The sequence below is a fragment of the Sander lucioperca genome, chromosome 3 (genome assembly GCF_008315115.2).
Source record: "Sander lucioperca isolate FBNREF2018 chromosome 3, SLUC_FBN_1.2, whole genome shotgun sequence".
Taxonomy (NCBI): domain Eukaryota; kingdom Metazoa; phylum Chordata; class Actinopteri; order Perciformes; family Percidae; genus Sander; species Sander lucioperca.
The window spans coordinates 9,742,313-10,030,670 of NC_050175.1; the positions used below are offsets into that span (position 1 = coordinate 9,742,313).

Consider the following 288,358-nt stretch of genomic DNA (forward strand, 5'->3'; position numbering starts at 1 on the left):
TTTTAAAGCTTTTACAACTTCATTCTAAGTAAAGCTAGCTGTCCCGCAATGTTTTCACCATAGTATCTTCATTTTGGTGGCATGATTCAGGGCGTGAAAGCTGTCTGGAACTAAGCAACTGTTGTTTGTACCGTCATCACTTTGCTTTGACCATCCCATTTAAAACACATTGGTTTCAATGCAGCTATGATTAGGGTTTAGTACAAAAACATGCCATGCATGATAACCAGTAAAAATACGGGCCCAGGCGCCGATGGCTGAAATCAATATTTAATGTTCATTTTCACTCTGTCTTCTCCTAAACTATAGCAAATTGGTAGCCAGGAGCCAGCAGAACCTGGCAGATACTGAAGTCAATTATATGACTGCCGGACAAGTGAAGTCACAACTCATCACTTTACACATCTCTGGAAGAGACAGGTCATCCTGTGGTCCTGACACAAACATGAATCCTCCGAACCCAAATAAAGCCATTCCAAAGCGCATCACGTCTAGTCTGCAGACAGGTGCTCTGAAACAGATACCAATGCTTAGAGCCACAGAGGCTGTTTATGTTCTTTCCTGACAAAAGAGGCCAAAGAAAAATATCTGAAGTTAAAGGGAAACGAGGCTGTGCAGCAACAAAAAAAGAAAAGATAAAACGGCATAAAAACACTTCACAGGCAACAACACAGTTACCCACAGCACAGTCGGTTGACTTTGCATGCATTTTTAAACATTACCCTGAGCTGTCTGTCTGAGTATTTACAGATAATTGGCATATAGAGAGTGAAATGTACAGCCTATGGTTTATCCCATCCTACACATCTTCACGCTTGGCATAATGCTTTTTGTCCACACCCTGATACTGGAGTACTGAGCCAGGGGATTGGCTGTCCACGTGGTGCCTTGCCTGTCAATTGATCAGGGCCTGACTCCAGCTTAGTACACCATCACTGGAAACCTCAAATGAGGCGCAGCACAAATGCATTCATCTTCATCAGAAAAGCACAGGAAAGAGTTTTTGTGCAGCAGAGATGGGTACAAGGAAAGTACTGAAACCAGATGATTGTTTGCCTCTATTTGTAGTACTTCAAGTGTGATCACTATCACACAATGTTTGTGCTGTGTCCATGATGAAACTATATTGCAGGCCATCTCACCCATATCTAATTACATGGTGCTTCTGTGCAGTGTTTGTTGTTCGCTTTTTTGTAGTGAGATGTGCCAACCATGTAGACTTCTGCACTGCTATAATTTGCATTTACTTTACTCATTTTTCATGTTGAATACATTGCAATTATGAAAGCCTGATGCCCTCAATTTCTTAGCAAGTCAAATCTTTCTTTTCTGCTGCATCTCTTTCATAAATCACCATGATACCGGAATTCTTACTGACCATGGTGAAAACACAGTGAACCTTTGAGGCGTTGACTTGTGTTAAAATTAGAGACATTTGTATGCTGTGTACCAGTCAATACCAAAGAATGAAACAGCCTGCAGATGCATAATCCTGGTTTTATTCTGGTCAGTGTAATATATTAAACAGTTGCTCATTTATCATTATCAATCAAAGGGCAGCTGGGCCATAAGAGCAATTTAGAGCGCTGCAGAGTTATGCCATTGCTGAGTCTGTAATAAATTTGAGGAATATTATATAAGTCAACATTGGACCTCGGGGTACAGTTTGTGTCAGAATATAATGAATCATTCATTACTTGAGATCCATAACTTACAAATTCGTCCACAGGTTAATGCAGAGAATTGACAGATAAAGATAAAAATGAATTTAGCGTGAACATACGAATAGATTTAAAGTAACAGCGATCAAGTAGGCCAGATGTTGAGAACATATGGAGGTTTATGGCTGATTTTTAAGCAAGGAAAACACAAATGCTGTTTTCAAAACACTGAACATTTCACTTGCACTATCTTGCGCGTCATTTTCTTTGCATAACACCCATGTACTGTATGGTGAAAAACATGAAACTTTCAGTTCAGCTAAGAAAAAAAACACGTTCCCATGACAGTAACAATATTCTGTGGGTGCTATATACAGTAATTGGTATCTGCTTGCTCTGGGCAGACTTTGGATCCCTACATTATTGATTATGAGTAACACCAGATGCCTGAGTTGGATGAGCGATGAGCAGTGAGAGGATGGAACTGATGAGTGTGCCATGAGGGGGTTGTTTGTCTTTTGGCCAGGGAATTGTGTCAAGACTCACAAACTCCAAAATCCATCAGTAACTAGGTGTCCAACAGACTACATGTTCATTAAAGTACATTGGACCTGTGAACACTGCTAAATGATCCTGTCGACTTTCAGACTTTGTTTCTTAAGCAAAGTCATCCAAACACAAAAATAGACTTTTCACTGATATTGCACACAAAATGATAATTCGTCATCACTTTTGAATAGCTCTGATGTTAACAGGGAAAGATGAGATGTTTTCATTTAATGAATAACACACAGACGAAACATCATATTTGAGAGTACAATAAAGCATTCTGAGTTAATCTGATTTTCAGCATATTTTCTTGTCAGGTCTGCTGATACCACAAGCAGTGAATGGCCCACAGTCCCAGTAGAGATGTGCTGCAGCTGCTGTGCTGGTGCCTCTTAGATCTTCAGGACTTGGGCGATGTTTTGTCCCACTTACATGCAGCAGCTTTGTGGATTAAAAAGGCTCCACAATAAACCCTGTTTGTGCTGCAGTGGATAGCAAAGCCTTCCTGTGGGTCTGAATTAGTGTTCTTGGACTTGTACCCAGAGTCCCTGCAGCCAAACAAAGCTGAGAGAAGGTTTTTTCTTTGCTGCCCAACACCAGCAGAGGGGGGTGTGCTCAAGTCAGGAGGAGCATCTGAGTGTATCAGCTGTGCCGAAGCCCTGGATGTTTCTCAGCAGCCACACCCTGAAATATGCCCAGCTACTGACAAAAACCCAAAGACATGCAATGACTTATAATACTGTATTCATTTCAACATAAACATTGTGTACATTCTGGTACATTTGCAACATATCTCTTACTTTTATACACAGTTACAGTTGAACATGAACACAAATATCTGTGATCTGTTTCTTTTTCCAAATAAAAAAAAAAATTACTTGTAAACAGCAGTTTAGAATAACGATAATTAAATATTACATCAGTTCTAACCAACTCTAATAGCTCATGCCAGATAATAGAGATCAGCATGCCCGGCAGTTTGAAATTTAAATTAGTCCTTGCCAAGATCTGCGATACACTTTCCCAAGGATTCTAGATTGAAGTTTTTACTTGTTCTAGCTGTCACTTAGGAAACAAAACTGAAAAGCATACTGCCTCAGTTGATCCAAGTGAACTGTCTGCCTCCTGCGCAGTGCAGAGGGCCAATATTTAGAGTTTTTCAAATGAAAAAACAGGTTAAAGAAAGCCCTTCTGCAGGGCTTTATGAAATAGTCTGAGATGAATTATGTACATCCACTGGCTTTTGATATCCATCCCAGAGGGCCTTTTCTCTTTTCATTAAGCTCTATTTTTACAAACTATGCATCCATTTGTTTCTTAGAGAAAATGACAAAATGAGCAAAATCCTTTAGTTCAAATCAACGCAAGAATTAACTGTGTATTGTGTGTGCTTTCTTTCTGAGGCTGATGGCTGTTCACTGGCTGGGGGCTGATATATTTTACACTAGCTTAGTTTGGTAAGGCCAATGTGTAGTGGCACTGGCACTTTGATATTATCACATTGAAACAGACAACAGACTGACAGGACCTCAAAATTACTATCACACTGAAATCAATAGTGCACTGCATACCAGCAGTTTTAGACTGCCTGAGACGGGGTGTCTGAGGCATAACACTTGTAGCAGGTGGACACACACACCTGTGCATGCTTTTTTGTCTCTGTCTCCTCTATAACAGCTGAACTATAATAGTCTGGCAAATGCAATCTGACTCAGAGGCTGAATACAGGTGGCTTGAAAAATATACTGTAAACATGTCCCCAAATATGCATGTTATACTTTGGAGACTCCATGACTCTAGTCCTACTACTACTTTCCTGACCCTAATGAAAGCAGAAATCATTTTACTTAAAAATGCTAAATGCAGCTCTAGTGGAAACAAATTGGAGACACCCATGCTGTCCTCAAATGAGATGTTGTGCACGTTCAATTGGTTAAAAGTCTGAAAGTCATTCTTAGACACAAACATTCATAAACACCCCCCACCCACACACACACACACACACACACACACACACACACACACACACACACACACACACACACACACACACACACACACACAGTGACAGTGTTTTCAAAATCATAATTAATACCTAATTCATAATTAATTACGTTAGACTTCATCGAGTGGCTATATCTCTATATGGCTATATGTCTCACAACGCTGATAAAAGCAGATGGGCATCTATACTGTATCTGAGTTGCATTCATTACAGCAGTGCATGAGTTAGTGTGCACTTGCAGTGCGCCCCGATCCGCCATTTGGCAAGAAAACACGGGTTAGTATAATAAGGATGAGACACGGAGCTCATCCATATTAGAAGAGTCTTTAATAAACTCAGACCGTAAAAGACACTCCTCCTGCTCCCGGCTCCCACTACTCCGCCGATTCCGTACTGAGTCGATGCGCGGGAGGAAATACATAGCCCCATCTTTATCAGCATCAGCATCGCCTTGACAAGACAAAGAGAGCCCTGAAAATGAAGATGTGCTCCAATAGCAGGAGAAGCCAGTCTTAAAGTCACTATTTCTGCAGCCGTGCCCGCCCGGAGGCAGACAGGCACCGGTCCTAGGAGACTCTTTGGGGATGCGCAAAGATGTGAGTAAAGAGTGAGAGGCATTGTGATTGGCCATACTCGTTCTAAAAGCATCAGCATCATGTTTGCTCCAGCCAAAGCATCAACGAGGTGCCATCAAACTTGAAGGAGACGTGTTCTCGGTCTGCGCAGTTGATGCGTTCACAGCGCCTTTAACTTGCATCATTCCACCCAAAAGAGGAGGACGCGCTGTCCGTAGTGCTGAAACAGAAAGACTTGGCGGATCAACTAGTGAAGAAGAGGGAGACGCTCTCACTTCGCTCACCTGCTTCTGAGCTTCAGTGGTATTTGGCAGCTTCAGTAAGGTAAGTCAAATGCGATGTGTTGTACGGTAAAACGCAGATAATCCGTTTTTTAAGTCATGTCTCTGAGATATTGTATTACAGCCTCTAAAGACACCAGCGTCCACTCAGCCTGTTCTGTGTCTTTGTGTGTTGTCCTACGTGTCTGCATGTGTTTTATGTTGAAGTTTGATATAGATTTTACCTACACAGTTACAGTATCAATCACTCTTGAGTTGGTTTAGCTTTGCATGCTAGAGTTAAAAAAGTATTGACAAAGTATGGACCCATAGATGTCACAGATCTTGCCTGTTGATTTCACGATGCTTGCCATTGTTAAGTATTTTACTTTACAAAAGTTCCCTTTGATGTCTATTTAGCTGTTGCCCCACCCCAAATTATTTTTCTTTCCTGCTGTGGCTTTCAAACCTTTTGGCACCAAAGTTTGAGAATGAACGCAGTGCTTGTCTTTTCCCTGTTCTCTTTATTTATGCTTTTAGGTTACAGTGCACAAGGCTATATAGTGTTTAGTTACTTTGAATTCAAACATAATTCATCATTGAGAAATGACCACGGGGTCATTGCAAAGAGACATAATTACCTGTTGTGCGCTGACCGTGAACGGCATTTCTCTTCTGTGGGGTTACATTGCTTCATATCATATAACAAGGAAGAATAGATTCATTGTTGGAGTGACCATGAAATATGCAGCTATACTGGTTTACGCTACCTAATATAATACATTACATGCTTTGTCTGGGCACTGTTTTTACCAGTGAAGACTCACTGTATTGGAGCAGTGACTGAGGGAGCCAGCGGTTTGGGTTGGTCTTTAAATTTGCTGCCTGCTGGTACCTGATAACTTTATGCAGCACACATCCGTATGGTAAAGCTCCGCTAGTGTTTCCCAGGCTTACAAAATCAATTCATGTTTATAGTCTTAAACAAAAAAACTTTGTAATTGATGATGAGGGTCAGTGATCCATTCTACAGTTTTAATGGCTTTTTATTTATTTTTTCTAGCCTGACAAACCTGTGGCTGGAGTGCAGTCAGAAAATAGAAAAGATCAGGACAGAGTTTGTGTGTGCTGTTGTTTGGGTGTCACATAGGATTGGTGTGTTCACTCGACTAAACAGCCACTGCACGCTAACTGGCCTCAGGCATATATTATGGGTTATGCCACTTTTGTAGCGAAAATGATTTTGCTCCAGCTTCCTGAACATAATCTAAAGCTTTGTAGTAACTTTAAAACTCGAGATGCTTCTAGAGTGCTGTCTCAAGAAATCAGAATAAAAGCAAACCATTGAAATGTAGTTAACTGATTATCCAATAAAAACGTTTGGAAGTATTACTATGTGCTACAAACACAACATCTCCTCTTTGTTTTCCTTCGGCTAGGCCTATGTATGTTGGTGATCAGTTAAAAAGATCCAGAAGATCTTAAAACAGTGTTGTAATTGCTAGTACCGTGACTTACTTGCTTTAATTAATTACCCTATCAAGCTGAGAGGGAGCATGGATGTCATCAAAGCCAAACAAGGCCCCTTTGAGGTGGAAAACTTGTGGCTGAATGACTTAAGTCAAGTTACGATTAATTTCACAAGGGCACGACTTAATTTAAAAGGCACGTTTTTCTCGTCCTCTGTATTGAAATATATTTGGTATTGTGTGTGTCAGTCAGTAAAGTCAGTTAGCTCCAAACTGTGTGTGCTTGTGGGAGACTGCAGAGCCTAAAGCTGCAATAGACAAGTTTGCACATCCTGTCTTTGACACCTTATATTAAAGGATTATATAACTATATATAACTATAGAATCAGAGGATCTAACATTATTGAATGCAGCTTTCTTAGGTTCCACTGCTATTTTGAAGATTGTATTTTGTTCAGACAAGAATTCCTGCTAGTGTCCATTTACATTAATTTGAGTCTTACACCTGTACCTTACGCCTGTACTAGAGGAAATGTGATTTTCTTCCTTAACCCAGCTATAATTTCTAATTTTTCGCAGAATGCAGGTGTATTTTTACCTGAAAGGCTTGTTGAGGTACTTAACCTTTGTGCCAGATTTTGATATTCACTTCTTACGCAAAGACAAACCCACCACTAGATCATAAACAGAGCTGTAATTGCGAGTAAGGTTGCTCAGTGGCTTTAATCAATTACTGTGCCATCCTCCATCTAGAGAGATGGTGAGCGCAGGTGTCCTCAAAGCACAATGAGGCCCCTTTGAGGTGGGAAATGCAAGACTCAATGACTTCACTCAGCTGGGTCACTGGACACACAGCAGAGCTTTGACGCGTACAAATTGTGCTTGAAGATGCTGTGTTCATCCTGGGAGGCTCAGAGGCTGGCAGGGGACCAGCAGAGCGGGGACATTGCACTCCAGATGGCCCAGAGAGGCCAGAGGAAGAGACCTGTCCAAGCCCAGCTGGGGGTAAGGGAAGCTGGACTAGTATATATGTGTGTGTGTGTGTGATTGTAGGAAGGAGACATGATGAGAGAAAGAACAAAAAGACAGAGAGAAAGAGGTAGGTATGTGTGTATGAGTGTTAAAGCAGTGATTGTGAGGGAGAGGGTGGTATGAGAGAGAGAGAGAGAGAAATTAGAGTGAATAAAACAGGCAACTGTGTGTGTGTGTGTGTGTGTGTGTGTGTGTTAATGCATGGAAGTAGTACAAGGAAAAGTGTGGGAGGGAGACTAAAGAAAAGAGAAGATGAAGGAGCTTGTACATCTGTGCGCTTGTGCTTGCATGTGTGCATAGGATCGTGTATTCCTCTGTGTGTGTGTGTGTGTGTGTGTGTGTGCATTGAAGGAGTGACAGAGAAGCAGAAAGGGTTGGAGATGCAGAAAATGAAAGAGAGAAAGAAACAGGCGCATGTGTGTGTCTGTGTGTGGGTGGGAGAGAAAATTAAACTGGAAGAAGCTGGCATGTGTGTGTGTGTGTGTGTGTGTGTGTGTGTGTGTGTGTGTGTGTGTGTGTGTGTGTGTGTGTGTGTGTGTGTGTGTGTGTGTGTGTGTGTGTGTGTGTGTAGAGCGGGGTGCACATGTGTGTGGTCTTAATACTGACAGTGGTGTTCACTGATAATATTAAGCAAAAATTCAAAGCTGCATGGAAAATTACACAAAGAAAACATGTAAAATGGAGTGTTACCTTAAACAGAATTAATGTTGAAGCTTTTTATTCAGCCAGTCAGCTCTGACCTCTGACTCTGTGATTTAATGTATTCACATGCTTGTGCAGGAGCCGTGTGTCAGGCAGTGGTCGTTGTGTATGTTCTTTATGGCACATGCTGCAGGTACATCGCCTCCTGCTGTGAGCTCAGAATCTGATATTCACAACCCGCTCTGATTGAGAAGACATGTTGCATGTGGGACACCTTTTTTTCCCTCGTCCTTTTATTGCATGTTACACCTCGGAGGCGTTGCTCTCCTTCTAAAGTGAAGCCATCTGAATACGAGAGCAGAGAAATATGACGACAAACACACAGTGGCTTCACAGAGATAACTTTGCCTCAGTGTTTCCATTTGGGAAGCCGCTAGAGAGCCGACAGAGAGAAAACGTGCTTTTTTCATTCCGCCACATCTGCTCTCTGATGGAATGAAGCATGATCTGCACTTTGATCACGATGAATTATTCCTATCCCTCGCTATAAATATGGTCTGTCTTCAGCAGCCGATCTCTCTCTCTCTTTACTTAAACCTGAAATCTGTGCTCGCCTTAGAGTAGCGCTCTCCTGAGTGTGTCACTGCAGGGCGGGTGTACTGCAGCTCTGGTTTTCTTCCTCACACTCTGAAGGAACCAGAAGCCCTACCTCAGTGATAACCTTTTCTAAAGAAGACTGTGATTTATAGACTCAATCCAACCCAGTAATAGCACAATTTTGTGCAAAACGTTGTATGTAAGAAACATCAAAAGAGCTTTGTGAGGACTAGGGTGGTGTTATTCTATATTTTTCAACAAAGCCCATGAAAAGACCAAAACCAACAATATGTTGGTCCGTCTCTCAATACTTTCTGACTTTCCCTCCCTGATGAGATGTCCGCCCACAATGTTCACTTACTGGCATCTTTATAGAAAATGTTCATAGTACGTCTGTTTCGAAACTTCGTCTTTTTCCCATTCCATTTTGTTATTGTTGCAGTCCAGCCCAAATTGTGACTGCTAATCATGAAAATGTTTACTGAAGTAATAAATCAAGTGAGAAGTAGCCAGGGTCATTTTCTCATAGACTTCTATGCAAACCAGCTTCTTTGTGCAACCAGTGGAGACGCCTCCTGCTGGAAATTAGATAAAATGCAGGTTTAAGGCACTTACGCGTTGGCTTTACTTTTCAGGCTCGGAAGCTCCGTCCATTATTTTTACAGTCTATGGCTGTAGCTGCTTTTTTTTTTTATAGATCTTCATGTTGCCTGCTTTGGTGATTTTATTCTGCTGTGGCAGGTTATTTACTTTATGTGGCATTAATAATGATTGCTGCATGGACTGTTTATTTATTGTCATCCATTTTTGTATTTGTCTGAGTTTAGTCCTTTTGTTTGGTTAATTCTAGTAAGGTTATAGAGGAAGGTGGTTGTATATTTATAATTGATAATCTGTTGTATGCACAGGCTGCAATGTGCCCTCCTTACCTGGTAAATATTCACTCTCTTCTAGCTCTGTTTTGGTCTCCACCAACTCCTGAGGAAAATAGTTGCTAAATGCTCCACCAGCTAGTATCCAGCTGTGTCTGTCTGCAGTTTGCTTAGCAGGTAGTGTATGGTGGGTTTTTTAGAGTTTTTTTCCGCTGAAAACAGCTGCCTGCTGCAGCTCAAAAGCATGCTATGAGAGCCATGAAAGTGAACCAAAACGTGATTACAACTGCCAATTTATTGTTGAAAATGTGTTGATAGATTATAAATGTTGTGCCTGAAAGGGGGGGAATCGATAAAGATGTCCGTACTTGATGTTCCCTCTATGGCATCTTCATAGAGAATGAAGCAACCGTGAGCCCCCTCTTTGGGCTGTCTGCAGATTTCTTGTCAATTTAACACCATAAAGGGTTACCAGTAAGGTCTATGCATTGTTGCCAGATTTATGTGTTTCTTGTAAAAAACGGGTTATTTTAATGAAGAATAAAAGAGTGAGAAGAACCAAAAGTGTAAGTGTGTAAGAAACAGCTTAGCTAACAATAATCATTTGCGTGTGAAGCAGAGCACACAGGTACAGTATCATCCTTGACATCGGTAACATGTGTAGCCTTGATCAGGCGAATAGTTATTGTGGGTAATTATGACATTTTGTATGCGAAATTAGCCACAGCATGACCACTTGATTTAGTTTGTTTTTAAATATCATGCATAATTTATTGGTATCAGCAAAATCCTGGTAGCAGCAGCTTAACCAGCACAGAGACACACAGGCAGATGGAGCTGCAGGCTCTCAGGTGAACTCAAAACTGCAGGTACAGGTTAAAACTGAGTAGCATAAAGTAGAGTGAAACTCTATATGTCTGTTTTAAATATTGATTTTAGTCACAGATTTACGTTAGCACATCAAAATGTGAAATACCACAAAAAATCCATATAAGCAAAAATATATTGCATAAAGAAACCCTTTTGCAGAATCAAGCTCTCTCTCTCTCACACACACACGCATGCACGCACGCACACACCACACACACGCACGCACGCACGCACGCACGCACGCACTCATATTGGTCGTTAGACGAAAAATGTAAAATTAAACCTTGCTATGGATTAATCCACATTTTGTGCGCTAGTATTTATGGCAGCAAGACAGTGTACAGTATGTGGGATTCAAGTTCATTGTAATGAAGGAAAATGTCATCTGGACCAATGGTGTGGCTAATTGATGTGGTTTTAATAGTTTTTGGACAGCAATGGAGCTCTATTGCACAGGAGGGAATAAGATATAACAGGCTTTGGATACACAGACTACGTGTTATAATGGTAAGACTCAACACATATGCAGTATACTGCCAATCAAAATTATAATGTATTATCATGGTTGTAATATTTTACATTTCAGACATTCTGTGTAGATTTGGTGCTGTTCAGGGTGCTGTGATTCATTACCTCATTGAAAAACAAAACAGGAAATAGACCATAACTCATTGGGATGCCATCACCTAGCCGGCTGAGCTGGGATTGACTTTGTGTTAATATATCATTTCTGATTCACAGAGCTGACTACAAGCTCTTAACTGGCATAATCAAAATGCCTGTGATGTGTCACATACAAACTACAGTACAATTCTTAAGAGAACATGGAAGTAGTGACAAAGAATGGCTCCAGGCTGTGCTTTAGGAACAATCAACAGAGGCCGCATCTACATCTTTGTATATCAATGCATCCCACTGGGACATGGTGTGTTTCTTTTCTTAGCATCACTGCTTGTGCCTGAGACTTTGGCTGATTTTAATAGAGAAAATTTCTCATTCTTCTGCACAGCACCTTCACATAGTTTCACAGCCTCACCCACAAAGTGTGGCGCTATCAACCATCACCTCTGATGGGAACAAAAGGTCAGTCCTTAATTATTCATCCGGGATGTCAAACAATGCTCATTGGCTGTTATTTAGGGTGGGGGAGACCCATTGAATAATTCAGGGACAGGATTCTCTTTCCTTCGAAAAGAGCGGCACGGTGGTTCAGATGTTTGTGAGAGTCTTATCTCAATGCAGGAGCCCTCTGCCATTCCTGAGCTGACCTTGGTTGTCACTGCAGCGGCATCATGGGTGGCACAGAAGGTGGCAGGGACTCGTGTTCTTCCCGTATCTGCAGGAATCCTCCACACAGCGAGAGTAGGTAGGAAGGACTGCAGGGAGCTGGCTGCTCCTTGTCTAAATTCTCCACCAGTGTCTGTTTACAGTACACCATGTGCCAGGCTGCGCCGGGCTGGTGCCAATGTATTTAATAAAAAGTAGATTACTTCTTTACAATGAGTTATTCTGTTTTTCACCCGTGGTATGTTTCTGTTTTGGTACAATCGCAATGTCATTTGCTCTTAAGCTGCTTTCTTAAGATGTAAGGGGTGTTTATTGCAGCTGAAGAGGCAAAAGCAGATATTAATGCTATTAAAGTGCCTTAAACTGAAGAATTCTGTAATGTGAGTCACTTCCCTGGAAGGATTAGAGGGAGTATTCTGAGTAAGGAGAGAAAGTGAAAATGTTCATCTTGTTATGTGAGCGGCTGGAGGGAAAAGAGAGGGACAGATTAGGCGGAGAGAGAGTGGGAAAAAGTGTGTGTGTGTGTGTGTGTGTGTGTGTATATGTGTGTGTGTGTGTGTGTGTGTGTGTGTGTGTGTGTGTGTGTGAGAGAGAGAGAGAGAGAGAGAGAGAGAGAGAGAGAGAAAAAGAGAGAAAAAAGAAAGAGACCACCCTTATGCCAACTCTACCATCTCTGAACAATAACAGAGGTACATACACAGATACAGTATGCTTTCTATCAAGCAACAGATGGCATGCAGCCCAGAGGAAATCAAATAAGAAGCATGTCTGTCATTGTAAATGCAATCAACAGAATGACCCTGATCTTATTTGGCCACTATCTTACTGCTGTCTGTACTGTACTGTAGCACTCGGTGAAGGCAGAGCAGACCATCTGGGCTGTGAATGCTCTGCACTTAAAGAGAAATTCAGTGATCAATAGTCAGTAGTTATGGATAAACGTATATAGGTCTAGTGCTGTATTAATGCATACTTCAGCTGAAATTGACACGGTTTTACACTGCATTATAATTGATTGAGTAAGTAAATTGTCAGTAGTGAACGAATGAGGAACAAATTAATATTAATATTACTAGTGCAGTGGCCGTTTAAATTGGCCTGTTTGGAACGGGCGATTACTTGGCCTGTGGTATTACTGCTTGTAGAATTCATCAAAACCAAATTGTACCCTAAAATGACTTACAGAAGGACCCCAAACCACTTAATATGCAACTCCACTGTATTCTACTACCGACTTACAGTGTAGGCTACTTCTACATCAGAGGAAGACATTGTACTACTGTATTTACCTGACAGTGAATGCTGCAGATTCATAATGTAATCACATGCGTTCATCAACCACCAGAACCGGACCGTGTGTGTGTGCGCGGAGAGAGAAAGCGAGAAAGAGAGAGAGAGAGAGAGAGAGAGAGACGGTGTTGTCTTGTGTCGGATCGTTAACGAATTTAACATTTCAGCAGAGATTTAGTGGCTTGACGGTTTATGGTGAAGTAGGGGATTTGATTTGCGGGGGTATTTTGGCGACTTAATTAACCCGACCCAGGGTGAGTCTGATGAAAACTGATGTATCTGCCTGGTTCAACTCTGAGATTTTCTCACATTGCACAGCGCTCTGAAGGAATAATCTCCGAGATTAGGCTACGTTATGTTCTGCCAGCTCACAGCAATTTAATACAATAGCAGGAAAAGAGTCCCCCCGCTGTTCTAAAGCGTTCTGCATGTGGCATCTGCTGATGTGCAGGTTACCTTCCCCCCAAACACGAACACACATATATACAGATACGTCTCGCTTTATAAGATAGATAGCCTGCCTATAAGTGGCATCACGCTCTGTCTGCACTTGTTGTCTGGTTGTGCTTCGCATGTGTGAATTCTGAAACGTCCTTAAATTCGGGAATTGTCGTTTGTTTATTCAAAGTCAAAGACAGTCCAAAGTAGTGCTACTTTGCACATTTTTGTGGGTCTGAGGTGTATGTCACATTTTAGTTGCCAAAGCTTCACTGCTCTCTGTCTCTGGTCCTCAGGGTGAGAGGGAGAGTGGCCAGCGGCTAGAGCGGCAAAAGCCAATGTGTGCTTCTTTTACCTATATATTTAACGATATCTTTTGCATTTCTAATCCAAACAACGTCAACCTTGGCACTGCACTTGCTCGTGCCCGTAGCTAGACACCTGTCAAGTTTGAAATCCATTGGACTAACGGTTCGAGAGATATGCACATAACACACACACACACACACACACACACACACACACACACACTGACAGACAGATGTTCCTGCAATTTATAGATAGATGAATATATCTCTGGCAGCCCACCGTTATCTACTATTTTAGTTATTCAGGAAGTACTTATTAAGGACTCATTAATGATCATGTTTTTCCTGATTTGTTCCTCACTTATTCCCTTAGTAATTACTCACTGTTTTCTGCACTGCATGAAAAGTGTTACCAAACCACAAGAGAGACAATAGATTCTCAGCCTCATGTCTGTCTTGATAATATAAGCAGGCATTGCTATCTCTACCCGTAAATCATAGTTTGGTTTAACCGTGCGCTCATGGACATTGGAAAAACGTTTTTCCGAGTGAAAACATCATCATTCACGTCCCTTCCTGTGGGAATCAGAGGTGGGAATCTTGGGCCAGATTTTGCTAACCGAGTTTACCAGTTGACCAGTTGGTGACGCGTTGTTGACAACTGACGTTTGATGGAGGCGACTTTGGTTCACTGAACATATTTCAATGACAATAAACTGTTTATTGTGGACAAACTCCTCTGCTGAGAAACATACACAGACATAGCATGTTTCAAATCATTCATAAATAGGCCTATGTATAAAAAAAAAAACAACACCTTATCCGTGTCCTTTCCCGTTCGTTGTCCTGCAGATAACACAAACACCTGATGATGTGCTGTTTGTATGCTCGCATAAGAAAACAGCAGCAAATTATTATGGCCTCCATGTTTTCACCAGGTTTTCACACACCTGATGCTCTAGGCTACAGCCAACAGTTGGTGGCAGTCATGCAACAAGTTGTTATGCCAAACGCCAATATAACAGAAGAAGAAGAACACGCATCCCGACCATCCTAACCATGTGAACGCTGGTAGTCGGAAAAACAACGTAATCACGGGGGCGGTCCCTGTCATTCCGAGGTGGCATGAACGCGCCATAATTGTGTATACTAGCAGTCTGTCTGTGTGCCTGACATATATATGTATAGTGGCTGCTGTAGTTGTTTTTGTATTTTGGTGAACTAAATCAAAAGCAAGTGTAGCCCACTAGAAAAATTATGGAAATAAATATGAACATATTATATTATTTTTATAATATAATAAAATAAAACTTAGTTAATCCATTATAAATGCATATAGTTATTATGAACCAATTAAAACATTGGTTCAAGAGTTGATCCCGCCTTGATTGATGGGTGACAGCGGAGGCTCCTCTGCTGCGCAGACAGCCAGTCTGTTGGTGGCCGTGTGGTCATTGTGCACCAATTAGAACATTGGTTCAAGAGTTGATCCCGCCTTGATTGATAGGTGACAGCGGATGCTTCTCTACTACACACGCAGCACACAGCCAGCCTGTTAGCGGCCGATACGAGGAGATAACAGGGACATTAACATCTAAATATAAATGCATATGTCATCTAAACACTTGGAAAAGTACGTTGGGAACTGTACCGCTGCCAGGGAGCCTTGAGGGATTTTCGTTGTGTGGGATTTTCGTTGTGTTTTATCCGACGTGAAACTTGGTGAGTTAGCCAAAGTGATTGAAGTATTGAGTGCTATGCTACAGTAAGCTAATGCAGATATTACGCAGCATATCATGTATTTCAGTTTATGTTACCATATTAATGCATATTAATATGTCAATTTTGGTTTTATATTAAAGATAGTCTATCTAAGTTCATTCACAATATACATTTGGGTTATTAAGAAGGTAATTTGCAGTATGTATGTAAACTATATTCCTGTATTTTGAGTGCATGTTTTCAACACGTGCATCTAGCTTCAGTTCTGGTTAACACTGTTGGTATGCATGGTGTAAAGAGATCAAGACATATGGCTAGAATGGGAAATGTATTTTATTGCAGAATTGTACAAGAAATGAGTACTGTAACATGTGTTTAATACACTGTACTTAACTCATGTATAATATGTTACCATATATTTCATTATGTTATTCTGACCTTGTTTACACAGGTCAGGTTTTTTGGGTTCCTTGGAAAGATTTGAAGTTTGATGGCGAGCCACCCAACTAGAGCTACAAAATCTTAAAGGACGGTATTTTATTTTATTTTATGCCATGGACTAAAGGCAAGGGTGAGACCCTTGTAAAGAAAGGCTTTTGAATATTGTATTTTATTTATTTTATTTTCATTGTATACACTATATGAACACCTTAGGCTACTTAGAGGGTGCACCCTAGGGTTTTATATTCATGCTGTATACTATTCATGCCCACAAATATATAAATATTTTCATTCTTTCTTTAATAATCGTGTCGTTACGGTTATTGTTTCACTCCACTACCTCCTACTTATCTAAATCTTCTGAAACCTAGTCTAGATAAATAACCTACATTGTAGATATTTAATAAATGCTACAAATTGACGAGCCAGCCAGGAGGTGGTGCTATTGAAATAATAACAGTACCTTGAAAATACGTACAAGTGTGATAACAGTATTTTATTGTTAATAACATGGAAATAATTGAAGAAAAGGGAATTAAAGTTCCAAACTCACTGATAATCAGTGGATTGACTAGAACCGAAATAGATGAACTATTTGATGTTTTGAAAAAACATGGCTCTACTGCCAGACTAGTTGATATTAGTGACCCCGGTTCTCCGTTTCATCAAAACGCAATACTTGAGTTTCAAAGTGGGTCAGCCCTAGAGTCGCTTGAGCCCAACTTGCCTTATCTTCATCAATTGTCAAGTAACCAGACCTTTGCAGCTAGTCTGCATGGACTTCCTTTCTATAGAACCTGATAAAAGCAACACCAAGGATATTTTAGTGATAACTGATCACTTTACTAAGTATGCTGTTGCTATTCCCACACCTAATCAGAAAGCCAGGACTGTTGCCAAGTGTTTGTGGGAGAATTTCTTTGTACATTATGGTATTCCTGAAAGGCTTCATAGTGACCAAGGTCCAGACTTTGAATCTCGCACAATTAAAGAACTCTGTGAAGTCTCAGGCATTCAGAAGATAAGGACTACCCCGTACCACCCCAGGGGAAACCCTGTGGAACGTTTCAACAGAACCTTGCTTAATATGCTTGGTACTTTGGAGGAACAAGACAAAACGCACTGGAAGGATTTTGTTAAGCCCCTTGTGCATGCTTACAACTGCACCAGGAATGACGCCACAGGATTCACCCCGTACGAGCTGATGTTTGGGCGTCAGCCCAGATTGCCCATCGACTTAGCTTTTGGCTTACCTGTAAAGGACAATCCATCCAAGTCCCATTCCCACTATGTTCATAACTTAAAATCTCACCTGCAAGAGAGCTACGAAATAGCTTCACGTAATGCACTCAAGATCGCAGAGAAGAACAAAACCAGATTCGACAAACACGTTACCAATTCCACACTAGACATTGGCGATCGTGTTTTGGTAAGAAATGTTCGCCTGCGTGGGAAGCATAAGTTAGCAGACAAGTGGGAGCCCATGACTTATGTAGTTGTGAAGCAAGCAGGTGATCTACCAGTTTTCACTGTTAGACCAGAAACAGAAGACGGTCCTCTGCGCACCTTGCACAGAGATCTCTTACTTCCCTGTGGATTCTTACCTGTCACAGAAGTCACTCAACCAGTCTTGTCGAAGACTCCCCCAAGACGAAGAACACGATACAGTCCACCTGATCCTGATGAAGATCCGGAAGATGATGTAGAATGTCCAGATATTGATACCCAAGATCATTGTCTTGAAGTTCTACCGGTCCGTGAAACTAGGTTTTCTACAGTTTATGAAACCTTTACTCCAAAAGAAATGGTGGATACAATACCTTTGGATGGGCCTGTTGCAGCTCCAGATGACGACTCACCTGTAGAAGTTCCAGATGACGAATCCTCTGTTGCAGTTCCAGATGACGACTCACCTGTCGCAGTTCCAGATGACGAATCCTCTGTTGAAGCTCCAGATGACGACTCACCTGTCGAAGCTCCAGACGATGAATCCTCTGTTGAAGCTCCAGAAGGCAACCTGCAGGTTAATGCTCTAGATAACTCACCTGTATCCATCCATCCGGAGGAAATTCAAGCGGAAACTGTGGAAGTTGATCCAGTAGAAGAACCCCAAGGAGTTGGGGTACCAATAAATGAGGACCACAATGATGACAATCCTGTCAGACGGTCGGCCCGGCAGAGAGATAAGCCTGATAGACTTACCTATTCCCAGTATGGAAACCCTCTGATTTCAATTGTCCAGTCTCTATTTCAAGGCATAAATACAGCTCTTATCAACACATTGACTGGAATGGAAATGGAAGACAGTTTACCCACTCTGTCGTATGGAGGACCGAAGGTTGTTACCTGTCAGCCATTGAAACACATGTAACGGGACGTACATGGATTCGAGGGGGGAGGGTGTAGCCCACTAGAAAAATTATGGAAATAAATATGAATATATTATATTATTTTTATAATATAATAAAATAAAACTTAGTTAATCCATTATAAATGCATATAGTTATTATGAACCAATTAAAACATTGGTTCAAGAGTTGATCCCGCCTTGATTGATGGGTGACAGCGGAGGCTCCTCTGCTGCGCAGACAGCCAGTCTGTTGGTGGCCGTGTGGTCATTGTGCACCAATTAGAACATTGGTTCAAGAGTTGATCCCGCCTTGATTGATAGGTGACAGCGGATGCTTCTCTACTACACACGCAGCACACAGCCAGCCTGTTAGCGGCCGATACGAGGAGATAACAGGGACATTAACATCTAAATATAAATGCATATGTCATCTAAACACTTGGAAAAGTACGTTGGGAACTGTACCGCTGCCAGGGAGCCTTGAGGGATTTTCGTTGTGTGGGATTTTCGTTGTGTTTTATCCGACGTGAAACTTGGTGAGTTAGCCAAAGTGATTGAAGTATTGAGTGCTATGCTACAGTAAGCTAATGCAGATATTACGCAGCATATCATGTATTTCAGTTTATGTTACCATATTAATGCATATTAATATGTCAATTTTGGTTTTATATTAAAGATAGTCTATCTAAGTTCATTCACAATATACATTTGGGTTATTAAGAAGGTAATTTGCAGTATGTATGTAAACTATATTCCTGTATTTTGAGTGCATGTTTTCAACACGTGCATCTAGCTTCAGTTCTGGTTAACACTGTTGGTATGCATGGTGTAAAGAGATCAAGACATATGGCTAGAATGGGAAATGTATTTTATTGCAGAATTGTACAAGAAATGAGTACTGTAACATGTGTTTAATACACTGTACTTAACTCATGTATAATATGTTACCATATATTTCATTATGTTATTCTGACCTTGTTTACACAGGTCAGGTTTTTTGGGTTCCTTGGAAAGATTTGAAGTTTGATGGCGAGCCACCCAACTAGAGCTACAAAATCTTAAAGGACGGTATTTTATTTTATTTTATGCCATGGACTAAAGGCAAGGGTGAGACCCTTGTAAAGAAAGGCTTTTGAATATTGTATTTTATTTATTTTATTTTCATTGTATACACTATATGAACACCTTAGGCTACTTAGAGGGTGCACCCTAGGGTTTTATATTCATGCTGTATACTATTCATGCCCACAAATATATAAATATTTTCATTCTTTCTTTAATAATCGTGTCGTTACGGTTATTGTTTCACTCCACTACCTCCTACTTATCTAAATCTTCTGAAACCTAGTCTAGATAAATAACCTACATTGTAGATATTTAATAAATGCTACACAAGTCAATGGAAATATGCCGCCGATGAGGTGGAGAGCGAGTAGACTTTACAGACCTACAAAGTGTATTTACCACCGATGATGATGATCCTGAGCATGGGCTATGTGTACTGCCTCCCCACCATAGATGCAGAGCCCATACACTTAATCTAATTGCTAACAATGAGGTTGATAAATGGCTAGCATCTAATCCAGAATCGAGGGCTGTGTATCATAGTGCCACAGCCAAATGTTCAGCGCTATGGACAAAGGCCAGGAAGAGGTCAGTGATAGAAAGTTGATTGTCCCCACAGTAACACGGTGGAATTCATTCTATGACGCCTATGCTCGGATTAAATGCCCCTATCTGACATCTATAAACTTTGCACAGAGCTTCAGATTAAATGTATGAATGACAGGGAATACCAGTTTCTCAAGAAATACTGTTCCATTATGAAGCCTTTCACAGTCGCACTGGACATCCTACAGGTTGAGGACACTTGTTTTTATGGAACGCTTCAACCAACGCTAGAAGTTCTAATGGCCAAAACCTTAGCAGTGAAAAATGGCTTAATGCAAATGACCAATGGGCTGCCTGAGGTTATTGTGGGAGCAATTAAAACTCGATTTGACGCAACAATTGACTCCAAGGATGCGCTACTGGCTGCCGTCTCACTGCCCAAGTTCAAGTTACGCTGGGTAAAAGAAGAAGCCAGAAGAGACCACATCAAGTTGCTCCTCACGACGGAGTGCTGCGACAGTAGTGAGTGGTATGAAAAGGCCGAAATTCCTCATAGAGAGGTTGGTTAGGGTGGTGGATGGCTCAAACAACACAGGACTTTCATCCAGAAGACCTGGGTTTGTGTCCTGCATGTCACTTTTCCTAAACCAAACTGTCCCTTTCTTCTTTTCTTAAACCCAACTGTCCCTTTCTTCTTTTCCTAAACCCGACTGCCCCGTTCTTGTCCCGTGTCTCTATTCCTAAACCCAACTGTCCCGTTCTTATCCCCCATGTCACAGAAACGTACCTTTTGAAAGCCCACCCACAATCTTTTCCTTAAACTGTGTCAAAAGTGACGCCAATAGTCCCGACCAAGCGCGTTTAGATAAAGCACGTTTAGATATGACGCTAAAGGAGACTTTTAGCGTCAATAACAACGCCAAAGGCACCTGACCAAGCATCCGTATTTTACGTGAATAGAGTGAGAATGTGTTACTTATGCACATGTGGGCAACAATAACCTCACAAGATCAAGGTGGCCACAGTTTTGAGAAGTAGGCGCCACAGTTGCTTTCCACCGACTGCAAGACCCAGGGCATGACCGGAAAAGCCTGGCTCTCAGCTAATCTAACAGCTGATTGGTTCAGAATCTACTCAACATGATTACATTTTATATAAACTTTTTATTGATTTTGAATTGGAGGGATATAAATTTGTCTGATTTAAAGGCTTATTCTGTACAGAACACATGTTGTGTGGCTGATATTGACATTTAAAAGTCAGAGAGACTAAATCCGTTCAGATTACGGATCATCTACAATCTGTTGTTTATTAACATCAGCAATAGATCGCACGTAGAGCATTTTGACAGTCATATTACTCTGTCATAATAAAACACCTGGAGACTGTGTACAAGCTGATATATGGGTCTGATACCATTTTAATTAATCAGAATCGGACCTAGTAGAGTGTTTCTGTGACTTCCTGTTCAGCCTGAAGGCTGCTGGAAATGGTGGTAAAAGCTGTAAGCCTGTAAACTGTTCGACTTGACTGTGGCTTTTTGTCTCCGCCCCCGGCTGCTGCCGCCTGCTCTCGTCTACTTTACAGGCGAGGCACAGTTCATCTTGAACAAGCCTAGGGTGTTGATCAATTACACCAGAGTGTAGCTGCATAAGTTAATTAAACTAATTTATTTGGCCAAAGTTAGTAAGACTTGGCAACACATTCTGGTCTTTCTGGATGCAGCGGCTAGGTCTTAATTTGTACTGTAGGCTGGTCCAAATGGATTGATCGTTCCCTCGCAGAGCAATCAGGCAAAACACCAATTAGAGAATTAATGACAGTTTACAGTACAATTAAAATAACACCTGTCAAAATTTTGAACTTAGAACTTTAAAAATAAATAAAAAATATTTTATTAATAAATTGGGTACTGATCCATAGAGTTCTACTCCTTGTTTTGTATATGTAAAAAATAATGATTAAAGCTTTAGTGAGTAACTTTTTCATTTTAATGAATGTCCGTTACATTCAACCCGTTGCCAAATGAGTTGCTACAAAGCTAGTTAAGACTATCAGCTCCACACAACTTTCTCTGTATTTCTCAGTATGGCTGCATTCAGAAGATTGTGGGGTCCGGTGACTTTCCCGCGCAGAAACTTGAGTGAAGATAATTACCTCTTCTGAAGAGTCCATCATGTTTTTTTAATCCTCCTTGTCTTCTTTGGTTACAAGCAACTATGTGGAGGAGGCGTGGGGGCGTTTTTTAGTCTAGTGGGAGGGTCGCCCAATTTTTCATGAAAGCTAAATTTCAAAGTGGCTTGTTTGGTGCATATTTTTCCATGTAGCTCTCAGTCTTGGCCCCTCATCGCACCATCCTCCACCCCCATGATGCACCACACCTAACCCTACCTGTGAATGCGCACAGATTCATAAAATAGATCACAACGAGCTGAGGACAAAAATACGGACCGCTAGCTGGAAGCACAAAAACCTAAGAGTTTCACTCTAGAAACATTAATGTATCATTTGTGCTGATCCTTCCAGCCTGACCCTTTTATGAAAAGATAAGGAGAACATATGAGTTTGTGACTGAAGGAGGCTCCGCTGTCTGCACGCTGATGCACGGCACAGGTGTGCACCCGCCAAGCAAAACACGTTTGTCTTTTTGAGACTCTGCAGTCCTCCTGAGTGAAGTGGCATGGAGAAATCTAAAAGACGCCCTGCTTGCTGATGAACCGTGTGAGCCGAGACCTCTCCCCTGGTCTAAGCAGCGACAGCCCAGCAGGCAGCCCGTTATCCTGCTGCCGTGCGGACACCCCGTCTCTGCGGACCGCATAACTTCAAGGAATAATCCACAAAGCGGGTGTGAAATGGCCACCATCTTGGTGGAGTGTGATGTGTAATATTAGAAAGCAGAGGTTAAGTCATGTATGTCATGACTGTAAAAAAACAGTGGCTATCTGTAGCTATCTGCCAAGCGCAAACCTGTACAGAAGGCATCAATAAATTGTTGGGGAGGGTCATGCCTCTTTTCCCAATCATTTTGGAGAGTCACAGAAAAATGTATTGCTGGCGAAGGGAGGGTCAAGTCTATTTTGACTAAAGATCCCAAAACTCCTCCGGTAGCCCCTTAAATAAAAAACGAACAGTCCCTAAGAAATATATTTGTGTCTCTTAAAACAGATTGGACTGTCAGAAAATGTTTGTACTTTGTACAGAAAAATGTATAATGCAACCTTTTGACAAATTCCTGAGTCAAACCAATGAGGCTTAGTTCAATCAGAAGACTGTGTTGAAATGTTAACTGCAACCTTTGAGGAATTAAGGTAACACTTATATCACTAGGTCAAAAGACAGGGATTTAAACAAAGACTAACTTACATGTAGGTTACACTGTAAATAACACATAATGCAAATCTGTTCACACATTGCCATGGTACTTAAAGGTACAATATGTAACATTTCTGCATTAAAATGTCTAAAAACGACCATACCTATGTTATATATATTTTTGAGTTGTGTTCTTACACTATCCCAAATGTTTCCACCAAATGGCAAACCCAGAAAAAGTTGTTTTTTTATTTTCAGACACGTCACGTTTCCTTTAGTCGCCCGTCAGTGGGCGTCATATAACCTTTCACCCTCTAGTTACTCTTAACTTCCCTCAAAACACGGCACCCAGATGATATGTTCAGGAGTAATTGTAAATCATACAATGTCACAGTAAAAAATACTTGTAACCGTAATACTGCTTTTACAGCCAAAAGGCATCATTTTGTGATTAATCACATGCCACTTTGCAAAACAGTAATACAACAGAAACCTTATTTATTGATACATATCAATATCGATCAAGCTTAACGTTACTACAATGTGTTGGTTGACAAGTAGCTAACGTTTATGCTAATGCTTGGTGGATAACATTATAGGGTTACAACATTGTTCAACATGCTCATAAAGTTATTTTTAGTATGATTGTTTTTACCACGGATAAAAGCAGCGCCGGGCTAACCCACAAACTCACTCACTCCCTCCCGGCGCAAAGACACTTCATTCGGGATGAGTGCTGACAACACCCCCGGGACATATATAGCTAGTTACCGTTAGCCCCTAGCCAGCCAACAGCCACCCAATATTACAGCAATCCTTATCTGGCCAGCACTTAACTTCAGTGCCAGATGCTAACGATGCTAACGGCAGTTTAATGAAGCGGGCCATTTCAGAGCCAGGCATCCAGTCACAACAGCAGCCATCCACAACGTTAGCTGCGTCTCCGTTAGCGCTACCGGTGTTCGTGCCAAAAATCTCCTCCCTGCCGAATTTCTTCCCCCTTCGCGTTTAGCTGTCTTTACAGTTAGATAAATTAACCCGACAAAAGGTGGGTTAAGCACCAAAACGAATAGTTAAGATTACAGAAACGTGAAGGGGGAGATCGTTCTGGGCAGCTTGGAGATGTTCTGCTGCTGCACTGCTGGCTAATGTTAGCTTGCTGGCTCACTAGCTAACTGGTCAGCTAGCTACCGATACAGATCAAATCAATAAAAATGTAATTATGTTGGGGACAATGCAGCTATTTTCTTAGAATGACATGAATAAATGTTACTAAACGTAACGTGAATAAACTTGAATTGAGGTCAATCATAAACAAGTTATAATTACTCATGTATGGATTTGATCACTTTAGGTATGATGCAATTTACCTTTAAGCTGTTAATCATTCAGTGCCTGATTTTCCCTATTTATTTGTGTCAATACAAACACATCCACCTTGATTGTTATTTAATGTTAATTGTTAGGTGATCAATTTATGTATCATCATAATTACATCCCCCCTTGTGAAAGCAAATTAATCCCATTTTTTTGTTATCTGCTTCTCCATATGATTAAACAAGAACCAGAGGCAGTGGGTCGCTTATTCAATTAGAGTTTCATTTACCACATTTAATTACCCACAATCTATGCCCTCTTTGACCCTGCAGGAAGCCTCGTATGACTAATGAGTGCACTCACCTGATTTCTTTGCCTAGGAGATCACATCAGTGTCTATTTCCCGTCATCTGTTCACAGGAAGGCAGTATATATGGTGATTGAAGATTAGAGGATTTTTTTGGCCTGGTGGGTATTTATGTATGTGTATGTATTTAACAGGAAAGAGGTTTCAAGCCTGTATTGAAGACCCCTGTGATTTTTCTAGCCGTTCACCTTACTCCGGCCACTCCAGACACTTTGATCTTCCAAAAGCCCATGTTGCCACAAATTGTCACAACTGTTACTGTTGAACATTAAGTGCACATTGGCACTGGCTGAAAAAGTGTTTTCAACTTGTTAGTTTTCATTTTGTACTGCACAGCACTGGATAGATTTTTAAATCAGGTCTGCAACTTTTTTAGTCAGCTCGCTTCATGTATATTAAGTGTAAACCAATGTAAATTTCATGTAAATTGGATGATATTTGTCACATAAGGCTAACTTTGTGTTGCAAGTAGGTGGCACTATGACTATGACTCAATATTGGCATTTAGATGTCCTCAGGCCTGGACTTATCAAACTTAGTAAGTTTTGTAAAGATTGGACAATGTGCATTCAAGTTACAACAACAACTTCATCTATCCTTCCTGTATCCTATCACTTTTGAGGTGGATCTGGTCAACCTAGGAAGAGGACATCAAAGTATACGGACTGTAACTTCTTGTTCCCAGTAGGTGGCGCTATGACTATAACTAATATCTTCAGGCCAGGACTCCTATCAAGCATGAGAAGTTTGGGACAGATTGGATAATGTGCAGTCTAGTTACAAAACACTTCCTCTTTTGCAGCGTAACAAAATTTGATGCCTTGCCACGCCCAAGCTGCACAACGAAAACTCAAAAGCTTTTGCAATTTAGCTTTGCCTACGTCATTAGATTGTACTGACTAATTTTTAAGTCAATCGGGTTAAATTTTTTAAGAAGAGTACGTTAAAGTACAGCCTCTGGAAATGGCTTTTTTGTAGCATGCACATACATATATACTCACATTCATCTACCCCATACTCATACACATTCTCACGTTTTGCATGGATGCAGGCGAATGAATAAATATGCATGAGAGTATGGTTGTTGGTTGGTTGATGATTATATTATGTTGGCTTTGTAAGGCTGATATGCACTCTTCCTACCCTGTGTAGGCTACTTAGATCCTGCTAGCAGTCATTTTTATTCTCTTTCTTCTTACACTGTATCAGCTGTGTTAAAGTGTCTATTGTTGTTCAGGCACACACCCCCCCCCCCCCCACCCCCTCTTCTCCCCGAACTTACACTGCAGTTCCATATTTGATGCCTGTCAGCTCCCTCTGTGCCTTAATGAAGAGCAGCAATACAGCAATATGTGTTTAAATGGTATTCTTCTTGGTATTCTTCTTTCAGGAATAGGTTTAAGGGAGGTCTTTAATTCAAAACTACTGCATGTTTTGCACACTCTTATAATTGACATGCTCATAATTACCACTAATTGGAGTCATGTAGAATAAACTGCAACACATTTAAAACGTAATGGTCTTGGCATTAAAATCTACAGAAATCCACCACACTTATACAACACTGCTAAAAATAAGTGAATCTGCCTACAGTTGTCTAATGACCTTTTCTCATTTGACAACTGTAGGCAGATTCGGTCAACTGTAGGCAAAATGTGTTGCAGTGTTTGTGCCCAAGTTCTTTTTTTCTTTCAATTTCCAACAAGAAGCATGCTCTTTGAAAGTGGATTGCTGCCAGGATGAAGAACTGTGGCTATCAGATTCGGAAAAACTGAATTAAAGTTTGATATGAGCCATTAGTTTTCTGCCATGTTGTTTCTTAGAGAAGTAGTGGAATGAATTTATTGCGTCTTGTTATGATATGCACCTGCTAAGCACATTAAGTGGTGGAATATTATTCTCTCATTATAAGTGCTTTGCTTTAAATTTTAATGAAGGGTGGCTATTAATATTTTACATTAAGGATTCCAGCATTAGTGTCCGGCTGTAAGCTCAGTGTTGATGTATTCAAAACTGTTGTCTGTGCTGCTTAGAACAAATAATGATCCATTTATGCAGCCATTAAAAATTCACAATAGCACCCAGTTACTGTTATTCAGCTCCTAATCAGATTTAAGTCAATTACAATTTGGCAATTTAAGCCTGGTATTAAAGCAGGTATTACAAAGGGTATAGCAGGGCCACATGGTGGGCCAAATTAACTTGATTATACTCAAATAACTCCACATTGCCATTTAACTTTTACCGTAAAATAGTTAACATCTTTATATTCCACCTTGTCCCCTAAATGTTCTCAGTAAGGAAATGCTACATTTATTAATTGATTGGACTTTGATACTGGAGACACAGAGTTTGCATCCCTAATCATTTTGCTGTGTTTGCAGTGTATTAAAATCAGTTGACACCTGTTTTCACCAAACAGTACCAACGCATCGTAGTTTCAGTTAAATGTTAATAAAGTACACGTTGTGTCTTGTGCTGCAAGTCACTAATGACTTTTTCAATATTCAACTAAGACCACAATCTTTCCCTAAGCTTAAGCCAAGTTTTGTGTGCGCTTAAACATAAAATGTCATGCTCTAGTTGAGTGGGTATGATAGGCAAACACATATACACTGTCAGGGAACAATTGAATATGATAGGCAGAAACATTATACACTGTCAGGGAACAATTTGCATGTTAAGGCGCTGACACACCAACTCGATTATCGGCCGTCGGACAGTCTGGCGAGGTCAGTGACTCGAGTCTGTGCCGTCATCAGTCGGAGGAGCCGTCGGCGTTCATTTGGGCCGATTTGACTTGTTGAATTGGCCAGTGGGCAGTCGGATTCAATGACCAATTTGATTGCTGGAGTGCTAACCTGGAAATGACGAGCGGGATGAACGTGACGAACGCCTCTCAAAATCTGACGAAAATCTTTTAAACTGACCTTTGTCAATCTGAAATGAAGACAGATTCAACAACTGCATGGCCTATTTCACATTTAAAATGTTTTCAGAAACACGTTTTGTGAACCATTTTCGTAAAATATGAGATTGTATTCCGAACGAGCCGCCATTAAGGTCGGTTTTGAAATTCGGGAGAAGCCTGACCCACGTGACGTGTTCGTCCAATCAGCTCAAGCAATTTTCATTTTTTGGGTGACAATACAGATTAGCGCCGTCTGTTGTTGTGGAGATGTATTACGTCTCGTGCACGCGCAGAACGTACGCTCAAGTTGGCGTCGCTTCGGTGTGTTCTGAGGCACTTTTTTGACCAACTCAGGGAGGCAGTCAGTCCGACTGCCTTTTCTGCTGACAGTCGGCCGTCAGGTTGGTATGTCAGAGCCTTTAAGTTCAACATTTAAAAACAATGTACATTCAATATCAGCATTTTGCGACTTCAACCATGACATGATTAGCGACGTAGCCATTTTAACCTAAACTAAGCCTAAACCTAAACTTATAAACAAACCTTAACCATAGCATTGTCAAATCATAAACCTGATTTACTTTTCGATTGTGATTTATAATGTTTTTTGAAGACAAACAACCTATTTTGAGGTTTAATTTGGAGGAGTTGTTGTGCAGGTGGCAATATGTTTTCTGCCAAATGTATTTGCTGTTGGAAATGTGTAGTATATAAACGTGTGTCCTATGCGACAGGGTTGTCATATACTGTAGAGAGTGAAGGCTTACTTTAAGCATAGCCTGCCTCATCATTCATTCAGGTATACTGTACAGAAGTTGTTCACACCTGGGAGATGACCAACCACTGTTGACTTGTGAACAGTTATTAAGGGTTCAGAGAGCATTACTCATTCCCTTTCCCTGGACCAAACTTTCCCAGCTGCTTCAGGAAATCAAACCAACACCTTCTTGATCACAAACCTGCTTTTGTTACCTGCCCGCTTATTTCATATGCTCTATGATCCTGCTCATGTTTGAACCTCTGACAGGCTGCAGGCCTAGTACCGATGCACTGGTGACACGTGTCCACTTAAAACATATCAGTAGTCAAGTCAAGTGGTTCCTTTTGTTTTGGAACAGCGAGCTTCATGGTTGGCTGTGCTTTGTAGCCAAGGCTTGTTTTTCCTTGTTGGGAGATGCATCATGTGTTCTATGAAAGCCTTTGTTTGTAACAAATGACACAACAGGGGCATCACACAGTGCCTTACAGTTTTGTAAGCCTTACTTTTTTGCTCAGGCATGTTCAGAGTGAGTGAATGAATGAATCATTTCTTAAATCTGAAGAGCAGATGAGACAGCGGGAATTCTTGGGATGTTAGGGTGAGGTTGCACTGTTGGTACCTCTGTTCAGCAAAATGATTTGAATCCAAAGTCAGTAAGTGTCGGTACAGTGAGGTAAGATCTGACGTCAGCAGGGTCTCAAGCTTGCTTCAAACAGACTTTCTGAATTAAAGAGAGCTAAATGAAATGGGTTGATGATGGCTTTCTCAGATCAGTTAAGTTGTTTTAGCCAGTGTTGTAGTCAAGACCACTTAAACCGAGACCAAGTCATCACCAAGACCAGAGTATATTGAGACAGAGACAAGATCAAGGCAGGGCGAGACCAAGTCAGGACCAAGACCAGTGCCAGACAGCCAGAACTTCTTCTCCTGTCTCCGAGATTCACTTTCTTGGGAGTGCGTGTTAAGGGGGCAGGGAGAGGGGGTTAACAGTAACAAATTTCAAATTAGAAATGAGTCAAGTTATTGGTTGCATTTGAAGCAGGACGTTTTAAATCTGATCACAGCAATGATGTTAACACATAAAATTAGACAATTGCACAGGCATGATCCACTGACTGTTCCTCTGGTACCACCATGAGGTGGACATTTTAGTGATATGTTGTGACTATACTTGACTATTGCATGGATTGCCATGAAATTCTGTGCAGATTTCCATGGTGACCAGAGGGTGAACCGTAACTCCTTTGGTAATCCAATTATTTTTTTCATTAGCACCTCCAGCAGGTGAAGTGGCACCTAGACTATGGAACGCTTTGTCTCATGATTTGAGAGCGGCGGCCTCTGTTATTTTTAAAAAGCAGTAAAGACGCATCTTTTTAGTCAGGTGTTCGATTAGCCATATTGTTGATTGTATTACTATATATTTTTATGTTCCTTTTCATTGTGATTTTTATTGGGTATCAATGGGTTTTAATGTATTCATTTATTTGACCTGTATAGCACTTTGTGACTCTGTCTATGATATATATAATAAACTTTACTTACTTACTTTACTAAAGGGTATCCTGTAAAATATCTCAACATCTACTAGATGAAATGGACCTTCGTGGTTCCCAGACAATAATGATTGTCGTATCGTAATTTTTGACTTGGAGATTCTCCAACTTTTCCTCCAGCATCAGCATAAGGTTGACATTTGTAACTTTCCATGTAGTGCCATTATCAGGTCAACTTTTTATTTGGCCAGTATTTTGTTGTCACTAAATACTTGTGAGGAGAAAAAATAAAGTGAAGAAAGAGAGAAAAAGTGATCATAAAAAACAAACAAACATGTTGGGCTATTGTAAAATATTTTTCACAGATTTTTTGAATGTTAGAGTTTCTGTAGGCTGGGAGGAAAATAATTCCATATCTTAGAACCTTAGAGAAAAATAAATTGCTAAAAATAGGAGGTAGTGTTTTGTTTAAAGACCCATAAACAAATTGGGAAACTTGAAGATCATTAATTTGATAAATGTTAAGAATGCCAAGTTTGCAAACAGAGGTAATGTATGACTCTTACTGTAGAACTTGCATGCAAAATAAAGAGGCAAGAATCTACTCGTGTGTTAAAGTCACATATGTGCAGAGTGCATACCATTGTGACTTGTGGAAGCTGAAATCGCTGTGTGTGTGTGTGTGTGTGTGTGTGTGTGTGTGTGTGTGTGTGTGTGACTGGCTGTAACCTTGCTGTTGACAAGCTTGTTCGTGATGAGTCCAACCTTGAACAGCGCTGAATTAAAGGCAACTGGGAGCAAAGGCCAAAGACAGTAGGGGTTATCACTGCTGTCCAGTGCCAGCCTTTTCTCTCGCTAATTTTAGCTATTACCAAATTTCTTGCTGTCTCTCGCATTGCCAGACCTATCCCCACAGCACTGCGGAGGAAGGTCTGGCAACAGGAGCATACAATTCAATTCAATTCAATTTTATTTATAGTATTAAATCATAAGAAGAGTTATCTCAAGACACTTTACAGAGTAGGTCTAGACCGCACTCTATAATTTACAAAGAACCAACAATTCCAGTAATTCCCCAAAGAGCAAGCATTTAGCGCGACAGTGGTGAAGAAAAACTTCCTTTTAAGGAGAAACCTCGGACAGACCCAGGCTTTTGGTAGGCGGTGTCTGACGGTGCCTGTTGGGGTTGTGATGAACAGCGGCAATAATAGTCACAATAAAGATAATGGAACTATGACTAGAAATAGTAGTTGTAGTAGTTCATGGCGTAGCCTCTCAAGCCTACTTAATCAGGCTGGTCAAGACAATACAATAATAGTAATAATTAGTTTGTTTTTCTTTAGTAGTCTGTCAGTCTGTCTGGGTTTCTTCGAGTGTGGCAGTACATCCAAAACACTGACCAGGTGCAAGATTTAAAAAAGGCAAAACGGTGAAATAGAACATTGATTGATTTTCCCTGAGTGGTTTATTCAGCAATCTTTTAACTCCCACTGGCAACAAGACATCAATAAAGAAACTGTTATATTGTGTATATTTGACATCTTATAGATTCCCCTCTCACATTCAATTGTAAATGTCATATGTATTTCCGCTCCCTTATTTGTTTTTGTTTTTAGTAATTTAGTCTTTAAATCACACCTGCACTCTCTACACATACAGCATGATGCTGCAAATCTTTCAACTTGATTTGAATTTATATTTTTTTTTCTATAACAAATTTTTATGTGTATGTATTTTTATTGTAGATGTTGAAGTCCGCAGAGCATAATGAATAACTTTAATCTTGTCAACTGTCTTGTCATCACCACGTCTGGGATGCAATTAAAAGGGTTTCAGACAGAGGATCCCAGAACGGATCCCCTCTGCTCAGAGGTTGCACACAGACCAATGTCTTATACCAAAATGCTGACGTGAAAACTAAACTACAGCAGACTTTACAGCAACTAACACACAGTGAGGAGCATGTTAGATTCCACCACCAGCTAATTTGCGTCCATCAATAGTCGTGTCCTGTCAAAAAGCCCTTTAACAAAATGCTGACTGCCTGCTCCCTACCTCTATTATGAGTGCTAGGTGAAATGTAAAAATCCCCTCTCATGAAAGCAAAAGTTTTGGCAGCAAAAATCCTGTACATTTTCATATTTTAGCATATAAGACATTAAAAGAGTTGACTGAGCAAACATGAGGGCCAAGTTGCTTTCTTGCAGTGCAAGCGATTGAGACTCTTAACATGTTATACTTTTTATATTTTGTAGTTTTACAGTATATACTCACTTTATTCATTGCTCTGTATGTGTATGTTTGTTTCACCAACTGCTAGTAGTAGAACTGGTTTTACTAATGTCATAGACGGGCTCTGCAGCCTTTCCGCATTCACCATTTCAATATTTTCAAAGACAATAAGATATTGTTCATCAGCCAGAAACCCATCTGACAAATTAATCAGAAAATACTTACTTACTATAATCGGCTATAATCTGCCGGAGAGGAGCAACTCAGAGTAATGCAAATGTGTTTTTCTGGCAATAAAATTGGCGACAGTCAATGCTGGGTTCCCTTTCCCTTAATCCCATGAACCTAGGGCTTTTCCTGTTCATCTGAATCAAATTTCATAGTCACTGGGAAAAATACATTATCAAATGTATTCATTTCGCATCAGATTACTTCCAGCTGACGGAAATTAGAATGAGCATATGCTACAAAATATTAGGATTGTTTCCCATTGTTTTTATTTTATGCTAATTGAAAAGGATAGAGGGAATTGTGTATTTATTCATTTAAGTAGTTACGGTTAGTGACAATGTATTTATGCATGCATATAATTAATATTTTCTGGCTCCTCTAGACTTCCGGAATTGCTCCAGAGCTGCTGGATATTCCGCCGCATCACGCTCTTTTGGCCCAGATGTCCGTTACCTTCTGCTTTCTTTATGTTGGAATTTTAAACTCCGTCGATTTATGAGGACTATGGTTAACTGCTCCTCAGATCAGAGGGTAAATCCAGACAGCTAGACTATCTGTCCAATCTGATTTTTCTGTTGCACGACTAAAATAACTTTTGAACGTACACGTTCCACCAAAACAAGTTCCTATTAAATTAATTAAAATAGCCCCACATCACATACCCTTCACCATATCTCACGATTGGCATGGGGTACTTTACATAAAATCATCTCTCGGTGCAAATCAAACCAGCTATTAGGCTAACAGAAATAAAACCATGCCAATCTCTAGGTATGGTGAAGGGTATGTGATGATGTGGGGCTATTTTAATTCCAAAGGCCAAGGAAACTATCAGGATGCATAGTATCCTGGATCCATGAAATAACTGGCCTTTAAAAATAAAAATCTGCCTGCCTCTATGGGAATTTAACATGGGGTGTGTATACTTATGCCCCCTGTATTTTAAGGAAGTACATTTATTTATTTACGATTTACGAAAAAAATACTATCAGTCCCTCCTGGTTGAATGTCAAAGCATTTATTTTATCTTTAAAGCTGAGAAAACCAAGACTCCTCAGTTGCAAATTGAAATAATCAATTTACTGTTAGATTACAGTCTTAACATTGTTATGGTACGGGGGTTAATGTCATGGCTACAGAGAATGAGTTGGACCCAAATGCAGAGACTGGCCGGTAGTGTAGGTTTGTCAGGAGATTTAATAATAAATCAAAGTTCATACCAAACAAGTGTCCTGATACAGCAGGCAGAATCCAAAACTGGAACAATCAAAATAACAGGAACACCGAGACCAAAAGGGGTAGAAGACAAAACAACTCCAACACGGAAAACCATACACAGGAAATACAATGACCTGACACAAGACAAGGGGAAACACAAAGACTAAATACAAGAGGTAATGAGGACTAACAAGGGACAGGTGATACAACAGGTGGAACAAATCAGGGTGGGGCAGAACAATCAAAAAAGGCAGGAAACAAAAAAAAAAAACGACCCAAAAAACAAACAAAAAAATCAACCCCAGAGGGGCGAGGTAAGGCACAAGAGTCAGTGGGGGCAAGGGAAATTGAGGACAGAGGGACCCAGGGAACTGGGGACAGAGGGCTCTGGGGCACCGGGAACAGAGAGCACTGTGGCACAGGGAACGGAGAGCACTGAGGCACTCAGGACAGGGAACAGAGAGTGACCACTTGGGACAGGGAACATGGATGCCTCGGTAACAGGGGACAGAGTGGCCTCGGCAACAAGGTGCTGCAGCCAGCAGCGAAGGCAGAACCCTTTGGGCGGCCAAACAGGCCATCGAGGACCTTCAGGAGGTCGAGCAGGACGGCGAAGATCCTCAGGCGGCCGAACAGGTTGACGAAGGTAAAGCCCCTCAGGCAGCCAAGCAGGATGTCGAGGACTCCGAGGTGGCTGGTAGCAAAGGCGAAGCCTCTTAGGCGGCCGAACAGGTTGGCGAAGGTAGAGCCCCTCAGGCGGCCAAGCAGGACGGCGAGGACTCCGAGGCGCCCGTCGGCGAAGGCGAAATCCCTCTGGAGGCCGTCTGTGAAGGCGAATCCCTTCTGAAGGCCGGCGGCGAAGGCGACTCCCTTCTGAAGGCCGGCGGCGAAGGCCAATCCCCTCAGGAGGCTGTCCGCGAAGGCGAAACCCATCTGGAGGCCGTCCGCGAAGGCGAATCCTTTCTGAAGGCCGACAGCGAAGGTGAATCCCTTCTGAAGGCCGACAGTGAAGGCGACTCCCCTCTGGTGGCCAGACAGGCTCAGCAGATGAAGGGACAGCTGGGCTGAAGACAGACGACGGGTCAGCTGGGCTGGAGACAGGCGACGAGTCAGCTGGGCTGGAGACAGGCGACGAGTCAGCTGGGCTGGAGACAGGCGACGAGTCAGCTGGGCTGGAGACAGGCGACGAGTCAGCTGGGCTGGAGACAGGCGACGAGTCAGCTGAGCCAGTGTCTGCCAACAAGGTAACAGGATCAGTAACAGGTAACAAGGCAACAGGGTCAGTAGTCGGCAAATCCGCCGACAGGGTAACTGGAGCAGGAATCGGCTGGACCGCCGACAAAACACAGGGGGCAGGAGTCAGCCGGACCGCCGACAAAACACGGGGAGCAGGAGTCGGCCGGACTGCCGACAAAACACAGGGAGCAGGAGTCGGCCGGACTGCTGACAAAACACGGGGGGCAGGAGTCGGTCGGATCGACAACAAAGGCAAAGTCTCTGGGATGCCGGAGCCGGTGAAGTCTCAGGGGTACCAGGGAAGGGCATAGTCTCTGGGGTGTCGGACAACAGCACAGTCTGAGGTGTCGGACAACGGCACAGTCTCTGAGGTCGCGGTCAACGAAGACACTGGGATACAGGTCAGCTGAGGCTCTAGAAGACTGGTCAGCGTAGACTCTAGGTGAACGGTCAGTACTGACTCTGGGAGAACGGTCATTGAAGACTCGGGAAGAGTGGTCATCGAAGGCGCTGAGAGAGCGGTCAGCGTAGACTCTGGGAGGTCAGTCGACGTAGACTCTGGACAACTGGAAGACTCTTGAAGAGCGGTCATCGAAGACTCTTGAAGAGCGGTCAGCGAAGACTCTTGAAGAGCGGTCAGCGAAGACTCTGGACGGCTGGACGTCAGCGCAGGTTCTGGAAGGCTGGACTTCAGCGCAGGTTCTGGAAGGCTGGACGTCAGCGCAGGGTCAGGAGAGCTGCACGTCAGCCCAGGGTCAGGAGAGCAGCACGCCAGCCCAGGGTCAGGAGAGCAGCACGCCAGCCCGGGAACAGAAGGGTTGCACGTCAGCTCGGGAACAGAAGGGTTGCACGTCAGCTCAGGCTCAGGAACACAGGTCAGCTCAGGCTCAGGAACACAGGTCAGCTCAGGCTCAGGAACACAGGTCAGCTCAGGCTCAGGAACACAGGTCAGCTCAGGCTCAGGAACACAGGTCAGCTCAGGCTCTGGCTCGCTGGACAGCACGGGCTCAAGGCCGCTGGACAGCGAGGACTCTGGGCTGAAGAGAGGGTGAAGCAGGGCATGGCGTCGGGAGCCATGTTGTCTTCTACCCCGTCTCCGGCCTCCACGGTTCCCAGGGAATATGGCTAGGCGAGTTCCCTCAAAGGATTGCTTGCAGTTGAGGGTGCCCGCAGAGTGGGTTGCCGTAGAGCCGATAGTAAAGCTTTCAGGGGAGCTGCTAGCAGGCGAACTGGACTGTTGTCTTCCAGCTTGAAGGTTGGCAGCTTTGGCCTCCTCAGTCTTTTTAACAGAGATGGCAAAATATTGAAGCAAAGTCATGAGTTTCTGGCTCTCCTCCAGGTAGAGAGACAGGACTGGGCGAAGCGGGCAAAGGAGCAAGCGGGGTCAAAAACAAAGACCCTGTAGCCAGGATTCTAGCAGGCCGAGAAGCAGGCAGGCTAGTCGGTGCTAGCTGGCTCGGAATCTGATGAGGCGCAGGTACTTGAGTGAGTGAAGCCTTTGTGGAGCTAACTGGCTTGGCTGAACACAATTTTTCAGTAAGCGGAGGAGCTGGAGCAAAAATGAAGCTGCTAATCCAGTTTGGAACAGAGTCCTTTAACCAAGGTTTTTCCAAAACTTTCACACGTGCTGCTGCCAAAATTGCCTCCTTTAAGCAATTACTGCTAGCTTCCTTCCACCTGGCTTTGAGCTCCACCAGGTCACACATAAGGTCACACAGCTCATCAGAAATCTCTGCTGGGTCCATTTTTAAGGTCAGGTCATTCTGTCATGGCTACAGAGAATAGGTTGGACCCAAATGCAGAGACTGGCCGGTAGTGTAGGTTTGTCAGGAGATTTAATAATAAATCAAAGTTCATACCAAACAAGTGTCCTGATACAGCAGGCAGAATCCAAAACTGGAACAATCAAAATAACAGGAACACCGAGACCAAAAGGGATAGAAGACAAACAACTCCAACACGGAAAACCATACACAGGAAATACAATGACCTGACACAAGACAAGGGGAAACACAAAGACTAAATACAAGAGGTAATGAGGACTAACAAGGGACAGGTGATACAACAGGTGGAACAAATCAGGGTGGGGCAGAACAATCAAAAAAGGCGGGAAACAAACAAAGACAGGAAGTAAGCTAGACAAGACAAGGGAGACAAGACAGACTACAAAATAAAACAGGAAACAGAACATAACAGAAAATCACAATAAGACAGAACAAAATACCAAAACCCTGACAGTTAAAGGACCCAAATGCAGAGAGTGGCAGGCAGGCAGGAGAAGGGTTGAAGTTGCGGGTTTATTGGATTAAACACAAAAAACAAACCAAGAGAGTCCTGAGGCTTCAGCAGGCAAAATTCCAGAAAGAAGAAGGTAATCCAAGAAAACAGAGAAATACAAAAAGCCAGGAACTACGGAACTGACACAGGGTAAGCACATGAACACACACAAATGGACACAAACTGACTGGAATGAACACAAAATGATCTGACAAGGGACAAAGGAAACACAGGGGTTAAATAAACTAGGTAACGAGCAAACACAGGACAGGTGACACCGGGGCTGGGGAAGAGGTGGAGCACGTTAGACAATCACACAGGCGGGAAAACACAGGAAGCAAAACTAGACATGACAAGACAGAAAACATATCAAAATAAAACAGGAAATGGGAAAAACCGACAGAAAACATGAAATCAACTAAACACAGAAACTTGACACAACACTAGACAACACAAGGGAGAACAGAGAACACAGGAACTAACAAAACATACACAACTCAGAATAAACAACAAAAAACAGGAAACAGCAACAGAAAAATACACAACCACAACAAACATCTTTCGGTGCAGTTCCTCCTTTGTCAGGAATGTGATTACAATACATAGATTTAGCACTAATTATTATTGATATTCATATTAGTTTTGAATCCTAAAATGGTTCTAAGCAAGACCTCTACCTTGCTTAGAACCATGTTAGGATTCAAAACTAATATGAATATCAATAATAATGCAACTGCATATGTTTCATGGCTTTCATATACAACCACTGTGCAGATCAATATTCATAGTTGGTGAAACTTGTTGCATTTTTTCCAATAAGCAACCTCTCTCTCCAGTGCTGTCGAGCCCTTAGAGACAGAAACTCACCATTTCCACTTCGCTAATGCATCTTTTATAACAAGGTTCAAGCACCATACAGGTGTTTTTGCATGCTTTATTCCATTTGGCTGAAAATATGTGCTGTGTGCTGTTCTATGATTTGTTGTGATGTGCTGAGTTTATGTGCTGTGGGAACCTATTTGTTCTTTCTTTTTCTCTTTTCTGTTCCTGCCTGTTTAACAGCTGTGTTGTGTAACTTATCTATGTTAATTAACCACCTCACATTTCTCACTCACATTATTCGGTTAGTTTAGTTTCACAACTGATACTATTTGCAAATATATATTTTGACCTTATAGGAACATCATAACATTGCTGTTTTTTTATGAAATCATGAGCAGAGAGAGAGAGGTTTTTGCTTCACAAGTACTTTTTTCATCAAGTACCCCTTTTCTCTTTCTAAATCTGTGTCAATTGAAACATTTTATTGAAGAACATTGTAGCTTGAGGATAACACATAACACACTGTGTTGCTTTAGTCTTGCAGAGGGCCCAGTAAGCCCTGGCTCCCTCGGGACTTGAGCATGCGTGATGTGGTGTGCACACTGAGTGATATTGACAGACATTGTCAACATACACCTTTCACATTGTGCAAAGGGCATTGAGCTTTTCTCAGCCTGTGGGTCAAAGTAGGAGTGGGTCATGTTCTGGTAGCTTGGGTCCATAAAACCTCCCACCTGATTTTGAATTTAGAAATTAGAGGGCAGTGTTTTCCACATTGCCTGTGAAGCTGGGTACAGAAATAATGAAACACACACAACATATCAGAAGCAATTTCTTTTATCGCGAGCCATTTAACCAGTTAATAATTAGATACTATAACGGCATTTCGTTGTGCAACCCTTTGTTGTACAATGACAATAAACGAACTTTGAGTGAGTTAATGTGACAGGTGTATTTTGAACTGAAAAACTATCTGAATGATATTGTCATGGAAAGGGTTTCTTTAAGGCAATCAGACAGTCTTATCTGAACTGAGCATGTTTTTGCACTTTTGCCAAGCGAGTTTCACAATTTTAGTCTATCGTTAATTTCATCTTTATGTTACTGAATTCTTCCTCGGATAATTTGAGCAGAAGAGCACTGTTAGTGGCTGTTGCACTAAAGGAACGTGGGCGTCTCCCCTCATTATTATGACCTCTTTGGTTGTACACACAGCATTGCATCAGTTAAGTACATGTGCAATAGCAACAGGTGCAGGGGCTGGTGCTTCAATTTGCAGTATGCTGCATGTGGTTGTCCAACCATCCATCTACTGTACCATATCTGACTTATAGCAGAACACCACATCAATGACTATAATATTTCAGTCACAAGGGGATAAGAGGTTGCACATTCACTGAAAATAATGTAAAATTAATAAAGAATGGCTGAAAGCTTTTGTTAAAATAACACAGTAATTTACATTATAGACAAGACATGCAAGGTGTGTAGTCACCAGCCTCATGTATTATTGGAGGGAGGAATTTTAAAACCACTCTTAATGAACCTTCACACCAGCCAACCCACAGGGGACCTTAAGGTTCCTGTTGGTCTCAGTAATAGTTACTGACTAGAGCTAAACCTTGCATGCCCTGCACAGGGCCCTTTGTAAGCTGTGTAGTGGATATTCCACAGTATTCAATTTGATTGTGATCTATTGGAGCTGTCAACTCTTGGGTGTTGTGTGATGGGTGTTCTTGCACATTACAGTGATTTCACAGCAGGAGGAGACGCAATATTCCCAACATTGTTCGTATCTGAGATCTATGGATTTATTTTATATTCTTATGCAAAACGTCTTTGATTTTTTTTCCTTTTTCGTTGAAGGTTTGCTTCACTGCACAAGTGAATCGCTTGTATGGCCTTAAAGCAACACTATTGGCACTTTTCCATTACATGGTACCTGCTCGACTCGCCTCAACTCTACTCGCCTTTTTTGGTTTTCCATTACGAAAAAAAAGTACCTGGTACCTGCTAACAGGTACTTTTTTTAGTACCACCTCAGTCGAGGTTCCAAGCGAGCTGAGTCGATACCAAAAAGTGACGTGAAAGCGTCAGACAGACGGGGGTGTCCTGAACAAACACGCCATTTTTAAATAGTTTAGCCAGCTGTGTTTTTTTTTGCTGCCTCCAGCTTCATTTGAAACAAAATGTGTCTTCTGGCTGTGGCAACAACAACACACCTTCGATGTTCTGTGTGTGTGTCGCGTAAGGTCACGGCAGTTTACTGCGGCGCCAATATATAAGACGACCAGCCACGCTGAGGCGGTACTAAAATCTGCAATGGAAAATGGACACACAGGGCGTCAAGTCAAGACGAGGCGAGTAGAGTCGAGGCGAGTCGAGCAGGTACCATGTAATGGAAAAACGCCATATGTAACTTTTCCCGCTTCGGTCCCCCTACAGGTTGGAATCGAAATTGTCCATTAAATTACATTGTGCAAGTTTGCCAGATCGGGTCGCCTCGGATCTGTAGTTCGAATGAACTGGACAATGTAATGTAATGGACAATTCCGCTTCCAACCTGTAGGGGTCCGAAGCGGGAAAAGTTACATAGTGTTGCTTTAATAAACGCCACCTGTTTCTCTTAAATTCTCTTAAATCAGTAGATGCCACTTTGGAACAAATATGTTCACATAAGTGGTTCTTTACACATCAAAGTCAACATAAATAAATGTGTATTAAAATGTGAAACTCTTGTCTCCCATTGTAGCCTGTATACAATTTCAAATATCTAAATATCAAAGCAAACTGTTAATGTACTGTATATGCCCAGCTTGAGGAACATTTTATGATATTAGCTTGTGACTTATTTTAAGCATTATGTTATGAGATCATCCGTCTTGTGTTCTACAGCCTGTGCTCCTCCTTTTTATTGCATGGGTGATTTTAAGATCTAATCATTTTAAAATTTTATTTTAATGTAACTAATAGAACTACAATTTAATTTTGGATCAATCATGGATGAACACAGGGACATGAAAACTTTAACATGTGCTGCTCTTAACACGTGGCACCAATTTGGGCTTTCTAGGGCAACAATCCAACGCCACAAAAGTGTCTTTTTTAGTTCATGGTAAAAGCAAACATTTTGTTTGGAATACATTAAAAAATGAATGAGCTCTGTGGAAAATTACAACCTATAGAACAGACCATAAACAACTACTAGAAGCTCAGAATTGTGTCTTATTATTATTATTATTATTATTATTATTATTATTATTATTATTATTGTTAGTAGTAGCACCAGTATTAACATTATTATATTTTATGGTTTTGTATTATTGAAAAATGTCTAATATGTTTTAGAGTTTTTATTGAATTTTCCTCAGCAACTCTTGCATGCTACTGACTTGTTGCCATTAATTATCCAAACTCTTTTGAAAGAAAAAGGGTTATTTTCAGTTGCTTCAATTATCTCAGTGTACTAATGTGTTGGAGGCGGCTGTCATTTTAGTGTCATTTTTTTAAGGAAAGCAGAACCAAAACAGGAATCTTGGATTTGATTGAATAATTCATCTTACACAACCACTAAACAGACTTAATTTTTTACAACATCAAACAAACAAAAAACGCATCTCAAAGGTCTGTGGTTTTGGCCTTGCTCGTTAATTACAGTAGATGTGGATTTTGCCCACTACATTTTCTAATGACACAAATTGCATACTATTTCATGTAATGTTACAACTTCCAAGGCCCTATTATACTCTGAAAAGGATTAGAGACTTCAAAATGGGAACTGCATTTGAGTTTTGCGATCTGTCACAGTGTCCCTCCATAGCATGATTTGTTCGCATTAATCACATGCTGTTTGAACACATCTGTGAGGGGAAAGGGGAAAACAGCTTTCAATTTAATTACATTATAATTAGCATTATGGTGTTCAGTGGTACATTCATTTTATTTAGAGCTGAGAGCATAATTCACTCAAGGACGGAACCAAAGAGGACCGCTTGGTAGATGACTCTGTGTTCAGATTATACATCAATGCTCAATATCAATGGTGGCCATTACGTTTTTGAATTGCTATTCTCACCGAACAGGATGTAGGCAATTTGTATGGGATTCTGTCGTTCCTGCTAGACATACTTGCATGTCATTAATGTAAGGGTGAATCTGGGAGGCTATTTTAAATTAGTTTTTGTTTTATTTCAAATAGATCACTGGCTATGCTTGCTCTTCAGTTGACAGGAATCACAAGGGAGCTAAGAAACCAATGATTTTACCATCCAGTTTGACTTTGTGCCGCAATTTAATCAAAGACTATGAAAATCATGTTAAAAAATACACCAGCAAGCTTTAACAGCATTAATAACACGCATCTAGTAGATCTGAAGGATTTGGTGTGACCTCTGGTATGTGTTCTTTGCTCGGGTTGATGAGAATAGGATTTAAAGAGAGTGTTAACATATTTTATGTCATGATTGGTATCACCTGTCATGAGGCCCAGTAGAGTTATGATGATAGGTCAAACCATTATTTAACATTAAAACATGGGCCTCCATAGGAATGCTCATCTTTTGACCCATTCACTGTATATTGATACCTGTACAATTTTGCTTTATCTCATTTTATTCCCCCATTTGAATTTCTTTCAACTTCAGTTGCAGAATGGGCTTATATTTACATTCCAGGCATTCAGCTAATGCAGCTAGTCCAATGAAATTCCTAGATAAATATGATTTGTGGTTGGACTTCTGAATCAAGGCAAACATATTGTGTAAGTGTGTTATCATTAATGCACCATTGTCTAGCACATTTATTGCATGTATTTATGGTGTGTGGTTCTCACTAAGACAAGTAAGATGTCTAGGAGATCCCTGTAATCAATTCAATACGTGCACAAAAACTGAATAGATAAATTATTAGTATAATTTAACCCCAAATGTTTACAGTTGAACTTATGTGTCTATATTACTGTTTGGTCTAACCTGTGTGGTGCTGATTTGCTTCTGTTTGACAACAGCTGCATATGAAATAGGTCCATATGCAGATGTTTGATTTAAAGACTAAAGTTCTCAAACAGATCAATGACTAGCTTCAAACTAAACCTTTTCTCAACCACTCTCCTTCCTCTGTAGTTCAAATGAGAAAATTAAACCATCTGTATCTTCCTGATGCAAATGACATGTGTTGACATGTGGAGAACACTGTGTTGTGTCATGTATGATCAGAAAAGAGCAAGGGTGTATAATGTTCATCACAAACCAAGACAGGAATCTTTTTTGTGGCCATACACGCGTCTGCTTTGGTTTCATTGAATTTTACACTCCAAACACTCAAACGCAAACGTTGCCCAAACATCTGATTCCTTTAAATCCTACCTTCCTCTTGATTACTTGCTCCCCCTTTGACAGGCCCAGAGGCAGACAATATTAGGAATAGCTCAATGCTGAGTTGCAGCAGCATTGCACCATCTGTCTCTCAGAATGTCTAATCGTAAAAGTTGCTCAGCCTGTCTCCTCCCTTCCATCTACTTCTTCCTTTCATGATTGAAGTGCATTTCATTATAGGTACAGTGCATACTGTATATTCTAGCTGGTGTCACCTGATTATTGTACTGCTAAGGAAGAGCAGGCCTCCTGCACATAGCTTTTAATATGGTGTGAGTTGTAGCTAGGTGGAAAGCTAACACTAGCCGGGCCACCTGTTCCATCAATCCTGCTTGCAAGTGTCTGCTCATTAGACAACAAACTGGACTACATCCAACTTCAACGAAACTCCCAAACTGAGTTCAGAGACTGCTGTGTTTTTGTTGTTGTGGAAACATGGCTGAACAACAGTGTACCGGACTATCCAGCTACCAGGCCTGCTGCTCTGTTGCCGGGTAAGACTAGTGGAGGTGGGCTGTGTTAATGCGGACTGGTGCAGAAATAGGGTGCTTGTATCCAACTACTGCTAACTGCTGGTGGAGTTTGTGATTGTTAAATGCCGACCATTCTACATTCCATGCAAATTTACGGCTGTGTTTATACTCTGTGTTTACAGCCCACCAAGTGCTAATGCTAGTATGCGTTAGCTGAACTTTACGGAGCCTAAGTGTGTGGACCAAATGTAGCCTATTTCGTATGTCGTTTTTATATAATGTCATTTTTATATATTTTAAATGTGTAACACCACTTGAGCCATGGTGGAACGTTGTTTCGTGTATATGGTTGAAATGACAATAAAACACTTGAGTTGAGTTGACTGTCTCACTGTCTGTAAACGGTAGGCGTGGGTTGGTAGTGGACTCTAAAGCAGCGAAGCAAGTGCATTCTGGGATTTGGTGTCTTTCATCCACAAAAGCCAAAAACACATTTTCTGGCTTTTCTCGGCCTATAGAAGCCACCAATTTCTAAAAAAAAAAAAAAAATCACATTTCTACTACATAAGTGACCCAATTTAAAGATATATTCATCTTTCCAACAGTGAACTATCCCTTTAAGGCCTTGTAAAAAAGATAACGGTTGGAAGTCCTTTCTGTTCTACCAAATTGGCTTGCAAGTTATTTATCTACTCTTGGTCATTGAGTGGCTGAGATGACCTAAATAGAAACTAATCCGTAACCTCATCTGAGAGGTGTGTATCGGAGAACAGCAGTGCCCTCTGGCAGGTATTGGGCTGACATGATATGGCGAGGATGTGTTGTATTTGAGCATGTCTGATTGTGTTGGAGCTGTCATCACCTGGGCTGGTAGCTATCCTGAGGCCACTGAGCCTGTCACCGTCACACCGCTTTCACATTTGTGAGGGAGTTGGGAGATGGTTTTGGCGTGGCACTACTTTGGTGGCCGTTACTGCACTGTAGGTAGTGAAAGTGGAAGTAACGGTTACATTGACTCTCGTTACCGTATGAATGTCGTTGTTTTGTGTACTTGTACTTTTTTTGAACTTTTTTTTTTAATTTTTTCATTCCTGATTGCAGATTTATTTTATGACTATTTATTCATTTGGCTTTATTCCAAATGGTAGGGTGCTGTTGGGAATGGATCCAAAGGAACAGCTATGGATCAGTAGTATAAATGTCAAAATTTCAAATAAAAGATGCAATCAAAGTATAACCACTGTCATCTCAGCATGTTAAGAACAAAATGTGTGCACAGTGCACAGCAGTTTGTTGTAATAATAATGCATTAGGAATTAAGGATTCTGACTCTATCATTTCAGCTTCATGGCACCATTGTATGTTATTGACACACATATACATAAAGTATGTAGTCAGGGTATTTTTTGCGTGGGCATTCCCTTCTTGTTGCTGAATAGGAGAAGAAATATCTCCAGACTTTTTCTATCAGTAAACGGTAGGGTAAGCTAGCAGCGTTTGATGGCTGATCTCCTACACTGATTGCTAAGTCTCATCACAGCAGTGTGAAGAATGCTTTAATTCATCCCGGAGATCACCGGCTGTCATCAATAAAGACAATTAGCAATGCTTTGAACCTGATCCTATATACCAGCTCCCATTCTCCCCTTGTCAGATTCCCTTGCACATTATCATTAATTCATGAAACAGGCCTGGCTTCCATTTCTTTTTGTTTACTAGCCAATCCTGTTCACTTTCACTGATACACTGGAGGGACTAGACATGAATGATATAAACAAAATTATTCCAGAATATTAGATATCAGACATCTGAAATGCCCTCAACCTTTGGGAGGAACCAGGTGATTGGATATGCAGTAAGATAATGAAAATGGATTTAGTTTGCTTTCTTTGTCAATGCATGTTAAGATGGATGTGTAGGAGAAAGGCCGTGGGAGTGAGAGGCATGGTAAAGAAGGTTCAAATATCAATAATCTTTCTTAAAAATCAGAAACTCCACCTTTAGGTGGATTTGAAAATAAGAGGAAAGAAGTCACACATTGTAACCATTATTGTAGGAGGTGCAGGTTATCCCCGTCGAGCTGTGCACTGACGTGCATATACAGGGCTATACCCTCTAACAAAAGGGGGGAAGTATCCGAAGAAAAAAAAAACAAGTATCAAGAAAAACCTGATACTTATAGCACTCTCCGCACACACACACACACAGACACACACACACACACACACACACACACACCTGTCAAGCACACCAACTGTGCACAAGAGAAAGAATAAACACATCTCATACAGCTAGCCCAGTAACCGATGGCAGCAGTAACGGGGTATGAAGAAGCAGAAAGGTTGCACAAGTCTCACTGTCTTAGTGCATGAATCCAGGTTTGCCCCATTTCTAAATGAAAAAGCCAGCTCGCTTCAACCTCTTCCCAGCTGAGGGGAGCAACAATTAGTTACCTAGGTCCACAGTGTCTGAGTTGAGGACAGACTCGGAGAGGATCCAGAAATGTTTCACACAATTGATACAATTTGTCCTGACTATCACCAGCGGGGAGTGGAAAAATCAAGCATCCAGCTGCTCTGTCCTACTCCCTAAAAAGCACTGATGTTCTTTGGTACTTAAAACTGGTTCAGTCAGTGCATGATGCTGCTGCAGAACACTTGATAAAGTAAAATTCCGTAAACAAAAGAGCACATTCACCGCTTTACCAAAGTTAGTGCGAGTGCCGTACACTCTAATAAATCTCTGTGTATGTCTGTATATTTTAATAGAAACTGTCCATATAGAATGTGAGTGACAGTTTTGTTTTTGTTTATTATATTTCAAATTGCATAATTTGTGCCCCGACAACTTTGGTCGGCCACAGAAGTTGATTTCCTCGTTGTCACTTTTTTTTTTTAAGTTTGTTGATTCTGGCGTTTTTTTTGACGTTTTTGTCTGTTTTTTCTACCTTTGTGACACTTTTTCCGATGTTTTTGTTGCTTTTTTTGACATTTTTGAAGTTTTTTTTCAAACATTCTGTTTTATAACTGCAGCTACACATCATTTCCGTTTTTTAATTATGTGGCAAAAGTCTGGGTAATGAACAGCCAGAATCTGTTATTTTACAGATTTATTTCTTAGAGTGTAGAGTGCTGTATACTCATAACTGTGTCTAATAATGTAAAGTAATAAGTGATCCATTCACTGTTTTTCCAAGACTTGAATCATATTGAGCATTGTTTAAAACATACTGTACTTTGGAAGATGTTTTATTTCGGGAAAAAAAACAAAAAACGGTACATCGGTTGGCATAATTTTCATTTGCTTGAAACTAAAAACACAATTCTTTGATGTGTATTATACATGAACATCAAATGCAGAATCATCTCCATTACCACTCTGACACAGAAAGGCTCTTTTTCTGCATAAAATAGGAGGTGTTATGTCATTTCCTGGCATATACATCTGTTTAGAAATAAAGAACAAAGGCAATGGCTTGAAAATGAAGTGTTGTTTGATCATGATGAGATGTTTGTGTCAAGTTGTGACAGTTGCAGTGATTTTGTTTTTATCTTTTCTTTTAGCACTTTAGATTCAGTTGACTGAAAATGCATGTTTCTTTTTGAGCTCTGCCCTACTTCATACTTAAATAATAGTAGTAGTTTGTTTATTGCTTCCATGGGGAAATTAGGTTGCAGCAGAAATCACATGGCATTTTGGCAACATAAGACAAAAAACAGAACAATATATATAGGACCAGGACCATCATTCATTAAGATATTTGATGGACTGTGGGACTTTTCTATATATTCTATTGTATTCCTGTCTATCTCATCTTAATTTCCACTTTTGTGTCATTTTGCTGTTTCCCATCTCAACCCATAATTCTTTATTTATTTATTTATTTATTTTTTTAAATATTATTTTTTGGGCTTCTCCGCCTTTAATTGATAGGACAGCTAGGTGAGAAAGGGGAGAGAGAAGTGGAAGACATGCAGGAAATCGTCACAGGTCGGATTCAAACCCTGGACCTCTGTGTCGAGGCATAAACCTCTCAGTATATGTGCGCCTCCTCAATCCACTGAACCAACCCGGCCACACCCCATAATTCTACTTGCCGCGCCTGCGCTGAGTTCCCGGACCCGTATGGAACCATGGCTATCGGGGGAGCTCACTTCTTGCAAGTGTCTCAAAGACAAGACTGGCTGTGACTATTGTTGCAAAGCAATAATCATAGCTGCAAGCATGTAGGCCTGCTTGCTTTATGTAAGCTAATTGGATGTATAATAATCAGTTAATGACCACATCAAACCTCCACACGGGGATCAAAACCAAACACCACTGTATAATAAACAGGTTTGAACCTCATTACTAACAATTCAATAAATATTTAGTGCAGTGGTCTTATTCACCTCTAACAGATCATGGGTGCATTAGCAAAATTCTCTCAGTTTTCATAAAAAATACATGGTTAAACTCTTTTTAATGTACATTGGAAAAACCTAGATATAAAATTGAGTTGGGTCGATTTTCGGTTTCACCGGTCCAGTCAGATCCGGTGCGGTGTACCAGGCTAAACTGGTTGTATGCAAACCAGTTGAATCTGCCTTTGTCACTATGACACCTTATGGCAAATTCAAAAAGTAGCCTACATTAGCAATCCGTGCTGGTGGCATCACGGCACTAGTCTATATTCACGACGTTGCTGCCGGAAATTCCGCCGGATGTCACTCTTTTTGCCGGATGTCCGTTAGGCTTTACCTTCCGCTTTCTTTGAGTTGGAATTTGAAACTCCGGTTTATTTCTGAGGACTATGGTTAACTGCTCCTCAGATCTCTGCAGGGTAAATCCAGACAGCTAGCTAGACTATCTGTCCAATCTGAGTTTTCTGTTGCACGACTAAAACAACTTTTGAATGTACACGTTCCACCAAAACAAGTTTCTTCCCGAGGCTATTTTGCAGCGGCACCGTGGCTCTGCCCGGCGCTTAGCACCGCCCATGACGATTGTGATTGGTTTAAAGAAATACCAATAAACCAGAGCATGTTTTTCTCCCATCCCGGAATGCTGCATGGACTAGCCAGACCTTCCTCCGCATCGCTGTGGAGAAAGGTCTGGCAATGCGAGACTATCACTGCACTAAATCCAACTTGTATTGCAAGCAATGTTGGGAAATAGCATCGCTGTAGGAATCGTCCAAACCAATATAGTATGATACTGTAGCAGTAGCACCAGAGATGTCGTAGTTTTCAGGGATTAACATGGTGATACAACAGGTATTGGCTGGTAGCCTACCAGCTCAATAACCATAAGTCCTCATAATACCAGGAAAGGACACCCCTCTGAATGTCTGCATGTGCAAGTGCATGTCTACTGATTAAAAAGTTGTCTTCAAAGTCTTGTAAACACATAGGGATAAACATGACTGACCAGCAAGAACAGCCTCCTTACCAACTGAGTTGGCATGACAACTGTGCCATGTGCACAGCCAGTCCAACAATATAATATTATTATCAAGGCGGGCCTCCCTACTACAGCACGTGATGACGGCGCAATGTCCACAAGTAGGCTACCATGAATAGGACAGGATAGGATCATAGAAACACAGCATATAAGAGATGAGATGACTGACAAAATCAGGAGTAGCCTACGCGCACCACAACAACAAAAAAACACTGGTGAATGCGCACCATAACACATGAAAAAACTAGGGCTGTCAAACGATTAATTTTTTCTTAATCGCGATTAATCGCTGAATTTCTATAGTTAATTGCGATTAATCGCATGTTTTATCACACGATTAAAATTCTATTATTTTGCATTTCAGTTTTTTTTAAGTACATATTAACAATGGAAAGCAATTCTTACCAGTGTATCTTGATTGGGAATCAAATGAATGCAATGAAAGTTGCTTTATGACCTTGATTTTAAGATTTGTATTTGTTTATTTATTTACTGTAAACAAAAGAAAAATGTGTGAATCTGTCATTATTGCACAATTCAGAACATGCCAACCGTAGTACATCTTTAAGACCCGAGACTTCTACGATGCTGACAGGTCTGCAGTTAGTTGCCACCCATTTTGCAAGAGCTGTAGTAATTTTTTTGGATTTGGTTTCATCCACAGTTCGACAAGTAGCACTCTCCAAAATAGTGCTTTGCCTGAGCCTGCTAGCATCAACCTGAGTCACGTTAACTGTACTACTATGCTTAGCTCATAGGTGGTGGCTCAAGCTTGACGTGCTTGCTTGTGAAACACACAAGGGCAGTCCCTCCAGGATTTCGCGGGCTTTTTTTGAGATTGTTGTGGTCCAAAATGCCTGATTTCGCGGGAGCTTTTGTAAAAAATTGCGATAAAAGTTGCGATGTCTTTTGTATGTTTGTTGCAATGAAGTTGTGGAAGACAGTGAAAGTTGCAAAAGAAGTTGCAATTTATTTTGTATAGTTCTTTAAAAATGAAAAGGAAACTTGTTTTGGGGAGAATAATAATTATTACTATTAATGAATTACTCTGGGCTGAGACTTCCTAGTAACCTTATCAAAAAGGCTCAGGATGCTGCAAATGTTGGTATAATATGAAAATGGCTGGTGTATTTAAGACAAAAAATAATAATTCATTGAATGAATCAAATATGAACATATCTGTCACTGTAAGTGGTTTGTTGATCTTTACATTGTTAGTTAATTTCCTATCCTGGGCTGGGACACACATTCATACGGTTTGATAAAGTACTTAATGGACTTTAACTTATCATTGCACTTACAATAGCGAGCATAGCTGTCCTCAATTTAGGTCTCAGCTGTGGTTTTTCCTGCATCCACCGTGTGTGACTGTGTGTGTGTGTGTGTGTGTGTGTGTGTGTGTGTGCGCGTCAGTCGCAGGGGGAACAGAGCAGCCCCGCCCGCTGCAGAGAGCCGACAGGATTGAAACAGCAGAAACTTTCAGCGACTTTGTAGTGAAAAATCGTTACAGCGTACATTTTAAAATGTATACAGGTTGGCAGGACGGTCTGAAATGTTTTGCACGGTCTTTCGCTGTACGTTTTGTTGGTAAATGTGAGATGTTCGAGTCACACACGTCTCGTCTTCATATCAGAAACAAGGAAATTAATTTGACTCGTTCTCACTCCCGCTTGGTCAGTGGCTGCACATGGGCCTGCTGGGATTGTCACGAGTAATGAAAATGCGAAAGGGGGCCCCGGCTGTCATTCAATATCTTCCAGTCACGTGGGCCCCTGATTGGTCCGGGCTGTAAGCAACCACGTACCCTGCTTACCGATAGTTACGTGTCTGCATTCTTCTTTCCTTCTCTTCTTTTGAGTTTCCCGCCATCAACTTTGTCCTCTCTGTTGCTCAGGATGTGAAGATCAGAGAAAGAGCAGAAAATGTGAAATAGCTCCTCAGCCGGTATAAAACTCAACACTTATTAACTCCACTGAGCACAAAGGGTGCCATATCCTCATTATGCAACCACATTCAACATAACTATGTTTACAGAGCTCCCTTCCACCATCACATGGAAAGGTTTTATGTGCAAAAGGTGTACACTATTTCTATTTTAACCTTTGTCAAGGCTACTTTCATTCTGTAGGGGTTGCAAAGACTGATGTACTGAACTGAAATGATAAACACACGTCCGATGGAATGCACTTGTGAGTACAGTCATCACAGTGTGAAGAGAGACAAATATAAAACTAATAAATGCATTTCCCCTCTCTCCACTATATCAAACACAGGGTTGCCTGTTCATAATAATCATGTTTGTGTGCTGCAAAATCATTTTCTTGCAAAATTATTACACCTTTTAAATGACACTTTCTGGGTATCTCTGCCTGCATAGTTTCGCTTCAGAATGATGTAAAGGGCATTCATATGGAAATGAAATGTTGTCAATACAAAGCTGTTTCAGGGTGGCCTAATGTTTTGACATTTCCATGACTAGTTTAATCCCCACAAAAGTGAGTGCTGTCATGTTGTTCACTTTGATATAGGTACTGCTATGTTAGCCTAATTAATGTATTTTAATGTCGAAGGGAAAAGTGTCATTTTAATGTTATCCTACAGTGGCAGCCATTGACGGCATGGAGCTAACTGGCATTTATACTGCAGCATAAATGTTGTAGAAGCTAATGACTTCAAATCTTATACCAGATTATGTTGCGTTTCTTTATATCCAAAGACAAAGAGAGACATAACCTCTATAGTTTCAGTCAGTTTTGCCGCATAACAGCTTGTCTCTCAAAGGTTGTCCCACCAGCCCTTGTTGATACGATTTGAATTAGCTAAAATTAGTTAAACTATTCCCACTCTGGGTGGATCAATGTGATAACTGTAATGCATCAGCAAACCCTGTTGAACTTCTGCTGTGGTTTCATCTGCACTGAGGCCAAAAGCAAAGTTTCATGTCAGTAAAATGCTTATCCACAATGACTAATTAGAAAAACTGTGGTGTACATTCTCCTCCATGTTGACCTTCTGATGTCTTTTAGAGTCATTGTTTGCTACTCTGATTATGTGGTGAGACATTGTTATAAGCCCCTTGGGATTTCTGTTGCACCTGTATTTTAGTACTTCATATTTCATCATCATGTTTTTGATCATCCGTATTTAAACAAGTTGACAGTAACACCTGACAGAAATCACTGAATTTTCAAGCATCAAGCATTGTTTATAACTTCTGTTTTTTTTAGGACAGGGTGCAATATAAAAGTAAAGTTATTGACAAAAGTTCTTGCCAATTTTATTTTTTGCAATGAGTAGTCACTGAAGCTCATTTGCATATTCATTTGCAGACAGATGCTACACGGTCTTTTTGCAGTATGAACAGAGCCCCGAGTTTGTCTGCACTCATGCCAGTCCAACTGGAATCGTGTTCACTTAACTGTATCCTTACAAAAACAACCGATTTCTTTATTTAGAGGAATTTGGTGTCAGGTCATCTTGTTTCCATGTTGAATTTCTAAACAGCTTTAAATAAGGCGTCACTGTACCGTCTACGGTACAGATTGTGGCAGTGGTGTCGCTGTAATCTCCATTTATAAACGTTTTTATAACTTTAAAGCATTAAATCTTCAAAATATACAGCCATGCGACACACCAATTTAAAGCTTAGACTCTCAGGATTCCATTAAGTCCACACACAAAGCATAAGATGATTTACAGCAGTTACACAACTGCTACAAAGTTATAATAAATAAAACAATACAGCGTAAACAGCGCAGCCCGTGTGTTTTGCATCCTTACCTGTTTCCTTGTCCCTTTGGCCACTGCGTGGATTTTTTGCCCAAAACTTTTTTTTCTTAAATCCCCAAGAGTCCAAGGAAATGGAATATCCAAGCCGTTATATCCAAAACGAGCTGTTTGCCTCACAATCTTGACGTTTCTGGCCGAATCACAACGGAAAATCGCTGAACTGTTTTTCATTTCCGCACTTCTAACGCTGCTCGCTTCTCTCCTGAGGCTCCTAGCAACTTGATGTGGGCGTCACTCTATTCCCTGAGTTCTAAGCTTTCCATCGATACCTGATATAAGCCAATCGGTGCAGGTTTGGCTGTGATACACCAATAATAAAGCTGAAGTCTCCTCTGACGCGTTTGGGACCACGCGGAAATGATCGACATTTGCTCGGACCAGTTAGATTTAAATGCCCTAAGACCCGGCTACATTTGTAGCCAATGAGCAGACAAGTCGATCGATACCAAATGTGCCGGTGAAATTTTAACCCTGTAATGGCTGGAGCTGTGTCAAAGCAAAAACAGGGCCTCCTATAAGCATTTCACACCCTGTGCAGTTCATAATGACTTATTTCTATATATTTATGTATATAGTTATTTCAAGTATGTGTATGATTGATGTGGATGTGTTTGTGTATTTGAGAAGTGTTTTATTTTGTACTTTATTGGCTTTTTTCTTTGCACTTTTCAAATATCAGAAAAACGCACAGACATATATGTAGAAAAAAATTCATATAAAATCAATTTTTGAGTCTTTTGGCTTCTGGATTTTTTCTGTAGTAAGCTGAGACATGTGGCTAATGTCCTGGATTGTCTGTCACCTAGATATAGAATAGAATAGAAACCCTCCATTCTAGCCTCTGTAACTCTGTGTCAGTAAGGCCTAGAATCACTCTGACACTTGGAACAAAAACTTGAGAGTGTTTTCTTTCCAGTGATACCAGGCACATCCCTGAGTGTCAAAGTATATGGGAGCTGTACCAATTTTAATTTGGGTATGACGTTTAGACCAAAAGCTTGAAAATGCAGGAGATTCTTAAGAGGTTAAGTTGTCAGACTTCATGGATTTTCCCCTCTAACTTAAATAGAGAGAGGTGTTGGATTTCAATTAGGGCTGTCAAACGATTAAATTTTCTTAATCGCGATTAATCGTTGAATTTCTATAGTTAATCGCGATTAATCGCATTTTTTATCACATTCAAATTCTATTATTTTGCATTTCAGAACTGTTTTTAAGTACATATTAACAATGGAAAGCAATTCTTACCAGTGTATCTTGATTGGGAATCAAATGAATGCAAAGAAAGTGACTTTATGAACTTTTTTTTTGATTTTAAGATTTGTATTTGTTTATTATATATTTAATCTAGTCACACATTTGAATCTAGAGTCAATATTAGGGTTGGGTATTGTTTGGTTTGGATACCGGTGCTAGAGCGGTACTTTTAAAACAGTACTGGTGCCTTAACAGTGCCTGAACCGATACTTTTTAAGAAAATTAAAAAAGAAGGGTACAAAACAGTTGGCAACATTAAAGAACGGCTTGTTTATTGCTAAGGCCATATCGTCAAAATTATTTATTTCACTAGTAAATAGCTGTTGAATGACAAAAACAACCACCAGATGGGAAAACGGCATTTAACAACAACTATGAATGCACCATGAGGCTGTAAATTACCAGTTTCATTGAACGCACCGTCTGTGTTTTTCCAACAACAGCAGCTGCAGACTGCTACATCCCGGTGTTGAATCCTCTACAGTGAAATACAGTCACACTTTACACCGTTTAGCGTTAGCTGTCAGCATTGTAACTGTGTTTAATCCAGCTACTAGCTAGCAGTAGGCTAACGTTAGCTGCTGTCGAGTATAGTGTTAACTAGTGTCACGTGCAGAAATGTTTCTGTTGCCTGTAACGTCTGTTTCAGAGCATCAGAGAGAAGTGCAGACATATCAGTGGCACCAGAATGAGGCACCGAAATCCGCGTCGCTATTCCTTCAGCAGCAGGATGTGTTACGAGGAAGTACAGCAAAATAGTAGCCTGTTAGGCACGACGCAAAGCCGAGTGAAGTGAAAATAAATTAATAAATGGCGGCACGCGATTAATACGATTAAAAAAAAATTAACGCATTATGCTCGGCCCTTAATCGCATCACGATTAACGCGTTAATGCTGACAGCCCTAATTTCAGTAGATAATATACTGTACACTACTTCCTTATTTTGTCCTTCTGTGTGTCTATAATTTAAATCGAATGCGCACATTGAAACCAGACTTAATGCTGATGTACAATATATATATATATATATATATACAGAAACTATAGCTTTAAACACATTGGAGAGATTGGTCAGAGTAGTGCCTGCAATTTTTCCGCACACACTTTTACAATCCCCTGAAGTTGTTTTTTGTCCTTTTGGTTCAATAAACCATACCATCTTACGAGTGCAAAAGTAAGGAGTGATTCAATGCTACAACAATAAAACATTCTCATCGGAGTCACATCAACGTTAAAATCTCGTAGCTTACGAAAGAAGTACAAGCGCTGGTTGACTTTCTGACACACCATGTCGATACAAGACCCACAGGTCCAAGACAGTCCCTAAATATGTATGCGACTGAACACACTCCACTACCTGATCACTGATTAAGACAGGAGAGCTGACAGTAGATTTTTTTTCTAAAATCTATTGCCATGTCTTTGGTTTTTGCCGCATTTATGGTTGAAAATCATCAATAACAGGACCATGATCAGGATCGTCATTGCAGAGCAAAGACACAATGACTGAGTCGTCGGCAAACTTAATGATGTGACCACCTACATGCTGGCTTTGGCACGAGTTTTTTTTGTATAATTATAAGAGTGGAGCCTGACTGAGTTAAGACAGCTCAGACTTAGACGATTGAGGGTTCGGGAGCACGCTCCCAACTCTAACGAGACTCTCATGATTTAATCTAATATTGGAAATTCATCTGCGACAGTGTAATCACACGAAAAGTCCCTTGGTGTAAGGTTGGCTTAAATGTCCTGTATTGAAAATTTCAACAGGTATGTCAATATTTTTGACAAAACGTATTTAACAGCGTGCTCCATTACACATGTAGGAAACATATAGTAAAACTAAATACGAGGAAAATAACTCCAAAATGTTTTTGGGCAGCACAGTCTCCCCTATTTATCTCAAAGCGAGTCAAATTAACTGCCCGTTTCTGGCAGCACAGCCTTCTTTTCTTCTCGCATCAGGAGCACGAGTCCATATGACTTATATACCGTAGGTATTTCAATTAACACCTAAGCTGCTTCAACCCCTACCATTACATTGAAGTTTTAAATAGTTACCTGAAAACAAGAAATTCCACCAACAATTCTGGATTCATCTACAAGCTCCATCACTAAATGGTCTTCATCTTCATGGTACCTGTAACAAATTCCTATGTAAATAACATTCCTTCAAAAAAGAAAACCCTCTACTTGGTTTGGCACGGGGATGTCAGCTATGACATCACCAATACCCTGTAAATAAGGAAATGCTAGGCTGGCCCCTCCCCAAAAAAATCCATGCTTCCAAACAGTAGTCCTGATCAAAGGACTGTTAGAGACAGGGGATAAACAAATACAGGTTAAAAGGGTTTTGTTTAATTATTTAAATTAAACGGGTTTAATTTCCAGAATATTATATTTATATATATATAATTTATTTATTTATTTTTTGGGGTTGATGGTTATTTAAAGTCATGCTATTACACACTCCGGTGCAGTAGGTGGCGGCATGCACCTTAACGTTGGTTTGTAGCCCGCCAATAAACTAAAAAAGAAGAAGAAGAAGAAGAAGAAGAAGAAGAAGAAGAAGAAGAAGAAGAAGAAGAAGAAGAAGATAGTCCTGTGTGATGGGTCTGAACAAAGCTGCAACTAGTGATTGGCGAATAAAGCCTGATGAAGCTTTGAGAAATTCTTTCTATTTTTGCCGAAAAAAATTTGAAGGTTTGGGGCTTCAAACCACAGCGAACATATAGCAGCCTTTCAGGACAGGCAGAAACACTACAACACCACTCTGATTTGAATAGTTTTAGTCTCATGTGCAATAAAAGATCAACAAGCCTGCATGCGAATCTGAAATACTTTTGATCAGAAGTGCTGCATTAAATGTAGATGGTATTTGGAAGCCCATTTCTGTCAATGTGATGAAAAAAAAAGATCCTGTAAGTCATTATAATGAGAAACTTTTCTCAAAATAATTCCTTAGTATCTCAAAATAATAATGAGACATTCAGTCACGTGGTAATCCTCATTTGTTACAAGCTCTGACACGTTAGTTATTGAAACAGTGTGCTTCACAGGAGTGAAACAAGTTGCGGAGCTTCTGTATCATTCCGCCCATCTCTACCTGCAACATATTAAAGATAATTGAAGCTACCTTGAATACGTTACATGTAAAACAAAAAATTATATTAAATGTTGATTAACTTTTATACTGAATATTTTTCTACATTTTCATTCTTTAAAATGGGTTGATTTCATCTGCAACATAACAGGAGGGTTAAGTACAGTACAGTCAATGGTGTGTGCAATGCTGAATGTATGTGTGATGTTGTGAAGCCCCAAAAAGAGTAGATGATGATAGTAGGAGAGACAAAGAGAGACAGAAGGAGTAAAAGCTATAGGCTCAGGTGCAGGACATCAAGTTCTCCAGGCAAGCATGCAAAGGAAAGACATACAAGACAGCAGAGGAGCACTGGCACGTTCAGAGGCCGTCACACAGTTTTGCTCACTACACTTTTATCTATGTCTCGTTTTCCCTCTTCCCATTTCCCCGCTTTCTTTGATTTTCTCCAGAACTGATCACATTGTCGTCTGACCGTGCCTCATCATGCTGTGGATGAAATTAAAGATGGTGGTGGACTCCCTGCGTGGACGGAGAAGGAGGCTGCCCTGTTACCTCTGGTTCCTCCTGCTGTTCGCTGCAGGAGGTCTGGTTCTCTTCATCCACCAGCGAGATCTGTCAGAAATGGTCCAGCAACAAGGCCCAGGTTAGTCTCTAGTTCCCCTAAAACAGCATAGATTTGTACACTGTAGAGAATATTTTTGAGGAAAACTAAAACAGAAAGGAGCAGATACCTGTCAATACTAAATGCAAAGCACTGCCATTGGTTTTCATGAGGATGTGCAACAGAGCATTATCCATGCCAAAATGCAAAAACTGTCCAGAGACCGATGAGAAATATAGAAGTATAGTGATTAATTATACCATTAATTGGTTTGCTTGAGCATGTTTATCATGGTCATCAATATTTCGACCTCTTTACTCTTTACTATAGGAATGGTCTCACAAGTAGGACATATTTTGGGTTTTTGATGTGATGACTTCTACCACGCCCCCAAAAGGTAATGGTAGGAATTATTTGTCTGAATTACTTTTGTATCACCTTGCAATAACTTTTGTGTTACTAAGCATTACACTTTGTCCCACACAATATTTTGCGTTTCCTCACAATCCATTTTGCATTACCTCTGATCAATAGAGGAAGACTGAGCTATATTGTTATATAGTGTTAATGCATTATGTGACAGACCTCTGGTGTGACAACAGCATGACTGGGCACACCCTCAGCTGTGGTCTGTAGATAACTAAGTTACTTAACCTAGTTCTCCCCACTGTGTTAAGACCGGCTGCTGACGTGGCTGATTGACACTGTTACTGTGACTATAGCCATGGGATGACATAGCTTTGGCGGTTGCTTCCATCCATGGCTGTGCTTTGGTTGGGATGATTATGGCTGTGGCACATTTGTTTATAATGGGTGTAACACTAACTATTACAAGGAGTTGCGTGTATGTGCGCGCAGTGAATTGACATGGTTGTACTGGTTGAGCTTTGCAGTGAAGCTATTCCTGACTTAGTCTGTCACATATCACTGTGGAGTAGTAAAGAGAAGTCACAGTACAGCTTCCATAACCCTATCCATCCCATAGATACAAACACACACATGCAGTCGTAGCCTGAGCAATATCCTCAGCCACAGCTTCAACCACCACAGCCTGGCGGTCAGAGTTTCCACCGAGATAGAGCAAGGCCGTACATTCAATTTCCAAATGAATCAAACCTTTGTCCTCGTGGAGGGACCCAATGTGCTTCTGCTTGGCACTCAGCATTAAGGAGATTGGGGTTTAAGCAGCCATGATAGAAGTGTTTCCTGAGCGTGTAAAACTAAGCTGCTTCATGTCTCAGAAACAAGAGATCAGCAGCTTGCCTATGTGCCTCTTTGGCTTGTACTACACTTTACACCTAAATGTGAGCAGGATTAGTTGCATGTTGCTGCTGTTGTTGGACTAGACTAGACTCTTATTTTTTATACACAGCAGGGACTCATTGGTGATAATTCACCTCATCTTTCAGAAACTACACATTTTGGGGTTATTCTTTGTTGTCCTTAAAAACCACAATAAGGTTAACATAAAGGGATACCCAATTTCTTTTTCCAGTTTTCACTTATGAAAAGTCAGCAAGCTGTAAATGATCAATGTCTTTGTGGTTCTCAAAGAACTGTAGACAGCTAGCTGTGGCTGTAGAAGCAGTTGGTGCAGGTGCTGCAGTATCAGATATTTACAATTACTGTTATTTTTGATAAAAGCAAAATGCACTTGCATGTGATATTTTATGTTGATTCAGGCACTCTGCTTTTTCCAAGAACGGTTCTATATTGATTTTGATTGGTTCTGATTGATTGATGAGGGAAGGAGTAAGTTATTGTTGTTAGTTTGTCATTGTCAAACCTTTGCAAATAGATCTTTATCTTTTTTAAACCGTCCACACTTTCCCACTCCCACTGGCTGTCTATAGTGTGTCTTATTGAGCAAAACTTTGGTGTCCAGTTCAGGGAATAATAGTCTATGTCCTTGACGTTCCACTTTCGGGATTGCTCCAGTGCCGCAGGAAATCGAGTAAGAAGTATTGTGGTTTATTAGACAACATACAGTTTAAAGCTTTTCACCAACTTTTTGGGCCCTTTTTCAAGTTAATCTCAAAGTAATGATTAGGAAAACTGTTATTTGTAGCACTATTCATTCTGTTATGATTACACAGTACAATTCATCACCAAAATAGATATTGTTGAACAGAAAACTAAATATGTCCGATTGTTTATTGTTAATATGTGAAAGCAGAGGTCTTAGTTAGTAAGTAAAATATACAGCATTAGTTTGTTATGTTACCAAAATTTAATTAATGATGAAAATGAAAGACAGCAGTGTTTCATTGATAGTTTCTCTCTTTTAGTTACCTAATAACCTTTGCAACATAATCACATTATTTTATGTATTTTATACATTTTTTTCTTGTCTGCTATACTGTATATAGCTACTTGAATATTGAAGTAAGAATTATATTTTACTAAATCATGCATGAGACTGTGCTGTATACAGCACACAGTTGTCCCAGCCCCCTCGCTAAAGCACAATGAGCAAGCAGTGTCTGTGCTTCACCCGAGCAGAAGCTCATATCTAATAGAGCTGAGCCATAATACATTTGGTGTCAGCTTTTATCTGCCTCCCTCTCCTTCTCCACCTCTTTATTTGGCTTGCAGTGCGTGTGAGAGCTTTGTATCCCATGGTTTAGATGGCCTGCACAATGGAAGCTGAGAAAACTGCAGTTTAACTGGCAACAGCCCCCCCCCCGATCTCTCCCAAGTAATTGTTTAAGGACAATTGGAGATACTGCAGCCGGCTGCAGGGAGAAGAAACATCTGAAGAGCTAGCAGTTCAGATAAATTGTCTGCAGAAATTTAAACCTCTAGGCATTTTTCAGAAAAGTGTAGTGGTGAGGACCAACTGCTCTGGTGAGTGAAAGGCCGCCCTGTGTGTCACCTCACACACTTTAATGCAGGGCAATCCATAAATGGAGGAGAAGAGGCAAAGTTGTTGCCACATTGCATGTGTGTCAGGTTAAATGTGTGTTTACTAGCAAGCAAGTGCATGAATGTCAGTGTAAGTGATAATAACATGCCATTTGTTAAGTGCCTTTAACAAGAGTAGCCTAAATTACCCTAAGTGCATACAGGTGGGAATGGGGCTCACACTACACACAAAACGTAGACTTTTTTTAAATGTAATTTTTTTTAGGTGACAGGTTCACCATATCTTTAAATCTCGTTCACAGGTTTTGATAAAGTCTCCACACGTTGACGTTTAGGGAGTAAAAAACAATCCATTGCTAACGTTACACTCACTTCGCTAATCCTAACGGCTAATAAATATAGCGCTATTCGTCTTCTGTGTAAATACGTTACTGCGGAAGTAAGGTTTAATGTGTGCTGCGCCCATTGGCCGAATGGGATCACCTATGTTGGCTTTATGTTTTTACTCTAAAAATAATCGGTTTGTTTTATTAATGTATTTATTCATTTTTCAAATATAAATTATAGTATTTACACATTAATGAAAATATTTTTTATAAACCACAGCAATTTCGTAGGAGTGCTGGGGGGGTGCTATGGGAATCCTAGGGTTAGCTCCAGCACCCCACAAGCCGCCTATGCTAAGCAGGTAGTCATACCAGTTTACAGCTTGTTTCTGCTGTCCACAAGTGGCCTGGTCTTTGGAGGTTTTTTGACTTCCTGTGTTTTCACTATTCAGTAGGCTACCTGGCTAGATGTAAAAAATCTAGCAGAGAATATGTCATCAATACAGTACCTATGATTTCATGTTTTGCCTAATGTGGGTGACATATGCAACTGTAGAGGGGGGTTGGCACAGTAAAAGTCCAAGATCTGAAAATGTTAGACTCCATTGACTGACTTTCCATAAATGAAGTATACAATGCTTCCCTTTGAATGCCATGTCACATTTAATCCCCATGATATAATCCAGTCAAGTCTACTACTACTACTACTACTACTACTACTACTACTACTACTACTACTACTACCAATGCTAGAAAAAAAGGATAAATAAAAGGTCCATTTTGAGTGATGCAACATTTAGGCAGCATGCCACACAGTAAGCTGGCAGCTGCAGAGTAAGCAAAGTGTTCAATAAATCACTGAAGAATAAATAGTATAAACTGTTGGCGATATGCAGACAAAACATTTCACATGCAGGAAAGGTTTGCAGTTGGGAGATACTGGGGAACAGAGCTATCGAGATAAACAATATCTTTAAATGCTTGTGTTTTTGGCTGGGATCATGCAGTTTATCCTGAAACACAATGCTTTTCATGCAGGCCATTTCAAATACAGTAAATATAAATTTTATAAAAAAAAATTAATCATCTGGCGGTCCACTGATGGCGGCATCCTCCAACTCCTCTTCCTTCTATCTCTTTCCACATGGAGCCTGCCAGGAATCAGGCATATTGTTTCATGCTTGAAGGTAAAATTTGATCTCTCCGTCAGAGGTCTAGTAATCCCTTAAGCCCTGTCTGTTTGCAAAGTCCAATTTAGCTGTCTCTTAATGTAATTAAATTGTGCTGGTGACCCTCAGAGCAGTGGTACCGTATTTGAATGTGAATCCTCCATTGGATGTTTGTGGAAAAAAATGGAAATGTTATTCTACCCTGTTTTTCCATACTTTCATCTGTGTGTGCAAAGCTCCTTTAACAAAGCCTGTTTCTGTTGTGCTGGCACTATCCCCACCATTCCTCCCAGAGCAGGAAGATCATTGGAAAACAATTCTTGGCAAAGCCAACTTCATCACAGTGATTTTTAACCAACTTTAAGTACAATTTGCTCCCTGAAAACAAGGGGTATCATATATTTTGAGCATAAGTACGACAACATACCTTGATTAAAATGTTAAAGCCGTGCAAGCCGAGCTTTGCCATCCTGCTCAGTGTTGTGATGACATGACATCTGGCATGGGGCACGGGTATCCCAGCAAGTATTATACTGTGGCAACCTCGGTTCCACATACCCCTGTTCATCTCAGGGAGCAGAGGAAACCTAACTGGGAGGCCTCTGGGATTCACTGAAAATAAAAAATAAAATAACCAAACAGACTATTCTCATGCATGGGTACCAGGTGCCTGCATCACTGTCTCTCCAGCCTTTTCCAGACTTGGGCCATTTCAATTGGATTTAAAATGGAGCTGCTCAGAGGCAACTGGAAGGTCATGTGGTTTTCCATTAACATTAATGCCTGGGGTTATGCCACAGGAGCCCTGCAACATAATCTGTTTTCCCTGCCATCTGATCCTGCTCGGCAATGGATTCTATATGCCAATCTATAGAAATAGATTTTTATTTTTCATATTCCTGGTCCAGCAGAGTTTAGTGTAAAAAATAAAAAGCACTTTTAGACACTTGGGGATAGCTTAAATAAATAAGTGTTGCTTGAAAAAGAAAAGTTTTTACATAAACTGTTAACAAATGAAGGTTGAAAAACCACACAAACAGTTTTTCAGTTTCTGTTTTGGGGTTGTCAGAGAAAGGCTACCCTCTGTGGCAGATGAGAATGGGTGTGTACAGCCACAAATCACATCACTGCAAAGCTCTCCACTGAACTATTCTTCACTCTCAAAAGTAAAAAAAGAAAAAAAAGAAAAAAAAAAAATCTTGTTCTATCCAGAAGACCATAAAATATGAAACCAGATCCAAAAGCAGCCATAAAGTATGCAAGGAAGGAAGAGAGGACGAGAGGGAGGACGTTGATTGAAACCAAACTAGAAAATAGAAACATGCTCTGGGGTCTCATTTATAAAAGTGTACGTAGGATCCTTACTAAAAGTGTACGTACGCCCAAAAGCCAAAAATGGCATAAGCCAAAAAAAAAAAAAAAAATCAGATTTATAAAACTGCGCGTATGCACACCTGTAAGCAATGTTCCCTTTATAAATCACAGATTACCCACAAGTGTGCGTACGTGAATCAGCCTCTTATCCCGCCCTGTACACGCCCATTTTTAACCATAAATAGCGGGGGAAAAGCAAAAAACTTCTCAGATGCTCGGGAATTGCTGCAAATTGAAGCTCAGGAATGCTGCAAATTTAATTATAATTTCGGCCTGTTCTCGCACAGTGTAGGGAAACCTGATCTATAGACTACCTATATAAATAATACTGTCCAAAATGGCAGGCATTTTGGCACTCGGGGAGCTGTCTGCCATTTCCCTCTGGAAACAGCCAGTGGCACCCAGAGTGGCGAGGACCTGTATTTTTTGCCCGGGATGGCATGGTTCCGTCTCGTTGCCCTCTCTACTGGACCCAATTCAGTACATAGATCCAAGAGTGCAGCTTTAGGGAATCTAAATCGGCATATTATTGTCATGGTCCCTGAAGTCTCTTACTCTCCCGATTCTTCCACTGGTAGTTAGTCCTCCTGCAGTGCCAGCAGTGCCATCATGCAGCATTATGCACGGGGGTCACCGCAGTATTTATATGTCTACAACAATTTGTGATTGTTTACACCTTGCCAAAATCACAACATCAACTAGTGGTATCCCCCACCCCGAGATACAATTTGAAGACTAAAGTGTTATAGGCAAACATTTTTCTTCATGCAGGTTTTGTCACAAACAGTATTAAAGTTTGGACTGATAACTTAAAGGAGAATTCCGGTCGATTTCAACACGTAGCTATGTTGTTTATTGTCACGTAGTGCTGTCAGTAGCGAGAAAAATGAAAATAATCGGTGTTGCCTACACCGAGTTATCCTCCTGCTAGATTTCTCACCTATGCAGCTGAAATGGAGCAGGTTTTAAACATGCTTTTAGCCTCTTAACATGATCGAGATGTCATTACAAGTGCCTTGCCATGTGAACTGATTCCTTCCGAGTGAACACAGTGAATATGGCTGCAGTAGATGTGAAAGAAATGCATAAAAGTTGTGCTAATTCATACCCGTTTAGTTCCAGTGTTCCGGTGGTGAGACGGCAAGACGAGTGCTTAGGGACCGTCTACAAACGGTGTTGTAGTTTGTAGACGGTGCCTAAGCACTTGTCTTGCTATCTCAACACCAGAACTAAACAGAGGTATGAATTAGCACAACTTTAGTAGCATGACTCGGTGTAGGCAGCACCGATTATTTTCGTTTTTCTCGCTACTGACAGCACTACGTGACAACAAACAACACAGCTACGTGTTGAAATTGTGTTGACCAGAATTCTCCTTTAAGTGTAGCGATTGCGCAAGAGCTTAACGGCTGTATTTCCAGACTTTGACATTTGATGATATACTGTATGCAGTTTTAAAGACAGATATTTAGTTATTTACACTGTGTTTTGCCATTATCTAATGCCAGGGTATTTAATGCTATACTGTATTTCATGCAGTCGGGCCATCTCCTCCTCCTGCGCTCCGTAGCGGACAATATGACAGTGAGACAGCGCCGATTAAATATTAAGAACAAATTCATATTAAAGATTTGAGTTGGATTTCACAAAGTGTTTATGGAACAATTCTAAATCATTACAAGCACAAATAACACTGCTGGATTTAATCTTCATGATAATGTGGATGATATGGAGTTAAAACATGCGCGTGAGGCATCACTACTTGAACATATTACGAGTAATCATTATTCCCACATTTACTTTCTGCAGTCTGACATCAGTTCACCACCTCACCATCTACGTCGCCAATTCCTTTTGTCTCCAAAATGTGAGTACGCATGGGTCAGAGATTGCGTGGAGGACCGCACATTCTACCATCAAGTTTGTTTTTTATAAATCACAATCTTTGCGTGGGAAGCGGCGTATGCACATTTTCAGCCCCTTTTTGTGCATACGCCACGTTTATAAATGAGACCCGTGGTCTTTCTTTCAACTTGGCTGACTTGAAGATGCATCTTTTGAGCCACTGACACGCAGACAGGGTTAGAAACCCTACCGAGCAGCAAAACATGGCTTGGCCGTCCTGCTGGTGGCAGGGGGGCTTTCAGGTTGCCCTTTTCCATAATTCCACGCTGGGTAACATTAAAAACTCCAAAGAAAATTAAACAGAACAAGGCTAGAGCACCAGGTGGATCCAACAGTGAGGCTGATTTTTGAAACTGTCTTTGAAGACTGTAATCACAGATGCTGCCTCTCGATGCTTTCAGTCTGTCACTGCAAAAACCACAGCTGAGGCTCAATACACTCTCTGTGGCTGTGTGAACACAAAAGGGGTTAATCTTTAGGAACACAGTTTCAGAAAAACATACAGTTGGAAAATCATACATATAACAAAGGCTGAGTTCACAGTAGCATTCGTGCTCCAAATTCCAATTTTCTGCCCATATCTGATTGTTTTGGATGACTGACCATATCTATTTAAGGATGGAGCCCATCTGCAATAGCAATGCAAACTAATAGTGATTTCAAAAATAAATCTGTTAAGATGTCACATCTGCTTCTATGCCTTTCCTGCCTCTCCCACTTAAATATAATACATATCAGTTACAGAGTGAGGCTTTGAGTTCTGACTTACCAGAAGCACTAAAACGCCAACTGAGACACAACCTGTACTTCATCTGTACTTGGCTTCTTGCTCACTATGACATTGTCTTGGATGTCAGTGTCTGGAGTAATTCTGCTATCAGTGTGGCACTGAATTTTAATAAAAACTGCTTAATAACAGCAACATGACTGACACATATGAAGCCAAAAACTGACATCTTTGTACAAACTGAGGGGAAAAAAACATTTTGTCCATTAATGTTTCTTTTCTTTGACATAGTAGCCCAACACTGGTGAGCTTCAATGAGAGGAACTGATTTTATGTAGTAGTAGTAGTAGTAGTAGTAGTAGCAGTAGCAGCAGTAGTAAATATGCCAATTAGTTTTCAGTTGGTAAGGTTTGAAACACACTGCCAGAATCAATGAATCAAACAATGCACTACAGAGCCTTGGTTATAGTGTGACTTGTTGGATAAAGTTGCATTTGTATATTTACTATTAAAAAAAAATAAATAAAAAAAATCGCATAGCTTAATCTTCACTTTCATATATGTATGCGTTAACTTTTGTCATCTGGTTAAGCATGATTCGACTGTTATATTGTAACGTCCATTGCAATTTGGACAAATATCTTGATAAACACCAATGTTTTGCAAATAATTGCAAATGTTTATCTGATCCAAAGTAATATAATAGCATTAAACATATTGTTTTCCTATTTAGTTGCTACTGAAACTTAGTAAAGTTAAATTTTTGTTCAGTTGCTAAACATCTTGTTAATTATTTTGCAACAGAAACAAATGTACCACAGGGAATAAATTGATGCTGGCTTCAAGGACTTCAGTACACTGTGATTGAAGTGGTTGTCCATGGTAAAACAGTTCCTGTCACTTCATTCAACAATACTAAAATGAGAAGTAAGAAGCTGCTGACCCAGGGAGGTTGTAGACAGTCATGTGTCTCCAATAGAGTTTCACCAGATTCTTTTCACTCAGTGAAATGTTTACTCAAGTCTTTGGAGTATTGAACCGAACCAATTGCCTCTACCAGCCTAAATGTTGGTAGTAATATTTCAGCCTTACTAAAATTGGTGGGGCTATTATCTACTCCTATGCCTGTCTGCAGTCTGTAGAATTAATTTCGTCAGACAGCTCTGATGTGTTGCATAAGCTGTATGATTTCTTTCGAGAATCACTGCCTTCGTACGAGTATGTTCATATCAAACATGTTGCTTTCAGAAAGCTTGTCTTCACCACTGCAAATACATCAGAAAAGCAAAAAGCCTTGTCTCAAGTATTCCCAACAAAAAAAAGCTTGCAAGTTTGTGCTTTGTTGTAGCTTTCTTCAGTAGGTTTGAGATTCTGCGTACATCATAGACAGGAAGAGACATACAAAGGGAGAGTGGGAGGAGAGAGGGAGGTTATATAACCAGAGTTCTTACCAAGTCGACATTTTGTGGCTTCAAAAGCCAAGCAGTGATAATAAATACCGAGCAGTGGTAATAAATACCAATGTTCAAGGTTGTCATCTGCTCAGGATGGGAAGATTATGCAAGATGGGTTATTGTTAGCACAACTGTATATTTTAGTATTCTGTTAAACAGGTCAATTAATATTTGTGAATATTTGTTGTAGGAATCCAGAGAATGTAGGACCCAAAATGCAGAGACAGCAGGCAACAGTAGTAAGCTTGAGAATTTAATATCAAACAAAAGATTCAGTATACAACCAAGGAGTCCACAAGACAGCAGGAAAGGAAATCCAAAAACGTAGTAGCAGTCAAAAACAGGACTCACAGGAAACAGGAACACTGAGACAAAACGGGTAGACTCACACACTGACGCTACAACACAATCCAAAACAGAAATAATGACCTGACTACAGACAAAGAAAACACAGAGACTAAATACAAGAAGTAACGAGGAAACAAGAGACAGGTGACATTAGCACTCAGTAACAGGTGAAACCAATCAGGGTGGGGTAGACAATCACAAAAGGTGGGAAAACACAAGTCAGGAAGTAAAACAAGACATGACAAGGGAGAAAAACAGACTACCAAAATAAAACAGGAAACAGAAACATACACAACCATAACAATATCTGTTATTATCTGTTAATAGACAAATGGCCTTCAGATCTCTGCCGCAAAATATTTGAGTCACCAAAATGAAGTCTATCTACTGTGCCATGAATAGACCGCTGTAGAAGAGCTTGGACAAAAGGCAGCTTTATGACCAGCTACCATATCAAGGTTGAAATGTAACGAAAGAAATGTTATGTTTTTTCTTTTGTGGAACCTTGGCACATGGGACCTGCCGTTCCTGATAGAACATCTAGTCTCTACACTCCTCCGTGTAGTTTGTTTCACAGTAGCATGATGTTTTTGCAGTAACTTCAGCTAAAGAAAAGCTTTCCTCTGAACACTATCGTTCTAAGCTACACTATTGTACAAGAACCATGCCATTCGCCGCCCCTATTATGGTCATAGATATTATTCTGAGAGGGATTCCACATGATTGTTCCCAAAGGACAAGCCTAGGAGCTGTGATCCATCCCTCCAGACTGAAGCCAGCATACCCATTATCAAATCAGACTTGAACCCATCCCCTGTCTGCCAGAGAGACATGTTGAATGGATATCATTGTGCACTGCTGAGGCTTCCATCACTGTAATCCCTCTACAAAGTGCAGGCACTCTTAGAGGAAAATGAAAAGAGCCAAGGAGAGAGTGGCCTTTTCGCCGTGTGTGTCACTGCAAAGGGCACAAGGAGGGAAGTCGGTGGAATCAGTGGCCTGAGCCGATGACTCCTCAGCCCTACCCCAACCAGAAAAGAACAAAAGATTAAGCCCTCCTGCTATCCAGAGTGATAACAAGCTGTCAACTTCTAAAATGTAATCTGCTGACTCCGGGAGGAAGTGGTGGTGTCAGTAGAGTGGGCCGCCAGTTGATGCTTATCTCCTGAATGGCGTGCCATTGATGGAGAGAGCCGTGGCCCTGCTGGCAGATACACATAAGCCACCTCTGTCTGCCACCAAACAAAGAGGTCTGCACAGGCAAAGGAATCCATACGGAGCCAATTTTCGACATATTTATATACATATATCCCCTCCAGACCTTGTCTCTCTCTCTGATGTGGGCCACAAAGAAAAGGTGATGGGAATGATAAATGACATGAATAGAAGCCAATAGACTAGGGATAATGAGGCATTGCCCCTGACAATGCTGACAAGTGATGGGAGGCTCCCCTCCGTCAACTTGTCTGCCGAGCCCTTCCACTCTGTCTTGGCACAGATTGTTAAATGTAAAAGCCATATTGCTGCCAACGCCAAGTCCTAATGCACACTTCAGTGGGCTGTGAGGCTGCAATATGGGAGCTGTCACCAAACTGCAGCCAGTAAATCAATCCAACCTGGGCATTACCCAGACTTTTAACAAGGGGATTGCCATACAGCTAATTGCCCACACCTACTGTGTCTCTCATCAACCTATTACCATCCCACCCTCACATTGTTTGTTTCTCCCAAACTCTAAAATTGCTTTCAACAGAGCCACCAGATAGCTATTAAAACATGCAGGGCCATCTTTGTTCATATTAGCTATTAATATTGACAAGCCAGTTTTTTGTTGCATTTGTGTGGGTGTTGTGTCTCTAATAGGGTAAAGAATCAGATTTCCTGGTCCATACAAAAGCCACTTACAATCTTAGTAGTAATGGTAGAGAAAGGGAATTAGTCACATAGGAGCTATTTCAGGCGGTTTACAATTTGATTTCAAACCAGAGCCAGAGGGTTTTTTCCTTGTGGACTTGAGGCTATTGATCCTGAAACACCAGTCATATGATATGAAATAGATACTCTTAGTTGTTTTCTGTACAGCCAAGTGAGAGAGAAATGACTTTGACCTGGTGCTATTTTGGAGTCACTCTGTGCAGGCAAGTTTGATGGTGTCTGGTGCTTAGTACTAATTGATAATGGTCAAATAACCCAGACAACAGAACAAAGTTGGGAACTTTTTTTTTCCAACAGCAAATGGCTGTGCAGAAAGTACAATAGGTAGTTTAATTGTATGCATAAAAAAATAAGCATTTTGTGCGTCTCAACAAAATACTTAAACAAACCTAAAAGTCTACAGCCATGTTAACAGCTAGAGACTGTATTTGAGCTAAATGCTATCATCACCATACTAACATGCTCACAATGACAATGCCAACATGCTGATGCTAAGCAGGTAGAATGTTTACCATTTGGATTTATTGTGTTAGCATGTAAACATTTGCTAATTGGCACAAAGAACAGCTGATGCTGATGGGAAAGTCCCAGGTTTTGCAGGTGTTTGGTCATTGTGGACAGATTGAAATTTGACCTGATAATGATGCTTGATTAATTGTCAGGGGGTCAACGTTATTACAAATGAATTCGCTGGAGTGCAGAGACCATGAATGTCTGTGTACTGTGAGGGTTCGATATGTGGTGGTTACCTGAACTAACCAATCAGACGCTAGCAGAATAGACTCAGGTAAATGTGAGGAAATCCACAGAGGTAGATTCTTAACAGCTGATGTAAATAATTAAACATGTAAATATGTACTGACTGTTTAAACAGAAATATGTAAATAGTTAATTGTATAAACATTGTAAATACATTTTTAGTAAATTAACTCAAATATATGAATTCACTTGTAAATCTTACATCTGTACCAAATTTAATCGCAATCCATCCAATAGCTGTTGAGATCTTTCGGTCTAAAACACAGTGGTAGACTTAGGCCCTGTTTACACGATGACGTTCGCGGGTGAAAACAAAAAAATATTTTATTGGATTTGCCTTTCGTTTATATGGTGACGGTGTTTTGGGGGCTTAAAAACGCAAAAAAGTGAAACCACCCTCCAGAGTGGAAATCTTAAAAACGCTCCACCGTCGCGTTACCGTCTAAAGAGTAAAAATGTAAAAGTCTGAAGACAGTGGTGTGGAGAGAGACAAGAAAAAGGCGTCCAGGTAGTCTGTTGTTACGGAGTAGGCTACAGAAATTATAGGCTCCTATTATCTAAAAGATTTTCAATGTATGGCTTATCACGGTCGACTGTGCTGGTCATCATCAGACAAACATGCAACTCCACTTCCTCGTCTTTCCAGACAAGCTTTTGTTGTTCGCTTTGACATGTTTTGGTTTTGCGCTACTAAGGAGAGAAGTAGAAGGAAGGTTCTACGTAGGCACGCGGCCTTGGTGGTGTTGTGTGGCAGTGCCACCTAGCCGCCTGGCAAGCATACTACATCAAAATTCACACACTTTTGCATCACCATATGCACGCAGATATCCCCCCCAAAACTCTCGTCTAAACGCTGAATAAAAAGTGAGAACGCAACGTCACTTTTGTGTTTTCTCTTCAGATCGTTTCCGTTTAAACATAGCCTTACTGACCAACATGTAGCCATAGCTAAAGCTATACAGGTACTGCTGATGTAGACCTTTTGCAGCATCCCAAAACAATTAACTAACTACTAATGTAGTTGTGGTCTAGTGTTAGTCCCTGTATTGAGGATATTTTATCAATTTTGAAAGTTTGTGATCAGTGTTGTGAACTATTCTGGAGGTCCTCCAGAATGCTCTCCTCCCTTTTGTATACATTTACTGCTTGAGTACTATTAAAGGTGCTGTAGGTAGGATTGCAAAGATCCAGGACTTGGCCAAAAGAATTGAACATCAACACCTTCTCAGTCCCTTCCCCCCTTTCTGCTAAAGCCCAAAACGGTCTCCTAAGCCCCTCCCCCCACAAGGGAGAATGAATGTGTGTGCATGAGCAGTGATTGACACACAGTTAGACACCCCGCACTACAGGCTGTAGGTGGTGCCAGAGGAGCCAGATTTTTTTTAAATTACCTGCTTCATGTAGTTCTACTGGAACATAGGGTCAGTTTCAGCAAATATGACAGAAAGTTAGTTTTATAAGTCTTACCTACTGCACATTTAACAACTCTTGTCTTTAGGTGTAATCCAGATCACTTTGGCTGATCAAACAGTAACAGTGGTTGGAAGACTATGAGCTTGGCCTTGGACAAAAAAAGTCTTGTGGCTGGGTTAGTGGTCTGGTAATGAATGTGTCTGTGAAAATGGCTGATGTAAGTGAAACCAGAGGGACAAAGAAAGGAAATGATGTAGACCGAAGATCCTGTTATTTGTTGTGTTCGATTTCTTTTTACATTCATGTATCATGGGGTAGATTGACAGTGCAAGGATGCTTTCATTTAGCACCATCCAGCTTCACTTTTAGACACACTGATGAGGGGAAGATTCTGTCAATTTTCCAGGTTGAAACTCTGAAGACATAGGGCCAAGTAGATAATACTAATATAAGCACTGCTGAATTGCCCTTATGTATAAGACTTAAATCCCAAGAACTCCAGCAGACTTTGTTTGTGCCGGACAGATCCCAGAGGGATTGTTTAGTTCTACTTAAAAAGAATCAGGGTATGTCTGATAAATAGCAACTTAAAAATAGTAGAAAGAAAAAAATAATAGAAACAAGCAAATTTCAGCAGGAGCCAGGGTATTGCTCTTCATTGTAATGTTAGAGACAGCCAAACGTAACAATGGAGAGCATACATTTGTATGTCTCATGCATGTCTAAACTGATATAGTGTAGAATTTAATCCACTGATGCAACACCAGATGGACGTATTGTACATTATTAGGATGTTGTGCATTTATGAAGTAAGTAATCACGTTTAGCTATATTATTTTTGCAATAGGGAGTGACGGGAAAGTTTGCACTGGAAATAGCTTTTCTTGGAAGATGACTCCTTGTCAAGCTACTGAAAAGGAGAGAATTAATTAGCCATCCAATAATCATATAGCCAAAGTAATCATCAGATCTAAACTCTCACATCACTTTTGATCAGTGTCAATTTTCTCTTCTCTGTCCCTGCAGATCATTGGTTTTTTCTTTCTGACAAGCATGCAGAAGACATTAGCAGGTGTCTCCTGAAAATTAATTCAGGTGCAATTTGACAATCAAGTAAAATACTGTATAATTTACCGGTCATTTATCTGTATAGGCAACATACTCAGTGGGGCACTTTACTTCAAATCCCAGCCATTACACAGCACATCTTCCCACCTCTACTCAGCTCCAAAGCTTTGTCCTTTTAGCTAATGGCTTTCAGCAACTCAATGAGAGGCCATTAATGTCAGTCTGAGGATGTAGCACAACAACCTTAACCTCTTTTCTGACTCAATTACTGCTGTCAGCTGATGACAACTTCTGGGACGAGGAGACTTTTATGAAATGAAAAATGAATGCTTATTTTTTCCTTTGACAGACTGCATTCTTGAAGTTCTGCACTGTTTTACACTTGACACAGAAATTAACCTCCATAGCACTGTCATTGCTTGAACTTATTTAGCATTTTTGAGGTAAAGCTAAAGTAGAGAAATGTACTTTTTTTGCCGTATATGCTAGTTTTTTATTTTTTATTTAAAAAAAAAATATCTATGTTAGTGTTTCAAGTTAGAGTTTGCGAACTTGTCTGTTAGTGACAGAGGAAAAACAATTACAGATTAAAATGGCTTGAAACAGGTTTAATATCCTGTTTTGCTGTCGCCGATGCTATGCACCTGTAACCCAGTCAAGGAACGGGTCAACAGAAACATAGTTTTGGCCAATCGGAGGTTGTTGTGCCAGACTCCCATCTTTGGCTGAGTCTCACTCACTCACTCTATCTAATGTCAGAGTGAGAGTAGGAGTGCGGTTGTGAAGTTTAACGTTGGTAGTCCCCAGAGAAGAAGTTGGTAATTTCATGGCGCAGATTAGAACCCAAATTGAAACATAAGCAACTAAAATTGCTGAATGTTAGAACATTGTGTCAAATTGGTTGTTATTACTGTGACTTATAAAGTGTCAGGTTTAGTTCCATCGTAGCGTTTATAGTGTCAAAAAAACGTTAGTTGACGTGTTTGATCAGTAGCTAGCTCATAGATTATCGGCTAATGAAATTAGTGATTTAGCAGTGTCACATTCTCATTAGGGCCTGAGCCCCCTAAAGGTCTGATCCTAGAATTGCCCCTGTTTAAAGCCACTAGCTGCTAGTGCCTTTTAACCCAGCTTTACAGAAAATTGAAAAGCTTTCAGGCAGCTGCCAAGCCGTTTGCAGCATTGTTTCCCTGAGTCAATAGCATTTTTGCTCATTGTGTTTTACTGCATTAGACTGAGCCCATAACAGGTACAGGCCATTAAGTTACATCAAGACAAATTGAGCTATTCACAACCAGTTTCCGATTTTCTCAGAGGTTGGCATAAAAGAGAATTAGGCATAGATCCCCTTTTTATTTATTTCTTGATATCTCGGTAAGTCTCTCAGGCATTTTGTCTTTCTCTACCATAAAACACAGCACTGACAGTATTTTATGAGACCTGGCTTCGGTGAGACAGTGGCAAAAGGACTTTACCTTCAGATATACAGTAGGACTGTCTTCCATGTAAGCTATGTAATGCTGTTGTATGAAGGACAGTGAGGGATTTTGTCCACCTTCACTGGAATTGATACACTCACCCCACTGTACTGTGTGTCTTATTGGCCTTTTGCCTCATCTGTACTTCAGACAGTTGAAGCACAGAAAATAGGACCCCACCTCTCACGCCTCCGTCTATTGATTATGAATCAGACTATATTTCATGACAGAACATTTCCTTTTTTTTGCGAAGTTTATTGTGGGTGTTTATGTGAAAAGAGGATTCCGGAGGATCCATACAAAATGGTAGGAGTGCTGTTAAGAAATAAGCCCACTTCAATAGAGGGATTTGCAGAGCCCACTCAGAGGTAGGAGGGAGCCTTTCAAAGCCGCCCTTTTTCTAAGGCTGTTTACTGCACTGTACTCCACACAGAGACTGGCAGCACTCAGCAGGTTTCCCTCATCCTACAGCCAGCAGAACCAACACCACATTCAAAAACTTAAGGCTCCACCAAAGACCTGTCAAACCCTGCTGTGTCTATTTATTGTTGGTAATTGCTAAAGAAGAAAAAAAAAGACAACAATATAAGCTAAAAGCTTCATGAAAACTCCTAACCAATATGAGTTTTTTTTTTAACAAAATGCAATACTGCTTCTGTCCACAGTGTGAAATGTTGCCTTCTATTCAGTTTGAGTATTATTTCTGACAATTGAAAAGATAACAAGTGCCTTTTCTTTACGTGAGACTGTGAAAATTAAAGATTCTGCTAACAGATCGATGTAGGCTTAAACCTGACAATTGCATGCACGGCACTGTCTGTCCCATCATGGTACGCCTGACCCTTAAATGGCAACTCTATCAATTCAGTGTCAATCCTGATCCCAGCAGAGGCACAGAGGGAAGTGAGGCAGCATTAATTATGAGCCTTCAAGCTCCAAGGGACAGTTAATCTTTGTCATTTTGCTACAGGAGACATTTGGATCTGCCACACAGATTGGAGCCAGGTCGCAGCTCTTGACCCTTAACTAAGAATAAGAATTCTGCTCACGCTTATGGAAGAAACCTATTCTGCTTGTTTTCCCACACATCCCCTCCAGGCTGTTTTAGTCTGTGCAGCAATGTCTTCTTTGACTGAAAAGTTTCCGTAATTTAGAGAAAAAAAGACATTTTATTGAAACAGTTTGAACTCTGAGAAACTGAACTGAGCTGAGTCACAATAAATCTGGAAAGTTGATATATGACTACATTTTAAACCCATGCATTCATAGCTTAATGTAGGTATTTTATTCATAAACCAAAGACAAAGTTGGACATTTGTATACATTTTCTGACATTTGAATATAAGCATATAGAGAACTTCTAATTTTTTCATCAGTATTAATTGTAATCTAGTTAATTATCAACTCTTACTGTATGTCATTGAATTTGTAAAGGCACAGCAACTAAATTGCCAATTGGTTGGAAAGAAATAATTCTCTCCTTCCTTTACCGATGCCACAGTAACACACAGAGGCTGGTGGGGGCCATCACAACCCAGGTGTGAAGAGCTGATCAATTCTTACAGGCGAGCCAGGCAACAAAGCACCACAGAAAAAAAAGCAGGGAGGATTCAGTGAGAGAACATTTTGACAGAATTGGGGCATCTCCTCTATCATACCTTCTCTGTGCCCTTTTGTGTGTGTTTAATATCTTCGGAACAAGACAGGTTTCACTGCAATAAAAATGATGACGATAATCAATACAAGCTTCTTTTTTTTCGTTTTTTTTTTTTTTTTTTTTTTACTGCGCATGTAAAGTCCACCCATTCACATGAGGCAGGCCCTCATGTGTGCATGCATACATTGTCTCCATGCTGACAGCAGGCTGAGGGCACAAACTCTCGTTAACAGCCAAAGCTGCACTGCAGTATGCAGAGTCACGGGCACAGGTGTAGGAAATATAAAAGAGGAGATTTCACATCTGCTTAAGCTGTTAATTCTCTAAATGCCTTCACGCAGGTTATATTCAAATGCATGCCCTGTTTGCCTTTCATCTGCTCCCCTCCACATGCTCAATCTTTTACTTTGACAACGTGCTGCACCTTCAAGATGTTGAATGGCACTCTCAAGAGAATATGCCACCATAGCAGACAGGCAGAGAGAATAGGGGAACTCTCAAGCTGCTATAAAGATTAATGGCGCTCCTGTTGTTGGTGTCAGTTTTAGGCCATCTCTGCATGGAGACGAGTGTGGTATGTTTGAGGAAAGAGACCTACCGTGCAGTGTCTCCTGGTGTGAGCTTGGTTCTTCTTATCTTGAAAACAGGGAGATGTGGTTGGGAGGAAGGCAGATCCTGATTTTCTGTGTGTGTGTGTGTGTGTGTGTGTGTAGCAGGTGGGGTTTTGATGGAGTGGCACTGTGCGGAGCTGGAACAAGGGGGATGTGTTGACTGTGTAAAGTTCAAAGGCATCATCAGCTCCATTTGTGGCATCAGAGCGACTCAGCTCAGGAAAACCCCAACAGCTGCTCCATCTGGACACCTAGCTTCTGCCACTATCGTTTCCATAGTAACGCCCTATGAAGAGCGTAAAATGAGCTCACTACTGTACCACACTGACAAATGTGGATGACACATGATGTGTCAGTAAAACTCTACAAATAGTTATACTCTAATTATATGCATTTGTGGTTATTTGGCATGTATTTGGCTACCTTCTGATTGGTACTGTACAGCAGGTCAACCTGTAACTGTTTCACAAAAACCTTTAAATTATTTTCAATATCTAGTACATGTAATGTACACATCTTTCCTTGGGAAAATACCTCACTGCACAGAAAATTGATTATATTCACAGATACAGTAACAGCTGCTTCATACAGGTAAGTAAAATAGATACAGGAATCATTCAGATGAGGGCAACAAATAAAACATCAATGTGTCCTTCCCAGGTTAAAAAAAACCCTGAAAGATGAGTGATGATAAAAATGTCCTGTTTTTATGCTAGTACATTTCAGCATTATTTATTATTTTAAGTGTTTCCACCATCATATTGAGCCAGTGCCCCATTGGCTCTACCATTTGCCAAAAGAAAACTTTCTGAGGCTCAAACATGAATGTGTGTTTCCAGGCTTGATCAAATAACAACAAATCTGTATGTGCAAAAAAAAAACAAAGGAAGGAAAAATTGTATTTGGAACAATTTTATTTCTGGCTTTCAGCTGCCAATGGTAATACATATACAGTAGTAACAAACCGTTATCAAATGGTTGTCTAAAATGTTTTTGAAATGTTTATATAGTGTGGATACTACAGCTAAACTTCTATTTGTAGTTACCTTAGTAATTACAGTAGACTAGACAAGTTTGTTTTGTTTGGTGGTTTGGGAACAGCTGTCAGTCCCAGACCATCCGAGTACGATTGCTGTAAAATTGGTGCAAGCAATGACCGCTCATCACCAAATTGAGGAACCTCTTATTGGATATGTGCCCATTGTGTGGATTATCCATCCCTAACATAAATAGTTTGAGCGTGGGTGAGGAAACTGCGCATTGATTAACTTGTGTTGTCAGCACAGAGGTGTTAATCCAGTTTTTCTGACTAACAATTGATGGAGCTATACATTTTGGAAGGGATGTGGGTATTCACACTTTGTTATTCATAGATTTGCTCTGTGTCCATGGTAATGTATTCTATTCTTGTTTTAGCAGAGGCTGAACATATTCTTCATTACTAAATGGGAGTAATATTTAAGCAAACACACACCTATACAAAAACACACATGTTATGGTTATCCAGCTCTCATAGCTCAGTGCATTCAAGAACTGCAGAAAAGTAGCTGCCAGATGCCACAACACATTTATATTCTCTAATATTGGAAGACGATCTGTCAATAAAGAGAGGAGCTTCTCCTGGACAGCAATAAATTAGCAAATGGGTTCAAAGAGAAGGTTTTATCTGGCTCCTTTTCAGTAAAGCTCCTGTCATGTTTGGAGTGACTCTGTGCCAATCACCACATCAGAGAGATGATTACCGTGTTCAAATTTGAACAGCTGAGTAGGTAGGCTTTCCTGTTTACACTCTCTTTAATTAGGAGGTCAGTGCCTTTCTGTAATACAGGTGATGGCCATGGGGATAAGATATGCAAAGAGGCCTCCATTCTGGCTTCTCACTTATCAAATTGAGGATGTAAAATGTCTGAAGTAATGCAGTTATTATTTTTAAGTTATTCTCCACTGACATTTTGCCAGTTTGCAGAATGAATGTTTTTTGAGAGATTTATTTTAGCTTGAAACTACATCATACATTGCATCAAAGTGAGACAAAAAGGTCATATTAATTAAAATAAAAACAAAAATACAAATTACAAACTCCTCGTGGTGCACTATAATTACAATGTTCCAAATGTCGCTTGATGAATGGGTTGCTAAGAATTAATCAAAGCAAAATGTATAAAATATATTTCATCACCTCACTCGGGTGCCACCTGAACAATACAGCACTTTATCTAATTGAGCCGTAGCTCATCCTATTTGTCACTGTCCACAGGGAGACAAAGTGATCTGCAACAGAGGATTCATCTCTTGGCTCTCTGGCTTCTCTGTTTCAGTGTGACACCAAAAACCAAAATACCTGGAGAACAATCTTTCATTTGCTCTTGTCTAAATTTTTGCCCAGAGATGATGTAGTTGATAAGTCACTGCCTGTGCCACACAGTTGCCTGATAACACATCACAGCAAAGCTGTTTTTGCCAGTGACAAGCTGTTTGGCAAATTACTGCCTAATTTCCAGTGATTATATTATAATTACAATGTAGCAACTCATGATGTGATTATGGTGCAAAATATTATACAAACTTCAATAAAAGCTCATAATGTAATAACCTGCCTATAGTTAAAATGGAACAGATGTTTCCCATTGATAATGTGCGGTATATTACATTATGATTTTAGCTAAAATTGTATTTATGAATGATGTAATAACTGTATTTAACATGTAAACAAAATTAAAAGTTCCAACGTTTTAAGGGAAGTGTCAATAACATATCACACAGGAAGCTGTCACATTGGTTTGTTATTCCAATATTTCATGTTTAATATTAACATTTATATATCGCCATATCATGATTCGTTGTCTTCACAGTTAGTCCTCATCCTTTACACTGACATGAACATGCATGCTAACCTAGTTTACATAAGTCTCATCTTGGATATAGTGTTTCTTCCTGGCAGTAGATGCAGATGCTTTCCTCGTTTTTTTATAGACATCTGCTCTGGCCAAAAGTCCCACATCTCCCCCGCATCATGTTCCTCCTTGTCTCATCTGTCCTCTTATCTCATGATACTGTTCTCTCTTGGCACCTAATGCACACTCGGCCATCCAAGTGACTGAAAGTGCAAGTCCTCCAGTTTCTGCCAGGATCAAATCTCACCAACATTTTCTCTGTTGTAGTTTTTTGGTTGGCGTCACTTGTCAAAAATGGAACACATGGTTTCCATGAAAAAAAACAACCATAATTGTTTCAATCGGGGCAGGTCAGCGTGAGATGTAGGGCAGAGGGAGCATGAAGAATGGGTGAGGCCTCCCCATGCAGCCAAGCTCATCTAATGAGTCGTCTTAGCGTAAATTGGCCTCATGGTCCATCTCTCGCCGGTCCCTCTGCTCAACAGGGCCAGAGGGGTCAGCAGGCTCAATATCCCCCCTCTTTAATTACTCACCTCATTAACACATGGCTCCTCTCACTCTATTGCAGCTCGATGGAGGCTCACCAGCGACCGTGGCGAGCCTCTCATAACACAGCCTGATCGATTGGGCTCGCTCTTTTTACAGCTGTTAACATTATTGGCACAATCCGAAAAGATGAGCAGGGTGAAAGCACAGGATATGTTAAGACAGGATTCATAGCAGTTGCTATGAATACAGTTGACCCATGATATCTGGTTCTGATTATCTTTCTTTTTAAGATCATTTTTTGGGGCATTTCCGCCTTTAATAGACAGGACAGCTAGGTGAGAAAGAGGCAAGACATGCAGGAAATCGTCACAGGTCGGACTTGAACCCTGGACCTCTGCATCGAGGCATAAACCTCTATGTATATGTGCGCCCGCTCTACCAACTGAGCCAACCCTGCCACCTGGTTCTGATTTTTGACGATTATAATATCTACACAATGCATTATGAGTCCAGAGCAATATACTAAAATCTGCTGTTGAAGATAATTCATGGTTTCACTGTCGTCTCCTCTTTGATTCATTCAAAATAAAACAGTCAAACTAAGTGGAAAGCAGAAAGCACATTTGTAGTAAGGCTTTGGAAAAAAGAGCTAAGCATTTCTCCCCCCTATCCTAAAGTGGCAGTTTAAAAAAAGTGTTGAATAATGCATAAACACAAACCTCTTTCAGTGATCAGTAGCCTCTCTGCTGACCAGTGATAAATCACGCCTGCATTATCAGTCCTGCTAAAGTTAAGAGGACGATAAGTAAGGTGCCACAGAGACAATGATAAAATACTCATCCTTTCCATGGGAGATGGAAGGGATTTTTGGAGCCGCTTTGGTCTATCTTGACATCTGTATTACTGATTATTTCTTTTGTGCCACTTTGGCTTTTAATTGGATTCATTCTCTGCCCAATTTGTACCTTACGTACGCATCTTTTTGACTCAAGTTTCTTTTCAAAACAGTATCTCAATATGATGTAGAGGCAAAGTTAACCCCAACGCTGTCTAAATGTGACCCAGAGGCTATAGTGGGTATAGTAGCATCTAATATTGGCACAGAGACATCTAATATAGTGACATATCACTTCCACCCAGTTTGTTCCATTTATTTGATTCCTCTTCCTAGAAAGAACCTATTGTGTTTGAGGCCTAGAGTTATTGCAGCCATTTGTTTGCTGGAGAGCAGCTTTTTTCAAAGAGCCGCTACAGCAGAATATGTTTTCTGAATATGACAGGCTGCTTCAGTCCTCTCCTCCACTCCATTGAAGGTTTGACGTAATTAATATTGTCATGGACAGTATTAACGAAAGTCTTTTTTAGAAGTCTATGTTTAAATCGCATACAAAAGCAGAGCTTTCACATGTGCAAAAATAAATTGAGAGCTTCAACTCTGTGGATCAAACAAGACAAGAAGAGTTTTTACATGGTTATTTCATGACTGTTGCACTGCACATGCTCTCTTTCTATAGTATATCCTAAATGCCACAGTCAGGAGATAGTGTGTTCTTCAGCTGTGTGTCACTGTTTTTTTTTGCTCTGATTTTCTGTTGTTTATGCTTTGCATATGGGCTGATACAGTACATCTGTCAGGATTAACTGCTAATGCCTATTGCTATATGCCTACTGTAACAACAGTCATTACAATTCCTGCACATTTATTCCTTGGCAAATAATTATGTTTTTTATTCATGCTGCCTGCTGCAACACTGTAGTGTCTTCGGAGGCTATATGAGACGGAAATACAGAGAAATGTATTAGCATCCGGCTGTCTGTCTGACCCAGCAGTTGTTCAAAAAGTAGTAATCATTAAATGTAATCCCTTAACAGTAAAATTGTGTGGGTGCTTGTTTGTGTGTGTGGTTGTATTAGCTATGATAAACATCTCAACGTTTATTTTTAAAATGTACAAAAGTAGCCTACATTTTATTTTACAACTGCAGCTTCATGATTAAGAGTCAGGAAACAACAGACATCTTCAGTTGAAATCTGTTGTTCGGCAGCATATAAGACATGTATTTACACCGTGTAAAGTCTGTATGCCCAGGGCAGAATTCTGAAAATGCTCCTGCTTTTGCACTGGCACAGCACTACCAAAAAACACCTTTAGCCAATACAACACCTCTAGCACCTGAATCTCCCTCACCTGTAAGCAGTATACTGTTAATACTGACATCACAAAAACAACTGACAACTGAACTAACCTACTACTGTACTACCACTATTAGTACTATTACTGCCAGTAATAATAGTAGCAATAGTGACAGTACAGCATGTTTAAAAATGCTTACAGTATATGCAGAGTTGAGTAGTAATGTATACAGTTACAAGGTATGCATACTGTTATATTATCTGCTTCATAGCTTAAATCGACACAATGTATTCCTGTTAAAAAGACAACAATCACATTTCAGAATGCTAATGTTCATATAGATAATACTAAAAGATTGAAGTATTATAACAAATTTCATTTCAGTGTGTTTAAAAGGAGCTGGACACGTTACTCAACTTGACATGACATGAACAGACCATTTATCAGTTTCCTTAACCCCAGTCATCAGTGGTATTCATCAGCCATCACTCTGTCACTCTGCCACTCGGCACATCATCACATTCATCACTGTCATCGGTGATCGTGATATTCTCAGTATCCTTGTTAGTCTGGCTGGAAAAAACACATTTAAAGAGGCAACTTGGCCTAATTTGCTTTTACAATATTACAACACTTTTTTTATAACACTTTTGAAACTTCTGAATCGTACAGTAAGACAGTAACGATGACTATAATCAGGACCTTTATATGTCACACATGACATAATTAACAGGTCATATAAAACAATTTAAATACATACAAAAAGCAAAGTCTAAAAACAACAATTCAGAGTCTCATGGTGTGTTATGTCCTGGACCAGTTGCCAAGCAACCAGCAGAAACTCCAGGAAGTGGTTAGGGTTGCGAGCGGTTGTTTTTACGTTTCTGTATCAATTAAACAAACAAGATACAACATGTTAATTAGAGAGCTTCAGAGGCTAGCTGTTTCCAGTCTTTGTGCTAAGCTAACCAGCTGCTGACTGTAGCCTTCTATCTAATGGACAGATATGAGAGTGATATTGATCTTCTCATCTAACTATCCACCAGAAAGCCAATAAGCCATTGAGAGGCTCTCCAAGTATGAAGTAAAACATTTGGATATCTGATCTCTGAGTGCATGCTGCAGATACCCTGAAACCATGAACCCAACATATGTTTATTAGTTTAATTTAGTTTGATTAATGATTCAAGCAGCATTTAAATATATTTTAATTTTAATTTGAAGAAGCATCACATTGTGATCCCCAGCTCACTGAACTGCGAGAATGTGTGTGCATATTTTCAGTCCATATATTTGTGTCCATACCAGTCAAAGAAGGCCTTCCTCTGGCTTGTGATGCCAGCATGCATGGTTTGCTGTGCAGCCACCCATTCATGTGTGTTCTTATGTGTCCTGTTTACTTGCAGTGCTTAGTCAAAATAACCGCTCCATTATCACAATGCACTTTAACATCCATCAGCTAGGGAGAACTGTTTCATAACAATTTTTAGACAGGCTAAAATGCTTCAGGGTATCTTCATGTCAAATGGGAAAACATTAACATACAGAAGGAAGTAAAATGTAGACTAATATCTAACAGATCAGGTCTACTTTGCTATTACAGTGCTTAGAACTGTAAGCTGTTATTGTCTTTTTCAAATTTAGCTCCATTGTTGGCTGAACTGAAGCATGCACCAAATGGCACACAATACCAAAAGCAATTGTTTGCTCAAGATCCCTTTTAAGGGTTTGCCCTTCACTTTAGTTCTCTGTAATGCTTTATGAACCTATCATAGAGAATACTGTGAGTTTACCTTCGTGCAAGTTCGATAGAAAGGTATTCCATAAAAGGGCGTTGCTCCATGTTTATGGTATAATAGTTTTGCCGTGATGCTTTCTTGATTCAAATGTCAAATGGGGAAAATAACTGATATACTGTAGTAACAGTGTTGATTAGGTCTCATTGATGAGGATAGCAGGTGTTGGCCGGGTTGGTTTATGGATGCCTGTTTTAATTGTTATGATGTCATGGGGCTATTTTAACAAAACATCTGTGCTGTGATGTGTCCCCCACCTGCCACTCAACCTACTGTGCAGTCTGTTTCTACAAAGATGCTCAACATTGCACATTAGTGCGCCACAAATCTTGTGTCTTTTAACAAACTTTCCACTTTGGGAGCTTATAAAACTACCTGGATAAGTGTTGGTTAAATCACTGAATCATCCCATTATCTTTGGCCGCCTGAGCTGCTTCTCACTTCATGATCGTCCTCCCCTCAGAAAACCTTTCTGGTGGATCTGATTATTTTGCTGTGACAAACAGATGAGTCTTCATCCATTCATAATCTCTTAGGTTACACCTTCTCAATAAATATCAGTCACCTATGGTGTAAACTAAAATGAAGCGAGGGGAAATAGCTATTCTAAAAAACACATTTGGTTAATGAGCCCTGCGTTTTCACAGCAGCACTGGGGAGCACATCTGAATAAATGAATATCTACGTACTTGGAGTGCTCCTGTTTAGTGGAAAAGTTCCCTGTTTTGGGCCCATGCATGGCACCTCCTGATATGGAGGTCTTAGGGGGGCCACGAAGAAGCCAGAGAGGAGAGAGTCATTATGATAGTCTTCCTCAGCAGCAGGATGGGTCAGGAGTTTAGATTAGCATTTTAATGAGAGGAGCACTGGCAAAGCACAGCAGGATGACCCATCAGGTGACACTTGGAGTATGTAAATGATTAATTACAGTATCTAGAATGCATTGGGATCACGCGCTTTTTAAGTAACTGAGGAGCCTGTCAGAATGCAATCCCAGTATTGATATCTTCTTGTATCACAGCTATCCACGTGTCATCCACCAAATGGAATGTGATGACAATTAAGTGGGAATTAATGAGATTTCTCAAGGTAGTATATAAGAACATCATCCAGTGAAAGCTGCTATTAAAGCACACTGTAGAGCCATAGGGGCCTGTTAGGCTCAAAGAAGACACAATTGTATTGGTTGATTGGTTTTATATGAAATCCTCATTATATGGAACTTGGCGCCATCTTCTAATCAGAGGTTTGTTTTGCAAAAAAAAACAGAATACTAGATTAGCAACCATTAAGTTATGCACAAATTAATTTGACCTTGATAGAGAACAAGCTAGAAATTGCATTACATACACACAAAATTGTCTCTCAGTATCTCGTGTTCTTTCTCTTCCTCTGAAAAAATCAGTAGCAGAATATTCCACTTGAAGCAGCACTTGATCATTGAATCACACACAACACACAACCCGTCATTTGAAAAGACTTACTGTCTGAAACAGTCGAGCACAGGTTAGAAAAAAAAGGTAAGTTTCTCTATGTGAAATATCCACATTTGTGACTCAGTGGAACAAAAAGTGTATTATGACTGTAAAATAATTTGTGTACTCAGCATTTACTGTAGCTTTTATTCTTTACAGTATTAAAATGCAATGTGTAATCTGTATCAGAATCATAATCAGTTTTATTTGCCAAGTATACTTACATACACAAGGAATTTGACTTTGGTAGGTGTTAACTCTATACATTCAACAAAAAGACATGTGGTAGTAAACATTCAGTAGACAAGATATATTATAGACACATACTGTACAATAGAGACAACAATATACATATAGGCACATATCAACATAATTATATAATATACAAATAAGACATAATATCAAGACAAGTACACATGGAATGGGATGTAAAGTGCAAAAGGTAATAGTGCAAAGTAGTGCGCAAGATGCATATTGGAATGGTATTGAGAAGAAGTGACTTTTCAACCCTCTTTCTAAAAGTATGTCAGACTATTTGTGATATTTAATGTCTAACATAACTGGCATTAACTTTGTGAAAACTGTACTTAAAACATGGTGTGTGTCACAGGTCTGACTCGCAGTGCTGAGGTTAGCCATTGTGGAGAGGTTCATAGTGCTGCTAGAAATGGGGAATTCTCCTCACACAAGCTGTCATTTTCAGAAGATGTTAGTGTAGGAGAGAGAGCGGGACATGCCGGTACTTACAGGCCAGAGAGGGGAAGCATCACTAATGTAACAATGCAGCAAGGTCATTTTGATGCAATCTAATCCATGCAGTGAAATGTGAAACTTCAAAATGTCACATACGCTAGATAGAAGGATATCTTCATTCACCTTTTACTGTATGTTAAGGGCGGGGAAAAAACCCATTTCTAAACTCATTCACAGCTGAAACATCTCTTAATCTTACATTGTTCAACAGGAGACTACATATTATCCTCCACAACAAAACATGGAAACAAGAAATGCAATATTATTGTAACCCTTCACACTGGTTAACTATTGTTGTCACTCCATTTTAGGCATGCAGTAATTGCAGGAGTGAATTTTTGAACATGAGCATTGCTTACCTGTTCATTTCCCAAGCTGCAAGATTACAAAACTATCTCGGTTTGAGATCATGTTTTTGTTTTTATAGCCAATTATGCCTTCCTGCACACGTGAACCAGTCTTATAGAATCCAAGGCCAGTGTAGCAAAACCTTGAACAAAGCTCAGGCTGGATAGTGTATACATGTAATTATAACCCAGGGACTGTGCTTAGTGGTTCATGGCTTTCAAAACATTGCCTGCCCCGCACTTTCTTAATTACTCTAATTATACTGCTGGCTCTTTTCGCAGCTTTACTTCTGATTCCTTCCACAGAAAAAAAGCCAGTGGGAAACAAACTAACACACACAAGCGTAAGGCAAAGCTTTTAAAAAAATGAAACTAAAAAAGCCCTCATTGTAACCTTGTGGCCAATACAGACTAAATGCTGATTTGATCCATACAGTAATATACCAATATACCATGCTGCATATTGATGATTTAAGTGGCTTGCATCTGTCTGAAAAACATTTAAGAAATCACATGTTTTCAGGAAATATTAGTGGTATGTTTGATTATATGTTTTAGCCAATAACAGTTGGTTTTGAAGTTAAGTGTGTGTGTCAAATTGCTTAGTTTAGGCTACAAATTCATTTTAATTCTTATAATCCTTTTTTGTTTGACTTCATTGCACCAGTTATTGCTACATCAGGGCTGTATTTAGCCGTTACAGAAAGTGCTGAACAGAATGACGCGTTTCAGGTTAGTCTGCTGAGGGTTAGTCTGCTTTTATTCCCCTAAAATAAAAGAAGATGACAACTTCCAAACTCAAAAGGCTGAATTCCGGTCCCTGTAAGCTCAAGCAGAAAGTTAAAAGTAATTATCTCCAATTGTATTGCCAGTAGTGCTGCAATCAGTCCCTCCAGGATTTCGCGGCCTTTTTTTGATTGTTGCGGCCCAAAATGCCTGATTTCGCGGGAGCTTTTGTAAAAAATTGTGATAAAAGTTGTGATGTCTTTTGTATGTTTGTTGCAATGAAGTTGCGGGAGACAGTGAAAGTTGCAAAAAAGTTACGATTTTTTTTTGTATAGTTCTTTCAAAATAAAAAGGAAACTTGTTTAGGGGAGAATAAAATTACTCTGGGCTGAGTTTTCCTAGTAACCTTACCAAAAAGGCTCAGGATGCTGTAAATGTTGGTATAATATGAAAATGGCTGGTGGATTTAAGACAAAAAATAATAATTTATTGAATGAATCAAATTTGAACATATCTGTCAGTGGCTTGTTGATTTTTACATTGTTAGTTATTTTCCTATCCTGGCCTGGGCTGGGTCACACAGTCATACGGTTTGATAACGTACTGACTTTAACTTATCATTGCACTTATAATAACGAGCGTAGCTGTCCTCAATTTAGGTCATTGTGTCATCTCATCTCCTTTTTCTCCTGCATCCACCGTGTGTGTGTTGTTTGTGTCTGTGTCTGTGTGTGTGTGTTTGTGTGTGTGCACGGAGCAGTAGCCCCACCCGCTGCAGAGAGCCGACAGCCAGGATGGAAACAGCAGCGACTTTTAAATCGTTAAAGTCTACATTGATGTTAAAATGTATACAGGTTGGCAGGACGGTCTGAAATGTTTTGCACGGTCTTTCACTGTACGTTTTGTTGGTAAATGAGTCACACACACGTCTCGTCTTCATATCAAAAACAAGGAAATGGTCAACCCGTTCTCACTCCCGATTGGTCATTGGCTCTCAGAGTGCACGTGGGACTGCTGTGATTGGTTGAAGTCACGGGAAACTTCAGGTTATTGGTCAAATGTGCGGAAAAGTTGCGGTGATTGGTCAAAATTTGCGAGTCGCACCAAATTTGCGGTGATTGGTTGAATTTGCGTGAATAGGCGCGATCGCGACGTCGTGAAATCCTGGAGGGACTGTGCAATGTTAGTTGTATGAGCCTTAATCAACATTTCCTTCATGACACAGAGCACATGAATAATGGTTGAAAAAATGAATATTGTTTTCATCACGTTTTTTTTCTTCTATGATCGCCCTCCTCACTCTGCCTGATTTCATTTCCATTCTGTACCCCACTGCAGACCTGTATGTGGAGGTAATTCATGACAATGTTGACACCAATTCTGAATGCATTTCACCACCAGCAACTGCTTGTGTAAAACTTCCATTTGTATAATGGATCATGTGGTGTGCAGATATCCGTACAGTTTTGGCCTTGAGCTGAATAAGGTGAAGACAATACCAACCACAGGGGCCCTGTCCTGTGGTTGACCCACTACTCTGGCTTCATTGGCAGTGGAAGGGATCAATAAAGTATCACAAAAAGTAATAAGTTAAGATATCTTTCACCTCTGCACATTCATTTTGACATTCCTCCAATATCAGGAATGTCATTTGGAGGGAATATAGATGACAGATCTGCAAGTCAGAGTATCCCCTTACATCTCAGTATAATAAACTCATGGCTCCAAATAACAGGACATCTGGCAAAGTAGGGAATTATGTTGTGCATCACTGTAACAAGAGAGCACATTGCTCACTGGGGAAACGAGACTGGTGGCTGCCAAATCTTCTAATTAATTTCAGAGATTCCCATCATGCCATTAAAATGCTCTGTAGATAAGCAGATTGGACCACAAACGACAATTTCTTTTTTTTTTAATGAAAGCGCACACCGTGGTCATATTTCACTTAACGGCTGATGTCAACTGATGTTATGTTATGGGTTTGTGCTGGCTCTTTTATTTCCCCTGGCTAGGTTTCCTTTTTAGCGCTCAAAGCTACACAAATCCCCAGATAAGTAGCAATGGAATCTGCTTCATTCCCCAGCAGAGATTTATTTACTAAGTCATTTAGAAAATGAAGTAAAAGGAAGAAAAAGCCAGGTTTTGTTTGTTATGAAGCTGAAGACTTCCTATGGAGAGAGGATTTCTGCACTGCAGATAGTTTTCCTCCTCAGAGACAACACTAAGCATTATGCCAAACCCAGCTCAGTAAATGAAAGGTTTCATACAGTGAAGTGTTATCCCTCTGTAATAGCAACAGAACCACTCTACCAGGCAATAATGAATAGAACAGATAATAATGTAACCAACTACATTATTCAAATTATCCCTCAGCAGTCAGAGCTGTGTGTAATGATGCTCTCTTGACAGTCCATGAAACTGCAACCATTCATTCCCAAGGCACACAAAATCCAGAAGTACATGACCTGATTATGCATGCCTCTAATGTCATTGGGAGAGCAAAAGGCCATGCACGAGCATGGCTTGTAAAAAAAGACTTTTTTTTCTTTCTTGAAAATCCTCATTCAGAAGCTGAATTACGTTATTATATAAGTATTGTTGATATGCATGAATTTCTTATGGTGACTCCAGTGCAGACAAGTTCATGCAGTAACAATAAAGAAGAACCATGTGAGAGACTTTTTCCAGAGCATTTGAACAAAGCAAGTCTAATATTAGAGAGTATGAATACAGCTTCAAAGATTCTGAGAGCCACTAAGCAGATAGTCTCGCATTGCCAGACCTTCCTGCACGGCACTGCGGAGAAGGGTCTGGCTAGTCCACACAGCATTCCGGGAAGGGAGAGAAACGTGCTCTGGTTTATTGGCATTTCTTTAAGCCAATCAATCAATCGTCATGGGCGGCGCTAAGCGCTGCACAGAACCCCGCTGCCACTGGAAAATAGCCTCAGGAAGGAACTTGTTTTGGTGAAACGTGTACGTTCGAAAGTTTTTTTAGTCGTGCAACAGAAAAATTGACCGGAGTTTAAAATTACAACACAAAGAAAGCGTAAGGTAACGTACATCCGGCAAAAAGAAGGACGTACGGTGAAATTTCCGGCGGCAACGGAGCAATCCTGGAAGTGGAATGTCGTGGATATAGACTAATAAGCAGATAATATGTCACCCCAGCAGCTGGGTGATGGGTTTATCAGTGGCCCTAATGCTCTTCTCTGCACGTATTTATTATTTTTTATTTTTTCACATAATTTGCTTCTCTGTGACGCTGTTTGATGAGCCTAGTTAGATGGCTTAATAATTGCGAGATGTCATCACATAACTGAGTGGTCACGGGGCCAAAACTACCACAGCCAAAACTACCAAGGCCAAGGGCTTATATTCCTAATGAAATGTCTTTCAACAAGGTCCATAGGCTCCATAGGCTCCATAGGCCACTTCTCCCGACTGCCCCAGTGGTGTTCAAACATATGCTACACATACACTCTGTGGGGGGGTCATATAAAAAAATAATTTCCTGATAACACTGTGTGCACAATATCACAGTTAAAGTGCTCCAAATAAGGAAAAAACTAATCCAACCTGTGGCTGGGAGGTCTGTGTGTTGCTGAGACCATGGCTTTTAGCACAGGTGAATGGGATGCTTAGTGGGAAGACGGATGACACAGCAGAAGACTGTCTGCATCTTGCAGGCTGACTGTATTATCCAGTCTGCCCACCCGCTCGCAGGGCATAGTGAAGGAACCAGCAGGGCAGATGGGAATCTGACTCATTTAAATAGGCCTTGGTGTTGCCAGTTGGCGTTTAGCCTGTGAGCTGAGGCAGAAAATAACACCTTCTAAATAATGAAATAAGCCTTCATTTAATGAAAGATTTAAGCTCCATGCCCTCCGTCCTTTTACTAAACCTGAAGGCCTTGGATGAGGATTATGTTACCATGGCAGAGCTTCCTTACATGCTAGTGAGAGTGGTGTGCACTATGAATACTGCTCACTCTCTCTCTCACCTCTGTCTTTCCCCTCAGTCGTACTGTTGGTCTTTGATATTTCTTTCTCTGCCAGGACCTGAATTGTTTTAATTTGTCGCATAAAATAGGAAACTGGTTGTTGCTGACACATTACAGGGCAGCCACACAATAGAGGATTGGTAACTTACATGAAGGACACAACATAACAGGACCTGGCACATGTAACAGATGGGACATATTGTTTGATGGCAGACTAAACATATTGTAGGCATGACAAGTAGGTTCAAAGCCAAAGATGTGCACGCATCTGGAGAAGACTGGTAAATAAGATTAATACTGCGGGGGTTGAAAACCCATCAAACCATAACTTATCATGTTCTTCTAATTAGCCTTTTCTACTGTTCGTTCCAGTGTCCTCACCAACCGTCAAAGATTGCAGCTCATTAATATTCTGCCATTACTTGGACTACTTGCATAATTTTTCGTAAGCATAGTGTGACTTAACAACAGAAGACGTCAAATCACAGCAGCACAGCCTGCATGATTCTTTGTTATTGCTAATAAAAAGTCCCCTAAATAATGTTTCTCAAGCATAACGCAATTTAACCATCAGATGCACTGCTATAGAGCTGCAGAACCTCTATGGTTCCATGTTGAAGGGTTGCAAGCACTCAGTGGCAACTTTGAAGCACTTCCTCAGGCAGAGGTTGGAACTTAAGCTACTCAAGAGTGTAACCTAATAAAGAGGTCATACTATCAGCTTATCAAGAGTCAAGTAGCTGCCTTTTGTCTACCCTCAAACAAACTTATCACTACATTGTGTCCACATCATCTGTCAATGTGTGGGCCTTCCTCTGTAAGTATCTAATATCCTGAAGTGCTTTTCTCTATACTGTATGTATTCCATTTCTTTGCAGTATTGCATGACTGCTCCTGCATAAAAACAACTATACAGCACAATCACGCAAGTTAGATACTGTTTCAGGAGGCTTCTGGATCTAATGCCCTCTTACTTCAGACTCATTGCAATGTAACAGTCGGCTAAGTGTTGTAATGTTTGATTGCATATCATTTTCTACAAATCATTAGTGCATGACTGTAGGCCTTTTTGGAAAGGGAAGGATCACTGTTGGTAGCAGGCACAGAGTCCCTGTCAAAGCAGTGTTGGGTGTGCAACATTATTCCCGTGTGGAAAGATTAGGTGATTGGCTTCACAGTAGAAGACTGTGGAAGACAACAGCAAGGCAAACAAAAGTATATAGCTGTTGGCTATTTTGTCAAGTATTCTGAGATTACATCTTATAGCCTCAACTCGCCACATCATTCTGACATGATCATTTGGTACTCCTACTGTACAACTATTCCTTTGGACTCAGTTTTCTTCATTTGGGCTCCTGGTCATCCTATGTTCCTCCTACTTGCTTTCTCTTTTTTTTAGTTATATATTTTTTCCCAGTTTTTGTCTGGTTGTGTGGAAATTGCAATAGGTTAATGTCATGCTTTGATTGCAACTTTCTGTTTGGACTAAAGGGACTCCATAGAGGATATTTTTCTGCTGAGCATTGGACTTTATTTTTGGACTCTTTGGACTGAGCAAAAGACTCATTATGATAATATTGGAAAATGTACTGTGGGGAGCTGAATTTGGAATTTGCACATTCTAGATAATGAATAGTTTCTGTGTTTTAATGCAATTGAAGTGTGCTTTTGTTGTTAAATGACTATTTTCATGGTTCATATTAAGTGTATACCTATCCATTTTAGGGCTTACCCTGACTATACCTGGCTTCCACACAAACGTAAGACTGCGAAACAATTCAAATGTGTAGCCACATTACCAATCAATGAATTATTAAAGACCATAGAAAAAACAGATAAGTGATTTTCTATGATAAAAACTTTTATTTTAACAATTAAAGCTTTAGTGAATAACTTTTTTATATTAATGAACGTCTGTTACATTCAAGCCATTGCTAAATTAATTGATACAAAGCTAATTAAGACTATCAGCTGCACAAAACTCTCTCTCTATTTCTCGGTGGTTCTCATGGCTATATTTAGAAAATGTAGTCCAGCGACTTTCGTAGTCAGAATCTCGGTTGAGGATAATTACCTCTTCTGAAGAATCCATAATTTTTTTCAATCCTCCGTGTCCTCCTTGGCTACAAGTAACTGTGTAGAGGATGGGTGGGGGTGGTGCGCGATCACCAAAGGCTTGCAGAAGGCTTGTGTCATGTGGATGCAACGACTATGTTGTCATCATTACTTGTAATTCCTCATGGAGGAGACAGAAACTACGCACTATAGCTTTAATTAAAAATGAATACATACAGATACAGTTTAGTTGCAAAAAGTGGTCACTACCAGTTTTCTTACTTGTCTTTTTTTAGATTGGTTAAATTTAATCTTAATAATGACAAAGCAACCCATGATGGCAACCACATGCTGATGCAGACAAACATTGTGTAAGCATTCTCTACCGCTTGATGTTAATTTGATATTATCCCTCTTTCAATGAATATTCCATGAACATTTCCTTATGTCACACATCACGCGGATAAAACAAATTGGTTTGTAGCACTCGGCAGAAATGAGGCTCTACAAACAAGGCATGAGAATTATTATCTGAAATAAGAGGCTCTTCAACAGATCCCTCAGTAGAGGTCAGATGTCTTGGGTCTGAGGCGCTCCCCGCTGATTGGATTATTCTGCTATTCAAGCAGAAGCGCTGCTTGGCACACAAATGTAAAGTGAGAAAATTCAATGTGTAAGGCCAGATGAGATGCTAATAGAATAAAAGAATTGCCCCTCGGAAGAAATTCAAAACAGGCAATGCATACAAGATATTTTGAGACTGATGTCTAATGCCATCTTAGCTCTTCTGCTGTAAGACGAGGATGAGAATCAGAGTGAGATAATCACACAGCACGATCAGCTTTTATGTAGGCAATCATAACAGCAATAATCCATTCCTATGCAAACAATTCCAGTGTCTGCATGCTTGTAGCTAGCCAGTCAGCCTGCACCAGTCACTGACCTGAACGTCTTGCAGTGGCTCTTGCATCTCCTTTGTCTCACTCTCTCTACCACACAAACCTGATCCTAAACTGTTATCCTACCAAAACCGATCCGACTGCACAAACCTGTGGCAGGCCCTCCGCACACTGGCCACCTTTAATTAGCCAATGTAAGCAGAGCCTTATTCATAGCAAGAAAAGCTGTTCCTCTCTCTAAATTAGCCTGTCAATCACAGCACTTTCCCAAGATTCTGCCATTTCCCTGTGCTGCTGATTAATGACACAAAGCGAGTTTATGAATGTGCCATATGCGGAATGCAATTCATTACCCTCATCTGCGGGATTCAGCAAAAAGCATGTCCTGCCTCAGTATTTGTGACCGTCCACAAGCAGAGGAGATACTGCATTCACAGTAATGGTGCTTGTTAGTATGCTAATGTAAATATCAGTTTAGCACACACCTACAATTTCTAAGCAACATGTTATAAGACAAGCAAGTATCTCCTCTAGGTTGATATGCATCATGGGAGAGGCACACCGGAAAGGGTGACCATTAATCAAATCATCCACAACTGACAAGACAAACTTAAATTAGCAATTAGCAAATATGAGCCTGGGGATTCCCAGCTGGTTACATATGCAGTAACCCTGAGGTGACTTCATACAAATCTGCTTTGAATACATAGCTCAGGCTACATTTATTCACCAATCTGCTGATTATTTTACGGGCTCGAAAAGACTTTAACTGATGATTTATGACAAAGCCCATGTAATATCTGCTGTGTTGTGCATTTCTCTTTTAATCATCACAATAAAGGGGATTCTCAGTAGGTAAGCTGTCAAGGTTGATTGTCCATTTTGAAATACATTTTTATATTGGCTAAACACGCATTCCTAAATTGTGGGGAGTTTATGAATTACTCAATCAAACGTCGATTATAATTAGGCTAAAACATTCCATTGATTTAGTGAGGAAATATTTTTTCTCAATCACTTAACTAAGCTCTGCATACATAATTCAGAGCTTTGGATGTACAGATTAATAACTTATGAGGATCAATGTGATTTTATATTTCATATTAAAAATCCTCCGTCAGATTTTTTTTCAGATTTGATTCTGCTTCATTCACTTCATTTTATGACATGGATGTTTAATGAACCTGGGCAGCTGTGTACTTTGCATAAATAGTCCACAAGGGGTAGTGACACCAGAGTGCCCTTACCCTGTATCATCCAGTGTTGCTATAGGTAACGTCACTTTATCTGCTGCTCTTAGAGATAGGAATTAAGTATTTTATCCTTGTGTCTCTAACTTTATCTTGGCAGCTGTACGACATCGTCTGAGGGAGAGCTCCCCAGACGATATCGTAGAGGCGCTCCGTGGTGAGAACTGCAAAAAAGCCAAGAAGCCAGTGTTAAAGAGGGGTCTTAGATCATTTGTAGTTTCTATGAAACAAATGATTATCATTTTAAACATACAGTACATACATTGTATATGTTTGTGCCAATTGGCAATCACCACGAAGATAATTTTTTCCACAAAGAATGAGGATTAGATAGATAAATATTCATTCTCCCGTGGGGGAAATTTGTTTTCACAGTCGGTTTCATGCACATGGCAATATACTTGGACAAATACATCAACAGATAACATAAAGACAGGTATATAGACAAGGGTTTAAGGACACTGAGGCACTCAGGAGGGTAAAGTTTAAAAATATGACAATTTTACTGTTTATAAAATTGATTCTAAAACAGAAAAACATTACTATTCAAAGTCCATTCTGCAAGTTGCAAGATGAAGGCAGCAGGAGGCATACCTTCCATTTCTCTCTTTTTCAAGTGATGGGATAGAGCATTTAGCCCCTCCTTGTGATCAATGTTAGTAAAGAGTGGTAGAGAGGTATATAGACAAATAGAAACAAGCACAAATTGCAGCTAATGTGTGCGTTATGGTGGCAGATATTGTTTCTTTAAGAAGATAAATGAGACTTGTGGTTGCACCATGCTGATCTCTCCTCAGCTCCATCCAGGCTCCCCATCTGTTTGCCCAAATTTGGGCAACTTTCTTGTTCTATATAAGCTGCCAAGATGGCATGGAGGAATAAGTATGAGCCATCCTTCATACATATAAAAACCAATAGGGTGACCAAAGGTCACAATGTGTCCGGAACAGTCCTGCTTTTTGACTATTCGTCCTGCATGGAACAAGTGTCCTGCTTTGTAATGAACACATGCTTTACAAAATAGGAAATGTGCGATTTATTTGTCCATGAATCATACTGTACATACAATACTCTAATATGCTGTGCAAACATCAGCCCATGGCCTTCTCTGTCTCATCTGCCAGCCTGTCAGCAGTGAGAGAGTTTCCATGGTTACAGGGACTCTTTCATCTCCACATGTACACGTGCACCCGCAGAGCTTTGTCTGCGCTATCAAAATTGAGGTGTGAAATAAGACACTTTTTGTAAACTGTCACTAGACATTTTGGTTATAAGCTTTAGATGCACATGTGTGTGTATTACAGGGTGAGCGTTGGTGGCTCCATGGGTCTGAAACACCCTCATCTTTAACAAAAAACAACACTGATGCTGACTCTATGGCTCTGTTCCTGACACTCACATTTGTACTTACTGGACATGTATTGTTCACCGTATGTTGCTTTGATTTGATTTGATCTAATTGTTAGTGAATGGTTGATACACATTATCAAAATGTGGTTGGGATAGTGTAGTCTGGCAACTGTTGGAATTTCCGTATTGATGCATATTTCATGCATGATACAAACATTGACTATGTTGTGTAGGTTAGTTAGTTAGTAAACAAAAAAGGGACACAGTTTCACACCATGCAGTTTTACACTTTTCCATTTATTTTCTTTTTTGTCTTAAAGGTCTAACATTTGATCAACTACTGGCCACACACTGGGAAAGTGCAAATGTGAAATCAAATAAAAAATTTAAATATATAGCATTTTGTTTATGTTTTGTGAGTAACAGACCTGAATTAACAGTGAATCTTTGAACACCAAAGATAGCTGGGATATGATTAGATTACAGATAAACTATAATTCATGTTTTTAGCACCGCAATGAGCCATTTTGTTTTACTTAAGACTCATCATTTTAAGATTAACTCACAAATGTCAACATGATTCCCTGCATTTAAAAAAATGTAGTGATCCTATTACAGACATTATGTAAACACTTTCCTAAATGATATTTAGTTACGTACACACACTTTCTACATTGAACACATACAATTCTTGCCATTTGATATTTTCAAAATGCAATTGCTTTACAAACTATTTAATCATTGGATTGAACTGTGTTTCGACCATTTAGAACACACATGCAGCCAAATACACACCGTCAGGGAGACATGCCACCCCATACATGACCCATATCAGTGAATCCGATTTATTTTCTTTAATAAGAGATACAAGTGGGAAAACCATGTGGGAAATCACATCAAATTACAGTTTCGTCTAAAGACTAATAGCAGTATATGTTCAGATATTGGTTCTATTACCATCATGGAATTGCAGATTGTGATCTCTTGTGAAGTCAGTGCCAGCAGATATTACTTCTTATTTAATTTGCATGTCAAATGAATCAGGAGTGCCCCCTGTCATTTACCAGTCTATTATTGCTATTCTCATTACTTGTAACAGCTATTGAGTGGATTGACACACATACACTCCCTATGCCTGCATGCACACTGTCTTGCTATAATGCAGTGATGTCTAATGAAACATTCTCAGTATACAATAATTAGAGCCCCTCTGTATTGTAAGAAAGTCTTTTATGAACATGACGCACAAAAATGAATTATTCTTGACATCCATGTGATGAACAAGCTGACAGGACTGATAGATGTCATCTGTGGATGAGAAAATGAAGGCAGCCATTGTTCTTTAGATAGTTTGAATATTCGGTGGGAGACACATCTATGTCTGTGTGTGTCTACATTAGAGTTTGCATGTCTTATTTACAGTTAGATGTTGGTTATGATTGTGGGCCTAAAAGCATGTACATGCATCGTGCTGTATGTGTGGTCAGTTGCAGGCTGTCTGTGTTTTCTGTTTACTTGCAAATCAATTCACTTCTGCTTTTACGGTGATGAAATGAGGCCTCTGAAAGAAGCAGTGCAGAACATGATGGTGATAAATTTATAATCAAACGGGGTTTAGCGCTGGGTGGAATAAACATGAAGCACATTATCTCATGATGAAGATGTTGGGTCGACTGCCCATGAATACTGAAAGCTTTTTTCTGAACGAAAGGTTTTGAGCACTGGCTAGTGATTAAGTTGCAAATCGAGAGGAGACAGCATGGGTGCAAACTGACGGGAGGATAATAGCCTGTTGTTCCGGGGGTCAGGGAAAACTAATTATTCAAACTCCACTTCTACATTGCTACTCACTTTTTCAATTCTACTCAAGAGTAAAAAAAAATATCTGCCCGTTTTCTTTTAATTTGTTAACTTCCGAAATGTTGGGCAGGGTGCCATCTGGAGAGAAATTACATGGGGAGAAGTGTCAAGTATAATTCATAGCAGCATGTTGTGGGTGTGAGAGGAGTGCTGAGGATGGGAGTTGATTCATCAAACTCCATATGATGTGACTTTTCTTTACAGCAAAAGAACAGAACAGTTACTGTATGTGCCTCGTTCTCGCTGCCCTTTGGACACTTAAAGTCTGGGGAAAGCAAAATCAGCGACTTTCTTTCCAAACACATTATAGCCACTTTAAAATACTTAAATAAAATATAAAATGTGAAAAGACTGTAAACTGTGTAGTAGTAGTTTTTACCATTTCTGTGTCCAGAATCTTTTGGGCAACTTGAAATCATGGTTTGGTGTCGCACTGGAGTCATCGTTAACATAGTCTTGCATTGCCAGACCTTCCTCCACAGCGCTGCGGAGAAGGGTCTGGCTAGTCCACAAAGCATTCCGAGATAAAAACGTGCTCTGGTTTATTGGCATTTCTTTAAACCAATCACAATTGTCTTGGGCGGCGCTAGGCACCGGACAGACTCACGGTGTCGCTGCAAAATAGCCTCGGGAAGGAACATGTGTACGTTCAAGAGTTGTTTTAGCCGTGCAACAGAAAACTCAGATTGGACAGATAGTCTAGCTAGCTGTCTGGATTTACCCTGCAGAGATCTGAGGAGCAGTTAACCGTAGTCTTCATAAATCCACCAGAGTTTAAAATTCCAACACAAAGAAAGTGGAAGGTGAGGGACATCTGGCCGAAAGAGTGAAATCGGACAGAATTTCCGGCGGCACCGGAGCAATGCTGGAAGTGGAACGTCGTGGATTTAGACCATCGTTAACATAACCCCTCCCCTTCTATATGAAAACTGTTACTTAACGTAACGTAACCTAACGTTAGAGCGCATAGCATCAGTGTCGTTTCGTTCACCCTGTGTGAGCGGAAAGTTTTCTACACTCCGCAAGCTCTCTTAGCTCTTTCACCCTGATATATACATGAATAAAAAAACTAAAATAAAATATAAACATGAGCAAAATAGCTGTCACAAACATACTTTTCAGTCTTTCAGCCTGAATAGGCTACCTAAAATACTCATTCTTTTTTTTAAAGATTTTGCTAACTAATTATATATACTTTTTTCTGTGGTGTGACAAACTCAGAGTACATTTGTTTGAGCCTTACCAGGACTTTAAAGGTGTTCATGTTGAGTTAAATCCAGAAGCCTCATATTTGTAGATCAAAATGTATTTACTTTAATGCTTCCACTGAAAAGGATCTGCCACTTTGTCTCACTGCCACTAGCAGCAGACCTTGAAGTCATTATCCAGCTTCAGTATTAAATTCCCTGAGTTGGGACACTATGTTACACAGACAGCCCCCATGCCAGAGAGCTTATTTAAGGCTTGTATCAACTAAGATATACACATGAATGGTGCCTGCAGAGCCAACAAGCTGCCAACGATTTTACAGCCACTGCTTGGAGCCCCATTAAAATAACACTCTGAACCCGGTTATAACTCAGACTCCTGGAACATCTCCACATTGACCCTTTGCTGCTTTGATTGGACTTTTCTGTCAAAAGGTTTATGAGGCACAGCCAAAAGCTGTTTATTTTATGATAGGCATTTCAGACTTAAAAAAAAAAGACCAAGAAGAAAACAAAAGCAGTATCATTAATTCCATCACATGGCCATGAAGTATTGTGTTGTTTGTCTGCTGTGGTAATTTCTTTGTGGGGTGTTGTTGTAGCTTTTTATAGTTTAGCATTGCTTGTTTCATGCAACCCATTTAATTCAACTTCCTCACGGTCTGCTGGACCCTGTTTGCACCTCTGGCCACTTACTACACATCCACTACAGAAGCATGTGTGCCATATGCTATAGGGAAAAGAAAAGGGATGTTGGGCATATTGTTACAGCCGGTACAATCTTGTGTCTGTGTGTGGAGAACTGACTCATTGGAATGGTCTGCCATTATGCCTAACCATCTGCATCACTGATATATATATATATATATATATATATATATATATATATGTATATATATATATATATATATATATATATATACATATATATATATATATATATATATCCATAAAGAGGGAGATTCTAATTATGCTAAGTGGATGTGTTGTTTTCTTCTGGAGAATATAAATACATTCTTTCTGTGTTTTCAGCAGAGTATCAAATATTTTTATGCATTTTTTAAAAATCTTTATTTCATTATTTCCCCACCCCGCTTCTTATGATCCTGTGCAACCCATAGTACCCAACAAGACCTCCAAACCATTCGACGATATCGGTCGTATATAATATGCCCCACAGGAGCGTTTCATAAAGTAGCGCCCCTAGCGGTGGCAGGAAATACAACCCACTGGAGCATTTTCCGTCCTCATATTTAAACCAGAGAACGTAACGTCGTGGTTTGAAACACATTGTTAACGTTGTGCAACAGTAGTAGTTTGTCAGCGTTTTCAGGCAACACAAGGTAGATCATATGACTGCTTGCAAGAGTGGCAAAGTCCATCTCTTGTAGTTCCTCTTACTTTTCTAGCTTTTTTACCCAGCTGTAAAAACTATTTCATGATGCTATATGAATAGGGAAATTCATGCAGTGTCTCCAGAGAGAAATCTGCATAATAATCTTCGTGATGATCTTCAATGCTGAAAGATTAACTCCTTAAGCAAATCTGCATAATTCCACATCACATGTATTATGTTTTGCTTACAGTAAATACTGATTTATCTGAATAGGTGTGTTGTCAAGACAACAAACTCCAGACACACAGCACAGTTGTGACAGTGTCCTGTGGATAAAGTAGTGGCTTAATTGAGATGTATCTAAAGTGCAGTAACGCACAGAATGAACTGGTAGATGAGTCAGTCAGTTCAACAGCATAGAGGTTGTCTTATTTCCTTGGATCAACAAACTTGATTTAATGCCTGAGTAGACGACAATCTCAAGGTTTCTCTCAGTGTCAGTTCTCCTACTACAGAAGAGTTGTGGGCCTTTAAACTGAGTAGCAACCTTGAATGTGCAAAGGCCCAATCTCAATCCCTAATCAGTGTAAGGCTTCTGACCATGGTTTGCTTGCTTTTTTCTTTATTTCTTTATCATTGTAGTCTGTCGCCTCTCTTATTCATCCACAAAAGATGCTCTTAAAGCTATAGTGCGTAGTTTCTGTCGCCCCATGAGGAATTCTAAATAATCACAACACCATTGTAGTTGCATCCACATGACACAAGCCTTCCGTAATCGCACACGCGCCCCAACCCCTCCCACACACAGTTGCTAGTAGCCAAGGAGGAAACAGAGGCTTAAAAGAACATGGGCTCTTCAGAAGAGGCAATTATGTTCACTCAAGTTTCTGCGCGTGAAAATGGCCGGACGATGTTCTAAACATAGCCATACTAAGAAATACAGAGAGAGTTTTGTGAAGCTGATAGTCTTAATTAGCTTTGTAGCAACTCATTTGGCAATTGCTTGAATGTAACGGACGTTTATTAATATCAAAAAAACTTACGCACTAAAGCTTTAATCCCCTTTTGGTAGAATAGATGCTAGACTCAGTTTTCTGCAGTTCAACACTGGCAGCCAGTGTTGATTTTGCCTACGACAAAATCCAGACTTGCATGTTAATGTCAGGTGTAAATGAGATGGTATTCAGTGTTTTAAACCATTCCGTTTATACCCTTTAACGTACATGGATGAATTGAGCTACACAATGCATATGTTCATATTTCAAACAATTCAAAATAAGCTATTAGGTAGTATTTGTATTCTGATTAATGAGGTTTTTTTCAGTGATTGAAATGCATTATGGTCACCATCATATGCAGTTTCATTATTAAAAATCTATATGATATTTAGCTTTTGCCAAGCCCTTTGTTACTATAATCACACCACTTTCTTACTTAGCACAATCGCAAAGATAAGACATTAGAAGCCTGGTAGTTGTATTAAAGTACATTAGGCAGATTTATTGTTCTCTATAAGAATGCTTATTTGAACCAAACATCCATTTCACATTTCCAATGAGTCATGCTCGATTAAATTCAGTGTGTTGAAGATGGAAGAGAGTATTATTGAGCTGAGCAGCTATGTGAATTAATTAAAGTCCTACTTTTTAATTCAATATAAATGTCAAGCTCTGTGTGTGGCAGGATATTGAAATCAATCAGGCTTTAATATAACGGGATCCTCCTTCTGTGCGGGGATCAACACGTCTGCGTCACATGTTGGCTGCTTGTGCATAGGAGTAGGAGGAGGTCTGAAGGCTCAGACTGTCTGTCCTCTGATCTATAGCTGTATTTCCACGTGTTTGACACCAGAGCAGAAGCGCGGCATTGTAAAATAGCTCCCGATCATTCTCAAGAACAGTGAATCACCGCCGGAAAACTGGATTTGTTGTGGCTACTTAACACTCTGTTGTCATTGTTGATAGGAATGTATTTCCTTTAGCTCTCTCCCACATCCGACAGAAATTCATTGGTATGAAAGTGACAGCTAGTCCTTGGTTTTATATGTACCTTGGTGGCAGCTTTATAGGCGCTATAGCAAAGACAGGGGTTCACTAGGGAAAACAAACTCATGAATTCCTCAGCAAACCTTTTGTTTCTAGTTTTTTGGGGACATAACTTTAAATCATAGTCTCCACTGAGGAAACAGAATTTATTTCAGTGCAAACTACATTTTAATAGCAAGGAAAAAAATTCAGTGCTACAACAGATGTGAGCACAGCACATGGCCTGTCATGGGAAAATGCGCTATACATACAACAGCAGTTGTATAAAATTGCATCCATTTGTGGACATTGAATTCAAACATTAATACTAGATTTTAAAAAGCTGGCCAGTAGGGTTGCATGATATTGATAAAATGTGATATTGCGATATCGATTATGAATATTGCGATATCGATATTAATTTCAATATTTTTAAACATATGTAAAATTACAAAAGTTACGAGAAAACGCATCAAAATAGATTCATAACAAATAAAACAAGTTTTCTTACAACACAAGGTTTATTTCAACTGACGGTCATATTGGACTGGTACAACATGAATAAATAAATAACGACCTACAGAACAAGACAAGTTTTACTGGTTGTACAGTATAAAATAAATATATAAAGAGAACAGGACACAGCTTTTCTTTCGCTTCTCTGATTCGTTCCGTTTTGTTGTCTCTATCAATTTCTTCACTTACACTGTCATTCTGTCGAAATATGCACACACGTGGTACGCTACATAGGGTTTGTCACGTAGTGGACCCGTGTGCTGACGTGTACTAACATGTGCAAGTGGCACGGTAACTGGCCAATGAAACATTATCATTTTAGCGTTTCAAGCGGGCTCTAAATCAAACGCAACTAAGCCACACAGCCAACAGACGGGACGCAGCGCTCCACAAAATATTGCATACTTATTGCAACACTTTCGATATATTGCGATAACGATATTGAGTCGATATATCTTGCACCCCTAGATATAATATTGCGCAACGTGATATTGCGATAACGATATTGAGTCGATATATCTTGCACCCCTGCTGGCCAGTACCATCAAATTCAACCTGGCTAACTTTAGGCATATACGACCATACCTATTGTAACAACAGAGTCAGGCAGCCTCTTTATGCATACAATGATCTCTCCCACATACATACTGTTTTTAAAAGCTGGTCAAAAGCAAGCATGACAACTCTGAAACCAATTGAGTCACTTTACAGCCAATAGCAATCGCCATTGCCACATAATACAAAAGTACAATTTATTTATTTTAATAAGTTTTAAACATTTTGCAGATGCTTGCCTCATCTTTAAAGGTTCAGTAGGTAACTTTTATAAAAATAACTTTTTGTCATATTTGCTCAAACTGTCAATATATCCTGACAGTAGCAGATTAGACAGATAGATAGCATTTGCAAGTTTATACTGCGCCCGAACAACCAATCAGAGCCGAGGAGTCTCTAACACAGTGTCAATGAATGTAAAAACTAGGCAGCGCTGATCAAATATGACTCAAGATTGTGTTACTGCTATGCCTATTTCTCACCTCAAATGTATTCAGAAACATGTTTTAGTGTACCGTTTAGCTGTAAAATTAGATGGATAGTGCTTGGTTTTGGCTTGACTTGGTCACAAGCTTTCTTATTTTACAGCTAAACAGTACACTGAAACATGTTTCTGAAGACGTTTAAGGTGGAAATAGGCATAGCAGTAGCGCTGCCTAGTTTGCAGTGATTGACACTCCTCTGCTCTGATTAGTTGTTTTCACTATAGGAGCACCAGAAGGAGGCAGAGGAACATGATTGTTTTCACAGATGATCTGATTCATGCACTACTGTCAGAATAGAGTGACAGTAGTGTGATATATATATATATATATATATATATATATATATATATATATATATATATATATGTATACATAATAATGTTAGAATTTACATATATACAGTACAGCTTCATGCAGTAGTGTCTGTATGATCCTGATGTTTCTACAGGTACTTAATATTAAACATCTTCATTCATCAAGAGCCAGAAGAGATGGATAGAGTTTGATTTTATTTATTAATTTTTCATTTTCATTATCAATGAATTTAGAAAGAATTGAGGTATTACTACCATACAGTTGTATAAGCAGTAGCGGTGACAGTATGTGTACATGCTGATAGCTAACTACCCTGTCTTTTAATCTCTTCTGCCTCTGGCCAAATCATTATCAGTTGGTCCAGTTGCTAAGTTGCAGGTAGTAACCATGAACCAATTTATATTTTAATGAGCATGACATTAGATGGAAGTGTTGAATGGGTCGTGCTCAATGATGCTAAGCAGAGGCAGGGAGGGAAGTTTTGAGTCCTATTAAAGGAAGTAGAAAACCAGCTGACTATGATTTGTGGTAATTGGCAGGGTGTTCCGCTCGAGCGTGCATACACAGCCCATTCAGTCACACTGTGGGGCTTCGATTCAAAAAGCAGCAAAAAGCATAATTATGTTTATTACTTTTCTCTACACAAAGTGAGTGCAATCCATCCCAACTGGATGGCTTCAGTCTCTCTAAGATATGACATTCTGTAATATAAACCTAATTATTTTTGCTGACTGATCTCGAGCCTGGCAGTAGTCACATAATGAACTGCCCTTCCGCCTTTCCCGGTTGAATCAGTTGTTAGGCTTCCCTGCAGTTAAACTACAGTGGTAAAACTGGGAGCCTATATAAAAGTTATGATCCCCTGGAAACGATATTACCAAAAGCTCCAGTATGACCAGATGAACCTGATATTTGTGCCATGTTGCCATAAAACCACCCACAGGAGACCAAAGAGAAAGGTGGGAGGACACATGGGGTCAATAATAAAGAGCAAAACGTAATGTAAAACTTTTTTGTACCACTTTTCCAAAGGTGATACAAACTACACCTTTTCAAAGCTCCTACACTCCAAAAGGCCTCCCACACAGATGATTTCTTTTCAGGGCTGTTTCAGCATCGAAAGACTATTACAATGTCATGGTACAATAATAGACCTCAGTCAGTGGTGGATGAAGTATTGAAACGCTTACATTTATAATATATTTTCCTAAAAAAACAATGTATAGACTAATACGAAAGTAATCCCTCTCAGTCCTCATTTGTGTCCCACAAGAAGTGTGTGGTGGTGTGACCCTGCCCAACCCCACTTGGTGTGTAAGCCAATAACAGCGTTCTCATTCCCAACCACCGTTTTGCCCCTCAGCGTCTCATTCCAACACACAAGTTTAACTGACACAGATACACACACACAGACAAGATAAAGATCTGCATTCACTCATAATCCTGCAATGTGGCACCTTCCAGCAGATTATTATTATTACTATTGCTCTAAATCACTGCTTTGTTCAGCGCCCCATCTCTTTTTTCACTGTGTAGCTCCCTCGACCACCACTGTGCTCTTGCTTTCTCTCTGTCGCTCTCTCTCTGTCTCTCTCTCTCTCTCTCTCTCTCTCTCTCTCTCTCTCTCTCTCTCTCTCTCTCTCTCTCTCTCTCTCTCTCTCTCTCTCTGTCTCTCTCTCTATTTCTCTCTATCTCTCTCTCTATCTCTCTCTCTCTTTCTCTCTCTCTCTCTCTCTCTTTCTCTCTCTCTCTCTCTCTCTCTGTCTCTCTCTCTCTCTCTCTCTCTCTCTCTCTCTCTCTCTCTCTCTCTCTCTCTCTCTCTCTCTCTCCAACTGTTGAGTGGGGGAGGAGGGGTCAACTTTGAACTCTGTGTGTTTACAAACAGTAGCGATAATCACTACATATTATGCCTTTAAGTAGAAGTAGCGATACCACACTATAAAAATACTCCCCTACAAGTAAACATCCTGCATTCATAATATTACTTCAGTAGAAGTACAGAAGTGTGATTATAAACAAAGTAGCATACCGATTATCATTTTATCAATACATGGAGTTTGGTGACCTTAGATAATTTCCCTATAAACTAGCCCAAAGAGAGCACAGCAGACATTTGAAAATGTAAGAGCAGGAAAAGAACAGATGTAATTAATAACATCAATGATGGCTGCATTCCATTTTGGTGTGTGGGTTTCAGGAGCCCTGGTATTGTGCATGCTGGCTCACTGAGCCATTGTTAATGGTACCAGTTAAACCTTTTCCTTTCCTGCTATGAGAAGTCAAAGTTGTGAAAAATGTCTGAGCAGAGGTCTACTCAGCTGGACTGATCTGAAAACACCTGTGTTTAGTGTCAGGTTACAGCTTAATTTTCCAGCAGGTGCGACAAGAATTTTCCATGAAAGCTTTTTAAAATGTGAGAGCAGCAACACGGGTACAACAAAACAAACGGTCGGTCGTAGATTAGCCAGGTGTGTGTGTCTGTTGGGTCCCCAAGTTAATCACATTTTAAAGTCCATTCCTACATGGATTCACTTTCTACCTCAGACAATTTCGCCTTTTGCACACTAAACTGAGACTGCCAAGTTAATTGTGTTGAGCATAAAATGCATCTGAGTTGGCTCTAATTAATTAATTCTACGCTGATTTTAATGCCTGTGAGAAATATCAGGATTAGTTGAAGTTAGTAATTGGTTAGAGTTAGTGTGTGTGTAGAGTGTGTGTCAACAATATAAATAGTAAGAAATGAGGATAGTCAAATTTGCTGTGATCCCCAGCTGGCTGAGATGGGTCACTAGTAGGCAGAAAATGTGCAAACTTTAACAATAGGCGATAAAAGTGAGGTTTCTTTTGTTTTGAATTAAACTGGATTGCCCTATACGTAAAATCACATAGGGGTCGTTCTCTATCTCTACGTAACTACTATTTTTTATATTTTTCAATACAGGAAGTCGTGTCAAATGCACTTTATAAGTTATAAAAAAAAATGATATATTCCAAAGGCAGATTTTGTTTCCTCCATTCTCCAATTTACTCCTGCACCTCTGAGCAAAAGTGTCAGTGCTACAGAAAGGCAATTTAGCTCATTGACACAATTACAGCTATGTTGAACAACACTCAAGGCAGCACTATAAATGAACCTCACCCAAAAAAATAAGTGTGTCAATAATTTGCAAAAGCGCAATGGTGTCAAAGAGCTGGAGGATCAATGGGAACTTCAGCCTTCATACATTTACCTTGTTAAATGTGAACATTGCATTACCAGTCAGCTTGTTGTAGTTAAAATGACTTATACAGAAACCTCAAGCCTTTGAACTTTTGCATTAATATAATTATAGAGCATGATCCTTCTATTAAACCTGAATACATCACTATCGGCTATTATGCTAATTTCCACCTTGGTCCCCAGGTGGCAATTCAGCAATTTGCTTTGTAGCATAACATTTGCAATTTGATGGACACCTTTATTCCAAATGCCTCACAGTAACATCACTGCATACTATTCTGTTATACAGGTGGGCATTTCAATTGAATCTACTGCTCTGTGATTGACAACTTATCTGACATATCTGAATTGTCAGTCCCACCTGCACCGCTGCAGCAGTTCAAAGCAAACATTATTTGCAAATGTGTATTTGAGCCAGCTCTGATCTATTTATATAGACAGGGAATCCATTACTGCAATGCTCATATCTAAATGTTTAAGACAAACCCCAATTCATTGAGGGTAATTATAGAATATAGATGGTCTGCTTTGCTTAATTAATAATATTTGCCCATATTTGCAGCCATAACATGAATTACAGTGTATAAGCTTGGTCAGTCAATATCCAATGTTTTCTCATGCATGCTGGAAGGTATTTTATCATGTAGAATTTTCACCAATCACAAGATTCCTGAAATACATTATCATAAACTTAGGTGTATAAGGAATAAGTGACATAATGCCAAAGTTTCAAGGGACTAAGGGAACACATTTAGACAGTGCATGTTACCAAATTAAAACATTCAAATATTTGTGCTATAATATGTTTGTTTGCGATTGTTAGTGTGCACTCTGCACAGCAAACCCAACTGCTGTGGAACCTTTTAAACCAGAACAGTGACAAACCCAGTTGTAATGCTCTTTTTTGTATTTGACATGGGGATAACAGTGGCAACATGATGGTTAAACACATACCGCAGGTTATTAAAGGCAACTCTAATGAGCAGCAGCACCCAAGGTATTTTCTCAGCCATGTTACTTTAATAGCATTAGACAATGTTCTTGCCTGAAAACATTCTTAATATAGTATAGTATTAAAACTATAAAAAGTAATTCAAGTATTATTAAAATAGTTTTTACCCTTCAGCATTGCCTCTTGTTGCTGAAAGCTTTCACTGTATCTCCTTGCCAAAATCTTTAAGTGATAATTATATTTCCAAGATACTAATAGAGGAAGTTAGTTAAAGAAACAACCACTGTCAGCTGCATAATGTTTCAGGTAAGGATATGTGTGTGTGTAAGAGGTTAATAGTGCAGCCACCACCAGTGATTTTCATAATTTAAACAAGCCAGGCCATATTAAATGTAGATGAATTGCCAAGGTGAACATTTAATTTGATAAAATATAATTTCCCTAATGTTTTATTTAATACAGCTGTATAATTAATTAAATCACCAGCAATTTATTATGAAGCGGCAACACAGGCTGTCGAGACTAAATAGGATGACATGAAAGCTGTGCTAAAACAATGGCCTAGATTCATTTCTTTCGTATTGAGGTAATAGTTTTCAGTCTATTCTGTTTTCACCATTTCTGCATAAAATAAGCGGACACATTTAATTGACTTCTCAAGCATTTATATTTTCTCTTGCGTCATCTGATAATCCCAACGCCCCCTCACTGTTCCCACATTGATTTTGGTCTATGTTGCCTTGGGCAAGGCCTCGAAGCCGAGCTGTAGTCATGCTAGAGGAAGCTGGGGGCTAAGGGCAGTCCTCAGGCCCCGGGGCACATGGCTGTGGGCAAGAGAATAAAAGACACAGGCTTATAGAAGGCCACAGGGCTCGAGTCTTGCATTAATTAGCAAGTAGGGATGTGAGAAATTGCTTTTAGGGAAGAAAAAGAGTCTGCAGGGATTGTCTTGAATGGCCTCTGGAGATTTCTCTGTTTCATGGTGAGGGAGGTTAAGTTGCTCCTCGCCTTTTATTGCGTCCTGCTGCCTGACACTGAGAGCACTGTGCATACTGTGTGTCCTGTGTACAGTGTTTTTAATGCATTTTTCTTGTTCCTCTGAAACTCGTCTTTCTCAACTTACGTGTGCACATATTTGCGTGCACACACACACACACACACACACACACACACACACACACACACACACACACACACACATACATACATACAAGTGTAGACGGAGAAATCCAGTGCATACTGTAGGGTACTTGTAGTATGCACTTTTTCAAATGTGGAATAAAAATGTGTAGATTATGTTTGTTAACTCTGTAAAACAATTAATGCCCAGACTGTACCTTCATTTTGTGTATTTATTGTCTTAATGCTTAAAGGACTATTTTACATTTTGTGAAATGCGCTTATTCACTCTTTTGGTAGATAGGTAGATGGGAAGATTGATATTACTCTCATATCTATCCATTATGTATAAGGCTAAATCCAGAAGCAGGTTAGCTTAGCTTAGCACAAAGAGTGGAAACAGGGAAAATAGCTAGCATGGCCCTGTTCAAAGGTAACAAACTGCCTAGTAGCCCCTCTAAACCTCACTAATTAACACAAAAGGTTCTAGTAGGCGGACTTTGTTGTCATTGGACAGAGCCATGCTAGCGGTTTCCCCTGTTCCTAGTCTTGTTGCTAAGCTACCTGTCCAGCTACATATGTACCACACAGATGTGAGAGTGGTATCAATCTTCTTTTCTAACTCTTGGCAAGAAAACAAATGAGTGCATTAATGTCATCCGTCATACTCTCTTATGATGAAAAAAGCAAATATAAAGCAATTGCTGCCGATACAAACCATAATTGTCTGTTGGATGCACTTGTACAGTTTGCTGCACATGGTATAGGCCTACACACTGAGTCATTCGACAAAGAGACTGTTTTGTGAAATTTATGACTAATTTTTAGTTTTCTCTTTTTTCCCCTTTTCTATCTCTCTTTCTGTGCGGCCCTTCAATCATCTGTTTATGCTGATGCCTGACAGGTAAGCACCTAACTTAACTTTATGCCGCTAGGGGTCTCTCAACCAAAACAGTGGATTGCAGTTTCCCCAACATAATTACGTTTTTCTTGATTCAATCTGTATTGGTAGCTGGCTGACCAGTTAGCTAGTGAGCCGGCAAGCTAACATTAGTGGCTAACGTTAGCAGGTTTTACCACACTATCACAGTATATTTCACATGCCAATGTCACCTTTTGGATTTTACCGGGCGGACGGGGTTTGTTGTAACGCTAGCTAGCTACTCAACGAGGCTGAGAGAAGGGTGTGGGTGGGGATTGCAGGGGGACTCTCTGCGATGGCGATGATGTTGATGCCTGTTGTGCAGCAGCAGAACATCTCCCAGCTGCCCGATCTCCCCCTTCACTTTTCTGTAACCTTAACTATTCGTTTTGGTGCTTAACACACCTGTTGTCGGGTTAATTTAGCTAGCTAACTGTAAAGACAGCTAAACGCGAAGGGGGGAGAAATTCGGCAGGGAGGAGATTTTCGGTACAAACGTTAGCATTTACGGAGACGTAGCTAGGTAGCTAGCTAACATTATGGATGGCCGATGTTGTGACTAGGATGCCTGGGCCTGATATTCTGTTTCCTGACGCTTCATTAAACTGCCGTTAGCGTCGTAAGCACCGGCTGGAGCTAACGGTAACTAGCTATTGCTACATGTCCCAGCTGTGTTGTCAGCTATGAATGATGTCTCTTTGTGCCGGGGGAGTGAGGCAGGCAGAGCGGAGTGTGCTAGCTGGCTAAATTAGCATTATATTAATCGTCCATCTATACAGCTAACGTTAACGTTACTAGTGAACTTATTCGTGGGTTAGCGCAGTGCTGCTTTTATCCATGGTCAAAACAATCATACTACTAATAACTTGATGAGCGTGTTGAACGATGTTGTAACCCTATGATGTTATCCACCAAGCATTAGCTAGCATTAATGTTAGCTACTTGTCAACCAGCACATACATTGTAGTAACATTAAGCTGGATTAATATTGATATGTATCAATAAATAAGGTTTCTGCTGTATTACTGTGTTGCAAAGTGGCATGTAATTAATCACAAAATGATGCATTTTGGCAGAAAATTACCAGTATTTTTTTCTGTGACATTGTATGATTTACAATTACTCTCGAACGTAGCATCTGGGTGCTCATGTTTTGACGGAAGTTACGAGTAACTAGATGAAAGGTTATGACGCCACTGACGGGCGACTAAATGAAACGTGACGTGTCTGAAAATAAAATAACAGATTTCTCTGGGTTTGCCATTTGATGGAAACATTTGGGATAGTGTAACTACACAACTCAAAAAAATATATAACATAGGTATGGTCGTTTTTAGACATTTTAATGCAGAAAAGTTACATATTGTACCTTTAAACATCACAGTGAATACATAACAACATTGGAGCTTTACAAGCATTAAAGGGCTCATGTTAAGAATATTCACCCTCATTAAACCAGCAGTTTAACTCATGTTTTGGAAATGTTCCCACACAGTCACACAGGCATCACTTGAAAGTAATCCAGAACTAAATTGGCCAAAAGTATACAGTAGTTCTAAACAGTCCCGCATTGTTTCCTCCAAGAGTTAAGTAATGCAAGTATTAGTGAAGCTCTTCCTCGCACAAGAGCCCTTAGATTTGGGTGCCTGTAGGCAGTTGTTGTTGGCAGACTGGAAAACCACAATAAGCTGAAAAATGATTTCAAATGAAATATAAAGCAGATTTCGATGAGTTCCACAAGGTTGCTTGTTCACAGAGAAAGTGCATAATACATATGCAAAATACATCCCTATGCACAGTGCAGCAAGGCAGAAAACATTTCAGCAGAGCTTGCATACTTGCATTTGTTTGAAGATATCAAGGCTATTGTTTTTCCCCTTGAGGAATTTGGTTTGCTGGAGGAGGACCTTTTTATGAATTGTTTTCTATTTTAAGGTGGTTGCGCAAAACGTGTAATGAATCTGTTTATGAGCAGCTTCATAAAAGTAACCTTAGAAAATGAATATTGTTGACAGGATTTAAAGAATGCTTAGAACCTGTCAGCTGAGAGTTCTTTGTATGGAGTAAATCCTTCACTCTCGTAGAATATAATTGCAGAGAGAATGGAGACAGTTGATCAAGTTGTTTCTTGAATCTGACACTATGAGGGTCAGTTGTTATTTTATTTTTTTATTGATTAGGATTTTGCTGAGCGTAGTCTGGTCCACTTTGTGTACCAACAAGTCTGCAGCAGTCACTATCTGAAATCACTGATGTTATCAGTGCTCTGCACTTTTCAAGCTAAGCACTGAAATCTTTGAGAGGCGTGTAATGAGGAAGCCACATATTGACTGTCTAAACCACACCCTCAGAGGGTGGTTTGAGCTGAGACCTTCTGACCACTTCAAGGTCCCGGAACTCAGCTGTACCAAATATTGTTTGCTCTGTATTGACTTTCTGATTACATCCAATGTATGAAAGCTGTATTTCTTTTCTTAAACCACAAGCCAGACACTGCAGGCAAAAACATCGTCTTTACATGCACTGGTCAATTTTGAGATTTTGGGCTATATCTATTTATCTATGGATACAAGGTAGGATTTAGGATGCTAAGGATTTGATTAAATAGAGAGATAGATTAGATTAGATATTGTGTCTGTAAATAGTGGTTTCCAAAAAAAAAAAAAATGGAATGTTTACAATACATATGTTGAAGGCTATATTATCAAAAGGACTCTTTTCTCATACTCTAAGCCATAAATCTCCACTTCTGTAGCACTTGCATACATACACCAAACCATAATGTTTTATTTCTATCTATATTCTGAAGGTTTTTACAGAGGGGTGTGTTCATACATCAAACCCCTCACATAGATGGATCAATATACCATGTTATTCCTAAAAACATGGCAATAAAGGATACTCTATGTCTGTTGACAGGATTAGTATCTGTAAGATATAAAATGATATATCCAAAATTCCCTCTGTAAAAACCTGAAAACAAGAATTTTTAACCTGGCTTTATCCAATGTTCAGATATCTGTTTTGGAAAAGTATGCAAATAAGTGCATATTTAATAAGATTATGCATCATTTGCATACTTAAAGATAACATTTCAGAAAGCGTGTAAAACCAAAAAAAGTCTTAATGTAAGTAACCATCTGGGGAAGTTACATGGTGATATATTAGTTAAAATGTAAAAAAAAAACTGGCTTTTTTATATTAGAGCAAAGGGCAGTTGGGTGAGTATGTCACTGGGTGTTGATCTGTGCTCCCTAATATCACAGTGCCATTCATTTAGACATATGATCCTCCCAGTAGACTCAACGCTAATTTCTGGTACCTCACAGCCATCCTACTCAACACACCCACCCTCAACTATACTCATCAGCACTATACTGCACTACTTTATTGTACTGTACACCTAATTCACATCTTCCACACCATCATTTTACAGCAGTCTTTTCAACAAACTAAGACAGCTGACTCTTCCAGCTTCCACAAATGATTTCCTCAATGTGTCCGGAAACTGAACTATGTTATACAAGGAAGACAGCACACCCAGCTGGGAATAACCGATTTGTATAATAATACTGCACCCAAGACATGTTGTCCCAAACTGAAATAACACATTTTATCATGTGCAGAATAAATTGCATAAAACTGATTATTTTATACACATAGCAGCTACAGCCATAGTTCAGTGAAGTGTGCTGTAGTTTGTACACCATCTCGCTGTGGAGAATGAAAGTGAGTTGACCCGGGTTTTTTTTGCTGTGTGATTTATACTTTAGGTCAGACGATAATCAGATACTCAGCAGGGACAGGCCTTTCAACTATCTGTGTCCAGTCACAGTGACGTTCTTTTGATTTCCCCCACAACCCACTTCTCCATGCCCCCACCCACAGCTTGTTTATTGCATTCGTAGCACTGCCTTTGATTTTCGCGGGGCAGCGACTTGACACATCAGCTGCCAGCATATCGTCGAGATGACTCTTTCACATGAGAGGCGTCCGGCTTGTTTGTTGCCGCTGCTGCTCTGCTGAGACAGGTGGGCGTTGTTATCCGCCTGCTTGGCTCCCATCTCACCCTCCCAACTAGAGCAGTCTTCCTACATAAATTGAACCCCATACCACGAACGTGTCGCAACAAAATGTGGCCACGCTGCCTCACAGTCTGTGGAGATTTATCAGGGTCAGCCTCCCACGGCTCAGAGCCACACTGCCAGACCTGAATATAATCCTGCTCTTACCCGCACCCCTGTGTGTGTGTGTGTGTGTGTGTGTGTGTGTGTGTGTGTGTGTGTGTGTGTGTGTGTGTGTGTGTGTGTGTGTGTGTGTGTGTGTGTGTGCTTGTGCATGTGTACTACACGTACACAGCTTATGCATCCATTTGTGGGCATGTGTGGGACAGAGTACAGACCGCTGATATGGAACTGAATAGAAGTATAGTGGCTCTTTGTGTTGAAGGATCGATGGCTGCTGACAAACCATTGTCTTCATAAGGTTTTTAATGAAAGCTAATCTTTTGAATTGATTTATATGCAGTTAGCAGGAGTTCTGATGGAAGGATTTGATGAGGACAGACAATAAGATAGAGCATTAAACTTTAATGTGCTACAGTATCATTTTTTTGTATTAACAAGCTTCATTTTTTGTGTCTTTTTTGGGGGAGTGGTGTGAATTTGCTAGTTGTAGCAGAGCTTGGACAACGCATAAAGGGGGAAAGGTTTCCTCAGGTTCAAGGACTGGAACACACTGATTTATTTATATCCTTTTATAGTACACACAGGTCAACATTTTGACACTACCTTCATCAGAGTCAAAATGGACAAACACATGAGGCAAATACATAGCCAACCTAGGTGTACAATGGATAGTTGGTTGAGCCAAATTTTAATGGATAATGAATCCAAAGGTGCCACATTATTTATAACTGTCAAAAAAGTATCAAAACTAACCGTGGTTGCTTCCCAATAAAAGCCACCCAGTGTTTCACCAGTTGAACACGTAGAATGCATGATCTATGCCCTGTGAATCCCTTCTGCTAAAGTATAGCCATCTAAATCTAGTGGCGGACTCTGCCAGTTGTACCACACAAAAAACACAGTAAATAGAAACATACTTACTGAATGGAAATACATTGACTGGCTGTTTTAGAGAATCTTAAGAATTCTAACTTGAAAGATGGCAAATTTATGTGTGCTCCAGTCCCACAGTAGGCTTTTTTTACTTCTGAAGTTTGCAGTTCTGAGAAGCACCTGATTCAGCTGCACACTGCTGAAAGATTCACAGAGAACCCTTTTTACAAAGGTGCAAGGTTGATAATTTTTAATATCCGTTTTTGTGAGAAATAATTGTAGATCCTAATTATTTGGGGAAAAGGCCATAAATGCATCAATTTTAGCTAATGTGGATGCCAAATCCAAGGCCTGACTGTGACCTCATAAAGAACGTACAAGCCTGGGGATAAATTGCTTCGATCTATCAGCCTTTTCAAACTTTTTTTTCTTTGGTTTCTGGATCTCCAGTCGTTCTTTAAGGACGCCATCGGCTGAAAAGTAGTTGTGGAAGGCCATGTTCTACTGGCAGCTCAGTGGATTTAAAACTACGTGTCGGAAATGTGTCACTCACAGTGTCTCGTCCTCGGATCTGTTCACCATTATTGTCAGTTGCACAGAGAAGACCCTTTTTCTTTGTTCTCTGTTCATGTCAAGGTTGCCAAAAGCAGAGCAGGATTTACTGACAGATGTGTCAGCCACTGCAAATATAAAAGCCATGTGATCACTGAATAAGTGACTTGCTAAACTTTTGTGCTTACTTTAATGACACTGGTTTATTTTCCATTGCTTATCTGGCCTTCTGGCAGACTCTTCCACAAATCTCACAGACATTCAGATGTTTCTCCATCCTCGTAATTATTTGTTTATAGCCTTGTGGCATTGATTATTTCTCCTGCTCTGCCTCAGTGCTGTCCTCCTACAATGATCAAATAGCTAGAGGATAGACAACCACACAGGCCTTATTCACCAGCCTATCATGATTATCCACGAACCTGTGTAGAGGCAGCACAAAGCAGCCTGATTAGCACCTGACCGTGGGCTGCTTCCGCACAATATCGATGGCTCTGATGGAACTGTTGTCTTTAAAGTCACTGAGAATCCCACGTGTTACCATCCTAAACAATGTTTTTTTTTTTTTCATCCATCAAATATTTGTGTTCTTGGATATAGCTCGTTAAATGGGGCTTCCAGACCTTTAGTCTCATTAAAAGGGGAAGTCAAGCTCCTCTCTGTTGCCAAATGTTATCTTGTTGTCAGACGCTTTGAATGTGACTTAACACTTGAGTTCATTAAAACGATTTTTTTTTAATTAATTAGCTTTTTCTTTTTCCCAGTCAGATTCCGTTACACTGAAACTGACGTTAGTTTTAAGGGTTGAATGAGGGTTTTGGACTTTGATGTATGCCTTGAGCAGGCGTACATGTTTGAAATACAGAGATACTCGTGTTAAGGAACTGCTGAGACCTTTAAGATTTGCAGCATCTGAGGGTTTTTGTTCATTTTTACACCTGATGACTGCCTCTTATGGTCACTGTGTCACATCAAAGGCTGATAGCTCTGAGGAGAAAAATCCAATTCTTCAGGACTACTGTACCAGAAGAGCAGCAGAAAACAGACGGCTACTTGTCAGCTTTTGATTTTTCGAAAACACATGCCTACGCCTGCTGGTTGAAACCTGAGAAACGTTGTCTGTTTCCCCATATCTGTTACTTTTTTTAAACACCCCAACCCTCTTAAGGTTTTATGTTTGCTAATATATCGTTAATTATGTACATAAATCCTAGAAAGCAGTCTCACTTCAAAAAATCAATGCAATGACTTGTACAAGCGAGGACTTTGAATGACAACTGGAACTTCTGGAATCTGGCACAATGCAGTTCATTGGCTGTATTATATTATCAGACCCTTTTTGTCAGATGAAAACAGAATGGAGATGAAACAGAATGGAGTGGGTCCCTAGACGGCAGCCATGTAGGATTCAGAACACACTGTCCTTATTTTCATCAATTTAAATGGCCATTGCTATATTCACGTGGTCATGTGGTGGCGTGCTATCAGCCAGTTGTTATTAGCACTCAGTGGCCAACAAAAAACACAAGCTGTGGATGTTTGTTTCTTAATCTATGTCAATACATGTTAATTGAGTCTAAGAAAGCTGACATTTTTTCGTTACATTTTTTTACATGCCAAAACACCACACATACCTTTTGAAACATTTGGATATATTTATGTTCATTCGTATATCTTGTATGTGTAGAGCTGCAAAGATTAATCGATTAGTTGTCAACTATTAAATAAATCAGCAACTATTTTTATAATCGACTTGAGTTACTTTTTATGAAAAAAAGTAAAAAAAAAAAAAAACTCTGATTCTTGAATGTGAATATTTTTTTCACTCCTCCATGAAAGTAAAATGAATATATTTGATTTAGGAACAAGACAAGACATTTGAGGACATTTATGTCTTCTTGGGCTTTGGAAAGCACTGATCAACATTTTTTTTACCATTTTCTGACATTTTTTAGACCAAACAACTAATTGACTAATCGAGAAAATAATCGACAGATTAATCGACAATGAAAATAATCGCTAGTTGCAGCCATGTTGGGGTGACTCCGAATAGTCGACGATTTGATTTAGGGGACCTGATTCGACTATCAATCTCACAGTCGGATCGTTTCATCTCACGTGTCTGTAAGGATCATTCCATTTGGACTATATGGGAGTGCTGAATGTCTGATTTTCGACTCCGACCTGTGGCCCTTTGCTGCATGTCATTCCCCCTCTTTCTCCCCTCCCCAAGTGCCGGTACTTGGTACTGGTGAGTACTGGCCCATTTCAGGCACTGGGTATATCTTGTCTTGCTTGAACTCAGTTTTAGTGATAAAAAGAGGATGGTATAATCTTTTGACAGCTGTTCCCATTACATATTATATAGATTCTAAAACACTGGACAGAAAATCTGCTTTGAAGGGTGATTTTGATCAAATGTAAGACTTTTTAAACACAATACATTGCTGATTCTTTAATAGTGATGTTTTTACATTCAGTGAGTATAATGCTACAAACGTGTCCTTACAATCAATTATGGAACTTTTATTGTACTTCCCTAGACATGTGGTTGCTTAAAATGAATTGTCTGCCCTATTATAAAAAGAAAACACCATGAGAGCAAGTGGTCATGTTTTGGTTTTGTTAACCCACAAGTATGTGTGCCAAAGTTGCCCATTTTATACCAAAGTAAGTCTCAGTTTAAAGTTCCATTTCACAAAGACAGCAAAAGTAAACAAACCTTTTTAAGCCACAGCTGTAGCTAACCTCATTTCACAAAGCTTGTCTAAAGCTTTAGCAGGCAGTAGGGAGCAGTTATGTTACTGGAGTGGGCCCATCACAGCGCCTGGTGGAGCAAGGTCACCTCCTTTCTGCCCTGTATCCAATGCCAGTTGACAAGAGAAAAACATGCCTTCCCTTCTCCGACAGTTTAGAGAGCTACTGTTCCTTTTTGATGACGCAACACTGAGTCAATACTTTTGCACCTCAGAAAACGTTTTCTATACCACTGGAACATTTTTTGTGTAAGCCTGCATGGCCACATGCTCGGTCTTTATGCATATTCAGTACGCTCAGAGTTGAGTTATACTAATCAGAAATATTAATGATTAATGAATTAGGAACACTGATGCAAGACAATATAAATGATTTACAAAAGATGGAATATTAAACTGACAGCTATCAATGGTTGATCACTGAATCACTTCATGGTTTGCTTAACATGAGTTGAGTAATTAATAAGATGTCAAATCATTAACACCCTTTTATGGAAATGTTGCAGTACAATACATGTGAAATGTGAGGTCCTGCTTGTCCTCATATGCTCCGCAATGGATCAGTGGAGCGATTGTATTTGTATGGAAGATGGCAACAGTGACATTTCCAGGTGGCTTCAGTGATGGAGGAAAGACGGCAAAGAAAAGGGATTTAAAAACATATTAGAATCGGTCCTATTTATATGCAAAGGACACACCGATTTATAGGCCACAGATTTTGCCTATGACTTCTGAAGATTTCTCATTTCCGTTAACATTTCTCAGATGCATTCTCATGACAGTGATGGTTTATCTATTAACTTAATCTTCCATCTTTTCTCACCATACTGACTTTACCGTGTTAGCCGCAGTAAGCTATTTCCAAACCACCAAAGCGCCAGAGAGCTGAAATGGGTGACTTTTTGCAACATTAACTATTTATTGGAATTCTGAGCTGCACGTTCAAAATTCCCCTCCCCCCACTATGCCATCCATTATCCTTGAGGAAGAACAATGCATGGATGTGAACACAAATTCCAAGAGAGGTGAGAGATGAATTTAAGTCCATTTTTCTAACCTGGCAATTCATTTGTCATCCTCACAGCCCGAGGAGCTGCTACCTCCCAGGTCTCTGATTAAACAGGAGAGAATTGATAACAGGTGTCTGAGGAAGAGGAGGCTCTGCCTTTTGGAAAAAAAAGGTTTCTCAGAGGGAAAGGCCAAGCAATAAGCCACAATCTGCAATTAAAGCAAAGGAGCAGCGGGTATCTTTAGCCAGAGTGTATTTGCTGTCACTTCACCCAATACCTTTAGGTCCTATATTTAATAAGTAATACAGTATGGCTAGACAGAGCCAGATGGCATTTTTAGAAATGTAAGAGTAAAAAGGAGGCTGCTATTCAGTGAACAAGGGCCCGATACAGTCACAGTGAAATATCTCTCTAAATTGCCACAAAGGAAAGACACTGTATCAGTTACATGTCTTTCACAATAGATCTACATTAAATCCATGATTTATGCCTGTCCCTAACGTGCCCTTTAAATGCATCCGAGATGGGGGGAAAAAATAGAACACTCGAGGTGCTCGCTGGAAGCCAAAGTAACAAATTCAGAAGAATCTTTGATTACCTCTAATGTGGTTATAGGTAATGGTGACCTGTCTCTAAGGAGCCAAGCCAGAGCTAAATTATATTTCAAATCCATTAAACCTTACCTCAGATCCATGATTTGCTTCCAGCAAGCAGCTACCCAGGGCAGCGGATAATTGAATTTCAAACCTGAAGCCAGGAAGCAGATAGGCCTCTGAGCAAAGTCCCCTGCATGAGGCGGAATACTTATATGCATAAAGTCATGATTTATTTGTGCCTATCAAATCTTGTAATGGGCTGCTCTCTGCCATGGAGAGGGCTAACCCCATTTGTTGAAACAACACGTCCGTGGAAAAAATTAGATTGCTATGACCAACAGACATAAGCAGTTATTAAATTTAGGCATTTAACCTGACTCCCGCTGCAAAGGAAACTTCAACGGGACGGAGGGACATGCTTAATTACATAGACATGAAAGTCTGAACAAGGCGCTGTTACCCAGATCTGATTCATTTGCACTTTCCGCTACACAGGTTAGGATCATCAGGCCCCGAGGCTGTTCACTTTATACATTTTTGAATGTAAATTGCAGCTGCTACATCCCATCATTACGCACCGCATTTCTCAAACGACCTTAGATCAGTTATGGGATGGTAGTAATGGATCAAAATCAGAGGTAATAAAAAAAAAAAAATCATCAAATAAAAATGTAAGATCCTATTCAGTGGGTGAAACAGAAACCCCTTCTTCATAAGCAGCTTTAATTCAGCCTGGTGACAGCCAGACTGAGCCGTAACCTTGATGTGTCTAATTGCTTACAGTGGACTGAACTCTCAGGGAGACTCTGGGCTGTTAATAGGAGGATCATGCACTCAGGGGAAAGCAAAGGCTCCCCTTTCTCTTTGCTGTCATCCCTGCTATTTCGAGACATCCCTCACTACGGAGTCAAGACAGACTACACCAAACTCAATAGTGAATCAATCATTAGAGCAATTTACCAATTAGGCTCATTGTACTCTATAAATAAACATATCACAGCCTTCCCATGCTCTGCCCCTCGAGATGCAGGCGACCATCTCAACATCCAGTCTGGCAATCAGGACACACGGGCAAAGACACGGCATCGATCAGGGACCTCTGTTATACTGTCTCTTTCTTTGGCAGGGAAATCGTCTCCTCATGAGTTGTCATGATGCAAACAGACTAAATATACCTCAGCATTACGTCTGCGTCATTTTTTCGGTTGTTTTTTAACTGCAAACTGAGATTCAGACACATTTATTCATGACATGTATGCATACAGCATAGTCACTCATTTTTTGTTACTACTACATACATAGTCTATGGCTAATGAGCGTTTAACAGAAATAATTACCCAAGCACACACCATTATTAATAATGCAAGGATTCCCCGGGGTTTCTTATCAGTTTCATTTTAGCTAATTAGAAAATCACACAAAAATATCCTGGATTAAGCTACAATGAGTGTGGCAATTCACCCAGGTGACATTTAAACTGTTTGGAAACACCAGAGTTAAGATTTCAAGACGTAATGTATAATTTATAGTGGAAAGAGAGGCTTTGTAATGATACAACAGCTCTTGGCATCATCACCTCCCCTGGCAGGCAGTCTCCTGCTCTCAGCCTCAATGCTGGAGCTGCCACTGCTGCTGCTGCTGCTGCTTGTGCACAGCCTGCCAAAGCTCCAGCATGCTCTACCCACCTGTCAGGCGAAGAAAAACATTTCATTCACACCGTAGATACATGTCACAAGCTCTCACCGACAACCACAAGCATTTACAATAACTGTCAAATCACTGGGTTTTGGAGTAAAATATCTATGGCTTTTTCCTGATATGCGTATCTGACTTTCAAGCATACAGCGGATGTCAGAGCCAGGATCACTTTATTTAGCAAGTACAGCAACATTTTCAGGGATTGTCCGGGTGGTTTGTAGGTGCAGAGACATGTCGGAATACATACTGAAGTACAGTACATTGTATGGCAGTGCATGACTATATACTGTAAATACATTACATTAAGCACTCAAATGCATAGCTCAAAGCAGACAGCATTCATATCAGTACCGGTAATGTATGACAAACTGTTGCACAAGGTTTTCTTGATAGTATTGCCTAAACTATATAACAGTCTACACAGTGCACCACAGAGTGCACCACAGAGTAGAAGTACTCTGAGCGTTACTGTGAGTCTTTCAACACCAGTGTTGCTTCAGTGGATGACCTCCCAGAAACTGAGTGCATTCCCAGAATGGAAAAAGAACTGGTTATTGACTCTGCAGTACGCCCAAGTGGGCTTTATGATTTAGTGCAGTGAGCCGTCAACTCTCAGAGCAAAGCGCGGCAAACAAAAAACATTTTATCAATATTCCATCAGGCGGGAGGCCTCTCCCTGTTAATATAGTGCCCAGACGCATCTTAGCACCCCAGAAGATCGTGCATTCAGGCAGCAGCTCGACTCAGAGACTGCTGCCCATGGGACAGTGTTGAATTAAATGGAATGCCACTGGCCATGTCACTATGTTGGCAAGCATGTGATGTTTTTATTTTATTTTTAGTCCTATAGCACTGTGCATTTATTGACGATTTTGTCACTTGCAGATGGCTGTTTGATATCAATGCGCAAGACCCAGATACATCCATGAAAGATTAAAGAAATGTGCAGAATGTTTCCTTCGTGATTGCACAACCGAATATATCCATTAAAAACATACATAAGCAAATATATAATTATAATGTATGTTTATCATCAACTATATTTCAGTAAATTATGAGGAAATAGACTTTGAAGCTAGACTGTGGCTTAAGGCTAAAGTATAGCTTGTTACTCTGCTAAATCAGTCTGTGTGACAGTCTTTGCCAAACAATAATCATTAAGCCAGAAAGTAAGGCTTTAAACCACAAACCCGTAAAACATTTATTTTCCTCCAAAACTCTCAAATTGAGATTTGAGCAAGGTCCCGTTATGTAGTTGCATTGTTTGCAAATTATTCTTTTCCACCTCTCCTGATGGGCCGTATTGCTCCTTAAGTTGCATCAACATGTGTAATTACCGTCATAGTTACAGATATTTATAGTGTCAGGACAGCAACCTAATGTTGCATGGAAAATAATAGATAGCCTCAGTTTCTGAATGTGATTATTTTTTATTAGAGGGAGAACCAATATTGTCACACTTGTACGCTTTATATTATCTGATGCTCTTTCATTTTCAAGAGCTTGTTGAACTCCATGCTTAACACAGTACAAAACCTGAGGGCCATTGTGGGAGTTAGGATAGTGTTCAACATAATGTATGTAAATATGAAAATGAAAGCCACTGTATTATACTCTGCAGTCTGACACATAGTAGAAATCTAGTTGATTGGTTTGAAAAAGAAAGTTTAGCACCGTTAAAATGACTGAGACTTTTATTTGTGAATGCAACCCTACTTCTGACTGGTGAGAATTGAGGAGGCTGCCATGCTTAAAAGCACTTTTTCCCAGACAAAGGCTTTCTGGGATTGGACCACAGTTTTCACCGGCATTGCTTTAGATTCATTCCCTCTGCATTATTCATGTCAGCTATTTAGTTTTTATCCAGAGTGACATGAAATGGGTGCACCAGTAGAGGGAGTTTACATTTATAATTGTGCAGCATTACAAGCAACTAATAGTAAAGAGTGCAATGGTGAAATGACAATGTTTAGGCAGAACATGGAATTAAGTTGTTTGTTATTACCTAAAAAAAGCTAAAGCTAAAGCTATAGTGCGTAATTTCTGTCGCCCTCATGAGGAATTCAAAGAAATGACAACAACACTGTTACATCCACATGACGCAAGCCTTTGGTGATCGCGCACCACCCCCACCCCTCCTCCACACAGTAACTTGTGGCCAAGGAGGACATGGAGGATTAAAAAAACATAATTTTGCTTTGCCAGACCTTCCTCCACAGCGCTGCATAGGAGGGTCTGGCTAGTCCATACAGCATTCCTGGATGGGAGAAAAGCGTGCTCTGGTTTATTGGCATTTCTTTAAACCAATCACAATCGTCTTGGGCGGTGCTAAGCACTGCACGGAGCCACGGTGCTGCTGCAAAATAGCCTCGAGAAGGAACTTGTTTTGGTGGAACGTGTACGTACAAAAGTTGTTTTAGTCGTGCAACAGAAAACTCAGATTGGACAGATAGTCTAGCTAGCTGTCTCAATTTACCCTGCAGAGATCTGAGGAGCAGTCAACCATAGTCCTCATAAATCGACCTGAGTTTAAAATGACAACACAAAGAAAGCGGAAGGTGACGGACATTCGGCTGAAAAGAGGCACATACAGCGGAATTTCCGGCGGCAACGGAGCAATCCCGGAAGTGGAAGGTCATGGATATAGACTAAAAAAACATGATGGACTCTTCAGAAGAGGCAACTATTTTCACTCAAGCTTCGCCGGACTACACCATTTTGTAAACATAGCCATACTGAGAAATACAGAGAGAGTTTTGTGGAGCTGATAGTCTTAATTTGCTTTGTCTCAACTCATTTGGCAATGGCTTGAATGTAACACACGTCCATTAATATAAAATAGTTGCACACTATAGCTTTAATTTTAGAGAGAATTTGAACACAAATGTTACTCCAGTAAGCAGAACACAACAGGACAGTAATGCAGTAAACTGGCTTAGCAAAATACATGTGTTCTTTACAAGAGGTGAGAAGAATAATGAGAAGATGTGAATGGCTCCTGTAGCACTGCCTCTGTCCTGAGATCCTAAAGTGCAGTCAGTACAGGGTTTACAGGCCCAGTCCTAAGACATTAACAAAATTAAACTGAACTTTATTGCTGCACAAGCTGTGTGCAGCTCAGACGGAGAAGCACTCATTTGCCTCTCAAAAAATATGGAGGCTGTTCTGGAAACATTGTCAAATTACCCCTCTACACTACCATTACTGTTTTACACAAGAATTAGAGTCATTTTATGTAGGACACTTACTTTTGGGAGGTTTTGGTGGTAAAAACTCCAAGTCATGCCACCATTTAATCCACTTCCAACTGTTCCTGTTTCCCAGACTAAAATGAGATACAGGCTGTCTTTTCAAGGCTAGTACGAAATAAATATATAAGAAATCAAAATATTTCCCTTAATCTTTAACCAAAAATATCTTCTTTTCTCTGTTAGTAACATTACTCTATCCTAGTGTCTCTGTCTTGTTAGCTCAAATAATTGATCATACAGGTGGTGTGGACACAATAAAATGAATACATGTACAGTAAATCATAACACAATTTAATACAAGTGCAGCAATAAATGTGATAATACCGTAAGTTTTGAGGCCATAGTGTGTGTTGCACTATAAAGTGCTGCTGTTAAGTTATTCTATAAACTAAAGCCATGAATGACCACAGAGCTGAATTAACAGCTCTCTTACACATTCTCGATGAAAACTTTAAGCTTCAAAAAGGGATTTATTGCAGGGTTATTGTATTCTATTGCATTGATGGATATTGCACAGGTGGTGCATTGAGTGTGTCCACCCCCTCTATAGCCTAAAGTAACTCTTTTATTGTGCCAGGACTTCAGCTTCCCGATTGAAGCCATGGACTAAAATGAGAAAATGCGATATGACCGCCACACCGTCCCATTGCTCCAGCCAGTTTGAAGCTTACTGCAAATTACCCGCCTGCTCTGTCACAGTTGATGGTTTTATTTATTGCTCAGAAAGCCCAAAATAATGCACATTTCCAGTGGATTTTATTAGTTATATATGATTAATTTCAGGAATATTGTAACTTACAGGAATATAGTGCAATTCAGCAGTTTTTCCTAGTGTCTAGTGCTGCAAACAGTGCGCTAAATGAGGAAGAGCCTCAATATTAAAGCACAAAATCCATCCTGCCTCCCCCCCTTTTCATATATATATTTTTTGCGACGATTTGTACTGCATGCTGGAATCGAGGAGCCCACGGGGAGGGAGGGCTTCCTGGGGTAAAATCAGCAAGACGGCGCTCTGTGAAGGGACACAGAATGTGTAGCGCCACTTGTGTTGTGGATTATGATATTCATCACATGGCAGCTTGCCATTAAACGTGGTGTGGTAATCCAAACAGCCCTCTGTGATAAGTAGATGGTGCCGCAGATGATTGCGACCCTGAGGAGAGGAGAGTTGAGCTGCTGAACCGGAGCCCAGCAGAGGAGAGGGCCACAGGCTGCACTGAGATGAGCACTCTTAACAGTCATCAGAGAAATAGATGACTCTTTACGCGGAGTGGAAAGCACTAGAGCCATGCCTTACAATCATAGTAATTCACCACTGAACACTTTGCCCAGGATCTTTTTTTCTGATTCGTGCGGCCCAAAATGAGCAGCTTTTTCTGAAAAACGTTAATGAAATTTGTAACTGTTGTGTTGTGTATAAATTGCAGTAATGCTTAAAAATAAGAAAAAAGCGAGACACTTGATTGTGATTGTTAAAAAGAATAATCAGAACATATAAATCAGCTCAAGAGGGAAAAAAAAAGGTTTTGTGCAGGAACTTGGTAAATGTGAGCATTCCTGTCATAGCGTTCAGCCAGTGGTGGAGATACTTTAGTGTAATGAATTACACCAACAGTTTCAGATTGTGTACCACAGGCTCTATAAATCAAATGCTTACTTTTAGACAGTTTAGATTGTTGAGTTTGGGTATAAGGTCGGAAATAGTTTGCTGAGATTTGAGTCTGAAAGCAAGTCAGCCTGAAAAGCTAACATAAAGAAAATTGTTCCTTTGGCAGAAGGAGCGGTTGCTTGGACATTAGGGCATGGATTTTATTTTTATTTATTTGTTTGTTTTCTATGCAAAATTGGCAGCAATTGGAAGTGTTCGCTACCATATTACATATTTGACTATTCTTGTGTGGAATAAGGAATGGACAATAACAATGTATTGCACATAATGCCAGGATGGAATAGTATTTAATTAATGTGATGGCAACACTGTAAATGTATAGAAGGACTGACTAAAGGGTACCTATTGTTAAGTGTAGAAGAAGGGACATTATTTATTTCCAATGTCAGTTAAAACCAGGGTTGTATAAGTAACATCCACTGGTCAGGAAGCTTTACTAAAAGCCAGCTGTGAGCCGAGGTTGAAGGCAGACATTCTGGACAGCAACCACATCATAATTCTCTCCTGGCAAAATGAAATCACCCAAAGTGTGAATAGGTGACCCCAGCAGAATGCAGAGAAAGCTTTGGGATGTACAAAACTTGCCAACACAACACATTATATGGTCCTTCAGTCGTGGCACAGTAGCAAATGAGGGATTTGATGGGGAGCACTAGAGCAGTGGCTTGAGTGGCAGAATGCTCCTAAAGCCCCAGCCAGTCCTAATGAGGCAGCTTGATGTAGCAACCAGGTCCACTGGGCGCAGGAAGGACCAGATGTCGCTCCTACACTCACTCATTCCTTCCAGCACAGCCTGCATTCACCGTTCAGCCCATCTGCTGCTATCATGCACAGTCAATATTTAGCCACTGGGAAAAGGACAGACACGCTCTGCACCTGGATCATTATAGTGCCTCTGGTAAATTGGAGATTTTTTATTTTTTTTCTGGAAGCCTAACTATGAAAAAGTAAACAACTCCTTTTCAGCCCACACTCCGTAACCCCTTGGACTCGACCTCCTGACGTTTCAGATACTTCTTCAGTTCCCTTCACAGTGTATACTAATGAGGAGAAAATATAACACATCTCGGTGCTAGATCGCATCCAGAAACAGTTGTATAAGCCTCACAGCTCGTGTTGCATGACTCAGCAGTGAATCATTGGTCGCCAAGGCGCCAATGAGCAAAGCTGACATGCAATATGCCAATTCTCGCCTGAAGATGAGACATTATCAAATTACTGAAAAGAAGAGGAAAATAAGAATTAATTTCCTGCAGAGAAAATTGTTGAATATCTTTACCAGTTTGTCTCTTGCACACTCGGTGTGACAAGTGTCTGTTACATCATAGCTCAAGGCATCATGATCTGCAAGTGTGTTACCAAGGCTGATGGTGAAGTTTAGTTAGAGGTGCAAACGTTATATCACTAAGAGGCTTCCAAAAAGTAGGAGAAGAAAAGAACAAAATCAATTATAACTGCTATAATTGTATCTCTATACCTGGAAGAAAACATATACATACACAATACTGTTTAGTACAGTTTTAATCAAATGGGCTATTTCTTCAAATTTGTAATGTCCTTCTTTGGAGCCTTAGCCTTCCTTGTGGTCATGGGGTCTAAAGTAGCCTCTTAATTGGTTAACAAGGTACCTGTACCAAACCTGTGAACCACAGCATTTAAATGCTGGGAGTGATCCTCTTCCTATCCTACCCTAACCTATCCCAGCATGCACTGGTAAACACTGAGGATTTAGTTATCTCATCTTTTTGGCTCGATGGTGTTTTTTGCCTCCATTGGCGCCTTCCAGGCAGCTAACCCTAACCTTAACCCTAAACATAACCATTGCCGCGCTGCCTGGGAGGAGACGTTGGGGGCAAAAAACACCAAAGACCATCTTTTTGTCACCAGTTAACTTGTATAGCATTAGGAGCAACAGGATCCTAACATCGTAAGGTCCAGTTGTGGCAATTCATAATTGATCTCTGCTGAATGAAACACATGTATTGCATGTATTGTGCAGTAGACGTATCCATGGGCAATCCAGGGCAACTGTGTGCTCTTTCTCAGAGGAGCAAGCATAGTGTTGAACATGATGAAATAACAGTAAAACATCTGTATGCTATTACCCTACTTACAGTGTGCAGAGTTCAAAGAAGGGCAGACATCATTAAAACTTACATTTCGCTCGTCTCTGAAAAAACTGGCAAAATTCTTTACCCCCTCCACGTGTAGGAGGGTGCTCTTTCACTACTTCATCTCTGCCTCCATTAAACATCTTAAAGGAGTGACAGCCTGTAAAAGCATATAAAACATGTCTTATAATAGTTTACTCCAGCATGCTGTGAGCGGGGGTGGATTTATATTCAAATTGAAAGAATGGCATGCTTTGTCTTGTATGAGGAACTTGAAAGGGTGTGTTCATGTCAGCTTTCTGCCTTAGCTTCCAGGCAAAAAGAGGGCAGTGTTGTTTCACCACCAATTCTTAAGTTATGAATTGGATCTTGGCATTATACCCTGTGTGGCTCCGATGAACTGAGAAGCTCTTATTAGAGTTCATTTGCATTCCGTTGAGCTGTTACTACACAGTATGTGCTTGGCTTGTACTTATGAAAATGAAGGTTAATCAGCAGTCATTGCTTCAAACTTTCCTTTAAAAGAGATATGTGCTAAAATATTTAACACCCCTCTGTGGTTTTTCAAGTCATTGGTTAAAAGAATAAATGCCTTCCCACTCCTGGAATGGTAAGTGCAACAAAGGGTTATCTCATATTACTTCACAGACGCAAAGAAAGTCGAAAACCTTTTAGATTACTTTTGAGAATCAGACTGCTGCACTTAAGCACTAGCTATAAGCAATACATCCAGATACAATTATAAACCTCTGAAACCACATCTAAAAGGTCCGGAATGGCACAATGATGGGATAAAACTAAAGGAACAGTCTGCGGCTTTGGCTAGATGAATAGTTATAATAAACACTTTATAAAAATTTTATAACATACCCTACCCTAGTGCATTACAATTTATTGCTCATGCTGTAGGCCTACCATTAAAAATCTAAAGCACCAGCAAGAATTCTATTAACAGGTACATATATTGAGAAATAAATATAGATTATTTTTGAAAACACAAATACATAACACATGAATAGGTATGTATTTTGTAAAACGTCTGCTGTGGTTTTCTATAGACTGAAATGTCTGCTCATTTTCAATTCACTGTCATACGCCACTCAGCACTGCCATTACCTCTACCACAGACCGCATTTCTATGTCAGCTTATGGCTTGTGGGTTGTAACTCTGAATGTACTGTGTACATAAGAGTACATGCACTCATGCTATCCATGAGCACACTGCCATGTCTACATGTCTTGAGATACACAACTAATGGGGCTGTTGTGAGGCAAATGTGCCTTTGTCAGTTTGCGCTTTTGTAGTCTACTTCCACGACGTTCCACTTCCGGGATTGCTCCGGTGCTGCCAGAAATTCCACCGGGTAGCACTCTTTTCACCTGCATGTCCATTACCTTCCGCTTTCTTTGAGTTGGAATTTTAAACTCCGGTGAATTTATGAGGACTATGGTTAACTGCTCCTCAGATCTCTGCAGGGTAAATTGAGACAGCTAACTAGACTATTTGTCCAATCTGAGTTTTCTGTTGCACGACTAAAACAACTTTTGAACGTACACATGTTCCACCAAAACAAGTTCCTTCCCGAGGCTATTTTACAGTGGCACTGTAGAACTGTCCAGCGCTTAGTGCCGCCCATGACGATTGTGATTGGTTTAAAGAAAAGCCAATAAACCACAGCACGTTTTTTTCCCATCCCGGAATGCTGTGTGGACTAGCCAGACCCTCCTTCGCAGCACTGTGGAGGAGGGCAAAGCGAGACTAGTGCTTATGTAATTAAAACAGTCGAAAAGACAAAGGAGAAAAGGATTTAGCAGGATTTATTCCAAGGTGGCCAGGGCGTTCTCATAACTTCATCATGACTGAATGATAAAATTAGATGGTTTTCTTGAGTTTGTAGAGAAATTACTTACTACAGAAAATACCTTCTATTTGAGGAGTACTTTGTTGTGCCCAAGGCTGTGTTGTTCTTTAATAGTGCCTCCTGGTCAATAGTTTCAGGGTAAATTGAGGCCTGTGAGTAGAGTGCTGGGTTGTATATCTGCTCTGTCAGTTCTGGTGCCCTTCAATCAACAGCATACAAAACGAGTCCCTCTCTCCTTGTAAACACAAGATGATAAGGCGAGCAACCCTAATAATCTCCTCCGATTCCCATGCCCCACTGCTCCGCGCATCATACACATCTTGGAGGGTTCATTTCCATTTGGATTGGAGGCCCAGTTCAGGGATTTCTTCTGTCGTTTCTGCCAAATGCCTTCAGCAAAGGCAAGCATATTGTCTGCTTTCATCTGAATAAACACCTTCTGCACTGTGCACCATGTTTACTGTCAGAAACGTTTTGGTTTAAATGGTCCGATACAATGTTTATGAAAGTGCATTAAATGAAATTGAGATAGCATCGAAAATGACAGCTTCATTATTTTTTTTCAATCGTTCCCATCAAGCGAATGTGTTGCAAAGGATGTTGTGAGTGAAGGAATACTCTCCTTTGAAAAGTCAAACATCTCACACTTGTTGCTGCAGTAGCCTGGTTCAGTTTACAGCTTTAATAAGATGCAAATAGTCGTCCACTGTCTTTCTTGTGTTTGTATAGGAAAAAAGAATATTGAGTAAAAAGTTAGGTATTTGATTTGGTGAACTATTCAGTCATCTGCTTTGCTTAAACCAACGCATTATGCAGATACCTTGTCTAGTGTTATTATTTTATAAAGTGATGATGATACAGTGTAGAGCAATAAGCTCTGATCTATTTTGGTGAACCATGAACTACCAGGGAACATTCTTCTTCTTCCCTCATTCTTTAATCAGTAGTTCCGTCTCCATCCTCCCTCTTCGCCTAAACGGCCTCTGAGCAATCCTCTCTTTAAACGGCTTGTGACCTTTCTGTGATGCTGAGCCGCCACCAGAACTAATAATATCTCATTAGAATACAATAGCCAAGTAAAATCCAGCTTCTAAAGCTGTGATAGGAGGATTTACCCAATACTCACAGTACCTGCCAAAATCAGAAAAGGAGAATTCTCTGTTCATTTAAAAAAATAAAAATAAAGGCCCACTCCCAGCGTACACAACATGGCAGCATACAATTAACTACAGCGTATTTGTTTTCTTTTTTTTTATAATTATTAAAGCAGACTTCATCAGAGCTTGGAAAATATGAAAGCTTTTGAATGCAACATATGGTGTTTGTTGACACTTTTTAGGTAAACACTGAAAACATAAAAAAGTTTGAATAAAAGTTTTTTGACTGCTAGCTGTTAGTGGGTGGCTATTGCTTGCATTTACTCATTCTTGACCCCGGTAGCCAAGCCGCCTCCCACCAACAGATGTTGACGCCTGCGCTATGTGCAGTGAGAGCTGCATTAATTCAGCAAAGGGGATAAAAGTTACCTGCAAAGAAAGCAGGGAGAGAAAAAAGAGATGGTTTCGAAGCAGATGGTCTCTTATGTGTTCATGCATCTGCAGTTTGTGGAGTGGTGAAAAACAACAAAGAAGGAGGAATAAAAGAGCTCCTCAGGAACAGAAACAACGTTACTTGATGGTTTTTCTCACCTGGGTGTTACACCCAGTGAAGATTTCAATATTACTTCAATGATTTCTGATTATTACTTCATGCACTTGGCTTATTTCATAAGATATTTTGTGTTTCCTGACAAACATTATGATAAAGATAAGTCATAGGCCTTTTGTTGATTGCTGCAACCTTAACTGATGTAGAAATCTAAAAGTATGTATATGTATATATAAAACACCTATCATCAGCAGGCAACAGTGATACCAATGAAACGAACAAAATGCTTATGCTACTCTATTACCATGAGGGTTGGAGGAATGAATGAAAGAAACTTGATTAAAAAGCTCATCTCTGTACTTGATAGCAAAAAGAGCTTTTCTCTCAAGCTGAAGAGGGAACCTAAGAAGATTGCATCAATCACATTTATTTCTGGTCTCAGATTACCTTGATATACAGTATGCAGTGTAGCCAATCCTCTTACTCCCAGACACACAAGGACACAAAGACTCACCACTTTACACATTTGTGGAAAATTATGATTCTGTATGATATTGTCAAGGTCAGGTTGTTGGTACCTTACCCCTTGCCCTTTGATTGGATGTTTTAAATTTTGTCACGCCTGGCCTTCGGCCGGCTATCAGCTCTCCCTTAAAGGACAATTCCGGCGCAAAACGAAGCTAGGGGTTAATAACAGATGTGCACCCACTCTGTCGTTCTCTTGGACATGTTTTCATGCTAATTGATTGTGTTTGTAGCTTGAAAGAAGCTAGCGTGGACCGCTGATTAGCTTACAACGCTAGTATTCGGGGCACAGGGAAAGTAAAAATAAATCGCTATTTTGTACCACTAAAAAGGTTAAAAATATCACCAAACTTCAACGGTAGCATAGTGAGGGTCCCTACATGTTAACCGAAGCATTGAGAACTTTGTAAGTACTGCTGCGGAAGCTCCGTGAAAGGGCTACAAGAGAGAGAGAGCTATGCCACAACAGAGCCTCATACTTCTGGAAACTGGTGGTGTATCTGCGGACATTGTGAAGCTATGGCCACCAAACAGGAGTGTCTGTGTTGCACGGAGTGGGACCTGTTGCGTTGCAACACCCAAGAGACGCAGTGTTTTGTACAGTCTGAAGATTTCCCCTCTCTGATAAACAGGGCTGTACTTGAAACTGTTTTCCATGTCCCGAAAATAAATTGGAGACGGCGACCCAGACCGGAGGGACCAGATGGACAGTTATCCACTGAGTAAGTAAAGTTATGTTTTACAGCGGTGCGATTATTTCAGATATATTGAGCAAATTGCTTTTGATTTTAGTTTGCATCGCCATCTGTAAGTCATGACTGGTTTCCCGAAGTACGAGGCTCTGTTGCGGCATAGCTCTCTCTCTCTCGTAGCCCTTTCACGGAGCTCCCGCAGCTCTTTGTTCAATAAACTGTCTGTACACTTACAAAGTTCTCAATGCTTCGGTTAACATGTAGGGACCCTCATTATGCTACCATTGAAGTTTGGTGATATTTTGAGCCTTTTTAGTGGTACAAAATAGCGATTTGTTTTTACTTTCCCTGTGCCCCAAATACTAGCGTTGTAAGCTAATCAGCGGTCCGCGCTAGCTTCTTTCAAGCTACAAACACAATCAATTAGCATGAAAACATGTCCCAGAGAACAACAGAGTGGGTACACATCCGTTATTAACCCCTAGGTTCGTTTTGCGCCAGAATTGTCCTTTAAGAGTGCAACTCCAGAAGAGATCTCCTCAAGCAGTTAGAAGCAAGTGCCATTGGGCAGCCTAGGGAGAATATGCTTTTAGCACAGAATAAATCAATTGGAAAGAGAGCCTTTAAATCAGCAGAGATGACACTGTTGTCCCATTTTGCCTGGCTCCATCCATGTGGCATTCGTTAGGTCGTCATCGCTAAGCCCAGACACAGACATCGTCTTGGCAAAGGTGTTTTCATTCCCTGCAATTTCTGAAGATCGATAGAAGCAGTCAGCGACCCACAAAGCTTGGAGGTTGACTAGGGGTCTATTTATAGCAGCCGGTGTGTTTGCTCTGTACTGACATGGCAATACTGTTCAACCTTTAGTTGTACCGCAAGTTCAGGCTTGTTAGAGAAATAGCGCCGGTGTTAAGCACTCACAGATAAGATGGCGCTGCTAGGTTTGGCATTAGTGGTGTTGATGATGGAGGTGGCAGAAGTGTAAAACTTTGACTAGCGAAGTGAGGAAATGAGGTCAGCAGCGCTTCCTCTACGAACGCGTCCAAGAGTTTGTTTATGAGTCACAGCTGTGAGTTAATGCAAAGTGAATAGGGGTTTCACAGAGTGCACTGCAAAATCCCAAACTGTAATATTAAACTCACATGGTGCGGAAGAGCAAGTAATCAATTACAAGCAAGAAATAAATTGGATGGCAGGCAAGGAAGGGATGGACAGCTGATGACATATTTATCAAGGCACAATCACCACCGAGGAATTTTCCAGCTCCACGCTCACTGAGTGACAGATGGAGAGTGCTGCCTCTTTAACAGCTTCCCTGGGAGACAGGTTTAAAGGAAATGGGACCATGCAGTACATTTGAGCTATTTGAGGAGGAGACTTATGTTTCAAAGCTGGAAGGCACGTAATAAAGAATTCATCTTTTACCTGAAATAATAAAACGGAGGAGGTTGAATTATGCATCTAATCCCAACGTGTGCATTTCTAACTAGGTGGGAATTGAATATTGTAAAATAAAGCTCATGATTCCAAGACAATGAGCTCCTTCTCTGAGAGTGCACACCTTATTGCCGCCATATTAATTTGCACAGAAGCCACACACACAGAGACTAATTTAGGTGATAAAAGTAGGAAGCCACATTTTTCAATATTCAGCTTAGCCCTGCTGTTTTACACTAGGATATTAGCTTCCTCACTGACCAAACAATGCAGCTCCTCAGGCTATGCTCCCTCTCGAAGATGTGATAGCCACAAAGAAGACAGCCACTGTGAGACACAGTGCGTGCTCCAAATGAATCACACAAATGTTTATTTAAAGAGATTTATTCCTCTTACAGTGTATTATTCATCAGGTTTTTGAGGGCATCCTTGCTTATAATATAGCTTGTCGTTTTCTCCAACTGACTGAAGCACGGCTAAATTGTCCTGAATAATTCAGGGCGCTGGTAAATAAAACAGCAGACACGGCTGGCGTTTGCCTGGATGGAACAGACTGAAAGGACTCCAGGTGAAGAGTCTGCTCCTCTTGCAGAAGCAAGGATGCAAGAGAGAAATGCACATTATTTAAGCTTGGAAACACTGGGCCTTCGTCCAACACAGAATGCTACTGTAGGAGAAGGAGGGAAGGAGGAGCAGAGGACGAGCAGTTGGCAGTCCGTAATTGAGCCTGGAGTGAGAAACAAACAGTACCAGTGAACAGAAGGCAGGACCTCGGAGGAGGGGAAGGCTCGAAGGGCAGGACAGCACAGCATTAGAGCAAATACAACCTGTGGTGGTGGATTCAAGACCTGGGGCACAGTTTAGAAAAATATGGGGGAATCATGTTCCTCTGCCTCCCCCTAGTGGTCCTAATGGCATTTGTTAGTTTCCACCGCCCCCGAAGATTTACCCAATCAGAGCTGAGGAGTCTCTAACGCAGTGTCAATCACTGCTCGTGAACGGCAATCAAACTAGGCAGCGCTGATAAAATATGAATCAAGGTTCTGTTACTGCATTGCCTATTTTTCGCCTCAAAAGTTAAACATATTTTAGAGTACTGTTTCGCTGTAAAATGAGAAAGTTTGTGACCTGGCCTCCATGTTAAAAACAGTCGAGCCAAACCCAAGCACCGCCAACCGGTCGACCGGCTGGAGCTGTGGAGTGAAGTGTCTGGTGTGTTCAGGCTACTTTCTATCCCGGCTCTAATTACATTTTTAATAAACCGGAAAATGTCTGTCCCTGAGTATGCTCCCCGCCTTGAATGTTTTCCTGGAACAAGTTAATTTTTAAATGATCTAAGATCAAAGTTATTTATATTAGCATAGGATGAAGAAGAGAATTTCACAGTGGGTTCATCCACTCTACCATCACAGTTTGGATAAATTCATAGATCAGACTATGGGCCCTATTTTAACGATCTAACCGTGCGGCGTGAAGCGCCTGGCACAGGAGCATTTAGGGCATGTACGAATCCACTTTTGCTAGTTCAACGGCGGAAAAAAGGATCCGTGCGCCAGGCTCATGGTTCAAAAGGGTTGTACTTAGTGTCTTAAAGGGGTGGTTCCGAATTTTGGACATATGACCTCATTTCCAAGTTAGCCAGTGTGTTATTTATCAGTGGAGACCGTTTTCAACACTTCTCATCCAGTCCTTCCAGTTGCAGAGTTTGCTGGTGCTAGGCTAGCGCAAGTCAACAGTAACTGCAAGCCTGCCATTAAAAACAGTCTTAACCACTCCACAGTACACCTGAGGCAAATAAATTATAATGCCAGACTATCGATGTAAATGCCCGTTGATAGAATAATGTTAGAAATAAAACTACCCTTGCATCGCATTGTAATAGTTATACTTTGTTCCCTGTAGTTGGTAGCGTAAGCTACAGCAACGGCGGAGTGATATTACCTAGGCTACCGAGAAAGACGGTTTACATGACTTTTCTGTCAGCAATTACCTAAAGTTAGCCATAGCCTAGCACCAGCAAACTCTGCAACTTCAAGGATTGGGTGAAAAGTGTCCAAAATTCTGAACCAGAATCAGAGTGTCATCTCCCATTCCCTTTAAAAGCCAGGCGCATTTGTATCTTGGCGCATTGCTGTTATGATGGCGGATTTGCTAAGCAGGAAGGAGAGATTTTCAGTAGAAGAAACTGATCTACTTGTGCGTGAAGTGAAAGCGGGCGAGCAGATCATATCATAATATTATTTCACAATGTAATATTTATAATCTTTTGCATGTTTGTCTGCTGCCTTTAGACCAGGTTTTTGTTGGTCAATGGTCTTGCTGCTGCCTCAAGATAGCAATACATCAAGAATGCACCTGAACACACCTGAACCAGCACACCCATGGGCACACAGATGGGCGCAGGTGCATTTGCTATTTAAATGACGTGGACAGGAAATTGACAACTGCGTCGGTCTTAAACTAGCAAAGACACTTGGGTCGGGTGCAAGATAGGGCCCTGTATGTTCACTTTGTTAAGACCTGAGGTCCCTGCCATGGTTGCACAAAAAAGATGTGGCATTTTTTGTTTTGCTCAGATGATTTATATAATGAATGTACTCTATACAGTAGCTGGACTATATACTATATATAGGAAAACATGGATTGCATAATGGAAATGGCCAATGGAAACAGGGCAAAGATATGACTTTAGACAAGTGGGCATAAACATGATAATAGAGATGGTAATCAGAACTAATGGAGGCTCACTAAGCCATCAGAGTGTATTTCTTATGCACAGCATGATAAGATATGATCGCTAGGGCACCGTTTGCCATGTCATTACCGGTCTTGTATGAGGAAATCGCAGAGAGAAAGAGGCATTGGAGAGGGCTGTTTACTACAGTGGCTAATTGCCAGCAACCAAGAGTCACATTTCACTGGGCGATGCTTCTTTGAAATAAACATTTGTTACACAATAAGGGTAACACAATAACAGAACAGCAGTATTGTCTTCCTATCAAATATCATAAGCTGTTACTTTCTCTTTCCTGATGCCTGTATTTCTACATGAGGTGACTTTGTTGTTTAAGTTGAAAAGAAACCTTCCTTTTGTCTCTGTGTTCAACTGCTTTTGCCACTTTCCTTTTGAATTATATTATTGACCTCTGATTTAACTAATGCAATTTCAAGATCTATTGATCTCTGCAAAGCGTGTTAGCAAGATTATCCACCTCTTTATTTCCTTTCAGACCAACATAAGCAGGAGCCCACAGCGACAGAATAGATGTACCTTGTTATGCACCGTATGCACTTGCAACACTTTAAGTAAAACCTTATGACAGCAGCAGTTAAAAGATGCCCAGGCTCTTAAGGACTGAAACAGAGTCGGATCAGGTTAAACATGTTCAGGTTTGTTTCCCATTGCAGAGCCATGAGTACTGCCAGCATTTCCAATTCCATTCTATCCCAAGATGAGTCAATGTTCACTTTAACCTCATCATTTTCCTGCCTGGAACTGAGAAAGCAGCCCCTGGAAATCTATTCTTTTGGATCCTTAGAGCCATCAGTATAAATTTGTAGATACATGTTTGTACTAGGAAACATGCTCTCTTACATGAACTGAGAATGCTGTTATCAAGTTGTTTCCATTCTCAGTCCTCTCAAATAAATGCATGTCAGTCAGTGGTGTTAGATGTGCCCATATTGGCTCAACATCTGTGATAACCACTGTTGGACTCAACAGTCTTGAGCATATATTTCTCCAACCCACCCTGAAACTTCCTTTCTTCCCTCTTCCTTGTTCCCAGAACTCCTGTAATGCCGCTTTAGCATGGCATTGTTCCCCATGCCTTTTGATGTTAGCCAAGTAATTGATCATTAGTTGCATTCCTCTGACATATAGTGGCATTACTCCTGCCAGAACCTGCAGGGCTGGAATGGGGGTTGACTTTACTGATACACAGCACTGTCTCGGAGCTTGTGCTTAAATTTCAACACAGTTGTTACACACCGAATCAAAACTACACAGAGAAGCATTCCACTGTGCTTAAACACCTTATGATGTTCAGAAGTTTCTGACCCTTTGCACAGTGTGACCCTTTCCACACCATTTTATTTATGTGGTCTGTCCAAGTTAACTTAGAATCTTAAGACTTTCACCCTCTCCAAACATACATACATAAACAAACATAAACAAGCATACATTTCAGGCCAATGTCAGAGAGTTTTTTTTAGTAAAGAATGGAGCCTTGCTGTTGGTCAAGCAGATATGGAAATCATTTTATGGTCTCATATCTATACATGGATGTTGCCTTTAGTTGATTTGATGAGTTGCATTTTGAGATAAAATGTTTTCTTTTTTTTCTTTATATTTGTTTTAAATGCATACTATGTAGCCTATAGTACCTATAGTAAATCATGTTTTGTAGACTTTGACAACGTCTCTGATTCTGCCTTCTACCACCTTCCTATAAGCACTCTGGCCATGCCCTCATTCTGGTCCACATTTATCAAAGAGACGCAGCAGGTGAGGTAGTCTAAATATCCTAGCATGATCAGGATGACCGTTGGTTAACAGAAAAACGGCAGAAATCTTATGGAATGAGGAAATTAGAGTGATAATTAACTTTCTGATTGAACTCATGCTAAAACATTCAGGTCTGTTACCAATTAAATAAACCCTCGATTCCAGTTTTACTTGGTTCTTTCAAAGACTTGTGTAATTATCAGCAGGAAAAATGAGTCGGAATTGCTTTTAAAGGACACCCTCAAGCCCTCTAACCAAAGTTATGTGAGGTAAAGGTGCCTGCAAACACCCTCTCCTGAAATCTGGAGTGAGAGTAAGCTCAGAGGAGCTCTTATTTCATTAGCAGCTGGGTTCTGTGAGCATCCCCAGTATAATACAGGCTGTGCAGTCCCCCAGGAGATTCCAGAGTGGCTGTGCCAAAAGTCAGGAAATGAATCACCATCTCTCACTCTAATCCCTTCCATCACCTTCACATGAGAGAAGTGAGAGACTATACGGCTCTAGACTTCATGTGGGAAAGTACATGTACACACCATTGTCTGGACCATTCTTCATTGTAAATATGCAGCACTGGATTAGGGTTTGTCAGCATCATCCACAGACGCCACCCCAACAAACCATCCAGAGCCTCCAGAGGCAGTCACTCACCATTACCCAGCCTAATCACTGAACATGCTGCTGTCTCCCATTAATGGGCCGACAGTGTCGGGCGGCATCTGGAATGGGAGTTGAGTGGCACACGGCCTGCTTTACTGAGCACCTTATTGGCCAGTCAGTGCGGAGAGCTGTTTATTGTTCTGATGTGTGATCTAACGTGATATGCTGCCTGGTAGTCACCACGTGAGATAAAGGGGCGGTTCTCATGCTGGGATGAGCACCGCTGGGGAGAGAAACAACATTGGCCACCTCCACTGTGGCAGTGGATGATGATATCTCTTTCTTCAGCCCTGTTATCATTATAGAATAAACTGAGTCATTTTATTATATGATATGCACAAAGCATGCAAGGCATGAGCCAAAGTAACAGTGAAGGTGGATTTAAATGTACCTTTGTTCCTCCCATCCCCAGAATTGTATGCAAGCTGAACCCAATGCCTTTCCAGTACAAACTGTGGCTTTGCTAAAGCAGACAGGGACACATGTTAGACAGTTGTGTTTGAGAACTGGTGATTTCAGCTATTACATTATCCCAATTAAAGGTATTTCGCTAAATGCAAAGCTTTTGGGGTAATTAATTATATTAGTTCCTTATACTCCTTTGTGAACAAGGTCAGCATGCTGAACAATTTGAAAAAAAACTAAAATAAATTATGAATATTTGAATAATAAGTCAATGATGTACTATTCTATGTATTTTTTCCTTTTCTCTGTGCATTTATACCAAAGGGGCTTGGAGACCGAGGCTGGGCAGTAATGGAGATCATGTAGAGAACTGATCTCCTCTGATTCACTTACATTGTTTGAATTTTATGCGATACCTGTATGTCTTGATATGCTGTAAGAAGTACAACTGAAAATGGTTTACCACAGCATTTCATTTCTTCAAGATCAGTTTAAAAAAAAAAAGAAGCTTGTTATATGGCATATGGGTCTCTTGTTTGAGAGGACCATGAGCACAATGCTTACCAGAATAAAACAGAGTTCAGTAGAGTAAAAAGAATGCAAATATATACTATACTGCTACTATAGTAACCCTACATTTTTGATACAGAGTCCATAACAGCTAGTTAGCTAATCAATATTCAATCACAGCATATCACGGACTGAAGTGAGCTACTGCTTTTATAAAAGTTACATTCCAATTTAAATAGATTTTTAATAATAAATAATCATGTTCACAATAAATATTTATATTATTATTTATATTTCCTTAGCTGGCTGCTTGCACATCCCGAGGCAGTTGCTAAGGAACACAGCGCAGGTAACGTTAGCCTACACTAGCAGCTAGAACAGGCTATTTGTTATGCTTAACGCTAAGGAACGGCACACGAAACAAACTAACCGATCGAGGCAGAGGTAGAACAGCGTACGGTAAAATTATGAGGTAAAATTACTGTTTTTGTCAATCTAGTCTGGTGGCTATGAAGAGAGCATGGATAACGGCTTTAGTTCCCTGACAGAAAGGGCTGTCTGACTGCAAGGTAAAGCAGTGAATTAAAAAAAAAGAATTGTGCACACTTAATGGGATACTTTGCTGATTTTAAACCAGCTCTGTGTCATGGTTGTTTTAAGTTGATTCAGTTCACAAAGTACAGTATGTGTGGTTATTAAGACTTACATTGTGCATGTATTGAATACGGGACCAGTCAGCCACAGTCAGATCTACTTTTCATTTCTGGTATTGATGTGTTTTAGCTCATCCCTGCCTGTCAATAATTAAAACGTACTCTCCAAAACATCTTTCTCAAACATCTCTTAATAAGGCACCCTGCGGCAATACTAGGCACTGTGGCGAAGAAAAAAGGAGAATGGCAAGATGTTTTCTGTCTCCCGCCGAGCTCAGAAATCCATAGTAAAAGTAAAGAATTGACTGCAATAGCCATTGTGGTATATTTCAGTTGCAGCACTGTGTTGTCGCTGTATGGAGAAGGAACTTCGTAGACACTGATCTTGATTATAAAAAGGTTTATTACAAGCAAAGATTCAGCATCAATTTAACAGACCCATGGATATCTGGAGAGACGACCAGCCCAATCTTCAAATTCTGTCGCTCTAACTTTCCTTTGTTAACACAGGGTATATATTCCATGCATAGGGCGTAATGTGTGAGTATATGAACTAGCCAATCAGTGCCTGTTATCTGGCACAATTCCAAAAAAGGTCTCGTCTGTCTTGGGGGGACCTCTACTCATGTTAACACTTTCCAGATGTTCTCTGTACATGCAGTGTAAGGTTCATACATCCTCCTTATACCAAAAACTTAGATCACAATGGTAAATAGTCAGATACCACACCATTTTCCTACTGACCTAGAAATTAGCAGTCTAACCAGTCTTCCTCATAGATCGCACAAGATGCTATAAGATGTATTGTTTGTCCTTTTTATTTTCTGTTTCCCAAGGTTTTTTTCTCTCTGTAGGTCCATCACAGAAGCGTTACCCATTTTTTTCACCACTGTGTTCACCATACAGTAAAAATAGTATTTGATCCAAAGTGACTGTCTGACCTGACTTTTATTGTAGAAGTCATCACCCAACAAGAAATGGAGGAATTCAAAAGGGTCACAGCTTCTTCACTTGCAAACAAAAAATCAAAGGATCCGATACATTGGCCAAAAAACTATAACAAGAACAATCTACGTTTATTGGTAAAAGAAACACAGACACTGATTTTTGTTGACTTTGCTACTGTCCTATGCGGGGTCTGATCTTGCAGTCTGTGTGTACAGTATGGGTGTGCTTAATAGTGAACATCACCCTCCACACATACGCACACACACACACACACACACACACACACACACACCGTTGGGCCATGGATCATTTTAGACATTGAAGGTGAGTGCAGCAGCGAGGTGGACGAGAGAATAAGACCAGACAAAAGCTGTGAAAGCCTCTGCAGCTGTTCAGTCAGAGGCAATGTTTTGATCCAACGATTAAACCACAACCTAAATGTCCCTACCCTCTGCCCCTAAACACATACTCTCAATCTAACCCTCCCTAATTCCAAAACAGAAGCACACTTTAAAATATTAACAATACAAACCATACACTGAGCCTTCACAGTTGTGCTCCAGGCTCAACGCTTAGCAAAAACTGTTGGTGGTATGTAAATATGCCTGATGTAAATAGTCTTGATTAGGAATTAAAATCCCATTAAGTGAAATGGGTTGTTGACCTTCCCTCTGTTAGGGAAAATTATTCAAGCGGTGAACTCTTAAAACTATTATGCAAACACGCTTCTGCCCCATGCAATTTACAAGAGAGATTCAACAGGAAATATGAATCATTACCCACCCATGTGGATAAAAAAAAAACAGCAAACAGAAATATCCTCATATCGTTGCCATGAAATTATTATGCAGGAGTGTCACTTAATGCACTACATCTACATTTGCTGTCACTGAATGTGAGTTGCAGGGAGCAGTGTCAGACAGAGAGATAAAAATGAATCCTGCTGAGGATATTAAATTATGAGGATATTAAAATAGCTCTTCAGGGGGATGTGTGGTACTGGCTATGAAACAGAGGATTTTAATAACAAAATATTGCTTTGGATATTCATAATAAAAACGGCATGATCTTTTCATACTGCTTTCTTTCATTTTGAGAATTATTTATTGGTTTCCGGAGAACTGCAGCTCAATGAAGTGGCATTTTGAAGCTGAGCTTGGCTTCTTTATCCAGCTATCCAATTTACATATAAAGAATATATGTATTTTCAACTTGAGAGAAACCCTGTGATATTAATTCCTGCGTGCAGTGTGTTTCTTTTCATATAGTGCATAATTCCTACAGTACTCAACATTACAATCGACACATTTCAGTGTCAGTATGGATTCATTTAAAATGTAGTTGTGTAACTGTGTAAGGTTGCTGAAGGGCCACACATACAGTACAGTTCTCAATACAAAGTTATCAATACACATGCCTGAACACAAATGAAAAAGCTCACTGTTTTGTTTGTCTTGAACTAATTAGTGTTACATTTATCTGATCTGTTTTTTTTGTTTTTGTGGTCAACTACTTGATTTTGAAACCAGCTTTATGTGTGTATGATTTGTGGGTTATTGTTACACAGAACTTCTGTATCTGATAACTAAGTGAAGACAAACAGTAAATATCAGCTACGTTTTGACACACATGTAGTTGCAAAACAAGTGCTATCAGAGGAGCATTTCTTGCTTCTTGTGCTTGTTTTACCATAACTGATGCTTTTTCTTCCAACACCACACACATTTACAGTGCATTTTAGTAAAAAGGGTATGTCTAATTACTGAACACAAACGACAGTTTCCCGTGCTGTTTACAGTTGTAGTCTAGGTACCACTACATTGTTGTATTTTGTTTCGAGATGTGTGCATTTATAAAACCCAGGTTTGCCACATTCGTTTGCAGCTCTTTATCTGATCCCTTTTATATGTGTGACCCATTGAGACTACTGCATCTTGCAAGCTGTTTAATGTTCCCCTCCATCTTTGTTTTGGTCCTCTCTGTAGACTCCTGTTGATGTCTCGATAAATAGCAATTGTACAGCTTTGGGAAATCACACACAAATAGGATCAATTTCTTCTCTATGACTGAGAATCAGCAGACTCTCATTTCATTTGTCAGGCAGGATAGCATCCATCGATTGGTCAGTCTTGTGCAACCACACCATGACGGCTTTTCAGAAGGTTGACTCAGATCCAACTTTGCCCGGGCAGGTCTGCGTCTTTCGTCTGTGCCTGAGACAAACACCAGCAAAGTAGTTTCATTAGAATGAGCCCACTCGCTGCTCTTCTTTCAACACTACTCTTTTTAGGGGTCCAAGCCCGAGTCTGCCAGAACCGGCGGTAGCAAGAGCTACGCCGTTCGCACAGCAGAGCTGTGAAACCCTATTGTTTTTGTAAGGATTAATCATCATCATCATCATCATCATCATCATCATCATCATCATCATCATCATCATTATTCTTCTCCGCCTAAAACTTTGACTATAGCCTAAATGGTGGGGGGGTTGCCATTTTCAGGACTGGTCCGAAACTCCGCAAGGACCTCAGGCGCAACAATTCACCCACTTCCACCACTAGGTGGCGCTATAGCAGAAAAAAACACGTTTGGCCCTATAACTCCCACACTGTACACCCGACATTTAAAAACCATGTATCCACGCGTTCCCTGGATCCAACTGAATCACGTGATATAGGCCACACCCATTTCAGCCTAAACTGTTATGCGTGAAAAATCTCGATTTATCAAAAACCTACTTTTTCGAACTCCTCCTAGACCGTGCAGGTAGCATCTCCAAATGGGCCTAACAAAAAGTTAATAAAAAGAATTTTGATAGGATAAAAATTGCACATATTACGCACAAACAAATTTGTGTAGCTAACTATGAAAATACCAACTTTGCCATATCTCGGCCAAAATAAATGCCATCAACGCCAAACTTTAGATTCTTGTTTGCCATGATGCTCTGGAGGTCCCCCACGCATTTTACGAAAATTGGTCACTAGGGGACGCTACAAGTACAAAACGTTTATATCTCATGAACGGCTCATCTGATTTTTACAAAATTTTATGGGTACCATCTAGGGAAACTCCTGAAGCCAACCCTAGAGTGGAGTACTGAGGGGTCAAAGTGGGCGTGGCCTATGGGACCCAAGTCTAGATTCACAACTTACACTAATGTGAACAACTTTAAATTTACAGGGTAGATGGACAATGGGTCATGGACCACACCTACCAAAAATTACACATGTGGACCACTAGGTGGCGCTATAATGTTTTTTTTTTTGCCTTTAACTCCCACATTACACATTGCACAGTAGAAAACCTTACATCCACGTCTTCCTTGAATCAAGCTGAATCACATGATATAGGCCACGCCCATTTACGCTCAAAAGTTTTTTCACAATGCGCAAAACCAACTTTTTCGAACTCCTCCTAGGCCGTGCGATGGATCAGCACGAAACCTGGTAGGTAGCATCTCCAGATGGACATGACCAAAAGTTACTCAAGGAATTTTGCTACGTTAAAGTATGCGCATTTAACGACCAAACAAATTTTAATAGCTAGCTACCACACACGTATCATATCATATATCTCGGCCAAATTAAATGTTTTTTGCAAAGAACTTGAGATCATCGTTTAACATCCCACTACGATGCTCTGTACCAAATTTGGTAAAGATCGGCCTTTAGGGGGCGCTATAAGCAACGTTTATTTGTTTTGGCCAATAACTGCATTTAAATGGGAAAATTGCAATTGCAATATCTCTGCCACAGTAAATGCAATCAACACGAATCTCGTTCGGCATGCCGCTCTGAGGCGCTGTACCAAATTTGGCGAAGATCGGCCATTAGGGGGCGCTATAATTAACGTAGACGGGTTTTGGCCCTTTTACTCAATCTATGTTAATGGCATATTTGCAATGGAAATGTACCACAGACCTTGCAGCTCACACTTCTCAATATTTACTGATGTTTGCCTCCTACGTTACGTTTTGGTTTTCGCTTTTGCATGCTCCTCTGGTTTTTTACAATAAACAAACTTCTTAAGCCACCTGACAAAGTTTCCACAACCTTCACAGTGGACAAATGCAACTCTTTTCTCTCACTTTTTCAATCCAAAATCAACACTATTCATAGGCGCCGATGAAAATACTGAGCACCCACGTGTGCCAGACTGCCAGTAGGCTACGTTAATTTACAATTAAACATTGCAGTTGGTGCTAAGTGAAGAGTCTGTCATAGAATGATTGGTTATGTCGGTGGCACTGATTCTTAATTTCCCACGAAGCTGATCACGGTAACGTGTCAGTTGAACTTTTCATCTCCAATCCTATCCTATATCATTGTTAAATGTAGTCTGTATATGCATGGAGGTGAATTTTTGACCGGTACGTTTGCAACGGCGACATACCGCAGACGTCGCGGCTCGCGCCTCTCGATATTTACTGACGTTTGCCTCTTTACTGCCGTTTTTATTTATTCGTTTATCACTTCTGGGTTGCAATAGCGTGCTATGTGAAGTCTGTTTTCACTACAGTGATGAAATATTCAGCTGTTTTTCTGCCACAAACGCAAATGTTGCATTGTTGCATATTACGCCGTGGCTTGCTGGTCTGGTGTGTAGGATGTATCGGGCGGTGGCATACAACTTGCATCTTATGTTGGATCATCTTACTATTTCAAATTGCACCCACTCTTTAGATTTTATTTACAGTTAAATATTGAAATCCCTGCCACAAAGATGCTCCTCCATCGGTCACAGATCATGGAAAGTGAAACTTAAATCGGTAACACTTTACTTGAAGGTATCTACATAAGAGTGACATGTCACTGTCATGAACACATGACACTTCATGTGTCATGACACGGTCATGACACATGAACCCTAACCCTAACCCTAACCCTAACTTGTCATGACAAAAAACGAATGACACTTACTAAAAGAAGCGTTGTGTCATAAACGTTTTTGACTTGTTTATTATGTTTATGACACTTTCATGACAGTGTCATGTCACTCTTATGTAGATAGCTTCAAGTAAAGTGTAACCCTTAAATCTTTCATTGGGGCGTTTGCATTTATTCACGCACTTTCAAATTTTTTTTATTAAAAGCTTCTTTTTTTCACATTTTTATTTACAGCATTAAATGTTGATATTTATATCATAATATGCTGTATATTAACTTATTGGGAGAAAGCAGGTAGTTAAATGTATAACATTGAGCACATATAGCCAAAATGGCATGATCCTCATTTCATAACTCCTCTACGAAGATTCGACTTCCTTCGTTTGAAGCATCAAATATTCGACTATTCGGGGTCACCCTTATAATTCAAGTCTTTCAGAACAACTGCATGAGTAGAGTTTTGTTAATTTTATAAGACCAAGATAATGGTTGCAACAAATAAGTGTTTACCTCTTTGACTTGATGAGATTGGATTCAGCTTTACATTTGATGTGGAGGTGCGTGTTATCCCTTTGTCTTATTGGACCATGACATGTTTGTAAAACAAGAATACACAAGGCTGATCACAAAATAACCCCTGAACATACAGTATAGATACAAAGGATGTGATCAATGATTGATGTAGGCTTTTGAATAGTTATTTGTGTTCTGGGCTTTCTGGAGATACTGTCTTCATCACTTCATAGCTGTATAGGCCACAAACATGTACCAACATAGGACCTATTTTAGGTGACAGTCTATTTTTCATTTTCCAATGATAGCTTAAATCAGTATATTTATTTGGTAACACACCCCACAGAAATCAGCTTTTTCATTATTTTTTCATGGTGTTATCTTGTTTGGAATTTCATCCTGCTCCTTATTTTGTGAGTGTGTGGTGTGTGTGTGTGTGTGTGTGTGTGTGTGTGTGTGTGTGTGTGTGTGTGTGTGTGTGTGTCTGGTGTGGTGAAGGTGGGGGTACACTGACCTTTGTCTGATGGATTGTTTTCTCCCAAATGAAGACATAAAGGAGGGGGAGGGCGTGATGAGAAGTTTTGTGTGTGTGTGTGTGTGTGTGTGTGTGTGTGTGTGTGTGTGTGTGTGTGTGTGTGTGTGTGTGTGTGTGTGTGTGAGTGTGTGTGTGTGTGTGTGTGTGTGTGAAGTACCTAGACTGCCATGTAATTATGTACTCCTCCTCTTTCACCTCCTTCCACTCGCCTCCTTTGCAATACCGCTTCGCCTCTCATTCTGCAGCAGCTCCCAGCTGAGCCGCAGGTGGTGGCAATCTCTCTGTCTGTCCTACTGCTCTGACTGTATACACACAGAGCTGAGAGCTGGAGGGCTGCTGCCCAATAACACAGGCTTTACCTCTCAGACAGCACACCACACTCAATTGCACACGCCTGCAAGAACAGCACAGACACACACTGACACACACACACACACACACACACAATAGCACATCCACATAAAAGAGTGCTCTTGCACATATTGCTTAAGCACGGGCACACATGTAAACAAAGACACACACACACACACGCATCTGTTTGTATGGGGTCCTGTGTAATATCAGATTTGTTGTTGCACCAGAAAAGAATTTGATGTACAGACACATCCATCTCAGCCTAGAAGTGTCCCATCCACACTCATTTATTCAACCAGTTGAAAATAAAATGCTGGTGACAATATATTTATGCAAACAAAAGAGGCTACAAATTTCTGCAAAGTGACAAAGTATTTCAGGACTCCAAAGTAATCATTTTAACAATAACCAACTAAACTGGGGCTGCATGTGTTTTAAAGAAAGGCAATTTTGCAAAGTGAGAGATGTTCCCAGTTACAGTATGTAATCAGATTGCCTTTAATTAATCAGTGTGCCTGACACTGTATCACTCTCTCGTAGTTTGCATGCAGTTTCATCACCCTGTTTTAAATTGACATTTATTTTCCTCATCCCTAAATGTATCTCTTGATTTGGATACATCCACACTTCCTGTGCATGCCTCCAACAACAATGTTGTTGTTTATATGATAAATGGTTTAGGGTAGAACATGCTGATGTGTAGAAGGGGCTCAGTTTTTTTTTTTTTTTTTTTTTTTTAAAAAGAGCTATATTTGAATCATATAATCTTTTGATTAATCAAATCATGAATCTAATCGCATGACAATGTCTTATTTAAATTTCAAATTTCCATGCTTTTTTAATTAACATTGCATGCTTTTCATCAGATCTATTTCTAATTTAAGTGCACAGTCATAACCAGAAGCAGTTTTGATGTGACTGTGTCCATATCGTTCCATTACTATGTATCCAACAGGAAGCATGTTGTTATGAGGATTCTTTTTCTCTTCTTATGGGAACTTACAACTCTTTCTTTCCCTTTTTGTTCTTTTCTCATGCTCTCTCTATAATACACACACATCTCTTTATGGAATTAGCTCTTTTTTTATGGGGGACTGGGTTCATTGTATATGACGGTGGCCTTTCGTTTTGCTAATGTAGGTGATTTTCTCCCCATGAAAGCAATGTAATCCATCTCCTGCTCGCAGGGGGGTGGCGATTTATCGTGCGCACTGGGCGTTAACACACCACAGCTAAGAACAGATGCAGTGCTTTAACAGATAACACGCTGGAATAAGATGGAGCATTCAGATTAGCTGTGGTGTCAAATAAATTGCATGCTATTGGAGTAACCCCGGAGTTCTAAAACAGTATCCTCTATATCAGATCTGCCGTAGGTCTTGCCATGACAGAGACTAAATGAAGCATAGTTTTGCATTGGTTGCTTTCACACAGGATTTTTCTCATACACGCACATACTGTACACACATGCATACATATGCAAACCCAAATGTCTCTAATCAAACACTCTCTTTTGTCAGTCTTATGCTAATATTTGCTCTCAGCAGTTTTACTGAAAACCTATATGTGCAAAGAGGATCAGCTGAATTAATTAATTCATTTTTAAAAACCCAGATTCTCTTTGGTGGATCCTAACTAACTAATAACTTACTTTATGGCCTTTCATCAGGGTTTGACGGGCGTAACCCAGAGAGCGAGAGCATATCATTTGATACTTTTTTTCTGGGAAATTCTATTCCATTCTAATATCCTGGTTTTAATGTCTAATTTTCTGCACCATGACCATGTTCACTAGGAAATTCCATTTTTGCCTTAGAATGAAAATATTTAGGACTTAAATTATCTAAGGGGTAATTACAAATGCATGCTTGTAGCTGCATTAATGTTGTAATGATATGCTTAATCTGGAAAAGAAGAAGTGGTTTGAAAATGAGATATCACCAACAGCCGGGTTGCTTTAGTTTTCTTGCTGCAGCTCAGATTTTTTTGTCTTTTGCAGCAACTTCTGTGAGAGGGCCCTCTTTTTCTTAGGACTGGCAAAATGTGCTGCTTCGTCCTCATTCACACTCCGTCAGGTCTGCAGCTAAACAGCAAAGAGAGCATTTTTATTTTGTTGACGTATGAGAACTATTGATTGAGTGGTGCTGGTCCAAGTCCTGACTCTCTCCTTTAATCACTTAATCAAATTTCCTCAATAAACAATGTTAATCCTAAGATTTGTATAACAGGCATAATTCCACAATTTTATGTGTTTTATTGATGCCTCTAAAGCCTTTGACTGTGTAAATCATGACAAGCTATTCTACAAATTACACAACAGAGGGGTTCCCAAACATCTAGTGAGAATCTTGGCTTTTTGGTATGCTCATCAGTCGATGTATGTGAAATTGGGTAACTCTATGTCTGCCCCATTCAATGTAAGCAATGGAGTTAGGCAGGGAAGCATTTTATCTCCCTTTCTTTTTAATATTTATATGGATGATCTATCAAAGCTGCTAAACAACTGTGGAACAGGCTGTATGGTTGGGAACACCATTATCAACCACCTGATGTACGCAGATGATCTGGTGATTCTTTGTCCATATAGTGCTGGCCTTCAACAGTTACTAACAGGGATGTAGTGGAGGCTAAACGCACGTAAACGCCGTTCACACACCTCCCAAAATTCGGAATTAGCATTTACCCACCTCCAAAGTGTGTTTACCCACCTCTAAATTGCGTTTATCCACCTCTAAATCGTTCCTAAGCCATTCTAAATTAAGCTTATGTTGTTTTAGTTTCATATTGTTCATTATTAGTTTCATCGGTTGTTAAACCTAAGACGAAGTCTATCCATATTGCGCTGCATTATGGTATAGACTGTCAGTGTTGACCACTCTCTTGCGTAGCCAGCAGGAAGCAGCAGACTGCATCAAAGATTTGTCAGTCACTAGCCTACACTACATCGCGTCTCATGTAATGAATGGATTTAAAAAATGGATATCCGCCAGTTTTTTAAGCGCCGTCAAGACAGCAGCCCTCCTCCTGATGCCAGCAAACACCTCGGCTACAAGCCCAAAGTGAGTGAGCTCGGAAAACAGTAGTAAACTTCATGTTTTTGAAGTTAATTTGGTTCATGGTAGATTCATGCCACTGACTCAACAAGCCACAGCATAGATTGGGTTACCCCTTTCAGACAAAAAGTTGCAAGTCACCTCTACCTTTTCCCATTAGCCCATGTTACAAGTAAAATTCAGGATATATTGTCAGATAAATAACTTGATGTAATTTCATGCATTCTCTGGCATTTAAGCCACTGAAAGTTAGTGACAACAAACTCCCTTTGCAAGTCAGCTAGTTAATGTTATAATAATATTAACCAACCGCGTTTGCGGTGTAGCCTGAAATGAGTTTAATTTATCATTATTTTTAGCTATAATTAGCTCACCAATAAAACACAATCTAGAGTAAAATGTCTTCACAACTAATTGTGGATGATGCTACATGGCTTCAAATCCCAGACTTAATAAAGTCCTTAGAGAAATAACTGGGCTAGTTTATTCTGACTGGCTACCATTTGAAATGATTGACGGGGGAGTCCCCCCTCCCCCTTGCCCTTCTCGAAATGGTACAGGGACAGGGACAGTATTAAGTCAATTAACTTAAAGGGATATTTCACTCCCAGAATGCACTTGCTTCGCTTCCCTACGAGGCCACTCCCAAGCCACGCCTACCGGTTACAGAGAGGCAGTCAAGTCAACTCAAGTGTGTTTTATTGTCATTTCAAACGTGTTCACCGTGGCTCAAGTGGTGTTACACATTTAAAATATATAAAAACGACATTATATAAAAACGACATACGAAACAGGCTACATTTAGTGCACGCACATTATAGGCTCCGTAAAGTTCAGCTAACGCATTGGTAGCATTAGTGCTTGGTGGGATGTAAACACAGAGTATAAACACAGCCGTGAATTTGCGTGGAATGTAGAATGGTCGGCATTTAACAGTCACAAACTCCACCAGCGGTGAGCAGTAGTTGGATACAAGCACCCTATTTCTGCACCAGTCCGTGTTAACACAGCCCACCTCCATGAGTCTTACCCGACAGAGCAGCATCTATCTGCTGCGGAAGGCTAGCAGGCCTGGTAGCTGGATAGCGGAGTCCGGTACACTGTTATTCAGCCATGTTTCCACAAAAACAAAAACACAGCAGTCTCTGAACTCGCGTTGGGAGTTCCTCTAATGAGCGGACACTTGCAAGCAGGATGGATGGGACAGGTGGCCGGCTAGCGTTAGCTTTCCACCTAGCTCGAACTCCTACCCTCGTTCCGCGTTTCCGCTTTCTCGCACACCTCTTTTGTTGTTCTCTTTCCCGGCTAGCGGCATCGAGCGACACCGCAGGCTGAGGTGCTGGTCTCCGTAGCAGGCGAAGCTTGCGTAGTGTGTTGAGTATTCCATCAGTAATAAAGTTTCCTGCATATTCTCTGATCTGTACCAATGTATTCCTGTGGTACACATGTGCGGTAGTTTGAATGCACATAATTGCTGCTGAAAAGAGAGAGCCTGTTAGCTTAGCTTCAAGATGGCTGACACTGACTCAAATCAGGTAGTGACAGTCCCATCCCCTATGGGCGGGTTGAAAACATGCGGAATTAGCTGGCTGTAGTCCATAGCCTCTGGGCAAAAATGCCTCCGATGATGCAAAACAATGATTTTTGCGTCATCAGAGGTTTTTTTCCAGACACAAAATACAGAGAACTCTCATCTCAGGGGACATGAGGGAGGGAAGCACGGTCATTTGAAAATACTACCGGGTTTCTACTGATACAAAGCTTAATGCTAATCGGTACAGTATCCCTTTAAAGGTGTAGTTAAGCTATAGCATTCAGACTGGATACCTAAACATTGAATGCATGCTAAATAATTTATTTTAATGGTTTGTCTGAAAGGGTTAGCCTATAGACCTTATAATGTGACCGGTAACTTGACAGGATGTGGTGTGCTAAGCTGTCTTTTCTCCATTTTAACTTCATTTTACAGACAGAGGTGAGACAGACAATGATACAGAGAGCACAGAGATAGGAGATATAGAGAGGAGGGAGATAGAGAGAGGAGATGAGGAAAGAGGAGGAAAAGAGGTAAGACAAACAGAGAATGAAGAAACAGAGACAGGACAATTTGAGAGAGAAGCAACAGAGAGAGGAGAGACCGAGAGAGGAGACGCTGAGGACGAAGGAACAGAGAGAGGAGAGACCGAGAGAGGAGAAGCTGAGGGAATCTAGTCTGCACCAGGTTAAAGACTTTTCCCTCTACAGGGCTACATACAGTTTACCTTCATGTGAGCTGTGAGCCCATGTTCAATTCAACATATTGTATTTGTTTACTTGTTTATCACCTGTGAGAATGTACTTGAACATTTTGCTAGAAAGACAAAGACAGGAGCATAATGCAATATCATTATGTACAAGTGCATTGCATTGGAAGCCCTGGATATGAGCCTCTCTCTCTCTCTCTCTCTCTCTCTTAAAGATTTTTGTTCTCTTTGTTGTCATTTAGTAAACTTTATAGATTTCAACCATATTATTCCTTCTTGAGTCTTTTTAACAAGAACATAGATTAATGTATGAATTGAATAGTAATTGTATGATCTATGAGGGAACAACCAGTGATACCCTTGGTGCCATCAATGAATACTTATTTTCGTAACAATCAAGTATCAAAAACTGAGGACACGCTGTTGGATGCTGTCCTCCTCTCCTACTCTTTCTTCAATGCCTAACAAATCTATCTCTTTCTCTCCCTGACCCTGTCTTTCTGCTTGAGCAGCACTGGTTGAAGCCTGAAAATATTGTAAACAAATTAATAACAGAACTAATTACACTGGTCTGTTTCAGACTGATACCTCCGGTTCAGGCTGGTCCTCATCCTCAAAACGTGCCTTTTTCAGTCGCGGAAAATACTTTTCAATACTCAACTGGATTGAAGCAGCAAACATTCAGTGTAAGAGTAGAAAAATGACATAACATTATTTATAATAAGTTTATTTGATTCACAGCTGCTACATATAGCATTTTGACCTCAAGAAACCAACTGCATTTTACTGCAAACTTGCGACTAGTTAACTTTCTAAAGCAGGCGCAATCGCTTGTTTGAGTCGGGTCGGGACTCCAACATTAACACACTGACAATATTGTATTCAGAATATAAAATGTTTTTACAGCACTTTTTTATGTGTGATTGTGTAAAGGTGTTCACAAGATACCAACCTTTCGTAAACTTGTGAATTTCGCCAGTCGTCTTCTCTCGTTTTCATGGAGATAGATGCTGTGTGCACGGAGGGGAGGGGCTGTGTGTGTGTGTGTGTGTGTGTGTGTGTGTGTGTGTAGCCTATGTGAGAGAGACACGTGAGTGACCGAGAGACGGAGGAGAGCAGGGAAAGGAAATGCAGCTGAACGAATACGCTGCATGTTTTAAATAGCGTAAAAAAAAAAAAAATGAATAACGAAACGCAATATGTGGTGGCCGGTGTTGATTGTGTGGCACACCGCCACAAATTAGTCTATGTGTGTGAATATGTGGCATATAATTATGGCATGAGGCTGCTGCTTAAAATGCCACGATGGAGCAGTGCAAGCCAAATGTTTGTAAGTGTTGATGGATCCACCTGTCCTGCTGTACTCAGTAATCTCATGTACAGATGTATGTGTAGACTAACTGAGTCATTCAACAGCATAATTGCAACACTAGTGAACCCTGCAATGAGTGCGGTTAGGTTCACTTCGAGATTGTGGAACCATTGGCGTTTTAGTCTATATGCTAATATCTGAACACTCTTTTTGTGTATTGTGGAACTCTGACCGTTGTAGTCATTTCTTATTGTATGTGTTTTGTCTTGTATTTGTCTGTCTTTTGCTATGTTTTGTATTGTGCTCTGGACTGTTTTTGTGTCCTGAATAAAGAATAAAGTAAAGTAAAGTACAGTTAACATAGACCACGCCGACAGACCCAGGGGACACGAGCAAACACAGGGATGCATTTTGCCAAGGCCAATACACACAGTGCATTGGTGAATGGACCTTCATAATCAATGGCCATGAAGTACCCATTTGCTCCTGAATATTGTGGGAGAGGTGGCAACAACCATTCACCCAGCCGCACTGCCAACCTTTTTGCCTTTCAGCCTCACGGCCATTAGAACCTTCTGTGTGGTGGTGAGGTGACGACTGTAGGTTTTCTTTATTGATGGGAATGTTTATGAATATTTGACGGTCCTTTAAACTTGGCATTAGAGGAAATAGGGAAACGGCAACCTTTGTGGGTGGCATTTATCCTGCTGCAGTACAATGTGTGCCTCTTCTTAAAAGCCCTTTATAATAGCTGTGTGAATCCCTTTCTGTGGTGAAATGTCAGTCTCACCCAAAGGCCCATCAGCCACGCCCACTACAAGGGTGTAATTGACATCACCCCTCCTTTCTTTCTTTCTTTTTTATCTTTATTTAATGTGAATGATTTCCCAAGAAATCAGACAAAGATGGCTACTTCTTTATTTGTGTCTTTCTTTCTTTCTTTCTTTCTTTCTTTCTTTCTTTCTTTCTTTCTTTCTTTCTTTTCCTCTATCTATTTAATATGAATGATTTCCCAAGAAATCAGACAAAGATGGCTACAGTGGGAGGAGGTAAATCCAGAATTATTGCTCCACTTATTCATTTTACAGCAGATGGCCTCCTTTGTGTGAGCGTGCCCGTGCATTTGTGTGCATTATAAACAGCATCCGTATTAGAGCTGTGAAGACAGTCAAACAGAGAAATGGAAGAAAAGATGAGCAGAGATAGTGGGAGGCGCCCACACAGCGGGGGTTGCTGCCAGGTCAGGATGTTCGCCTTCCACCAGCTCTCTCCACACCAGTTGCTTTGGAGTCAATCCAGCTCTAGCCACCTCGGGTGAAAACAAAGCTGACCTTTTCCAGCACTCGGAGCTGCAGGATATGGACTCTGAAAGGGTTGTGATCCTCATTTTGGCATCACGCTTGCTGAACTTTATTGCTTTCTCATGTTATAGAGTGATTCAAATTTCAAAAGGAATTTGTGTCCTTGCATATTTTTCTGATCCAGGCATGTTAGTGTTTCACCAATGGGGTCGGAGTGCAGGGAGAAGCCTCCTCTATCCAGGGGCGGATTAAGGTGGTCAGGGGCCCCTAGGCTGCTCTTTGTGTGAGGCACCCCCTTAATCATTGTGCTTTACTGGAAAAATGTATTTAGTGCCATACATGGTCCACACGCAAATAAGGTGAACTGACACACACACACACACACACACACACACACACACACACACACACACAGACAGCCAACAATTACAATTACCACCACACCACATAGGTAAAATGAGAAATTGAACATTACAAACAAAACACAAATACAAACAAGCATAAGGCCCAGTGCTTAGAGGCAGCCCTTTAATTATGATCAAGGAACACTGGCAGTACAACCAAAACTAACATCAACAGATGACCATGTTTTACTGATGCAAAATCACAACATCATTACCACTGGTGGAAGAAGTATTCAGATCTTTTACTTCAGTAAAAGTACTAATACCACACTGTTCTTCATTGAAAATGTTACTTAAGTAAAACTATGCAAGTATCATCAGGAAAATGTACTTGAAGTATTAAAAGTGAAAGTACTGAATGTCGAAAAATCCTCACATTTTTTAAACAAACCAAAACAAGTTCTGTCAATCAAATAAGTGTTTAATAAGGTAAACATTTCAGGTGGACTTGTAGGCCAAAATATTGTTGGGTAGTTTAATTTATTATAAAACATTGTATTGTTTAAACTAGACCTATATGTGTTTTGTCTGCAGAAATCTTAATGTGTAAAGTAACTATTTACTGAAGCTGTCAGATGAATGTAGTGGAATAAAAAGTACAATATTTTTATCTAAAATGTAGCAGAGTATAAGTAGAAAGTGGCATATAAAAAAAAAGACTTGAGTAAAGTACAAGTACCTCAGATTTGTACAGTACTTGAGTACTTAGTTACATTCCACCACTGATCATTACTGAGACACAAACCACTGTGCAATACACTAAACTGTGAATAAAATAAAACAAAACAGCAGCAGCACATAATAACACTGTTATTAACAACAATAATGAAACAGCAGCACAATAATACATATGTAGGCTACATATTGTGGCATAATCATCCTACCTTTAGAATATTTTCTTTCTTGATTTTCACCACCGCAACCACCCTCTTTAAAACCTCGGTCCAATATTCGCATTCATTGTCAACTTGTCAACTCTAAATCTATCCGCCCACCGTCAGCACAGCGCGTAACTTGCGCGAGCATTGCCTATCTGTGGCACTCGGATCCCTCATGTTCAGCTAGGCGTACAGCTGCATTTTTCCAGTCACTTGAATATCACTGTTCCCAAATAATTTGCGCGACATAACACGATGCCTTTTGAGGGGGGATACAACAGCCATTCTCTTGGCTGCGTTTCACCATTTGCCAGTTTCATTTTAAACAGGGTTTTGGAAAAGTAGCCTACCTCTTTTGGTGTTTATGTTGTCTTTCTGAGGCAGCAACATCTGCGTCTTTGTTCTGGAAACTTTTAGTTCCCATTTTAATCCAATATGCCCTCATGTTGTCATCAATGTTATGCCAACATGCAGGATCCGAGCTATAGGGGGGGCGGGGATTCCCTCCATCTCTGCCGGGGGCGCGGCTGACCCACGAGCAGGTGAACTGTGTCTGCAGCATCTCGCTTCGGGTGGCTGGAGTCTCTGACCCGGCCCCTCTGTCTCAGACTCCCTCCTATGATTGGATAGATGTGACCCAAGTCACATCTAGATCCAATCACCTGCTTGTTTTTTGTTTTTTTAAATGTTTCTTATGGGCCAATTAGGGTCTTTTTTTGTTCGCACTGAAGTAAATTTAAAATAATAGTAAATTGTCTGGCCAATTCGGGGCCCCTGCACTTGTGGGGCCCCTAGGCTGCAGCCTATGCAAGCCTGTGCATTAATCCGTGCCTGCCTCTATCCTCTATTGGACAGCTTTGGGTTCAGATTTTGCTGTTATCACTCTCCACAAACTCACCTATGTCACTCCTCCTACACGGCTCCTTCTGGCTGCTTCTATCAAACTCAGAACTCTGGCATTGGCACCCGAGGCTAGGATACTGGTGATGTAGGAATTTAAGCTATTTTTTTTGCTGCACTGACTGTACCAACCGTAAGTTACTCAGAGCTACATCAACTAAATGACTGTAATGAAAATGTGACACAGGAGACAGCAGGATGTTTTCTACAGCCCACACGACTGTCTCCTAAAAAGATGATTAATTTTGTTTAAAACCACCAATATCAAAAGCTGTCCATCATTTTGGAGACGGCTTGCTAATGTTAATATTGTCCCTTTATCTGTCTCACATTTTACCGACAAAGCAAAGAGAAAAGAAAAAGAAGCTGATGGTGTGTTCAGTGTCTTTTGATCATTCAAGACACATTCTGTCCAACTCTGCTCCCCAAGGGATATAATATAGCTTCATGTTTTTTACTTGATATGAGGCCAAAACTTGGATGGATGCCAACATTTTCTTGAGGATGTGCAGGGAAGACACTCAGAATACACTTAATGAAATATCCCAATGCAGGTAAAACAGAAAACAGCAGCAAATCCCGGTATGAAACAAGTTATTAGACGAATAATGAGGCAAAGTCATTTTGATGAACTCTGAGAACTTATGAAGATGATCATATTTCTCCCCTGTTTTATCCTAACTTTTAAATACCTCACTTATAGTGGCAGAGCAACTTCTGGCTGCTTTCATTTTTTCACATTATGATCCCTGGGTGTTGGTGACAGACCATCTCTCAGGAGCCAATCTCCCCTCTAATGCTACATTTCAGCAGCCAAGGAAATTGGAACTAGATGTGAATAGCTGACATATAAGGAGAGCATCTCCCCACTGCTCTGTTTGTCACAGGCTGAAACATCTGAATTGAGCTCCAGTGTATTTGCCGCTGTAATGAATGATGCCTCCCAGGTTTCATTTGCAATTAAGGTTATTTAGCAGATGTACAGTCACCTTTAATATGTGCTGGCTGTGGATTGTTGGGCCTCTGTATTACAGAAGGACACCCTATGGACTGGTACTCAACACACACTGAAGGTGAGCTAATGGCAATACTGGTAATTAGCTTACGTTTGGTCTCTACAGTTAGGCCAAATGCTTCATGTCATTCAGCACTGCAGACAGTGCCAATGGCTTGTTAAGATGACACTGCTGTAGCTATGTGCTGTGGTAGGGTGTATAGTGTGCCTTTACCACTGACACACTGTCAAATAATCACAGAGTGTGAAGACGAGGACAGGAGTGTTATGTGGTTCTATTACAGCACAGCTGCTCCAGCTTCCAGTTATATTCCAAAATATTCGTAGCCATTAACTGCAGTTTGTACTCATGTAAACCACTAAGTCTGGATTATATCTTATGGCTCTATTTTTATCAAATAATGAAATGCTGCCGCAGCTGTTTATTCCAGTTTCGGGCTGTGTGTAAATTTATAGATGGTTGGCTAAAATAGAAGTTGCAACTAATTGCTTTTTGTAATTTACTATAATGCAATCTTTCTGGCACTCACATTATTATCTGTGTTATGTGTTAACAGTTACATTAATAGCAAATTATTCACATTTGGTGATGGGCACGGCTCTGATACAGTTTGAAGGCTGCTGTCTGGTTCTGTAGCATAAAAATCAGCAGAATGTAAATCGGTGTGCATATCCAACAAAAGAGGAAATCCCTTTTAGCCAAATAAGACAGATAATATAAAAAAGTACTCATACATTAAATTACCATATTATGGACACTAGTTTATTTCTAATAACTCATATTTTTTGTCAAAGTATTAATTTGTGATTAAATCTTCTTGCATTGCAATTACATCACCTGTGAGTTACATTTTCTGTAGCTTGATACTACACAGTAGCTTTTCTACCTATACACTGGTCAGACGGATAAACATCTCATCTATAACTGTAGCTCTAACCCATAACCATGAAAGGTAAGCTCTGCATAAAAGCCATTAACTTCTGACAGCCTGTTCTCATGAACCATACATTCGAAAAGCTACAAAAAGATAAGCACTGTAATTTGTTTGTTTTTTGCTGTGTGCATCACATTTACTGCTGCTCTGTAAGAACGCGGCTGGCCACATAGTGAGGTGGTCGGGTTGGATGGGTGGGCGTCAACACACAGGACTTTAAAGCCAGGGAGTGGCTTTAAAGTTCCTGGGGAAAACAAATGGCTTTCACCCAGGAAATGTGTTTTCCTTGGGAGTGTTTTATTACAAACCATGGTCTTTTTCCTAAACGTCACAAAGCTCTGTAGCGGCCTAAACAATTAGCAACTGCCGCTCTGTAGCATGGAGCTCTGTAGCTAATGTCACGTGACCAGCCGGCGGTCTACTAGTTTTCATATTATATCATACTTTTTAGAGTGCATAACTTTTGGTACGATATCATATGAACCCATTCACGAGAATGCGTTGCTTCTGATAACGGATCACTTTTTACCACTTTCATAAAGCACACTCCCGTTCCCGTTCAGTTTACTTATTATGCCGTTTCATGCATTACATGGGGGATTAAGGGTGCAACCTAGCACAAATAACACTTAAAACCTCCTGTTTCCTTTGTTCCTCTGTTTGACAGCTGGTGCAGTTTTAGTTCTGCTAAACGTATTCTAAAATCCATGTTAACTGGGTTGGATAGAGAATGGTTGTGAAGGGTTCACTGGCAGAAACACTCTAATGGTGTCAATTGGGGATTTGGGGAATTGAAGGCAAGGCGAGTATGTATGTATAGCACCTTTCAACAACAAGTCTAACAACTTTGATAATCCTCCGAGATCATCATCGCTTTACACATAATTAGACATATTGTTAATATGAAAATATTGATTAGTGCAGCTTTAAAAAAAATTAAATAAAAAAAAGGCATGAAAAGGGATAATTTAAGTCCACCTCTGACATTGGCTCACTCTCTTTGGACGGCTGATAAAATTACTCACCCATGTTCTGTGCAACCATTGTGAAGATTAATGACAGTCTACAGCCGTATCATGCTTCAGCTATTTAAGTTCCTTTGAATATAAGACTTGGCCATGGGGAATAACATTATCACATCAGCTCATATCTCACCTGCTCATTGTTGCTGTCTGACAGCCATTATTGTAACTTGGCTGCCGGTTCTTCATATGGAAGCTGTGATTTGTACAGACTGTAGACTGTAGGCTGCTCTTTCACTTTTATAAACTCCCTCCTTTCCTTTCTGGTATTAATGTAGCGCAATATTATTTTGGTGGAATGGTTAAGCGTGTCATTTATTCATTACCAGGCCAATCCCCGCCAGGCTGAACCTCCGAGCCGTCAAGCGTACCCACAAGCCGAGGCTGTAATAAGGTTTTAAGTGTCTGTCGTTAATAATGCTGCGCTGACACGATGCAAGGCTGATCTATCCTGGTATGTGGGTTTGTGGGCCGCCATCATTAGGCGGGATGACTCCCTCCTTTCTCTTCTCAGTGAGAAATCGGCTGTTTCCTTCTAGCTTTCAGTGGCTGTGAGTCCTTTTCAAGTCTGTCAATCACCTGACTGACAGCTCATCTTCTGTTGTTCACTTAAGGCCACCACGGACAGCTCGCTATTACACTGATGCCCAGGACAGATTAATGGCTTAAGTAGCGTGATGAGATGCTTCCCGATGCACGGGCATGAAGCTCATTCTGATGTTCAAACCCTGCTGGGACACTTCCAGCACAGTTTATTTGATCTCACAGAGATTAAACCTAAATTATATAAATAAAATTACAAATTTAAAACCTCACTGCAAATAATAACTATCTTTGTATTCTTAATCTTTACAATCTGGAACTTTAAAGTAATTATCTGACACAATCATTATACAAGTTTCCATCCGTATAGCGCAAACTGAAAACTTTAACTGAATTCCCAGAAAGTAAGCAGAAGACAAATCTCATTAATTATTTAGACTTGAGCGCATCGAGATAATCCTGCACGTAAAAAAGCTGATCAGTTGCTCTAATTTCCTGTTGTGGCATGAGTTTGAAATGGGAAGCTGAAACTGAACCAGACATGTTAATAAAGAGAGTTTCCTAGAAATGACATTCATATACTATTTATTTTGAAGGAAATGTAATTGCTGCAATTTAGTTTTTCTATGCATGGAGTTGCTACGTTCTGGCACTGCACAGAAGTCGCCAGGCAGTGGTAAAGATGAATGGTGAGCCTACAAAGTCAAATGTTTGACACTGCAGACAAGGTGTCTGCAGTCCTGCTTGTGGTTAGGTTTTGGCTTGTAAAACTCTTTGTTTAAACTTAAGGAAAGGGATAAAAAAAAAAAAATCCAATACCATTTCTCTACTAATTGCTGTTGCATATTAGTAGGATGTAAATTGAATTTCTCTGAGACAGGGTGGAAAAACCCCAGATGTGCTCCTGGTAGATGATTGGAAGTTGATGTATTCTTTAAATGTGAAACATGAGAGCATTTGTCTAAAATACAAAAAAGGGTGGATAAAATAAACAGTAGAAGAACAGGTGTAACTGATACCAGATCAGCATGTGGTTAACAGGCACTCCATGATATGAAAGATTGACCTCAGTTTATGAATAATTATAATTTGAGAGCCTGGGGAGAGCTTCTCATGTTTACCCACTTCTCTTTCTATTTCATTGCCATATCTGGGTCACATATTGTTCCGTTGCGCTCCACTGGTATTATGTTTTTGTGTCTTGTGCTTCTGTGCTTTTTGTTTCTCTCTTTCTCCACTTTCTTATTATCTGTTTCTCTCTCTGCGCCACTCTGCACCATTTTTTCACTTCCTCTCTCTCACTCTGCTCTCCATATCTTTCTGTTTTTTTTTCTTTTGCCTTCATTTTTTTGTGTTTACACCCCACACCCCACGTACAGCCAACCAGGGGTTCTGCCCTGGCTGTCGACGTTGCACAAACTAAGGAACTGTACATGTGTTATAAGTCCATTGTTAACCACTGAGCGAGACGCAGAGTTCAAAGTGAGCCCCTTTCAATAGCACAGTTCTCCCAAACAGCCATCACTCTCGCAACGCACCGCCGGCCAAACTCCCGCTCAGCCGGAGCCCTCATCAGTCGAACCTGCTTTTCATGCAACATCAGAGCTGTCAGACGATCGACCCGCTGAGGGTAGAGACCGGCCAAGTTCTGCAACACAGTCTCATAGCACAATACGCTACAAAACAAGACAACAAGACTGTGCTATAAAAGCAAGCTGCCACAGCGGGGGGAAAGAATATCTCCTTTCACTTTTTCATTGTAGGCATTTCACTGATGCTGTGAGTGCAATGATAAAATAAGCTTAAAGTTTTAGGTCAGCAACATCAAACAGCCAGCAGCACAATAACCGTGTTGGGGAAGCTCCATAGTTTTAACCTAAGATGACTGGGCATGGAGCTGAAGTGAACACTTTCTGCGAAACACAGTAACACAAACTGAAGCTCAGCTGCCTATCAGAGCTGCAGTCCTCTACTGTTCACCAGCAAATATGCTTCTCTAAAGCTGTGGAGTACGGTAAAGGAAAACTTCATCCTCAAAGCAGTCCACTATTATGTCTCATCAGTCTGTAATATTTATCACAAGAGTTGTTTTGCAATGAAGTGCTTGTAATGTGCCTTTCCAAACCTCAACCTGCCTTAACTTTAATACTACTTCATAAGATGATTTAATTTTTATATAATGAGACATTTTCATAAGACTTAGAGTCAAGTTAATTGGACTTAAAGCAATACAGTTTTGCACATATATGGACAATAGCAATAAGACAGTGAGGACAGGACAGTGAGTTTTTTCCCTGTACAAAATAGCAGAATGTACCCATTCATTTTATAGCACAATGCATCCCCAATTTTGTAGCACGTACCACTTTCAGTAAATCAGCTTTTCCTGGCTGCAGCCTTTGCCCTTAGTTTTGACAACAAGACTCAAAAATGTGAAACATGTTAAAACTTAAAATTATTTATTTTTTTTTTTAATTTGTGAAGGCAGTTTAACAGCTGTGAGATACAAGATAAATGACACATACACATTATAGATTACATAGTTAATTTAGAGCGACAGACTCAGGAGGTGCAAATCTATTCTGAGGCCATTAAAAGTGTTGATGAATGCATGTTTGTTGAAGGAAATACACAATTTAACTACAGCTGATCTAAAGTACATTCTCTCTTTGTAATGAATCATCAGATACTGAACCCAACATGCTGTCATCACTACTACTGCAGCAATCTAAACAGTATGTTAACATTGGATCATGTGACTTTCAATTTAGTTTAGTTAATTGTCCGTATATAACCTTCCTCCTTTAACTCAGGTTTGCTCTTCTTAAAATTCTGTTTATATTACATTTTCTAATCTTGCTCTAATCAATTGCAATTTCGGAGATATTCAAGACATTGTTTTAGTAGTTGGCTGCTCCACCTCCCTCTTCTTCTACACCCCCATCCAGAGCCATCCACAGATACAGTTCATCCCAAAGGACTGACTGTTTCACATTTGTTTCACATTTAAGGGTTAACATTAAAACATGATTTATAAAATCATGCCAATAATTATTAGGCTATTTGAATAGCTTAGTATTCTATGCAAAAAAGGTATCTATAAATGCTTTAGGCTGCCCTAAAAGTTATTGTAGGACCAGATTAATATGCAACTTCATTTGATACAATATATGTAGTAGGGGGTCCCTGATCCGTCTCTCTTTCAGTTAAGGGGTTCTTGGCTTAAAAAAACGTTGAAGACCCCTGCACTAATTGATGTTGAAAAAGCACATCAGCCTTGGTGTTGGGTTGGGTTGAGGCTGTATGTTACAGATGGCCAAAGAGGACTTTCCTCTCAGCTGACAGAAGGCCTGAAAGAAATCACTGCTGGCATGAAACTCTCTCACTCCATTTCATGTATGTTATTTCTGCCATTTCTTTCTCTCCTTCAGTCAGTTACTCACTTTATTCTCTCTCTCTCTCTCTCTCTCTCTCTCTCTCTCTCTCTCTCTCTCTCTCTCTCTCTCTCTCTCTCTCTCTCTCTCTCTCTCTCTCCTATTTTGTCTCTCACTCTTTGTTTACATCACTCTGTCTCTGTCCCTTTTTCTATTACATCTCAGCCTCACTCCCTCCGCCTCTTTCCCTTATGCAGCTCTTGTCGTTCAAACGTTTTTTGTTTCTTTCCATCACATTTGTCTGTCTTCTCGTTCTCTCTCTCAATATATTAGTCTCTATTTCCCTCTGCTCCCCCTTCTCTCGCTTTGTTTTCTTCCTGTCTTTTTCTCATCTTATTTCACTTTTCCTTTTTCATTGTCAAGATATATGTTTCCCCTTCCACCCTCATTCACATGTGCATGCACGCACACACGCCCCGATGCACATATCCCCTTCTCTCTTTCTTTCTGTCCATCTTATCTGGATCTGTACCAGCCTGGCAGTTCTGGCCCGTTGCCTGCCCTCCTCGGGGGAACACAGCTGAGCGGAGAGAAAAGAGGAGCAACGCCTAAACCCCAGCCTCCTTAGCCTTATCATTCATACACACACACACACACACACACACACACACACACACACACACACTGTCATATGCTCAACCCACCAAACATGTATGGAGTTATAAATGAGCACTAGTGTCCTTTCAACTTGATTAAATTGCAATTATCATGGGTACATTTCTTGATCAATCACAGTTTTCACAGCAATTTTAATTGCATTATGTTTTCCTACTACTGGAGCTTTGGATTTTACGAACAATTATAACAAACTGTCCTTGCAGAAATGTCAAGGTGTATATGGCACTGGTAAAAGAAGGGAGCAATGTGCCTCAGCCCTCCCGATAGTATGACAGAGCGGACAGCTACCTTCTAAAAGGTGACACTTTTTAGTGAAGTGCTGTTTAGCAGATCGCTTGCAGACAAAATCAGAAAGACCTTGGCTTATACTGGCTGACAAGCAAGTGTCGTGAAAAGGTTTTGACATTCTCTACCTGTAAATGAAGAGAGACTACAAGTATTTGCAAGTGAATACATCTTGTTGTGTACTTGCTGCGATGCTTTTGTTTCATGGAATTTACTTAAAAAAACAACGTATGGATGCAAATAATGGTGTTCAAAAATCAAACAAAAAGAAAACACACCAGGACTACCTCACAAGAGGACATGTTTTGTGTTTCTTTGGTTTTGATCAACTCACGGTCATTTAATTTGTAGATGCTGGATCGGATCAGCTAGACGTGTTTACGTCACAGGACGTGCCTCGTGGCCCATCTTATTTTTGCCTTATTCTGCCTCTGATTGTCTTACCCTGTTATTCTTACCTTAACCCTAACCAATCCTCACTCCTTATGCCTAAACCTAACTACGTAGACACGTCTAGTAGATCTGATCTAGCACTTACCCATTTAAGTTACCAAATGATGATGGTGTCTTGAAATTACCACTTTGGCCACTTTGGCCAGTGTGGCCGCTGTCCAGCAAAAGTTACTTATTTTTGTCTCACTTAAAATCACACTCATGTTCTTTATTCAACATATCTTCATCATCATCTAATAAAAATAGTTAAAGGGTATAACATTTGGGGGGCGATGCCACATCTTACTGGTCTGTAATTTTGTAATAATTCCCTAAGATATTTTCTGGAAAGAACTATGTAATTTGGTATGAATCAAAAGAAAAAGGTTGGTACACTTCTAATTAATGAATTGCTGGCTTCTTGCTAACTAAGGACTGTTTTTATACATTAACTGAACATACAAAAATGTGAAATGTGTCAACAGGAATGCATATAATTCAATATCTGATAAAGTCTATAATATAATTGAATAATTAATATTTAATTTAATTAAATAGTTAAAATAGAGCTTTTTTTTCCCCTACAATTAGTACTAAATTATAATTTATTTCCGGTGAACATCTAAGGATATCATAAGGACATTATTTTAAAAATGACGGACCCATTACATACTATTAATAAAGCATTACTGGGAAAATAATCATTTTCCATCATGTAAATGCAGAACTGCAATAAAAAAAACACATAGACTGCCATCCTCCCAGAACCCAGCAAGTGGTTTATCTTTTCTTTTTTTTTTATCAGTTTGAATTGTCTTAATGGAGGCTTTGTTACTGCTATATCAAACTCACTGCGCTTAACAAGGCATTACCATGGCTACAACAATCATGTCAAAAAATCTGCCCACTATCAGCAGCCTGCAAGGCAAACACTAACCTCAAGTGTGTACTCGAAGAGTGCAATGTGAACAAACACACACACAAACATACGTACAAGACATACACATGCACCTGTGCATAAAGCACACACACTACTCACACATGCCAGCAGCAGCAGTGGGCGGTCCCCGGCGAGGCAGAAACACACTAATGGATAATGACAGGGTTTGACAGCAGGAGAGTGAGCTGAGTCACTCTGGGCGCGCAGGCAATGAATAAAAGAACGTGAGTGCTGTCTGAATATCCCTCACTGACTGGATTTCCTTTGATACCATACTATTCCTGCCAGTCTCCCTTGGTAATCCTGCTCATTACACTGTGCTGTCCCTCTATTGTCAGACTGGCAGCAGCAGCCATTATGAGAGCAGAACAGGAGGGACACTTGCTATCCAGCACCAGAGAGAGACTGTAACCAGTATTTAAACTGTCTCGTCTTTGTCTATATGATTACATCCTTCACTGTAGACCTTTCTTTGGCCGACATGCAAACACAAACTCTGATAAATGAATACGTACAGCATCTCTTCAACATGGCAGCCTCTATTGTCCAAGATGTACAAAAGCACCGGTGCTGCTGAAATTCGTGTGAACTACAGACTCATGCTGTTTTGCTCCTGTGTCATTTGCTGAAAGGAAAATGTACTCTTTTTTAGAGAGGGAGTCTGCATTGTTCTGTGAAAGGAAGCAAAAGTTCTGTGACACCTGCCAGTCTATCATTATCCTGCTTTTTTAATTTTGGTTGACAGACACACACTTTCAGACAAAAATGACTTGCTGTTTCACTTATTGCATCAGTAGATAACAGGACGATTGGCTCTCTGAAAAATATCAGTGAAAAGCTGGCAGTCATATCATCCTATTGTTTTTGGATGCATCTGCCCCACTGAGTTTGGTCCAGTTATAACCATCAACAAGCCCCAGCATTGGCTTGTTGTTCACAAGACCGCAGTTCGGCCAAACTCACAATTTGTGACAGTGTGATCTCCCAGAGCCTCAGACACAAATAGCTCTGACAAAAGGCCAGATATCTAGTTTGTTTGATTAACCCACCGCTTCTTTAGCTAGACAACTTGTGAAATCTATTCCAGGAATCTCAGACTTGCATTTTATTCGCCTCTCTCCGATTTCAATCGGACGTGTTAAATGTTGAGCTCTCCGTCAGTGTCACATTGACACATAAATGCTATTCCAATTATTCTGCACCTTCTCTACTCGCTGTCAAATTACCAGCGCTGGAAGCGGAGCATGGCTCTCACTGCACCTCTCTGGCATTTTCCCTGACAGGGAGAAGAAAGGAGCCTGAGATAGCAGAACGAGGGAGGGCTTGGGGCTCAATGAGCACTTTAAATGCTGAAGCCAGGTAATCAGACAGACTCAGTGAGACCAGGAGAGAACTGTGGGATCGAAGACTTTTTGCCATGGATGTTTTTCAGCTGATTTTCCAGGCAAGGCTGTATTTTATTAACCAGGTGCTTCACATAGACAAAAATAAATAAATAAACAACTAAATCAAAAAAAGAAAGAAGTTCATGCTCCCTTATGAAAAGGCTTTTTCTTTTTTCTGGGTAAGTAGGCAGCAATAAGCTAAGGCTAACATAGCATGTGAACAGAAGGCTGCTAGCTTGGATCCCTGGACTGGCAAAGCAAATCACAACAGAGAAAAACCTATTGTTTAACAAAACCTGGACAACATAAAAATAATTGTGAGATTCCCGTATTTAGCTGCAGATTTCAGACATTCTTTGGTCATATTCAAGGTCAGTATCTGCCCAGGCATTGTTGCATTTATATCGGTTAATTTCTTTGGTTTTGTTTTCCTCCAGAATAAGCAGAGCAATGGGATGGCAGTCAGCAGCATGTAAGCTGCAGCAAAAACAAATAGCATGGCACCTCAGCTCTTGGGACCTTGGGGCAACAGTCACCTGACGGGCGTTATTTCAGGCATAAGGGAGTGTCAGTCAGTGCGAAATCACACACACACACACACACACACACACACACACATACACACACACCTCATTAGCACAGAGCTGTAGAGAAGTTGAGTAAGTGCTGCTGTGTTCAGATGTTCACACACACACTTTACTGACTGTCAGAGCCCAACCACACAGAGCACTGTGGGACAAGAGGCTGCTGTCTGAGAAAGAAACTTTTACCATCTTTATTTCCAGCATTATTACCATGCAGTGCCAAAGACGGAGAGAAACCTTCCATAGTCACAGGAGTTGTAATGGCACAGATTTAGTAGGCGTGTTGTTGTGGGGGTTTTTTTTATAATGTTTTGCTGGTTATCAAGAATGTGGCTGGGGAGCGAGGCAGAGGGCAGAAACAGAGGCAAGAGGAAATTATAGGTTGGAAACTGGAGGTCAGAGGTGATGCGCTGGAGAAGAGCAGAGTTGTGGGGAGAGGAGAGATAAGACACTTAGGGGAGAATAGAGTAAAAGACCAGCATCTGGAGGGGGAAAGAATGATAATGGAGCGAATACAGAGGAAAACCGAGGCGAGACCAGAGGCAAGGATAGAAAACATAATAAAGCGCTCAAGGCCAATCAGGAATTGCTAAGGCCTTCAATGGTCTTGTTTGTGGGGTGGTTGGAGCACAGAGGTGAGCTAGCAGGCATGTTAGGAATGCATAGCTTCAGGGCCACTGACAGACAAATAAGGCTGCTTGGAGGAGTAAACCCAGGTCATGTTCTTTCCAACTCATAATGTGCGTTTGCTTATGACAGCTTATCAATCATCTACAGTATCTCTCTGAGCTGGATTGGTTTTCCTGGGAGGGTTATATGTCATTATTATTAGCACTATGTGTGTAATCCCAGGGGATTATACAGATTTAAGGAACCTTGTGATTTCACTCAAATGACGGTGGTGCTGGTTTACCAGATTTGCAAGGTTACGGTCCACTCTTCATTCTGTATGTTGACTCTCACTTAACAAGCACAGCCACTAAAAACATAAAATTATTCATTGCTAAACCACATGGGAGACACTGCAGCACTGCTGCAATGGACAATCTGATAGCTGCCAAAAGTATCACAAATTACATGTCAATCACAGCTCCAGTTTTGATCAAATCATAAGGTAATTTGCGCGTTCAGAAAGTTTACTTTCGAAACTCATTAAAAGTGTCGACAATTCTGTATCTCTCTATAGTTAAAATCATTTGACTGGTCATAATGAAACTAATGTAGTTCAAATAGAGCTTAAGCCCTGTTAGCAAAGAACTAATATTGGCCAGGATTGTTCAGTGAGTTGTAAAATCTGCAGAGATTCTCAGTGACTTTAATTGGTGTGAATCAGCTTCCTCCTTAATAACTACCACATTTTATTAAAGGCTTGTGCTCGTCTGTGATTTTTTTATGATGCGATTTCTTTTTCATCATATTTCCACAAACTCCATCTTGCTCCTGTCAGTAGCAGTTTGGTATCTATAAAAGTTTTAAAGAGCCCTTATTATGCTTTTTTGTATATTGCACTCCAAAAGGAGCTTTCTCTCCTACAGAGAGCCCTTTTTCTCTAACGCCTAAAATATCTCGTCCACATTCCTGTTCGAAATTCTTTAATTAGTGATGTCATTGATTGAGAAAGCCAGCCCAGTTTTTCATATCTGCTGCCCATAGGTGCTGTCTGAGCAAGCACAGCCCGCCCAGTGGCATGTTTGAATTTGGTTGACCAATCACAACAGAGTGAGCCAGCTGACCAAACAGAGCAGACTGGGCTTTTCAGGAAGGCGGCCCAAGAGCTCCTATAATAACATAATGTGTTTTTTGAACATCAAAGCATTAACCTATTCTGGGAAACCCCAAGACTACAAATATGACTATAAATATATTTTTGTTGCAAAAAGTCTTGTTTTTCAGAAATCTTCGAACAGGTTTCATGAAATACAGGATATATGTAGACTACATACGGCATATCCTGTATTTCATGAAACCTAATGTAGTAGTATTTCATTGATTGCATTTGGCTCTAATCCTCTTTCTGCATGTTCTGCAGAGGGTGAGTGCTGACGCGTTGGTATTCAGACGTGGTCCCTGTGCTTTACTCACATGTCCGGACTCATCAGTTTCTGCTGTAATCAGTAGTGCTCTGACAGGAAAACAAGGGGTGTGTAGGGGAACGTGAAGCTAACTCAAATGAGAGGCCAGGGTAAACAGTGACAGGCCCAATTCCAGTTCCCAATCTCAGTGCAAATAGAGGTGAACAGGGGAGTACAGAGTCTTAACGAAGACATAGCAGCATCTGATCACAGCACCTCAGCGCGACGCCAGTGCACCAACTGGTCACAATAAAAGGATTTGGCACTGACTTTAATCTACAAGAAATGAAAAATTGTGGCGAAAAAAAGACTTAAAAGAGGTCATCAAACAACTCATTTAATCCCTCCCAATAGCCAAAGCTCAAAGCCTTAAATGGCTTTGTGGCTGAAGTGATGTTGAATTCTTTTATTTGTTTGAAGGGTACGTTCAAAGTCAGCACCCCTTTTCCAATAAAAGCCATCAGGGCACTCTCAAATCAAAGAAGAAACATGGCGGATAATGAAACTGTAGTTTTACTATAAAAGGATGAAGAGAATGATTTCCCAACCCTTTTTAGCCAATTCCAGACGGGTGTCTTTTCAGTAGCTATCGCTTTTAGCAAATACTATAATCTCTTTTGATATAATACTAAAACATTTTTATGGTATTGTTTAATTAATTTAGTTGGGGATTTTTTCAGGTAAATGTAACCCTTAATTTAAGCGCCGTAAGTTGTCGATGGCCCAACTGTGTGAAGTCACCATCCTCACCCTTGTCAAACTAGTGTGTTCAAACTTTTCAAACATTTTGGAGTTCTCATTTGCTGCGTATGTATTCATTTTGAATTTAACATGTAGCGGGGATAAGGGGAAGAAAACTTTTGCAGAACCAGGCCCTCCTGTACATGATTATCCTGTATTAGCAAATGGGAGGGAAGGCGAGTAAAGCCATAGTAGATCAAGTAGTCAGTCAGTCACAATTGTGTGTGCTTTCCATGTTAGGGCAGTTTGAAGCAAATAGTAGTGAGAGTAATCAGTAACTGTATGTAATTTTTTTAGGGAAAAAAACAAACGTTTTCATTCTGTATAACATGACTGGATTGGATGACAGGAGGATGTGGCTGCACTGGCTCTTTATAGAAAACTTTAGAGGACTAGAATGAGGACGCAGCCCTGTATGCGCTTGTGTTGGTGATGACAGTGGTGATGAGTGTGTTGTCAATCCTTACTGATCTTGGGTGTGTTGCTTAAACGTACAATAATTGACTTAGAACAGAGCTGAAATCAATGAAGGGTAGTCTGGGGTGGTTCCTGTGACTGCACAAGTCAGATCAATTTTATTTCTAGCCCAATATCACAAATTACAAATTTGCTTCAATGGACTTTATAATCCATACATCATACAACACCCTCTGTGTTGGATCGGCATTAAATTCTACAAGCTTGTGTACATCAAAGCTTCAAGGTAAATACATTAACTATGATTTCCAAGGTGCATTTTGACATAAAACATAAAACTACTGAACTTATAATTCTGTGACATACACCGCTAACGGTGGATGGAAGCTAAAGATGTCGGTGTTGAGAAAACAAAAAAAATACATTCTGTAGCTTAAATCAGTCCACTTTTATATTCTGGTACAATTGTGGGTGAATTATGCAACTATGGTGCTGTGTATTGTCCTCAACTGTAACGTTGAAGCGTTTAGAATTTGCCACCACTCTGATTCACACCACGAAGCTCATGGGTTTTGTAGTATTTAGACCTGTCCACCAAAACGACTAACAAAATATGATTTTTCAGAAAATAAATGAATAAGTTAAAAATAGTGAATTTAAATTGATGGCCATAACATAAACTTATAGAGTCTTTACATCATCCTGGAGAGTCCTGTGTTCCTATAAGTTAAAGTATAACTCTCGCCAAAATGCAGCCTAGGGTCTTTTTGTGACTGTACCCGAGTCAAACTTTCGTTTAAAAGCATATTTAGGACGGAATCAGCACTTTTAAGATTTACCGTATTTTCGTTTTTCGGTCAAATGGCCTTTTGAATGGGAGTGCTAGGGGCACTTTTATGCTAGCCTCAAAATAGCTATTTTTAAAACACTAAGAAGGCTCGTCACAAAATGAAACTTTGCTCGAAATATCGCCAGGGGCTCTACACCTTAATGAAAGCATTGAGAACATTGTTTGTGTACACAGAGTTTACTAAAAAGAAAGGTTTTGAACAACTCACCGTAGCTCTTGTTGTTTCCAGCCGCAGCCATTTTATCAGTCAAAAACAATCGATTTCTGAATGTAACATAACAGGGAGGAGAGTAAAGATGGAAAGCTACTAAAGCTTAATTCCATATAAATGCACGGATTATTTCTTGTTTTGTTTTGTTTTGAGTTACGCTTTAAATTAAGGATATTGTTTAAAGAAACAATTGAAATGGTTATACAGAATTGGGAAATGGGGAACTTCCAAGACCAGTGGCTACTCTCAATTGGCAACTTTATGTTGTGTGTACAAAATGGTGGATTAAAGTAATATAAAGAATAGAATTGCAAGAAATGCATTCTTAGTAAGGATGTTAACAGCTTCATATCTGTGATTTAGCTCTATCTTGTTTTTCCTGAATGAATATAATATATTAAATATGACATTGTTGTCCATAATATGACATGTTACACCAGCTTTTGCATGGGAAAACTAAAATGGACTATATCATTATATTGTTATAGCTTAAGTGAATTTGTGGAACATGGCTAAAAGTTGTGATGTCCAACAAAGAAACTTACAAAACAAAACAAATTATCTTTGTGGAGGACCAGATTTGGGGTTATTGAGTATTACTCTAAGATACATAATGTCGTTGCCAAATCTTTTTCACAGTCATCCTTCTATTTCACTGACTGCTTTGTTCACACAGCCGCCCGTAGAGTTTGTCAGAACTGCAGCTCTCTTCACAGTGCGTCTGTGGGAGTCAGTACTCAGGCTATGTATACATGAGAGCACATCGCTCCTCTCATGTCATCAGAAGCTCTGTTTATCCAGCAGTGCCTGTGCAAGTTCTAGGACAGCATACAGCAGCTCCACCTGCACCACATTTGACTGTGTGAACTCCTCTCACACATTTCTGGCTTCAAACCAGAAAAACTTTACAAAATCTCCACACACTGTGTGGACTTTTTGGATCGTATCGGCTTCCCATTTTCATCAGCAGGGGAGTGGCTCACAAAGGGAGTACTGCAGTGAGTACTTGCCTAGGTCAAGAGCTATGCAGGATCTGAATAAGACATGCCAATTAAAGCCTCCTGCACCTCGTCTCGGCCAAGATAATTCACTTAACCCAACCCAGCTAACAGGTAGCATTTGCTTGCACATCCCTCCTTATGCAAGCTGCCAGAACTTGTCCTCTATGTGGTATTAAAACAAGTTGCATCCCACCACCACATTGCCAACATGCAGCTCTCTGACTCTCTGTTTCCATGGAAATCTGCCCTGGGAAGTCTTTCCATCTTGTAACCTTGAAAGTACCCCAGTAGCATCAACTGTAAGAATATATTGTTGTAAAAATGAATTGTCATAACGGTAATCAGTGCCACATTTGATACTCCCTTTCAGCAGCTTCCTATCTGCATAGTTCATTATTTACCCTCCTGCTGTGTTCAGTGCCCAGCGTTCGCAGCATGAGAAAATAATTTGAAGATTGCACAGAAAAAGAAGCCCAAGATTGGAGCAAATCAAAAACTTGAGGCTGATTTTTATAGCTACCCACTTTATTGCCCCACAGAGGCAGTTTCTCTTTATCATTAAATGCAGTTTCTCATGTTTTTGGCTCTGTATAGAGGGTTTTATTCCTAAAGCAATATACAGCATGTCCATTTAAAGGGGAAAAATCCCATTGCCTCAGCTTCATAATTTAATAGCTTTGAGATATAGCAGATCCTTTCTGTGAAACGTCTTCAAAACAGTATAAAAGATAACCCCAGTGCTTTTCGAAGTGTAATAGTTCAATCACACAATTTTCTTTACAGAACATATTTAATCCAGTACTATATATATATATATATATATATATATACCACTTTGTAATGTAACATTTTAACCCATTCACAAACTCATACATTGGAGGGATGATGAAAGTGACGATGCATGAGCCTTGCAGCTGCACTGCCTCAGAGAAAGGAGAGCAAAGTGCTCTGAAAATAGTGCAAAGGTGTCAGTGCAGCACCACAGACTCACATCATGAATATAGTCTTCTACCGAACTCAGTTTTTAATCTCACTGAATGTTGATGCAGTCTTTGTATGCTTAGCCTGCGCTCTGCCACAGACAATCATGAGCCAAACCATGTGTTATTTATGGTGCATACACACATGCGAGGCATTTAATGTGGCCGGGGGTTGGAGAAAGTGTGCTCTTTTTCATTTGAATTTCAACTAATGAGAGAGCGCATCCCTGCTGAGTCTTCCCAACACATGACCGTATGGGGTCAGAGGTGTAAGGGGAACCAATACATGGCATTGTGAACCTCATGTAATTTATGGATTTCACTAATAACTTTATCCTAGTGTGCACCCTCTGAGGGGCAGTAAAAAGGAATTGCGTTGAGGAGGTCAGGAGAATGTCATGATGGGGTTAAGGAGGGGAGCTCGAGAGGCAGGTTAACACACCGCTGGTTAGCAAGCCACTGTTTATAAAATTACATTGTCCTTTAGCATAAAAATGACCACACGTAACATTATTTTTTGCATGCTTTGAATACAGCGCTGATCTACACTAAACAAAATGTCCTTAAACTGTTATAGTCAACAACTCACATCTCACACCCTCTCCCACTTCACGTCAGGCTCTCATAAATGTACTATAAAGTAGAAATTGTATGCATCGGGATTTTTTTTTGCAACGATTTTTTCAAAATTGATTCTTTTTCCTATTATATATATATATTCCCGATATTTTTAGTTTGTTTTTTTTTACCAATGAGTCACCTAAATATTTTCTGTTTATACGGTACTGCTGACTACATCACTACTACTACATCATATCCGTTTCCAGTAAAACAGACCGAAAGCAGAAAATGCAGAAAACCCATGTTATGTACTTCTTTACAAATGAAATAAATGTCAGACTGACATGTGATGTGCATTCTTCTTAGAAAACAATTTGTTTTTAGAAATGTCTCATGATATATTGTCTCTAGAAGTGTATTATTCAACCTTTGTTTTTGTTAAAGAAGAAAAAAGAAATGGCAACACTCAATACTATTGAATCGCAATACAGATCAAATCGGCAATCATGTATCGTAAAAGAATCAAATCGGGACAAAGGCATATCATCCAAGCCCTACTATTAAGTCATAGTACCATATCACCACACCATAACACCTCATTAACTATAACGTAGCTTTAAAGAAGCATAGTCATCTATGACATTTGTCAACCTCTACTGATCAGCAGAAGGAACTGCAGTGACATAAAGTCTGTAATTAATCATCCTGTGCTTGAAACAAACAACAAACACAGACTAATAAGGTGTAATTAGGACATAGAGCTAGACACAAAAATGTCAAATGAATACAGAAGGTGCCACCATGCAAAATGCAACAATAATGAAACGGCTTTGTCATCTGGCCTGAGAAGAAGACATTTCAGCTTTGATGCTTTGTAACCTTTATATCTGTGATATGTCTTCTGATTGCTCAGGGCACTGTGCTCCGTCAAAGATTAGTTCAGTAGGTAGGAGGAGGAGAGTGGGAATTCATCAGTGACTGATGAGTCCTTTATTGGAAATAATGTAGTGAAAAGTTTTCATCACCTGGAGAAACAAGACTACCAACTCCCCTTTAGATATATTCCAGTAAGTTTGTGCTGTGTGTTAAAAAGACATAGCTAACGCAGTATTATCAGCAAAATGTACTTACAGTAAAGTTATTATGAATAGTTTTGTATTGACAATTGATCACATGACTACTTTTATATGAAAGAGATTGCTCACAGTAACAAACCCCCAGGGATTTATCACCTAAAAAAGATTTATATTTTAGCATTGTTTTGGTTTTTAGCTTTAGTGTTTTATTTCAGTCTCACTGCTCTAATGCAGCTATTTTCAGGAGAAAAAAAATCTCAAAAAGCCACTGTACACTATACCTGGCCAGCAAGGGACCGTGGACAGACACAGTTAGTGACTAGCTGGTGAACACAGTGGAGCATTTAGCAGCTAAAGAGCCAGATATTTCCCTCAGGAGTTGGCGGAGGAGTGTAGAGGGGAGTGAATATTGGGCTTACATTCATCAGAGGGCCAGAAACCCAACTTAAAAATGATAATAATGCTGCTCTGTATCTGCTGGATGTGTAAATAAGCAGCTGATTGCTGACAAGTTTGCCATATAAACTTAAAAGGTGATAATTATGTCAGTGTTGTGTTCACAGCTTATTTTAGCTGCCCCCAAGTGGACAGAAGAAATTCACTTATGGCAGGTTTAAAGTATACAAGTATCATTAAAGTAAAGGTTATCACTCATTCAGTATCCAAATGGCCCCTGTGTGTGTTATAATATTATATGTTTTATTATTATGATGATGATACATTAATGTGATTAATGTAAGCAGCATTTCAATGTCATACTTGTCCAGATGGAGCTCATATCAGCAACTTCACTGTTGAGTAGTTAAACCAATGCATCATTTTTTATAAGCTGATCACATGTTTTGTTTTTAAAATGTTAATCTGCAAAGTAGTGACTACAGCTTTCACAGACATTTAATAGGGTAAAAAGTGCAATATTCTTTCAAAGATTTAGTGGAGTAAAAGTATAAACTAGCATGAAACAGATATTGTGAGGCATCCCTGTAGTTTAGTGGTTAAAATGCTGATGATGAACCTCAGAATTCGAGTCTGGCGGAGAACATTTGTTGATTGACTTTCAACCTAATTTGCTGTCGTCTCTCTTCTGTCTGTAATAAAGGCATACAAATGCAGAAGAAAGTCTGGACTCAAGTACAGTACTTGAGTAAGTAAGTACTTAGTTACTTTTCACCACTGGTAAATTGTGGCTTGCAGGATTGTCCAATATGGACTTAATTCCTACGATCATGGGCTTAAGTCAGCGCATTGTTTTGAGATCTGAGGAGCAGTTAACCATAGTCCTCAGGAATCAACCAGAGTTTAAAATTCCAACACAAAGGAAGCGGAATGTAACTGACATCCGGCCGAAAGAGGGACATCCGGCGGAATTTCCGTCGGCACCGGAGCAATCCCGGAAGTGGAACGTCGTGGATATGGAGTAGTCAGCGCATGACCCTGTGTAATTGACTCCTAGGCCTCTGATTGGAGAGTTTCATATGCAGCAGTTCAGATTTAGTACGTAAAACTGTGATTAGTCAAATTAAAGAACAATGTCTATTGGCATTAATCTCTTCTAATATAAATCCGAGTCTGGTATGGCATCATGGTTCCTACTACTGAAACAGTGGGAAGAATCTGTTTGTCCTGGTCTGTTTGTTTCATTTACAGATCAAAGATGCGTTATTGATTCATTCTTGGCCAAACCTGTGCTTGCGTGAGTTGTGAACACTTAAGAAAGCCTCAAAGCTTCCGAGCCTGCCTTAGCAACACAAGACAGCCTTCAAATGAGGATACACACAAGTTTTAGATGGACCGTGTTTGCTGTTTCAAGAGCCTCAGCAGGCATGTCTTCAATCCTGAATCACTGATTCCTCACCCATCGCCTCCTCCCCCTCCCCAGCACCTGCTCTATCTGGCCCAGTCCTGGAGGATTTCAGCACCAACTGAAACATTGTTTTATCTCTTACCACAACAAGTTAAGACATCAATGGACCAGAGATTAAAACCTAATACCTCCGTTCTCAAGTATTTTTCCTCTGATAAACCGCCCCAGCATGCCACAGCCCTCTATTCCCACACAGAGTCAAGTGGAGCATGTGTGCAGAGTGCAGGTGTGGGTGGTTTGTTGGGTAGAGAGGGGAGTAAAGCTGGTTGGGGTCACAGTGGCTCAGTGTGCTGCATGACTAATGAAAGGTTTATGGTGGCGCAGCGACGGCTGCCTAGTCGCAGTAGTGGTCTAGAGGAGGACACGCCTTGTCTGGTTTCTAGCACCCTCCTGGGCTGTCTCCAGTTAACACCAGGCGTTTGCCATTTTTTCGCAGAACATAGGGCCCACAATCCTTTACTTAATAAGCTCATTATTTCACATTGTTTTTATCCTTTGCTCCTCCTCGGCGGCAGTAGCCAGGAAAAGGTTTGATGTGTGTCTCTGTTAAAAGTTGTACAAGGGTCTTTGAGAGGGAAGGATGATAATGGATTCGCTAATGATGTGGCCCTTGCTTATATGGATCCTTGCAGTAATGCTGGGTCGTCTGCATGAATATTCAGAGGCTTTGTCTCCGAGTGGGAGGTGGATGATCAAGGTTACTTTAGAGGGCAACAGAGGAGGATGAGGCTCGAGAGCCGATTCTGCTTTTAAATCAGCTTCCGTCATCGGCAAAATGAAAGGGAAATACCTGAAAATCAAAGCAGGAGTTATCAGAGGACAAGACACATTAATCAACATTTCTGTAAATGTGCCAGTGTTAGCCAGCCGGCTAATTTTCAACTGTATTCCTTTGGCCAGATGTTTGGAGACCAGAATAACACGAAACAACGAGACATTAACACAGGTTAAAATGTACAGACAGAAGTCAATAAGAGACCAAAAAGGATGCTAGAGCAACAAAACAAGCTTTCTCAAAAAGCCTTGCAGAGTGACAGGAAGCAGCAAGACATAGTAAAGACAAGTAAAGTTACACATCAACAGTCCCCACATTCAGTACATGAAGCCATGCAAGCAACACAATACACCCAAGCATTACAGATTATAGCCATTTTCTTGAAACATGCAACCATGCAAAGCAGTAATAAGCAATGACACACCAAAAAATAAAATAAAATACATTATTCATCATGATGGAGATCTTGATACAATATTAAACATCACAGTACAGGTTAATAAGATGGTGAAATAGTTAAAATACATTTGAATCTTTTATACATACAGAGCTTTTAAAATATGTTACCAAAGCAGTTTGACATTTAATGCCTGGGGATAAAAACAACATCAGCTTTATTGGTTGACTGTTTTCTTCCCATTACATCATTAATATTGCATTATTAGATTATTTACAAAAATATTTCTTAAAAATGTGGCTACTGTAGCTACCACATCTATATTTGGAATTACAGTGATTAATTGTCTGCATCTCATAGGATGAAACCTCAGTCTTCACAATTTATCACTGTTTCAGCACGCAGCAGTAAAAATCAATACCATAGTTATACAGAGTGGAATTGACTGAGTGTGAAATTGCAATCAAACAGCAACTATTACCCTCAACCAAATACTACAGAGAAAATGATGTTTACAAATCCCCCTGAAATTCAGTTTACATTGTTATATTACTTGTTTCAGCTGTCCTCGATCTTGGAAAAATGTTCCTCTCATGAAATGTAATTTGGGCTCCCTACTTGAAAAAGTGATGCATTTTCAGAGCCAGAATCCATTCACTTTGTGTAACAGATTTTGAAACCTAGATTTGTGAAATCAAATCAAGCCATGTCAGATTCATTTTCAAAACAACTTTAACAAGACACAGTTGTCACAGAACAAATGAGTGTCCTGTATTCTCAGTTCAATGCCTTGGGCTTGAATCTAATTTAACCTTTTTCCTGTTCCTTAAAGCCTTTCCCTTTGAATAAATGATATTAAATAAATGTCAAATATTCAACTAAATACATGTATTGCATCAAACATTTTTGTCCTGAATAATTCAGGTCTGCTGAACCACTGACAGAATTCTGTCAGCGGTTTAGCAGACCTGGCACAATAAAACGTTTAAAATGTTACTCTGCTTGAAGGTGTGACATGGAATGGGAAAGTGTGACAGTACTGATATCAACAGCTGTGACAAACTTGTAACAACGGCCAGACAAAACACCTCTTAGAAGGAACCAATTAAACCTTTGGAGATTTCAATTACCACCTTGAATGGGCTTTTCAAGATCAATAACTAAGCGTGTATCTTGACAAGATAGTCAGGGCTACAAGGGGCTCGCGTGCCGCTCCATCAGTTTAGAACAGCAGACACTGACCGTTGCTGCTGTGGACGCGTTTCCCTGGCAATGGCATCTGTGTGTGTTGTGATAAATATTCATGTGTTTCACATGATGTGCAAATGTAAACTGATATCAAAAGATGCACATCCTACATGAGCTATCATTTGGAGGTTAGGAGATCAAATAGCACAGCAACACCCAAACAAGATTAGAAAATGTCACACGCCACCTCTTTAGCCCACTCCCCTTTCGTTTTCCTCCTCCGCCTCTTCCTCCTGTGTCTCGTTCAGAAGAATGGAGACAAGAAAAAGATTCCCCACACAGAGCCAGACAGCAACACAGAGCTCTCCAGCGCATACTAATCTAAAACAACATTGCATCTGGGCAACGCGTTCTATTCCCTCCTCACTGAGGCGTGTTTAAGTGTGAGATAGGGCTCTGCAGATCTCATCACTTAGGCAAGGTTGTGGCCTGCATCAACAGCCCTCCCCCGCACCCCTTGTGCAGGTTCCAATCACTTCCACCCTCAAATTGGAAGTGACAGGCCACTCAGGCAGAGGTGTCTTCACTCCCCCCATCAGCAGCCACGCAGACCCACTCAGAGCTGTCAGCCTGATTATATATCAGCAGGATGGGGGGACCCAAGTAAAGGAGATGTCCAGCTGGAGACAGACCACTAAACACGTTGTCTGTCCGGCTGCCGCACATCTGCCAATACCTACTACCTGTTCCCAAGGCTGCCAGTCTGCCACAAAACCAATCTGTATGTCTCTATCACTCTCTTGCTCTGTCTTCCTGTCTTTCCTCTGGTCTGCAAACTACATTGTCTCTGTTTGCTAGTTTGCTGGCTCTGTTTCTTTCTTTCCTCTTTCCTTCCTTGCTTCTTTGCGTCTCGTTTTCCCTCTCTTTCTTGTGCTCTTTCCCCTCTCTCGTCCTCACTGCTTGCTACTGGGAGCACAACTCATTTACCAACTTTTTATGCTTGTGGAGCCTCATTATGCATATAGAGCTACCTGTCTTTCCTCTGTGAACTAGTAGAGCAGCGGTGGTTATCCTGGGGATCAAAAGCAGTCTACTAAGTGATAGGAAGTGTTAAATAATTGGGAGCCTCTGATGCATCGGAGGCGCCTAACTCTTTTCTACAAGGACAAAAATACATGTTGTTTACTTAAGTGCTGATTTTCTTGTCTCTTTTCTCTTCTCTTTCCCCAGGCGTAAAGCTTGGAAGCACTCAACGGCAGTCCAGAGAGGTAAATGTTTACTTCAATTCTCCCAAAACACAGATCCGCAGGTTGTTCCCAACTGTTATCTATTGCAAAAAAAAGTGATTGTCAGCCTTGTACCTCTCAGTGTGTCTGATAGTATCTGTGTAGAGAGGCTGACCTCACACTGTGCATTCAGCCAGTCAGACTTTACTGAGTAAACGGTCCAAGTCGAACCAGGCCTAGGTTCCTCAAAGTGTAATCACACCTAGTTTTTTTTTTTATTATTATTTTTATCTTCCTCAGTTGAAGCTTCCTTTCTTGTATTTATCTTGTTGGCTAGTTTATATCCATTATTGAAGAATGACGAACCAGCATGTATAAACAAACGTCACATGTATTTTAAGAATCTCATTTATTACATTAGGCTTTTCCAGCATTAGTAGCTACTGGATAACAGTAACAACTAACTATGATTATCCATCCTTTGGTACCCGTACAGCTCTGCATTTTGAAGCCAGTTCCTGTATTGTTAGACAGTTATTTGCACAAGAACAAGTTTGTAGGGAATTGTTCTCTTGTGCCCGAACAAAACTAAATTAAACCTTCAAGGTTTGAATAAACACTTGCAGGGGTTAAAATGTGACCTAAATTGCCACACAGAATTAGTCATGGATAGCTGCAAGGGTCAGATAGATGAGATTAAAAGAGAGAGCAACAACAGCAATCTTGTTTGAATCCAAGACAATCCATAAACAAGGTTTCTATGTCAGACATGCAGCAAACATACTACCGTATCTGCTCTCAGCTGACCCCTGCTTGCACTCGTCTCTGCTGTGATCATCAGCACCAAGGAGAGACTTGTGCAAACCCTGAGGAACGTGGTGTCTGGTGTATAGGTCGCTGCCCCGTGCTCGCCTTGCACATTAAATAGACAGGGAGGAACCACCCCCTCCTGCAGTTGTCCCTGCAGATGAACGAATATGGCCATTTAAGTCAGGAGGGGGATGAGCCTGGATTCATAATGGTCTCATCACCTTGTCTGTTGTAAAATTAAAATTATACATCCAGTCCATTGGCTTTATGATGCCATTACAGCATTTAATTGAAATAAAATGTCAGAATGCATAATGGCCTTGGGCATCATCTGATGGTAATTAGGCAGTAGATGATTCTCATTTACATTCCCCATTAAGTGTTTATAAGACATTTATTTGATGTTACAGCTCAGTTTATTGATAGGTCATGGATGGCATTGGGTAGTGTGTGACATTTGTGTGTAACAAAGTTAGAACTTTGTTTAAGGTGTAGTGAAACAGCACCATCAAGTGGCCTATGTGACTACTGAAGACAGCATGTGGTTGTTTCTGGTAATACAGCTCAGATTTACCACCCCATTAGGTACAAAGCATACATTCTATTTTCTTGCACATATATCCTCGTTATCATCTGAAAATGTTGCTGTTTGTTTTGTCTGAACACATATCTGCTACTGTTTACTACAACCTATCTTGTTGTTGTTTTGTAGACTCTTTCTATGCAAGACAGAGAGAGAGGCAAATCTGACAATTATCAGCACCAACAAGAAATAGAAGGCATCTTGTCCAGCCCAATCCCTCCAATGCAGTTCCCACACTTTGAGGAGAGTAGACAGGCAGCCACCCTTGGGTCTCGGGAGCAGAGTAGACAGACGGCCATCCCTGGGTCTCGAGAGCAGAATAGACAGATGCTCACCACTTGGTCTCGGGAACAGGATATAACCTCCCTTCATGTCTCCAAAAGACACCGCAAACTGCTGAAAACAAGTCCCCCAATCCATCACACCACTAAAAAGGATTCCTCATCCTCTTCTTCTCCCTCGTCCTCTTCTTCTTCCTCCTCCTCATCCTCAGTTTCCTCCCCTTCTGTCTCTGGCTCTTCCATCCTTGACAGGTGGAAAAAGCTCGCCGATATTCAGGTTGCACGCCGGCAACTGATGAAGGAGATCTGTGCCAAGTACAAAAGCAACATCTCCAAGACCATCACAGGTCATCATGTGAAAAACCTCTTTGTGGAGGACAAGTACAAGTTGTTGTACTGCCAGGTGCCGAAGGCGGGCTGTTCCAACTGGAAGAGGACCCTGATGGTGCTGGCAGGCATGGCCCCCAATGCTCAGAGCATTAAACACGACACAGTCCACGACGGCAACCATCTCAGGGAGCTTAGAACCTTTGACCACAAGGGAGTCATGCACCGTCTGGAGACCTACACCAAAGTCATGTTTGTCCGAGAGCCTTTAGAGAGAATAGTGTCAGCTTATAGGGACAAGTTTGAAAATCCTAACGACTACTACCACAACCTGTTTGGGAAACCCATCATCTCCAAGTACAGGGCGAACCCATCAGTTGAAGCCCTAAAGACAGGCAACGGGGTCACGTTCAAGGAGTTTGTCCAGTACCTGCTGGATGTCCACCGGCCCGTGGGAATGGACATCCACTGGGAGCAGGCAAACCAGCTCTGCAACCCTTGTCTCATAGACTATGACTTCATTGGCAAGTTTGAGAGCATGGAGGAAGAGTCCAACTTTCTCCTGCGATTGACTGGGGCACCACCCAACGTCAAGCTGCCCAGTTTTAAAGATAGGAACCCAGCTGACAAGAGAACCTCTACGGAGATCACAGAAAAATACTTTTCACAGGTCAGCACGTTGGAGAGACAGCGAATCTATGACTTCTACTACACAGACTATCTTATGTTTAACTACACCAAGCCTTTTAAAGATTTATATTGACTGACTCTAATCAACTGTTGAATCACAGTCCCATTTCACGTCTACATCTCTACCATGATAGTAATAACATCAAGATGCTAACTCGCATGCTCACATGGATCTTTGCATCAAAGCAAGACAGATCAGAGCCTAAACTTCCTCTGATTTTGCTTTTTATGGATACATTTCTACCAGATAATCTTAATTTTCAGACAAATATGAGATGAGATGAAAAGGTTCATGTGATACCAAATATTTTAAATTGGCCTGAAATGGTAATTGATCATTTATTCAATGCTAGCACATGGTGAGGTAGAATATTAAAATTATAAATGTTATGCTTCTAAAAAAAAAAGTGTATTGTTCAACTGGCTTTAAATTACGGTATGCCTTACTGTAAGTCAAATAGGATTTGCAAATGTGTTTTATGGTTTGATTTAACATAGGCACTAACTGGGTGCAATTTAATATAGGGTCTAATCACATTGCTAAAGCCAGAAGAGATTTCACTATACAGAACAATATGTTATGTAAGCCCCTATAACCTACCTTTAGAATAATGATATCACAACATTTATGAATAGTTTCTCTAGTCCTTGGTTGACCTCAGATAAAGATCAAGTAATGATCACCACCATGTACTGCGATTTGTTCATCTGGACTTGCTGCATTTTAATTGTACAGTAATTTATTTGATATATTTGCATTTCCTATTTGACTTACAGCAGGTTAGGCATCATATACCTCTATGTATCAGTGCATACTAATACAGATATTTCATGTAAATGGTTTTACTAAACATAAACCATAGCAAAATTAAAAACTATATATAGTATAAATCTTTCAAATGTGTCAAGTGTTGCCCACTCTAAAGCTGTGTGCACTTATTGTAGCATTTTTGTATTTCTAACTTTGTTGGTTAGGTTTGTTGGGAGGACATCCAGGTATTTGCAGGGTACAAAGTGTTGCTGACAATGTCTCCTAATGCCTGTCAATGTTAAAGACTTACTAATCATTCCGTTTTAGAGCCTGTTGATGGAGTTGGCAAGCAAATTGGTAAAAGTCAACAAAAAACAACACAAAAACAGGTGTTAAGACTTTGTATTATGACAAACACTGTACAATGTATGGTTTGGACATTTTGAGGATGAGAAAATGAGCGTGCCCAAACTTCTCCATCTATCACACTAAACACCCCTGAACTGCTATCACGTACAAATCTCAAACTTTCAGTAACTCCATAGCTTCTGTATTTATCACATATATTCCACACCACCATATAGGCTTTTTTTCTGACACTACTGTGTACAATTGTACAAAGTATAACGGGCATTCAGATGACTATATATTTTTCTATGTATTTCTAAAATATATATTCAGTGCTTATGGTGAAAGTATGTTTATTTCCTTTTTGATGTAATTTGTTCTGTAATAAGTTGTTGTGTAACAGAAGAGTTACTTTCCAAAATAAAATATCCACCAGCTGAAAACCAGAAGTATTACTGTCAAGAAACTAAACCTTTGCGGTGCCATTTAAAGTGCAGAAGATAACTGAAATAGTTTGATTGATGAATTGATACCAGTCGGTGCTTTAGAGGTAGTCAAATATTGTTTTTAATGAAAATGGATGTATACATTTTTGGAAATTAGCTCTTCAATTAATTCTGTTTGGTCTCTCTATATGATAATAGACCCTGTACAGATGAGCTGCATTCCACCTAGTTACTCATCCTGGCTAATGACATTTTTACCCATAGCAACTCCTCTATGTGCGTGTGTGTGGTACTGAAAGAGCTGTTTAGATGTTTTGCAATCTTTTTCCAGCATCTTTTGGAAACATACACACATTGCTAAAAGACACAAATTAAGGGTAGACTATCTTGTGTGTAACATTACTTTACTGCTATATTTCCAAGACACCACCCAGCTGGTACTAAAGTCAAAAAAGCTTTTTTCTTAAGTACGACTTAGTGCAGGTCAGAACACATAACAATGAGCTCTAGTGAAAACTGCAGAGACTGGCATTGTTACTTCCTGAGCACTCAAACCTTTTTTAAATTGGGGCTCTACTGTATAATAACCCTTTCTAACATCAAACATGTCCAAGATACAAAAAAGTATAATATTGGGTAAAAAGGAATGGACCCATTCATCAGATAATCACGTACAGAAAATCTCCAAGATTATATTGATTAAATAGAGACCTCAGACAGAATGTTGGGTTTAAGTGAATACACATGATAACTGTGACACCAAAATAATTGTTGCAAATAAATACTTACATTTACACAGAAATACCTTTTAAAAAACAAAATACAGAGTAAAACCAATTTAAATCAAGATAACAAGTCTGGCTACAACCAAAGTGGGTAGCTGTGTATTTTTAAAGAAAACTTAAAGAGGGCGCGTTGCAAAGATGAACTTTATTTATTTTGATGCTACAACAACCTAGTCTCCTATAAAGTCACTATTCAGCTATACACTTTGCAGCTCACTGAAAATGTGTTTTATGTAACAAAATACTTTATAAAGAGACATATTTGCCTATGAGTAAGGGGAAATTTATATTATTTAAATCTATACGCACTATAACCAACTTTTGAACACCTTTAACAATTTTGGTGGTAGTAACGTTTCACAATGATGGTAATTGTCTGAACTTTGTCAGTATACTGTGTTGGCTTTTGCAATTCCAAAATCTTTGTTTAGGTTGTGGTCGGATTCTATGTAGGTATAGCCAATATCTGGCCAAAACAGCTACTGCATTATGCTGAGTATTACTCTGCTAAAACTCTGTCCATCCCTGCCCCCCCCCCCTGCTAATAAAGTTTTCTTGGTATGTGGGTGTATGGACAGATTTATCAAAAGCGTAATTACAGTAACAAGTGAATGTATAACTGTTTATTGTTGGTGTAAAAGTGTATGATCTTAAGCCCTTTGCCTTATTTTACACTGCCAATCAAATGGTGTATTTCAGGAAGACATTCTTCAGGAGATTATTATTTCTGACTAATGAGTGTCTACTAATAAATTGTCTTTAGCATTTCAATGCGTGTTTTCTTGCAGTTGCATTGTTAGTTTGGTTGTCTTAAGTCCAGAGTAGTTTCTGAACTCTGGAGAGTCAGTTAATGACCTAATGAGCTCAAGGTTATAGTGCAATTCTTTGCCTTTAGCTCATTGTTTGTGGGTACATTTGTATTTGACTTTTTCATTCTTATGTTTTTAAATGCGTAACAAAAAAACAAGACAAATTGTCTGCAGCAGTGCTTTGGGCTCCGGGAGTCTGTAGGCACAGCAGTGTTTTGTGTTAAAGGCTAATGCCAGCATGCTAACATGTTCACAATGACAATGTTAACTCGCTGATGTCAGGTATAATGTTTACCATGTTCAGCACATAGTGCAGCTGATGGGATGCCACTGCTTTTGCATGTATTTAAACCAAAGTAAGTTCAAATTTTAACCTGATGTTGGTGCTCAATGAAACGTCAGGGGATCATCAAAGTTACAATTCATCCTGAGGGGGCATGGATGTACCAAATGCCATGATAATCCATCCAATAGTCACTTAAAGCCACAAATGTAAACCTCATGGTGGTGCAGGAGGAAAAGTAAAATACATTGTCTGGGAACTATGAAAGTCTGTTCAACAATATGTGACAATTGTGATTTCATTGAATCAGAGTAGTGTCTCTGAGTCAGCTCTCGTCACATGACCAATTAATGTTTCCATGATGACTATCCAAATTTCTGATACCAGGAACTAGCACTGGAATTGTTTTTAAAAAAAAGTGGCAGACTGAGCCCATAGTATAGAGTCTGTGTGATATTTTATGTGATGTGATATTTTATGTGATTTTTTTTTAGCAGAATTACATTCTGTTGTTCTATCCCATACAATATCTCCTATATTTCTAAGCAGATTTTTTTATGCTGTATTCTGTAGAAATGCTAACCACTTTAGCTAATATCACATCAGCTAGCTGTTTCTCCAACTTCGGTCAGTACAAGGCAGGATTAGCCGGGGAGACTTCTTCTAAACTAGGACGCACTTCCAACTTTGCGTGGGATACCTGCAGACGAGGGACATGTTGAGTTCTATACAATTTATTTTGTAGATTAGGGTGAACTCACAATGTGCAGTACAACAAAAAGATGGTGTTTTTTGAAAATTAAACCATGTAAACCTATTCTGGTACAACCTCAAATACAAGTATGAACCTGAAAGTGAGCATAATATGGGCACTTTAAAAGATTGTTATGTGTCATCAGTCTGTGTTGTTTGCCGGGGGTGATTTTGTGATAATTTGCACCCGGTTCCTTCAGTCTGCCTCGCCTACTTCTACTTCATGTTGTGGTTTCCAACATTTCCCAGGATGGCCTTTGAAGAATCCCAGAGAATTACTTCTTTCATCCAGCTGCTGGTTTTATATGAGGGAGCAAAGAGAAGCAACAATAGCAGCAGAGTTTTCAATTTTCCAGTTCTGCTTCTAACTATTACGTTTTATAGTCACAACAAAGACAGTGTTGACTAAGACTCACCGTTGTTACTGCCTGCTCTGTGATTGATTCCTCAGTGAATGATTCCTTAGCATTGGTGCTAACCCTAACCCTCATTTCGAGATCTTATGACGACTAACATGTTAGCAGACACTTGTTTAATGTTACTCATACATCCAGCAGAATCAAAACAACATGAGCATCCCATTAGACTCCTCTCTGTTGAATGTCTATTCACTGAGCAAAGAAGGCCAGATATTTTTTGCTTGCTAGATGTTCGACTGTTGCAGGCTCCTTTACTTTCACGCTTCCCTAATTTTCACTTTATAGTTAGCGTAAATCAAATGTGGGTGTCAAGCAACTCAACCAGACAAATTGGGAAGCCAAAACAATGAGCAGATGCATGAGCAAGTGGCTGAGAGGTACAGAGCTGCAGACTTACAGGGTTGATTCTCACTGGGATCAGCAGTACAAATAAGTCTTTCACATAACAGGGAGTCCTAAAATAGTGAAACTTATAGTAAAGCTTAATGGAGCTTTTATTGACTTTGTTACGTGTATTAAACCACAACACAAGCAAGGCAGAAAACAGCTTGACTACAGGATTTAGTCAGCAAAAATCATGTGAAACAACTCGACTTTAGAGGTATTTCATAACCATTTTAAAACCACCGTAGCACCAGGTAAGAGTCACTAACCAGAATTACTCATCACATTTAACATTGTGCAGTTACAGTATATTATATAGATAGATAGATAGATAGATAGATAGATAGATAGATAGATAGATAGAGTACTTTATTAATCCCAGCAGGGAATTTTAACCTTTCAGCAGCTTAGAGCAAAAAAAAAAGACAACATAAATGAGAGAAGAAAACTATACAATACTTATCAACAATATACACTTATCAACAATAACTTAAATAAGTGGGATCATTTGTACTGTACATGTGCTACCTTGGTAACTATATGTATACATCCATAAATGTCCTTCTTTCTGGTTGTGCTTGAATTGAATATCATGTCATTTTAACCAGTAGAAATGCTTCACTGATTTAACCTAACATTTTCAGTAGTTCACTATGTTACTGTGTTATATTGACAGTCTATAACTTTCTATACACTTTGACTTAAGTTTTTGGTATAAGGAGATGCATGAACTTTACCCTACATTTACTGAGAACATATTTAAGGCACCACATTACCTTGTTCACCGAAAACTGGTCTGTCAGCCTAGCATAACATGTCTTTTTCACAGCACCACTGCAAAACTACTTGACTTTACGCATTATCACCAGGAATTCACAACACTTGTCTTCTTACACTGAGGTATGTGCATCATATCTGGAGAAATATTAACCCACCTGTGTTTACAAACAAGAAGTCTTTAGCTTGATTTCAGCTCCTGCAGGATTTATTCCGATCTATAGTTCCATAATGAAGTGAACTACGACTTTTTCACCTTTGCTGCATATTATTTATGTCCTGTTTTTTTCTAAACTTTACATTTACTTGTTAACATGCACATAAAAATGAGCCAGTTGGTAAGTAACCTCACATCACCTCACAAACCCACACATTTGGAAATAGCTGTCAGCGCCGTTTCAGGTGTAGAAGTGAAACTTTTCATTTTGAGATCTAAGTGCCTTTCAAATTGGTGCTTTTATTCTTCCATCCTACGCAGCCAAGTGGTGCCTATTCTGAAAGCAATGATTTGCTTCCTTTCCATTCTGCGATTAGATCAGAGTAGAGACCGTACAGTGCCTGAATATGCACTAATTTGTATGATTCTCACACGCTCTACCTACACCTAAAAGGGAGACAGAAATCTGTCAAAGTACCATTTTTTTCATATTATTTTTCATACTAGATTATGAACATATTATTTTTCTACTTCTTTTGTTGGTGTGTGTGTGTGTGTGTGTGTGTGTGTGTGTGTGTGTGTGTGTGTGTGTGTGAACGTGACGATTATGTTTATGCTTGTGTGGCAGATGAATATTGCAGCACAAATTGATCACTCTGTAGTGTTAGAAATTTGATTAAATGCTCAAGGCTGATTTCCGCAACAGCTCTTGTATAAGTCATGAGAGCACTTTGGGGGAAGTTAAAACTGTGAAGAAAACAAAAGCCATCCATTTACCTCATTAGTTTGCGTGGAAAATCTTGACATGCTTTGAAGAGAACGTGCTTGTGTAGCTAAATCAGCTTAAGGGCCCAAAGCAGACGTACAAGGCAGGCAACCAAACATCTTCCCAGAGTGATAAACAACCTCGCCTTGGTTGGGAGGACTGTAAAAAAGAGACTTTGCTCCATTTTTTCAAGTATACTATTATAGGTTCCTCAGTTAATCTTCATGTTTGCCTTCGAGCCAGCATTAACATGGCTGATGACAGGTTTCTGCTGATTCTCTGACGACAGAGCTCTATCACACAAACATTCACAGGCGCACACACGCCATGCATATAGTACAAAGATACTCAGCTGCTTACATACACTCACACGGTCTAGAATAGCAACAACTGCATCTATGTCATTAGCAGAACAAAACCAATTTGAGGGGTTGACTCCTGCGTTCGTTGGGGCGACATTTTAGAGGCAGAAAATATGTCCTCAAGCGTCAAATACAAAACTTCTCTGATTCACATTCATGCCAGGTTAATTCTTCCCCTTTCACATGATATCCTTGTTTGTTTTGGCGAAGCGCTGCAGCTCGCTCCAGACACATCTCTCAGTGATACAAACCTCATTAAAATGATTTGCTGGAGCTTTGTTATTAATCAAGCAAAGCAAAATGACAAGTGGGAAATAATTTTAGGGGGAAAATCTCAAAGTCCTGTTGACGACATGTGCTTCCCGAACATCTCATTTGATTAACTAGCCTGGCCCCTTTCATCGACACGCTGCTCATGCTGGAAACAAGCACTTATGTAGCTATAATTTGGCAGGATGGAGCCGGTGATAATATCAAGTGTCTTCAGAGAAATTAAATCTCAATCTGTCATTATTTCATTTTTTTTCCTTATGTGCTCCAGCAGCAGGAACTTCTAATGCCATAAATCGCTTCCATTTGTACACTGTTTGTATTTAACTGCTCCAAACTTGGACACTCTGTGGTTCAGACAGAAACATTTAAGAATTATTTAAATGTACTGTTATTGTATACTCACAATTCACACAATTCAGATGTGTGTCTCTGAGGCAAACCTTTTACAAAATGCAGTTGTGTTATTACTGTATATTGAAAAAAGCTGTAAAAACCCTGCTGTGTATTGTGTCATACTGTAGACATATTGTAGATAACCACATGATGGCAGTACTGCATCTGAAATATTACAAAACCTATCACTGGTTTTGCTTTCGGAAGATGCCCCCTTTCATGCACATGGAGGTGTAATATAGTAATGTGCACTTTGGTACACAATTTGCTGCCGCCACATGTCATGCTTCTGTTTTGACACTAAAACACCCATGAAAGCCACTGCACGTCTTCTAATTAAGCCATAAGCTAGTATTGACATGAATTATGCAGCAGCTTTAATGAACTCCAATCAATAAACACAGGATCTATAATGAAGCCAGTCACACAAGCTGCTGTGGGCAGAGTGGTTCTTTAACCTTGGGGCTATATCTCTACCTGGCTGACACAACTAGCGGGAATGGCTCGGCTTTTTCCCTAACTGTAATGACAGCATATTGTGGATGTATTTTTTATGTAAAAACGCATCAAACGTTGAGGGGAACATATGGGTGGTGATGCTGATAGACAGGAGGAGGAAGGAGATAAGAAGAGGTGAGTGTTAAAAGCAGACAAGAAAATGCAAACATATACCATATTCAGTAAAACATTTTTTTTTTTTAAACACACACACACACACACACACACACACACACATCCATAACACCTTGATCTGGAAAAGACTGTTACTTACACAAACAATAATGTTGCATTTTCCCAATAGAGACCAGTGAACTATGTGTATATGTTACTGTTGAAGAGGTTATATATCAACTATTCACAGACCTAATAATAATAATAACATTTTTGTCATTTCTTTTGTTGGCATGAGAACAAGGTGTGTGAGCTTCCGCAGTTGATTTTGTGTTGCATCGCCGGTCACTTGTTCTTAACAATGCCTTCCAACACTGAGTGAGCAGCGTTCCAATGTTGAAAACAACGTTGCCAACTCTCTTGGCTGAGCAAGAAAAGTCAGATGACATTACACACCAGTTGGTAATTTAGTATGTTTCCTATGCACAATGATCCGACTTGTTTGTATTAGAAGAGCAAATGATCCGCATGAATAATACCAATTTGCCTCCCAAAAAGTGCAACGTTCATGGTCTGAAAAAAGGTAGTTGTTACTTCTCACTTTTGAGTATTTAAGTTGCCAAGAACCGTGAGAAATCCACTGACATTCTCTCTATTTTGCAACTGTGTCTGAAACTTAAAGAGGAAACTAATGCATGGCAGAAAAGAAGATGTGTAGAATATAACAGCTGAGTTTTTGTTACTACATTACAGGTTGCTATTCGGTTAGTCTACATCCTTCGCGTTCCACTTCTGGGATTGCTCCAGTGCTGCGGGAAATTCCGCCAGATGCATGTATTTTCTGTTTCCTTCCGCTTTCTTTGTGTTGGAATTTTAAATTTGGTGGATTTATGAGGACTATTGTTGACTTCTCCTCAGATTTCTGCATGGTAAACTAAGACAGCTAGCTAGACTATCTGTCCAATCTGAGTTTTCTCTCGCTCAACTCTCAGCTTAGCGATTCTGATTGGTTTAAAGAAATGCCATTAAACCAGAGCACGTTTTCCTCTCATCCCCAAATGCTATGTGGACTAGCCAGACCCTCCTTCAGCGCGCTTTGGAGAAGGGTCTGGCAAAGTGAGACTACAATTAGGTTAACCAGTCAGTTTGATGCTAAGCAAAAACCTTCAAATGTAAGCATATGGAAAAAATAGGTATTCCATAACACATTTGGCCATTTAGTTGCATTTGACCGGTAGATATGTTCGTACAGTATGTTTAGAATGATAGACAGATACCCAAATGCAAATCAAGTAACACCACAAATTTAAAAAAAACCTCGAACCCAAATTTCCTTTCATGTCTTAATCCCCATTTGTGAACAGGGGATTAACCAACAGAGTTTTGGTGTCTTTTTTAACAAGAACACAGCTGTCCTAACGCCACAGTCTCCTTCACCTATTCCTAACCACACAGTGTTGCTACTCAAACAAAAACGACAAACACGTAGGAGGAAAACACTTTGCTCTCTCCGTAAATCGGCTGGGATCCCCCGCTGGTTTAAAACAACTTGGGTTCTTTATCAATAAAGGTGCATCACACATCAGAGAACGCATCAACCTCTCAAGTTTTATTCACTTTGGAGCAACTCTCAGAGCTTCAGCAATATTGAAAGCACATTTTCAGTTTCTCCTCTCATTTCCTCGTTGCTGGCAGCTCTCACAAACAACCCCCCTTTCCCCAAAAAAAAGGCAGCCACTGATTCTCTCTGACGCTCCCTTTCAAGGAGAGAGGCGAGCTTTCAATGAATCACCGCCCTGCTCCCACCGTGTTCTGAACTGTGTCTTCCCTTCGTCAAGCAGCGTGAGTGATGGAAGTGACAGAAAAGACACCTGCCCTGAACCACCGCTGACAGAGAGGGAGGAAAAAAGAAAGAGAGAAGTGGAGGGAGGGAGGCGCACTGCCTGATGGGAGAAACACACAACGAGGCAACAAACTTGCAGAGACTATCACTTATAGTGACAGGCCAGGAGGTGCCGTGCTATTAGCAGGCCATAGGGTTGGCCCGGAGCGCGGCCCGTCCTCCCTACGATGGATGGGCCTCTCTCTCGGGACTAAATTAATACTGGGAGTCTAGTGAATTGCTTTTGGAACAATGTCCTCCTAAGGAGCTAATCAGACAGGAGTTATCTAGAAGTGCCTGTAGGCTGGCTGGCGTGGCTGCAGCTCTGTGGCTGCCTGGCAGAAGGCAGGTGCACCACGTCGACTCACAGTAGTTCATTCCGAGCAGGACACAGTAGTGGTGTTATTCATTAGACTGTGGTGATGATCAATCCCAAGATTAGAGTTTCCAAGGAGAGAGGACTTTTCCTGAAAGTACTAATAGTAAAGAAACACGGGAGGGTTTTAACTGAGCTCCAGTAACAAAATAAAAAATATTGAAATCTATATTTCATTGTAAATGGACTGGATTTATATAGCACTTTTCTAATGTTAACGACTATTCAGAGTCATACCATTCACCATTCACACACATTCATAAACTGTGGCCGAGGCTGCCGTACAAGATGCCACCTGCTCATCAGATAAACATTCAGACCGGTCCAATTGGGGGTTAAGTGTTTTGTCCAAGGACAATTCTACATGGAACTGTGGGGCCTGGGATTGAACCACCAACCTTCCAATTGGTAGGCGACTGCTCTACCACGTGAGCCACAGCCGCCCCAGTTGTGTGAAATCGTATGAAAAATGTAAAACTAATTTCAACAATATACCTTTTTAAACATGCAGAAAATAATTATTCAGCCATGAGACTGGAGATCAAGCTGTAGACAGACCTTTGACATATTGTCACCTTATAAAGTTGGTATTGTAAATGTGTTGGCAAGCAATGGCCACAGCGCAACATTAGATTTTACGGTATTTGAATGTTTCTGGCCAATAGTCACTCTCCTTTTAGCTGTGTTTTTCTTTCCACTGACTCCTGAGGAAAATATCTTGCTGTTTAGCTGCTAAATGCTCTACTATGTTCACCAGCTAGTCGCTAACTTGGATTGTTTTCATTTTGTGACGAGCAGGTTGTGAACTGTGGATTTATCAGAGATTTTACCGCTGAAAACCGTCTGCTATGGTGTTGATGAGAGTGGTGAGAGTGAACCCAAAGACCCAGAGGCCAAAACAAATTGTCAACACATTACAAAATTGCTAATCACAAACTAAAACAACAAACATTTTCCAATACAAAGTGTTCAAAATAATGTTGCTTAAGCAAAAGCAAAATGCCACAACATAACTTTCAAGCCTGAGTTACGCAAATCTGGTTTAAAAACTGTAGCAGCTACACCACTGGACTTCTCGGTACAGGTTCTCCTGAGGGTTTGTCCTTCCATTCATTTAGGCTTTTGAGCATGAGGTGTCTCTAAAGGCCAGCTGCTCCAGCTGCTCCAGCTGCGCCTATGTGCATAGCGCATGGACCGACGGTGGTCAGAGAAGACATTCCTCAAAACTGAGAGTGAGTTTTCTCTCACTTCCAAGATCATCTGGAGGCTGAAGTCACACCCAATCCGCAAACTGATGACTGCGGCGGGGTTCCAGCCGCAGGGCTAATGTTAGCTTGGCCTTCTATTGTGATTTCGTCTCCTCCTCCTCCCACAACTTGTCTGTCTTCCCAGGCTGGACGTAGGTTTAATTTCCTTTTACATTAGGGTCCTTTCTTATATCCAAGACCACCAACCATACATTACTATTTGCTCATTTTAGCTCTCAAAATTATTTGTGTGGCGCGTTTCACTCTTAGGTGGGTGGGTACAAGGTGGATGATGGGGGGGAGGGGGGAAAGGGGGGTATTGCTAAAACGCTTCGTACGACAAGGGAACTGCAGAGTCAGGTGATAACTCTGTGTGTTTGTCACCACAAGATTTCATCCACTTAATATAAAAAGATTGATCAGTGCAGCTTCAACTACATATTGGATCATTTATGGTAGAATCAAAGCTTGCGTGTTTAATATTTTCACATCAGTTAACAGTAAAACACATTCTAATTCAAACTGAGACACAGCAACCGCAGGAAACTGACTTTTGAATCTTGGATTTATACTTCCAGACAAAGAAGATCTAAACTATCTCATGGCTGACAGTGCTTTGCTAGTCATCTACGCAGTGGCTTCACAGAAGTGGAGTAACGCTCCATATCAATGGTATAAACTGACAGGATGAGGTCAGAGCTGAAACAGAGGGGAAAGCAACACTGAGACACACACACACTCACGAGTGAACTATGATGATGTGTGAGAGAATAAACTCTCTGGTTGCATGCACAATGGTAACCCAGTGTTACTTATGGCCACTTAACACAAAGTGTTAGTGAGAGAAAGCGTTGTCTGCAGGGCTCTGGCATCTCAGCCTGCATCAGGCCAACCCGGGAGAGATCAGTGCCTCTGGCGAGCCAGCCTCGGCTGTGTCTTACCCTCTGGAGGACGGCAAACACATTCAGACTGTATTTCACTGCACAAAACAGATATATCATAGGTTAACAGGCCTGTAACACCATATTCAACAAAAAACAAGATGTTGGCTCTGGTTGTTATATGGAAATGATGCAGATAAATGCTACTTATAGGATGTGGTGCTGTATTATATCAACCACTGGTACATTACATTAGTTTTTAGCCAGTGATGGAAGAGGTACTCAGATAGTTTACTTATACATAATGTATAATTTTCTGCTGCTAGGGGTCTTCATATGGGTCTCTAAATGATTAATCATGTGAAGTTGCGTAGGATCATGGGAGTTGTTGTCTTCATTGTTAAACACCATTGCAGATGAAAATGTATCTGTTCATGGAAGAGTTAATGTATTAAAGTTATATTCATGTTACGTTTGATAACATTTATTTATGTCATTCTAATGAAATAGCTGCAGTGTTTCCAACATAATTAATTTGATTCTATTTGTGGTGGTAGCTAACCGGTTAGTGAGCAAGCAAGCTTACATTGGCCAGCTGCTTAAACCACAATATCATATTTTACGTCAGTGCGTCTCCTCTCGGATTTTTCATCTTAACTGAAGTCTCTTAGCACCAGGGAGTGAGGCAGACGGAGTGCGGTAGCTGGCTAACTTAGATCAATCGACTACCTATACAGCTAACGTTACGTGGCAAATTTAATCGTGGGTTAGCCCAGCACTGTTAAACATTCAAAACAATCATACTAAAAATAACTTTATAAGCGTGTTGAACTTTGTTGTAACCTAATAACGTTATGGTCCGGTTTGGCCACCAAGCATTAGCATGAGCCACTTGTCAACGGAGCACATTGTAGTAAGCTGGATCAATATTGAAATATCATATCAATATATTAGGTCTCTACAGTATCACTGTGTTGCAAAGTAGCATGCAATTAATGAAAATAAAAGTATATATTACTGTTACTGAGAATAATTCTTTGACGTTGCATGATTTTTAATTGCTCTCAAATTTATCATCTGGTGTTTCCCATGTTTTGCCAGAAGTTAGAGCAACTAGAGGGGTCAAAGGTTATACAATGCCATTGCCGTGTCATTGATTAAAATTACAGATTTCTCTGGGTTTGAACATTGTTGGAAACATTTGATACAATGTAAGTACACAACAACAAAATATATATAACATGGGTAAAATCATTTTTGCGACATGTTAATGCAGAAATATTACATATATCTTTAAAGCGTAACTCTCGCCAAAATGCAACCTAGGGTCTTTTTGTGAATGTACCCGAGTCAAACTTTCGTTTAAAAGCATATTTAGGACGGAAGCACCACTTTTAAGATGTACCATATTTTTGTTTTTCGGTCAAATGGCCTTTTGAATGGGATTAATAGGGGCACTTTTATGCTAGCCTCAAAATAGCTATTTTTAAAACACTAAGAAGGCTCGACACAACATGAAACTTTGCTCCAAGTATCACCAGGGGCTCTACACCTTAACTACACCGGTGCACAAGGGATATACTAAATCTGTGGCTACTTGTTTTGATATCGACTCGTTTTGACTGCCGAGGTGGTAGCAGCCAGAAACAACAAGAGCTATGGTGAGTTGTTCAAAACCTCTCTTTTTAGTAAACTCTGGGTACACAAACAATGTTCTCAATACAATACAAATACGGTACATCTTAAAAGTGGCGCTTCCGTCCTAAATATGCTTTTAAACAAAAGTTTGACTCGGGTACATTCACAAAAAGACCCTAGGTTGCATTTTGGTGAGAGTTACGCTTTAAGTAAATACAACATTGTCAAAATACTCCATTACAAGTAAAAGTCTTGCATTCAAACAAAAGTAAAAGACAGAAGTAAAAGTACTCATTCTGTAGAAAAATGCCCCGTTACTGATATGTTTCTGTATATTGCATTCTTAGATTGTTTATACTGTTGCATCAATGCATAAGTAGCACTACTGTTGTAGCTGCAAAAAGGTTGTAAACCACTAGTGTAATCTTTAACAATGTATTGTATTTTTAATTGTAAGTTTTAAACCTATATTTATTTTTTTAATGTGTTTTTTTTTTCTGTAAAATCTTAATCTGAAAAGTAACTAGTAACCATATTGTAGCTGTCAGATGACTGTAGTGGAGTAAAAGTACAAACATTAAATGGAAAAACTTTTATCCATTAAGCACAGATTATGCCTTGATTTATCAACAATAATGGTCTACATTCCACAATTAAGTGCAATTAAAAGCTTATAAGTAACTTATGCACAGTGATTTTTAAGCTCTTGTGTTTGCTAAATAAAAGCTACACAACTATTTCAATAAAAGTCTATTGTCCCTCCATATGGTATGACTTTAGAAATGATTTTACCACACACTGTTCTGTTTACCATAAAATAAGTAAAACTCAAACGACATGACGACATACAAAACTGCGTCATTCTTTGTGTGGCTGTAACAACAACAAAAAAACACTACCGTTCAGTGTATGAAAACTGGATTTTGGGTGGGATTGCATGTTGTGACCATAAAATGTCATCAGCCAGCAGCCTCAGTCCCTATCAGGCAGTCTGCTGCACAGAGCACTCTACTCTAGCCTTGGGCGCTGGCCGCACTAGCTGGCACCCTTCCCCCCGTCGCCTCTCTTTCTCTCTCTCCCTGTCTCTGTCTGTCTCTCTTTCTCTCTGTCTCTCTTTTACCAGGGTGCAGTGACCCACCCCTCCCTTCCCTCCCTTCCCTGTCACCCTGAGGCGCTCAGCTTCCATAGTGTCAGTGCGGAGGCCTCAGTGTTGACAAAGCAGCAGGCCTTCAGAAGACACATCAAACCCTGTCCCTCCTCTGTGTTGTTAGGGAGCTCAGTGCCCAACAAAAGGACAGGGACTCCAGTTTAAGTCTCAGGCCATTACTAGTCTCAACAACATGGCTACAGACAGAAAAAAGGCCCTTGAGGATGCTGTACGTATCACGAGTTACAAACACGAGCCAGATCAGCTCAAACCATTCAAAACGGGATCCATGTTTTCTGACTATTGTGATGACAGTGTTGTGATGGATGATTGTAAATGTAAAGCATAAGTCAAGGCTGCGGGTTGATGCCATCATGACACATGCACTCTAATGAGGACTGTGGGTGCTCCGCAGTGCCAGGGACTCCCCCCAAGGCACGTTGAGCAGGGGGAATGGTATGTGATGCATACCAGATGTGATTGGAGACATCACACTGTTCACGTTGTTATTGCTAACCAAATAGTAGCAGCAACAAAAGCAAAAGACCATTTTTCCTCTGTTCACACATTCAAAGCATGTTGCTGGATATGTGTAAGACTGGTTTGAGCCAGAAGCACAATAACAAATTTCAGAGGATATTTTTTTTAAGAATTTCAGAGTATATTGCAATTAGAATAAGTACCTGTTAGGAGAGTTTGGTGAAGGATATGACAATGGACACAAAACTAAGCCACAGTATCACCTCTCCCTCGCTGATTAAATACAAAAAAATGCTTAATTTGTTGCCATTTTTGTGAATAAATGCGTCACAATTTAACCATTCATCCACAAACAGATATTTGATGGCAATTATCCTCCAAACATGAAAGGCCTCTATTACCTGAAGGCTTTCTTCACAGGTACCAAGCAGTTACTTACAGCTTGTATATATTCTGTGATTAGAGCCTCAGACCACATGATGGCAGCAAAAGAGATTCTTTAGCCAAATCTCAATTACGGTAAGTACAGTAACTTTAATTTAAGGGGATGTGAGATGAGTAAAGGAATAAAAAAGAGAACATTTCTGCTACACTAAATTATGTTTATTTTTTCAGATATTGCTCTAATCTTTGTTTGTTGTTCTTATCAAATACTGAATATTTTACCCCCTCAGGCCTATAGTTTATTAACTATGTAGGACAAGCAAAGGTGTTTCTGGTTGAACCACTCACAACTTATAGACATACTTTTACACTACTATTAAGATTCTTGACTTAAGCAAAAGTAGCAATACCAAAAAATAGAAGTACTAAATTACATTTAAAAGTCCTGCATTGCAAACATTACTTAAGTAAAAGTACAGAAGTATCAGCAGTTAAATGGTTTTAAAGTATAAAAAGTAAAAAATATACAAAACAGGGAAATGGCCCCTGTTGTAGTTGGTTGAGTAGCTGATTTTAACGAATTTATTTAGTAACAACAGATGTCAAATAAATATATATAATATATATATTTCCCTCTTAGTGGGGTAGAAGTATGAAGTAGAATGAAATGGAAATTTCTAAAGTACTAAGTGCATGCTAAGTAATACTAAGTAAAGTACCGTAAATGAATACTAAAGTACAGTAATTGAGTAAATGTACTTAGTTCCTTTCCACTACTGCATACCGGTATGCAAACTGTGACAAGGTCTACTGCTTTTTTAAGGGGTGAACATCTACTGGGTTAGGGGTTATAATGTACTGAATATACAAACACATGAAGAGTGAATTAAAGAGAGTTTTACCTGTAAAAGTGAGAATTTACTTATAACAGCAACTCTCAGAAGTACAGTACACAAAAATACACACTCTTTTTGCTTAGCTTTTTTGGAAACGTAATTGCTGGCATTAAGCACTTGAGGGAATTCAGCACTGTGCTTGTTAGGTGTTTGTGTGCAACGCAACCCCACGCGTTCTATTAATAAACTGACACCCTCTTACCCCCTCTCTCTCTCTCTCTCTCTCTCTCTCTCTCTCTCTCTCTCTCTCTCTCTCTCTGTCTCTGAAATAATGTGTCGCTGCTGCACCTCAGACACCCACCAACATCAAGCAGAATGTCAAATGGCTGGAAGAACGGAGCGATTGACAGCAACCGGGCTCCACAAGGCATGCAGATTACTAAAAGCAAGTTCTGAATGTTCTTTTCAAACTTTCTCCACATGCCAGAGGGGAAAGCAGGAGTGTTGATCTGATGTGAAATGCTTGAAAGAGATTCTTGCAAATGCCCGCATTTAGAAGGGTGGATGTGACTGTGTTTTGTCTACTGTTTTCACCTCCGAGCATAAGTACAGTGTGCAGGTGACTTGGGTTATGTGGATCACAAATGGACGTCCGTCTGCCAGGTGCCCTTTGGGCTTTAATGGAAATCACCTGAATGTGGGAGTTTAAGAAAACATATGAATATGATTATGAAAAGGATAATACAAAATTATTATAAAACAGTATGTTATACATATTTAGTGATACCACAAAAATTGTAACATGTGCCATTTTGGGCAACTAACAAGCAGCGGTAAATTTATGTTTTTAAGAACATTTGGGCCAAGGTGGGAACTGAACCTTCAACCCCAGACACACATCATCATCTTCAACCAACCTCTACCTATGAATCTACATGATTGCATCCAGCAGGGATCTTTCAGTATGGTGGTTCATGCACACTGTTGCTGCTAACCAGCAGATGGTACTATAATGTCCCAACTTCATGTGATCCAGCATTATTATGTATAGAAAAAGCAGAATATTGATTCCACAGTGTGGGACCCTAGCCCAAAAGACACAAAAGCACACATTTAGTTCAACAAACCACTGCTTTTAATTCTAATGAAGTGTTAAATTGTGTTTATAATAATTGAATGTGCAAAATAATCTTGTAGCTTGGACTAATAATGTGTGTTTTACCAAAAGATTACTTCATATTTTGACAAAGTAAATGTGGTAAGGGATTATTTTTGAGGATTTCTTAGTAGAATATAGCATCGATTATCCTCAGAGGAAGCATGTAGCTACATGCTTTAACTTAAGAGTAATTAATTCATTAGAAATGGTTTGAAAGTCAAATATCATCCTCTGGTAAAAATACAAAGCTACTATCATGGAGAAAGGCACAATATTGCCTTCCTCTGTGCCACTTTAGCACCTGCCTTTGAACCTACAGGCAAAGGTATTATTCTTATAGGGTCATTAATTCACGTCATTAGCATATGATAATGTCTGAAGAAGACTTTGAAATGTGGACTGATTTCCAGTTGTCCCAGTTTAATCTGTGTTATTGTAGCTGAAACATCTTAACTCAAAATTAAGTACAGTATATATATATATATATATATATATATTGATTTGACTTGCAAAGGCAAACAAATGAAATTGTGGGGAAATCTTGTGGAAAAATGCTTTAACGAAAACAAGAACAGAGCTATTATCTCTGTCTGCGTGTGCATCAGGGAGACCAAACATTAATAATCTCATTACTTGGGTCAAATATTACAATCAGATCGGCATTTTTCTTCCCTGAAAAGTTTTGAATCATGGTGACGTGTTGTGTCAGTACAGTTAAAGAGATTAAAAAAAAATAAAATAAAATAAAATAAAATAAAAAATAAAAAAAGAAGAAGAAGAAGCTTGGAGTGTCCTTTCACCTGATACTGGTCAGGAGGGCAAATCTTTGTATCTGTTGAGAAATCTCAAAGCTGCATGCAAATCCTCAAGATGACCTACTTCCTCCCTTCGACATAGACACTCCGCTAAAATCCATAAATTAAGGAAATTAACTGATGGGGCCCGGGGCCACTTTGCAAGCTATTTAAATCTTTAAATTTACAACATCCCTGCATACTTCATGTAATTGAAGTAACTCCAGGCTTGTTTCCTTTAATGAGAAAAAAATCCAGTTCCCCCTCCGGTTTGTACCTCTGGAAACAACAAATCTGTGCCAGAGGGGAAGATGGGTTCGCTCTGAGGCGCGCTGAGCTCTGTCTAATTACAAAGACAGGGAGAAGCATTCTCACACTCCCACTAGTCCTGCTGCTGTCAAATCACCAGCATAACGGTTTTATTTCCCGTTTAAATACTTATAATTTTATATTTACTTTATGCGGAAAAAAAAAACATTAGGAAGATACTGGAAGTCCCTAGGAGTCAAAGGAGATGTCATGGGTGTGTTATGGTGATACCAGATACCAGACAAAAATAGGACCATTTAAAGTTTCCCAGGATCAATAAGAAATCATATTTTTTTTTTGTTGTCGTCTGGGCGATAAACAATAGAAGCGGTTCCCAAAAAGTCAGACTATATTTTGGACCAATAATAAGTTCCTACACTGGTTGGCGCCAAATGTCAAGAAACGAATATCACCTCTCTCAGGATGCTGGTACAGAGTAATTACTGGGCTCAATGTTGCATCAATTATTCACAGTTATTTACCCGCAAATAAACAAACATGCAAATAAATAAATAATCGTCTCCTTGGTGTGAGCACCTGCTTGAGTCTCTCTCTCCCCTTCACTCCGTGCAAAATTGGCACACCACTTCAGCGCTTCATCACCTGCGTTGTGTCTTTCACATGTTGAAAAAATAACAAGTATCATCCAGAATCTTTTTTTTTCAAAAAAAAGTCTGCAGGCTGCCTGCTTTCATTGGAGAGTGAAGAGAGGGGGGGGGGGTTGTTCTGGGCAGATATCTCCATCTAAGCCCTGCGCTATAATTGAAATGGCGCATTTGGCTGCAGGCATGATGCGAGGGCGCTTTCTGCAGCAGCATGCATGCATGTCCATAGACGTCATTTGATTTTAATGGCCTGCAGGAAATTTGGCGTTACAACTCCAGACATTAAGGCAAGAGAGAGAGGGAGAGAAAAAGAGAGCGGGGACACGGGGGGGGGAAATCACCGCGTGAAAGATATTGGTTCAAGGATATCTCATTTTCAACATATTTTTCTACTGGGACTTTATCAACAAGTTACTGCGCCTTTATTGCATGTTGCCTGAGTGAGGGACTATGGCAGCTCGCTTGGTTTTAAACTTTAGATTTAGACTGAAAATGGAAATGTATGCCTACTAGCTGGAACTGCCTGGGGAACTATTACATCAGACGAAATGATGACAGTGATCAAAATCTGCTTTTTGCTGCTCTAAATCTATTGAGCGACAGTTGCCTGTTAGGTTTCCTACCCCCTCTAAATCACAAGTTCACACCGTTAAGGGGAACGGTCTACTTTAGTCGTGAAAAAATAGATAAGTTATTATATCTGTGCAGTCATATAATTTCGGGAACAGGGGGGTATCACGTTTTCTTCTTTGAGAAAATTGCCTGGGCGAGAGAGTGGAGTTGAGCTAATTGTAGCCTAATCCCTGGCCCAAAGGCGCTTGGGCTGCCCGGAGCAAGAATTTTCTTTTTTAGCTCTGCTCTGTTATTTAGAGACGGATTATTGGCTTTCTTCTTCTCATAACAAACAACAGGGGCAGTTTCATTTAGGCAAAAAAAGCAGACAAGAAGCCGAAATACGAAGCAGGATTCCAACAAGAGCGCACATTTTTACGCGTATTCAAATAAGAGAAGGGGAAGGAGATCATCTCATCTATGTACAAGGTAAGGACGCTTCCTGTGCGCTTTGGTACAAAGAAGCTTGGTGAGGACAGGTCGAGCCAGCCTTGCAATAGAGCTTTTAAAGCCACAGAGTCTCTTTGCAAGCAGTCCATCCCGACCACAGCCTATAGTGTCTTTTAGAAGGCAGTTTTGTGTGGGATACAGAGCAAAGATTTGGCTTTTCCGTATAGGTTCGTGCTGGAGCTGGACAGTGGTGAGGTTGTACCACAAACGCGGGGGCATTCGGAGAAAATATTTGAAAATTTTGGGGGTTACGCGGACAGCAGCTGGGACTGAGCGCCGGCACGGATTTCCTCTGGATTCCCTACAATGTTTGAAACGGTAGGGTGACAAATTAAATATTACAGAATCCAATGTTTTTACGCACAGTGCAGGCTTAGCCTGTACAGTTTTCGGGGAGTATAGTCGCACTGGTGCTAAAGAGTAGCGTGGATAGGCTACTAATGATGTTTTCCTTTTCTCACAGACTGGACAGTTAACATGTATGTGTTTTATCAAGCGGGTGATGAATTACACGTGTGATGGGATATGCTTTTAATTGTACAGCAGGAATAAGACGCCATGTTGGGCAATTGGTATAATTAAAAGCAGAGCACAGGCTTATAGTGTTCGGGTGGAGTGGGATGTTGTATCGGATTGTTCTCTATTCAAATGTTTCCGTGTCGGTATTATGGTTATTTTAATCGGGGGCTATCAGGATTATTTGTATGTGAATGTCATAAGTGTGAAATTGGATACAACGCTTGAACGGGGTCAGTGGAAGGCAGTGGAGGCAGTAGCAGCTCTGATGGGGAAAGTTGATGCCTTTACAGCTGCTGGGATTTTGTGGAGGAATGTATTATTTATTTATTATTATTATGATGTGCGTGTGTGTGTGTGTGTGTGTGTGTGTGTGTGTGTGTGTGTGTGTGTGTGTGTGTGTGTGTGTGTGTGTGTGTGTGTGTGTGTGTGTGTGGTAGAGAGAGAGTGAGTGATTAGACAGAATGTTGACATGATTGAAATTGGGATTGACTGGAAGAGTGATGGGATGTATGGGTCTATTTCTTTCCATGTGTTCCTTGTTCACGTTTATCGTCATTTAATTGGATTATTTATTGGTTGTTAGAGAGCCAGGCAAAGAGAGAGAGAGAGAGAGAGAGAGAGAGAGAGAGAGAGAGAGAGAGAGAGAGAGTTACCGGTGCTGGGACATCCCGGTATTTAGGCCTATGTACCCCGAACTTCTTAAGTCTTTCCAAGTTTTTTTTTTTCCTTTTCCTGGGATTTGAAATGTAATCCCGTCCTCCTGTAATCGTATTAAACGAACATGATACTGCTGTAACACCCTGAGAAAAAAAAAGTTCCAGTCTCATTTTGTGCCCACGGGGCTTCTCTCCGAGCCGAAGGGCTGATCTGGCCTTTCAGAACGGCCTTCAGTGTACCAGCCATGATAGTAGCCCATGTTATGTGCAACAACTAACTGATCAATTCTGGTGATTTACTGGAGGGTGAAATGATATGATCTAAATCTGTTTAAACACGGCCATGTAGTTGTAGCCTATCCAGCGCCACGTATTATTTAAAGTTTTGTTGCAAACTGCGTCAGGAAAGGTCTGCATTTCAACCAAAGCCTGGAGGGTCTACAGATGAGCAATAATAAAGCGGGCAAACTGTGACCTTTAGTCAGTGATCGTTAGGAAAACATAAAAAATAAGAACTGGTGCTGTTTTAGAGCAGCATAACATATCCCTGACGCTCTCTCATTATATTTACTCCTTCTATGTTTTACACTATGACTTTCTAACAGACAAGTCACATTAATTAAAATGCGGCCAATCTGAGGTTAGGTGGCTTATCTGTGGGCGAACAAAACCGCTCCTGCAGTAAACTGGAGATAAACGCCTCCTCTGTTGTTCTAGAAGCGGTGCGGATTTTAATGGCGGCGTATCGAAAAATATTTTCTCAAACATTTTAGCAACCAATCAAACTCAGCTGCTGACCTCGGAGTGCACCAGCCTGCTCTCAAGTCAGCTCTCCCAAATCTGCGACTCCGCAGTCTTATTGAGTCGCCCTGTAAGATAGTGAGGTTTTTATTAGGCTATATCGTACAAATCATCTCAAACATTATCCGTTTGACACTGTCATCTATGGAACGGGACACTTCATGGTCTGGCCTGTTAATGTGGACAGCAGGGTGATGCTTTCGTTGCGTTTTTACGCATGTTCAGTTAAGGCTGCAGCCTATATGTAATTTCTCGTGTGCCATAGCTTATAACACAACACAAGTCACAAGTATTACATGACAAGCCATCACCTTATCTTATTTTGTTTTGAATGTGTGCACGAAGAGAAAAAAGTTGCCCCCCTCTCTCCCTCCCTCCCCGCCGTGTTTTCCTTGCTCTCAGATTGGTGGTTGGTGTCTGTGCGCATCACGTCTAACACATAAGGCGACCTTTAATTAGAATATTGCAGCAGCAGTTTGTTTTATTCCCCTGGAGGCTGACACCTAGCATCCCCCCCCCCCCTCCCTCTCTCGCTCCCTCCCTCTGTCATTCTATCTGTCCATCTCTCTCTCTCTCTCTCTCTCTCTCTCTCTCTCTCTCTCTCTCTCTCTCTCTCTCTCCCTCTCTCTCTCTCTTTCTCTCTCCGGTTCTCTAATAAGCATCCTTCTATCCTCGCCTCCGGTGCTGCATGAAAAGATGCAAACATACTTAATTAGAGCGGTGGCAATAATTTCCAGGCTAAATATGCGACCAGACAGAAAAGGAAGTGATCTGATACCATTCAGAAAGGATACTATCTGCTCCCCGGTGTAGGATCACTGTGTTGTTGTTTTTTATAGCTTTACCTCTACTCCCATGGCTTTTCTGTACACTTGCTTTCAGGAGGGAAGAAGCATGTCACGGCTGTCTCTGACCCGGTCCCCGGTCTCTCCTCTGGCCACTCAGGGGATCCCTCTGCCGGCTCAGCTGACCAAGGCGAACGCCCCGGTGCACATCGATGTAGGGGGACACATGTACACCAGCAGCCTGGCGACCCTCACCAAGTACCCAGACTCAAGGTAAGACAGTCTCTGGCTTTCTCACGTTGCTCCTCATTGCTGGGGTTAGTTTATTAAATACCATTTATCGTACTGTTTGAAACTCATTAAGGGAATGTTGGCATACTGAGGAGTGAGTGGATTTGCATCTTGCTGCTTTTGTTTTAAATGTGAGACCATCATGAATTTGTAATCTCTAATTCTACATTATAATGGAAATCTTTTCCTAATTAAATCTTCAAGTCGATTTAAATCAGTTTATATCTCTATTTTCATTTTGTATTTTAGTCATTAAATCAATTATTAAATTATTTGACTGATGTTTGTCTTAATTAAGTCCAAATGAATGTATGCTGTTAACAAGTCATTTAGCTGACTGGCATTAGGACTGCAACTGCACTGAAACTTCTATACAATTGCCCTCACAAGCTAGGTTAATATCTTTTCAAACCATGTGTGGACAACTTTCTTCCCTTCATTATTTCTAAACTCTCATGGCTTTAAAACGACGCATTTGATTGCTTTTGTTTGTTTTAGCGGTGATTATTTTAATTGTTTAATACATACCTCAAGGGCTTTTATTTGTATCTCCTTGCACACAGTAGTTGTATTTGGAAATTCAGCTGCTGTCAAGCTGGCAAGTACAGTTGCTTTCACATATTTAATTCTGATTTGAACAGTGGGGAATTTACACACCACACAAACATTTATGTGTGCACTCTTTCCCCTTTCATAGCCCTGTTTTTTTTTGGTCAGATCAGGGTGATGTTAGGATTTCTTGGAGGAAAAACAACAATGTAAATGTGAGGATCCCTGTCATCAAAGCAAAGCAAATCTAGCTTTGCACTCACCATAGTTTGACCCTGGCTTTGACATAGATATGTTACAATTGCCTATTGATTTTCTTGACTACCACCATCAGATATTTTCTTCATACTATACTCTTTACAGTATTTGTGTTTAAACACAGGGGTTATTTTTTATGTGTTCTAACAATAGTTCTATGACTTTAATACAATATATTCCTATTTTGTGAGACAACGCAATCAAAATAACCTAGGCTTATATTGCAGTGAAAACTTTGGTGTCAACACCTTAGAGAGTGACTTTCAATTCACTGAACATTTGTATGGGCAGAAAAATAAAGGATCTCCTGCTCTCTCAGGCATCTGAATCTCTCTTAAAGCAAACATATTTTTGATGCATTTCCATGATGATTCAGATTGTGTAAGAGCTGATTGTAATCCAACCTCCCACTTTATTCACGCTTTTAGCTCCATCCACAAACAAGTTGACGCCACCGGAGGTAGTTCTGAAAGGAAAAAGTAATGATGAAATATTTCTGTTCTCTACTGATTTCCCTTGTATGGATTTTCTCCCTTTAAAACTATGGGATGTTTTAGGCACATTGCTTTTTTCCTCTAATGCAGTGTGTCATTCACTACATTATACAGTCTTCAATTCTGTCCCATGTGGGCTAAGGTAAACACTCACCAGGTTGTTAGAAAATCTGCCAAATTGGCTACAGGAAACAATCCCCATAATCCCTTGGGAATAAAGTCTTGATATTCACAGAGGCCGCAGACAGGAAATCCCTGACAACTCTGCTTTTATTCCTGACATAGCATGTAGCATGAAAAATTAAAGCTCATCCCAGACAAGAATTTATGATTGTTTTTGTTATTAAGGCACTGTTTGGGCGTTATATTGGAGTTATCCAGGGGCAACAAGACAAGATTTATTTTTTAATCAAATGTCCTAATGTTATTCTGATGTTGATGATTTTTAAACAAATCTGTCAATTGAGATTTTCATTTGCTTTAAAGCATGTTTCAGCACATTTCAGATTTCAAAAAAAGCAGCACTTTTTTTCTTTTACATGTTTTATTTGGTGTTTATGTATTGATATAGTGTTTCTTTTTTGTGTGTGCAGCTTTACACTTTACAAAGAAGTTATTCATAGGGGGAGACACACATTGCACAGAGCACAGAGTCATGTCAGAGCACCCAAACTGTGTTTTCACAGTGACAGTTAAGACCGGATAGCAGTGCTCTGTCTCTCTCTCTCTCTCTCTCTCTCTCTCTCTCTCTCTCTCTCTCTCTCTCTGACACTCTCTCTTTCCCACATGCTCCTTTGCTCCCTCTCCCTCTCTATATCTCTGTCTCTTTTTGTGTCTTTCTCACTCTGGATCACACACACACACACACACACACACACACACACACACATGCATACACATGCTCTCTCTCTCTCTCTCTCACTCTCTCTCTCTCTCTCTCTCTCTCTCTCTCTCTCTCTCTTTCTTTCAGCCTCCTCAGTGTACAGTTGGCCTCAGGGCTCCACTTTCCACTGGAGCCATTGGAAGGAGGGGCCCTTTTGTGTGAATTAGGATAATGGCTGACAGCAGAAAGCAAAACAATTACACTGGCACAGCCGCATACGCTGCTGCATTCAGCCATTTCCGGTCGGGCAGGTCTGAAAATGGGCCGACTAACAGATCAGGGTTGAAGAGTTTAAAGTTGATGATTACTTTTAATAGATTGGCCACTAAATAATGTAGCATGCCGAGAGAAAGTTAGTCTAGTAACTAATGTGTGGTTATTCATCTTCTTCTGCGGGCCATATTAAGGGACAGGGGTCATGAAACATTGATGCACTCTCTGTGTAGCTCTCAAAGACGACAGTCTCAGCAGTCACTTGAACAGAAGCTGAGGAAATTAGGGGAAATGTTCCAGAGACAAGGAAACTATTTTGAAAGGACCACTGGACATTTTTCTCTTTAAAGACAAGTCTTCTGGGTCTACAAATCATAGATCTGTTCTGGCTTCATGCTCTTTCACTGCTCCTCTGTATCTAATAGTTGACTTTTTCTGCAAGCTGAAATCACCATGATTAACATAGTAAATAATATCTCATCATTTACAGTTAGCATTTGCTATATTTCCTTTCATTTCTATTCCATTTCATAGTTAGGCCCCAAGTGTTTTGTGCTCTTTAAAGAGGCTACATAGCACTAACACATCGCCGTGATCTAAAGTAAAATTAGCTCTTTGATAAGAAGTGTGAAGAAGTGTTTTAATCACTTAACATGAAATAATAACGAGAGTTAATTGTTGCTCTTGCGCAGGAAAAAGTCAAGTTATGTAGCTCGAAAAATAACAAACTGCAGATAAAAACTGTGATTGTTAGCAACACATATTGTGAGTATACGAGTGTGGATGTTTGCCTAAAGCATTCATATAGTCAATTAATCAGTGATTGTGTAATTTAGTACCTTAAAAGAAATGCACTTCATAGACCCATGTAGGCAAATATTGGGTGACAGAGCCCTACATGATGACATTTATTCCCAGAGAACCATGTAAGAAGATTTTTGTTGCTGTTGCTGTTTTAATATTGAAATGTAGAAATGTGTAAAGGTATACGAAATTACACTGGAACCTGATTTGAACATACTATTCAGCTAAAATTGAAAATGTATTCTTTGTTTTGAAACTTTTTTGTCACACAACCTTTGTAAGAGCTTTCTGAGAACTGTCAGTATATATAATGTCTTTAAGCAGGACTCAGCAAATCAGAGCCAGGCACAGTAGCGATCTGGTTTTTAACTTCACACCCCCCCCCCCACTCAAAAGATATTGTGGGCAGGCCTTGATGTCAGGCTGGACACACTCACCAACATCCCTGGGTGTGTTTGTTTCACTTTGCAGGAAGCTGCTGGTTGTCTTGCATTTATTAGACGTCCATTAGTGTTACAGTTTCCAGATAGCATTTGTGATACTTGCGCTGCGTCCCCCTCCCACCTCCTGCAGACACGTCTCTGGCAGCTCTGAGCCGCTGGCCGCCAGTAACTGCTGCAGTAAGGACCCTGCCAGATTTTGCCCACCTATACTGCCCCGCTGCCTGCCCTCACTTGGCACCGCTGGGGTGGGAGATCTGAGCTGTTCCTGTCCTTGATAACCTCCCACACCCACCACCACCCTCCCTCTCTCTGACTATATGGAGTTCTGTCATAGCTTTTTTTTTGTATTCTCCCACTCTCTCCATCTCTCTCTGTGTCTTCCTCTCATGTTCTGTTTGTTTCTCTTCCTCTTTTCCTTTTTCCATCTGTACTTCTCTGTATTTTTTGTCTTCTGACTTCTTTGTCTACCTTTCCCTATTTTTGCCTTTCCCTGTCTTCTTTCTCCCTGTCAGCCTGCTTGTCTTTTGGCCTGTCTGTTTGTGTATCTTCTCTCTTAATTTCACTATGTATTCACCCCCCACACACACACACACCCTTTTCTCTCTCCCTACCTGTTAACCCCTCCAATTCGAGGATTTAACTGAAAGGGAAAAAATGACGAGACCAACAGAGAAAGAGAGAGAGGGAGAGAGAGAGAAGGGAGTGGAAGAGAGGGAAAGAAAAAGAAAAACAGGCAGCATTTTAATTGCTTTTTAAAAAAAGTGGAGATGAAAAACAGAGTTAGCCTGGAGGGGTATGGTGAAATTCTAGCTGGAAGAATTGCAAGACCATATGAGAAAGGAACACCTCGGGCAAAACAGGGAGATGAGTATTGGTTTTTTATAAAGCATTTTGCATCGATTTCCAGAGAGAAAGCGAGTAAGGGAGAAGGATGGAGACGGAGGGAGAGAAAGAAAGAGAGAAAGAGAGAAAGAAAGAAAGAGGGTGAAAGAGAGAAAGGATGGCAGGAGGGTAGAGAGGGAGGGAGAACCATCTTTGCTCTGCCTCTTTGCTTCTTCACACAGTCAAGTCAAAGAAAAAGAAACGGGGTGAATTTGATGTGTTGGCTTCGGTGTGTCGAGCCGACACATCGGGGTCAGGAGATACCTAATACAACCATTAAATACAAGCTCATACACTTTTTTTTTACAGTGCAGGCTTGTAATTGTAAATTCACTGAAATGAGTCTGTGAGTGAAGCCAGCCCTGCTGTTTGTTCATTGACATTCCCACTGCCGCTCCCTTCCAGTGTCTTGTAATAGAGTTTGACAACGCCAGTGCTTAGGCAGTGCTGGGTGTATACATGTGCATTGGTCGGCGCGTTTGCAAATAGATTTTTTTTTTTTTACGATTTTCTTTGTCATACAACTTTGTCAGCCGACCTAGAAGCCGTTACTGTGATTAAAGAGCTGATTACATCAAAATGATGATAATAGCAGCAACGCAGCGTCCTGCCAAGAGCTGTTTCTCAGAAAGACGATGGAAATGGGCAGAGAAACCATCAAGGAGGTTACGTGCAACAGAGTTCTTGTGTAAATCACTCGTACCACTTATTTGCACTGCAAAGGCATTCCAGGTTTTTCTGCTGAGGGAGATGCCAGCTTTGTTTCAAAATGACTCACGAAACTAAACCAAATGTTTGCACTTCAGAGTTACCCACATTTAAGCTTTAGGAGTACAAACGTTTTAAAAAATACTTGAAAATACTTGTACAAACTGTCTTCTAAATAGTTTAGCGATGCTAAAAAAAACTTTTAATTATTGAATATGGAAATGAACAAATAGATAGAGTAGATCTGCCCAGATGAGATTATTAGACCAGCGAGAGAGGGACCTGCAGGTAAGCTGCAGGAAAACCACACAACTACAAGGGGAAATGAATATATGTCCAAAAGTTTCTCGAGGCACGGCGCCAACATGGTGTGATGAAAGTTTAAAGATAACAGCAATTTCCACTCTTTGCCTTGATAAGCCCCTGTAGCCAACTTCAACTAAACCCTTAAACTTGCAATTTAGTGGAAGGGGTTAACTGTGGGACACTATTAGGCAGCAACAAGTGTCTTATTATTTCACCAAAGTCTTGACAATATTTGATGAAAACTTAAACCTATGCATATTATTCTGTTTTTTAATAATCATTAGGTTTTTTTAATAGGAAAACATTGATGATATTGATGTAATTTTGGCTAATGTTAATGTTAATTTTTTTTTTTTTCTGACAACAAATGCACATTTTTAAAACATACTTTAAAACGGGCAATGCAAAAGTCATGAATTGATCCTCAAGCATTCATGTCATTATATCAACAGAATTATGTAGTGAGATTGCAGCTGTCCAAATCCCTCTTACATTCATAAGAAAGTCAAACTGTAACAGTAAAATATATTTTTCCAGATGTCCTCCTTACATTAGTATGTGGACTTCCACCGTTTCTTACCTCTGTTTCATTTCCATCTCTCTGAAATAATAGAGCTGTAATGCTACATTCATGCTATTAATTTCTGTAAGTACAAGCAGCAAGCGTGTGTGTTGTTGTAATCTCTCCGCAGAAGGGACACTTCAAACAAGTCTGGAATGGAAGAACTGTGCCTTAAGCCCCTTGTTTCAACCTGGGATGCTAATGCATTTCAAGCTTAGTGCTAATAAAATTGAAAAATAAATGGAGGATAATTGTTTCATGCATTTGAAGGGAACTGGCTCATTCAATTATGTGTGTGTGTGTGTGTGTGTGTGTGTGTGTGTGTGTGTGTGTGTGTGTGTGTGTGTTTATGTGTGCGGCTGCCTGCGTGCGCATGTTTGTGTGTGTGTATTTCAATTTTCAGAATCAGTCGTCTGTTCAATGGCACCGAGCCCATCGTTTTGGACAGCTTGAAGCAGCACTACTTCATAGATCGGGACGGCGAGATATTCCGCTACATTCTCAGTTTCCTCAGGACCAGCAAATTGCTCCTTCCAGATGACTTCAAGGTATATACCCACACTACAACATACTGCATTGTTTTTCCTTGTCTGCCCCATCAGTTTGAACAACATAACATAAAAAGCTACGAGTACGTAAAGCCATCTGCCCAAACACCCAGTCGTATGGTGTGAAAGTCTAGATTGTTGTCAAGATACAATACACTCAAGTTTCAATATATATTTATTGATGTTTGCCTGCCCTCTCAGGGATTGCACGTTTTGAAAATAGATCTGATACCACAACAGAGCCGACAGTTTTGTTTTCACAACAACTAACGTAGACTCACCTTCTTCCCATTCAACACATTAATTACCTGTAGTCTAAGCATAAGCAGTCATTAGGAAAACTTTTGGTTGGGGGGGTGGGTGTATGGAAGAGATTCAGTTGGAGTTTAGGGCGGTGGAGAGGTAAAAATGCTAACTTGCTAACTGGAGCATGGTCCAGTGATGTGTCTGCCAAAGCCCTGAGCTGTTGTTTTTCACTCAGAGTGGTTTCTATAGAGGTGAGCCCAGGTGAAATAGCCTGTACGCCCCTCTGTTCCCCCACGCTCTGATGACCGACTCCCGCTCAGTCAAGGACTCGCTGGGAGAGCTGCGGCATGTTAGGGCAGTTTACATACAAGTATACATACTAATACACTCTGCGCCCATGTATACATGCATCTCTGCACATACACTTTAATCTTTATGGGCCATTGAAACTGCTTTGGCCTGTATTCAACTACTGAGGCTGCACACACCTGGCTCCTGTTATAGCGTTGAAGAACTCTGTTGCAAGTGAATGCATATACAGTACATAATGTCTGTCACCGTACAATATTAAATGATCCAAAGCACATTTCAACAAAAAGTTGATCATTATCTGTCTCTGTCCCAGGTTGATAGAGTAAAATGCTAATATTTTTAATACTAGGAGTTCTTGAAATTGATGAAGATGTATGAAGATGATATGGAGAATGTGTTGCTTATTTATTAGTCTTGCATTATCAGACCTTCCTCCACAGCCCTGCAAAGGAGGGTCTGTCTAGTCCACACAGTATTCCGGGATGGGAGAAAAATGTGCTCTGGTTCATTGGCATTTCTTTAAACCAATCATAATCGTCTTGGGACATGGGGCAACATTAACATTTATTTGAAGTCTGGCAAATGTTTAATATTTGCTTTCCTTCTAGCTCTGGTATGCTCTTCAACACTTCATTAGAAAAAGTATCTGGCTGTTCAGCTGCTAAATGCTCACTATGTTCGTTAACGTTGTCTGTCTTCCATTTACTTTCGGGCAGGTAGCGTTCAGTTTGGTTTATCAGTACTTTTATACTGAAAAAACAGCTGCCTTCTGCTGCTGAAAATGAGGTTGATGAGAGCTGAGGGAGTGAACCAAAACAGTAAGTTGCGGGATGCAAAACCAAAACAATGAGCTGAAAGATGCTAAACGATGGTCCTCTGATGTTCATCCCTATGGACAACCCCTTTCACTTTACAGTCAGGTAATCCATTGTTGATTTAAAAAATATTGATAAGTGCAGCTTTAAACCAAACTGGTTGCATTACGAGCAAGTTAATCTCACCCCCAAAAGTATCCACAAAACTACATGTGGCTTTGTCAAAATTATTATATATTCTGCCTACAGCTCCTTCCTGTTCAAGGTTTTTTTTCAGTGATACGGTTTCCTAGGTGCATTCTAGTCTTCACTACTCCACCTTAACTTGCGTGACCTTTCCACCAGGCTGGTGCTTGTTCATCATTCTCTACAAGGGAACATAGGGAAGGCGAGGCCAAGCCATTCAGAGCCAGAGGCAAACTCTCCAGGCACCACGCATAGTCTGAACAAGAGCCAAACCTCAGACAACAGAACATGACATGAAAGCCCCGCATATTTTCAGCAAATGATGGCCTGACTCAGTACCGATTAGTTTTTCCCTTCCTTCCTGTGAAGTCTTGACAGTCCAATCAGGCACCACGGTTAAAGAGAATGCATTGGACTTCATTGTTTCAACTCATTATGATCCCCTCGCATAAGCCTGTGTTGATCTGCATACCTTTCAATTTGCGTGAAGCCGGGGAGAAAAAAAAATGCAAATAGTGCGAGGCGGAATTGAGCATGTCCTTATCTGAACACAATCAGGCTTGCCGTCGCCCGAGGGCTGGGTCTGTTCTGCTGCTGGCAGCCACGGCGCTGTGTGTTTTGCTAAATCAATGTGAAAGTCTGAGCAGAATAGGAAAAGAAATTGTTCAGCCTACATCAGTGGAACAAAATATTCACTATTAATATCCTCCCTCTTCTCATTATTCAAACTACAATTAATCACAAGAGTGTAAGCAATGCTCAGTCATATTGAGGGCATGGTTAGAAACCGTTAAGAGTTAGTGGTTTCTGTATTGGTTTATTCCGGCTTTTGTATTGCACTTTAAATCAATAATGCTTTGTTTCTTTAGGTAATAAATGCAAAAAAATAAAAGGAAAGAGCTAATGTTTTCATTATTTGTGGGTGCTGTATATTAGATGAGAATTAGATGGATTTTCTGTCAGTGGCCTCTTTAATCAACAACCTGTGAACCTCTACTTGTGTGGCTTTAGTCATGTTTTTGTCCAAAACATACAGTAGGTCTTTATCAGTCCTCCGTCTCCCTCGTAGTGACAGTTTCCATCATTTTCTTGCTCTTCTTCTCTTTCTCTGCCTCCCTCTCTGTCTCTCCCTCCCTCTGTCCTTCCCCGAGATGTTGCCTTGCCGGTGGGCGATCAGGTCGGATCATTATTTTGAAGCTCAAACGGGCTGTCTGGACACAGGATTGGGGGATGAATTGTCTCGTAGAGCTGGCAGCAGTAGCAGCAACCAGGAACGCGCTGTTGGCCCTGTCTCCCTCTTATCCTCACCTCAGCGCTTAGGATTACTCTGTTGTTTTCTGCGCTGCTCAGGATGACTAAAGAGGCTCGCAGACAGACCCCTGTTAAAAACATATCCATCCATGGCTTCAGACATGTGAAGGATGAGGAGCTACACTTTGATACAGAGAGCTGCCTGAAGGGGAGCGTCTCAGTATGAGTTTTGTCAGCTGCAGCAAGAAGGCCAGGAGAGAAAAAGACAGGGGAAAGGGAGAGAAAAAGGGAAAAAGGGACCCCCTCCTCCCTTCTTTCCCACTCTGAAATCTTAAATATTAGGCCGTCAGCTTAAGATGTGTTGCATCAACGCTCGTCCAGATGGAGTTGTATATGGGTGTTGTTCACAAGCCTCAGATGAAGGCACAGTTTAGATGATGTGGTAAACCAGCGAGGAAGAATTTTCAAGGCTAAAGAGCCTGACAGAAGCAGCAGGGTTAATGAATATGCTGTTTGCTGCCATGCTCTGTTTCTATACCCAGCAGTAGTGGGTCAGATCAGGGCTCCCTGGCAGCCCCGGTACCTGACACCCACAGCCACCAATGATGCAGACTACATGAAGCATATACTGTATGCTGTTTCCGCAGTACAAACATACAGTGTCTTGTTTTTCTAGGGCATTTAGACTTTGCACCATCATGTGCAACCTCTATCTGTATCTATTAAATGTGTAACCAAATTCACAATGGGTTGTTTGCTGTGGTTTGACAGTGTCCATACACACAAACTTTAGCCAGGAGCTAAGGAACATGAACGTCATGTACGAAAAAAAACTTAAAAGTTCACAAACTAAGAATGAATTAAGCTGTCATTCTTTGTCGCTGTGAAACAGTAGTCAGTACAGATTTTTTTAATTACTAATTGTTTAGCAGAAAGATTTGCAGCATTTAGGTGTAACCTAATTAAATCTTGTTCTAATAGGAGCTTAACATCGGGCCGCAAGCCTCATTAACATAAAACTCCCTCCATGTGAGGAATACATTAAAATTGGCTCCTTGGCTGATGATTGTCCTCATGTTCACTTGCACATATCTTTTCCTCACCTCCGTCTGCCTCCAATAGTGAACCTCCGCCTCTATGGTAGCGGTGAATGATAGTGCCATCTGGTCTTGTGGGAAATTAGAGGCAAGAGCACAGGGGCAAATTGCCCCCAGCAAGCCCTGCCCAGGAGGGAGAGGCAGGCAATCTGCTGCAGACTGTCTGCACACAGGAATGCACCATCCCACTTCACTGGAGCCCTACTGACGGCCTTTCTGGATTCGGCTCACTGAAACATGCTAAAGGCTAGCACAGCTCTGCCAAGAGCTACTGCGGAGGAGAGCTGCAGCATGGCTATGCTTTGTTTATTGAGAGTGTTGTCCTGCTGGTCGAAGGCAATCCCTGATCTTAGATTATTGTTCTTCTATCCAGAAGATGCATTACATGGTAAAAGTGAGACGTTAAACCCTGCTCTGTTTTGAACAAACAAACAAACAAAAGTAATTTACATTTTGAGCATTTGTTTGATTCTTATCCAGATCAATTTACCATAAGTGCAGGACTTTTATGCTGCTCACATTACAAGAAGCCTCAGTAATGAGTTTATGGGTCAGAAACATGGTGCCTTGACCCTTTGCACTCCTTAGTAATGGTTTCTTGTGACAGCTTCCCTTAGGAAGGACACCGGTGGTATCTGACATACACATATACAGAATGAATGTGTTTCCTTAAAATATTCAGATATATTGTGCGACATTTTGGGCATAATCATCACAACGCAATTAGCTATTTGTTCCACCATGCATGCCTGTACCGTACAGTTAGTGTTTCACTACTGTAGATGGGTCAAAGTGCAGATGCAGCCAGAACAGCACTCCTGGAGTAATTAGTGGTTAAGTGTCTTGCTCAAGGACACTTTGTCATTGGTTGCTGTGGGGAAGCCATCAGGATACCCTGTAAATATATCTTCCACTGCCACCCTAATGTTCCACAGTACTGTATATGTGTAGGGTTTGTCCTGATTACCTTAGTGTTGAACTGTAATGTAGTAAAAATCACAGTGTGTTAGTCACATATATAGCCAAGATGACTGCACAGTACATCAGTGATTCGTAACCAGGGGTATGTGTACAGTTGCCAGGGGGGACCGTGGAAAGATCGTAAAGTAGCTCAACAAATAAAAAAAAAATATAATAGAAATTATGATTTGATTGGAAGAATATATCCACATAGCCTATTGAAGTCAACTGTAACACCTTACATAACATGTTGCAGTTATGTAAGAGAGTGTAAAAAGTTAGCAAGCGAGCACAGAAATTTAGTTAAAAGTCATAAATAAATGGTAGAAATAACTAGTTAAAGTAATGACTAAACAGTTTAGTTTTAATTAAAAGTAATGGAGAAACGGTTCAAATAGCTAAAAGTTGAAATAGTTAGCTAAAAGTAATGGCTTAAAGTAACGTTAATGGATATATGGTTTAAACATTCAGCTTCACTCCAAGTAGTAGTAGCCTAGAAGGCTAGTGGTTGTAGGATTGCTAGTCTATATCCTTGACGTTCCACTTCCGGGATTGCTCCATTGCCGCCGGAAAATCCGCTGGATTTCACTCATTTAGGCCGGATATCCGTTGCCTTGGGCTTCCTTTGTGTTGGCATTTTAAACTCCGGTCGATTTATGAGGACTATGGTTAACCTTTTCTCAGATCTCTGCAGGGTAAATCCAGATAGCTAGCTAGACTATCTGTCCAATCTGAGTTTTCTGTTGCATGACTAAAACACTTTTAAACATGCACCAAAACAAGTTCCTTCCGAGCCTATTTTGCAGCGGCACCGCGGCTTTTCTCCAGTGCTTAGTACCGCCCAAGACGATTGTGATTGGTTTAAAGAAATGCCAATAAACCAGAGCATGTTTGCCTCCCATCCCCGAATGCTATGTGGAGTAGCCAGACTCTCCTCCAGCGAGCTTTGGAGGAGGGTCTGGCAAAGTGAGACTTGGGATTGCTGACCAAACTAATCCTAATATTAACAGTTCAGTTTTATGAAAAAATTAACTATATCTGCTTTTATATAATAAATAGTGTAATACATTTGGAACATGCATTGTAAATTGATGAAGGGGTACGCAAGTTCATCTGACAGGGCTGTGAGTAGGGTTGCCACTTGTCCCGTATAATAAGGGATCATCCCGTATTGAAAAACTAAATGCCCTGTCCCTAAAAATTCACCATAATTCAGGAAATTAAGTGTCTGACACTCAAAATCTCATGAAGGCCCCCCCGCTTGATTTGTGCATAGGGCCGCTGGCAAGGTGTCCCCTATTTTCCACATTGAATGTGGCAACCATAGCTGTGAGGGTACCTCAGACCAAAAGGTTGGAAAACCACTGCAGTACACATATGCTAACTGACTGCATTCATCTCCCGTGTAGGACTTCCACCTGCTGTACGAGGAGGCACGCTATTACCAGCTGACGCCCATGATCAAGGAGCTGGAGCGCTGGAAGCAGGAGCGTGAGCAACGACGGATGGCGCAGCCCTGCGACTGCCTGGTGGTTCGCGTCACACCCGACCTGGGCGAGAGGATTGCATTGAGTGGGGAGAAGGTCCTTATCGAGGAGATCTTCCCTGAGACTGGAGACGTTATGTGTAACTCAGTCAACGCTGGCTGGAATCAGGACCCAACACACGTCATCCGCTTTCCCCTCAATGGCTACTGCAGGCTCAACTCCGTCCAGGTAACACACTGGACACCCCATTTGGCAACAGTACACATTTTTGTCATATTAGTGATTGAAGCAACCCAGCACAGTGTTTTCACAGTGTTCTACAGGAGCTATATTGTAATGTCCTGTTGTCACTATACATGCACTACCAGATATTAAAGTGCCCATATTATGAAAAAATCACTTTTTCTGGGATTTGGGGTGTTCTGTTGTGTCTCTGGTGCTTCCACACACATACAAACTTTGAAAAAAATCCATCCATGCTGTTTATAGTGAGATACGGTTTCTGAATGTGTCCTGCCTTCAGTCTCTGGGTGAGCTGTTCAAAATCGGCACGGCTTGTGACGTCACAAGCCGAAACGAGCAGGCTAACCGCAACCATTAGCTCGTAGCGTTAGCATGCTAACGCTAATGCTAACGCTAGCATGCTACCTCGTTCTCAGTAGCAAAGCACTGCTACAACACACACACGTTCACCATAATCTACAAAAGAACTACTTACATGTGCACCCTCATTTAGAAGTCTCCCAGCTAATCCTGCCTTGTAACTGACCGAAGTCAGCCTTTCTTTTACTGTCTATGGAGCTAGCTAGCTGACATGATCTACATCTGAGCTACTGGGCATGTGCAGTGCAATCAAAGATAGTACAGAAGAAGAAGAAGAAAAGAGGTCTCACTCTGTAGCTAAAACAGAGACCAGGTGAAAAGAGGATCTGCAGCAGTGAGAGAGAGCGGTGCAGTACAACACAAATATGGTGTTTTTTGAAAATTAAACCATGTAAACCTATTCTGGTACAACCTTAAAATACAATTATGAACCTGAAAATGAGCATAATATGGCTGCTTTAAGTTCATTTTAGGAATATTATACTATGATTGAAATCTGAATAATACGCTAAATAATAAACTAAATTAAGGTATTGAAACACACATTGAAAATGTGTAAACTAGACAGTAAGTAAACGCTTTTTATAATGTAGCCAGTTTTTCAATTTCTTTTTTAAAGGCTGAAAATATAATGCAACACACACAATGGAGAACCAGCAAGTAAGTCTCAGTGCAGCCTGATGTAACTTTATGTACAGCTTTGATAAAGTCTCATGATATCAGGTTCAAACTTTACTAACAAATGAACTGTCTTGAGCTGTAGGAAGCACAACTTGCTACAAAGTAAACACTGTAGGTGTTTTATGGCATCAGTACCGTCTTTGAGGTTAGCCATAACTAATAAAATAAATTAGTTATGGCTTGACAAGTCAGTCAACATGATTTGTAGCCTTATACACTCGTGTCACAGTGGAGATTTTTTTTTTTTATTACCTTTTTTTATCCAGCAAAGTATTTTTGCTGCACAAGCAAACCATTTTCACCACCACCCTATTTAACATTTTCATACACATTTAAACATCTGGCTGGCATTTGTACTGTACAACCAGAGCTTTGATGGCCACTGTACAGCTCCGCTGGCGTTACTGAGCCTTAGCTGCCTAGCACAGCGTCTGCTGAGGGAGAGGAGACTGTTGCTTGTTTATTATATCAGTCCAGATATTCTTTGTCTGTATTTGCAGATTTTATTTTACAAACATACGGTATGCACACTGGTTTTCATGGACTTCAAAACTTTGATTTAAGACAATTTGCATTTTTTGTGGCTCTTTGCACTGCATTTTGCCACAGTAGAGATAATAGCTTGTTGTCACTAACTGAGATAATAGCTACTTTGATGGAGCTACAGTCAGTTTGTGGAGAGATTACCAGAGGTAATGGCGGGCGTGTGTAGTTTTTTATTCTGTCTAAAGATGGATTCACACAGCTTCCAAGTGGCTCTTGTGGCTGTGCTTGAGCCTAGCCTGTCCTCTGTAATGTGTGACTGCTCATTGTTTTACAGTATGTTATACCATTTTCAAACAGGTAATCTGACTGAGATCTCTTTGTTTAAAAGCTGAGTTGACAGCAGTGTGGTATAGCAGTAAAACGTTAATAACAACTTCAGAAAACTAGTTTTACAGTTGTGTTACCCAGAGAGGTCTGTAAGAGGGAGAACGGGGGAAACTTAACAGCCTCACACCACAGGCTCGATATAACACACTTCAGTGCCCACAGCCATGAACAGGCCAACACATAGAGGAGCCTTCTCCCCTCCAGCACCCAGAGGCAGCCTCTCCCAGGCAGGCTAGTGTGCTCTGACACCTCCACCTCCCTCCTGCTAGTGTGCGAGACCACCTCCAGGGAGGAGAGCCGAGCAAGCGGGACAAAGCACGTGTGGGCTGCGGCCATGTCTTCCTGCGAAAAAATGAAGAAGAGGAATAGAAAGGGGGGAAATGATATGCATAATTTACGCTTTACTCCTTTTTAAGACACAGCTCCTTTTTTTTTTTTTTTTTTAAAAAGACTCCAATATAACACCGCTCAAGGCAATTGAAATACACGTATTGCATTTTTTAATACCATACTTACAATTTCTCAAACAGCCTAAACCGGTTTATACTTCTTTTATAGATTTTTAAATGACTTGCAATATAATTAATTGGCCGCATCAACTAACACAACATTTTCCCACTCTGTTTACCAGTGAGAGTGGTTTATGGGATGTGAGCACGTCTGATTAACATGGTCTTGAAGGAGTTTTTATTGTTTAGGTTTTTATTGGGCTGCTCCTCTGAAGGCGAGGCGAGCTGAAATCCTCTTTTCAGACAAACTGCAAATTGAGGAGCTAGATCTTCAAGGTTTCCTGTAAGCGATGCTCCCCTTTGTCTCACAGTATGGCCTCACTCGGTTAAGGCGGTGTTAGTTGCGGCGTCAGAGTCTTGGGTCTCTTGCTGGCCCATTCAAGAAACACAGATACATACAATTCTGTTAAATAACAACGCAAACACACACAAATACGCAAGCACAGTAGAGGGGCCCCGGCTCATTGAGTCGATGTAGATGAGGACACAAGGAGCAGATGGAGGTGTTTTTCGGTGTAAGAGGAGATTTTTCTAAACATCAACTCATTCTGTCCTCTCTCATTGTTGCGTGAAGGTATGAGAAGGTTAGGAAAATAATCGTCTTACCCGCCAGACAATGAGCCTCTGATCTGATTTCAAACCTGGACCCCAACCCAGGGGAACACACACACACACACATACACACACACACACACACACACACACACACACACACACACACACACACACACACACACAACCACACCCTGCCCACAGAGGAAGACCAAGGAGAGAAAAGGGGGGGGGGGGTAACTGAGTATTATAAATGGACTGGTTTTTGAAGAGGTCTTGACAGGAAAGAGATGGATACGTGACAACTTCTAAATGTACTATGTTTTCAATTTATTATACGTCACTGGCATAGAAAATTCATTTTAGTCTCAAATGATTTTATTGAAGTTAAGGTACTGTTGTCTTGCCCAGGGCTGGAAACTGCTAGACCTTGTGATACTTTGGTCACAATGAGATAACATGACGTTTCTCAATACTTTACTGTACACTAGGCAGAGCAACTATTTCAGTTGTTGCAGTTTATGATTCCATTTTTATTCACTTAAAAATAAAGTAACACTCCTAAGGTCAGTAAATGTGGTTATACTTCGGAGTGACACATCTCATTTAATTACTCAGTGGTATTCAAAGCATTTCAAGGACTCTTTTTTTCAAGAGTATCAATTTGTGATACATTATTATATCATCTTCTATTTACCGCTAGTTTGTATAAGTCTACAGAAAGAATATATTGGAAGGAAATTCATCTTCTATGTACATTTAGTTTGTATACATCTACAGAAAGAATATATTGGAAGGAAAGTATTCAATGTATACTGTAAATGTAGGCCCCTTCTTAAGTCCTTCGTGTTGTGTATTTAAATGTGAGTGAGAATAAACAACTCCACCTTGGTGAGTGATTCTCCATGAAGTCATGACTGGAATTTAGGGAATAATGCATACCACCTGCGCTGTGATGTAGATCCAGCGGAGAGAAACAGAGAGCAGCAAAGGCACTTAACGGAGGGAAAACATTTAGCCAAAGAGCCACAGAGGTGTATACACACGCGTCCCAGAGCTGGAGCCGGGCCTGCTGCTCCATACATCACCATGATGAAGCACTCAGATCAGACCAGAGCCAATCTGTCCTTCATCAATGTGACAGCGGAGCTAGTCGTAGAGAAGGGCCCCCTGTCCCCCTGCTGCCCAGGCGGGGAACGCAACGCGTCGCAACACTCTCTTACATGTCACACTGCCACTCCATCAATCCTGTGCTGGGTAGAAAGAGAAAGCACAGCTCATCAGAGCAGACAAGGCCACACAAACACCTCAGCTGTGCTCCTCAGTGGCCCGAGTGGCAGAACAAGACATTAACACTGCTGTGGTTAGGGCTCTCTGTACTGCCTGTGTGACTCAGCATCGGAAGGCACTCAGGCCCAACAGGCAGCAGATTAACCTGCAGTATGGTGAGGGTAAAGGATGATGTTGCCCGCTGATAGCTTCAGCAGTTGGACGCAGCATGGTTAGTTATTGGAAAGTCGAGCTTTCTAAGAGATATGAGACACCGCTAGGAAAATGAACAGGAAGAGAATTAACCAGATGATTCCCAAGTTCTTACACAGTTTAATGAGAAGAAATAAACTTCATATGACATAGAATATACAATGAAACATTACCTCTAATCCACATAATTATATATAGACTGAAAGAGTGTCATAAAACATCCTTCATCAGTGTTATAGTCGTATCGTTTGTAGTTACAAAGCAGCTGAAGACTCACTTGTTTAAACTCGCTTTTGTCTCATGTTTGTAACTTTGGGTTTTTAAGTTTTTTAATCTTTTATTTCCATTGGTATTTCTGTTTTGCTTGTACTTTACTGTTTGAGTCTTATTGTATTTTAACCATTTTTATCATGTGAAGCACTTTGTGACTTTGTCTGTAAAAGGTGCTATATCAAATACACTTATTATTATTATTATTATTATTATTATTATTATTATAGTTATGTCACATAAAATAAAACCATCATGGTGGAAGAAGTATTCAGATCCTTTGTAAAAGCTAAGAAGTATTTTATTCTAACAAAGTACAAATGTATTATCAACCAATTACTTTAAGTACTCAGAATTCAGAATGTCCCCTCCCCTGAGTGATTATTAGTGATGGATTACGGTGTGAGCAGCATTTTAAGGTTGCAGTTGTTGGAGGTGGAACTAATAATGCATTCATACGCTTTATTTAATTTATAACACTGAATCATATTTTAAAAGCTGGCAATGTATTGTGTGTGTAAAATATGAATCTGCAAAGCACAGCAGTAACTATTGCTGTCAAATAAAGGCAGTGGAGTACAAAGTACAATCGTTCCCTCTGAAATGTAGTGGAGTAGAAGTATAAAGTAGCATAGAAAGGAAATGTCCAAGTTAAGAACAAGTACCTCAACATTGTGAATACAGTATATGAGTTTATGTACTTTGTTGTGTTCCACTACTGGTAACCGTAGTTTTAGTACCACAAAGCCTGAAACCACAGACCACAGATGAATAAGAAAGAGTAACTGAATGAGTCACATCCTTCATCTTCACATGCTCAAGACTGTTCTGCTTAGTGTGAACTTACTGTACTGACCTCACCCTAAATACCACTGTTCCCTGTATGGCTCAGTGTGTAGGCTATTTACACTGCCAGGGTTAGGGGTTGCATTGCCCCAAGGGTCACCCCAACTAAATTACTGTGTGGATTCACTACTTACAGCCACTTTAAATCAACGTGTCCATTTGTAATCATGAGCTCAGTCTTGTCAGCTCCACACACACAGCTACTTGATAAATGTTCCGCAAATGCTATAAGAATATATTACACTGTCAAAGTGTTTTTGTCGCTTGTGATTTTCTAAAAAAGCTGGCAGATGGCTCGGAGAATTAGAAAGAGTCGGAGCTTCTCGGCTGTTTTATGCCAGATGCTTGCAATGAGTGGAGGATGCGATGCAGAGACTGCGGTTAGCGCTCCTTGTCACATATTAAAGACTGTGCATAGTTAAACAAAAGCGACCCCCTGAGTGCAGCGCCCATCACATGCTACATTGTCTGTGTGTGTCATACATGTCAATCAAGTCTGAGCCCTGTGCCATGAGAAGCAAGTGTCTTCCAGCGCCTCCTGAGAGGTATTTGCGAGTATGTGTGCACTCCGGTGGCCATCAATATTACATTGTGCTCCGGTTTCCAGCCCTGAGACTCATTCACTTTGATTCCTGCCCCGCCATCTTCACTTGGTTGAAAATATACGGTGCTGGGAGGTTAGAGGAGTGAGGCTGATATATATATACCCCCTCCTCATCCCCATTGCGACACTAGATTGAGTGACAACTCAGTGAGATGGTTAAATGCTGAATGGTGCGTGTGTGTGTTTGGGGCCAGATCCCTGTGCAGCCAAATCGACCCTGTGACAGTGAGAATGGTTTATTATGTTTCAAAAGTATACGGATCACTGGGGATAAAGAGAGACGCTTTTATTCATTTTCTGCTTGGATCACACGCAAGAAGACAAGAAGAAGTTCAGGGTAGAACTAGCAAACTTTGGTAAAGTATTGTCGTATCCTCTGTATTCTGATTTCCTGTTTTATAAAAGAATAAGGTAGTGGCATGGTCACAGCAAAACTGAAATTCTGGCAAGGGTCTTCTCTAAGTTCAAAGTAGTGCACATGAAAAGGAATAATTAGCTTGAATTCCATTTCACGGAAATCCTCATGCTTGGAATGAATCTTCGACCAATCAGATTGCTTACATGCAACTGGCTGTTGGGATATTTTGCTATGGTTTCGCTCAAGTGATGCAGGAAAGTAAGCAGAGAAATCTGCATAAGTTCAACATAAGCTGGGATCTGAAAGCCTGCAGTCACAATGTTGTGCTGAACGGAGCCACCAGGACATGTTTTAGCTTTTTAAGAGGGTGCTTTACTTTCTGTTGTCAGCTGGGATTGATTTCAGGACATTGTCCTGTGGACATTGAAACCTTTTGCTTGGATACATCTTAATTATTCAGTGTATTGTTTATTCCCCCGTGGCACTAATTCACTGTGTCAAACTGAAGTTTTTAAAAAAAAATGTTTTTATGGCATTCATATAGTCATTACAGTATCCTTGAATCAGTTACAACTATCTATAATAATATCCTTAAGTCTTTTGTGTTGCCATACATTAATGATAAAAGTGTTTTCAGACTATCTTTATTGATCAGGCCATTCTCCTCTGTGACCGAATTCATTGCAGAATATGACAGTCCCACATGTGTTAAGAGATGATGGGGGGGAAATGCAATGTGATGCAATGATCAAAGAAGGCTATGTAATATCATTTCCATAATCGTTAGGCTCCTCCATCGTCTGTCATGGATTTGGGAGTGTTTGATGCTTGGGCAGGTCTCTTAATTAGCCATCCTCACCATCAGCTGTCTGCCGCCCCTTCTGTCTCACAAATTACAGAGTTTGTCGACGTCGTATGGCTAGAGGACGAAAATCTTTCCAAGTCGTCCTTTCTGTTTACAAGCAGCACGTCGGCCCACATTTCACTTTAATTTAAGAAGTGGGGTGAGGGGGCTCAGGTCTGTTCAACAAGTTGGTGTGTGAATATGTGTGTTATTATTTGCATTTGGTGAAGTTTGCGTGCTTGCTCTCATATCATCTCTGTGTGTTTGTGCATGTGGTTGATCTCTTCTCTGTTGTGCTAATCCCCAGTCAGGGGAGGCTGCAGCCCTTTCGACCTGCAGGCCTAAATGCCCCAATTTAGCTCTCCGATGGGGGCCCTCGCTCCTGTAATTAGAGAGGTCATTCTGCGCCACGAATGTATGTGTCAGTGTGTGTGCGTGTATGGGCATCTGAAGAAACTGATCTATTTTCTGTGAACTTCTCTGGCTGTATCTGGAAGGAGGGGGATAGCCCTCGGCAAGACCTTTCATTTCCATGCACTGCACACTCCATTAAACAGGACGGGGGAATAAGTAAATACACAGCACTCCTCGCACTGGGATTTCGATATACCCCCTCCAAAAAAAAACAAAAAAACATCCCATAAGGATTATGGCAGATGAGGAGAGAAAAGGGATCTTGAAGTTCACATGTTTTGCGTCTGAGCATATCTGCGTGTGGTCTAGTGTGTGTATCAATGGCCAGAGTCGAGGCCAAGCATGCATCCCTGTCTCCTGTTCTCTTCCCCGCAGCTCCAACACTTTGTCCTCACACGGATCACCCATAACTCCCTCTCCTCATTCCCCACACGTCGTTCTCTCCTTCACTCACGGACCTCACTTCTTCTCTCACCCCGGCCTCATTACTCAAATTAGGAGCTCCAGTAATCACCACGCTGAGCTCCACTCAGCCTCTTAACACACCTCACTCACACTCCGGTCTCCTCATCCCTTTGAGCTCATGCCCTCGGTTCAGTAGCCAATGCAGCACAAGCGGCATGAATATTGCAGAGGTGGTGTGATGTTGGACTGCCCTCTGGTTCTATTCCATCACTACGTGTGATTGGAGGAGGGGGAGGTTAATGGTACATGGTGTATGTTGTGACTGATGGAGCTCTGAGGTTGATGTGAGGATGGATTGATTTCAAAAAAGTGATCCAAGACTTACTTATATTTGCTGCTGATGGTCAGTTTAAAATTCTGGCAATGAGATATCACTAAACTTTCCTATAAACGACTGACTGTGGTCTTATTCTGTTTGGAAAAGTTGAAAAGTATTTATCACACTAAAAAAAGGGGGTTCCATTAAAATAAAAGTTTGACATTTTGGGAAATAGTATTTTTATGTAATTTGGGAGAGTTAGAAGAAAGCAAATGAACATTTTGTCCCCAAAATGTTGAACTTTTTTTTTAAGAAGTATGAAACTTAAAACCTGCATCTCTATCAGTAATACTTCTATGTTAGACTTAGCTATATCGACATGGCAGTTCTGTTATTAATAGCCTTCTCTTTACTCTCCTCCCTCTGTCCCTGTCTTCAGGTTCTGGAGCGTCTTTTCCAGAAAGGTTTCAGCGTGGCGGCGTCTTGCGGAGGTGGCGTGGACTCATCCCAGTTCAGCGAGTATGTGTTGTGTCGTGAGGACCGGCGGAGTCTCTCCATCAACACGCCCATCAGGATAAAACAGGAACCGCTGGACTAGAGCGTTCTGGGAGAGGGACTGCCAACCCCACCAATACTCCTTCCATCTTCTCACGCCACCCCACCCCACCTACCCCAGCCTCCTCCCTGCCCGAACAGGACCACAGCCACCCCCAACATACCGAAGTATTAGCAGTGGCTTGTTAACCTCGCCAGCTCTGCAGAACTCTAAGGGGAATGTAGTACCAAACAAAGGAGAGAAAAAAGCATCAGCAGCAAAAGTTTTTGATTATGTTAAATGACGCCCAAAGAATCTGGGACTGTGATGAAAACGACGACAACAAATGGACTCAATAGCAGCTTACTTGAACCATTTTTAGCACCATGATTTCTCCCTCTTCTTCTCATAAAAAAAGGTGTCCTGACCATTTTTGAAGTGACACAACTGCCCCCCTTCTTGAATCCCATTACCGCCCCCTCCCCCCACCCTTCTACCCCTCTTTTAGTGGTGTATCATCCGGTTCTGTCTCTGTATGAGGCCCATGTCTGGCCTGCTGTGGGACAAGAAAGCTTTGGCAGACAGGACGCTGTTAAGGATGACAGGAAGAGGACATAATCCCATCTCGCAAGTCCCCGGAAAGGCCCCAATCCCCCCGACCCCTCGACCCTCCAACCCCATCCCACCTCACTTCACAGGCCTTGCTACAGACGGCGGGGCCTCGCCGAAAACAGCATCGTTTGCCAAAATGATTGTTTATTACAATTTTCATTGTTGTTTCTAAAGTATGTTCTTCTTGCTCCTTTTGCTGTTCTTATCATGAAATGGTGTAAACAATTATTATTAATAGGATTATTTTTAATGTCTCTTTTTTCCTTTCTCCAATATGAAGGATGTATGAACGTTGTATTCATTAGGCTTTGAGAGCTTGTGAGGGAGCGTTTCTTGGCAGTAGCTGCAGAAACTCAGATGTCTGCAGGCTATGTGGCTAAAGCGATCTGGCTGGCAACGCATTCAGAGCCAGAAAAAGTCCCATTGTTCAAACGGGGATAGACGAGAACCTGGATATTTCAAAATTGTTTATAGTCAAATGTGTTGCACACATACAAAATTGCTCTGGATTTTCTGCTTATTAGCTCTAAAACATATCTCGGGTGTTTGCTCTTTTGCTCGTATTTAGCAGAAGTTTAAGACAGTTTGAGTACATTTTCAAATTCAGGTTTAAACTTGCACAAGCTCTAAGTGTATTGCAGTTTTGTTGAGTTAGAATGTTAAAGACTTGAGGACCAACGTGGACGTTTACCAGTATGTCGCGTGATCAACAAGAGATGTACTCTAAATGCTTAATGTTTCTTTGCACTTAAACATTTCCTACAGAGCTGCCCTGCCCTGTTCCCACCCACCACTTGTTTGAACCCAGTGACCAGTGCCAATCAAGCTGTTTATCTTCTCACGTTATTGACTAGAACATTAAAACATTTAAAACAAGCAAAAGTTACAACAGAACAAATACTGTAGGTACCAAAGGTGACAAGGTGCCTATTTTGTTGATTGTACAAACATAAAGGCGCCATCTCTTTTTACAGTTTATAGCTAAAAAAAGACACAAAGCATTATAAAAAAAAAAAACGTCAGAAGGCAACCAACATTTGTTTCTCCAGGCCTCCAGTCTTTACAGTTTTGTTGAGAATAGCTCACAGTACCTTCACAAAAAAGTTTGAGAGACAAAGTCTCTGTTTGTTTCAATTTTGTCACTCCTAAGCCAAGATTATTTCGATGGTTCTTCACATGTATGTGTGTCAGAACCCAAAGTGAGCTGTACTCCCAGCATCAGCATCTTATTCACAAAGAGGCGAGTGGGTGGTGTTTACTCTATCCTGCTCTCATTCTTTTGGTCTTATTTTCAAGATTTCTGGATCAAAGACAGAAACAAGAAAGGCCAAGTTGTCATGCTTTGTATTTGTGTAACTTACAGATGCTGTTTCTTCCATTCCAAAAGACTGATGAAAAAAAGAAGAAGTCCATTCTGATCTTTGTGAGCTCTGGCCTTAGTTTGAGTTAAACTGGGGTTAGGTTTTTATAAACTAGTTGTTTATTAAAAATGGGTGGTAGTTCTTCTGACCATGTTGTAATATCTGCTCTCTCCGGATGGCCGCTGATTAAATAAGGCCAATGAGTGGATAAAGATGAGCTCGGTGTAAGTGTAGCTCCCAGTCCAGCTCACTCCTCCCTGGGGGTCTCCCTCACAATCAAGCCCATCTTTGTTCTGACCTGCCAGTGGCCTGCGCCTTTGCATCCAGTCGCCTCAAAGGGAATGGTCAACCAGGCCTTTCATGTGCCGAGGCATGTTGGGCTCTTCACAGCGCTCCTCGCCCCCCTCCGCCTCCCCGAAGGCTCCCAGCTCAGTGGTGCCAGTAGAAACTCGGGTTGCACCCCCTGCTGCTGTGTCATCCCCATGCCCTGTGTTTTTTTTTTTTCAAAACGCCCTCCTACACTGTGGCTCGCTGGACCACACTGCAACAAACCAAACTGATGAGTCAAATCTGAGCATACACCAAACTTACAGTACTGTACAGCCGGGCGACTTGACTCTGCTGCTGATCCTGAGATATTTGATCCAGTTGATACGAGGTGTGGAAACTCATCTGGGTTAGTTCTTGAGGAAACGGGTAAAAAAAAAAAAAAAAAGATCAGCGTTGTATTATAACCACACGTGCAAGAATTACTTTTTTCAGGGAGGAAAGAAAGAAGGCATATTTTCTCACTGATGTGGAATTTGGAAATCATAGAATGGGCGTTTATTAGCTTTAAAAAGCTAAGGGGTCATACACATTAGAACAAAAACATAAATGGCTGTTCACACCTACATATAAAGTGAGAAAAAGGAACAAAAATTGCAGTTTGGGGCTTCTGTCTGCAATAACCAAACATGGAATATCCCCTTTCGACTCTGCGAATAAGTGCAGGTTAACTACAAAAGGTAGACAAACTCGACAGGACTGGAAACTTCATAGACATGTTCACACATGCCATCGTTTCAGATGAAGTACCGGTCAGTGTTTCAGCCAGTTCAAATGGCATTCACTCCACCTCTAAGGCGGGTCAGTTGTACAGTTATTGTATATTGAATTATCAGGACTCTGGGTTTTACAGGACCCTTGTGTTTTTAAGAAACCTCTTGGTCCTCTTCACAAAAAGAATGAAAATAATTCAAAGCATTACATTGTGTACATATGGATTAAAACATGTCAAAGGGTATAATAAGGTGCAATGTATATTATTTAAAGTGTTTAAAACAATTAGACTGTGGTATTAAAGGGCATGTGTTCATTTACAGTGTCTCCATTTGACTTTTCTTGCATATTTGCGATAATAAAAGGATGTACTGATGTATATCTGATGTGTGTCTCATTGATCTCCATGTGTTCTTCCATTAACCTCTATCAGCTTACTATTGCTTGTATACTATTGGTGATCTCGAGAAGCATTTCTTGCAGGTGATGCCAGCATGTGAGTATGTATGTGGTTGCTGTATTCAGTAAGTTGATCTCTGTGTCCTGTAATTAAACTGATGAAACCTGAGAAATCTCCCCAGCCTACTGTACACACGCATATGCGGGATCCCCGTTCATTTTCGCCAAGCAGGAAGGTCGTCTTCAGGGCTGAATCCAGATCAGCAGTCTGCAGCTCCAGAGGGACTGAGGAATAGGCCGAGATCTTGAAAAAAACCAATATGCTCCCAAACTCCAATATTTTGCACAGAGTTAAACAGTTTGGTCTTTTTGAAAATGCTTCTGCTTAATTAGCAGCAGAAACCTAGGGGGACTTTTCGGAGTTGAGCAGCAGCGCTTTACTCAGTTTGTACTTAGCATGTGCAATGTTAGAAATGGAAATGAAGCAAGCTAAATTGACTTTAGTTAAACTGTCTTGCTAAAAACATAACAGATTATTTTTCCTTTTAAAGAGTAAGGAATGAACAGAGCTACATATTGCTTAGTTATTAAGTCAGTTTAGAATACAATTTACATTTTCTTAAGACTACCTTAATACCTACAGACATTTTAATGTGGATGCTGTTAGAGTAAAACAAAAGAAGAAATGGACAAAGTCAGCATCTGCTCAGTTTAGTAAACAGCTTATTTATTCCTTTACAAAATAGGTACAAATACATAAGTATTGTTTTTTTCACACAAACAGGAAATTTTCAAGATATGTACAAGAGTTTACCAAAAATAACGTGGTTCTAATAAACACATAGTTTTGTAAACAATATTTACAAATTATCCATACATTGAAATGTTATTTCCCCCGTCTGTTTACAGCAGTAATATTGTCCTAATATTTTGGCTAAAAAGTAGTAGTAGTAGTAGTAGTAGTAGTAGTAGAAATGTCCTCCTGTTAAACCACCAGAAACCATAAAAATCACTAAAAAAAAAAGGATTTGAAATCAATCATTATTATAGATATTGTTGTGCTTGTTTGAAAACATGGTATTTTGGAGATAAAATATATGAAAATGTGTTAAGCATAAAAGCCAATCCAAAAGAAAAGAAAGAAAATATATTAATTGTTAAAAATAACTCTTTTGTTGGCAATACGGTTTGCTAGTTAAAAGAGTCATTTATCTGCTATAATACAGTGACAGCTTTCAGTTGTCAGGTAAAATAGATGTAAAAAAAGTGCTGTCAAAACGTACAATGCACAACAGTTGTTCCAAATGCCACCAATATTTAAATAAATTTCAATATGACAAGAAAATCTGCATAGAGGCCAAGATATTTAGTTAAATAGAAAAAACAAACAAAAATACATAATGGACAATATTACATAATACAATGAGGATTTTTTTTTAAAATTAAAAAATTAAAAAAAGCGACAACATTGCAATACAACATGTAAAAAAACAGGCGTTTTTTGTTCAATTCCCAATATCTTTCAATTTAGTAATACAAAGACAGAAACAAAATGGGGTGGGGGGAATCAACTGCTTCCTTCTACAGTTAAACAATACTTTACAGCTGTGAATTTAATTTGGGCTCAAAATACAAACAGGTTTAAGTGCTTTTGTCATTCAGTCATTACCAAAGTATGTGGGGGCTAAAGGGGGCTCCAGGGCACACCAGCAAAATTGAGATTTTTTTTTCAAACATTATTAATGTGCAGATAGGACAGTGAGAGGAAAAGATGAAGGAATGTCTGTTTTGATCCGAGGTTTCACAGTCCCCAGTCATCGCCCCACCTACAATATAACCAAAACTAGCCTTAAGCAGTTCAGTTTTTGAAGAACTGTGAGCATGATAGTACACAACGTACAAACATCTAGTCATAAAAACAATGTTCACATTATGTGTGGGTGAATATAAAAATACTGAAAAGAGTGACCAATCAGAAACGTGTGTCATAGTGCGACCATAACTTTGTTTAATTACCTTTGCAGAAAACGTCATGTGTACTCAGAATAAACTGTTCAATTCTGACTCATTCAAAGCACATGGTTGTACAAAACATCAGGTTTCATAATATTGACACATGGGTTATTCCTTTTCTTACAAAGCTTACCTGTGATAAAAAATATACATGCTGTTAAATAATTCAATAAGAACTTTTTACACATACAGTATGGAAATTGAACGTGATGCTGTTATTTGGAATCCTAATGTTGCAAAACGATGTCTCGGTATAGAAATCAGTAAAGTCTCTCATTTATTGAGTTCAGCTAAACTACATTCATTGAACGATGTTCAACAAATAGCTCGTGGAGAATATCGTAGGCTGTATGGTGGTGTGAGCATAATTCTCTTTGCCAAAATAATCCTTGCTTTAAAGGTGGTTCATTGAAGCTGCTGCCAACAACGTCAAATAAACAGCTACCCGACATACATGGAACGAGTTCTGGGTTAAGTCCTGCAATGCAACAACCACTCTGTTCCTTTAACAAATTCAACTTCAACACAAATATTTTTATATGGCCTTTAAACTCAATGACCTAACTACACACCTACTGAGAAGACATGTTAACAACAGTTTTATTTTTTGTACGTTTTTCTCTATCTCTCTGTCTCTCTCTCTCTCTCTGTCTCTCTCTCTCGCTCTCTTCTTATTAAAAGCTACATCAAACGTCTTTACAGTACATATGTAGACATAGAGCTGAAACATTAGACCTGATCTGAAGGCACGTGGCTGGAAAAGGAGGAGGAGGTTGAGGTGGCTGCTGAGCGGAGCGGAGGCTACTTGAGCAGGGCGCGGTAAAGGAGGAGCGAGTGGGCGGTCTCTCTCTCCTGCTCCATGTAGAAAATTAAGTCCCTGAGGTTGACGCGAGTGATGCGTTGCCGTGTGTACTGGCGTGATGAGGTGGACGGGGTGGAGGAGCTGGCCAGGGAGCCCACCGTGCTGCCTGAAACCTGAAGGCAAGGGAGAGGTCAAAAGGTGAGCTGGAGGACTTCACACTGCTTTCTTAACATTTTACATTTCAAAAGTCCATAGTGCAACCTCTGTTACCAACAGAACAGCCAGGTAGCTATGTAATATAACAGTGATATTTTCAAAGGCTGAGCTTACAAACAATAAAGGCACCGTTATAAAAACTGATACTGCATTAATAAAAGACTTGAAACTGGTTGACTGACAAGAAATCTCTGGGAAGTTCAGAGAAGACACAAAGATGTCTGCTAAAAACATTTTTTTTGTTTAAATGGCATCATGGATATTGGATGTCATGGACACTTATTTTCCATGTAATCTACAAATCAACAAGTATTACAAAAATGTTATAAATCCAACATTTCTAGTCATGCATAGTGGGACCATAGACTGTATTTAAAGATCGATGGCTTGGCAGCTCCCCAAAAGTGAAGCCAAAACATATCAATGCAGTAGGTCATAAATCCCGCCCCCTCCATGCTATGGAACATAGGCCAAACTACAAAATCAAAGTACACGTCAAATATATTTTTCACAAAGATGATTTCTGTCATTTTAGGTAGTTCTTATCACGTTAATGTTTGTTCATGTGTTAATTTTTCTGATAAGTGTGGTTTTAGTTAGGGCTGTCAGCATTAACGCGTTAATCGCGATGCAACAGCTAACGCTAAACGGTGTAAAGTGTGACTGTATTTCACTGTAGAGGATTCCGACACCGGGATGTAACAATCTGCAGCTGCTGTTGTCGGAAAAACACAGACGATGCGTTCAATGAAACTGGTAATTTACAGCCTCGTGGTGCATTCAAAGTTGTTGTTAAATGCCCTTTTCCCATCTGGTGGGGTTTTTGTCATTCAACAGCTATATCCAAACCAAACAATACCCAACCCTAATATTGACTCTAGATTCAAATGTGTGACTAGATTAAATATATAATAAACAAATACAAATCAAATTCATAAAGTCATTTTCTTTGCATTCATTTGATTCCCAATCAAGATACACTGGTAAGAATTGCTTTCCATTGTTAATATGTACTTAAAAACAGTTCAGAAATGCAAAATAATAGAATTTTAATCATGTGATAAAACATGCGATTAATCGCGATTAACTATAGAAATTCAACAATTAATCGCGATTAAGAAAATGTAATCGTTTGACAGCCCTAGTTTTAATTAATAATTTGATGCTACAAAAATGTAGGGAAACCTCATGATTGACAGCTGTGATTGACTTGCGATTGGTGGGGCGGGAGTATGGGTGGGAATTTGATACTGCGGCTCCACCGCCCAATCACTACTGCGCAGACTCTGGCTCCAAAATTGCAAGATGGCAGAGCCCGTATCGGGATATTTTGGCTTCACTTTTGTACAGTGGGAGTAAGTGGAGATGCATTGTCCATCTTTATATACAGTCTATGAGTGGAACCTAGCAACATTTAGCCATGCAAGCGACATGGCTCTAGGGATGTGAATGTCGGTCAGGACGTCAGATGGATCGCGATGAAATTCATGTTTCCCAGAGGATGAATCTGAATTACTTTGGTGATCCCCAGACTTTTCCTCTAGCTCCACAATGAGGTTGACATTTGTGGTTTTGAGTAGAATATCTGGACATCTATTGGATGTTACTTAATTTGACGTTTCCTTCAGGATAAACTTTGAAGTTTGGTGATCAAAGCCACCATCAGAAATTTTCAATTTGTCAAAAAAAATTATCAAACGACCAAATACCTGCAAAACGTTGTATTCACTGCTAATTACCATGTTAGCATGCTAACAAGCAAAACTAAGATAGTGAGCATGGGAAACATTGTACCTGCTTGGCATCAGCATGTTAGCACTGGCATTGTTAGCATGTAGCTCAAAGCACTGCTCTGCCTACATATAGAGCCTGTAGCGTGACTCATACTGTATTTTCTGTACAGTTCCAAAATTCTTACAGACATGGACAAATTACACCTTTCCAAAACTGCGTAGTAACCCTGAAATAATATTCAAGATTTGAGCTTTCAACCTGAGAAGCATCAGTGACCTTCAGCAACACACTGATTCCATTGCACTCTTGAGTGCTTGAGTGCACCGACTTCATTGAGGAGGTGCCTTTATGTATCAAGCTTTTAGTGCATATGAGTTTTTAGGTGAGCTGAAAATAAAATAATTGTGCTCTTTTTTCAGAAACATCAAATTACTGCTTATTTGTTTAGGTTTCATTAACGTTATCTTCTCCTTCATAGATGTGTGTTTTGCACTCGCCCTTTCAGGCAATTTGTCCTCACTTTGCCTTTACTGAAGGAAAAGATCTTTGTGGTGCAGTCGAAGGGATAGTTTCCATGGTGAAACATAGTAACTGTTCAGAAGTAAGCAATACTATGTTTCCCATTTCCCATAAATGAAGTAATCGCTGTTGAATGGCTAACACATTGACAGTATCAATAGTAAGGAATGCTGTGGCCTCTACGCAGAGTATACACCTCCAATTAAGAAAAGTAATCCCTGTTGCAGAGCATGAATGAGATCAAACAGATGCACTAATTACGTCCAGATCTTCAGGTGCAGCAGAGTGTTCGGAACTCACTGAACATGAGGCCGAGAAAAACATTGGCAACGTTCTCTGACGGCAGGGGAAACTATCATTTTAATTCAAGCAGCTCTTTACATTGCCCTGAATATGAACAGATTTTCCATCTAAATGAACAACGCTGCTGACATAGATATGAGCTGACGTCCCACTCTGAAATGGAGCCCTTGTTGTTTTTATTTGATCCAGGAAAAATGAAAAACGATATAAAAAGGGAGTGTATACAGAGGCTGATACAAATCAAGGGATGCATTTACATTTGGAAATGAGAAACACTGGGAAACAAATCCAGCAAGTGCCCACTTGAACCCAGGCAGAGAGAAATAAGACATTTCAGTCAGGAAGACTTTCTCACAATTACATTGATTGCACCACTCTGTAAACACACTGTACAGACAGGCCTTAATTGCAAACATATGACGGGTATGGATTTACAAGAACTAAACTAAAGTCCCTCCAGCACCCGCCCCCTCATATGCTTGTCTTTGTGTACACTGTATGACGGAGCTTTGTCTCAAATTTCCCTCAGTACACTCGCTGACCCCTGGGCGCTGGATAATAATAAGTGAGGGTTGCCAGGCCTCCTTACCCGCGAATTAACCTAAACCATGTCTACCATCTCTGGCAGGCCCAGACTGGCCATTTCAAATACGCCCGATTTCGCTGCATAAATTGCCGATTTCCACGCAAAATATGCGGGGCATAAAAGTCACATATATCTTAGCAGAAAGTTGAAAAATGTTGCGTTTACGTCACACAAGAGCAGCCATTTTCCCCTGTTGCCATGGGAACGTTATGAAGTGACGCAATTATGCGACGTGAACATCATCGAAAAGCTGCAAACCCCACAATGAAGCCATGATGAAACCGGAGTTTTTGCAAGTTCCCACAATTTCATCGTATAAAATTGCATAAATATCCCGCATATTCCATCGCATTTTTTAAGAAAACGTGCTGCATAATCAAGGATTGTGTTGTGTGGACTAGCCAGACCCTCTTCTGCAGCGTTGTGAAGGAAGGTCTGGCAATTCGAACTAGGCTCAGCCCAATTCTCTGGCCTCTATCTAACCGTGACTCCAAGGTCTAATACTGATATTGACCAACCCAACATGGTAGCAGTTGCCACACCAAGCGGGTTAGATGGCGCCCGGACGCCGGCGAGAGATGTGACCCATGACTAGATTATCATAGTTCATAAAAAAGCAGCACAGTGACGATACAGACATTTCATACACAAGACATATGTAACACAGATGACCTGCCGATGTGCATTCAACCCTCGCTGGACCGTGTTTTAATAAATCAGCCATCACTCTCAGTAGAGAATCCAGTCTGCACTGTAGTTATACACTTTACTGATAATCCAGATAATTGTACATTAATACTTGTTTTTTGTATCATACACTTCAGTCCATCTCTCTCGTCTATGAGCTCTCTCTCTCTCTTTAAATCATAATTTAGTTTAGTCTGTAATTGTTGTTGAAAACAGCTAAAGGAGCATTCTCAGAGATAGGCCTGTTTTTATTTAATACAGGCTATTTATTTTAGATAATTTTTCATTTACATGTGTTGCAGCTGTATATTTTCAAACAGCGACGGAAACCCTGTCCTTGCATTTTGTTTTGATCACAGCCTGTTTTAATAAAAGTGCTTGTGACATCTCACATGTGGCTTTGACTTACAACTGAACATTTAGCCCACTTTGTAGAAAATACCAAGATATATATTGTGTATCATCATTCAGCGGAAAAATACTGAGATATGATTTTTTTTCCATATCGCCCAGCCCTAATTCAGAGTTTAAAAATATATTTAGGGCCTATGAACAGTAACATTAACAGCGATGAACAGCATGGCTATGTATTGACACACACATACCAGAGAGCCTCTCTTAGTAAAGCCACTAGCTGAGCTACAACACAGATATCCAGACAGTGACTCTCCTAAAGGGCCATACATGCGCTTCTAGTGACTGTCAAAGCTTCATCAGACTCCCTGTCTTTCAAGTGGAGAAACGGGGAGTCTACCAGTAGCTGCTTAGGGCTGGCTAGCTCTGATTACCAGCTCTACATCGCTGTCTTTGCTACTGTGCGGTGGTCAGGAAAGCAGTAGATGTGTATGCATGGAAATAATGAAGAAAATAAAGACATGTATAGACTGGTCTCTGGTCAGTAATGCCTACATGCTGCAAGCGCAAGTGGGTAAAGCCAGCTCACACCAGGGCACACCACACCCTCACTTTGGGGAGCGACCCCAGCCTAATCAGGTCAATCATGGCTGAGCACATGTGAAAGATGAGCCTGCCTACCGCCATGCCAATTACTGCCACTCACAAGTAAGCCCAGCGACAGGGCCACAGATTTTACCAATCAAAGCCATCCATCCACCTGGACGGATGGCCAGCTGTAGCCACAGGCAGTCGGTGCTGGGGTGGTGCCGTCGCCGCAGTGGTTGATGGTGGGTAGGAGAACGAATATATAGCCAGATATCGCTGTTCAGGTGGTGTGCCACAGCTCCCAGAATGCCTCATTCCCTTCAGGGACAGGGGTCGCCTTAAGTGATCCAAATTCAGCCAGAAAGGTCAGCACTCGTCCAGGAATTCACTCAACGCAGCCTCTCCTCTCCCCTCCATCTTTATTTGCCCTCCACATGCCAGCATACCCAAACACGGGTATGTTGTTGTCGGTATCTATGGATACCAATCCCTCTCGCCAGCACACGCAGGAAATCATGTTGTGGAGGAGGGAGTGGGGATGGGAGGGGTAAACACCAATGCTAAACAAAGCAGATGGCCGAGTGTCAGTTAAAAAGGAAAGCAAGACATCAACAACCACGTTTTCCCTGTCACCAGCAATTACACAGTAATTGTGTCTGAAATTCAATGAAAAACAAAATGGCAGGCTTTGTAAGGTCACGGTGGATGAAAAGAAAAAGTGAGAAGAAGAGAAAAAGCAGGAGAGCGGAGGCACAGTGAGAGAGAGGGGAAGAGAAAAACTGAAAGTCTCAAAATCAGCTTGGCCAAGAAAGATCCATGAGGCAAAAAACAGCATCTGTCATTTTATCTGTGATGGGCCCTTGGAGGCATTATGTCATATGACATATCCATCGTACAGAACGCACAGGGATACTTCGATACATCTCTTCAGACATTTGACTTGTTTGGAGCGGGGGACAGAGAGAAAAACAGAGAGAAAGAGAGAGAGAGAGAGAGCGCAGTGGCTAGAAGCTGAGGAGAGGAGAAAAGAAGAGAAGAGAGCGTGTCTGTAATAAGGCCTCTTTGCTGGCTCCAGTCACATTCTGTTGACAAACATGACAATGTGCCAATGAGCCACTATTTTGCACTATTTCACCCTTCCATGGTTTCCCACACACACGTTCATGCACAAAGAGAGCGCCTGAGTGTGGCTTGTTTAGCTGACAATTAGTAATAAAGACTGCAGTATGACAGTCTAAAGGAAAAACAGAAATAAACGACAAATTTCACAAATGCCCATTCTGACATGGGAATCCGGCAAATACACTACTGAAATTTCAATATGTGTCCAGTATTGGAGTCATGATATAAGCAACTTTATTAAGGTTACTTATAAATGATGGAATTTGCCAATATTTCTTGGCACCAAATACATATTGCACCAAAGTCCTAGCAACTTTGTTGCATGGCAATAAACTATTGAATCTTGAATTGAATCTTGCCAATATTGAGAGAGGTTATTCACAACAAATATTAAATAAAAGGATAAGGCTATGTTACTCTGTGTTTTTCTTATTGCTATGTTAAGTCCAAAACAACTAAGCCCACATGTTCCTACTAAAAATATTACTCTACTATTGCTAACAAATACATTGTTTAAAAAGTAAGAACGTTTTTTTCCTAAAACAGAACTGCAGTTTTTATAAACGTTACCCAAACAGGAGTTCAAATTTGTTGCTGACTATTTTCACCCACGGATGAATACACATTTGAGCTATTTAGCTATTAGCTATTAGAGTGGGATCCATAAAGGCTTGTTTCCATACACATTGATTAAACAAAATGGCTGTAAACATATGAGAAAATGTTTCTGAACATCACACACATTCAGAACTACTCTTTGAATAACCACAATTTGAACATATATGTGCTATAATGTCTTATTGGAATGACGGGGCTCCCATGTTTGGACACCACATCCATTGTTTAATATGTCTATGATACTCAGAGGCACAGAAAAAAAATTCTTAATAGAGGGACAAAGTCGGCAGGTCACACTTTCATGTTCCCGACCCTCCAATGACCAACAACATTCACCTCAAGCTTGAGAGAACTACAATTAATTCCTGTTTTGCTAAATTTACTTTTGATTAAGAATGTATGTTTTTACTCTCTCTCCCTCTTTCTCACTCTCTTTCTACTTCTGACTTGTCTTCAATTGTGCAGCGGCAGCAGCGATGCTTGTAGGTGTCTTGAGGAATTTACATTCAGTCCTTTATTGTTTGAGAAGGGAAAGGGGGTTCGGGGCAGGAGCGGGGGTGGGGTTCCTGCTGATCTGTGGCTTTGAACCCTGAGTGGCACCTATGCCTTGATGCCGGAGCCAATATTGGATTTGGCCCAGGTCAGACCTTAGGGCGGTGGGTTAATGGCCCACTTTGCCAGGCACACAGAGCTGCTCAGCCCTGCACAGGCCAACCTGCTGTCTCAGCACTCAACTCCTCACAGCAGAAGTTGCAGACAGGCTGCATGGTATGAAAACACACACACACACACACACACACACACACACACACACACACACACACACACACACACACACACACACACACACACACACACACACACACACACACACACACACAGTGACGACACCCCGGCTAACATAGTGTGTTAACTAAAACTGGGGGAAAAACATTGCTCAGCATTCATGTTCAATGATAACGACTAGCCCCATGTTGGTTGAGAAATAGATAAGCTGTTCATGATGCAACATTACTCTTTTGTTGTTATTACTTTGATGCTGAAAAATCTGTTTAAACTCTGATGTCTACGCTCCAGGCAAGGAGGACATATATAGCACAACAGAGACAGACTGTTGACAAGCTAAACAAAGAAGTGAAGCTAAAGCTGAACCAGGTGGTATTTTTCCAAAAGTTGAAGCCAGGGTGGAAATTAGCAGCAGCCACTAGTCAAATACTGATGAATATTGTGTATGATGCTGGCCACTGTGGCAGATAGCCAGACATGATTTGGTGGTTGCACTTGTAAGTGTAATTGGCTGGTAGAACCTTTCAAATGGTTTGCAGGTACTCAGGTGCTCCTGATGGGCCTCCGCTTATCAGGAGCACTTGACTGACTGACAAACTAGTTCACATGCTGGCTGACTGAAGGACTCACTGATTTGCTGACTGACGTACTAACTGAAGAACTGGCTGTTTAGCTGACTGGCTGAGCGCCTGACTGACTCACTGACTGGCTGGCTAATTTACTGACTGAAGGACTAACTGACTGACTGGTTGACTGACTATGTGCCAGCAAGCAAAGCTTTCCCACATGTTCTCCTCCACGCCACGTTTCAGTTGGGGAACGCTGCTTCGTCCCTTCACAGTGTTTACAGTGTGGAGCCCAGCCGTGGGAGTGCAGCCCCGCTTCATCTCCACACTCGGCCTGAAACGCTTCTCCTACGGCCGACATTAATCAGCACCAGAGACTTTCTCTCTCCCTCTCTCGCCTCTCCTTTTTCTCGCTCCTCTACGCCCACAGACATGCTGGATGAGGCCATTTTGAAAGAGTTAACAGATGTCGGCTGATTTGCCCCGGGCTTTCTGACATTGCCCGAGTGATGTATTTGATGTGGAGTTTATTCAGCTCTAATAAACGTATAAAGAATTAGAATAATAATTCACAGATGTACATACCCAGATTATATGCCGGAGCTTCTCTTTGAAGCAGACAAGGCAGCCAAGATTAACAGAACCAGGGGAAATGATGAAAAAGGTTTTTGGTTCAGCCCACTGATAATCAGAAAGGTCAGGATGGACTAATACCGCAGCTTTATTTTCATGCACCGACACAGACACGGCCTTTGTTCCCATCACAGGTTCCTTTTCTGTGAAAAGCCTAAACAAGAGGCTGCTATTGTCACTGGGCTTTAAAAAAATGGAGCAGAGTGAAACACATGTGCTATATCTGTTTTTTCTTGTCTCATACATGCTTCTGTTCATTTGTCATTTGTGAACAGCAGAAATAATAAAGGGGAAAATAAAAAGGGATAAGAGTGAGGTCCAGCATTCTGATCATGGCAAAAGGGATGAGGGAATTACTTTCAAAACAAACAACTTCCATTTGCTTCACAGCTAAAGAACAACAAATCTCAAAAATGGCCAGTTGCAGAGCATCTTAATACCCACATAAACCATAAAAACAGCTACACAGCTCCATGGCAATGCATAGCAACCGTGCAGAATTTCAGTCAAGGAGAAAGAAGGCAAAAAAACACCTTATTACTTCTAACTCCTGCAAGCCATTTTGGTCTCCAAAGGTTTTAGAGCGCCGCAGGCCATGTGTCTGCAGTGTTTCGGGAAATGACTTGCCTTCGCACGAACACTGCTATGTTCTGCAGCACTGCTGCCCCCAGCATCCCCGCTCAATTTCTGTTTAACCCCTTCCTGCCTTCCCTCACACTGACTCACTGCAACAGAGAGCTCACACCCAGCACAATACTGTCACATTGTTCAGCCTCCCACAAACCAAGGCAAATCAGACCAGCTTTTTTTTCACAAACTAACACATTAACTCCACGTCTAATTTGGCTACTTAAGCATGTGATGGCTCCTAACAAACACGGTGCAGGAAAGGCGTTAAGGTTATATGGGGCAGAGAAAGATGGAGCAAAAAGCCCCTTCACCATTCCACTTGATCTACTACAATGTGCGACACAGTTTGCACACTTGAGTGTGTATCAACGGTGGATTAAATCTGCAAACTCGTTGACACAACACATAATTAAAACATCTTGCTCGAGGTCAGGAATTTTCTAATTAGTAGTGTACTGACAAAGCTGCAATTCCATCGCCCTGAGTTTCAAAGTCCACAGGTTACTGCTAAGATGAAAGCTGACCCTGGAGCACTATTCTGCAGGGCTGCTCATACAATTCCTCAGAAGACAGTCACGGGGTCACCAAGCTAAACAGTGTGCTGCACCCGGAACCTCGCTTCCAAACAAAGAACTTCAAACTTTCCTGCCTGGAAACACAATGTTGGCTTTTCCCCCCCCCCGCCTCTCTCTCTCTTTCTTTCAACCTGAGAGAAACAAACGGTTGTGTGAAGGCAACAAGATGAAGAAACCATAACATTGTTTTTAATCTGTTTAATTAAAATGCTCTATGCCCGGCTAGCTGAACAATTTGTTAAATGCTACAAAGGCTTTTATTTTTGTTGCTGGGTCTTTGTAGCTTAAGTTGGTAACACCATATACCGTAGGATTGTGGGGTAATAACATTTTGTTCACATATTGGTTATTATTATCTATTATTATTATTATTACAATCAGACTACTACAGCAGCTATTATAACAACAATCCAGATGATGCTTTTGTTGTTGTTGTAATTTATAAATCAGCTTTTTTTTGTCTGAAGATCCAGATCCAATCAATAATCCACCAAACGACGTCTTCAATGTCTTTCCTCTCTAGTGTTCTCTATGGAGAGAGCAAAAGCAGCTGAGAAATCGCTAACAGCTTGCCTGATAACCTGGGCAGTTAATGCAGGCCAAGTATCTTTGGCTACATAAAGTATCAGAAGTAGAACTTTTTCAACATTAAATATTCAAAGCGTTTCATATAGAAAATGAACCCAATTAGAGTTAAAATAGGAGAAGTGTAATGAGTCTCAAGTCAGAATGCTTGTCTTCAGAACTATTCGCTAATGAGCCCTTGTTGGTTTTGCACACTTTACTTTCAGTGGTGTGGCACTGTCATTTCTGCTGGTTTTAATTTTTAATTCAAGTTGAATGAGAGGGTGGTGACTGAGTTAATAATCAAGGCACCGGGGTGTTTTGCAGCCGATGGATAGCTGGGAGAAGTTGCCAAATGAGGCTTGTGGTCCGCCCTTTGATGTCTTTGCGAAACATTGCAAATAGGAACAACCAGTTAACAAAAGCCTATCAGTTCAGGGTGGTATCGAACATAAATGACCACACTAAGGGGAAGGCGTCCTGCCAATGGCCTAATTAGGGAAAAGGGTAGGCTAGCAAAATAGCATGGCACTGAATAACACAGAATCCGAGCACTAACAGACACTGACTTGAGAATGAGGTAAGAGACCAAAAGGCAGCACAACGGATCCCGCCGCTCTGCAGACATGTGCTGTATGCTGAACTGTCAGCCTTCACATAAATCTCATATGAGCAGTGACACATTTCACTCACAAGAAAAGGAACGCACCAAGGGGCCGCAGTAGATATGCAGATGGAGGAGATTAGAAAGCACATTTGCAGAGGAGAGGTTCACACTATGAATTGGTCCTTGATCTGAAATTGACATATATGGGGCCATTTTTGACATCATTTAGCCATCACAAACTCCCATCCAGCGTCGCTGTCACTGGTCCCCATGCACCTGATGCGACGCCTGCTAAGTATAAGAGGCAGAAAGAGAGCTGTCTGAAGAGCAGGTCTGATTAAAAGCCAGGCTCTTCTGGGGAAAGAGTAGAGTTTCATGTTTTATATAGATGGCCCAGAAAGACGAACCAAAACTTTGCTGGAGGATTAATTTTTTTTAAATAGAGTGCCTCTGTGAATATTTGTGACCCCCAGTGTCATTGTTTTTCATCCAACAAGCTGACATGGTGAGATGCTGACAGTGTTTTTATAGAAAGTTAGAAACAAATGGTTCCTTTTACCATTTTGGGCATTCAGATATGTCAATTTAACAATATAATATATAATAAACTACTACTAGTTCTGCTGATAAATATGAGAAAGACATAGACGTCTAATGATTCCACAGTATGGTTCATTTGGCACTGCAATGCAAAAATTAAAATCACACAATACATTGTCAATTAGTAGTCTAGATGGGTTGGGGGGTAATAATGGCAGGCAGCATCACAAAATTTGGACTCAGCTAAAGAGTTCCTCATTACAGTTTTTTTGGCACCTTCATGGAGGCCTCATTCCTCCCATCAGGTTCCTCTTCCACATGCCCAGAGGGCTTCCTTCCTACCTGCACAGCATTTTGGCAACCTGCTTTATTATACCACATACAAAAGCATCATTTTCCAAGCAGCTGTGTGTGTGTGTGTGTGTGTGTGTGTGTGTGTGTGTGTGTGTGTGTATATATATATATATATATAGAACGCTTATCTACATATTGACTTGGTATAAATCCACACCCTTGTCTGCCATAATAATTACACATCTTGTAAAAGGAAGTACTCAATTCTTCCTGCACCTGAGGCGGGCAGCTGCAGGACTTGCCCACCGGCGCCCAGCAAACACACCTCTGGCGCTGCCTGGTATCCAAACAGCTTCAATATACACCCACAGCCATTGCTTTCTATGGTGTAATGGCGCCTTTAGACTCCAACTGAACAGAAAGCGCCAACGCAGGCACGGTTACATGTGTTTCTATGCATTGCGGGAACAAAGCAGATGGGATAGGTCCGACAGGTAATAAAGACAGCAGGGGCCTGTTTTATAGTTGTCAACGAGTCAGACCACACACACGCATAACTGCACACACTCCGACACACACGTACACAAACACACTACAAAGCAGTGTGTGTGTAGTGACACAGGCCAGCCCAGGGGGTATGTTTACATTTTGTGGCTCTCTAGACCTTGTTGTACGTGTATATAAAAAACGCTCAAAATGGCCAGGCAGGTTTTTTCTCTCCAGCCAAACCACATCTATTGCTCAGCGCTGCCATGACATGTAATCAGAACACTGATGCGGGTGATAGAGGCCATATCAAGCTATTCACAACTCTCCCAAAGTACTATCAGTGGAGGGCGTTCATTAGTCCAAAAATACATAATTTATGCAATCTAAAAAATACATGTGATCATGAATCAAAATGGGAATGAGAGACACAGAAACATTGAGGTTCTCTGGTGATGCCAATTCTTTGTTTCGGGAGAAGCGAATAGTGGTAGCTGCCCTGCCAAACATTGTTGTTCTGCTGCTTAGAGGCCAGACAAGAGCCAGACCTGGTGACACTCTACGGCAGATATCAGCAATCTGTGTTCATTACAATTCTTTTCTCCCAGACTACACTGCCGTATTTCAGAGACAATTGTTTCCTCTATTATCCATGCAGTGGTTTAGCACATTGAACAACAGTCACGCCAAATATAACTACACTTATTATACACTTACTTGTACTAAATGTACAGTAAAGCATTATACATATGGATTTTAGTGGACACAAAGAGTGACACTAGGGAGACATTAGGTTAGACGGCATGCTAACTGACATGAACAACACACCACTGGGAGCACACGCACATTTTTCAGCAACACAAGTTAAGCATCTAAAACAGTACCGGAGCCGATAGCCTTTATCCTCTCTCCATTCAGGACTGATAACATTCATTTGCATGGTGACGTCTGAATTCTGCTGAGATTATTTGTCAAAAAATGCCTGAATTTCACAGTTAATTGGCCTCCCTAATTAGCACAGGATGTCTAATTCCCATTGCAGTCAGTGTGCTAAATGGTAAAGCTTTAGCAAGCGGATGCCATTCCTTTTCGTTTGAGCAGAGAGAGTCCCCGTGCAAGCCGTGCTATACTGTACATTACACACTCAATGATCGATTCTAAATCTTAATTAGGGAAATGACAAACAAGCAAGGGGACTTAATGAACTGTGTACCTTGTCAAACAGCTGGCTGATCATATTTATTGAGATATATGTTAAATTTAATGATTTGGGCAATTAACTGTAGACCGCTCTGTAATCTCTGAGGGACATAAAGGGGCCATGGAGCCGAGCACCGGGGCCACATACCTAATGGAAAGCAGCTGACAAATATTCATCATCCCCAGAGTGCTGGGACAGGCATCAGTGGCTTAGAAGACCTTGTGCTTAGGAATAAAGATATCATACAAATTTCACTCCCTTGTGTGCTTCAATCGCAGTCATTTACGGTCCTGGTTTACATTGCTCTGATGCTGTAATAAGACATGTTTCAGGCACTCTCTGCTTTGCTGGGACCTCATCCTATTTAATGATCTGAGATGTTCTGCAAAAACAATACAGAAACATAACAAAAGATATCTAAAAGTGGGCACAGTCTTTATTATCAGCGCCTTTTTTTCCCACTGCCATCCATTTCTAACTTTTTTTTTTTTTCTAAATTGGTCAAATGGAAAGCAGTGAAAAGCGAGGAAAAAAAAATTAAGCCGAGCCGAAAAGTGCGACTTGGATTTAATATTTTATAATTGCCAAGGGACATTCTAAGATCAATGAATTTTTGCCCGGGACGCACATCAGAAAGAGATGTACTTCAGTCTTTTTAGGGAACATTGGTCTATTTAATTCCAGTGTCTGATGCATGTGAAATATGCCTTCCATGGCCTCCTTCTTCTTCCCCAGGCACTGCTGCAGGCAGACATTACCACTTTTAATGGGCCTCCATGAGAAGAGGCAAGCCAGCCAATAACCCATCTTCACTAATGGATCGCCTTGTTTGTTCTCTTTCACCATTTTCTGAAGCTAATTTTAGATTCTGGTTCTGTTTTTCATGACAAAATAGAGGACACTGTATCACAACAAAATTTTAAGAAAACAATTAAATAAATGGTCCTTAGACAGAAGGACAGACAAGAACGGTGTTATTTAAGCAATTTGTTCACATGGACCATCTTTGTCGAGTTAGCTGGTGGTTGGTCCAGGTGTTGAGGGGTAGCTCAAGTGTAACTGGAAGCCAGAAAAGGGCCTCTCCCAGTGGGAGACTAAAATAAAATGGGCATTGTAGTAAAAAGCTTAGAGTGGAATAAATGGGATAGTTAACAGCAGTAGTTTTTAGGGGTGGGAATGATCAACTCACTGATTGATTTATCACAGGCTGCTGAACCAGTCAACAATATATTCACTAGTCGTAATCTGAATTTGACCTCAATAGTCCAAAAAGTATCCATTACTTATCGATTGCAATTAACATTCCGGCCATACAATTAAATTGCCGGGTCATGTGAAGTGGTTATATATTTATTTTATATATAGTTATATAACTTAAACATGGTACATCAAATATCAAGGGTTCACTTCCAATGACATTTCCACATATATTATTATAGACATCAAGGGTATTCGTGAAAAGAATCAACCACTGCAAAAGTATGTGTATACTATACAAAAGAAATCCTGTTTTTGACAGAAAACTGGAAAACGCAAACTGCTCGTGATAAGCTACGGTGCAGTAAATGTAAAGATGGTGCCCCATTATTTAGTATTGAGTTTTAAGCAGAAATCTGCTGCTTACAGGATGCAAAATATACACCTCCTCTGCAATGAAAAGTCCTGAATCAGATTCTGGAAACTCAAACTACTCTCTATGTTGGCATTTCTGCCATCTAGTTGTAGTATTCTGCCTACTCGGTACATATTAACACCTCCCCTCCGCTCTCCTTGGCATTCTTCTGCCACCCCACCCCCCTGCCAGCACCTAATGAAAGATATTTTCCTTTTTCACCCCAGGCTCAAACCTTGACAGCTGACAATGGAGCTGACATAAAACTTATAGTTAAAGGAAAACTAACTTAAATACATAGTGACAAGAAAATGCACTTCTCCCTGGTAATGCCATGGCGCTGTTCTGCACAAAGCAATCAGGGTTAAATCTAAAAGGCATCGCAGGAGGTCCTATAAAAAACGACAGTAAGTCACACAAAGACACAGGAGTTTCTTAAGTAAGCCATAACATAAAGAACTCTCCCGGCTCTCCAGGGCTTCACCATGTAGGTTTCAGAGGCTCCGTGTTGACAACTTCATTAGCAGCGCCCGCGCTCTACAACTCTCAAGTCGTCCAACATTACACCATGTTAAGACTAAGAATTCGGAGGCTCAGAGTTTCCTTCTCCTCCAGGATGGAGGAAACACAAGTAGGCACAGAACGGCAAAACAGTGATTGAGGCGTTTTTTTCTTCTTCTGCCTATCCCTATGAGTGGTGAAGGCGTAGGATGAGGAGAGTGGGTTTGCACAGTGCGGTATATAGCACAGCATGGGGCCCAGGATGTTAGGCTGTCCCCATGTCCCTGGCCAGCAGGCTAGCTAGAGAGCCAGCCATTATCAGCTTGCCTCCTTAACAGCGAGGCGGCGAGAAGAAAAAAGGCAGCAAATTTCATTCTTCAGAAATTTAATTATATCAAGATTAACAAGGGAGGTAATTAATTTCTTTAAGATGAGTATCTTTTAAGTGCCTGGGGCTCAACTTTGTTGTCAAAACTGTATATTTAACCATTATTTCAGGGCAAAGTTTTAAAGGCAGAAATGAGGGGGATCACTACTTTGCCATACATATATGAGGATATATTGGAGGTTCTAATCTAAATAGGGAGATTACAGTGTTAACACTAATGTGTACATTTATGTACATATATAAATATAAGGTTCATTTAAGAAATTTCAATAATGAATCAAAAAAGGGGTTGCATCAACTACATTTCAAATAATTTCCTAAATTTATAGTCATGATGGATTTTCTTTTAACTTAGACAGAGCCCTTACATCCTTAGCCTATTAGGTATAGCAGTTTAAGTTGGAGCTCGAGGTTGAAACCTAAGACCACCAGGTGGACCACGAGCCCATCCAGGACTTGTGTTTTGGGTAGGAATCTTCTCTCCCTCACTGAGAATCTTCAAATACTTTCTTATTTCTTTAAGTGTGACTAACTAGAAGATTTAACCTAAATGAGTGATGGAACATGGACAGCCCACGTATCTGTGTTACTGATCTTGGAAGATCTTTAAGCCCCTTTCCATGAATGAATACATTAAAGCCAGTGATGCTGAGTCAAGTTGACAGGTAGCATATATTTAAGACCCAACAGATGATCATGGCTGCTACAGTACTGTATCTCTTCTGCTCTCTCAATCTATCCATATTTGTGCAGGGAGCAAGATACAAACATGTCAGAAAGTCAATTTTTTTTTTTTTTTACGCCTCACATCTGTTTTACAGTGGAGAAACATCAGACCAAGCCACACACCCATAAACTGAGACATAAACTCACTGGTTAAGAGAACAGAGACAGTGGTGCTATTCAGGGATTCTCTTAAATCCCAACATACAACTCCATTTGTCTCACAAGTCTCAGTCTAAGTCTTGTCATGTGTGACATCTGACTACTATGTTTAGGATGTAAAGAAAATGTGATTTTTTAAGCTGCCTAGTATCTTAAAAATTTTTTAGTCGTGTTAGCTGCATGGTTCTATGGATGGCAATACCGGTTGCTTTGTCAGCCACTTTGGTCAAGGCAACTGTTGGATGTTCGTAGCTCACTGGGTAGAGTGCGTACCATTAAGGCTGAGTCTTTACCGCACAGGCACGGGTTTGAGTCCAACCCAGGGCCCTTTGCTGCAGGTCTTCCCCTCTTTCTCCCCTTTCCTTTCTATCTAAATAAAGCATAAAAACGATATGTGACATCGTCGCTCTCCTCACTTTCCCTCTAACACCAACATGAGGTTGACATATTTGATTTTTAGTTAAATATCTTGACAACTAATGGGTAGATCATGACATTTGGTGCACATTTACTGTATGTGCCCCTCAGGATGAATTGTAATAACTTTGGTGATTTACTGACTTTGCATCTAGCGCCAATCTGACTTCAAACTGTTATTTTGTTCAATGCTTTGGTAAATGACTAAATGCCTTTTTGAATCAGTGTGCTTGAGGAAACGCGTGCACAACTTATGGCATCCCTATGGGCTTCAGCTGTACTTCAGCTGGGTTTATTGCTGACACACTAAACTTACATGGTGAACATGGTAAACATTATACCTGCTATTCAACATGTTAGCATTGTCATAGTGACCATGTTAGCATGCTGACGTTAGCATTTAGCTCAAAGCACTGCTGTGCCTGAGTATACCCTCACAGAGCTGCTAGTGTGGCTGTAGACTCTTAGTCTCGTTTACTCTGGAAGTTACTATTCATGGTGACATTTAAGTGGAAGTTGATGTTATTTGCACTTTTACCTTTGATTTACTTCTTTATTGAATTGGTATTTGCCATGAATGCTTTATGTCAAAATGCTAATTTGACATTATCAAAAGCCCTACTAGAACAGTGTGCTCCAGGTCTTATCTTTTCAAGTCCTGCCTTAGTTGTCCTGTCTATTGAGGCACTGGTTTGAGCTTTGAGTTGGCCGATGTGAGATTCCTTCATCCACATTTTAAGACTTTATTAATATTAATGAATCAATCAATCTATCAATTGATATTGATAAAAGCAATTGATTGTGTGTTACACTGTGTGTTGTAGCTGTAGTAAGTAACGATAATTAGTTAACAAATGGAATATGTCATTTTAATTGTATTATAATTATGTTGAAACCGCCTCATTTTCAGGTATTTCAGGTCATATTTTGTTCTATTTATGACGACTGTGTTACATATTTTGTGCATTCAATATATAACTAAATGTGGATAACTGTATTCCAGATAACAGTAGAAAAACACAAATGTATTTATCTTTTCATGTTTATGCTATAGCTGTATTTTAAATGCTTTAACCCACATACCATACTGTGATAACCACTGGTGGGTACTACTGTGCTCTGCATTGTGAAGGGGATGGGAAAGTTGGCAAAGTGCACTGTGTTAAAGCTCTAAGAACGCATGGCATCTGGCCAAGGAGCCCCTCTAACCATTCTGAAGATTTGACTCTGTCTCCTTTGTGTCCTCACTGGAAACACAGAATTGCCTTGAGAAGTAAAGTCAAACTAATATTACAATCTCCTTGACATTATGAAACCAATAGCAGCCTCTCTGTGCCCTCTTTAATGATATTTATGCAGTATTTAGAGAAGGGGAACCCACACAGGAATCGTTATGCTTCATTACAGCCTGACATAAGTCATGCTAAAGTCATTGCATTCTCCTTCACATCCCACCCTGCATTACTTAAGTGGTGAAAAAAATACATAAAAACAACAATGGCTAATCGGGGGTTAATGTCAATGCACCCAGTGGATTTAAAAGAAGACTCCATATTGTTAAGAGCAACATGAAAACAAAAAAAAAAAGAAGGTCAAGTTAGCTGTCTTTGCCACTGAAAATTCCCAGTATGTATTTGGACATGGAGAGGAGTAAGTGGAAAGTAGGAAGGAGGGATTTTGTGGTATTAAAAACGGGAGGAGGAGTACTGTGGTATATATGTAGATGTAGTGAGTACTGTACAGTATACTCACACATTACTGCCACTTCTCCAACTGCACCAACACGCAGGCCCAACTTTTCTAACCATATACTATCCCCAACAGATTGTGGGCAGAGAAGGGAAAAAGATGGAAAGGAAGAAAAGATGGGGAGGCGGAGCGAGTGGTTTCCTCCACGCTGTCCCTTCTACTAGCAGTTAGTTGGCCAGTCTCTTTCTTAACCAAACAGCCTGGTTGGTCTTAGTCCTCTGAGTCCTTACGCCCCTCCCTCCAGCTCCGGAACCCTCGTGCTTTGCGAGTTTCCTGTTTGTCTGGTTGAAGACCTGGCCGTTTTTACTCCCAGGCGGCACACTGGGAGGGACGCAGGAGAAGGAGAAGAAGAAAAGCACAAGAGAGAAGGACAGAGGGGAGGTTGGCGGGGAGAAGGCAAAGGGAGAGACACTGAACACTCAAGTTGGGATTGATTTACTTCATTAACCGAGATTACAAGTTTAACTTACAAACCAGAGGTCAAAATTTCTCATTAACAAGGGGACCGTGGAGAACCTCGGGGCTTGGAGACCACTCTTATTACTGACTACACATTTCAATCTGTCTTTGATGTTCCATGTCTGCCTTTCTACCCCCTCTTTCCCCCTCCTATTTTTTGGCAGCGAGGTTGATTTTAATTGTAGCTATAGAACAGAGCATAGTTTGCCTGTAAGCCAGCCTCCACATCTGTAGTGAGTGCAGCTTTAGTGATATTGGGTGCAGTCCATAGCTCGGGGCTAATTTTAATGGTCCCCCCCCCCCTCCCCTCCCTCCCTCCTTCATTGGAGACTCAGATTGTTTTCCACGTGATTCCTGTTAATTTAGCTGGAGGAAAGGGCATCAGTTTTCCTTGTGCTTTTCCCCCTCTCTCCCTATGCCTCTCGCTCTATTGCCTCACTCCTTCTTTCTGATCTACAGCCTCAAAGAAACAAGGTGAAATGAATTCAAATGGAAAAATAGACTGTGCTCACTATTAAATCGCTCGCCTACTTTTGTCCCTTGCATTGCGCGTGGTCGAGACGGATAGGAGATAAGGCAGTGTGGCTGCACAAACTGCATGAAATTTAGCTGATATTGTTGCTTTTACGTCAACAAACAAAGCTCTTGCTTTGATGTGATAAATGGCCTGAGTGCCGGGATAATAACTCTGAGCTCATAAATTGTGTCAAGGATGTTTCAAAGCTCTGAGCATGTTTAACACTGAAAGACATTGTGCGTTGAGGCACATTTTACATCGCAGAACCTTAGATGTACTGAGGAGTCTACCCTTATCTGGATTTCATAAGCTAGCAACACAGAAGCCACGCAGTTTAGTCAAGATGCACCAAATGGGAAGAGAGGAGATCATAAGACACAAAATTCAATGAGCTGAAATGAAAGAGTAAAGTGTTCAAATAATGTTACAGTACATGTGTGAAAGGATATACAGGGTGTGATGGAATAATCATCACAGACTGTCCTCTATCCCCAATCCAATGAACTAAAATCCATTTTTATCTCTTCTCTGTACAATATACACATTAGTGTCCACATATTCAAGCTAATGTTTGGAGGGCATAGGAGCCTTCATCACATTTCCATCCTCCTTCATCTGCCCTTTGTCACTGCACTTCATCCCTCCACCTTCTTCAAGGTAGCTCACCCTTGACTTTTGTGCTGAACTTCAAAAGCCTGTGTGTGCTGATTGGAGGGTTTGGGCTCTGGGATCAGGACTATTGAGCTGGAGGGGGGTTTGCAGTGTCTGTGCCTGTGCGGCCCCTGCCTGTGCAGTGACCCACCGCTGGGGCCACAGCAGGCCCTCTTCCAGAGAGCCAGCCAGCCAGCAGCCCCAGCCATTGGCTCCTTGGAACTAATCCACCCTGCGGAGCCCTGTAAGGCCCTCTTTGTTCCCTCCTGCAGACTAGATCAGGCTGGAGACAGACATCCCAGTCTTGACTGGCTATCAGTTTCACAGCCCGTGGCAATCCACATCCAGGCACAGGCACGGGCCCAAGCCCCGGCCAAGCCACCATCAAATTAAAGGTGGGAGAATGGGGGCTGGGGGTTGGGTTTGGGGGAATGGAGCGAAATTGTGTCACCTGAATTCCGTCACAGTGTGAACACGGTGGAAAGGTGGTCTGATGAGGAGAACGAGCAGGAGGGAAGGAATATTGAAGAGGAGGATTTCAACAGGAGCTCTGCCTCTCGGTGAACAGAGCAGGATCTCAACGAGGCCATTATCTGGCTCCTAATTTGAGCTCTGGCACAGCACTGAAGGGCTGCCTTTGTCTGGGATTAATGCGGAAAGCTCAGGATGCGATGTCAGAGGGAAATAATCAGCATGGGCCCTTCATAACGTTGGCTGCTTGTGCTCCTGGCCAGGGCCCCCCGGCTCATTTCTGTGGAGATGAAATCTATGACAAGCCCCTCAGTGAAGCTAAGAGCAGGCAACAGTCCAGTAACACCCACAGGCCTCCAGGCATCCTGTGACCCCTTTAGAAAAGTCACATTCACTTTGCTCTGGAGAAGGGAAAGAGAACGCCGCAGGCGCTTCCAGCCCATGTGAAATGAAGAAATGTGAGGAGGTGAAAACGAAGTGAAAATAAGTTAAGATTCCTCCTCCGCCCTCTCTGCAATCACTCCAGAGGAGGGGCACACTGTGACTTCACTTCATTATGCCCCTCTAATTAAACACGAACAGTACATAAAAAAGAGGATAACATAGAAAAAAGCATAATGTATATTCATGTTAATGTTGTGTTTTGCATTTGGGAAAGTAGTTTGAGAAAGCAGCTTTTTTTTTTATGCAGCAGAAGGTCGCAGGCTAATACCCATCAGGGTAAAACATTCTGAAAGAGGTTGGCACTGCACTCAAGGACCATAAGTAATGCTTTTATTTTGTTATTTATGCTTTTACTATGCTCCTCTGCAGCATATTGCTGCTAAGCGAAGGATGTGAAGATGCAACTCGATAAGCAGGTTATTAAAATGACCAATTGACATTCAAAATTCAGGCTTATTTTAGATTCATCATATTTACAGATGAATATGTGGAACTCAAATGTTTCTCCTGCTGCCTCAAGGAAAATGTGACTTGGTAGAGCAACTGTGCATGACTTCATGTGTTACCCTGTGCTGGAGAAATATGATACTCAAGTCACTGCTTTTCCTCAAACAGTAGACGGTTCTTTATAATACCAGAGTTCAGCTTAATTAAGAACAGACTAGGCAAGTCACCGTGCTCTCTACACACATATTTTCTACCATATTCGTCACATTCACCAACTTCAATTGTGGAGAATGGGTTATTAGACAGATTCCTTAACTTGGCTAATGCTTAACAGGTTAAGACTGAAGAGGATGTGTGGTATGATGGCTCTCAAAACTAAAGCTGTGGGGGAAGGGAGACCAACAAAGAACCCTGTCCACAAAACAAACCCGCTCGCTTGTGCCTCCAGAAAGGTATTTGGCTCGTGACTCTAATCAGAGATTTCAGATTTGTTCATCTTCATCCACTTTGTAGATGAATAAACACGAGAACAAGGGTTCACAGGGCTAAGCACTGTGTCGCAAACCCACCGGTGCACTTCACAGCTCCCTCACCACACAACCTCAGTTGTGGATTCACACAATGAGCTCGATTCTGTGGAAATACCAAACACCAAAATGATACTGAATTCTCACTCAAATCGGTGATCTGTGGCCACTCAAAAATGTAAACATGAATGCATTAAATATTAAATAAAATGAAGGTGCATCCACTGTTTCTCACTATTTTCTCTATTTTCTTTTGGCTATGCTGTATCTAATATTGCGTATTCTATATCCTATTTTGATGCTTTGATTGCAGTATGTTACTACTTTCCCTCTATTGTATCCATTGCTCTCCTATTCTTCAGCTTCTGATTTGAACTACTAGTCTGACACAGATTCAATCAATCAAGCAATAACCAGGTTACCATTGTTGTTGGAGTACAGGAAAAAGATATGATTGTGTGGTTACAGTCATCATTTTTATCCTCGCACATGTTCACCTCAGTAAACATTAGAGCCTATAGCATGTCAAACTGTCAGCGTTTTGAACATGACAACTGAATAGCCAGCCAGAGAGGAAACTGTTAGAGAGGTTCAGGTCATACTCCCTCAGGGAGCGTTATTTGTATTCCCAACCTCCACGTCTTCTTATGTATTCTGACATCTTGATTTCATTTCACATAAATGACATAACTTGAAAGAATTAAGCACTTAAATTGTGTGTTCACCTCTAAAATATTAAGCCTGGTTTTTACTGCACTATAAAAACTTGAACAGGCAAACAAAAACAAATTTTTTTGTGTGAATTTAAATGAACTTGAAAAGACATTTAAATAGAAGTCTGTTGGTAGAAAGTAAGTCCCACATGTTATTTTATCAGCAGTGACAGAAGATAAAATGAGTTGGAGGCCAAGACAACAGCATACATAGGCTGCCTGTATATATAATATAATATAATAATTAGGGTTGTCAAGGTTTATGCGGTATCCTCGTGTTAACGCAAATCCGTTTTAACGCCTTGTCGTGGGTCGCATCTCTCGCCTCGCCCACATCCAGGCGCTGTCTCTATCTCTTCTTGCGCTTCTCTGAAACTGAACATCCACTAACTACTATTTTCCATTTGTGTGGCGGTAGAACGTAACCAGCGGAAACTCGGGGTGTTTTTGCAACTTCAGTAAAGAGGATTGTGATATTTATTAAAACTTCAGTAATATCTGTTGCCTTGGGTTTTACACACAGCTTCGGTTGCTCACCGGGGCAGCTTTAAGTCTGTGGCAGCAGTCTTCAGTGGTATTGATTGGCTTGAAGGTACTGTGGGTGGGACATTGACTGAGACACAGTGGTGGCTGCAGATAGAGAGACCAGCTGCATAAACCGTAGAGGGAACTATTTTCACTGGGCATTATGACCGGAGAGATTTAAATATGTCAACTTTAACAGATTTTCCCAGTAAAAAAAGGAGGTAATTACTGGATATTGGAAACACTGCTATGGTGGTTTCTGGACAATATTTGTCATTGTTTATAATAAATATACATACATTTGCATACAGCAAGCAAATTTGTCCACTCCCATGTTGATAAGAGTAATTACATTATTAACATATTAAAGGGTTATTTGTCAAGTATTGACGAGATAAAATACTTGCAATTAACTGGCAATTAATCTCAATTGAAAATTTTAATCGATCGACAGCCCTATAATAATAATATAATATAATATAAAATAATATAATATAAAGAAACTTGTACGTAATTCAGGATTATGTAACTACTCATTTTTAAAGGTCCAGTGTGTAATGTATTTTGTTGTTCATTATCAAAATCTGTGTTGCCCGTTCACCAACTTGTCCTTTTTCATGAATATTTACAACCACCATCAATTCCACCAAGTATTTCTTTTGGCTTTAATTTTACATTTGCATTTGCATGAACAGGGGTAGACGCGCCATATTCATGCGCCATCTTAAAATACGTTAGCCGGTAAGGGACATACAGGACACACTGCTCCGCCTTTCGCGTTTTCGCTGTCACATGATAAACTCACAGGTGCTGCTAATGCTGCTAATGGGGTATCGTAGCTTCCCGGCCCCGGCAAGTTTGAAGAAGGAAACATGGAGGACCACACGTATTCAAAATCCAAATTTCAGGAACAGGAGTCTTCTTCTTCTTCGAGAGTTGATTGCGACATATGATCTCAATGCTAGATGGGAGAAATTCCTACACATTGGACCTTTAATTACAGTGTAACCTGAAAATCTTTGCTACGGCCTGCCATGGGCTTCTGTTGACCAATAAACTTAAGCCTTGAGGTGTAAAGTTGTGTGTTACTGATACCGTACACAAAACATACATGGTCTGGAAAGTATAAAATTGGCCATTCATTTGAGTGTTAAAATGGCCATAATGACAGACCGGCTGCATTAAGGCAGTACTGTAAGTTTAATTCTGAATTGGGGACAAATGGTGTAACGAGATGTGCTGCTGAACACTGACATAAGAATTCATGTACAAGAATTCATGACAATAGCTATTAGGCAGATAATTAAATAGGCACAGAAATAGAGTAGGTAAACAAGAGTTCCAAACAAAAAGTATTCAAAATTATCAGGAAACAGCAGAGAACAGCTAAACAAAAAGCTCTCTGTATATTGGCTAGCAATTATGACTGTGTTTTTTCCTAATCTCTAACTACAATATCACAGCCTATTGTAGATTATTGATTATTTGTCCTTGGAGCAATGTCGGTCACTGCACTTAAGGTAATAATGTCAGGAAGTATTTCTGACTAGCACAAACCTTGACCTACAGATGCATGACAAGTTTGGAGCATGACTGAGACGGCCTAAAGTCTCTTAACAAAAGCACAGTTATTCGATTCAGGAGAATATCCTGCATTAAAAATAAAAACAAAATTTCAAAGTCAGTGTCATGCTTAAGAGGAGTAACAACCTTCAACCTTCCAGCAGCTGGAAATGGAAACCACTGCTTTACCTGCAGCGATGGATTTCTATTTCTTATTCACGTTGTTAGAGATAGATATTCAGTGACTCATTTTTTTGCATATCTAGCAACCATCCATGTTTGAACTTACTACAGTCAGGGATGACAGGGCCATGAAAATTACCATTGAAAGCTGTCCACACAAAAAAAAACACTGTAAGAAAAGAACAACAACTGAGAAATACATGATCTTGGATTACAGTATGCAGAAAACCCTGTTGGTAGGTTGTCATATTGTTTATTATTATAGTATCAGCAGTAGGCTGGTAAGACAGCAGAATCAAAGTCAGATAATGTGATGATTAGTAAGGCCAATATGTCACCATCACAAATGCACTGAAAAATACATTGTCAGAAATATTACTACAAAAGTTTATTGTGTGTATTGCGTTTAATGTGATGTTGTAAATTGTATTGTCACATGACAGATTGCAGGACCCCAGGAAGAATAGCGTTTAGCTTATGCTGAAGCTAATGGGGATCCAAATAAAACAAACAAAAAAACAAACAACTTAATGGTGAAAACGTTGTTGAGGGTAGATATTAAGTCAACACTAGCAACTAGATATGGAAAAAAAAGGATAATATAGCCATTAAACACGTCTAGTTCTTACCTCGGTCCCTGATGGGGTGTTCCCTGGTGAATCCATTTTACGTTTTTTGCGGGGTCCAATGGCGGCTAGTGCTGTAAGGTTGGCATCTCGCTGCCTCATCTGTGCCAGTTCCTGTTGTTGCATCTGGTGAAGACAACACAAAGATTAGAAAAGAACTGTGCCCTCTACACTACATGTAGCGTTGGCTCAGTATTATATGCCTCTGTTTGGGTTAGTAAGTACGTCATGTACAAGGCATCAATATACACCAGTGCCAACCTGACAATTTCATGTGCATTTATTGTCTCTAAACAAGAAGTGCATATTTACTACCCTTCATTAATGCATAAATCTATAACACATCCTGTATGTGGTGGCTTTCAATACGACAAAGCCTCAGTCTGCATTAAACCAATCTCGGAACCTATCGGCTATCTCGGGGCAAGGGCCAATATTTCGCGGGTTCAGTGTGTAACCAGTGGATATGAGGGCCAAGACTTCCCCTTCCGTGCGCCGGCCATTGTTTACAGTCTGATTAGCAACTTGAGACGCGAGAATGGAGTTTGATGTGTGATAGGATTTCTACGACCAGATTGTTTCTCTGCATGAGAATGCAGATAAATTAATAAAAAGCTAAATCAGATAATAGCCGATGGGTTCCGAGATTGCATTACAGCAGTTGTAAGACTTGGTGAGAATGAGTGAGAAATGAAACAAGAGTAGGATCAAATGTAGTTAAGGTAAAATATACGTCTGTAAGAGAGAAAGATGTCCCTCTTCTTCTTTCTACCAGTCCATCCATGTGATGTTTTAGCTCTACTGAGCCAAACAAAATGGAAGCCTGCTGTCAGCCATTAACAGAGCTGCTGTCAAATATCGAATGTGTGTGGGTGTGCGTGTGCAGTCACATGGTCCCATTGTGATTTTTGCAGTTTGTGATATAAGGGGGAGGTTGTGGGGAGGCACTGCCCAAGGTAATGTCATGTCTAGCCACAGGGCTGAGGGGGAACCCAGCGTCGCTGGGAGCTGCCCTTTGTATTGGGTGGATGTGTGAGGGCCTGGGGCCATGGCACAGAGGGTGTCAGCACTCCCTCCAACATGCAAACACAGTACACACAAACACACACACACACACACACACACACACACACACACACACACATGCCTATCAATCTTGGCCACAGCACAGGGAATGCCTACCCACCAGCTTGCCTGCGTGCCTGCCCGCTGGGGGAGATAGGCCTGGGTTGAAGCGAACAGGGACAATCAATGTGCGCTTTCATGTCTTTCATGTTCTTTTATGTTATCTCTCAGCATGTGTGCGATGGACGCTGGTGTTTGTGTGAGGCACGTATGTTGTCTGATCGCGGGGAAATTCCATGTTACTTTCAGATGGCGCTCTGTAAAAAGGTTGCTTTGGTGTATAAAGTCTGATCTAAAATGTGCATGCAGTTGCCTCTGATTTTTTCCTAAAACCCCCCTGGGAAGGCATGCCCTTTAGGGTGTTGCCACTTCACATTTAGCACGGCGGAACTGTTGAAAGATTCAAACACGCTGACAACACAAGTAAGGGGAAATAATAGCAGTAGTACCAGCCAGCTGAATATCTAAAACACATTCATTTGTCCATTTTTAAAACAGATGGTGGTAAAAATGTATACACTAGTTAAAACAAATACTAATTAGTGACAATGGTACAGACGAGTCCATGCAGTGATTTGAGTCGGGGTTGAGACAGACACTGGGGATTGGGGCTGGATCTGGCTAACAGGGTGGAGATGATTTTGCGCCTGTCCACTTGGCAAATGTAGCGTTAAATGTTATCAATGCTAACCTTATTAGGCTTTACCACAAACAACACACAAATCTCTCCAGGCTTGACCTTAAAGAATCCTGCTGCAAAGTGAGCAGGGAGAGAGAGAGACAGAGAGAGAGAGAGGTCCGCTATCTCACTGATGGCACCAGGATGCCGGCATCTCTGCCTGGCAGTTGGCACCAGGCATGAGCTCCCAGCGCCCACAGCAACAGCCTGCATTTTCAGATTTATGACTGTATGATAAATGAAGACTTCATTTTACCATCTGCAACCCTCCAGTCTGCGTTTCCCGTCAGTAAAACGGCCGCCATGACACTGGGAGACTGATTTCTGATTTCAATCTGGTGCCACTATGCCGAGTCTACCTTCCCTTAATGACTGCCAACTGATACAAGCCAGATTTGGGCCAGGCTTTGATAGATGTGTTTTGCCCTAACGAGTTGTTTCGACTACCATTTAATTCAAACATTTACATAAAATGATGTTCATTTAGATAAAGAAGGGAAGGTGTACACATGCTATGAAGTAGTAGCAGTACCTATGAAGGAATGTGGATACATTTTGCCTGCAGTTTCAGTTCTTAGACTGCCGTCATCAACTGTCCTGAACTGTACAGGGTTTGTTGAAATTTAGTCATGAGGTGTTGGTCACTATTTACTCTGTATATTATTTTATGGTGTTAAGCAAATCTGCTGTTAAGAATGCCATCAATCTCTGTTAACGAGTTCTAACATGCCACCACTCTTCCTCTTTACTCATGCTGTTTGTTACGGAACTTGTCATGATTTTACAGGTCGGTACTCTTGGTTAATTAAATTATTTTGCAGTGTCAGCCACCAGGGCATCTTTAAAATAAAAAAAAAGGAAATCAAAACTGTGAACTACAGGTACAAGAATATCTCTCTACCTTCTAGACTACCATGTCGACAATGTTAGCCATAGGTAACAATCACCGCCAAAAACTGCAAAGGTCACTACAGAGATTCATCCCAGACTGAAAGAATAACTAGCCGGCAGAGTGCGTACATTTGCCAGGTCCAATCAATGGTACCGCATAAATATTTGCTGTTCCAAAGTCACTTAAATACCAGTGCTTCCAGTCTGCCTGTATGCCCTTTTAAAGCAGGGAACTGGAACTTGTAAAGAAAAAATTATGAGCAAAGGTCAGGAGATGTAGAACATTTTCAAGATGCCCGACAGAATCAATCTGCAGCTTTGTTAGAATGAGGTTTCAGTCTGGATGCAAAAATGTCAGCTGATGAAGTTATGTTCAGTGTGGGGAAATTGGAAATATGTACATTTCAGGGAAACACTTGTAGCACTTACACAAAGCTCTCCTACAGATGTTGAGTGCTCAGCTAAGTGTGTATCAGTTAACATCATGGTGTAATGTTCAAGTGCAAACACTGAAGCTCTGAATCTTGTATTAATCAGATCAGGATCTGTTTTCATCAAGGCTCTCAGAACACTCCTAATCTGAAATTTGATTACAGCTAAAAAAAAAATATATATATATATATATATATATATATATATATATATATACTGTTGGATTAAGATTCTACACAAACTCTCTGCAAGAAGTAAATGCTCTACTTTGATAGAAAATGACATCACCCAATGTTTATGACAGTAAAAAAATATAACACGAAATTACCCACAACCCACCCCAAAAATACAATATTTGTTTTCTAGCTATGTATCTTAAATACGCTTTAAAAAGATCCAGAACCTGGATATCAAATTACATTCATCAGATTACTCGTGTCATGAAGTTATGTCCTGGAAGATTCTTCCAAAATCATATTTAAATAAGACTAAGACCTCCAGTTTAAGTGCATTGGATGTTAATATTTATCAGCAGCGTAGACGGCTGGTTGGCACAGCTGAATCAGTACAGCTGGTGCTAACAAACTGAAAGGTGCAATGCATTTAACAGAGAAAATAATAAAACATGCATGAATTGGGCCGAATGTAAGCAACTAAAAATAATCAGATCCATTTAGCTATCTTACAATTGTTACCCAGTTAACCGCATCTTGAATGTTCAGAAGTCTAACTTTAAGCTCTGCGCCCTTAATAGATAAAAAATGTCCATCATGACCCGAATGAAAAATAATAGGGCTTTTTTTCTCAACACAGAAGAAAGAGAAGTATGTTTCCTTATGATGCAAAAATGTCCAAAAGACGGCAAGAACCTTAGAGCGGTCTGATATGCTTGGAGTAAAAAAGGGGATGAGCTGCAAGAGCCATGATGGCCAACCTGCCGTTCTCCATTTTTGCTGTTTTTAACAAAGGCTTTTCTCTCAATCTTCCCTCCCTCCCTTCCTCCCGCCTCCTGGCCTGAGGGCCTGCTCGCGGCCCCCCAGACGCTTACAGACAGATGTCCTTGGTAGAGCAGAACACGCTCTGCTTGACGTCACAAGCAGCTACAGGGCTGTGAAGGAAGCTACAGGGCTCTCTGCCCTGCAAAGACCACAGTATAAAAGCCAGACCGTGGGTTTTGAGTTGGTCTGTCTCTCCCCATCCCCCTAGAGAGCTCTGGTCCAAGAGCACACAGCATGGAGCCTCTTAGTATACATAACATATGCCACTTTTTTCGTGAATGCTTCTTCCCCTAAAGAGCCTTATTAGAGTGCATACATTTAACCTTCAATCAAATCTCTTATCATGGCTCTGACCTTTGCACTGTGAGCCTATGGGTAGATTTATAGCAAATAATGGAAAGTGTTTTTAGGAGTATGTTTATAAGAATGAAGCTGAATCTAACTAAAAAACATTTGGAAACAAAACATCTCATTAAACTACAACTGTACCATGATTTTAGTTTGATACACAGTAAAATCTTCAGCTTTAAACTAACTCTGCTGGTGTGTCTATACCGTATACACACTACCAAGTGTTAGATTAATGTTGATATTCATTGTCAGCAGTGTAAGAGAAAAGCTAAGCTTTAAATCAGTGGCTTGATTTACAACCATAAACTTAGAAAGGTTTATCTGCTGTCAGGTATATCAGAGCCACGGTACAGACAGTTTCACTACCACTGGGTATTTGCATCCCAACAGCTCCCTATAAGTCATCATCAATGTCAGGTGGAAGACAAAACGTCTTATTATTATCTACTGTAAAGCATGTCTGTCTTGGGTGGTCCTGGTGGCCTAGTGGTATAAGACCATAGACTGTTAATGCGTAAGACACTGATCGTGTAATCACAACAACGGGACTGTCGGCTCCCCTCATTTACTGTCACCTCTCTAGCAAATAAAGGCAACATTCTGCCAAACATTGTGCCTTCTAATGTCAAAATATAAACATAAACATAAAACATAATTTATAAATTTTGGAATGCATACAGACTGGTCGCATGAACATGGTCAGAAAAAGAAAAAAAAGTACGTCCAGAAGCCCTGCAGTTATGCAGACACAGAAATATTTTTTTTATGTTTCAACCACAACTACTCGTAACTCTGTAGGAGTGTTTAATACTTTATTAGTTTCAGCTATGCTAGCAGCATGGCTCTTGGAATGGCAATGTCGGTCTGTTGGTTGGTTCACCACTTTGGTCCAGAATGAAATATCTCTAACTATCTATCTAACTGTTGGATGAATTTCCATGACATTTTGCATTCACGGTCCCCAGAAAATAATTCCATATGACTTTGATGATCCCCTTTCTCTAGCGCCACCATAAGGTTCACATTTACAGTTTTGAGTGAAACTTCTCACCAACTATCAGCTGAATTGTCATTTAATTTGGTACACAGACATTCATGTTCACCACATATATTGTAAGAACTTTGGTGAACTTCTGACTTTTCCATCTAGCGGCATCATCAGGTCAAAATTTTCAGAGCCAAATTCTTTGGTTTATGAACAAATATCTGCAAAAATAATGACTTTCCCATCAGCCTCATCTGTACTCTGTTTTGGGCTAATTAGCAAATGTTAGCATGCTAACACGCTAAACTAAGATGGTGAACATGGTAAACATTATACCTAATAAACATCAGCATGTTAGCATTGTCATTGTGAGCATGTTAGCATGCTCACAATGTCACCTTCTGCTTTCTTTGTGTTGTAATTTTAAACTCTGGTCGATTTATGAGGACTATGGTTAACTTCTCCTCAGATCTCCGCAGAGTAAATCGAGACAGCTATCTGTCCAATCTGAGTTTTCTGTTGCACGACTAAAACAACTTTTAAGCATACACATGTTCCACCAAAACAGCACCGCCCAAGACGATTGTGATTGGTTTAAAGAAATGGCACTACACCAGAGCATGTTCCTCTCCCATCATGGAATGCTGTGTGGACTAGACAGACCCTCCTCTGCAGCGCTGTGGAGGAAGGTCTGGCAATGCGAGAAAAAATAACAATCTCAAACAAGTTCTTAGACTGTGTGTACGCCTGAGTTAAGATCAAATCTGTGTGTACAAACGTTTCATGAATGAGGCCCAGTGGAATTTTTCAGATGAGAGGGAAGATATTTTTCACCCCGACTTCAATACCAATTTCAAATAACTGTATGTGAAACAAACCTTCTTGTGTGTGTGTGTTTCCCACTACTTCCCATGAGAGTGTGTGGACATTTTACGTACGTTACGTGTTTTATGCATGTCTGTAATCCATGGATCTCATTCACCTGACACCCACATGGCCGACATTATGTGAACATCTGGGAGCTGCATCTCGAGGCCTTTCTTCATGTGAAGTGCCTGGCAGTTAGTTTGCTGCGGGGCAAAGCACCATTTGCAGTAACCAATCAGGTTTTACTTCTCCATCTGCACTCAAGACACTACAAAGAGACGAGTACAGCCCTGACCTGATAATGTAGGCGAGTCTTTGTGTTAAAACTGGATAGAGGCATGTACGACTTCATCAACCAAACTGAATAATTACAGATGGCAGTGTTCCTCAAGATAAAATATTGAATATTAAAGTAATATATGATAATATACAGTATGTGTAATGTGTGCATGACGTGTTGCGAGCTCTCATGTCTAATTGTCCTTATAGGTATTGAATATATACAGTATATTTTTATGCAATATACAGTATATGAGTCACAGAGTCATATGCATAGATTCAAACTGTGTTGTTTACAAGCCAACTGTACCAGAATGTATTGACACCAAACATAATAACCTTTACTATATTTATCACACACAACAATTAAAATAATTCATTATAGCGATCTTGAATAACAGATAATAAATCTGTTGAGATTGACAAAGTGCATTAAAAAGAGGGAGGGAAAATGCTTTGGAATTCTGTTTCATCATCTTTTTCAACACACATAACCCTCCTTAAATATTCAACTAAATCTGTTTGCGATTATATTATTTCACCTATGGAGATGAATTCAAAATACATGCATGTGCTAATAGTCTTGGCTGAGAGTGTTCCATTTCATCTTAAGCTGAGTACGTCAGAAGTGTTTCCAGGGCCAAGGACCAATTATTCAGAGCCCTCAGTCGTCCCTGGAGGTAAGGTCATTATGTGAGTGTCACTATCATGACCCTACGGTTCCTCTTTATCGGCAACTTATTTGCAGGAATGAAACCGTGTAGAGGGAGAATGTGTGAAACACGTGGATAAATTGAATGTGTCTAAAAGACTGCCTTTCCGGCGGAGTTAGTATTATTTTTATAAATAATAACATTTGAGCTACACATTTTGCCAAGGAACAGTGTTTAATGAAGAAGCCAGAAATCAGTGTTAAGCAGATTCTGACACACTCACACCAAAGCGTAAGGGCGACAGTGGTGATCATTAAAAATACTGCTTATCTAAGGGAAAATTTCCTACTTTAAATGTTCTCTCGCTTTGTCTCATTCTAAGCTGGTGTGCTTCGTCTAGCAGTCTTCTCTCTCCCTGTCTCTCTTCTTTTTTTTTTACATTTAGATTCACCGCTCGTCACCTTCTATTGATCACGCCTAATTTGCATCCAGGAAAAGATGAGAACTCAGATATTCACACTCCGAGAGAGGACGATGTCAATGATTTATTCATTTCTAAATCAAAAAAAAAAAAAAAAGAAGAAAAAAAAAAAAGAGTGAAAGGTAGATGAGAAGGGGAATCTTCATAGGCAGCAGGCGACTTGCAGGCTCTGAGGCTGGGCTCCTCTTCTCCACACCGCCTCCAGGCACATGGTGTGCAAGTCCTCCTAATTAACAAGGTGAATCATGCTGCCGCTCTCTAATTAGCCAACATGACAATCTAATGGAAACATGCAGGCCGAGCTGGCACACTTAGCATCACCTCACAAAGACCCCCGGTACTGTCCTTCCCATGTGAATTCCTCAAAAACGACAACTCAGATTTTAAATGGAAAAGAAGAGAAAAGGTGGAGCAGAGCGGTTCAGGAAAGTGTGTTTTTGGGAGAGGTCAGAAGGGAGAAGTTAGCTGGTAAAGCTGAGGTGTTTTTTCCTCCTCTCCCATCCTCTGTGTGCGGTGTTTGTTGCCTAATTGAAACGTGTCCTGCCTCCTGCCTCCTTCTCACTCATATCCCAGGCACAGGAGGCTGGCACCTCGCCACTAGCGTAGCTCAGCATGCCCAATTCCCCTGCCGCTTGAGTCCCAAGGAGTGCTCTGGCGCACAAAGAGAAAAGTGAACCTACAGGCTTGTACAGCGAGGAGATGGGTCGCTATCTCCCTCTGAGGCAAAAAAAAAAAAAAGAATCTCCTTTTTTTGTTGTTTTCTTTCTCATTACAGCACTTTGTAATATTCGAAAACACACAGGAACACCAAAGGTACTTTTAAAGCCTGCTTCTATTTTTTTCTTGTAACATGTCTTGAGGTGAAGAAGAAAACTGAAGATGAGACTACCGGCAACAAAGCAACAAATAAAAATAGGGTAACAGTGTACTATTTAGTAGTCCGCACATCTTTAGGACCCACAAAACAGACCTTTCTTTGTGATAATTAAAGTATCCACATCAACCATGTATGATCTTTCAAAAAAAGAAAGAGTCCAGTTGAAATTATATCAAATGAATGGACACCTGCTCAATGAATGCATAACCTACTTTGTGAAAAATAAACTGTTATTAACTGTTAATAACACATCATCTTTCCACTTGAGCAGAATATGAGCATAATGTTCTTCTACTAACGATTCCACGAGCTGACCATGAATGCTGCTGCTCTATTCATTTTAAGGTATTGTGTATCTGTGAGGCCAGAAGACAAGAATATAACAACTATGACTTGGGATGCACAAAACAGCAGGAATTCTCTTTAAAGGCAGCACAGACAGGGTGAGAACATGGAGGAGGGTAGCAGGCTTTTGCCCTGGGGCCTGCCTGATGGGGGAGAGCGCCTCTTTGAGCAGAGCAGTTTGTGGAGGGCCAGTGGACGATAGCCTATGAACTCTAGACTAAGGGGGCTGGTACATTGTCCTCTGACACACCAGAGCCTCTCATCTCTGGAAAAGTGTGAGGCTCTGGCTAACGGGGTTTTCAGTGTGGGTGGATTCCAGACTCTCCATGACCTGGTCACTTATGGAGGATGCTAAGCCAATCAAGAAACATGTATGTGTGCATTAAGACCTGGTCCATTCTGACTGAGCAAAGGGTTATGGTTTACATAACATGCACGACACAAATGAACAATTCTTTATTATGTGAGCAAGGAGGCTAAATATGTTCAGTTTGACCGTTGTTCGATTCGATTCATACATTCTAACATATGTGGTCGTACAGCAAGGAAGTCGTAACTGCTGGCTTTTAACTGGAGTTTAAAGTTGAGCTCGGGCGGCATTAATTCGGTAGAGGTTCAAGACATTTTAAACAATGCTGGTGCCTCAAAATGGGCAAAAAATGCTCTCAATGCCTGAAGAAAAAAAAAATGTTTTAGGCAAATTATTCTTACAAAAACCTTTGCGATTCCTGAGAACAGCGCTTTTCCTCTGGAATCACTCTATGCTAGAAGTGTCTTGCTGCCAGGGCAGTAATGCGGAAGACGTGGAGCAATAATTTATGGTGGTTGGGTCCTTAACCAACTGATATTAACAATGCTATACAGTGGAAATATTAGCGTTCTTGGCATGACATGGTTTTCTTTAGCAGCTGAACGGGTCCAAACAGGAGCTTTTGGCCAGCTGTAGTAGCCAATTTGTTTTGTTTGTCCCCTCTTCCCTCGTCTCTCTTCGCCTGTCCTTGCTCCACTCCTCTTCTCCAGTTCACTCGTTTCCTGTGTCCAGTTGTGCCTGCAGACGCGGTTGCGATGATGAATCTGTGGCTGCAGTGTGTCTGTGTGTCTGACATCGTGATGTATCTTTACTGGCCTTAACTCCCTCTCTGTCTCTCTCTGCCTCCCCTCTCTTTCTCCCCCCCAAGTCTCCTTTTCTCGCCGTCTCTTTGTCTTTGTCTCTCTGTCTCCTTCCCTCTCGCTCTCTCTCATTCTCTCACTCTCAATGATAAGGCATTGCCTGGCCTCCTGCCTCAGTGATGGAACAGACAGAACACACAGACCCACAACCGACAACAAACAGGAACTGAGCTCCACGATTTGCCCATTGATTTTCACTGGGGGCATTTTTGAAATAGCCCACCTGACCTTTCGGCCAAATGGTAGTGAATGGAGGAAAGAGAGGCGCCAGACCACTCTGCCTCTCTCTCACCCAAAAACCTCTGCCAGCGTCCTTCTGACAAGCTGGCTCTGCTGGTGACAAGGTTGCGGGTTAAGTTGCTGGTCCAAATACAGATACACAATTAGAAGCATAGTTACATAAATATACAAGACTAAAATCCTAAAGCCCTGCTAGTCACACCTAGAGCCTACAATGTTCATTACCCCCACAATACAAAACTATCAGACAGAAAAAAACATTGTGGTGTTTGGGTCTAGTATTGTAATTAAGTTCATCCTGAGACCTGGTCTAGCAGACAGATCATAAAAATCAAAGGTTTTATCCCCCTGTGAGCATAAATCTGATCTGTGCACTTCATGGCAACTTCCTTAGCCTGTAATGTTGTGAGATACTGTATGTTGTGTTCAGAGACTTTGCCTGAGGGTCGCGCAAGCAGAAAGCTCATGGATTATCCATAATCTAAAGCTTTCATCTGCTGGGGAGCATGAATGTGTCTATTCCATTCTGATATTTCTTTACAAGTGAACATGTTGGCCTGATAGTTACACTAAAGGAAAGCTCAAAGGATGAGAGAAACATTAGGATTCATCCTCTGGGGAACATAAACACCAACTTCTCAGCAATCTTGTCAGTAGTGGTCAGGAAAGGTGATGGATTCCAGAGAAACAATCTATCTTAGCTAAACTTTGACTACGTATTTTTTTTACTGACCTGCCCTTATTGTCACCATCTTAACGTTTATGGACCGTGAAAAGGTGAGAACTAATAATTCAGTTTTGCTATCAGGCTAAAAAAAAAAGAGACACGGTAAATGCTAGTGAGTTAACTGAGGCCATTCAAGCACCTATTATGTGGCCTTTGTGGATCTACAGGGTGTAAGTGATATCACTTTCTCAGACAAGTAAGTAAGTTGGGCTACGTAAATGAAATTGACTTGACAAGACATTCAACCTGGGCTTGACCGTTCATACCGTTCATTTGTTGGTCATGGATTAATATCTGGTCGTCGGACTAGACTCAGGACTGCAACAATAGTTACATAACACACCGCACCTGCCCTTTTAAAAACAAATCATGTGCCAGCTCAGTTTACATGCCGACACTTGGTTCAAGTATATAACAGACTGTAATTCCAATTAATTGTGTGTGTGTGTGTGTGTGTGTGTGTGTGTGTGTGAGTGATCAGGAAGAGAGGCTTAAAGAGAGGCTGGCTCCTCTGCCCGTCGTCGCCTGGAAGAGTAGCTTGGGCTCATTATCCTGATGAAATCTGCACAGATGCGTGAGCTGCCGACAGACTGCAGTGACAAAAACAGCCAGCTCAGGTGATGAAAACCGGAGAGGCACGGGGGCTGAGAAACGACGGCCATTAAGCAAAAAAAGACTGAGGTGAGAGAGGGTGGAAGAGGGGAATTGTGTGTGTGTGTGTGTGTGTGTGTGTGTGTGTGTGTGTGTGGGGAGAAAGCATTACATAAAGTAACAATTTCTAAACCGCACCAACTAAATTTCCAGCTGAAAATGAAAATGTGCATACGTGCATGCGGCGTCTCCTCACGAGCCGCTAATATGGCCGTATCCAGATGACGAGCGGACTGCCACTTAACAGGGAGGAGATCCGCTTTGATCACACGGCCCCCGGGGCAAACCTATCGCGCTGCTTGATTTGCATATGTGGGGCTTATGGGTAGGCTGAGATGTAGTGTGAATGTTCTAAACTGCAGCAGTGCTCGCTGTTGCTAGAAAGAAATGTCCGGGAGAGATGCAGAGAAAAGACAAGAGTGCTGCCAGTTAGCCAGGGGGTAAGAGAAGTCCACTTGTCACTTGAAGGTCACAAGTTCAACCCGAGAAAAACCTAAAAACAAAATACTTCAAACAACAATACTGCGTTGCCCTTGAGCAAGGCATATATAGTTTCCCCTAAATGTAGATGGCTGAGTGGCCAACATTAAAAGACAATGGCTGCACTGGGGAGCGATCAGGTGGAAAATTGTAGAACTAAAGTATAAATTTGTGTTTGTGAGAAAAGTGCACACTTGCTCAGTAGACTTTACCTGGATGAATAAAAGGCTTTTTGAAAAGAGCAGAAACCTACAAGAAACCACACCTGCTCCTTAAGTTCTACATCAACAACAACAACAACAACAACAGGTGAGTGGTGAGTGTTTTATCCTCCTGCATACTCAGACTACTCCTTGGAAGCTAAAGACAATGCTCTTGATCCTTGTTAGCACGCCAAGGACTGAAAGCACCCAGTGAAGTTATTCTGGAGTAAACAAAGTAAAAAGCGAATGCAAACTTCCGCTGTGAAAGAACTATTGCATTTGCGTAAACAATATTAACCAACCACTAAAAGAAGAATGGTCTACTTTCTGGAGTCCACTGGGAATTTACCATACACAAAACCTGCACTTAAAAAAATGGAGGCTATAGCAGCGTACTGCCAACAGAAGTGCAATACACCAGTAAACATTTCCCAATTTGCAACACTACGTGTTGTTCCTTGGCCTATTACTTGAAGAAGGATATAACTCTTTTTATTCCTTTGTAGTAGTCAAACTTAATGTAGAGCATGAATTGGTACATCTGTAAACCTCATTCACCTGCTTTTCTTTTTAAGCTCTTACTGAACTATTTTTTGACTCTTTTCCAAAGAGACGTGAAAAGAAAAGGGTTTTTTTTTTGTTCTCTTTTAAGTCATAACGTAGTAAGTAGGTTAAGAGCCAGATATTGCAGTTTAATTTTACAAATATTAACGAAAAGGATAGATGAGAAAAAAGCAGAATAAACCTACAAAGGCTACTACAGTTACCACTGTATATCCCTCCCCTGATAGCCCATTGACCAAAAAAAGGCATGGCTCAATGAACAGCAGTTAGTCAAAATTCAAAAGGCTGCAAGATGAAGAGGCTGAAATAGACGAAGAAAAGAAGGGGGGGGGTTGGAAGAAGTGGAGGGTGTGTTTGGTGCGCAGAAAATCATTTTCCACACATGGGCATCAATCGGCACGAATAATTCCTCAAACTTTTTTAAGTCCGACTTTAAATGGCATTACATATGTAGTGAGGCATGAAAAATTAATACGCTGGAGTCGGGGAAATGTCAAGGGTAATGATCTCCGCAGCAGCTTACCTCCTTAGCTTTCTGTTTCAGTCGAGCTTGCTCTGGGTCCTCTTGCCTGGAGCGACTCTGTGGAGTAAAGGGGGGGAAAAACACAGGTTAACAGCTGGTTTAAGGAGCCCAATCCCCCCCTCGCTACTCATCTGTTGCTGCTGCAGCAAAAATAGTGCAAAATGGGAACAGGATACAGAGGTGTCAAGGACATCGTATTTGAATTCAGCGAAGTGCAATGGAGCGCCCCCCGGGGGGTGGTGGCCTTTAAACCCGCTCCAAATCCAGCCCTAAATAAGCCGCTGGAGGGGGATTCTAATCAAAAGAGGTTATTAAAAATTCCGCAGGAGCCAACACACACACACACACACACACACACACACACAGGGCAAAGGATATATCAGTGGCTGTGTGTGTCATTGAGCCAGTGTGGCTATCCTGTGTGTGGGTGTGTGTGTGTGTGTGTGTGTGTGTGTGTGTCTCCCTGGCGTAACAACACAGCACTTCTATTTTAATCAGCAGGCAAGATCTGGGTGAATGTACTTGTCCCTGGGAATCCTTCACCACACAGCCAAATGTACACGTACGGCTGACCACTGCAGGCAATGCGGGCAGATTATGGTACTACACACTAACTGAGTGCTGTTATTTTTTTCTGGATATAATCTGTGTAGTTTTATTTCTGCTGGATGAAACAAAATTAGGTCAGGTCCATGAAAAACCATGTACATTGTTGTGTCTTTTGGCAAATAATGTAGAGCATCAGTCCTGTATGTAGTTAATACCTGTCTTTTGTTCACTGACAAAAAGGTATGTCACGTTAGCGAAATGTCAAATATATTTTACAATTCACTCTGTAAGTCATAGAGTATTCATGTCTATTTTGCCTTTACAGTTAATGTCTTCTTCTAATGCCAAATCAATGCAGGGCGCCCCATTTCGCCTCAACCCCACTACCTCCCTTTCTACCCTTTTTCTCCTCATCTTCGCTGCCTTATGGCTGGAGAGCTGCTCCTCATAGCCTTCCTGCTAATTGGCTTTAAATATATCAGGCGGTTCACATACTGGTCGGTATCTGAACTAAGACTAATGCGTTTGCCCTCCGGCCGGCCGGAGCATCCCTCAAGACTTGAGTCATATTCTAAATGGACGGCGTAGAGGAGGGGAGGGCTTGTTGTGAAGGAAGGAGGAGAGAAGACGGGGGTGGAGGGGATTATTTTAGCAGGTTTCTTATTCAAGAGGTCAAATTAGCGGGCGCTCGAGCAGGAGAGAGGCAGGCGGGCGGGGAGGTGGGTGGGTGTCGGAGGGGAGAAGGAGTGGGAGGGGTTGGTACAGATGGACTGTTTACAAAGGGCAGCGGTGCCACTGGCATGCTTTACATCTCCTCTGTCAGCTGCCCTGCTTTTCCCACTTACAGGAGAGTGCAGAGAGGAAAAGGGGAGAAGAGGACCAGGTAGTAGACGCCGACAAGGTCTGTTGGGTTTGGCAGAGTGGAATGTACTGTGCTTAATAAATATATAATAATGAAAAAAAAACGCCATACTACAATACTGTGTTCTACAGTATATAACCAATCTGTGATGTTGATCATATTCCAGGAGTTTTTTTGTGATGATTTTCTTTTTACCTCAACAAGTTTTGCCTACTTTTACTTCGCCGGTTGGTTTTCTATGGTTGCCCATTTGATTTTTGAAAGCCCCCAGAGGGTTGTACTTGTTTCATGTAACTGTGGGTTATATGTGTGAAGAGTAAAGTCAACTTCCATCCATCCATCCATCTTCGTCCGCTTATCCGGTGTCGGGTCGCGGGGGGAGCAGCTTCAGCAGGGGACCCCAAACTTCCCTTTCCCGAGCCACAGACTGGGGGATCCCGAGGCGTTCCCAGGCCAGGTTGGAGATATAATCCCTCCACCTAGCCCTGGGTCTTCCCCAAGTCAACTTGATATTGAATATTCTGTCAAGATATTCTCCCAAATACTAAGTCGTAAGTAGTCACGGATACATTTATTTATCCTCATGGTTTTTCTAATTTGCTTTACAAATTACTGAAAGTGAAAGACACAAATATCCACCAAATAGCCAATTTCAAGCATCACTTTACATCTGTTTTAAATAGGAGAGCAGTAGTATTGTATGTTGAGAAAAAGGGAGATGAGCCACTTATGCAATCTGCATTCTGGCTGCACAGTATTAGGGAGTTTTGATGTTTAAGATGTATTTAGTGATGGGTTTCTCAATGTACACTGGTTGAATGTTGGTCTACAATTGAGAGAGTCTATTTTGTCTTTTTAAAGAACAAATGCCAAAACATGACATTTATGACATTTTATAATTGGGAGTAAGAAAAATAAACTCTGCACTGACAAAAAAAATAAAAATAAAACAAAAAGTATAATCAGTAACTTTAAGTGTTTCAGGATGAACTGTCCCTGTTTCCTTAAAATCAGCCTGTGACATTGACTGCAGGGATCAGAGCCGGTGTTCTGATACAACAGATGTGTTAAATATGCTTGTGTGCACACGATAATTTAGAAAAAAATATAGCATACATGATTAAATAGTAGAAAGAAATGACTAGTAGGTTATCAGGCAGTGTGGTGGTGTAATATATCGCACAATCATTAGGCAAAAATTTGCTCTCCAAACTTCTTGAACTGAAACGCCATGGCAACAGGGGCCAAAAAGCCATAGACGTGGCTCTGAGGTGAAGTCAAACTATCCTCAATGATGCTCATGCAATCCAAATGACTACATTTACAAAAGTTCTTCACTTAATCCTATTATTAAAGTGACCTGTTCACATTAAAAAAAGAAGAAAAAAATGAAAAGAAAAATGGATTACGCTGTTCAACCATGTAGAACTGGCCACTGACAGAGGACATAAGTGTCACTATTAATTATTTTAACAACACACTTCACAGTGTGGTTTTCCTGCTGAGGCTTTCACAACCAGGAGCGAGGCTGTTTGGCTTCTTAAAAAACAACCAGGCAGGTCATGAGGTTTGGTGGCCAGTGTTCATCAACTAGAGGATTTCTAATATCCTGCATGGCAGGACCGGAGCGTAATAATGCAATTAAGACGGTGAGGTGTGCTGCAATGACAATCTTTACTGTGGGACATTTGCTCCATTCAAAATTAATTCAATTAACCTAGCTTTCTGCTAATGTTGCACCGCGAGGCATTTTCATTTGCAAAAGATTTCTCTCTTTTTTTTGGTCAGTGGTGATCTTTACTAATTTGAAGACCTTTTTTCTTGTTTTTTTTACTGATAAATAAATGTCTCTACATGTACAGGGCTGAGATCAGAACAGTGGACAGATAACAACGCAAGGACCCTGTTGGAAATAAGTAATTTTAATATTTTCTTGCAAAGTTAAATTCTTCCTCAAATTAAAAGATGTTTGTGAAAATGAACAGACTACACCCTCTACATTAGGAAGTGTCCACACCAACTATGCGTCTTCCTAAAGGACTATACCAGTGACATAAATCATACAGAGTTATTACAAACCACATAACTTTACATTTCTAAGGACCATTTTTTGGAAAGTTTGTTGTAGTAAATGGTGTGGGTGAAATTGTTCTCTGCCCTGGCAGTAATGTAGGTGTTAGCAACTGCTAACATTTGGTACTAAACGGTTATCACTGTAGCATATGTGTGCTTTCTCCAAAGACCACCTCTCCATCCAGCAGTGCAGCCAGTATTTTTAGGTTTTTTCGTTGGAATTTCTGTTCATAAGGTTAAATAAAGCAACTATCTCTGTCCATGATTACTAATGCATGTTTATTCCAAACAAATGTCTGTTACTGCTTTTGGAAAAATGCAATACTTTTTGTGCACAGTGCACTTTTCCTGGTAAAAGCCTACTTGACACTAGATGTTTAGATCAACATGTGCAAAAGTTGTAGACAGTATATTGATAGATAGCTGGATAGAACAAAAACATACTGGCTTCTCGGACACTCTGAGAAATCTGTACTAGTTTTTTAAACTGATGCTCTGTTTCACCTGAGCTGTCAACGCTTGTGATAGAGGGATGTTGTGCAGGTTGTACATGGGGTGTGTGTGTGTGTGTGTGTGTGTGTGTGTGTGTGTGTGTGTGTGTGTGTGTCGGTTGCATGGTGCATGGGAGTTGCAAAGTGTACGAGGCCCCCCCCTCGCTTTGTCCGGTTAGGAAGAGCCAGGACAGAGGAGCCCTGGGGCCAGGAGCCTGGGAGGACGCAGGGAGGTCACTTCATCCACTGGTGTCACACTCTAATTCATCGGTCAGAGCCTGCGCAGGAGCAACATGCACACACATACACACCGCAGTACACAATAACACACTGTTGCACGGGGATATAACAACTCTCTCTCTCTCTCTCTCTCGCACACACACACACACTCTCACACACACACACACACACACACAGTAGGATGGTGAGGTGACAATAACTTACTTTAGCGGCTTTCAACAGGATCTCTCTCTCCTGCTCGTCCTTCCTCTGCTTCTCCATTCTCTCCAGCTGCTCGAAAAATCGAAGCTGAGAGCGAACGTCTGCCGACTGCTCGTAGCACTCGTCATCCTGACAAAGAGATTGAAAGAAAATCACTGCGACGGCAACAGATGAAAAAAGCTACGAGTCCCATTCAGTGGCTGCTTCTAAGGCTTTGGGCACACATTTCAGAATTTCAGGGAAGCTCTTAGTCCACATTCTAAATGATCTCAAAACCAAAAAGCATCTACTGTAAATACATTACTAGAACATCTATTTCACCCAAAGCACAAAATGCGGTAGCAGAATATTTGTTGGATATCTATGACAGACATTTGAGAAACTTGAGACCTAAGACTGAGAGACCAAGTTTGGCAATATGACTCATGTACTGTCCACCAAACTCCTAAACAAGTTAGCTGGCCGCAAAAATGAAAAAACCCAAATTTGTCTGCCTGCAACATAGTAATTATTGCCATACATTAAGGGGGTGAATAGTCAGCAACACTTACACCACTTGCTTGGTCTCCTCTGTGGTGCAGGGAATTAAATCCCCCGAAGATCCATTTCAAAAAGCAAGAAAATCAATATTCCCGCACACACTTTTCATCACTGCATTTGGTTTTATTCGTCAACGTTTCGGTCCCATGGACCTTTCTCAAGACACGTAATAATACATTAAGGGGTCTTACAACATTTTTAAATGAACGATAGTGCTGAACAATAGTATGAATAATTAGTTCTGATAAGATTGTTGTTCTACGGTTAATTCTGCAACTAATGATTACTTTCATTATCGATTAATCCTTCAATTTTTCTCTGTTTGAGTAACCATATACTGTATTATTATACTGTATTATCAGAAAATTGTCAGTACAGCCCAGTACAATCTGGCAGAGCCCAACGGGATGTCTTTAAATTCAAAAATGTAAATATACTAAACTTATAGCAATTTCTTGGCCATTATGATTGAAAACTTACCCAAAGAAAGAGTAATGGATTACCAAATTGTTGCCAATTTTCTGTTGATTGACTCATAGATTATTCAACTCCTTGTTTCAGCACTATTCCACAGTGAATCATGTCATTTTCTGTTTTTGAAAAAGCATGGAAACACTGTCATGCCAAAAAAGCAGCTACTGAGGCCCAACATGAGACAGACAGGTAGAGAGCAAATTGCCAAAAATACGTTTTACAAGATGTGTGTAATAATAATTAAGCGTGCTTTAGGAGATGTATGGGTCAGTCCTCATTATAAGTTAAGAGTGTATATTACAGTATGTGAGAAGATGTGATGTTTTACTTGAAGTTTGTTTTGTTTTTTTGTACAAAATTAAATACATTTTTACCAAATGAATAAAACCCTTTGTCCAGGTGGGATTTATTGTGTGCATTGTCCTTTCCGATGCATAAACCCAGATACAGCAGAAATCATAATGGACTACCATCACCATCTACGATTACAATCTATGATTACAAGAACTAAGTCAGGCATGCCCTGATGATAAGGATGACAAATACCTTCATCATTAACTGCACATTTGGTGAAACTAACTTTAAGACGCAGCTCATTCTGGAACACCACGGGTCTGATCACAACAACAGACTTGAACACACACTAACTTTTTCTATTTAAAGACGACGCTTCTCTTTGCATATGGCGCATCGCCTCCCACTTGGGAAATGGAAAGGCAAGTGTGAAAACAACTTTTGTAGGTCATCAAAAGTTAATAGGATAATTGCGTATTTCACGTTTGTGTTTGTATGTCTCCTATGCAGCTCGGTTCTCCTCTTGCACTTGATTCTATATCACTCTGTTTTCTATCTGTCTGTGTGTGTGTCAGGTCTGTGTGTGTGTTTCCACAAGTGGATGAGAGAAGCTGGGTGGCACAGAGCACAAAGACACATCAGAGGAGGCTCATCGCCAGCACCCCCCCCCCTCTTTCTTTCTCTCATCCAGGCTCCCTCCTCTTTGTTGCAGCGCTGAGCCTGCACTCTTGCCGTAGCTCCTGCCGCCGCTGCCGAAGCCCGGTTGCTCTTTAAGGCCGCTTTGTCTTTTGGTCTTTTCCCCTTTCTTTTTTTTTCCGCTGATGTCAACAGAGTGGCTTCACAGAGTTTCGTGCCTCTCTCACACACACCTCATTTACCAAACCACAAAAAAGGAAAAGAACGAACGACTAGAAGAAGAAGCACCAAACAAGATGGGGACAGCTGTGGATGGTGTTCTTCCTCCCTCCCTCCCTCCTACTCTTCCTCCCTTCTTGGTGTCAGGAAGAACACATTTTCAAAGTTTCCCCCCGTTCTCCCAACAACGATAAGATTTAGGCTTGTAGTCGAGATGGATTTGTGCTTTAATGTACACCAATTAAATGTGGTTATATAGTTGCATTCAAGGGCTACGAGAGATAAAGTCACCATTACGAGAAAAGTACGCAAGTGTGCGCTGACGAGCACTTAAAAGTTCTTTTATACCTTTTATATATTGGCTGACTGACTGCGAAGTCTGAGCTCTCCTGTTTATCAACTTAAAGGTAAAAAAGACTGCTCGTATTAACTTTTATGTGTTTATGTTAGTGGTACACTTGCATTTTTGGCTGTGAGTTTATGCGTGAGACAGATAAAAGTGCATTTGTGTGCATGCCACTGTGTGTCTGTGTGGGAATGTTGGAGCATACAGGCCCATATTCCAGTGTGCTTGAATGTCCTGATAAAATTTTATTTCCAACTTAAGTGATTTAATATCCCCCTTGAGTTTGGATCCAATATTTACTGAATATTTCCCTTCATAATGGTCTACGCATTTATGTGAACGGCCGTATAGATACAGTACAAGCCACCCATTTTTACAATAACCGAGGTTCATACAGACAGTTATGACACCATATGCGTTGTTTCGTCCCACAGATCAGTGCATGTATACATTGTCATTGTTCTCTCTGTTCATTGTTAATCCAAACAGAATGGTGGCTTCAGTGTGTCGTGACAATGCACAGAAAACAGGGCCGTACTGGCTGCATGTCAGGGATGGGTGTCGTTAGGATTTTATCAACTCTGTAACTGCTTAAAGGTCCAGTGTGTAATGTGTTTAGTTGTTCATTATCAAAATCTGTGTTGCCCGTTCACAAACTTGTCCTTTTTCATGAATATTTACCTCCACCATCAATTCCAAGTATTCCTTTTGGCTTGAAATTTTACATTTGCATTTGCATGAACTGGGGTAGACGCTCCATATTCATGCGCCATCTTGAAAT

The 288,358-nt window shown here is 40.6% G+C and overlaps 3 protein-coding genes across 7 annotated transcripts in view; 2 read left to right on the plus strand and 1 right to left on the minus strand.

Annotated features, from left to right (window-relative positions):
• Positions 1 to 4,387: 4,387 nt before the first annotated feature.
• On the plus strand, positions 4,388 to 191,245 carry LOC116037581 (carbohydrate sulfotransferase 8-like). Of its 2 annotated transcripts, none has more exons than XM_031281522.2 (4): positions 4,388 to 5,114; positions 58,048 to 58,241; positions 185,461 to 185,498; positions 186,979 to 191,245. In XM_031281522.2, the coding sequence occupies exons 2-4, from the start codon at positions 58,082 to 58,084 to the stop codon at positions 188,218 to 188,220; spliced, it is 1,440 nt and encodes a 479-aa protein (XP_031137382.1). In that variant the 5' UTR covers positions 4,388 to 5,114; positions 58,048 to 58,081; the 3' UTR covers positions 188,221 to 191,245. The 2 variants fall into 2 exon arrangements, with proteins under 2 accessions (XP_031137382.1, XP_031137383.1); XM_031281523.2 differs by lacking the exon at positions 4,388 to 5,114 and adding an exon at positions 6,508 to 7,524.
• A 17,120-nt stretch (positions 191,246 to 208,365) lies between these two features.
• LOC116037603 (BTB/POZ domain-containing protein kctd15) lies at positions 208,366 to 238,009 on the plus strand. 2 transcript variants are annotated; one of them, XM_031281550.2, is made up of 5 exons: positions 208,366 to 209,244; positions 212,124 to 212,299; positions 218,823 to 218,967; positions 225,244 to 225,549; positions 234,521 to 238,009. In XM_031281550.2, exons 1-5 carry the CDS (start codon positions 209,236 to 209,238, stop codon positions 234,677 to 234,679), a joined length of 795 nt encoding a protein of 264 aa, XP_031137410.1. In that variant the 5' UTR covers positions 208,366 to 209,235; the 3' UTR covers positions 234,680 to 238,009. The 2 variants fall into 2 exon arrangements, with proteins under 2 accessions (XP_031137410.1, XP_031137409.1); XM_031281549.2 differs by lacking the exon at positions 208,366 to 209,244 and adding an exon at positions 209,264 to 209,583.
• A 726-nt stretch (positions 238,010 to 238,735) lies between these two features.
• Positions 238,736 to 288,358, minus strand: part of LOC116037578 (transcription initiation factor TFIID subunit 4-like) — an 85,558-nt gene continuing 35,935 nt past the window's right edge. For all 3 annotated transcript variants that reach the window (XM_031281517.2, XM_035999270.1, XM_035999269.1), the window contains 4 exons: positions 285,072 to 285,197; positions 280,653 to 280,709; positions 267,135 to 267,257; positions 238,736 to 241,017 (listed from right to left, as the gene is read on the minus strand). In XM_031281517.2, the coding sequence (XP_031137377.1) occupies positions 240,844 to 241,017; positions 267,135 to 267,257; positions 280,653 to 280,709; positions 285,072 to 285,197 (480 nt within the window). In that variant the 3' untranslated portion in view covers positions 238,736 to 240,843. The remainder of the gene's footprint in view (positions 241,018 to 267,134; positions 267,258 to 280,652; positions 280,710 to 285,071; positions 285,198 to 288,358) is intronic.

Bases quoted from the DNA above. Each gene is read 5' to 3' on its own strand.
- LOC116037581 (XM_031281522.2), top strand. From the start codon at position 58,082: ATGCTGTGGATGAAATTAAAGATGGTGGTGGACTCCCTGCGTGGACGG. The intron at 58,242-185,460 runs GTTAGTCTCTAG...CTCTTTCCCCAG, and splicing joins GGTCCAGCAACAAGGCCCAG to GCGTAAAGCTTGGAAGCACT. The intron at 185,499-186,978 runs GTAAATGTTTAC...GTTGTTTTGTAG, and splicing joins CTCAACGGCAGTCCAGAGAG to ACTCTTTCTATGCAAGACAG.
- LOC116037603 (XM_031281549.2), top strand. The intron at 212,300-218,822 runs GTAAGACAGTCT...TTCAATTTTCAG, and splicing joins ACCAAGTACCCAGACTCAAG to AATCAGTCGTCTGTTCAATG. The intron at 218,968-225,243 runs GTATATACCCAC...TCTCCCGTGTAG, and splicing joins TCCTTCCAGATGACTTCAAG to GACTTCCACCTGCTGTACGA.